Raw genomic sequence first — 288,358 nt, forward strand, 5'->3', positions numbered from 1 at the left:
ATTTTACGATCTTGCTCGGGCGAGGCTCATAAAATCCTGATCGAGGCCAACAAAGAATTCCATTCTGCAAGTCGCGCCCACCCCGATTCTGGGGCTGGCGTGGCAGTAAATGTCCGGCCATAAACTTGAAACGTTAGCTCGGTTCCCTCTCCACGGATGCTGTCAGACCTGCTGAGATGTTCCAGCATTTGCTGTTTTTGCCACAGCAGCGTGGTTAACTCTTAAATGCCCTCTGAAATGGCCTAGAAGGTCACTCAGTTCAAGGGATGAGCAATAAATGCTGACCAGCCAGTGATACCCACACAAGAAATAGTTTTTAAAAACCTATTGCATAATCTTACTGATGTTACGAAAAAGTGAAAATCCCTGCCCACAAGCTATTCATTTTGAATAACAAATGGCTGCCAAGAGAGAAGAGTTCTGCGTCTCTCGGTAGAAACAGAATGATTAATGGCTTGTGTTTTAACTTTGGGAAAGCGTGTTGTGATTTGCTCTTTAGAGTTGCCAGTTGAAAGTATGATTTCCGCATTTATCATTTTTGATGACGACCCATTGAATTTTCATCCATTGAAAAAAAACCTTTAGGGTGGCACAGGTTTAGCACTGCTGCTTCAATTCTTGCTTCGAGTCACTCTCTGTGTGGAGTTTGCACATTCTCCCCCTGTCTGCGTGGGTTTCTTCCGGGTGCTCCGGTTTCCTCCCACACTCCAAAGGTGTGCATGTTGGACTGATTGGCTATGCTAAATTGCCTCTTAGTGTCAGGGGATAAGCAGGGTAAATACATGGGCATTACGGGGATAGGGCCTGGATGGAATTTGTGTCGGTGCAGGCTCAATGGGTCAAAATGGTCTCCTCTGCATTGTAGGGATTCTATGATTTCAGAACCTCCTAAAGCAATTTACAGTCAATGAGGTACTTTGAATTGCAATCACATGTGTAAGATAGGAAATTGGACAGGTTATGTGGGGGATGTGATAATGATCAGATAATTTGTTTCAGTGATGTTGCTTGAGGGATAAGTCTTGTCCAGCGGAAAATGACACGTTTGTAGTTCTCAATTCATAAAGCTTCTCCATGCTGTGAGCTGTTTATGTGATGCTCTGTACAAGCACGTAAGTGTAGAATCCCTACATTGCAGAAGGAGGCCATTCGGCCCATTGAGTCTGCACTGACTCTCCGACATTGCATTTTACCCAGGTTTTATCCCCGTAACCCCACATATTTACCCCATTAATTCCCCTAACCTATACATCTTGGGAAAATAAGAAACATTTTAGCATGGCCAATCAACCTGATTTGCACATCTTTGGACTGCGGGAGGAAACCGGAGCACCCGGAGGAAACCCACGCAGACATGGGGAGATTGTGCAAACTCCACACAGACAGAGACCCAAGGCCGGAATCGAACCCAGGTCTCTGGTGCTGTGAGGCAGCAGTGCTAATCACTATGCCACCGTGGCGCCTCCCATACACCCATTCCTGCAATGGCAGATTCTTCCATTAAATCATTGATTTAATCTGGTAGATCTGTACTAAAAATGCAATTTGGCAAAATCATCACTGCTGTTAGTCTCATATGCAAATACTCTCAAACATAGAGTTAATAATTCATGGTGGGTGATGCATTTATTAGTTAGTAATTGAGATCAGATATCTCGTACTTTTCCACACTTCCAGCTGAAGTTGGATTTATGAAACACATCCTTGTTATAACCTTTTGCAGTATTTGATTATATATTCTAAAATACGGGAAGATAGATATCTTGTTCATACACAGGGTTTGGGCAATTACAAAGGAAAGGATACTTTATCCCACTTAATTTGTTGAAACTGCTGAGAAGTTAAATCCTATTGCCACTTTTCATTCTGATGGTGAAGAATTTACATTGGAATTGTTCCAATCATAGCAAGACAAGTGATGATTAATGAATTTAAAAAATCAAAACATTGCTCTGCATTTGCATTTGAAAACCAAAACATTTAAGCTTAAAGTCATTTGCTAGCATTGAACTTGAGTATTGCTGGAAAAAGAGACATGCTGTTGAAACTTTTCATCTTGCACTCATCAGGACAAATTCGCAAGATCAATTGTAAATGGAATAACAATTTATTCTGCATGAAAATAGAATGCTGATTGGTTGGCAAGTTGGTAGAGGCTTTGCCATGGAGAATGCACCATGGTGCATTCTGATTGGTCAAGGCGTGGTCATGGGGGATGAACCATGCAATGGCTGTCCCCCAAGCTTTTTAGTTGGGAAAGACCACAATGTGTGAACATGCTCCTTCTGTGCAAAGGACATGTGTGTTTTATGGCAACATGTCTACAAATTGGAGTCCACTTGCCAACCAATCAGCACTCTCTTATCCTGCAATATGAACTGTTGCTCCCTTTACAATTGGTGTTCTTGCAAAACTGTCCTGATGAGTGCAAGACAAAAAGCTTTGACAACATGTTTCTTTCTTCAGCAAAACATTTACAGTTAGTGTCTTGTGAGTGAAATGTTGTGTTCACAAGTGGCATGGACATCAGTGTTAGGACATTGCTGCAGTTGACATTTAGAATCGGTAGCAGCAACTCATGGGTGGGTGTAGCTGGAGCAGGTGTAGAATACTCTACATTGAGTGCTCTGTATTCCCCGCACAATGCACCTCAGAAGTCCCTATTTTACCACTTTAATATTTCTATTTCATTTTTTTTCAATTTCCCATCCTTCCAGAAGTTATCAATACCCATTCCAGTTATTGTGTGTTTGTTGTTTGAAGCAGTTCCAAATTCAGGCAAAATCTTTAATCAACAACTTACAAAACTCTTAAGCTGCAACCCAACAACTAATAAAACTAACATTGCACAATAATTCTGCCACTGTGGTGTGCGGATATAGCTGCAGGCTAACTGGATAAAAGCAAATTACTGCGGATGCTGGAATCTGAAAAAAATGCTGGAAAATCTCAGCAGGTCTGGCAGCATCTGTAAGGCGAGAAAAGAGCTGACTTTTTGAGTCCAGATGACCCTTTGTCAAAGCCCAAAAATTAAACAAATTATTTTTAACATTGCACAGAAAAGTGATAACACATGTTTGCAAAATATTGTTTGGGTCATTATGAGATTGACAGCATGTTGAACTTTAAACAAAGCCAATTCCTAAACTTGATAACTCTGCTCTTGACCTTTGGTCTGAGTACAAAGATATTTGCATATGTGGGTTGGATTTAATGCTTCAGAACCTCAAGCTAATGAGTTACTTTAGAAATGTAGTTATTGTTTTATGGGTGCCACTCTTACCTCAGTAGTAGCACTCCTGACTCTGTTAGTTGGTCAGTCAAAACCTCCCCCCTCCACAGATTAAAGCTGTGGAGTTAAATCCAGCTGACATTCCAAAACAATGTAAGAGTTTTAACAACACTAGGTTAAAGTCCAACAGGTTTATTTGGTAGCAAATGCCATTAGCTTTCGGAGCCCTGCTCCTTCGTCAGATGGAGTGGATATCCACTCCAGATATCCACTCCATCTGACGAAGGAGCAGGGCTCCGAAAGCTAATGGCATTTGCTACCAAATAAACCTGTTGGACTTTAACCTGGTGTTGTTAAAACTCTTACTGTGCTTACCCCAGTCCAATGCCGGCATCTCCACATCATTCCAAAACAATACCAAGGGAGTGTTGCTTTGTCTTTCAGATAAGAATTCAAATGAGCTTCTTCTATCATCTAAGGTGGATGTAAAGACTTCTATGTTACTATTCAAGTAAAGCTTCACCAACATGGATGGCACGGTGGTTAGCGCTGCTGCATCACAGTGTCAGGGACCCTGGTTCAGTCCCAGCTTTGGGTGACTGTGTGGAGTCTGCACGTTTTCCCCGTGTCTGCGCGGGTTTCCTACGGGTGCTCCGGTTTCCTCCACAGTCCAAAGATGTGCAGGTTAGGTGGATTGGCCATACTAAATTGCTCCTTAGTGTTGGGGAATTAACAGGGTAAATATGTGGGGTTATGGGGATAGGACGGGATTGTGGTTGATGCAGGCTCAATGGGCCGAATGGCCTCTTTCTGCACTGTAGAGATTATATGAACAGCATGAAAGCAGATTATCTAGTCAGCTGTCTCATTCCTGAATGGGATCTTTACTTCTGTTTTTTGTAAATTAGCTGCTATATTTCCCTCTATCTGAATTAAGTATAATTGGATTTCCCAGAGTTAATTATGGGAAGTTCTATGCTGCAAAAGTGTGCTCACCGGTAAGTGAGTCAGGGTGCTGAAGCTCATACTACAATCCTGCTGTTAGACAGATGGTGAAACAGAGAAAAGACGTTTTGCCACTTCAGACGGTGTTGTATTTGATCCCAGAACATTGACATGCATTATTGGGGAGAGAGCGGGTAAATGGAGTTGAAATCAACCATGATTGAATGGTGGAGTGGACTCGATGGGCCGAATGGCCTTACTTCCGCTCCTATGTCTTATGGTCTTATGGTCTTATGCAGTAAAATGCTCTATGTCCTCGAAACCTATTCACGTTTCCATTGCACATTAGACAATGTGCAAAACCTATCTCACCACTCAGTCCCCTACCCAAGACAAAACGATTTGATGATTATTTTTGATTCTGCCCACCGGAGCAAGAATTGTAGCAATAAAACAAAAGCAGAATATATGTTTTTTTATATTAACTCTGGGGGGAAAATATGGCTTGCGGCAATCCATGTGTGTAATCCAAATATGCAGACAAAGTTTCAAACTTGTTCAGACCAGCATCAGGGAACTTTACAGCAAGTCAGCACACCTGAAAGCCATTCACGTTTATAGATATCCTCTGATTTTAGCAACCTTGTTATTTAAAAGCTGTCCTGTACATATATTAGAACATAGAACATAGAACAGTACATCACAGAACAGGCCCTTCGGCCCACGATGTTGTGCCGAGCTTTATCTGAAACCAAGATCAAACTATCCCACTTCCTATCATCCTGGTGTGCTCCATGTGCCTATCCAATAACCGCTTAAATGTTCCTAAAGTGTCTGACTCTTGTGACAAATATCTGGCTCGATATAACATTTCTTTTCTATTTGTCTTGCACGAAATGGGGACTCCCACTGCATATTCTCAAAAACAGGCTTGATGTAGAATATTTGTTGGAGGTCAAGTGATGGGTGTCTGAAATTTCATATGCAAATTGAATGTATTCAAATCATTGCATTGTTGCTTTTCCCAAACATCTCAAAAAAGCCCATCTCCAAGATGTTTTTATAACAATCTCTACCACACCAACAAACCTAACTCTGCCAAGAAAATCCTCCTGTAATATAAACAAATTACTGGAATCTGAAACCCTGCTGGAAAATCTCAGCAGGTCGGGCAGCATCTGTCAGGAGAGAAAAAAAGAGCTGACGTTTGGAGTCCAGACAACCCTTTGTCAAAACTCCTGTGATTGTTGTGTGGTAAAAATGTAGTGACTTTACTTCCTACTAAAAAAAATTATTCTGATTTGCAAAGAGTTAAATCCAATCTCTGCGAGCTTCCATTTGAATGCTGTCTGAAGTGACCTATATAAATCATTCAGTAAAGACAATCACTGCAGTCCATTAGGAACTAATGTGAGATGCAGCCTGGCAGAGAGCGTCATTCTTATTCCTGAGAACAATGTAAAAAAAAAGTTATTCCTGTTTTAGGGATGAGCAATTTTCATGCGGTGCCAAAATAAAACTGAGCAATATCACTTTAATTGCTTGCACTTGTCCAGTGGTCTGAGAACACTTGAAGGTGGTGTTTTGACGTCACTAAGATAAAAAAAACAAAATACTGCGGATGCTGGAATCGGAAACACAAACAGAAAATGCTGGAAAATCTCAGCAGGTCTGACAGCATCTGTGGAGAGAGAATAGAGACAATGTTTTGAGTTTTGACCCTCCGACTCGAAACATTGGCTCTATCCGCTGTCCACAGATGCTGTCAGACCTGCTGAGATTTTCCAGCGTTTTCTGATGTGATGTCACATCAGGTTCACACAACTTACAGCTAGTACGCACTTTGTTCAGTGACTAGAGCTGTTTCACTTTATTAAAGATGTAAGTCCATGTGGCTCTTGTATCTGATGAGTTGTCAGTTTTCAAACATCTTCCGGTCCGTCCTTAAAACCAAAATATATGTCTTGAAAGTTATAAAAACCAGTTGGTCAGCTCTGTTCTGATTAAAGCTTTCAGAAACAGTGAGAGGCTGAGGCCTTTGGAGCAGCTCTGGCTCTTTGGGTAGCACTCTTACCGGTGGCACAGTGGTTAGCACTGCTGCCTCACAGCACCAGGGACCCGGGTTCGATTCCCGGCTTGGGTCACTGTCTGTGCGGAGTCTGCAAGTTCTCCCCGTGTCTGCGTGGGTTTCCTCCGGGTGCTCCATATTCTTCCCACAGTCCGAAAGATGTGCTGGTTTGGTGCATTGGCTATGCTAAGTTCTCCCTCAGTATACCCGAACAGGCGCCGGAGTGTGGCGACTAGGGGATTTTCACAGTAACTTCATTGCAGTATTAACCTAAGCCTACTTGTGACACTAATAATGAACTTAAAAAAACTTTACCTCCAAGTCACAAAGTTTTGGTTTCAAATCTCACTCCAGGACTTGAGCTCAAAAAAATCAAGGATGATGCTCCGGTACTGAGGGAATACAGCACTGTCAGAGATGCATCCTTTCAGATGAGACGTCAAACTGAGGCCTGTCTGCCTTTTCAACTGGATTTGAATATTCCACCTGGCATTACGTCAAAGGAGTTGCCCTTGGTGCCAATACCCATCCATCAATCAACATCACTTGGACAGGTTATCTGGATGATCAAATTACAGCTAGTGGGAGTTTGCTGTGTGCAAATTGGTACTATGTTTCCAACAGTGATTCCACTTCAAAAGTGCTTAATTGGTTGTAAAGCACTTTGGCACGTTGTGGGAGGCGCTACATAAATGCAAGTCTTTCTTTCCTGTTTAGTGATATCATTTAACACCAATGCAAAATGGTTTCAAGCCATGGCCATGGCTGCAAACTTCCAGAGTAAAAACAGGGAATGCTGCCAACACAGGACAGACCCCCTCCAGTATCGGGGAAACTTATACATCCAGGACATTGGTCTTTGCCCTTTACACATGCTGCCAGAATTGCTACCCTTCCAACGTTCCATCTCAGCTTTTGACCGTTTGCTGTTTTATCATTTGCTCATTTTGGAATGTCCACATATTAACTCAGAAATGGTGCGAGGTCCCCCCCTCCCTCATGCCATCTCTATTTCATTCGCCATTGGCTCTTCTGAGTTGGATGATTCCTATAAACATTGGACGGATTATTTTTTCTCTCTGACCGAAGATGAATGGGATTCCTGTCCACCGTTGTCTAATGTTAAAACGCATTGACCGGGGCAACTCCCAAACCGGACACACAGGCTCAGGGCTTCATTGTCCCCGACCCCAATATCAGTTCCAAAGGAGTGTCTAACAGCCTGTATTTCCATATGCATCCTGCACTCCCACTGCAGGCGACTAACTAACTGAAGCTGAATAGTTCAATGTGGTGTAAACTGGTACAGTACGCAAGGGGTGCTCCAAAAATTTAGCAGTGCAAAATTAGTACTTGCAGCATGAATGTTTTATTTTAAAATACATCTAGGTCTTTTGGCTAAGAGGAGCGGGGGGGGGGGGGGGGGGTGTGGAGTGCAGTACCTGCTCCTATCAGCTTGGATCCTGTAGATCGAACCCAAGACAGGAAATGGGGAGCCTGGCTTGTCAGCTTGGTTCTGGAATGTCTCTCTTGTAGGAACTTTGATTGGACCAATATGGTTTTTGATTGGATATAACTAAAAGAAAATCAAGAATGTACAAGGGTCAATTATATATCCCACCTCGAACACCGTCTACATGTTACATTCAGTAATTTCCAATGAACAGAAAACCGGCATTGCCGTTAACTTAGAGACAGTGTTTGACTGGAAAGGTGTTTGAAAAAGACTCTTAGGTGCAGAGCAAGTTAGAATAAACTGCTTCACGGCGTGTTTCCAGACTGCGCTTGCCAAAACCAGCACACTTAATAAAGATCCTAGGGCAGCAATGTGATTGTCCAATTCACACCCCAACTCTTTCTCTTCCCAGATTACCGGTCATGTCTGCATGAAAGTCGCACCGAAAGAACACGCGCAAATAAAGCAATCGCCCTTTTAAAGTCTTTCCGACCCCTGTGCAAAGACCAATGGAACCTATCCACGAAGCATGTTGCTTTAAACAGATATTCGGCTTCTAAGCACCTACCATAGCTGACAAAAGTTTTTTTGACCAGTCCGAAGTCACATTCGAGCCATCACTGATCTCAAAACATGACACAACTCTCTCTGCATCACTATCAGTCTTCCAAACAATTAATTTAAGTTTAAGTTTATCTATTACTGTCACAAGTAAGCTCACATTAACACTGCAGTAAGCTTAGTCCAATACCGAATACTCCAAAAAGGGTGGATCGGAAAGCAACACACTCCTGCTAGTGTTTGCAAAGATTTGAAAGATCCAGACTAATTTGCTAAGAAAAAAGAAACCACATCTTGCAGTTTTGTCTTCATATTGTGAGAGAGGGAGAGACAGAAAAACCGCCAAGGATGTTCCCAAGTTTATAAGTTCTGCAGGTAATACTGCACAGCAATAATGCCAATCTCAAGATTTCAGGGAAAAAAAACCTGACACAATCTGAATTTCACTGGTGATGTAATAGAAATGTGATCCCTGATCCGAGGAATCATGTGATGTGAAGAGAACGCCATGCCTACGCCTCAATTAAAACTGAAGATTGTCTGCAACATGTCAGGTGCTGCCGCTTTCACCCTGAGTCAGATAAAAGACACTAACACAAGAAAAGATCACTTTCATCTAAACCCACCTCGCCTAACTCCCTTTTATAAATTCTGCTCAGTTAAAAGATTTATAAATTTCAAGTTCAGGTAATTCAAGATGGCAAAAGAATCGGTGTAGACTCACACAAAAATAGAAATAAGAAAATGAATCTGAACACAAAATAAAGGTCTGAATATTTAGCCAAATTAGGATTTTTAAAATATTTAATAAACGCAATTGCAATGAATGATATTTTGTGTAAACTATTAATTTAAGCCGCCCTCTCTGCGGATTGATTTTGTTTTGCTCGCATACTTTCCACCCCTCACCCAGATTTTACTTTATGTTCTAATTTCAGCTTACCACAAACCACTGTCCTCAATTCCCGGAGCCAGTGTCTCCCGCACAACCAGGTAGGTAAAAATACATAAAAGAAACACCATCCACCTCTCCAAAAGAGGGCCAAACTTTTTTTTTAGCTCCGCGCTTTTGGATATAAGGCATCTAACTCTTTAATATTAAAGACCAGGCAGTGCATGCATAATCTGCAATCCACCAATCAGGCACAGCAAGTGGCAGGAAAGAATGCAGATGGATAGGTTGGGACGAATCAGACTTTAGGGTCCCTGCAACATCCTCCAGCTTCATCAGCAAGCTCTGCGGACCTAGGGGGGCGCAGGGGAGGGGGTTTGCCAAGGTTTGGTATCGAGTCGTCGCAATATTTTAAACGTCGAATTCTGCGATCATTGCATCTCTGCTGTCAGGTGCGGGATTCCTCCCATTTGCTGTTGCTAGGTGCCGAGCCCCGGCTAAACAGACTTGCCCATCTCTCTCTCTCACTATCCCTCCCTCTCGCTCTCCTCCCTTGCTCTCTCTCTCTCTGCTCTCTCCTCTCTCTATCATCAATCTCTCTCTCTTCTTTCTCTCCTCTCCTTCCCTATCTCTATCGCTTTTCTCTCCCTCTATCTCTTTCCTCTTTCTATCTCTCTTTATCTCTTTCATCTCTATCTCTCGAACCTCTATCTCTCCTCTCTCTATCTCTCCTCTCTCTATCCTCTCTGTCTATCCTCTCTATCCTCTCTTTCTATCCTCTCTCTCTATCTCTATATCTCCTCTCTCTTTCTATCTCCTCTCTATCTCTCTCCCCCTCTGTCTCTCTCCTCTCTACCCCCCTTGCTCTCTACCTCTCTCTCTTGCTCTCTATCGGTCTCCTCCATATCTCTTTCGCTCCCTCTATCTCTCTCCTCTACCCCCCTGCTCTCTCCCTCTCTCTTATCTTGCCCTCTATCGGTTTCCTCTATCTCTCTCTGTCTCTCCCGCCATCTCTCTCCCCTCTACCTCTCTCTCTCTTGCTCTCTATCGGTCGTCTCTACCTATCTCTCTCTTGAAAGACTCTGTGCTCTCAGCCCCTTTTGAGCAGCGAGTGTGTGTGTAAATTGTGAGTATGTGAGTGTGATGACACAATCCGAATAGAGTCTTCACTCACAATATTCACCCACCAGCGAATGGGTTCACCTTCAGTCTTATGGAAAAGCAAAAAATAATACAAGAATCCTCCCATTTGAAAGCAGCCAGTGTCAGGGCAGCAGCGAGGCTGGCTTTTCTGATCAATGTTAGCATGCACAGGTCTAAACTCAACGAGAAACGTTAAAGGCAAAAAGAGAGCTGTTAAGAAAGCGGCAGAATAAAGACAAATTGATCGCACCTCAATCCTTTGCATTTGTCATTTTAAGGTAGTGTAACTGAGGAAACGTCCGTGCTATCCGTTACTTTGCAGTGGGATTCAGGGATCATGTGGAACTCATCCCATATTCGCATTATCCAGGGAGAAATCCATGCGGACCCTGCCATTAAACAGTGACTGGGTACTGGGAATGATTACAGTGTGGAAGGGAAGTTCGGGGGGGGGGGGGGGGGGCTGGAAAGCACATTCACCCTCTGAGTGTCCTGTAAAATTGCAGCCCGGGTTTAACCACAACACATCTGAGGGCACTGGGTTCAACTCAAATGAATCAGATTCTGCAGGCTGCAATTGGCAGAGAAGGAAACAAATCAAGGCGGAGTGGTGTCAAAGTCCTCTGTAAGGTTATTCAGAGTTGACTGCAGTGTTGCTGCAACACAAAGTACTTGCTAAGTGCGAGATGTGGACAGTTTTAATTCAGAGAGTTGTGTTTTATACATTTCTCTCTCCCCCCTCCCCCCCCCCCCCTTTCCCCGGCCATGCTGAAAAGCAAATGAATCCAGGATTCGAGTCCCCTTGGCTGTGATGTCATCTGTACATAATGTACCTGCTGTCTCCCTAACCAGACTGCTCTGAGATTGCATTCCCCGCAAACCTCCTCTATCTCTCATCTCTATCTCTCTCCTCTCTCTCTTGCTATCTCCTCTCTCTCTCCCCCTCTGTCTCTCTACCTCCCCTCTACCTCTCTACCCACCCCCCCCCCCCTCCACCTCTCTTGCTCTCTATCGGTTTCCTCTATCTCTCTCTCTCTCCACCCCCCTGCCCCCCACCCCCGCTCTCCACCTCTCTCCTCTTTTGCTCTCTTTCGGTCTCTTCCCCCCCTCTCTCTCTTTCTTGCTCTATCGGTTTCCTCTTTCTCTCTCTCTCTACCTCTCTCCTCTCTCGCTCTCTATCGGTTCCCTCTATCTCTCTCTCTATCTTTCTCCTCTCTACCCTCCCCTCCCCCCCTCTTTACCTTTCTCCTCTCTTGCTCTCTATCGGTCTCCTCTATCTCTCTCTCTCCTCTAAAGATTCTATGCTCTCAGCCTCTTTTGGGCAGTGGGGTGTGTGTGTGTGTGATAACACAATCCGAATTGAGTGTTCACTCACAATATTCACCCAGCAGCGAATGGGTTGTCTCACTGCTCTGTCTCAGCATCAGGAGAAATGGACAGGTAGCTCTCCATTGTGTCTATAAGCCTTTCCATTTCTTGCATTTTACGAAAATCTACTTTAACTTATGGGGGAGGGAGCTTTATCAGATTGTTAACTTAAAAAGAACAATTTCATTTAATTAGCAACCCGTGAATTTTCACAGACGGGGTGAAATCCACCAGTAAGGCTTGACCGGCTATTTCATCCCCCCTCCCCTACCCCCCTCCCCAAAACTCGCATGAAAATGTGACTGAATTTTCTAAAACCTCTCCCCAGCTCCTCACAGTGTCTGTCCTCCGCCTAACGGGAGTGAAGCTGCTTTCTATGAGTGCGACCAGCTTCTGGAGAATGTTGCCTACGACCAGAATCCGATCTTCTACGAAAGCGCCGAGGTGTATGAAAGGTACCTGCCTGACCTCTTCACGGAGAACTCATTCACCTCGCACCCTCCTGCCTCGCACTGTCCCCCAGCCAGCTACCAGCCACTCAACCACTGCAATCACTCAACTATGGTAAGTTGACACATCTCAGCCTCTTTTGCCGTTTCCTAATACTGTATTGACCATCTGACAGTGTAGCCGGTGTAAGTCGCTCTCTCATAAAATCCTACAATGCAGAAGGAGGCCATTCGGCCCATCGAGTCTGCACTGACCACCATCCCACCCAGGTCCTATCCCCATAACCCATTGCATTTACCCTAGCTAGTCCCCCTGACACTAAGGGGCAATTTAGCATGGCCGATCCACCTGACCCACACATCTTTAGGCTGAGGGAGGAAACTGGAGCACCCGGAGCAACCCACGCAGACACGGGGAGAATGTGCAAACTCCACACATACAGTGACCCAAGCCAGAAATTGAACCCGGGTCCTTGGCGCTGTGAGGCAGCAATGCTAATCACTGTGCCACCGTGCCGCCTCTTTGTTGAGTTGGTCCTCTAATTTCCTTATCTAAACAAATATGCAGCAGAGAAATCTTCCTTTAGTTGCCTCAGTCCCTTCATCAATTAAGGAACTCCAGCCAACTCCATTCATATATGGCAGAGTCCTCTCAAACCTGAGATGTTAATCATATTATAGGTGTTGGTAAACTGTTGCAATGTGATCTGTTTCATTGATGACAAGAACACCTTGCTCCCCATAAGAAGACACTTGTTGAGGACATCATTGGGAATGCCATTAGGGCATCACAGGGGCACAGTGGTTAGCACTTGCTGCCAGCGCCAGGGACCGGGATCGTGTGGAGTTTGCATGTTCTCCCCGTGTGTGTGTGGGTTTCCTCCGGGTGCTCCAGTTTCCTCCCACGGTCCAAAGGTGCTAAATTGCTCCTTAGTGTCCCAAGATGTGTAAGTTAGATGGATTAGCCATGGTGAATGTGTGGGGTTACAGGACTAGGGCGGAGAGAGGGCCTGGGCAAGACATTGTGTCAGAGAGTGGTGGGCCGATTAGCCTCCACCTACACTGTAGGGAGTCTATGTGTAGGTTTATTGATTTGGCCGTGCTAAGCTGTCTCTTATTATGTCAAGATGTGCAGGTTAGATGGATTAGCCATGGTAAATGTGTGGGGCTCCAGAGATAGGATGGAGGAGAGGTGGAAAGCTCTATTGGAGATTTGGTGCACACTTGATGGGCTGGTTGGCCTTCTTCTGCACTGTCGTGACTCTATGATTCTGTGATTCTATGGATTCTATGATTCAACGAAAGAAGCAGTGTTCTGTCATCCATGTGGTAAATTGGTTGACACCAGCACTCATTCCAACATGTAACACTTTAGCTGTATTTGTGTAAATTGAAGAGCAGTAAAGCCATCCTGTTCTGAGCTTGATATGACCATCCCAAGTTAATAAAACTTCAATACTTTTATGGCAATGAAATAATGCGAACATTCATCTAAATCATACTTTGTAGACAAAGTCCGCAGGCATTGTGATGACATATAAGCTTTTCCTGAGACAGATGATTATACCTTTCCAACACAGGAACAATCAAAGTGATGCAAGTATAGACCTTTGGAAATAAATTGTTGGAAATCAGTTGTTGCATTATTTAAATAAAGTCAAAGAAGAATTTACGTTTGCAATTTTTGCATTCTCAGCTTGTCCCAAAGAATTTCCAGTCACATACTTTTGAAATGTAGACGTCACATTGTGCACAGCAAGGTCCCTGAAACAGCAGTGAGATGCATAACTAGTTACTTAATTTGGTTTTGTTGCGGAGGATGTATTTTGATCAGGATACCAGGAACTCTCTTGCTCTTTTCATTAAATAATGGCAAAGGATTGTTTACATCCACTGGGCTTTCAGTTGTTGGGAAAGATGATGCGTCAGCCAGGATTCTCTCAAAAGAATTCTAAGTTCCCAATGTGCGGGAAAATGGGAGTAAGTCCTGCCTTTTTTTTAGTGTGACTTCCAGAATGAATCTCTGACACTTTGTGCATCACAGAGTGCCCGAGTATGATTCGCTGCGGAAAGCAGGGAGTGGAACCTATTCCCGCCTGAGAGGCCAGCAGCATAGCTCTGAGTGGGCCACTGCACACGTACTGATCTGTCAGCGCTGATATTGGCATATGCGTAGAGGATCCCCCATTGCCGGCCTCCGATCGCTGGCCAGCCCCGCAACCCCCAACCGCTGGCCAGCCCTGCGAACCCCCCGTCTCTCGATCACTGGCCTCCCGGATCCCACTGGGCCAGCCCCGATGTCCGCGACCCTCACACCGGACAGTCCCAACCTCCCTCCCTCCCGATTCCGATGACCAGCTCAGGCCCTCCCAGACAGTCCAGTCCCTGCCACTGAAGTCCATTTCCACCCATCCCCACCCGGATGGCCAGCCCCCGACTGCCCTCTTCCTTCTGCCACCAATCCTCTTGCAGAGTGGCAGTGGGTCCCCCCACACCCCCACTGATCACCCACCAAGTGGCCCCTTGCTCTGCCCCTCTGGCCCCATCCCGTGGCAATGCCCAATTCCCAGTGGGCAGTACCAAAGAGCCCATTGTGTAGTGCCAAGGGATGAAGCTGGCACTGCCAGGCTGGCACTGCCAAAGGGGCAGCGCTCCCCCTTACCCCTGGAACTCTGAAGGGGGGCCTCAATGGCCACTCTTCCCCTCCAGTGGGGCTGTGCTGCCTGTTCCCCATTACTGGGGATCAGGAGTAAACCCCGCTGGAGTCAGCCATTCCTAGTGGCGTTGGCGGGGGGAAGGGGGGGAACGCTAGCGGGCCTGGAGAGTTCAGTCCCCGTCCCGCTAATGGAATGTGAATGCCGATTTCAATATTCGCCGATTTCCGGTGCAGAGCTGATGACGCTGAAAATCCTAGTGCCGGAGACGTGCGAGGACATGAGGGAAGCCCCAAAAACAGCCCCCCCCGATGCCCCCCGGCCCGCTGCCCTACTCGAGCAGTGTAGCGGGCTGGGAGAATCGCCTCCCCATCTTCAACAGTGGAATATGCCCTCAGTACTGCATTAGAATGTCAGCCTAGATTATCTGTTCAAGTCTTGGAATGGGATTTGAATCCACAATCATCTGATTCGGAGATGAGAGCACATTAAGGTTTATTTATTAGTCACAAGTAAGGTTTACATTAACACTGCAATGAAGTTACTGTGAAAATCCCCTAGTTGCCACACTCGGGCACCTGTTTGGGTACTGAGGGAGAATTTAGCATGGCCAATACACCTAACCAGCACGTCTTTCAGACTGTGGGAGGAAACAGAAGCACCCAGAGGAAACCCGACCAGAAACAGGGAGAACATGCAGACTCCGCACAGACAGTGACCCAAGCCGGGAATCGAACCCGGGTCCCTGGCGCTGTGAGGCAGCAATGCTAAATACTGTGGCACCGTGCCGTGCCACTAGAACGCCTGACATTCATTTCTTACAGCTAATTCCATTGTTTCTCCTCCAGATCTCCGGATTGCCTGCTTACTCGTCCGTGGATTTTGGCTATTCTACTCAATGTGTTCCATCAACTCCAGAAGACATCAGCCCATCTTCACACTTGGATCCTAAGTCATTTTATTCAACCCCTGAAGAGTATTTTTCTCAGCAACACTACAGTTGCACATCGGCAATCTGCTCCATCTTTTCCTACATGCCAGATAGTATAGAAATGGGCCCCGCATTTGAAAATGGTTCATTTACAATGCCCGAGTATAATGACTATTCAGCCGGAATGTTCGCAGGAGATATTTGGAGAGGAAACCTAAATGAATGTTTCGACTATTGACATGATTATCAATAATGTTATTGGGAATCCCTTGTGTTTCTTAAACAGTTCTGTAGAGGTTGGCTGAAAATAATTTTGGTTGGATTTGAACAGGAGAAGTGCGACTGGACAGCACTGTAAAACCAAATAGGAAAGATGTCCAAACCCAACAGCTTTGAAATCACTGCCATTTGAATCTTTTCCATTAATTTCCTCTATCAAATGTTCTCTTTTCCCCTGAATGTATTGACGTCTTGCTGGGACATTGTACCATGGGCGCTGGTCGTTCTCAGGTATGATGCCCAGGTAACTATTATGAGGTACACACACTTGTATTGATGGGCTGCTCTATCACAAATGCGGCATGGTAGCACAGTGGTTAGCACTGCTGCTTCACACTCCAGGCACCTGGGTTCGATTCCCGGCTTGGGTCACTGTCCGTGTGGAGTTTGCACATTCTCCCCGTGTCTGCGTGGGTTTCCCCCGGGTGCTCCGGTTTCCTCCCACAGTCTAAAGATGTGCGGGTTAGGTCGATTGGCCATGCTAAAAAATTGCCCCTTAGTGTCCTGAGATGCGTAGGTTAGAGGGATTAGCGGGTAAATATGTGGGGGTAGAGCCTGGGTGGGATTGTGGTCGGTGCAGACTCGATGGGCCCAATGGCCTCTTTCTGCACTGTAGGGTTTCTATGTATCAGATGTTAATACCCACACATCAATTTCTAGGAATAATCACTGGCACATTGTCTTGAACATCTCAGATGATTACTCCCTTCTCTAGTCCAGGAGTAATAAGGTGAAATATAACATATTTTCTACTGCCCAATTTGAAGTCAGAATAGACTTGGATGGAACTTGGGGTCTTTCTTGTCTGTAGGTCTCAGCTACATCATAGATTCATAGAATCCTACAGTGCAGAAGGAGGCCATTCGGCCCATTGAGTCTGCACCAACCACTATCCCACCCAGGCCCCTATTCCCATCACCCCACAACTTCACCTGGCTCACTAGGATCAATTTAGCATGGCAATCCACCTAACCCGCACATCTTTGGAGTGTGGGAGGAAACCGGAGCACCCGGAGGAAACCCACGCAGGCACGGGGAGAATGTGCAAACTCCACACAGACAGTGACCCAAACCGGGAATCGAACTCGGGTCCTCGGTGCTGTGTGGCGGCAGTGCTAACCACTGTGCCACCGTGCCGCCTTGGATAACCATGCTGAATTATATGGACCAGACTTATCCCCGAATAATTAGACAGACGTTCTTTAGTTAAGACCGATACATCTTTCACTGTTCTGGGCAACTGGATATCTTCACTGAACTAATGGGAGATTTTAAAATTTGTATGGGAGCATACTGTTCATGTACTAATATCTGGTAGAATTTTTCCCTTTTATAGTTGGTAATAATACAATGCACTTCCAAAACAAACATGCAACCAGTTAGCATCGATGCCAATTTCTTCCCATGCCATCCTAACAAGCAATCTGAGAATCTATCACCTACATGGTGAAAATTTAATTTTTCCATTTCTTTTCATAAGATCACATCAAAAACATCAGGAGAAACCATTTGACCCATCTTCGTTCATTCACCTAAAATAGCCTACACTTTTCTCAGTAGAGCATCCAACCATCTATTAAATGACTCCAAGGCAGCACAGTGGCACAATGGTTAGCACTGCTGCCTCACAGCCCAGGGACCCGGGTTCAATTCTGGCCTGGGATTACTGACTGTGAGGAGTTTGCACATTCTTACCATGTCTGCATGAGTTTCCTCCAGGTGCTCCGGTTTCCTCCCCCAGTCCAAAAGACATGCAAGTTAGGTTGATTGGCAATGGTAAACTGACCCTAGTGTCAGGGGGATTTGCAGGGTAAATATGTGGGTGGGATTGTGGTCGGTTCAGACCTGATGGACCGAATGGTCTCTGTCTGCACTGTAGGGATTCTATGATTTACTGTGCTCAGAAATACAATTCACTTGCTTGCTTTTTGTGTGAAGAGCTTTCTGATATCAGTCCTAAATTTGCCCTTTACAGTTTGGGCCTTTTTTTGACTGATTGTCATTATTTACTTTTGAGCAGTGTTGACTAGCCAAAGATATGATTATGGCAACGCAGTTTCAGCCACTCACACTCATTGTCATAGAGTCCACCTTTAGACACAATACAGCTAAATGCACTTGACGTATATATTATGTTAACAAACGTCTGCCATCATTCGGTGTAAAACTTTGCAGTCTTCCTCTTTCACCAAAGTTTTGAAATCTTGCATGAATTTAACAGACATAATACACTTTAACAAAATTTCCAGTTTTTTGGCCAGCACTTGTGAGTGGTACCTTGACTTCATCAGGGTTATTGCTGGGAACCTTGACCCACATGATGAGACCTGCTCTCCATCAAGAGCGTGGTTGGGTGCTACTTGCCCTTTGTCAAGATGTCTCCTGTTGGAGCTATTCATTATTGATCAGATCCACTTCCATCCGTTGGCCCAAAGTAATTATCCTGAATGATCAAGGTGAGCACTGTGACAGCTCCCCTCTCCACTCCAAAGTCTGGCCTTTCCACTCATGATACACACCACTTGAATCGATAAACCGCAACTAATAAAGTAAAGCACACAAGTTGGTTAACAAAACACTTTGCACACTCTGATCTTTTTACTATTTTACCAACAAGTACACAAAAATGTTAAAATTCACAGCTGTGGAGAGTAATACTAAAATCACATACAGATCGAGGCATGTATTATTCACCTATGAGTTACTAATCAAAATGAAATTTGCCACATGTGGGGAGTGACTAATGGATTGGATAACATTGTCTTGGATTGTTGTTCTGCATTTGATTTTTTGGTACTATCTTATATAGCTCCGTAGGGCCCCCGATCATTCTTCTCCTTTTAAGATGGGAGAGACTAACATGTTGAGTCTCTTTTCATGCACTCAGTTCCCCAATGTTCAATACCTTGACTTACTTGAGTGCACATTGACAAATTACTCCGGATGTGTGTGCCACCCAGGCACCAAACTGAATCCCAAAATTCACTTTTCTTCGGAAAGTGCGAGTATGAAGAGGAGGAGCGCACAAACCTCTGTTTGTGCTTGAATACTTAATTTGCGTTGGCGCGGGAGCAAGAGTCCAAATGCTCTGCTTCAACTAGTTCCTCTAGCAGCTATTAAAATTCCTCCTGAAAGCCTAACGTTAATTTCAATAGAAACGTCACACTTTCATGTTAGCCAAGGCTGTTGCTTTGGAGTGAATGGATTGCTTAAGTTCATAGGAGGGAAAACATGCCTAAAACTCACATTCCTGAATGTTAAGGGAAGAGCTATTATTCAAATCAGTCCTGAATGTTGGTTAATATCTTACCACATGTCAGCTCTTTTGTTTTTCTATCTGCGCGGAGAATATATTTTTCAAATTGCACGCCTGGATTGTTTGATTTTTACCTGTTTCATTTGTTGTATCGTAGTGCCACTCTGGAGTTAAGCACTTGTGTTTATGTAGAACTGGCAAACCATGAAACGATCATTTATATATTTTGAAAGTAAGCCTTTTTTTTTACAAACGAGAAAAATAAAAATAAGATTGTAATAGTGTGCTCAGATACAATGATTAATCAAGCAAACATGTTTCTATCTGCTGGATTGTCAGTCAGTCCAACTTAGACCATAAGATCATACAGCAACCTATTTTTAAAATTGATTTATTGGCTGTGGACATCACTGGCTGGGCTAGCATTTAATGGCCTAACTGCTCTCCACTTTCAGAGGACATTTGAGAGTTTCTTGTATTCATTTGTGGGACGTGGGCATTTTTGGCTGGCCAGCATTTCTTGCACATCCCTAGTTGCCCTTGTTCAGAGGCAACCACATTGCTGTGGCTCTGGAGTCACATGTAGGCCACACCAGGTAAGGACAACAGATTTCCTTCCCTAAACGACCTTAGTTAGCCAGATGGGTTTTTCTGACAATGAATCATAGAATCCCTACAGTGCAGAAGGAGGCCATTCCGCCCATTGAGTCTGCACCGACAACAATCCCACCCAGGCTCCACCCCGAAACACCATACATCTAAGCCTGCTAACCCCTTTAACATACACATCCCAGGACGCTAAGGGGCAATTTCCCATGGCCAATCGACCTAACCTGCACATCTTTGGTCTGTGGGAGGAAACCCACGCAGGCACGAGGAGAATGTGTAAACTCCACACAGATAGTGACCCAAGGCCGGGATCAAACCCGGGTCCCTGGCTCTGTGAGACAGCAGTGCTAACCACCGTACCACCCAGGGAGTGCATGGTCATCAGTAGATTCATAATTTCAGATATTTATTTTTTATTGAATTCAAATTCCACCACCTACAATGGCGGGATTCGAACCCAGATCCCCAGAACATTAGCTGAGTTCCTGGATTAATAGTCTAGTGATAATACCACAAGGCCATCACCTCCCCACATTGGGCGGCACGGTAGCACAGTGGTTAGCACTGCTGCTTCACAGCTCCAGGGACTTGGGTGCGATTCCCGGCTTGGGTCACTGTCTGTGTGGAGTTTGCACATTCTCCTCGTGTCTGCGTGGGTTTCCTCCGGGTGCTCCGGTTTCCTCCCACAGTCCAAAGATGTGCGGGTTAGGTTGATTGGCCATGCTAAAATTGCCCTTAGTGTCCTGAGATGTGTAGATTAGAGGGATTAGTGGGTAAATATGTAGGGATATGGGGGTAGGGCCTGGGTGGGATTGTGGTCGGTGCAGACTCGATGGGCCGAAGGGCCTCTTTCTGTACTGTAGGGTTTCTATGATTTCTATGATTGTCAACCACATTGCTGTGGATCCAGAGTCACATGTAGGCCAGACCAGATAAGGGTAACAGAATTCCTTCCCTAAAGGGCATTAGTGAACCAGACGGGTTTTTAATGACAATTGTTCCACCACTAGACTTCTAATTCCAGATTTTTTCTTTTATTGATTTCAAATTTCACCATCCTAGATCTCCCCTTTGGTCTCCAGATTACTAGCCATCGACAAGACCGCGACACCACTGCTCACTACTCCTGTACTGTCTATTTGAAACAGCAATCAATCAAAATCCAATCCCCAGCTCTTTCCCCAATGTCTTGTATTTTTTTCCTTTCCAAGTATATATCCAATTACCCTTTTGACACTCACTATCGAGCATGTTTCTATCATTCTTTCAGGCAATGCAATCCTGATCACAACAACTCACTATGTAATAACATTTCTCCCTATCTCACCTCTGTTTTCTCTTTGCCAATTGTCTTAAATCTACGTTCTTGTGTTACCAACCCCAGCGCCAGTAGAAACAGTTTCTCATCTTTAACTCCATCAAAACCCTTCCTAATTTACAACAACACTGCTAAATTTCTCCTCAACCTTCTTTGCTCACAGGAAAACTATCACAGTTTCTCTCCACACAATAAAGTTACTTATCCTTTGCATCATTCTGGTAAATCTCCACAAGGTGTGATCATTAACAGTTTAGAAAGGGTCTATAATATGTGGGTCACATTCCATTAGTTCCTCCAGCCTTTTCCTTTCTTCAAGCTATTGTGGAATCTTCGCTTTCTCTTTCACTCATTACCTCATCAACATGTGCACATGTTACAAAAGTTATTAACTTGCTACACGCTGAAGACCTTACAACCTGCCTCTTGACCAATCAAAAACTGGCTCAGGCCTCAACAACAGTGATGTTAAAAATTAAAGTATTTATTAGTCACAAGTAAGGCTTACATTAACACTGCAATGAAGTTACTGTGAAATTCCCCTAGTTGCAACACTCCAGTGCCTGTTCGGGTCAATACATCTAACCAGCACGTCTTTCAGAATGTGCAGGGAAACTGGAGCACCCAGAGAAAACCCACACAGACATGGGGAGAATGTGCAAACTCCACACAGACAGTGACCCAAGCCGGGAATCAAACCCAGGTTCCCGGCGCTGTGAGGCAGCAGTGCTAACCACTGTGCTAACCACTGTGCTACCTGTCACCAGTCCCTTAGCTTAGCCCCAAGTGAACAAGAAGCGGAGAGCTGGGCATTGCGAGAAGCTGGATTTAATGCCCCATATCAAGGTTGTTTCAATTCAACATTCCAGCGGAAAATCAATAAGGGCCTCAAGTGCCAGATGAGACATTCATGGTGAAATAATAAGCTTGCTCTTTCCACCAGAAAATTTTTGGTAGCACTCTTGTTTTGAGTGATCAGACCTGGGTTCAAATCCCACTCCAGGATTTGTTACCCATGGATGGAGTGTTCGTGCAACTCAAAGCAGATGATTAATCAGCCTTCACAAGCCCTTATCATATGGCTCAATGGAGAGCACTCTGGTCTCTGAATTACAAGGTTTGTGGGTTCAAGTCCCACCCCAGAGCTTGGATACCAAAAATCAAGTCTAGTGCAGCCCTGACGGAATGCTGCATTGTCAGAGGTGTCACTGGCTGGATTAGGTGGTTCAACAGAATCCCCAAAAAGTGGTTGAGGCTGGGGGTAAATTAAACATTTCAAAATGGAGTTTGATAGATTTTTGTGGGACAAGGATATGAAATGCTACAGAAGGAAAAGGTTGCAAAAGTCTGAGATTACGTACCAACCGTGGAGTTACACGAAGGGGACTGGGTGGGATTGTTGTCGGTGCAGGCTCAATGGGCCGAATGGCCTCCTTCTGCACCGACTCAAGAACAGCTTCTTCCCTGCTGCCATCAGACTTTGAATGGACTTACCTTAAATTAAGTTGATCTTTCTCTACACCCTAGCTATGACTGTAACACTACATTCTGCACCCTCTCCTTTCCTTCTCTATGTACGGTATGCTTTGCCTGGATAGTGCACAAGAAACGATACTTTTCAGTGTATTTTAATACATTTGACAATAATAAATCAAATCAAATCAAATCAAATCAAAAGGAATGAAAGCAAGCAATCTTTCTGCATTGAGAAGATATTCGATCAGAAAATAATGATGGGGCCAAACATGATGGCAAGATTACACACAGTCTGGTTCTACCTGAGGGAGAGGCCCTGGAGAATTTTGAACAGGTGGTGAGAAGTTTATCACAGACGCTGAAAGCAATGGTTTACATCCTTCTCAATGTTAAAAGTTAAAGTATTTATTAGTCACAAGTAATAAATGAGAAAATCTAGGCTCATCCAGGAAAAGAGGTGGCGGAAATAGTCTGAATGGTCCGTGTGGAGTTTGCACATTCTTCCCGTGTCTGCGTGGGTTTCCTCTGGGTGCTCCGGTTTCCTCTCGGTCTAAAGATGTGCAAGTTAGGTTGATTGGCCATGCTAAATTAACCCTAGTGTCAGGAGCACTAGCAGGGTGAATTATGTGGGGTTACGGGAATAGGGCCTGGGTGGGATTGTGGTCGGTGCAGACTCGATGGGCCGAATGGCCTCCTTCTGCACCGTAGGGATTCTATGAATAAAACAGAGACGTTGCAGGAGTGGAGAAAGGTGGTAGTGTGATGTGGACTGAAGAAACTTGCTTTGAATATTTAACAGGAAGAGCAACATAAAATTGGGATGGAATGTTACCACTGTTCATGCCGATGGGATTTTCCCATCCTGCTGCAGTGAATGGAGATTTGACTGGGCGCCAATTTCTCTGACCTTGCTGCAGCGGGAGCGTGAACAGCCAGTAAGATTGTGCCTTGAATTAATTTTTTTTGGTGAGCAGGTATGAATCTCACTTAATCAGCCATTATCATTGTTTCTCCTGTTTCTGAGTCTAACTTAATCATACACAATCCCTAGCTGAGTTGGTGTCATAGAGTCATAGGCTGGGATTCTCCCATCCCACCCGCCACTGGAATTTTAGCAGGCAGGTTGTGGAGAATGTGAAACGTCAGTGACGGTCGGGCAGATGCGATGGACCGAGTGGTCTAATTCTGCTCCTATGTCTTATGGCCTTAGTAAGGACATGATTGAGCTGTACAGAATTATGAGAGTAAGAAGTTTAACGACACCAGGTTAAAGTCCAACTGGTTTATTTGGTAGCAAATGCCACTAGCTTTCGGAGCGCTGCCCCTTCGTCAGGTGGAGCTAGTGGCATTTGCTACCAAATAAACGGTCCATCGAATCTGCTCCGTCATTCAATCATGGCTGATATTTTTCTCATCCCCATTCTCCTGCCTTTTCCCCATAACCCCTGATCCCCTTATTAATCAGGATCCTATCTATTTCTGTCTTAAAGACACTCAATGAGTGTCCGCTGCTATCTGCGGCAAAGAGTTCCACAGATTCACCACTCTCTGGCTGAAGAAATTGCTCCTCATCTCTGTTTTAAAGGAGCCTGATTTTAGCCTGAGGTTGTGCCCTCTGGTTCTAGTTTTTCCTACTAGTGGAAACATCCTCTCCACGTCCACTCTATTCAGGCCTCGCAGTATCCTGCAAGTTTCAATAAGATCCCCCCTCAGCCATCTCTGCTCTTAGCAAAACAACCCCAGCCAAACCAGCCTGTCTTCATAGCTGAGACGCTCCAGCCCAGGGAACATCCTGCTGAATCTCCTCTGCACCCTTCCAAATGAAAGGTAAAGTTGTCAATGGAGCTGTTGTTAGACCTTTGTCAATGCAGCTGGGCTGTCAGGAGAAGCGCAATAGCATTTGGCTTGAACTTCACTTTGCTTTCCCTTCTTTCACATGGTAAATCTGAGAGTACAGGTCCCCAGATCCTTAAAAGTGGCAGCAGCACAGGTGGAAAAGGTGGTGAAGAAAGCATATGGAATGCTTGCCTTCATCGGACGGGGCATCGAGTATAAAAGTTGGCAAATTATGTTACAGTTGTATAAAACGTTGGTTCGGCCACATTTGGAATACTGTGCCCAATCCTGGTCACCACACTAGCAGAAGGATGTGGAGGCTTTGGAGGGAGTACAGAAAAGGTTTACCAGGATGTTGCCTGGTATGGAGGGTATTAGCTATGAGGAGAGTTTGGAGAAACTGGGATTGTTCTTCTTGGAAAGACGGAGGCTGAAGGGCGACCTGATAGAAGTTTATAAAATTATGAGCGTTATAGCTAAGGCGAACAGTTGGAAGCTTTTCCCCAGGGCAGAAATGACAATCACAAGGGGGCACAAGTTCAAGGTAAGGGGGGGAAAGGTTCAATAGAGATGTGCGGGGCAAGTTTTTTACACAGAGAGTGGTGGGGGCCTGGAATGCACTGCCAAGTGAGGTGGTTGAAGCAGTTACGTTAGTCACATTTAAGACTTATCTGGATAGACACATGCACAGATGGGGAGTAGAGGGATACAAGCGGTCGGTCTAGGTAGGACAACGTGATCAGCCCAGGCTTGGAGGGCCGAAGGGCCTATTCCTGCGCTGTACTGTTCTTTGTTCTTTGTAAAATGTTTCACATTCCCTCCCTATTAGAAGCTCAGTGCACAAATTTACTGATTCACAATTTGAAAAGTTCAGCATCTCCAGCTCCCTGCATAGAACAGGTCACCAAAATGGAGATGGAAATGGGGATTTTGCACTTGCTTTCTAAAACTTTACACAGTTGATCACACCATCCTCCTCCCACGCCTCTCCACTGGCATCCAGCACTCCCCTGGTTCCACTCTTATCGATCTAATTGCAGGCAGAGAATTGCCATCAGTGGCTCCCCTTCTCAATCTTACACTCACAGCTGCCCCTTGTTCTGCCCAAGTAACTGAACTGTTTCTTTACACGCTGTCCCCTCAGTCCTAACATCTGAAATAATGCCACTTTCCACACATACACTCGCGACACCTAGGGCCCTTGGTGTGTTTTGTGGTGGCAGAGGTGGCCCGCCATTGGCTGGCAGTGGGATCTTGTGGCCCCGCCACTGTCAATGGGGCTTCCCGTTGTTGTGCACCCAGCGGCGAGGTGGGGGTAGTGGCTGGGGGGGAGGTCGCCAATCGTGGGACTGGAGGATCCCACCAGCAGGAATGGCTGGAAAACACTGGGTCCTCTAGTTTTACCTCACCACCATATCTCCTAAACCCTAGTCTAAATTGTCAGGTTGCTGCATCTGATATTCAATACTGGTTCAGCGTAAAGTGCCTCCAATTAAATATTTGAATTAAGTATTAGAACATAGAACATAGAAAGTCACAGCACAAACAGGCCCTTCGGCCCACAAGTTGCGCCGATCACATCCCCACCTCTAGGCCTATCTATAGCCCTCAATCCCATTAAATCCCATGTACTCATCCAGAAGTCTCTTAAAAGACCCCAACGAGTTTGCCTCCACCACCACCGACGTCAGCCGATTCCACTCACCCACCACCCTCTGAGTGAAAAACTTACCCCTGACATCCCCCCTGTACCTACCCCCCAGCACCTTAAACCTGTGTCCTCTCGTAGCAACCATTTCAGCCCTTGGAAATAGCCTCTGAGAGTCCACCCTATCCAGACCCCTCAACATCTTGTAAACCTCTATCAGGTCACCTCTCATCCTTCGTCTCTCCAGGGAGAAGAGACCAAGCTCCCTCAACCTATCCTCATAAGGCATGCCCCCCAATCCAGGCAACATCCTTGTAAATCTCCTCTGCACCCTTTCAATGGCTTCAACATCTTTCCTGTAATGAGGTGACCAGAACTGCGCGCAGTACTCCAAGTGGGGTCTAACCAGGGTCCTATAAAGCTGCAGCATTATCTCCCGACTCCTAAACTCAATCCCTCGATTAATGAAGGCTAGTACGCCATACGCCTTCTTGACCGCATCCTCCACCTGCGAGGCCGATTTAAGAGTCCTATGGACCCGGACCCCAAGGTCCTTCTGATCCTCTACACTGCTAAGAATGGTACCCTTCATTTTATACTGCTGCTCCATCCCATTGGATCTGCCAAAATGGATCACTACACACTTATCCGGGTTGAAGTCCATCTGCCACTTCTCCGCCCAGTCTTGCATTCTATCTATGTCTCGCTGCAACTTCTGACATCCCTCCAAACTATCCACAACACCACCTACCTTGGTGTCGTCAGCAAACTTACCAACCCATCCCTCCACTTCCTCATCCAGGTCATTTATGAAAATGACAAACAGCAAGGGTCCCAGAACAGATCCCTGGGGCACTCCACTGGTCACTGACCTCCATGCAGAGAAAGACCCCTCCACAGCCACTCTCTGCCTTCTGCAGGCAAGCCAGTTCTGGATCCACAAGGCAACAGCCCCTTGGATCCCATGCCCTCTCACTTTCTCAAGAAGTCTTGCATGGGGGACCTTATCGAACGCTTTGCTGAAGTCCATATAGACCACATCCACCGCTCTTCCTTCGTCAATGTGCTTGGTCACATTTTCAAAGAACTCAACCAGGCTCGTAAGGCACGACCTGCCCCTGACAAAGCCGTGCTGACTACTTTTGATCATACTAAACTTCTCTAGATGATCATAAATCCTGTCTCTCAGGATCCTCTCCATCAACTTACCAACCACTGAGGTTAGACTCACCGGTCGGTAATTTCCCGGGCTGTCCCTGTTCCCTTTCTTGAATATAGGGACCACATCCGCAATCCTCCAATCCTCCGGAACCTCTCCCGTCTCCATCGACGATGCAAAGATCATCGCCAAAGGCTCCGCAATCTCCTCCCTCGCCTCCCACAGTAACCTGGGGTACATCCCATCCGGTCCCGGCGACTTACCAACCTTGATGCCATTCAATAGTTCCAACACATCCTCTTTCTTTATGTCCACATGCTCGATCCTTTCTGTCCTCCGCAATCCAGCAGTACAACCACCCAGATCCCTTTCCACCGTGAATACCGAGGTAAAGTATTCATTAAGCACCTCCGCCATTTCTAACGGTTCCGCACAAACTTTTCCCCCTTCACCTTTTAAGGGTCCTATGCCTTCACATCTCATCCTTTTACTCTTGACATATTTGTAGAAAGCCTTGGGATTCTCCTTAATCTTACCCGCCAAGGTCTTCTCATGACCCCTTCTCGCTCTCCTAATTTCCTTCTTAAGCTCCTTCCTACATCGCGTATACTCCTCTAAATCCTTAACACCTCCTAGCTCTCTGAACCTTCTGTACGCCTCTCTTTTCTTATTTACCAGGTTCATCACAACCTTCGTGCACCACGGTTCCCGTACCCTACCAACACCCCCCTGTCTCATCGGAACGTTGTCATGCAGAGCTCCAGACAAACATTCCTTGAAAATCCTCCACTTTCCTTCGGTACTTTTCCCCAAGAATGCCTCCTTCCAATTTACCCGTCTAATTTCCTCCCTGATGACACTGTATTTCCCTTTACTCCAGAGAAACACTTTCCTAGCCTGCCTGACCCTATCTCTTTCCAATGCTATCGTGAAGGAGATAGAATTATGATCGCTATCCCCAAGATGTTCACCCACCGAGAGATCCTCCACCTGTCCAGGTTCATTAGCCAGCACCAGATCAAGAACAGCCTCTCCTCTAGTAGGCTTATCCACATACTGTGTCAGGAAACTCTCCTGGACACACCTAACAAACTCCTCTCCATCCAAACCCCTAGCCCTAGACTTAAAGAATTAAATCATTGTCTTCAGTCTCACCAATAAACTTCATACCCTCACCACCAACTCTAACCCTCCTCTTAAATTTAAAGTTTGTTTATTAGCGTCATAAGTAGGCTTACATTAACACTGCAATGAAGTTACTGTGAAACTCCCCTAGTTGCCACACTCTGGTGCCTGTTCGCGTACACTGAGGGAGAATTTAGCATGGCCAATGCACCTAACCAGCACGTCTTTTGGGCTGTGGGAGGAAACCAGAGCATCTGGAGGAAACCCACGCAGACACTGGGAGGACGTGCAGACTCTGCATAGGCAGTCACCCAAGCCAGGAATCAAACCCTGGTCCCTGGCGCTGTGAGGTAGAAGTGCTAACCACTGTGCCACCGTGCCGCCCTTGACAACTGTCTGAGGCTGAATCAGACTGTTTGTAACCTCGATGTCATATTTGACCCTGATGTGAGCTTCCAACTACAATCGCAATTTCCTCTTCTCTAACACCACCTGACACAGCCCCTGCTTCAGCTCTTCCTCTCTGAAACCTCATCCATCCAGCCTTTGTTGCCACTGGAATTTACTATTTTAATGCACTCCTGAATGCTCCCTCATTCTACATATTGCCCATGTCCAAACTCACAGCAAATTCTTTTTGCCCATCATTCCTGTCCTTGCTGTGCGACACTGGTTCCTGGCTAAGCAACATTCTGATTTTCAAATTCTCACCCCTCTTTTCATGGGTGCATTCCCCTCTCTAACTCTGTAATGCCATCCAGCCATGCAACCCTTTGAGATACCTTCACCCTTGAGGAAAAATATTTCCATGCAGAGGATGGTTGTTGGAGTCTGGAGCGATCTTCCTGAGAGGGTAGTGGAGGCAGGTTTGATCGAAGTATTCACAAGGGAATTGGATTGCTATCTGAAAAGAAAGAATGTGCAAAATTATGGGGATAAGGGAGGTGGGAGGAAATGGGTAGAATGCTCTTTCAGAGAGTCGGCACAGACTCAATGGGCCAAATGGCCTCTTTCTGCACTGTAAAGATTCTGGGATTCCACTAATCCCAGCTTCTTGAGCACCTCCAGTGTTAATCAGTCCACACTGGTGGCTATGTCTTCAAGTGTCTGGGTCGTAAGATCTCAAATTCCCTCCCGAAACCTCCCCACATGGTGTCATATTTTGTTTTCTAATGCCTCAGTAAAACCCCTTGGTCGATTTATTTTGTTAAAGATGTTAGTTAAGTGTAAGTTTCTGTTGTTGTAAGACATACGCGTGCAAAAGGGAAAAGGCTTACACTGATTGGTGATGTCGATATTATCATAATAGAATAACAGAATTGTTACAGCACATTTGGTCTATTGTGTCTGCACCAGCTCTCCAAATAAGCAGTTTGCTTTGTGCCAATCTCCCCCTTCTCTCTGTAACCCTGCACATTCTTCCTTCCCAGTTAACAGTCTAATTCCCTTCTGAATCCTTAGATTGAAACTGCCTCCACCACACTCACTGCAGTGAACTCTAAACCCGTCCCACTCGCTGCGTAAAAAGTTTTTCCTCGTGCCACCATTGCTTCTTTTGCCAAGTACAATAAATCTGTGCTCTCTCATTCACAATCCTTCCATGAATGGGAAACATTTCACCCCATCTCCTCTGACCCGTTTCCTCTGGACCTCCTTTTCTCCAAGGAAAGCAATTGGAACTTCTCCAATATATTTTCATAACTGAAGCTATGGGCGGCACGGTGACGCAGTGGTTAGCACTGCTGCCTCACAGCGCCAGGGACCCTGGGTTCAATTCTAGCCTCAGGCAACTGTTTGTGTGGAGTTTGTACGTTCTCCCTGTGTCTGCGTGGGTTTCCTCCGGATGCTCTGGTTCCTTCTCACAGTCCAAGGATGTTCAGGTTAGGTGGATTGGCCATGCTAAATTGTCCCTTAGTGTTAGGGGGAGTGGCAGGGTAAGTACGTAGGATTATGGGGATAGAGCCTGGGTGGGATTGTGTTAGATGGACCAAATGGCCTCTTTCTGCACTGTAGGGGTCCTAAGATGATTCTAAGTTTTTCATCCTTGGACCTAGTCTTATGAATCTTTCCTGCTCTCTCTCCAATATTGAAAAATTATAACCTTTGAACAAACAAACAAAGAACAATACAGCACAGGAACAGGCCCTTCGGCCCTCCAAGCCCGCGCCGCTCCCCGGTCCAGGATTGAATCCTGAATCCAGGATCCCCGCCCAATTTTCCAGCCTATCTACATACCAATATCCTATCCACCGAGCTGTCCCTCACAGCTACGATGCTTTGTTCATTACAACCTATTAACTCACCCCCACCCCCCCATTCCAGACCATGTGATCTCCAGGGAGAGGCGAAAACCCAGAGTGAAAAACCCCAGGGCCAATATGGGGAAAAAAAAAATCTGGGAAATTCCTCTCTGACCCCCTGAGGCGATCGAAACGAGTCCAGGAGATCACAATGGCCCTGATCGGAAAATGCTTCCCAACCCTAGTCATTTCCACTTCCACGAACACCATCTGAATTCCCTGCCCCCGAGACAGGTTCCCAACTATCCGCAGTCTCGCTCTGTACTGGCACCAGCAAGATGATCATAGAATGAAGCCTTGAAACGAGAAACAAGGAACAATTAGCCCGCGCCGCTCCCTGGTCCAAACTAGACCACTCTTTTGTATCCCTCCATTCCCACTCCGTTCATATAGCTGTCTAGATAAGTCTTAAACGTTCCCAGTGTGTCCGCCTCCACCACCTTGCCCGGCAACACATTCCAGGCCCCCACGACCCTCTGTGTGAAATATGTCCTTCTGATATCTGTGTTAAACCTCCCCCCCTTCACCTTGAACCTATGACCCCTCGTGAACGTCACCACCGACCCGGGGAAAAGCTTCCCACCGTTCACCCTATCTATGCCTTTCATAATTTTATACACCTCTATTAAGTCTCCCCTCATCCTCCGTCTTTCCAAGGAGAACAACCCCAGTTTCCCCTTTGCCTCCACAAGTTCCACTCGCACTTGTATCTCATTTGGTCCTGGTGCCGAATCGTGTTTAATCACTATCTCTACCTAAATCCCTCCAGTGTCCGAATTACCTCCTCTTTTACCATGGCCTGGGTAGCATTTTCTTCCTTGCTATAGGGTATTATTCGATAAAATTGCACTGTATGGTAATGTGTAAACATCTAATACATTCCTTTTATTTTGTCTGATATTTAATGATAGTTAATACCTCAATTAAAGTAGCAAAAACATTTATACAAGTTAGTTACATGCTTGATTTCTACCCTGTATTAGCAAGTTTTAATAACATAGAATCCTAGAATCCTAGAATCCCTACAGTGCAGAAGGAGGCCATTCGGCCCATCGAGTTTGCACTGACTATCCGATGGAGCATCTTACCTAGGCCCAACCCGCCGCCCTATTTAATTTGTTTTGATTTGATTTATTATTGTCACATGATTAGTATACAGTGAAAAGTATTGTTTCCTGCTATCAGACAAAGCATACTGTTCATAGAGAAGGAAAGGAGAGAGTGCAGAATGTAGTGTTACAGTCATAGCCATGGTGTAGAGAAAGGTCAACTTAATGCGAGCTGAGTTCATTCAAAAGTCTGATGGCAGCAGGGAAGAAGCTGCCTTCACCCCTAACCCCATCCATTTACCTCACTATTCCTCTAACCTACGTATCCTGGGACACTAAGTTCAATTTGGCAGGGCCAATCCAACATGAAGCAGAACACTCAACATTACAGTCATGATTTTTCTTAAGCCCTTCCAAACATTGCAACATATCGGCAGCACGCCAGATTAGTGCTGTTCCTGGAGTCAGTGCATGGTGCCCCAACGTTTGGCCAAACTGATTATCATGATGTGGTGATGCCGGCGTTGGACTGGGGTAAACACAGTAAGAAGTTTAACAACACCAGGTTAAAGTCCAACAGGTTTATTTGGTAGCAAAAGCCACACAAGTTTTCGGAGCTCAGGTGAAGAAGGGGCTTAGAGCTCCGAAAGCTTGTGTGGCTTTTGCTACCAAATAAACCTGTTGGACTTTAACCTGGTGTTGTTAAACTTCAAACTGATTATCACATGGGAAACCTTTAATCAGCTTCAGTCATGAAAATGTTAAAAGTATCAGTTACTATGCAAAATGGCTGAGGTGTCTTGGGTCATGTGAGTGCAGCTGAAATTCTGCTCAGTAAGGTTGGAGCCACACTGTGGAACTTGCTGCCAAACATTCTGGAACGTTTGTGGCCAAGCTGGCACTGCCAGACAGGCATGTCAAAGGGAAAGTTTTATTGCTGCATTCCATGGAGAATATGTATTGCAACACAATGCCACATCGGAATGTGTGGAGGATTAATACACTCTGCTTTGATGATGAGGTTAATTTTAAGATTCATTCACAGGCCGTAAGAGTTGCTGGAAAGGCCAGCTTCTATTTTCCATCCCCCTAGTTGCCTAGTTGAGAAGGTGGTGGGGAGGTAGGTGCCTTCATGAAGCACCACAATCTAGGTACACCCACAATGCTGTTAGGGATGGAGTTCCAGGATTTTGAATTGGCAACACTGAAGGAATGTGGTGTGTGGCTTGGAGGAAAATTTGCAGTTCGTGGCGTTCTGCATTCTCGCTGGCAGCGGCAGCAGGGTGTGAACAGCTGGAGAATTCCAGCCCCCAGAGATACTCACCTTCAGAAAGGAGATGTCATGTGATGGACAGAGTTGATTTGACAGACACGATTTAGATTTCTTTAAAATAGATGACATGGCAACAGTACAAACCATTTGGAAAGCCATGATGAGATAGGCACATGGAGATGAATCAGTATTGTAGCTGATAGAATCATAGAATCCCTACAGTGCAGAAGGAGACCGTTTTGCCCATTGAATCTGATGCACGGACTACAATCCCACCCAGGCTCTATTCCCGTAACCCCACATATTTACTCTGCTAAGCCCCCTGACATTAGGGTCAATTCATCATGGCCAATCCACCTAACTTGCACATCTTTGGAGTGTGGGAGGAAACCGGAGCACCCGGGGGAAATCCACGCAGACACGGGGAGAATGTACAAACTCCGCACAGACAGTGACCCAAGGCTGGAATTGAACCCGGCTCCCCCAGAGCTGTGAGGCAGCAGTGCGAAACACTGTCCCACCATGCCGCCTGGAAATGTTGTTGGTACAAAAGTTCCAGTAGATTCAGTCTAGAAGAGACCAGGTACTCAATCTGGGCAGGGCCCCTTTTCTGTGTTGCTGCTCACAGATGGTGAAATGACAGACCGAGCTTTGCAGCACGGCAAGGCAATATGACTGGTTCTACCAGCTGGAGGTTCATGTTACGTGACTACCATCTCTTCACTGTGGCTTTGACGAAGGTGCGTTCCTAAAACGGTTAAATGTTCCAATCATTAAGAGTTGAAAGAACGTTTGCAGGGCCCTTTGTCCTAGCAGATGAATAGACTCCATTTGGTTGACCTGGGTTGGGGAATGCAGATGGCCTTTGTATAGTTCTATTTGAATTTGGTCTTTGCAGCCTGTTTAGTGTCTCTTCAGAGATGATGAGGGGTGTGTTTTTTTTAAACTACCAGACAGTTCCTATTGTTGAGGGCTTAAAGACAGAGACAGCTTCAATCATTTTGAAAGGTTTTGGTCCAGTTTGCACAATTTTAGGAACAGCCATGAGGATGTCTGTATCTATTTTCTAAAAGTATACAGCGTGCGGTCATAGCCCTCTCACAACATGCTGCTCATTGCGTTGCCTGTCTTTACACTTCATCTTGTCGGAGAGTTAGAGAAATCCAGAGCTGTGGCTCTCTAATTCATCCTCTGTCCCACAAACGGATGGAACTGTAGCAATAACGACTCAGGGATTGACCCTGCCTTCTGAGCATTCCCCAGTGTTGTGGCAACAACGATGAATCATTTTAGTGGTTGCCTCAACGGTGTGTAGTGTAAGTATGGAAATTAGGTCCAAATTTACAGTCACGCGAATACACAATGCAACTAAATGTTAAACACCGCACCTATCTCACCCTACTGCGCCTGTTTATCTCCTGCATTGACTTGGAGAGGCTTTCACCACCTTGCTGTTATTATTCTCTGCATGTTTTCTGTTGCTTTCTCCCAGAACCTGACAATCTCATTGACTAGACTAACCAGAATAAAAGAGTTAAATAAATGACCCTCAAACATGAACCAATTCGCTTCTGAAATAATGATTCTGGTCAAGTCATTGAAAATCTTTACGAGAAATTCTAAATTCTGAACTGTTTGTAAAGTGAGGAAAATCCAAATTTCTCTGACTTAGGGTCAGAATTTGGAACAAAAGAAGGATAATCTTTAGGGGTTGACACAGTTCAGCAATCACATTATTGTGCTGACACCTGTTATTTAGGGTGACGCCTAAGGGTGGCATGGTGGCACAGTGGTTAGCAGTCCTGCCTCACAGCGCCAGGGATCTGGGTTCAATTCCCGGCTTGGGTCACTGTCTGTGTGGAGTTTGCACATTCTCCCCGTGTCTGCATGGGTTTCCTTTGGGTGCTCCGGTTTCCTCCCACAGTCCGAAAGATGTGCCGGTTAGGTGGATTGGCCGTGCTAAATTGCCCCTTAGTGTCAGGGGGACTCGCTAGGGTAAACACATGGGGTTACAGGGATAGGACCTGGGTTGTACTTTGGTTGGTGCAGACTCGATGGGCCGAATGGCCTCCTTGTGCACTGTGGGGGTTCTATGATTTTCTATGATGGAGATTTAAACATTCAGATAATTAAAAAATATGGAACGAAAGATAAAAAAACAACAGTCCGCAAAATTCAACTTTTGGGTGGATGGTCGTGACAGTCATCAGATGAAACAAGTGATGCTGGAGTTGGGGGTCTGGTCCTGATGACCTCTGGCACATCCCAGGCTGATCTGCACGCTCAAAAATGTGATGGTGTGAGCATTCCTTGCAGGCAGTGGAAGAGAGCAGAGTGGTAGACCGTGACATTAGTCAGCGTATATGACTGATTTGGCACCCAACATGCGAGAGGATGTGAGTACAGGCAGAGTGATGCTATACCCCAACTGCACGGGGCGTTGGTGAGGCCACACCTGGAGTACTGTGTGCAGTTTTAGTGACCTTATTTGAGGAAGGATGTCCTTGCTATAGAGGGAGTGCAGTGAAGGTTTACCAGGCTGATTCCTGGGATGGCAGGTCTATCATATGAGGATACACTAAGTCGGTTAGGGTTCTATTCATTGGAGTTTAGAAGAGTGAGAGGGGATCTCATAGAATCATAGAATGCTACAATACAGAAGGAGGCCATTCAGCCCATCAAGTCTGCACCGACTACAATCCAGTCCAGGCCCTATCCGCATAATCCCATGCCTTTACTCTAGCTAGTCCCTCTGACACTAAGGGGCAATTTAGCATGGCCAATCCACCTAACCCACAGATCTCTGGACTGTGGGAGGAAACCGGAGCACCCAGAGGAAACCTATGCAGACACGGGGAGTATGTGCAAACTCCACATAGACAGTGACCCAGGCCGGGAATCGAACCCAGGTCCCTGGCGCTGTGAGGCAGCAGTGCTAACCACTGTGCCACTGTGCCACTCTCATAGAAATTTATAACATCCTAACAGGATTGGGCAGGGTAGATTCAGAAAGAATGTTCCTGATGGTGGGAGAGTGCAGAACTTGGGGTCAGAGTTTGAGGATAAGGGGTAAACAGCAGGGTAAGGTCTTCAAGTTTTTAGGTGTCCAGATCACCAACAATCTGTCCTGGTCCCACCATGCCCGATGCTATTATTAAGAAACCAACTCCTTTACTTTCTCAGGAGACTAAGGAAACTTGGCATGTCCGCTACGACTCTCATCAACTTTTACAGATGCACCATAGAAAGCATTCTTTCTGGTTGTATCACAGCTTGGTATGGGCTCCTGCTCTGCCCAAGACTGCAAGAAACTACAAAGGGTTGTGAACGAAGCCCAGTCCATCACGCAAACCAGCCTCCCATCCATTGGCACTGTCTACACTTCCCACTGCCTCAGAAAAGCAGCCAGCATAATCAAGGACCCCACGCACCCCGGACATTCTGTCTTCCACCTTCTTCCATCTGGAAAAAGATACAAAAATCTGAGGACACGTGCCAACCGACTCAAGAATAGCTTCTTCCCTGCCGCCATCAGACTTTTGAATGGACTTACCTTATTTTAAGTTGATCTTTCTCTACACCCCAGTTATGACTGTAACACTACATTCTCCTTCTCCCCTATGTACTCTATGAATGGTATGCTTTGTATAGTGTGCAAGAAACAATACTTTTCACTGTAACCCAATACATGTGACAATAATAAATCAAATCAAAAGAAATGAAAGCAGGCAATCTTTAGGCATTAAGAAGATATTCGGTGAGAAAATAATGATGGGGCTACACATGATGACTACTTCCTAATTTGGTCCATGTAATGTCCTAACTATGTTAGGGGTTGTGAGTTTTGAACAAAAAGAAAAAGGTGTGGTTTGCACATGTTGATTCTAACTAACAACAACAAGGTTTATTGAGGAGTTGTTGCCTGGACAGAGTAGAAAATGAAACTAAACAGCTTCCTGTGAAACACCCCAATGATAGCACCATCAAGTCATGTGACCGGCTCTTAAAGCAATCAGGCAACTATTTAAATATCATAGAATCATAGAATCTCTACAGTGCAGAAGAAGGCCATCCAGCCCATTAAGTCTGCACCAACTCAGCATTTTACCCATGCCCACACAACCCCCCCCCCCCCCCCCCCAATCCCCCACCCCAGCCATCTGGCGGATCCCTGTAACCCCTAATCCACCTTACCTACACAACTTGGGACACTAAGGGTTAATTTAGCATGGCCAATCCACCTTACCTACACAACTTGGGGCACTAAGGGTTAATTTAGCACGGCCAATCCACCTAACCTGCACAACTTTGGAGTGTGGGAGGAAACTGGAGCACCCGGAGGAAACCCACGCAGTCACGGGGAGAACATGCAAACTCCCGCAGACAGTGACCCAATGCTATAATTGAACCCGGATCCCTGGCGCTGTGAGGCAGCAGTGCTAACCACTGTGCCACCGTGCCGCCCTAATATATGTAACATTCTGAAAATTCTATCAGTCTCTTCATGGATAGTGAAAAGGTCTTTGTGAGTTATGTTCCATTACTGTCTTTTACCTCTTATAATCAGCTTGAATGTAGGTGGTCTTTGTGACAGAGAGGGTCTGGGGTCAAATGCTCAGCTTGGGGTTGACTTGGATACCAAGGTTTGTAAAAAGTCTGAGACAGTGGCAGAGGATGGGAGTGGATTTGATAGGAAGGGCGCTGAGTTCATGGCGGGGGTTAAAGGTGACAGTTTCAATCTTTCAGTTTTTCCTCAATAGGTGCATTTTTGAATGCACTTTTGTTAACTTCAAGAGGCAAACCTATATTTAGACATGAAGAACATGTTACAGTTACCTTGGGTAGTGAGGAACTGGAGTCTTTTTTTGCAGAATGACAGCTCAAGTCTTTTGTACAAATGAGTTACAGTAGTAAATCATGTGAAGAAGAAAATTGTTACTGCTATATCTAGTGGGTGGTCTTGTACTGCCAGATAGATTTCTATTTATTGACCACTTTTTAAAAAAGTGTTCACTATGGGAACATTGGAGGACCTATGGTACAAACTAATTTTTACCCATTTAAAATATTTTTTAAAAGTCTGGAACAAGCTGCCAGAGGTAGTAGTAGAGGCGGGTACAATTTTGTCTTTTAAAAAGTGTTTAGACAGTTACATGGGTAAGATGGGTATCGAGGGATATGGGCCAAATGCGTGCAACTGGGACTAGCTTAGGGGTTTTAAGAAAAAAGGCGGCATGGACAAATTGGGCTGAAGGGCCTGTTTCCATGCTGTAAACCTCTATGACTCTATTGTGCCTGAGATCTCGGGTGAGCTGCAACTTTTGTATAACTCAGAGCAGTCCGCTGACATTCGGGTTCAGTGCCATGCCTTTTATTATACTGGCATTTGAATGCTCTCCTCATACCTTGGTGTGCAGGACTGGACACTGTCCTCAATCTATAATCTACCCAGACAAGGAGGAATTAGATGGTGACACATCAGAGACCACTCTCCTTAATAGTTGGCTAAGTACGGCCCATTTCCTTGGTTGCAGTTATTACATATTCTGGAAGGCAATACTTTGGGGGAAACACAATGGGTGGAATTTTCCCATCCTGTCTGCCACGGGAATCGTAGAAGGTGGGAGCGGACCATGCAAATGGGAATTCCCATTGACAGTGGCGGGACCAGAGAATCCCGCCACTAGCAAACAACACACCATCTCCCACTGACGGGAAACACGGCTGGGAGCCTGGAGAACTTTGCCACAGATGTATAATTCTGGGATCGAGTATCAGCATCCAGTGTTCCCAGGTCAGGTATAGCCAGGGTTAACGGTAGAACAAAACTCCCTTTACTCTTCAATATGCAACTCTGTACTAATTTCAGAATTGCACCCGTTACAATGTCAATGTGACACACTAGCATTGAGCTTGGAGCTTATTTCTGGCAGTATATCTAAGCTGGTTTATAATATAATTTGAACAGTAGAACAGTAGAACAGTACAGCACAGCACAGGCCCTTCGGCCCTCAATGTTGTGCCGAGCTTTGTCCGAAACCAAGATCAAGCTATCCCACTCCCTATCATTCTGGTGTGCTCCATGTGCCTATCCAATAACCGCTTGAAATTTCCCAAAGTGTCTGACTCCACTATCACAGCAGGCAGTCCATGCCACACCCCAACCACTCTCTGAGTAAAGAACCTACCTCGGACATCCCTCCTATATCTCCCACCATGAACCTTATAGTTGTGCCCCCTAGTAACAGCTACATTCACCCGAGGAAATAGTCTCTGAACGTCCACTCTATCTATCCCCCTTATCATCTTATAAACCTCTATTAAATCACCTCTGAAGTCCAGGAAAAATACAGATCAATTAAAATGCAACAGTACGAGACAGTACACATAAAACTTTTTGTATGCTCTGATTTATTATGCACTGTTATCAATATGCATACACATAGGAAAGCCAGTTAAACCAGCAAAATGTGACATTGTGCATTCACAATAAAATGACATTCTAAAACAAAGAATAATGAAATTAATTTCCCCCAAAATATTACAGCTTTTTTTTCTGATAGAAATAATCTTAACAGCAATAAATACATAAAGCATCGCAGAAAGTCAGATCAAACAGTGCCACATTCGATTGATAATATCATGTTCAACATATTCATAAAAACAAAGGTAGCAAATGTTGTTGGAGCAATCCTAGGTAAAGGACAGAGTAAAGAGACATTCGCTACTGTAAAATATCCGTAAATGGCAAAAGCTATAGGGTTTTTGGTGAATCTTCTGATCGTAAAGGCAAAGGATTGTTGTGGCTGGATAATAATCACGGCCAGAATTTTCCGGTTGTGATACACGTGGGGCGAAATTCTCCAGGCTCCCAGCCGCGGGTTTTTTGCTGGCTTGCTGTTTCATCCCACTGCCATTGACTGCAGGAAGAACTAGAGAATCCCGCCGCCAGCAAACAACCGCCACCTCCCACCAGTAAATATGCGGCTGAGAGCCTGGAGAATCTCGCCCTCACCCCATGTATAATTCTGGGATCAAGTGTCAGCATCCAGTTTTCCCAGGTCAGGTATAGCCAGAGTTAAAGGCAAGGACAAAGCTCCCTTTACTCTGTAATATGCAACTCTGTACTAAGTTCAGAGTTGCACCCGTTACCATGTCAATGTGACACACGAGCCATCCTCATTGTCTGTCTGATGAAGGTTATCAGTTTAGATGGATGGTAATATTTGTTTGTTATTTGTAGTGAAATTGTGAACATGTGCTTAATATAACAGATAGTGAATGAGTGTAGAAAAATGTGCCCCTCAGAGAGAGTTACTTAGTGCCCAATTAGACCGAGGGTGGAATTCTCCCCAAAAATTTCTAAGTCTCATAATGGCAGGAGTGGTCAGTGCCGTGCCGGTCTCTCGGGTGCCCTCCGCACCACAATCCTTCCACACACAGTCACTTTTCTGGAAGAGTTGGGAGTTTCACACCAGCACTGGGGGTAGCGGGGCTTAACCCCGCTGGTGAACCCAGATTCTGAGCACTCGGGTGCCATTTCACAAGAATGCCCCAATCTTAGATTGCACAGGGAGACCCCCTCCCATACCCCACAGATATTGGGACGCCCGCCCCTCCCCCTCGGCAGCATGTTCCCCTCACCCCCTCCCCAACATGGGTCTCTGGCATCAGTGCCCTCCCAATGAGTCCCCCGACCCGACCCCCAACTTGCGCCCCCCCCACCCCAAACAAGACCACCTTCATGATCCATCCCTGTGTGAACCCCTTCTGCTGTCAGACCACATCTCTCTCCCCACTCAGGCCCCACCCCTTCAGCACTGCTCCAGGCACAGTGGCGGTGCCCAGTTGGCACTGCCGGACACTGCTGGTGTGCCAGTTGAGCCCTGCCGGGTGGACACTGCTCAATGGGCACTGCTTGACAATGCCCCTGACCACCCGAGGGCTTCAGTGGCCTTCGAGCCCCCCCCCCACTCCCACTCCACCTCTCCCGGTGTGACTATCACACCAGGTCTCTGTACGTGGAGGTCAATAGTAATTCTCACCATTATCATGCCATGCCTAAAGGCTGAGTGAATTCCATGTACTGGGCTTTGAATGGGCTATGAATAGTTAACTGTTACATTACATACGTTAATCTGACTCATGCCCTTTCTGGGCACGATGCGGTTTGTGTCATTAGGAAGGGGTGGGAGATTTGTGAACTATTTGGCACCGTGTGCAAGACGGATTTTTAGGAGTGCATGCTATTCTCTGGTACTGGCTACTGACGGCACGGTGAGGTCGGAGAAATTATCTCAGCACAAGAGTTTATCTCACCACATTGAGGATTACAGCAACATCTTCAAGTGCCAGTCAGACAATTATTTTCGAGTAGTTATATCTTATTTCGAGCAGTTGGCCCATTTTAAAATGTCCTTTCCGCGCTCTCTCTCAAATCTATTGTCAGGGGTACTTGTGAAATAAGGGATACTCAATCCAGTTGAAATTAAACACAAGTTAATCATACATAATCCACGAAACAAGGGAGGGAGATGAAAGAAATGCTGATTGAATGTAGGGGAATGTCTTTCAACTTCTGTACAGTGTTGCATTGTTATAAATGGGGCATTCGACTGTAATCCATTTGAATAAACCAAGTGGTATCACTGCATACAATTCAAAAGGTGATGTATCATTTACCATTATGCTATTGTATCGAATAATAAAGCACACCAATTGTGGCGATGCTTGGGTAACGTAAAGCGAAATGCAGACAAGTGAAACAGCTCAGCCACACTGATACAGATTACAAAAATACAAATAGATACATTAGATTGCATGGCAATCAACTGTTCATTTCATAGAAATGATAAAGAAACATCCTACTTCTATCTTATCCACACCATCAGAAAATCACAGATTTAGATGTCGATAAGGGTTGTTCCCTCAGAGCAATGAGTTATTGCCTTAAGAGAGACAACATGGCAATATTCTAAGCTGATGATAACATAGGCTAATATATAAATAACACAAATAATGTAGACAAACTGAAAACCTGAGTATAAGTAGAAAGCTGTAAAATAATCCTTTTCTTTTTGTAGGAAGCCTGCACTTCCAATTCAAAATGTTAATCGGTAGGATAAAGTCAACTTTGCAACTTTGCGGTTTGAACTCTCCTCCCTCAGAAATGTCCTTGAAGAAAAGTCAGTCCAGCCTCTCTTAACTCTCATCAATATTGTTGTTGGGAATGTAGCTAATGGTGGCCCTACTGGCGGACAAAATTCATATGACATTTCTCTGTCAATCATTTTAACAAAGCATGGCCATTTTGACCCATTTTAAATGGACCAGTTAAAGATCACACTTTGGAATGCCATACAAAATGCATGTAATATTTGTTCATTAAAAGCACTTTATGCGCAGTAACTGCTGTACCTGTAGCAAAGTATTTAGTTGTCTGGGTAACACATTTGTACACACGGAATTCGGAACACTCTGGCCATTGATGAAGGTTCTGTAAGCTGCTGCTGCTGAACGTGTGCTGACAAGGAATTGCAACACTTTTCTTGGTGAGCCCCTACCCAAACTTAATCATTCAACAATATTAATGGAGCATTGAACGACAATTCAGCAATCAGTGAAATTCCTTAGCCACGGCGTTTTAGGATTCCTGAAACTGAATCCAGCGTAGAATGGTGAGAACATAGGAGGCCATTCTGTCCATGGCAGCTCTCAGCAAGAGGAACCTAACTATTCCCACTGCCCATTCCTTCCTGGTGGTCCTGATTTTTCTGCTTTTTGGAAGGGAAGTGGACGTGCAAATGAGAGCTAGGATTGAAACAGTGTCCTCCCTGGATAGGCAGCGCAACCCAGATTCTAACCACTTGCTGCGTTAAAAAGCTTCTCCTCATGTCGCCTTTGATTCCTTTTCCCTTCGCTCCCAACAATGGGATGAATTCTCAATGACCAACACTGACTGGGCAGGTATACACTGGGCGTTAAATGTTGCTTTTCCTTTGGACATTTGGGTAAAATTTAATAATTGAACATAATCATTCGTTGCAGTGGTTCACTGAACTCTGCTATTCCCACCCTATCAACTGAATTAGAAGTATTTCATTGGCTCCAAAGAACTTTGTGACACCCTGAGATTGTAATGGGGCTATCTAAATGCAAATTCTATCTTTCTCTGGAATTATGAGTTTCATGACATCAGGGATAAACTTGCACTTATGTTTGAGGGTAAAGTTAAATTGTTCCAGTGCTTTGTTGGATGGGACACTGATGTGTTAAAGTACATTGGTCGCTAAATCTGAGAATTTCCACATCAGTGCATGTTAAAATATTCCTAATATAAGGTACATGTTCATTCCGCAGGAGTGAGGGTGGCGGGACTGAGCCAAGTCCAGGTTGGGGCTACATCCCTAAAGTGTAGCATTTCGAAGGTTTGACCCCGAGCCAGCTCTTCCTTTCTTCAGGAGATACCGGACCTATAAGAAGATGAAGCTGTCACAAAAAGCTCAAAATCACAGATGAAATTAAACTTTACAGTGTTTTAAAAAATAACAAGCAAATCAATATTCCAGTGCACCACTGCCATCAATGTAGGGAGGATAGGGGTGCCCGGTGGCACCGTGGTTAGCACTGCTGCCTCACAGCACCAGGGGCCCGGGTTCGATTCCGGCCTTGGGTCATTGTGCAGACTCCACACAGACATTCTCCTCGTGTGTGCTTGGGTTTCCGTCGGGTGCTCTGGTTTCCTCCCACAGCCCAAGGATATGTGGGTTAGGTTGACTGGCCATGCTAAATTTCCCTTAGTGCCAGGGGGATTAACAGGGTAAATATGTGCGGTTACGGGAATAGGGCCTGGGTGGGATTGTGGTCGGTGTAGGTTTGATAGGCCAAATGGCCTCCTTGTGTACTGTAGGGATTCTATTATTCTATGATAGCAAAAGGCTGTCTAGACCAGCCGTGTGATCCTGATCTGTGCTGTCATCAAGGAGGCCAGCCAGCTCCTTGCATTTTGTAAGGTGAATTTGCCTTTATTGGTTTAATGGATGCCTGCACATAGAATCATAGAATCCTATAGTGCAGAAGGAGGCCATTTGGCCCATCAAGTCTGCACCGACCACAATCCCACCCAGGCCCTATCCCCATAACCCCATGCATTTACCCTAGCTTTTCCCCCTGACACGAAGGGATAATTTAGCATGGGCAATCCACCTAACCTGCACATCTTTGGACTGTTGGAGAAACCGGAGTGCCTGGAGGAAACCCACACAGGCACGGGGAGAATGTGCAAACTCCATGCAGACAGTGACCCAAGCCAGTAATTGAATCCAGGTCCCTGATACTGTGAGGCAGCAGTGCTAACAACTGCGCCATCGTGCTAGCCTAGTGAGCAGCAGGATGGGCTGCTGGAAGTCTAGCAAGGCCACCGTATTTAAAACGTTTGCTGGGAAATGATGATGCATTTATGGGGTGGAAGAATAATTTTGATGCTGTGCCAGAGAGTGATTGCCGTTGTTTCCAGAATCCTGGAGGTGGACCTTCAGGAAATGTGCGGCTGTGGAAATGCTGGGCAACCGCATTCACTTGCCAAGAAAGATTTGGACCTGCTATGTGAGATGGCGGGGGAGGGCAATGCCCCTCTTTTGCTGTGGAAGGCTAACCCAGCGTCAAAACAGTTGTGCAGGCTGCCAGGACAGAGGCTGCAGAGATAAGGTGAATTCAATCTTGCCCTAACTATGGAGTTGGATGGGAGGGGGGTGTGGTTGGGGGGAGATAAATGAAGACGACAGTTTCTGCTTACTGGGAGCAATGGCACTCACGTTGGAACACCTCGGGGTGAAATTCAACATCACTGGGGATGCAGAAGGTCCAACAGTAGATTAATCATTGGTTTATAGACTCTGCCTTACTTGTCCTTTCATTGAGGGCCGTCTTGGGTGCGTAACACGTGACCAGTTTGCAATTGCTGAATTCCACTCGCGGTGTAACAGCTGGGGAACAGCACGCATGGCACAAGACATCACTCCCTCCGAGAGATTGCTTGCAAAGTTAAGGGAGCAACCTTTCCAAATATGCACTCTTACATTGCCAAAGTAATTTGTGACACACACACACAAAGTGGCACGGTGTGCTGACAATACACAGATATCAGAAGCAAATTCCTCACCAAGAATCAACAAGAATGGCTGGAATTCTCCAACCTCGTCCACGATTCTCCAGTCCCGCTGCCGCGAATAGAGATTTGTCTGAGCGCCAAATTCTCTGTCCTCGCTGGCAGTTATGGCGGGGGTGTGCGAGGTTGGAGAATTTGGTTTCCTCTGGCTCTCCTGCCAAAGCTGTAGTGGAATGCGCAGCTCGGTGCCTCATTACTTGCTGCACTGGAAAGCACTCACTCAAGGATCGAAGTGTTACGGTGGCACAGTGGTTAGCACTGCTGCCTCACAACACCAGAGGACCCGATTCGATTCTGCACGTTCTCCCTGTGTCTGCGTGTCCGGGTGCTCCGGTTTCCTCCCACAGTCCAAAGATGTGCGGGTTAGGTGGATTGGCCGTGCTAAATTGTCCTTTAGTGTCCGAAAGATTAGCAGGGTAAATACGTGGCATTATGGGGATAGGGCCTGGGTGGGATTGTTGTTGGTGCAGACTTGATGGGCCGAATCACCTTCTGCACTGGGGGGGATTCCATGGAAGGCTCCCATGGTACCATTTTGAAGTGGGGGGGGGGTTACCCTGGTACGGCACGGTTGGCACAGTGGTTAGCACTGCTGCCTCACAGCGCCAGGGACTCAGGTTCGATTCCCGAATTGGGTGCCTGTGTGGAGTTTTCACGTTCTCCCTGTGTCTGTGTGGGTTTCCTCCGGTTTCCTCCCACAGTCTGAAAGACGTGCAGGTTAGGTGCATTGGCCATGCTAAATTCTCCCTCAGTGTACGTGAACAGGAGTGTGGGGACCAGGGGATTTTCACAGTAACTTGCAGTATGAATGTAAGCCTACTCGTGACTAATAAATAGACTTAACTGAACTTAGGATGTGACGTAGAACAGCAGTGATCATTGCAAGGAATGGAAGAATATTCTTTAAAAGAAACCAACAAAGAGACCAATCACACTTGAGTTCTATCTCACCCGGTCTCCTTGTTCCCCCGGTTGCACCAGATGAATGGGTTGGTCGTTTTCCAGGTTCCGAATGCTGGGGTCTGCTCCATGATATAAAAGCAGTTTAATTATTCTCTCCTGATTCCTCTCATTTTGCAGACCAGCGGCCATGTGCAAAGCTGTGTTACCGTGAGCCTGGTGGAAAGTGGGAATTAAAACATTTGTTGAGATCCCAACGTTTGCACCTCCTTCTTCCTCACCACAATTTCCCTGCCTTTTTAAGCCATTTTGCCCTTTTCTTTACAACCTCCCGGTTGAAAACGGGGCCGGCACTGGGCGGCACAGTGGTTAGCACTGCTGCCTCACAGCGCCAGGGACCCGGGTTCGATTCCGGCCTCGGGCCACTGTGCATGTGCGGAGTCTACACGTTCTCCCCGCGTCTGCGTGGGTTTCCTCTGGGTGCTCCGGTTTCCTCCCACAGTCCAAAGATGTGCGGGATAGGTGGATTGGCCGTGCTAAATTGACCCTAGTGTCAGGGGGATTAGCAGAGTGGATGTGTGGGGTTACGGGAATAGGGCCTGGGTGAGATTGTGGTTGGTACAGACTTGATGGGCCGAATGGCCTTCTTCTGTGCTGTCGGGATTCTATGAGCACTTCTATGATCACGCTCCTTCCCCTCAAACAACAGGAACCATAAAATTAAGTATGACCCCTTAAAACAAGGTGGTTGATTGTAACTTCTGGTGATGGTACAAAGGAGAGAGAGATATCAGATTCGCAGCTTATTAGTACTGATCTCTCCAAAATTCCCCCCCCCATGCTAAAGAAAACTGAAGGACGGTGATTATTGGGCAACCAATCCCATTCCATCCCTTTTTATACTAGGCGATGGCCTAGTGGTATTATCGCTAGACTATTAATCCAGAAACTCAACTAATGTTCTGGAGACCCGGGTTTGAATCCCACCACAGCAGATGGTGGAATTTGAATTCAATAATAAAAAAAATAAGTGGAATTAAGAATCTACTGATGACCATGAAACCATTGTCGGAAAAACCCATCTGGTTCACTAATGTCCTTTAGGGAAGGAAATCTGCCGTCTTACCTGGTCTGGCCTACATATGACTCTAGAGCCACAACAATGTGGTTGACTCTCAACTGTTCTCTGGAATGGCCTTGCAAGCCACTCAGTTTCAAGGGCAACTAGGGATGGGCAATAAATACTGGCCAACCAGTGACGCCCATGTCCCACAAATGATTAAAAATAATTAAAAGGTAGCCTTAACCATGAGTTGTCTCAGCTTTAACTTCCAGATATTTAAAAACAGATGCCCCGTAATTACTCTGTTCAATATCAGTATAAACATGCTTAATGCACTCACATGAAATTACTTGTCCTGGTATTTTAATTGAGGTAATAACATGTTTGCAATAAATGGCAGATAAAGTCATGTCAGATTAAACATTCATATCATTCCTCACCTGCCATATACTCCAGGCTAGAGATAGATCTACCGATAAGCATTTGTAAATCAGAATCTTTTTAAGATTAAGAAATAAATCTTGTGCAATCACGCCCAGAATCATCAATAGGAACTATCCCGTTCATCTTTCTAGGGAGGTGTAGGTCCGATTTAGTGTGAGTACAGGGATGGTGGAGCAAGGGATTCACACTTGGTTTTAATCCCAGCTATGCTACTGTAGACAATGCCAAGTAGTAGATGGTTCTTTTCCAATAAGGGCAAAGTAAAATGGAAGTTGACTCGGAGGAAGTAATCAGGTTTCATGCCAGAGAAATGCATGGAAATATGATGGAGAAGACAACAAGGTGACTTTTTGTGTGTGTGGGTTTCTTATCTGCTCCAGGATTTATGCCAGTTTATAATAACCTGTAGTGACATGTTGGTCTATCATCTTAGCCAACAATGCTCCTACAAGAAAAAAAATGACTGGAACTGGTTATCATTCTCATCTCCAATGTTGTGCGGGTGGATTGGCTATGTTAAATTGCCCTGTAGCATCCAAAGGTGTGTATGTTCGGTGGATTAGCCATGGTAAAATTGTCCATTAGTGTCCAAAGATGTGTAGGTTGGGAGGATTAGTGGGTTCAATATTCGGGGTTATGGGTGTAGGGCAGAGGTGGGCCTCGATAAAGGTGCTCTGTCGAGGAGTCGGTGTATGCTGGATGGGCTGAATGGCCTTCTTCTCCACCGTACGGATTCTATGATTACTACTGATGTAATAACTCAATTTACACTTCCAGCCAATACTTTATATCTAACTTATCATCGACCTTGAGTATCTGGAATAGAAATTTCTCAGTAGCACCTTAATTCGGAGCACAGGTAGCAACTTGAAACTGCATGTGGCTTTCGATGTTAAAGTTTCGAGCTGTCTGTAATTCACACATGATACACACATGTTGTCAAACATGCAGTCGGGAAAGCTTTGCAATTTTTGACCTGACTGATACTGATGCCATAAAAATGCATTAATGAATCAGGAGGTAAAATCCAGAGCTCAGTGAGAGTTTGTTAAACAAAAAACTCTTTTAAATGTTCAATATAAAACACTCAAAAAATGACATTGTTTCCTGTTGCTGTTATGATTCTTCATATAATTTGACACCTGCTTAAGCCAACTTGAATTCTTCCAGTACTGCTATTTAGCCTGAGTGCTTTATTAAAGTTTATTTATCAGTCACAAGTAGGGTTACATTAACACTGCAATGCAGTTACTGTGAAAATCCCCTAGTCGCCACACTCCGGCATCTGTTTGGATACACTGAGGGAGAATTTTTGCATGGCCAATGCACCTAACCAGCATGTCTATGAACTGTGGGAGGAAACCGGAGTACCCGGAGGAAACCCACGCAGACACGGAGAGAATGTGCAGACTCCACACAGAAAGTGACCCAAGCCGGGAATCGAACCTAGGTCCCTGGCGCTGTGAGGTACGTAGCTGTCATAGAATCCCTGCAACGCAGAAGGAGGCCATTTGGCCCATCCAGCAAACACTGACACCAATCCCACCCCGTAACCCCATGTATTTAACCCGCAAATCCCCCTGACACTAAGGGGCAATTTAGCATGGCCAATCAACCTAACTCGCACATCTTTGGAGTGTGGGAGGAAACCAGAGCACCCGGATGAAACCAATGCAGACACGGGGAGAATGTGCAAACTCTGCACAGACAGTGGCCCAAGGCTGGAAATGAACCCGGGTCCCTGGCGCTGTGAGACAGCAGTACTACCGTGCCACCCCAATGAGCTGAAATATATTTGGGCACAGGAATCCATGGAACAAGAAAATTTGGACGTAGCGTAATTTCTGTCTTTAGCAGAGGGTATTTGCTGAGTGCCATTACACAGCAAGTTCCAGCCCCTGTATGAACAAAATTATGAATAAGCTACCTGAGGAACTAAGGAACTGTTGACCAGTTCCTCAGACTGCGGGCATTGCCCAGACAAGAATAAATCATATGGAATTGTGTAGAGGACCTAGACCTGCCCAAAACCTGACTTTAATCCCTGCATGATTCTTTCTGTTTATTAGATCAATGCTTCTTTTAAATCTCCAAGATCATCCATTCACTGTGGAGGTTATTGAAGATTTCTGAAATTTCCTTTAATATAATCGTAAGTAACTTTGGAGCACATGCCATTAAGTTAGTCCGATGGATCACAACTGTGGCTCAGTGTGTAAAACTTGTGCTACTGGAGATGGAAGTTTGTGGATTCAAATCCAGTTTGAGAGGCTTGAACACAAAGTCTAAGCCAGCAGTGCCCAGGGAGTACTGGACTGTAAAATGTTCTGTCTTTCAAATAAGGGCACAACTCCACCTGCCCTCTTGGATGGATGCAAAAAGATTCTATGGTATTACTTAGAAGAAGAGTTGGGGAGTTCTTCTTTGTGTCTGGCCTATATGAATCCTTCAACTTTTCTTCATTCATTCATGGGATATGGCATCGTTGGCTGGCCAGTTTTATTGCCCATTCCTATTGCTCATCTAACATCATTAAAAACAGAAAATGAGTCATAGCAACATAGAAACTAGAAGCAGGAGTAGGCCATTCGGCCCTTCAAGCCTGTTCCACCATTCAGTTTGATCATAGCTAATCAAATTCAATATCCTGATCCCACCTTCACCCCACATTCCTTGATCACTTCAGCCCCAAGAGCTATATCTAATTTCTTCTTGAAATCACACATTTTGGCCTCAACTACTTTCTGTGGTCCTGAATTCCCCACATTCTCCACTCTCTGGGTGAAGAAATTTCTCCTCGCCTCAGTCCTAAAAGGTTTTTTGATTTGATTTGATTTATTATTGTCATGTATTGGTATACAGTGAAAAGTATTGTTTCTTGCGTGCTATACAGACAAAGCATACCGTTCATAGAGAAGGAAAGGAGAGAAATCTGAAACAAAAACAGAAAATGCTGGAAAAACTCAGCAGGTCTGGCAGCATCTGTGGATAGAGAAACAGAGTTAACAGGTGGGATTTTTTGGCCTCACTCTCCTGAAATCAGAAAACCCCGCCTGAGGTCAACAGACCTTTCCATGGTCTGCCCCTCGCCCGCTCCAATTCCCATGATGGGCGGGACGGTAAAATTTGCCCTAACATTTCCAATCTTCTTCTGAACTCTGTTTCTCTCTCCACAGATGCTGCCAGGCCTGCTGAGTTTTTCCAGCATTTTCTGTTTCTGCTTCAAGAACACCTCTTTGGTTATAAATTGGTTTAGGATGTCCTGAGATCATGAAAGAGACGATATCAATGCAAAATCTTTTGTTCTTCCCTCAGATAAAATAAAATGTCTTGCTGATGGAGTTCAAAAGGAAACTGACACTACTTTGATTTCAAAATGGGCATAAACAAAAAGGTTTTGCACTGAACCTGATGCCTTTATCGGGGGTGGTGGATCTTCCATGCCAGGTTTCATGGCAGCAGGTTGAAAGCCGACCCCATTGCCCCTGGAGTAAAATGAACATGGGGCAGTTTCAACTCAGTCCCTAAGTCAATGCATTGCACAAAGCAGCCCTCCACTTGGCCCAGATAAGCAGTCCCACTTATAAAAATAGCTGGGAAGCCTAGATTCAGGCAAGAGAAAATAGGAACATAGGAAGAGGAGTAGGCCATTCAACCCCTCGAGCCCACTCAATACGATCATGGCTGATCTGTGGCCTAGCTCCATGTTCCTGCCCTAAGCCCTTGGTACCCGTGCTCAATACAAATGTGTCTATCTCAGACTTTAACCTAACAATTGAACCAGCTTCCAGCATCATTTGAGGAAGAGAATTCCAAACATAACCCTATTCCCATAAATCTCCCGTTGTGCTAAATTTTGGATTAGACGGTACCCAAGGTTACACATTCACTCATTAAGATCATCATTAAATTGGCGTTAATCAGATCAGACTTGTTCCATTTTAAGGATGCATTGACGAAGAGTACCATGTAATACTGCACATTAATGTCAACAACTCAAATGTTTTGATAGTAAACTGATGCATTCCAATCCATAATGAGCCTTTCTCCACAGATCCTGTTACTGGTTTCAAGTACACTGGATTTGTTCCAGTCAATAGATAGTTCTATTTGTACAGATCTGATTACCACTCCTTTAACATTCTAGATTAGTGCCAATCTTTAATGGAACCCGTCCCCACAGGCTGATCGTACACACCCTTCATCTCTCTGTTCTTTTTCTGGGACCCCGTGTTGCTGGAGTTTCATGTTTATACTTTCTTGCATATACATGTTCCAAAAATGAACCAGTTTATCCATAATCAGCCAACACGATACACAAACACGCTTCACACTGCCCCCATTCTGTTATTGAAACAACTGTATTTCCTGTGAGAACAAGCTTTCCATGGAACCAGCAAATAGGTGGAAGAATTACTCCGATGGGTAGCTATTGCAGATATGCAGGCATGGTGGCACAGTGGTTAACACTGCTGCCTCATAGCACAAGGGACCCTTTTTTACCCAATCTCTTATGAGTGATTGGTTTTGTACAATAAATAAGTCTATGGTATCATCATTATAGCAACATGACAGAAATAAGTAATAATTTAGTATGGTGGCACAGTGGTCAGCACTGCTGCCTCACAGCGCCAGGGACCCAGGTTTGATTCCCAGCTTGAGTCACTCTCTGTGTGGAGTCTGCACGTTCTCCCCGTGTCTGCGTGGGTTTCCTCTGGGTGCTCCGGTTTCCTCCCACAGTCCAAAGACATGCTGGTTAGGTGCATTGGCCGTGCTAAATTCTCCCTCAGTGTACTCAAACAGACACCGGAGTGTGGCAACTAGGGGATTTTCACAGTAACTTCATTGCAGTGTTAATGTAAGCCTACTTGTGACTAATAAATAAATAAACTTTAAACTAAACATTTATGAAGAATTTCTATGAGCAATATCCTACACTCTAAAAGAGGTTTGCAGCTTTTACCATGTTCCTCCACTGAGTGATTAGAGCAATCATTCCCTTTTTATTCTTTACCTTATTCATATTAAAAGGAAAAGAGAGTTATAAAAATAAATACTAATCGTACTAAGGTGGAAAGTATCAGAAATTCACAGGACAGTGAGTATTTGGAACATGGAGATATGCTTTTGGATGAAGAGTAAAGAGTGACATAAATTAATAAAGCTGTTAAAAATACCATATCCCTCAGTTTTAAGGTTTATTTATAAAGTTTATTTATTAGTGTCGCAAGTGGGCTTACATTAACACTGCAATGAAGTTATGGTGAAAATCCTCTCATTGCCACACTCCGGCGCCTATTCGGGTACACTGAAGGAGAATTTAGAATGGCCAATGCACCTAACTGGCATGTCTTTCGGATTATGGGAGGAAACCGGGTTGCAATTTAATGGCTTCCAAGGACTTCAACACCCACTAAATAATGCTTCACTCCTAAAATTATGCCAGTTAATGAAAGTATTCCCGAAACAGTATAATTAAATTGAGATATTAAACCGTTTCAGCATCCAGCCCATATATTATTGTGTCAATCTGAGCACAGTATAGATTTATCTATTTCAAATAGGCATGCTTAAACAAATATCACAAACCTTCATGTTGACAAATTCAGGTGACCTGGTGCCACTCAGCTTCAGAAAGTAATCCAACAGCAAGAGGTTTCCTCCCTGAACTGTGAGGTGTGCCACTGTTTTATTGCTTTTCACGTCCTGTTTACATAAAGCAAAACAGTTAAAATATGCATTTGCATTCCAAAACTGCCAGTGAGGCCTTTACCCAAATAGGACTTGCAATGTATCAGGAGCTCAGAACTTGCATCCAGGTGTACGCTTTACCTTTCATTTGGCCACTTTTGGGCTTGGTGAGTTTGCTGGCCCTCCATTATTTGTCTCTGATGAAAGGCAGATGGCAGGCCCCATGATGGCTACCGTCTGCCTTAGCCATGCCACTGGCAGGCAGCTCCCACGCCCTGGTAATACTCTGTCCCACTGGGTGTTGAGCTTGCCTCCTGTCCAATTAGGGCATTAACATTTCAAAAATGGCACAGTTGTGGTGCAGGAAGACAACCCAGAAATTATCCAGGCATCGCTTATAAAACCCATAGAGTCTACACACAGAGACAGGTCTTTCAGTACGGTGGCAAAGTGGTTAGCACTTCTGCCTCACAGCGCCAGGATCCTGGTTCGATCCCGGCTTGGGTCACTGTCTGTGCAGAGTCTGCATGTTGTCCCCGTGTCAGTGTGGGCTTCCTCCGGGTGCTCTGGTTTCCTCCCATAGTCCAAAAGACGTGCTGGTTAGGTTCATTGGCCATGCTAAATTCTTCCTTGGTATACCCGAACAGGTGCCGGAATTTGGCAGACTTGGGGATTTTCACAGTAACTTCATTGTGGTGTTAATGTAAGCCTACTTGTGACACTAAGAATAAATAAACATTTAAGGCAGAGATAGACTTTTTTTGGTCTCTCAGCAAACCAAGGGATATGAGGAGTGCGCAGGAAAGTGGCGTTGCAGCCCAAGATCAACGATGATCGTGCTCAGTGATAGGGCAGATTCAATGGGCCTTATAGTCATCTACTCCTCCTATCTCTTGAGCTCAGGAAGAAAATTCCTTTTGCTTCTGGCATTGGTGGAAATATATAGTAATAAAAGTGTTCGGGCAAAACATTCTTATATAAATAAGTAGTAATGGAATAACGCACCCGCTTATTTGAAGGAACTGCGGAGAAAGTTAATCAAACTGTACTTTGATTCGAGAAACAAGTTACCTGGCTGGTTATTAGGGCTCCCATTTCGATTAGTAGCCTGATGCAGGACTGCAGTTGTTCAGCTTTGTACTGTAGCTCATCCTGCCTCTGTGACACCAGGATATGATCATAGTATAGTTCCCGAAAGACAGAGTTATGAGAAATGACGGCACAATGCAGAGGAGTAAGTCCTGAAACACAAGGGAAATCAAAATATCACCCGGTGGCAGACAGGCTAGCAACAAATGGTTTTTGTTCTTTGCTTCTGAATAATTATTTATTACACAACTGATTTTGTGTCGGAGAAGTACTTTTGTAGGCTTTGATTAAGGCTTCCCTCAGGTTTTCTACATAAACATTGTATCATTAATAATTAGGCAGCCAAGTTTGAAACCTTGTCGAGTCAATGTTGACCTTGGGTCATTTCAGGTAAGGACACATTCGTTCACTGATTCTTGTTATCTTATGTTTCATAGGATTGTTTGAGGGATATTCGCACGGTTATTTCGAAGTAGGACAGCTGGTTGTTTGGCTAAGACACAGACCACGATTGTTGGAGGTTGTTTATGAGAACAAGGACAGTTAGGAAAAGGGTACGTTTCTAAGGAAAGCGTGATTATTGGAACATTCTTGGATCGGAACCAGACACGCTCAAGACAAGTCCCACACACCCAAGGAACTGAAATGTGACCTTACGTGCAAAATAATCTCGGATGTAACAGGCCTCACTGGACAATGAGCCCATTTACTATCGAGACATAAACGGGAAACATTATCTTACTTTGATAGCATTGACAACGTTCCGATGAGACAGGGGGGTGTTGGTAGGGTACGGGAACCGTGGTGCACGAAGGTTGTGATGAACCTGGTGAATAAGAAAAGAGAGGCGTACAGAAGGTTCAGAGAGCTAGGAGGTGTTAAGGATTTAGAGGAGTATACGGGATGTAGGAAGGAGCTTAAGAAGGAAATTAGGAGAGCGAGAAGGGGTCATGAGAAGGCCTTGGCGGGTAAGATTAAGGAGAATCCCAAGGCTTTCTACAAATATGTCAAGAGTAAAAGGATGAGATGTGAAGGCATAGGACCCTTAAAAGGTGAAGGGGGAAAAGTTTGTGCGGAACCGTTAGAAATGGCGGAGCTGCTTAATGAATACTTTACCTCGGTATTCACGGTGGAAAGGGATCTGGGTGGTTGTACTGCTGGTTTGCGGTGGACAGAAAGGATCGAGCATGTGGACATAAAGAAAGAGGATGTGTTGGAACTATTGAATGGCATCAAGGTTGGTAAGTCGCCGGGACCGGATGGGATGTACCCCAGGTTACTGTGGGAGGCGAGGGAGGAGATTGCGGAGCCTTTGGCGATGATCTTTGCATCGTCGATGGAGACGGGAGAGGTTCCGGAGGATTGGGGGATTGCAGATGTGGTCCCTATATTCAAGAAAGGGAACAGGGACAGCCCGGGAAATTACCGACCGGTGAGTCTAACCTCAGTGGTTGGTAAGTTGATGGAGAGGATCCTGAGAGACAGGATTTATGATCATCTAGAGAAGTTTAGTATGATCAAAAGTAGTCAGCACGGCTTTGTCAAGGGCAGGTCGTGCCTTACGAGCCTGGTTGAGTTCTTTGAAAATGTGACCAAACACATTGACGAAGGAAGAGCGGTGGATGTGGTCTATATGGACTTCAGCAAGGCGTTCGATAAGGTCCCCCATGCAAGACTTCTTGAGAAAGTGAGAGGGCATGGGATCCAAGGGGCTGTTGCCTTGTGGATCCAGAACTGGCTTGCCTGCAGAAGGCAGAGAGTGGCTGTGGAGGGGTCTTTCTCTGCATGGAGGTCAGTGACCAGTGGAATGCCCCAGGGATCTGTTCTGGGACGCTTGCTGTTTGTCATTTTCATAAATGACCTGGATGAGGAAGTGGAGGGATGGGTTGGTAAGTTTGCTGACGACACCAAGGTAGGTGGTGTTGTGGATAGTTTGGAGGGATGTCAGAAGTTGCAGCGAGACATAGATAGAATGCAAGACTGGGCGGAGAAGTGGCAGATGGACTTCAACCCGGATAAGTGTGTGGTGATCCATTTTGGCAGATCCAATGGGATGAAGCAGCAGTATAATATGAAGGGTACCATTCTTAGCAGTGTAGAGGATCAGAAGGACCTTGGGGTCCGGGTCCATAGGACTCTTAAATCGGCCTCGCAGGTGGAGGATGCGGTCAAGAAGGCGTACGGCGTACTGGCCTTCATTAATCGAGGGATTGAGTTTAGGAGTCGGGAGATAATGCTGCAGCTTTATAGGACCCTGGTTAGACCCCACTTGGAGTACTGCGTGCAGTTCTGGTCACCTCATTACAGGAAAGATGTTGAAGCCATTGAAAGGGTGCAGAGGAGATTTACAAGGATGTTGCCTGGATTGGGGGGCATGCCTTATGAGGATAGGTTGAGGGAGCTTGGTCTCTTCTCCCTGGAGAGACGAAGGATGAGAGGTGACCTGATAGAGGTTTACAAGATGTTGAGAGGTCTGGATAGGGTAGACTCTCAGAGGCTATTTCCAAGGGCTGAAATGGTTGCTACGAGAGGACACAGGTTTAAGGTGCTGGGGGGTAGGTACAGAGGAGATGTCAGGGGTAAGTTTTTCACTCAGAGGGTGGTGGGTGAGTGGAATCGGCTGACGTCGGTGGTGGTGGAGGCAAACTCGTTGGGGTCTTTTAAGAGACTTCTGGATGAGTACATGGGATTTAATGGGATTGAGGGCTATAGATAGGCCTAGAGGTGGGGATGTGATCGGCGCAACTTGTGGGCCGAAGGGCCTGTTTGTGCTGTGGCTTTCTATGTTCTATGTTCTAAATGACACTCTGATAGACCAGGCTAAAAACTATAAATCAAGTTTATGAGGGAGAAGCAAGATTAACAGAAGCAAAAACAAAGGAAATAACAGATCAGCTTGTTGCACTACCTGAATTAACAATAGCCTATTTTGAAGCAATAATATTTCAATACTCTAGCACCCCTTGACACTAACCTTTTTGATTTGGACTAGGTATCTGAGAGGGAACATATGAGGTGAGATGAAGTCCTACAGAGTTCTTATTATAATCGTGATTGAGTAAAAGCCTATCATATTTCTTTAGTTGCAAACCTGTTCTGGCTCTAGAACGGTCAGTCAAAAGAGAATCTAGAGATGGTATAGAGAAGCCTCTTAAGAACAATGTTGAAACATTTACCCACATTCTGGGCAAAGCATATTTGTGAGGTCTGATAGCAGGCCCACAACCCGGCCTCAACTGACCCTGCCTCCACCGCACTCTTAGGCAGTGCATTCCCGATTCTAATCACCACTTGTTACATGAGAAGATTTTCCTCAGGGTGCCATTGCTTCTTTTGCAAGTTACCTGGTATCTGTTCCCAGCAACGGAAACAGCTTTTCCCCATCAATCCTATCCGACATCTGATGATTTTGAAAACGTCTATCAAATCTCCCCTCGACCTTTTCTTCCCCAAGAAGAACAGTCCCAACATTTCCCATCTTCCTGCGTAACTGATATTCTTCATCGCTGGAATCATTCTCGAGAATTTTTTCTGCACAGTCGCTAGTGCCTTCACGGCCTTGACCTCTCCGGAACAGCCTCTCTCTCCAGCACTGCAGTGTTTTCCTTAATCAATACTGCCATGTCTTCTCCTTTTTCTTCCTTTCCTATCTTTCCTGAACACCTTGTAGAATCCATAGAATCCCTACAGTGCAGCAGGAGGCCATTCAGCCCATCGAATTTGCACTGACCACAATCCCACCCAGGCCCTATCCCCATAACCCCACATATTTACCCCGCTAATCCCCTGACATTCGGGTCAATTTACAGTGACCAATCAATCTAACCCACACATCTTTGGACTGTGGGAGGAAACCAGAGCAGCCGGAGGAAACCCACGCAGACACGGGGAGAACGTGCAAACTCCACACAGGCAGTCACCGAGGCTGGAATTGAACCCGGGTCCCTAGCACTGTGAGGCAGCAGTGCTAACCACTGTGCCACCGCGCTGCCCTTGTATTCAGGAATATTTAACTCCAGGGATATTTAACACCCAGTCTTTCCCTTCTTTAAGTCAGGTCTCTGTTTCCATCGCAACATCATATTTCCACATGATTAGCCATGTCTGCAATGCACCAATCTCATTGGCCACACTCCATGAATTCACATACATGCACTGTAAGGTTATTTTAGACTTTATCACTATGCTCATTGACATTCAAATTGCCTCAGGACCCTACTGAGTACCTTGAATTACATGGGCTAAGTTTTTCTATTCTTTCATGAGATGTGGGCGTGGCTGGCTTGGCCAGCATTTGTTGGCCATTCCTAATTGGCCCTGAGAAGCTGGTGGTGAGCCACCATCTTGAACCATAGTTCTTGCCAGGTGTAGGCACACCCAGAATGCTGCTGGGACGGGATTTCCAGAATTTTGAGTCAGCAACAGTGAAGGAATGGTGATTATGGTTCTCAGACAGGATGGTGTGCGTCTTGGAGGCGTAATTACTGATGGTGCTCTACCTTGAAGGACAAGGGTCTACTGCCCTTGTCCGTCAAGGTGGTAGAGGTTGGAAGATGCTGGTGAAGCTCCAACAATGTGGACCCAGATGCCAGTGGGAACAACATGTTAGCGGCGCACCACTATTTTCATCTCACTATACCTACCAATCTATTGCTGTTCACATAGGTAAGGGTGGGCCGGAGGTGAATGTGAATCACCCTCTGTGAATCATGAGTATGTGTCAGAATTTCACCGCCTCGCCCACCCGAGGCTTGTAAGCTCCCGCCCGAGGCCAGTGGAGAATGATGTTCTGCGAGCTCCGCCTGCCCCAATTCTGTGGCGTGTGTGCCAATAAAATTCCAGCCACGGAGTCTGCATCTCTGTAATTGGATGAACGAACTTGCATTTATATGGCGCTCTTCATGAATTTAGGACATGCCAAGGCACAGTGAAGTGTAGTCACCGTTGAAAGGTAGGAAACACAGCAACCTATTTATGCACAGCAAGCTCCCACAAACAACTATGTCCAGATTATCTTTTCCAAGTGATATTAGTTGAGGGATAAATATTGGCCAGGACACTGGGGAGAACTCCTACTCTTATTCAAAATAGTGCTGCAGGATCTTTTACTAAGAAGGCAGCTGGGTCATATTCGGTTCATGTCGTGTCCAAAAGATGGCACCTCAGTATTGTACGGTGGAGTCAGTATAGACTTGGATGCTCAAGTCCCAGTTGTGGAATTTGATCCCAGAACCTCATGACTCACAATCGAGAGTGTTACTCTAAACCACAGCTGATCCGTGAGATAGCGTCGATTTGATGATTAGATTTAGGCACAGTGGCACGGTGGCACAGTGGTTAGCACTGCTGCCTCACAGCACCAGGGACCCGGGTTTGATTCCCGGCTTGGGTCACTGTCTGTGCGGAGTCTGCATGTTCTCCCCTTGTTTGCGTGGGTTTCCTCCGGGTGCTCCAGTTTCCTCCCACAGTCTGAAGGGTGTGCTGGTTAGCCATTGGCCATGCTAAATTCTCCCTCAGTGTACCCAAACAGGCGCCGGAGTGTGGTGACTAGGGGATTTTCACAGTAACTTCATTGCAGTGTGAATGTAAGCCTACTGTGACTGACAATAAATAAAAGAGATTGTTAGGGTTGGGAAAATAGAACTAATGTTGCATTGAATCCAGGTTCTACCTGATCTGGAGGTACTTAATGTGAATATTGTGTGCCTGAAATGGAAACTTCTCCCATTCCCAACTCTGACTACTCCTGTGCTAATAGAATCCTACAGTGCAGAAGGAGGCCGTTCGGCCCATCGAATCTGCACCGACCACAGACCCTATCCCCATAACCCCATTCATTTACCCTAGCTAGTGCTCCTAAGGGGCAATTTGGCATGGCCAGTCCACTTAACCCACACGTCTTTGGACTGGAGGAGGAAACTGGAGCACCCGCAGGAAACCCACACAGACACGGGGAGAACATGCAGACTCCACACAGACAACCACCCGAGGCCTGAATTGAACCCGGGTCCCTGGTGCTGTGAGGCAGCAGTGCTAACCACTGGGCCACCGTGCCGCCCACGCTGTACTGCCAGAGGAGAGCTTCACTTGAATGAGGAGGGTGGTTCTCCGAATCGATGGTATAGAGTTGTAGCTCCACCTTTTATCCACAGTCTCTCTGGACATGTTCCAAGTGTCTGGAGACAAGTAAAGTCAACATCTCGGAGAGCACTCCCAACCGATCTTGTCTGGCTCTCGCTCTATGATCCGATGCCAGAAATCGATTTCCATTCCACCGCACTAACGAGCGCATTATAAGATAAAAGCGAGTGAGGTGTGAAACAACTGTCCGAGTCACAGAGTGGACTTGGCAAAAATGACTGTCCCCCACATGATTTGATTTTGTTTTGTTCTCGGTAACTAATCACCAACCTGGCAGTTATCGCTGAGTACATGGAAATGCTTATCGATATCAGTAGAATGTTACAAATTGCCTTCCCGTGTAACGCACAAGTTAGTTTAATCTATTACAAAGAAACTGATAGTGGAACAGTCTACAATTTACGTACTGTTCCTTGCATAAGGAAGTTAGTTTGAAGGAGTGACCTCAAACTGAAATCCAGAATTTAAAAAAAAAACCCTCTTGTGCTTTTGTTTTGTTAAAATTGCCGATTATTTTTACTTTAGCAACATCATAGATCATAGCATAGAATCCCTACAGTGCAGAAGGAGGCCATTCAGCCCACCAAATCTGCACCGTCCACAATCCCACCCATCCCTATCCCCATAGACCCACATATTTATCCTGCTAGCCCCCTGACACTAAAGGGCAATTTACCACGGCCAATCTACCTAACCAGCACGTCTTTTGGACTTTGGAAGGAAACCGGAGCACACGGAGGAAACCCACGCAGACACGAGGAGAATGTACACAGACAGTGACCCAAGCCGGGAATCGAACCCGAGTCCTTGGCGCTGTGAGGCAGCAGTGCTAACCCACTGTGCCGTCCATGTGCTGTTTCGAATGATCAGAACTAGGTTGTACAACTTGAGGTGAGCTCTGGGTTACTTTAACTTCAACTTGTAGATTTCTATCAGCGTTACCGGCAGAGCCAGGTGTGCTTTCATGTGATTCACAAACTAACTCAGGCCGCACCTTGTCAAAGAACTCTCAGTCCCTCTTATCCAACGACCCAGGTATACTATGATAATTAGAGCAGTCTTAAAGAGGAAATTTTACTTCATAGAAACCACAATGTTGGTAGATGTGAGGTCATCCATTTTGGTAGGAATAACAGCAAGATGGACTATTATTTAAAGGGTACAAAATTTCAGCATGCTGCTGTGCAGAGGGACCTGGGTGTCTTTGTGCAAGAATCACAACGAGTTGGTTTGCAGGTGCAGCAGGTAATTAAGAAGGCAAATGGAATTTTGTCCTTCATTGCTAGAGGGATGGAGTTTATAAACAGCGAGGTTATGTTGCAGCTGTATAAGGTGCTGGTGAGGCCACACCTGAAGTACTGTGTACAGTTTTGGTCTCCTTACTTGAGAAAGGATATACTGGCACTGGAGGGGGTGCAGAGGAGATTCACTAGGTTGATTCTGAAGTTAAGAGGGTTGGCTCATGAGGAGAGACTGAGTAGACTGGGGCTATACTCATTGGAATTCAGGAGAATGAGGGGAGATCTGATAGAAACACATAAGATTATGAAAGGAATAGATAAGCAGGGAAGTTGTTTCCACTGGCGGGTGAAACAAGAACTAGGGGGCATGGCCTCGAAATAATGAGGAGCAGATTTAGGACTGAGTTGAGGATGAACTTCTTCACCCAAAGGGTTATGAATCTGTGGAATTCCCTGCCCAGTGAAGCAGTTGAGGCTACCTCATTGAATGTTTTTAAGGCAAGGATAGATACATTTTTGAACAGTAAAGGAGTAAAGGAAGTGGAGCCGAGTCTACAAAAAGATCAGCCATGATCTTATTGAATGGCGGAACAGGTTTGAGGGGCCAGATGGTCTACTCCTGCTCCCAGTTCTTATGTTTTTACAACACTTAATTTATTCGGTTGTTATTTGAAGGGCTGTTTTTCAGGTTATAAGAAGCAATTTGTAACTGACCCATTACAGAATCAGGTGGCAGGATTTTATGTTGTGCTGGGATTCCTGTCCAGCCCCCAGCCCCCACCCCAGAGCGAAAGATTCGGTGGCGAACACCTCCCCCACTTTGGCGGGTTGTCCTACAGCCCCTTTTCTAACGCTCGGCAGGACGGAGATTGGCTCAGGGCGGAATTTGTGCCCCATCTGGGGAGAAGAGCTCGCCCCTGAGGAGCGCAGGTCGGTCAAATGGCCGACAGCTCCCTGGTCCCCAGCAGTGCCACTGGGAGATGTGGCCAAAGCCGGGATTGCATCCGGTTCCTGCTGGTGGTCATTGCTGGAGCTGGATGGGTGGTGGGAGCGCGGAGGGAGGTAAACTGGCAGGGATTTCAGTGGGGGCCAGACTAAGCTGTGAGTGGGGTGGGGGTGGGGGTGGGGGTGGGGGGTAGGGGTGGGTGGGTTGTAAGAGTAGTGGGTAGGGGGCCAAGATAAACAGACGATTGTTTATCCATCACAGAAGTTAATGATAAGCTACAGAAGTAACAGTATTGAAAATGAAATGCCACTAATGTTATTTATGAAAACTCATTCAGATATCCTGTTTGCCAGGTGAATAGGAATCTTGTATTCAGAGTGTTTAAAAATTGGAGAGTTCCTCAGACATTCTGACCAGCATTCTCTTTTCCACCGACAAAGATCGATTAAGCAGTGATTCGGTTTTCTGCTGAAGCAGAACAGCGGGAAGGTCAGGAATCCAATGTTTAAAATTTCCACTCAGATAAACCTGTGATCCATGTAAAATGTGTGATTAATGAACTGCTGTTTTCATGTCCACCTTGGTGCAATGGCAACATTCTTGTGTCTCACCTCTTTGTGAGAAATCCAAGCCTCAATTCAGAGTTCCAACATATTATTTCTGACATGTCTGAGAAGAAGAGGAGGATTAAGCCAAAGCAGGGATGCTTCCTCTGACAGTTCCATAGAACCCCTACGGTGCACAGAGAGGCCATCCAGCCCATTGAGTCTGCATCGACTCTCCGAAAGAGCATTCCACCCAGGACTCTGTAACAGCTGATTGAATAGCACCACTGAGATAGGCGAAAGCCTGACAAACACCTTGTTTTACCTGAAAGGTGTCTCGCAGTGGCACTGCATGATGGGAAAAATTGCAGAATGATGAACAGCCACCATATTCTGTTTGGCCACATTTCTACAGACTCTGGCACAACTACCCACAAATGACCACAATTAACTTTCTTTTAAATTCAGGGTCCAGGTCTGCAGTGGGTCAGAGTCGGAGCTTCTAGAGCTGTGACATCTGCTACAAGAATACCAGCCATGTAGCAAGAGGCTGGCACATTCGGTGATATTAATGGTTAGCTGTGGCCTGATGCATGGCACTTGCAGGCATTGCTGTAGTGTTGAACTATGGGGCTGGTGATATGGAATGTTACACGGGGACTCAGTCCTCATGTAGTCCCATCTTCACTTTCAAAGCCATTGGACAAGGGGGTCACCTGCTTCATTCCTCTGTCATTGGCCTTTATCTATGGGTTTGATTTTCCTACAGCTCTGCTTGCATCCTCTTTATTCTCTTTTCCTTCAGCCTCAGCCAAGGATTTCATAATTTTTAATCACCCTATATTGACATTCTCCTTTAATTGGTCCCATGCCAAATACATGCATTTTTCCATCCCCACCACTAGGGGGTAGATCTTGACGCTGTACAGCTTAAAGACAGTGATGGCCACTGGAATGCAAGTCACTGAAAATAAAAACTGTGGGAGATGTAAAACTGGCTCTGATTCACAATCACCTGCGGGACACTACCACAGAAAGTCAAGATTAACCTCCTTGTTCTCCCCATCTAGTGAATCTGCACCTGATGCTACACACTTGATGAGTTAAACTTCAAAGTTTGGGTATAAAAAAGATCCACTTCTCTTTCCGTCTGCCCAAAACCTGCCCAAATCCTTTGGGTGTGAAGCTGACCTTGGGGCGTTAATGCAGAATAGCTCAGAGTGGATTGGAAGCCTATTTTAGCATCAATGGAAAAGGACATTGGGTAGGCTGCAAACTAGCTATCGCCTGGCCTGTGCTAGCACCCGAGGAGAATCTCACTCTGATTGGGTCTAGGTCACACCAATATTGGAAAATCTGGGCTAGTGAATGGAAAAGACAAACAGATTATAACAATCAGACCACCATTGCAAAGATTATGTTCAAAAGATTTGCATGCAGCCCATTGTAAAACTGGACTATTCTATTGCCTTATAGGCAGGTGACAACTCTGACCTGGTTCACGTCTCACAGATCCACAACAAAGGTCACACAAAGGTAGCTCATTCACAATTGACTACAAATTACATACCTTCAAAATCCCTGGCTTCCAAGTTCACCAAGGCCCCAGCTGCTATGACCATCTGTAAACAACAGACAAGTTTTATTGAGAATCATATTTGATACATCAAAAGACATTTCTTTGTGAATTCTATTTGACTTGACTACTCCAATGCACTCCTGGCTGCTCTCCCACATTCTACCCCCTGTAAACCTGAGGTCGTCCAAAACACTGACGTTTGTGTCTTAACTTGTCTCGTCAGGACTATATCATCCCTGTTTGCGCTAACCTACATCAGCTCCCAGTCAAACTCTATTCCAATTTTGTAATATAATGAGGTCAGGAGCTGAGTGACCCTGGCGAAACCCAAACTGGGCGTCACTGAGCAGGTTATTGCTGAGCAGGTGCTGCTTGATAGCGCTGTTGATGACCCCTTCCATCACTTTACTGATGATCGAGAGAAGAACTGATTGGGCGGTAATTGGCCGGGTTGGATTTGTCCTGCATTTTGTGTACAGGACATACCTGGGCAATTTTCCACAGTGTTGTAACTGTACTGGAAGAACTTGACTAGGGGAGCAGCAAGTTCTGGAGCACACGTCTTCAGTACTATTGCCGGAATGTTATCAGGGCCCATTGTCTTTGCAGTATCCAGTGTCTCCAACCGTTTCTTGATATTACGTGGAGTGAATCGAGTTGGCTGGAGACTGGCATCTCAGATGCTGGGGACCACTGGAGGAGGCCAAAATGGATCATCCACTCGGCACTTCTGGCTGAAGATTGTTGCGAATACTTAAGCCTTATCTTTTGCACTGATGTGCTGGGCTCCTCCATCATTGAGGATGGGGATATTTGTGAAGCCTCCTCCTCCAGTGAGTTGTTTAATTGTCCACCACCATTCACAATAGGATGTGGAAGGACTGCAGAGCTTGGATCTGATCCGTTGGTTGTGGGATCGCTTAGCTCTGTCTATCACTTGCGGTTTTTGCCGTTTGGCATGCAGGTAGTCCTGTTTGGTAGCTTCACCAGGTTGACACCACATTTTTAGGTATGCCTGGTGCTGCTCCTGGCATGCCCTCCTGCACTCTCCATTGAACCAGGGTTGATCCCCTGGTTTGATGGTAATGGTTGAGTGGGGGATTTGCCGGGCCATGAGGTTGTAGATTGTGCTGGAGTACAATTCCGCTGCTGTTGATGGCCCACAGCGCCTCATGGATGCCCAGTCTTGAGTTGCTAGATTGGTTCGAAGTCTGTCCCATTAGCAGGGTGATAGTGCCACACAGCACAACTTCAACGTGAAGGCGGGACTTTGTCTCCACAAGGACTGTGCGGTGGTCACTCTTACCGATACTGTCATGGACAGATGCATCTGCAGCCGGCAGATTGGTAAGGATGAGGTCAAGTAAGTTATTTCCTCTTGTTGGTTCCTTCACCACCTGCTGCAGACCCAGTCTAGCAGTTATCTCCTCTAGGACCCGACCAGCTCGATCAGTAGTGCTGTTGCCGAGCCACTCTTGGTGGTGAACATTGAAATCCCCCACCCAGAGTACATTTTGCGCCCTTGCCACCCTCAGTGCTTCCTCCAAGTGTTCAACATGGAGGAATACTGATTCATCAGCCGAAGGAGGACAGTACGTGGTAACCAGTAAGAAGTTCCCTTGCCCATGTTTAACCTGAAGCCATGGGACTTCATGGGGTCCGGAGTTGATGTTGAGGACCCCCAGGGCAACTCCCTCCTGACTATACACCACTGTGCTGCCACCTCTGCTGGGTCTGTCCTGCCAGTGGGACAGGACATATCCAGGGATGGTAATGGTGGTGTCTGGGGTGTTATCTGTAAGGTATGATTCCGTGAGAATGACAATGTCAGGCTGTTGCTTGACTCGTCTGTGAGACAGCTCTCCCAATTTTGGTACTGGCCCCTAGATGTTAGTGAGGAGGACTTTTCAGGGTGGACAGGGCTGTTTGTTTTATCATTGTCCTTCCCGGTGCCTTGGTCGATGCCAGGTTGTTCGTCTTCATTTGCGTCTTTCATTTCTTTGTTGAGACTTTGTGGCGATTATTACGACTGAGTGGCTTGCGAGGCCATTTCAGAGGGCAGTTGAGAGTCAACCACATTGCTGTGGCTCTGGAGTCACATATCGGCCAGACAGGTCTGGTAACACTGTGAAGGCTAAACTGCTCATACCAACAGTGAAGGTTCTTTACTTAAACTGTGAGCCATCTAGTTTTGTTCGAGGTGTTTTGTCGCTGCTGTGGCAGGTTCTGCCTCCATATTAATATTTTGTCTCTTTTGCTGAGTTGGGAGAAAAAATCTCTCAAATCCCAAAAGGCGACAGAGAAAAATAAAAAAAAGGGAGAAACTGAAGAGAGAAAGAGACCGTGAGAAGATGAGGTGACATGACTGTCTATGTAAGACAGTTTGTCTCTTTGCTCTGATCTTGGATTCATTGTCCAAGTTGGGTTCCACGAGCACTGGTCACCTCCCATTACGTAATCCAAAGGACATTAGCCCTATGGGAAACTTGGCAGTGAGTGCAGGCGCGCAAGATGTTCAAACATGGGTGGCGACACAGCTGAGTCCAACATTGCCATCAGTTAATTTCTTCCAGAGGGGTTGTCGAATTGAAAATATGCTCAGGTCGCCAGCGACCTCCTTTTCCTTAGCCAAGAATGCTGGGACTAACCCATACAAAAGTAGTACATGTAACATTTCCCTTTACTTCCTCTCGTATGACTGCCCAGGCCTCTAACATTTCTTATGTGTGATATAGCAAATTACACGCATTCCACTAATCCATCTTTACAGTTCATGGCGTGGAAGTTAGTGAGATCCCAATGTAGATCATGTTGGCCACCTCTGTCCTGTCTTCAAGCAAGATCCCAAACTCGGTAGATCTCCATTTAAACTCTTTCCATTCTGACGTCACTGTCATTGGTCACATGGTAAGAAGTCTCACAACACCAGGTTAAAGTCCAACAGGTTTATTTGGTAGCACAAGCTTTCAGAGTGCCACTCCTTCTTCAGGTGAAGAAGGGGTGGCGCTCTGAAAGCTTGTGCTACCAAATAAACCTGTTGGACTCTAACCTGGTGTTGTGAGATTTCTTACTGTGATTATCCCAGTCCAATGCCTGCATCTCCACATCATTGGTCACGTGCACAGGGGAGGCAGTGGTGCTGTCATTGGATTAGTAAATGAGAGATCCAGGTGTAGGGACACAGGTTCGAATCCCACCACGGCAGATGGTGACATTTGAATTAAAAGCCTAATGCTGACCAGGGTTGTCAGACTGTCCCAAAAACCCACACTAATGCCCTTTAGGAAAGGAAATCTGCTGTCCTTATGTGGACATGTGACTCCAGGTCTGCAACAAAGTGACACTTAAATTCCCTCTGAAATGGCCTAACAAGTTACTCAATTGTATCAAATGTCTAAAAGGATTGGCCACTCGCACCGAAAAGGCCACTGGCAAACTCAGACATCCTAACTAACAATGGGGGCCAGTGCCAAAATTGGGAGAGGTGTCCTACAGATTAGCAACAGTCTGATATGGTCATATTAATGGGAGCCATATCTTACAGATAATGTCGCAGATACCACCCTCACCATCCCACAGGCTAAGGCGGTGGCTCAATGGTGTATAGCCGGGAGGGAGCTTCAAGATCAACTCCAGGCCCCATGAAGTATCATGGTATCAGGTTGAACATGGGCACCCGCCTTCAGCTGATGAATCATTACTCATCCATTTTACAACACCATTCGGAGGAAGCGCTGAGGGTATACCCTGGGTGGGAGACTTCAATGTCCATCATCAGTAGCACCTCTACAAACTAAGCTGGGTGAGTCCTAAAGGACATAACTGCTGGACTGGGTGGTGAGGGAAAACCGTACTCACCAAGCTGCCTGCCACAGATGAAGTGGCCACCACACAGTGCTGATGGACATGAAGTCCCGTCTTCACATTGAGGATCTATTCCATCATGCTGTGTGGCACTACCACTGTGACAAGTGGAATAGATTTTGAACAGGTCTAGCAACTCAAGACTGGGCAACCATAAGGTGCTCTGGGCCATCAGTTGCAGCAGAATTGTACTCAACCACAATCTGTACCCTCAAAACCTAGAATATCCCCCACTCTAGATCTCCTGAATTTTTCAAGCAATTTTCTGTTTTTGTTTCAGATTCCAGCATCCAGTATTTTGCTCTGATCGAAGTTAGGGTCACTTGAGATACCTGGGGGACAGCTGTTACCAATGGACGGCACGGTGGCTCAGTGGTTAGCCCTGCTGCCTCACAGCGCCAGGGACCCGGGTTCAATTCCTGGCTTGGGTCACTGTCTGTGTGGAGTTTGCACGTTTTCCCCCTGTCTGCGTGGGTTTCCTCCCACAGTCCAAAGATGTGTAGGTTAGGGGGATTAGCCATGGGAAATGCACAGGGGCTACAGGGATAGGGGCGGGGAGGGGAGGTTACTGAGTAAGATGCTCTGTCAGAGAGTCGGTGTAGACTCGATGCACCAAATGGCTTCCTTCTCCATTGTAGGGATTCTATGATAATGGACCTGTGCCCCACATTGATTCTGCACTTTCAGGAAAGGAAAATGCAACTTGAACAACAAAAAGCAAATGTCACGGCAAGAACATAAATACTACCAGCATGAAAGCCCCAAACTTTTATTCTAATATTTAACTTTGGATCATGTGACAGGATGTTGCCACATCAAACACTGGTGCGAACTTGCAGATATCTCCCTAGGAATGTAATGTACAAGCCTGTACAAAACTCCACCCCTAAGACAAACATTCTGCGAGACATCCTGCCCGCCTCAAACACACGGTGCCTATTCTTACAATCCCTGCTTATTGTGAATATCAAATGTTGGTTCAGGTATGAAAATTGGGAACATGGAATTCTGCACCCGTGTTTCTAACTTCTTGCGAAAATAGCCTGGCAAGGGATCACTGGAAAGAAACATAAGAATAAAAGAAAACAGTCCCCTCTGCACCCCCCCCCCCCCCTCCACCAGCCTTGTGCCCCTGGCTCAGTTGGTAGCACCCCCATCCTCAGAATGTTGTGGGTTCAAGTCCCACTCCTGAAGCTTGACCACATGGCTGAGTGCTACACGGTCAGAGGTGCCAGTTCAGTCCCCCTACCTGCCCTCTCAGCTTTCAAAAAAGAGCAGGAGATTTACCCCTGCTGCCCCTGCTAATAGTTATCCATGGGGCGGCACAGTGGTTAGCACTGCTGCCTCACAGCGCCAGGGACCTGGGTTCGATTCCTGGCTTGGGTCACTGTCTGTGCGGAGTCTGCATGTTCTCCCCGTGTCTGCGTGGGTTTCCTCCCACAGTCAGAAAGACCTGCTGATTAGGTGGATTGGCCATGCTAAATTCTCCCTCAGTGTACCAGAGCAGGCGCCAGAGTGTGGCGACTAGGGGATTTTCACAGTAACTTCATTGCAGTGTTAATGTAAGCCTGCTTGTGATGTGAACAAATAAACTTTAAACTCAACCAATGTCACAAGAAGCAGATTGTCTGGGCATTTTCCCCATTGCTGTTTGTGGGAGCTTGCTGTGCACAAATAATCTTCTTTCCCACATCACAACAGCCATTACATTTCATTGGCTGTAAAGTGTTTTGGGATGTCCTGGGGGAGTGGGAAGTCCGATATAAAAGCAAATTTTGTTCTTGTCCCTCTCTTCTTACCTGGGAAGCCCTGAGTCAGGGTGCTCCCGGGGCACTAGCACCCACTTGGTGCTCCACCCAGTCCGGGGTCCCACCTTCTGCATCAGGCTCCAGTGCAATTTGAAAGTTAAGGTGCATGGCACCCCTGCAAGTCCTGCCCCTGCACTTATACCATGTGGCCTTTTCAGGGATTGCTGGACACCACTCCAGAAAGGCCGGAAGAGAAGTGAGTGGTGGTGATGGGGGGACAGGGGCAGGAAGGAATCTGGTGCTTGGAGTAAATTCATCCCAACATATAGGGACATTGGAATTAGGAGTGGGAGTGGGCAATTCAGTCCTTTGAGCTCCAGCATTTAACATGATCATGGCTGATCTTATCTTGGTCTCAACTCCACTTTCCTGCCTGCTCCCCATTGCCCTTGAATCCCGCTTTCCATCAGAAACATATCTATCTCTTTCTTGATTCTGTTGGTTGATTCTGCCTCCACTGCACCCTGCGGGAGTGAGTTCCACAGACTCAGAACCCTCTCAGAGAAGTAGTTTCTCCACATCTGAGTTTTGAACCTACCTCCTCTCACTATATCTATCACCACTTGTTCTATACTGTCCCACAAGGAGAGGAATATCTGTCCTCCTTATCAATCCCCTTGAGCATTTTATATACCTCGATCAGACCGCCCCTCATTCAACTCCAGTGAGTACAAGCCCAAGCTACTCCTCACACGACAGTCCTTTCATCCCTGCAATCAATCTGGTGAACTACTGGCCAGCTCCTGGACTTCCTGCGGCCCTCCTCCCAATGCCCTGACTGGCTAGTTTCTATCCCTACAACGGTCCTCTGCCAGCTTGCCCTTTTGGCAACTCTGTATTTTCTTCCCATTTTGTGCCAATTGGCAAACTTTCAACCTGGGCCCATCTTGGCAGTGGCAGCTTGCCATCTTTATTGCCTGGCAGCCTGAAAAGAAAATGGTTCTGGTTTTGGGCGTCAGGTGCATGAACACACGGCTCACTTTCCCAGCATATCCCACAGTCTATCTGCTTTAAGACCAGGCCAGGCGCTTACCTTTCTGCACTAGATGATAGGGGCGGCACGGTGGCACAGTGGTTAGCACTGCTGCCTCACAGTGCCAGAGACCTGGGTTCGATTCCCGGCTTGGGTCACTGTCTGTGCGGAGTCTGCACGTTCTTCCCCATGTCTACGTGGGTTTCCTCCCACAGTCTGAAAGATGTGCTGGTTAGGTGGATTGGACGTGCTAAGTTCTCCCTCAGTGTGCCCGAACAGGCACCGGAGTGTGGCGATTCAGGGATTTTTACAGTAACTTCAGTGCAGTGTTAATATCAGCCTACTTGTGACCCTAATAAATAAACTCTGTTCAGGACAGCTAACGATCAGAACAATGAACCACTTTGTATAAAGATTAAAAACCTTTTCCGACCTCTGAAAAGAACCCCTGTTCTTTTCATCACCGGAGTCTGATTTTTGCCCTGGAGTTTTTAAATTTCTGGCAAACGTCGAGTAAACCAATTTAAAACCAATTTCTCCTAACCATTGAAACAATGGCAGGAGGCTCCAAAACATTGTTGGAAGCAGGAGTTTAAAAAAAACTATCGTTTGGCAGCCAATTCAGGAAGATCTGTTGCAATTGCAATTCCAGGTAGCCTCAGAGTATTTACAGTACGGATCCTTTCAATCAGTCATTATGCAAATATCCTCATAATCTGAGTTCTGTGAAGAATAGATTGATTCTAATCCTTTCTGTGCCAATGTGTTAGAATATATCATTAAAATATATGGCTGAGTTAGACAGACAGAGAAGTGGGACAGACTGGGTCACCTGGTTTTGCGTTTTATTGTTTAATCCTCCTCCGACTAACTTTGCCTCCATCCAATTTTTTACTTGTTGGAACGAATCACAGAATCATAGAACCTCCACAGTCAGGAGGCCATTCAGCCCATCAAACCTACACCGACATCAATCCCATCCAGGGCCTATCTCCACAACCCCACGTATTCACCCTGCAAATTCCCCCTGACACTAAGGGGCAATTTAGCACGGCCAATCCACCTAACCGGCACATCTTTGGAGTGTGGGAGGAAACCCACGCAGACGTGGGGAGAATTTGCAAACTCCGCACAGACAGTCACCCGAGGCCAGAATCGAGCCTGTGTCCCTGGCGCTGAGGCAGCAAAGAACAAAGAACAGTACAGGCACAGCAGTGCTAACCACTATGTCACCGTGCCGCCATTGAGGAGTTTCTAGGATGCATCTAGGAAATTTACTTCAGTGAACCTTCCATTCCACCAAGTTCTGGGTTCCCTCAAGTTTCTTATGGCTTCACTGGAACTTTGAGATATTTGGATGTATTATCCATAATTCCCAAGGTTCTGATCTGGATATTCTCAGAGGGTCAGCATCACTGACATTCCTATCGACATTTTGTGTATTCTCTTTGACTGAGAGGATACGTTTTGTTAGCCAATATCGACTTAAGTGAAAACATGACATGAGAGTCAGAACCTAGAAGCCTTGCTTCAGCACTGTAGTGTCATATGTACCATCACTGTCTTTACAGAGCCCCATAAATACTCTATTGCAGTGAGGTAACACTCCATCAACAAACTGGCTCAATTCACATAAAATACACAAAAAATACAAGAGGGATAATTCTTTAATGCTCTGTGTTTTATGCAAAATAGCAAGGATACTGATAGGTTTGAGCTAATTCCTCCGTGAACTTGGTGTGATTTGGCCTGCTCCAGTACTGTCAAATACTGAGAAATGTTGGTACCCTACGTTACAAGTGGCTACAATGAGAATCATACTTTATTTGCTGTAAAGATCTTGGGAACATGTTGACACAGTGTGGGGATGGAGGGCGTGGGGATGGAGATGGAGGGGGTGGGGATGGAGATGGAGGGGGAAGGGATGGACTTGGAGGGGCTGGGGATGGAGATGGAGGGGGTGGGGATGGAGATGGAGGGGGTGGGGATGGAGATGGAGGGGGTGGGAATGGAGATGGAGGGGGTGGGGAGATGGAGGGGGTTGGGAATGGAGGGGATAGGTGACAGAGAGGGTGGGGATTGAAGGTGTTTGTGAGCGGAGGGGGGTGGGACGAAAAGGGTTTGTAACAGAGAGTTCAGACTCAAAGCCCTGGTACAGACGCGATGGACCAACTTGTCTTTTCCTGTCCATCAGTTTTGCATATTCACAAACAGAGGAGCCAGCTGATCACATTACTGTCCATACACTGACACATCTGGCATAACATCAGCCCAGATTTCACCTGGGTGTATGTTTGATCCACACTGATGTTTCTCACTGACAGGTGGGGAAAACCTGGAACACACTGACGGTTGATGTTTATACTTGCAGATGCTACAGGACCTGCCATTCAAGCCGAGGAATTTCTGTTTCTAGTTCAGATTTCCAGTGATTGCAACTTTTCTTTTTAACACTATGTGTGCCTGTGTGTGATACACTGCTGTGTACGGGAAGCAGAAACTGCATGAATACATTTGGGATGGTTTCAAGTAGACACAATTTGTGTTCCTATTTAAATACATTATTTAAGTGCAATAAATGATGAAGATATTCGAGTAACTTTCATTATGAGCATAGAAGGAGTAACAGCCTTGCTTACCTGAATGATACTCAAGTGGCCGTACGTAGCAGCCAGATGTAAAAAGGTTTGTCCTTTGTCATCAACCGCATTCAGGTCAGCACCGAACATAATCAGGTCTCGTACAATCAAAGGCTGGTTTGCGACCACAGCAACCAACAGGGGTGTCTATGAATAACATAAAAATATCATTAGCTCTGCAGCCAGTGCTGAGATTAAAGGAACAGGAGCTGGGCATTCAACGCTTTAAATGCTCCATCATTCCATTCTTTTATATTTGTCCAGGGAATGTGGGCATCGCTGGCAAAGGTCAGCATTTGTTGCCCATTGCTCATTGCCATTGAGAACTGCATGGTTTGCTCGTTCATTTCAGAAGGCAGTTAAGACTTCAGAGCCACAGCAATGTGGTTGACTCTCAACCGCCCTCTGAAATGGCCTTGCAAGCCAAGGGCGACTAGGGGTGGGCAATAAATGCTTGCCAGCCAGCGATGCTCATGTCCCATGAATGAATAAAAAAGTCAACCACATTGCTGTGGATCTGGAGGCACATGTAGGACAGACCAGGTAAGGATGGTAGATGTCCTTCCCAAAAGGACATTAGTGAGCCAGATGGGTTTTTACAACAATGGTTATACTTACACATTTAATTTCAGATTTTTATTGAATTCAAATTTCACTATCTGCTGTGGTGGGATTCGACCCTAGGCCTTGAGAGCACTACCTTAGGTCGCTGGATTATTAGTGCAGTGCCAATATCACTATGCCACTGCCTCCCAAGGTGAAGACTGTTCTATATCTTAACTCTATCCACTTTGGTCTCTTATTCGTAATACCCTTACCATAAAAAAATCTCAGTTTGAAATATTTCATTGAATCCCCTACCAAGTTATTTTTGGGGTTGGGGAGAAGAATTTCTTTCTATCTAACCTATCAAATTAATTATCTTAAACACTTCAATTAGGACACCCAATAATCTTTTATACTGAAGGGAATAGTAGCCAAGCCGAGGAATCTGCCCTCATAACTTAACCTTGTTAGCCCTGGAAACAATCTGGAGTATCTGTGCTGCATCTCCTCCAAAGTCAATATATCCATTCTAAGGTGTCCAGAACTACAAAGAACAATACAGCACAGGAACAGGCCCTTCGGCCCTCCAAGCCCACGCTGGTAGAACTGTACGCAATCCAATTCTGGACATCTTAGGGGTGTCGAACCAAAACTTTATTGTGGCATAACTTCCACCCCTTTGTATTCCATCCCACTTCAGCTAAAATTCCATTATATCATAAGAAAAAGGAGTAGGCCATTTGGGCCATCAAGCCTGTTGATGAAGTCACGACTAATCTGATTGTTGCTTTAACTCCACTTTCCTCCCAGCCCCACCATAACCCTTAACTCATTTGTTGATCAAAAATCTATCTAACCCAACCCTGAATACATTCAAAAACCCAACATTCATTGCTCTTTACAGAGGAGAATTCCAAATATCAATGGCCCGATGGGAGAAAAAATCTCCTCCTCAACTCCATCTTTGCAACATTCCTGAAATTTGGTATCACTTTAACTTGCTTAGTTAGCCATAGATAGCGCATCCTCCTCATAGAATCCTTCTTTCTCACTAGTTCCAGACCCAAATTTCTCACCCTCAAACCGAATGTGTAATTTATTAATGTTATGATCACTCTTCCATAGAACATCCTTTACTATGATGTCATGAATTGATCCTATTTCATTACACGTAGCCTGTTCTCTGGTTGATTTCAGTAAATGTTGTTTCATGAAACTGACCTTCTAAATTTTTGTTCTATTTGTTCATTTGTTGATTTCTGTACATGGAATGCAAATCTCTCCACTGTCCCTAGCTTCACTGCATTTAGAACTGACCTATCTTCCTTAGGTCCAAAGGAGATGACTTTGCACTTCCAGTCTAATATTAAACTCCACAGTTCTACAGTTTTACCCACCTACTTAACCGATTAATGATCCATTGTAGTCTTCAATTCCAATCTACTTTATTTACTGTGCCACCTAACTTGGCATTTACAGTAAAATTAGATATACACCTCTCTATTCCTTCACCAAAGTCATAGATCAATGCAGTGAAACACCGTAAATGAAGAATGAAAATTTTAAGATGAAGGCATTGCTTAACTGGGAACCAATGTAGCCTCCCACAGGCAAGATGAGGGATGGCATTTGATGAGAGTTAGGGCATCAATTTTGGACAGCCTCAACTTTACAAGGGTGGGTTGGAGGATGAGAGTCTGGCCAGGCGTGAGCTGGAGGAATTAAATCTGGAAGTAATGTAGGCTTGGATTGTGGTTTAAGAAGCAGATGAGTTGAGGCAGGCAATGTTACAGAGATGAAGAAAGGCTGTCTGAATGATGGTACAGATATGTTCCTGGCAACTCATTTTGGTGTCAAATATAACATCAACATCTTTATTGTATACCGTCTGGAAGTCTATATAAATAACTCAGGCGTTCACTTATCTACCATGTTAGGGACCTCCTCAAATAGTTCAACTAAATTATTTAGATATACTTAACCTTTACAAATCCATCCTGGCTCTCTCTGGTCAGCTCATAGTTCTTTTTTATTCATAATTTTACTTTATTCTTAAAGTTACAAAGCCAATGTTCAGAGTGGACAGGGCAAGCCCTTAATCCATCTTGTTTCTTTCTCCAAAAACCATAGAACCCTTACAGTGCAGAAGGAGGCCATTCGGCCCATCAAGCCTGCACCGACAACTTTCCCACCCAGGCCCTATCCCTGTAACCCCACATATTTACCCTGTTAATCCCCTGAAACTAAGGGTCAATTTAGCATGGCCAATCAACCTAACCCGCACATCTTTGGTTAATTCAAATTCAAATTGATTTCAATTCATGGTTCCCACAAGAGAGACGAACAAGATCCAAGCTGACGAGGCAAGACATTGCACCCCATCTTGGGCTTGAATTTTTACTCCATCCTTAAAGTTACAAAGCCAATGCTCAGAGCAGACCGGGCAAACCCAAATCCATTCTTTGCTTGCTCCAAAAACCAAATCCAAAATCCAATTCATGGGCCCTTCGAAAGAGACAAGCAAGATCCAAGCTGGCAAGATGAAACATTGCACCCCATTTTAGGCTTGATCTTAGCCAAAAGGTTGAGCTCATATTTCTTGAATTGCTCAGTCATTCTGCCCCTAAAGAAAGGTTCTATTAATTCCTTCACAACAGATGTTAGATTAATAGATCCATAATTACCTTGTTTAATTCTCCCACTCTTCCTAATTGAGTGACATTGTCAGTTTTCCAATTAAATCCTAACTGATTAAGGCCCAATAAGAACAGCTGATTTATCAAGAGTATCCAATACTGTCGTGGTGTGACCGATACTGACTGTAGCCCTCACCATCAGTGCACACACATCGGGTGGAATCTTCTCAATCCCACTGCATATCAGATTGGAGCTCCAAACTGTTCTTGCCTTCCTCCAAACTTGTTGAAGGCAGGTGAACACTGGCAGCTGTGGCTAGGCACTTAAGCTATTTAATTGCCTAATTGGGAGGAGGGAGAGTGATGAGGGGATAGGGCTTGGGTGGGATAGGGCTTGGGTAGGATGGTTGCCGGTGCAGACTCGATGGGCCGAATGGCCTCCTCCTGAACTGTAGGGATTCTATGATTCTGTGAGGATTCCACCAGGATCTGGCAGCAGAACAGACAACTTGCTGAGGGCCTGGTCTGGCAGTTCCCCAGAACCCAGGAGGAAACAAACAGTTTGAGCCGGTAGTCTTATTTCCCAGTTTTCACTGTTTTTGGTTCTGGGAAGTGCCTTCCTGGCATCGTGGGGGGGAGAGGGCAATGGGTGGTTGGGGGGGTATCTGCACCACATCTCCAAGTCTGGGCTGTGGGAGTGAAAGGCTGGACTAGCGACTGAAATGAATCCTCCAGAAGGGGGTTTCCCTTCCAATCCGATGGGCCTACTGCTTCAGGCCTTTTTGTTTTAGGAGTTATATCCAGATTTTCCCAAATCCCTCTCGTTTGAAACACCTCACTCTCGATTTTCTGCTTGATTGGTGCAGACCTCTTGTGTTGGGGCTCGTGGCTATCCCCAGCAGCAAGCCCTCTGATTGGACCTGAAACCTCAGGAGTCCCGCCCATTATATTGAATTGGACAGTAGATGTGGAGGCAGCCAATTGCAGATTACTGCAGAGGGGGCACTGCAGACCAGTGTGTGGTCAGGACCTGGAAATGATCCCAAATCTTGAAAAGAGACAATCTGAAGATTCCACCGGTAATCTCCTGGGAGAGACACTTTTCACCAACACCCCACTTGTCCACCCCAACTCCCCCCAACCCAAGCCTGAAAATTCTCTTAAAGGGAAAAAGAATTCTGGACAAATCCCCTCTGAATCCCCAACATGATCAAAATGGCTTCCAGGAGGCTACAATAGGCAGTCCTCCATGCAAAGCCCTATGCTGTTCTACCTGTCATCAGCCCTTCTCAAAGAATCCTTACAGTGCAGAAGGAGGCCATTCAGCCCACATCAACAACAATCCCACCCAGGCCCTATCCTCACAATCCCATGTATTTGCCCTGCCAATACCCCAGACAATAAGGGGCAATTTTACACTGCCAATCAATCTAATCTGCATGTCTTTGGAGTTTGGGAGGAAACCGGAAGCACCCGAAGGAAACCCACGCAGACATAGGGAGAATGTGCAAACTCTGCACAGATAATGATCCGAGGCTGGAATCGAACCGTGGGGCGGCACGGTAGCACAGTGGTTAGCACTGCTGCTTCACAGCTCCAGGGACCCGGGTTCGATTCCCGGCTCGGGTCACTGTCTGTGTGGAGTTTGCACATTCTCCCCGTGTCTGCGTGGGTTTCCTCCGGGTGCTCCAGTTTCCTCCCACAGTCCAAAGATGTGCGGGTTAGGTTGATTGGCCGTGCTAAAAATTGTCCTGAGTGTCCTGAGATGCGTTTGTTAGAGGGATTAGTGGGTAAATATGTAGGGATATGGGGGTAGGGCCTGGGTGGGATTGTGGTCGGTGCAGACTCGAAGGGCCGAATGGCCTCTTTCTGTGCTGTAGGGTTTCTATCTATGAACCTAGGTTCCCGGAGCTGTGAGGCAGCAGTGCTAACCACTGTGACAATGTGCCAGCTTTTGAACATATTGTGCCTTCCAGCAACCTGCTCCAAAGATTGATGACTCTTTGTAAAACCAAAGCTATCTTTGGTTCAACTTTTACTCAAGTCCCCGTTTTTTTTTAACCTATCTAACGTAAGTAATCAGACACTGACTAATCCTGTCATTACTTTAAAGGCTGTCTTGAAAATTTCCTTTGCTTTTCAAGAGAGCAATAAGATACAGCTCTCCAAATGTGATGGTGAATGAGCCTTAGAATCATAGAATCCCTACATGTAGAAGGAGGCCATTTGGCCCATCGAGTCTGCACTGACAACAATCCCACCTTGGCCCTATCCCCATAACCCCACATACTGCTAATCCCTTTAACCTATGCATCCCAGGGCAATTTAGCATGGCCAATGGACTTTACCTACACATCTTTGGACTGTGGGAGGAAACCGGAGCACCCGGAGGAAACCCACGCAGACACGGGGAGAATGTGCAGACTTCGCACAGACAGTGACCCAAGCCGGGAATTGAACCCAGGTCCCTGGAGCTGTGAGGCAGCAGTGCTAACCACTGTGCCACCTTTAATTAGATGCACTCTAAATATTTTCAGGACTACGTGGAGGGAAAAGAAACCAGATGCAGTATTCCATTAGAGGTCAACTGAGTTTCAATAAGGGTAATAGTGTTTTTGTTTGATATTGGATGATCCCAGTAATTCATCCAAACACTCCAGATTTGTTTCTTTTGCCATAGTCTTGCCACATTATGGACCTTTGGAGAACCAAGCCCTTCATGCGAGTAGCGAAGATATAGAGTTAGATAATCGGAAAACAATTTGTACCATCGTGCAGGTGAAATTATTTCATGAGGATGTGTCTTAAGGCTTTAGGTACCTTTCCCCTATGTTCTTTAGTATCGAGCCTTCTGAGTTCACGCATCCGTTCAGCTGCTGCGTAGGCGTGCTCCCGCATACCCTTCGCTGCGTAGATGTGAAGAATTCTGAAACCAAATAAATCAGGCAATTGCTAATTACAATTATCACATTACTCTGTTTCTTCGAAGACACTTTAGTAGTTCGGTGACCAATCTTTTGTCAAGTGGGACAGCGTCGAGTCACAGTATTAGGTGATATAAGTGTCCTTCCAAATCAGTGTTGTGAGAGGGACTGAATGAAAGATGGGTGTATCACCATGGTGAAAATGGAAAATCAGAAGGATCTTTGTTCCCGGAACTGTCTTTATGTGCCTCACCTGAAGAAGGAGTGACACTCTGCAAGCTTGTGCTACCAAATAAACCTGTTGGACTTTAACCTGGTGTTGTGAGACTTCTTACTGTGCTTATCCCAGTCCAACGCCAGCACCTCCACATCATTTCAACTTCATGGTCAGGGCTACACTTTTAATTCCAGATTTTTTTATTGAATTCAAATTTCACCATCTGCCATAGTGGGATTTGAACCTGGATCCCAAACCGTGCTCTCTCTGGATTACTAGTCCAGTGACAATACCACTGTCTCCCTTTATTTTTAAAGTGAGCCCCCTAGTTCTAGATTCCCCTATGAGATAAAACATTCTCCCAGCATCCACCCTATAGGCTTCTTATATGTTTCACTTCCCATTCTTCGAATCTCCAATGAGTATGGACCCAACCTCCTCCACCTTTCCTCATAATACAATCTAGTGAACCTTCTCTGAACTGCTTCATTGCAAGTATAGCCGCCCTTAAGTAAGGTGACCAAAAAATGCGGAAGACATTTGTTCTGGACGACAGGACAAGGGGGGGATTTGAGAAACAAGGAAATCAAGAGAGAGATTTAGTGTCACACCATTTCTAAGGCACAGCTTCAAAGAATTATGATTTTGATAGGTGACACTCCCACTTGTCAATTTCAAATATTCACTTTGCCCCCTCCTCCCCAACCTATTGTCCTGCCTCTGTCATGGTTGATCCATGCCCAGGTCTCTCAGAATTTAGCTCTGAGACTCACGTGAACAGTTAGGGAAGTCCTCCCTCTGATTTTCCCAAACCTAAAGTGTAGAATCATGTTGGTTTTTTTACTCCCTTCAACAAAAAAACAATAACTTGCACTTATTTAGCACCTGCGAGGTGATAAAACATCTCAAGGTGCTTCACAGGAGTGTTAATGTGAAACTGAGTCATCACGCAAAGAGATAGTAAGGCGAGTTGGTCAAAGAGGTAAGAAATAAGGAGCGCCTAAAAGAGAGAAGAACAAAAGAAAAATACAGATTTCAGGGAGGGAATTCCAGAGCCTAAAAGTCACAGCCGAAGGTGTGGCAGCCAATGGCGGACCAATGAAACTTACAGCATGATCACAACTGTAATCGCAAAGCATGGGGATTGTAGACACAAGGTTTGTGGCAAACTTACTTAATTCCCCTTGTGCAGTTCCACTGATTGTACAATAACATCAACTGACTTGGAAGGGTTAGTGAGCAGTCAATAAGCAAGCTCAGAGTCAACATTAACTGGAATGCAATCGTGAACTCGAGATGTGTTGGTTCACTTGCAGCAGTCTGCCACCAGTAAATTAATCATAGAATTCCTACAGTGCAGAAGGAGGCCATTCGACCCATCATGTCTACACTGACGACAATCCCACCCAGGCCCTATCCCCATAACCCCATGGATTTATCCTAGCGAGCCCCCCCTGACACTAAGGGGCAATTTAGCACAGCCAATCCACCTAACCCGGCACATCTTTGGACTGTGGGAGGAAACCGGAGCACCCAGAGGAAACCCACGCAGACACGGGGAGAATGTGCAAACTCCACACAGACAGTGACTCCAAGGTGGGAATTGAACCCGGGTCCTTGGCGCTGTGAGGCAGCAGTGCTAACCACTGTGCCACCGTGCCTCCCATTAGGTTGAACTTTTGGTAATTTTGTTGAGAGAAATGCAGACATTAAATTAAAAGTCCATGGGATAGATTTTCACTTTCAGCTCCTTAGTAATATTGGATTACCCTCCTTTTATAGAACCCATCTGTTTTCTTTTATTCCTTTGATTTGAAAATGGGATATATAATTTAAAAGTAATTCCTAATTTAGTTTGAATATTTTCCTGTTTCATTTTATTTGCTGTATTAGTAGAAATTGAGTTCACAATAGAATCATAGAAACCCTAAGTGCAGAAAGAGCCATTTGGCCCATCGAGTCTGCACCGACCACAATCCCACCCAGGCCCTACCCCCATTTCCCTACATATTTAGCCACTAATCCCTCTAACCTACGCATCTCAGGATACTAAGGGGCAATTTTAGCTTGGCCAATCAACCTAACCCGCACATCTTTGGACTGTGGGAGGAAACCAGAGCACCCAGAGGAAATTCACACAGACACGAGGAGAATGTGCAAACTCCACACAGACAGTGACCCAAGCCGGGAATCGCACCCAGGTCCCTGGAGCTGTGAAGCAGCAGCAGTGCTAACCACTGTGCTACCGTGCCGCCCCAGTGGAGGAGTGGAAACAAATTGAGGTTGTTACAAGAGCAGAAAGGATAATCAATTCCGCTTATATTGCAGTGTTAATGTAAGCCTACTTGTGACACTAACAAATAAACTTAAACATGTGTCGTAATGGTCCTCATATATATTTTAGTGTGCCTCTCCCAATTTCTTCTCTTCCCTTTTCTAACATGCGTATTAATGTAGTGCAAAGATTTTCATACAAACATAAAGTTAATTTATTTATTAGTCACAAGTAAGGCTTACATTAACACTGCAATTAAGTTACTGGTGAAATTCCCCTAGTCACCACACTATGGCAACTTTTCGGGTCAATGTCCCTAACCAGCACATCTTTCAGACTGTGGGAGGAAACCGGTGCACCCGGAGGGAACCCACACAGACACGGGGAGAACGTGCAAACTCCACATAGACAGTGACCCAAGCCGGGAATCAAACCCAGGTCCCTGGTGCTGTGAATCAGCAGTGCTAACCACTGTGCTATTGAGTCGCTTGCAATCTCGACGTTTTCAAGCAAACCATCAGCAAATCTAGCACAACTGGGTTGAGAATCTCCAAGTTTTGTACTGATAATATTTCTCAGTAGATTGCCAGACAATAATTATTCTGTACAAGCATCGCCAAAATAGAGCTCAGAGTTTGTTGACTGTTAACAGCACCTGCGCCAACAGTTGCTGCCAGCATATTAAAACTGACAAGCATCAATCAATGTCCCCTCTTCCACCACCCGCATGTTTGCAGGTAAAAGATTATCAAAATGAAGCCATGCAAGGATTGGAAACTGAGTGAAACTCTCATGCTGGTTTTAAGATGCTTGAATTTCTCTTTTACACTGAATGAGTTATCCACACCTCGTGATTACAATCGTGCTCTGGCAACGTTACTGTGCCCTTATACAATCTCCTTTTGCATCAAACCCAGGCAGCTTTAACTGTGCATCCACTGCCAAAATGTACAATTTATCCCGGGTGTCAGGTTGCCGCCTTTCTACTGGCGTGGCTCCAAGTTATGGGGCGGCACGATGGCGCAATGGTTGGCACTGCTGTCTCACAGCGCCAGGGACCCGGGTTCAACTCCACACTGTCTGTGTGGAGTTTGCACGTTTTTCCCGTGTCTGCGTGGGTTTCCTCCGGGTGCTCCGGTTTCCTCCCACACTCCCAAAGATTGGCCGTGTTAAATTGCCCCTTAGTGTCCAAAGATGTGTAGGTTAGGTGGATTGGCCATGCTAAGATGCTCTTTTGGAGAGTGTCCAAAGATGTGTAGGTTAGGTGGATTGGCCATGCTAAGATGCTCTTTTGGAGAGCCAGTGCAGACTCGAAGGCCAAATGGCCTCCTTCTGCACTGTAGGGATTCTATGATTCTATGAAGCTAGATTCTCCAAATTTAAACTTAAATGCCTCAGTGCTTAACTACGGGACTAGGTTCTAACCTAGCATCGACATTTAACACTTTCTTTCAGCGCTATGATTTGAAGTGTGATGGATATTCTCACATTGACTCACCAGGGCATATTTTCAGCTTACTGCTCGGTTGTAGAATGGGCATTGCCAATTGGCCAGCCTTTTATTGGTTTTAATTATTTTGCCAGATATAAAGACCAAGAAAGCTCAATCTCACATCAGGCACAAGTAAGTAAGCAATGATGTCAAGGGAGAGTTCCATAAATACATGAATTAAATGCTGCGAATGATAAATTTTCCTCTGCCAAGATGATCTTTTGTTTTGTTCCACTGAGCTGATGGCAGTAATTATGCAGCTATCTGTGCAGTGTTCTTTAGTGGTTTACACACTTCCAATTATAAGCATCTGGCTGCCTGTCACCCTTTGACTTTGTGCCAACAGTTTCCAAGTAAATTAGAGGTCTGTTCTTTTGCAATGCTTGAGCTGGAGTTATTTTGCTACTAGCATGAATCTGAAGCAATTTCAAGCCACCTTCACGACTGGTCTCACCATTCTCATTTGAGAATGCAATTTGCTTTCATTTGTCATCTCCATCCCTCTCTTTTATCATCATTTCTGCGTAGGAAATGTGAGTTTGTAGTTCCGTTTTATTTTATATCTGAATTCATTGGGCCGGAATCTCCGACCCAGCCGGCGGCTGGGATTCTCCGGTGACTGCAGCAGTGAATGAAGATTTGGCTGAGCGCCAAATTCCCCCTTCCTCGTGGCGGATGGGTGTGAATAGCCAGATAATTCTGGCCATCATTACTCACTGAGGCATGTAGTATAGAAATTAATTATTTACTTTATTACTAATCATAATTAATAATAAATTAATACCTTACTTAATTAATTAATAATTAATAATTTACTGGTGCAGAAGATGAAGTCGCATGGGATCAGAGGTGAGCTAACAAGGTGGATACAAAACTTGCTTGGTCAAAGAAAACAGAAGGTAGCAGTGGAAGGGTGTGTTTCTGAATGGAGGGCTGTGACAAGTGGTGTTCCTCAGGGATCAGTGCTGGGATCTTTGCTGTTTGTAATATATATAAATGATTTGGAGGACAGTGTAACTGGATTGATTAGTAAGTTTGCGGATGACACAAAGGTTGGTGGATTTGCAGATAGCAATGAGGACCATCAGAGGATACAGCAGGATATAGATCAGTTGGAGACTTGGGCAGAGAGATGGCAGATGGAGTTTAATCCAGACAAATGTGAGGTAATACATTTTGGAAGGTCTAATACAGATAGGAAATATACAGTAAATGGCAGAACCCTTAAGAGTATTGATAGGCAAAGGGATCTGGGTGTACAGGTACACAGGTCACTGAAAGTGTCAATGCAGGTGGAGAAGGTAGTCAAGAAGGCATACGGCATGCTTGCATTCATCGGCCGGGGTATTGAGTTTAAAAATTGGCAAGTTATGTTGCAGCTTTATAGAACCTTAGTTAGGCCGCACTTAGAATATAGTGTCCAATTCTGGTCACCACACTACCAGAAGGATGTGGAGGCTTTGGAGAGGGTACAGAAAAGATTTACCAGGATGTTGCCTGGTATGGAGGGCATTAGCTATGAGAGGAGGTTGGAGAAACTTTGTTTGTTCTCACTGGAGCGACGGAGGTTGAGGGGAGACCTGATAGAATTCTACAAGATTATGAGAGGCATGGACAGAGTGGATAGTCAGAAGCTTTTTTCCAGGGTGGAAGAGTCAATTACTAGGGGGCATAAGTTTAGGGTGCGAGGGGCAAGGTTTAAAAGAGATGTACGAGGCAGATTTTTTACACAGAGAGTAGTGGGTGCCTGGAACTCGTTGCCGGGGGAGGTAGTGGAAGTGGATACGATAGTGAGTTTTAAGGGGCGTCTTGACAAGTACATGAATAGGATGGGAATAGAGGGATATGGTCCCCGGAAGGGTAGGGGGTTTTAGTTAAGTTGGGCAGCATGGTCGGTGCAGGCTTGGAGGGCCGAAGGGCCTGTTCCTGTGCTGTAATTTTCTTTGTTCTTTGTTCTTTGTACTTATTTACTTCCAAGTTAGTACTAACACGACCAACATTAAAGAGTAATAAAATGATTAAATAAATTTACATGCTGTCCTCAGGACTCCTCAATTCACTTCACTGACTGTATTTAAGGTTTCAGTTTGGTCCCTGTACAAGAAGAGATCCTTCTTGAGCCATTATCATACCATATTCTTTCTCATTCATTGATCTTCATGGATTGCCAGGCAAGCCTTTGTGCTTTACAAACAACAGGGTGTTGACATGACTGACACAAACAGCAAGTTCTTATCTCAGTCAAATCATCAAGGGGAAAGGAGGCAGTTGGAAAAAGTTGCCAGCGTATCTCACTTCTTGTTTTTTTCGATATTATGAGTGGCACAGTGGTTAGCACTGCTGCCTCACAGCGCCAGGGACCTGGGTTCATATCCGGCCTTGGGTCACTGTCTGTGTGGAGTCTGCACGTTCTCCCCGTGTCTGCATGGGTTCCCTCCGGGTGCTCCGGTTTCCTCCCACAGTCCAAAGATGTGTGGGTTAGGTTGATTGGCCATGCTAAATTTCCCCTCTGCGTCAGGGGAATAGCTAGGGTAAATGCATGGGGTTATGGGGATAGAGACTGGGTGGGATTGTGGTCGGTGCAGACTCGATGGGCCGAATCATCTCCTTCTGCACTGTAGGATTCTATGAAACTGACCCTTAGTGTCAGGGTGACGGGATAGGGTGGGATAGGGCCTGGGGGAATTGTTGCTGGTGCAGGCTCGATGGGCTGAATGGCCTTCTAAACAGTAGGGATTATATGATTCTATGATTAGTTTCAGCGACATTAAGCCACGGTCATGTCAGTGTCCTGTTCATTTACAAATGAACAAAGTTTTACCCCCTTTTACGAAGATATCACTCCCATCAATTTTGTTCAAAGTTGCTTGGGAATTATGTTCTAAGGGTTGATCTGCTTTCATTTTGTTCTGAAGCACCAGTCCAATGATTGTTGCGTACTGGGAACATTCGAAGAGGAGGAGGTCATTCAGTCCCTCAAACCTGTTCCACCATTCAATTGGATCATGGCTGATCTATACCTCAATGTAAGTTATCTGTCTTTGCCATATCTCTTTGTGTGCAGTTTTGGTGTCCTTATCTGAGAAAGGATGTTCTTGCAATAGAGGGGGTGCAGCGAAGGTTTACCAGGCTGATTCCTGGGATGGCAGGTCTGTCATTGAGGATTATATTCATTGGAGTTTAGAAGAATGAGAGGGGGTCTCATCGAAACTTATAAAATTCGAACAGGGAAGATTCAGAAAGAATTTTTCCGATAGTGGGGGAGTCCAGAACTAGGGGTCATAGTTGACAATAAGGGGTAAACCTTTTAGGACTGAGGTGAGGAGAAATGTCTTCACCCAGAGGGTGGTGAATGTGTGGAATTCACCACCACAGAACGTAGTTGAGGCCAAAATGTTGTGTGATTTCAAGAAGAAATTAGATATAGCTCTTGGGGATCAGGATATTGAATTTGATGATCAGCTATGATCAAAATGAATGGTAGAGCAGATTTGAAGGGCCGTATGGCCTACTCCTGCTTCTATCTTCTATGTTTCTCTTGGTACCCTTACCGAACAATAAGCTATCAAACTTTAATTAAAATAACTTGCATAATTCTAATAATAAGCAGAAAGCAGCTGCAGCAGAAGGGTTCTGAGGATAACTGCTACAGTTCCGGTCTCCGACATTACTGATATGGAAATGGGGAGAGTTTGCACATTGGTTCATTTTAATTCCACTCTTCACTGACCCAAAAATTCATGAGACTGAAGGACGGCTGTGTGCAAACGTGTATTTATTTTGCTCTTTCTTTACATATGAAGTGAGATAACACACCACTTATTGGCTTTTACAGGTGCTCCATTAGAACAAGACTAATCTTACGTAGAGCATAAATACAACTGTAAATATCTTAATAAGAATATATTTTTGATGATCAGAATTAAAGCCATATACTCTTTGTATTAGATTATTTTACCTATTCGGGCCAAAGTAGAAAGCTTCCATTGACCACCAAAATACTTTGCGTATTTTACACAGAATATACAGAACAGAAACAGACCTTTCAGCTCAGCTAGTCTGCATTGGTGTTTATGGAGCACTCGCGCTTCCTCAGACTCCTCATCGCTAATATTCTTCAAATCCTTTCTCCTTCATGCTTTCATAGAGCTTCCCCTTACTACTTCAATTGTGGTAACACGTTCCACGTTCTTCCCATTGTTTGGGTAAATAAATCTCTTTTGAATTCCTTGTTGGATTGGACAGTCTCTATAGGGATTAACACCCTGTCACAGGGGTTTAGGCACTTGGATTTGACGCTACCTGTATATTTTAGCTTCCCATATGCTGAAGGTGGCCAGAGCACCAACTCAAAGGAGGATTGAATGTGAAGTCAATTTGAAAATGCAAGTATTGTTGGGGAATGAATCAGGCCAAACCCTATTGTTGGTTGCCCACTGAGCGGTATTTTGAACAGTGACATTGGTGGCTTTTGATGGCAGTTCAGATATATGAAAGTGAAGCTTAGGCAAGCACATAACTATTAGATTGGAATGAGTTTTACAAAGGCCAAAGAAGACAGAGTTGTCTTTCTTTGGTGGCTCTGTCTGAACATGTGCCGTTATTTTACAAACACCATTTGATTCTTTGTAAAAGCTAACTTCTCAAAGTGGGAAGTTAGGTAGTACATCAAGTTCTTCACACTACGGACAATATTTGAACAACTGTCAAAACAGAGAATATGACTTTAATCATAAACAAATAAAATGTAATCGAAAGCAAACATGTCTCCAATGCTTTGAAGTCACATGTATGGTACAGACATGAAAAAGCCAATATAGTGGATCCTTCTTAAGGTCAATAACTATTTGCTAGCAACAAGGGTTATTATTATTAAGCAGGACACCACCTAACCCACCCCTGGACTGTTTGAAATGCAATATATTTTGTCAAAAATTAAATGCGAGCGCCATTAGAACTTCATGAAGGTGAGATACAATAAAACTATAGAGAGGAACATTGCACTTTGCTTGCCTTCTTTAATCCCATCACTTCAATGAGCCAATTGAATTCAGCATTCAAAGATAAAGACAATTTAGTTCCAATTCAAAGCCAACTGTACTAATTCAAACAAAACTTGAAACATGAAAAATGCTTCACTATTTTCATCGAATTACATTGGAGACACAGAACAGGACAATTGGCCAATATCTGAATTGATACTCTAAATGGGCCTCCGCCCACCTTTCTATCTCTAACCATTTCAGTATAACCCTGTACGCCTTTCTCCCTCAATTTTTATCCAACCTCCCTTTAAATACATCAAGATAATTCTATTTTTATGGTCAGAATTGCTATTACCTGCAGAAACATCATTGATTTGTATCTCAGCTAATTTGGCTATTCAATGCACATTTTTCACATCAGAAAACGTTACATTGTATGACTACTCTCCCACATGAAAGACAACTAACAAAAGGTTGGGTTGACAGATTATTACACAAGCAGTATAATTTGGCTAATAGCAGTATAATTTGGATAAATGTGGGGTTATCCACTTTGGAAGCAAACACAGGAAGGCAGATTTCTATCTGAATGGCCATAAATCAGGATAAGGGAATGTGCAACAAGACCTGGGTGTCCTCATACATCAGTCACTGAAGGTAAGCATGCAGGTGCAGCAGGCAATAAAAAAGGCAAATAGTACGCTGGCCTTCATAGCGGGAGGATCCGAGTACAGGAACAGGAATATAAGAACATAAGAACATAAGAAATAGGAGCAGGAGTAGGCCATCTAGCCCCTCGAGCCTGCTGCACCATTCAATAAGATCATGGCTGATCTGAAGTGGATCAGTTCCACTTACCCACCTGATCCCCATAACCCCTAATTCCCTTACCGATCAGGAATCCATCTATCCGTGATTTAAACATATTCAACGAGGTAGCCTCCACCACTTCAGTGGGCAGAGAATTCCAGAGATTCACCACCCTCGGAGAGAAGAAGTTCCTCCTCAACTCTGTCCTAAACTGACCCCCCTTTATTTTGAGGCTGTGCCCTCTAGTTCTAGCTTCCTTTCTAAGTGGAAAGAATCTCTCCACCTCTACCCTATCCAGCCCCTTCATTATCTTATAGGTCTCTATAAGATCCCCCCTCAGCCTTCTAAATTCCAACGAGTACAAACCCAATCTGCTCAGTCTCTCCTCATAATCAACACCCCTCATCTCTGGTATCAGCCTGGTGAACCTTCTCTGCACTCCCTCCAAGGCCAATGTCTTGCTGCAATTATACAGGGCCTTGGTGAGGCCACAGTTGGAATATTGTGTGCAGTTTTGGTCTCCTTCTCTGAAGAAGGATGCTCTTGCTCTAGAGGGAGTACAGCAAAGGTTTACCAGACTGATTTCTGAGATGGCAGGGCTGATGTATGAGGAGAGATTGAGTCGGTTAGGATTGTGTTCATTGGAGTTCAGAAGAATGAGGGGGGGATCTCATTGAAACCTATAAAATTCTAACAAGACTAGCCAGGGTAGATGCTAGAAGGATGTTCCAATGGTTGGGGTGTCCATAACCGGGAGTCACAGTCCGAGGATACGGGGTAGACCGTTTAGGACAGAAATGAGGAGGAGTTTCTTCACCCAGAGAGTGGTAAGTCTATGGAATTTGTTACCACAGAAAGTAGTTGAGGCCAAAACATTGAATGTTTTCAACAAGCAGTTAGATGGAGCTCTTGAAGCGAAGGGGATCAAAGGATATGGGGGTTAAGGCGGGATCAAGCTTTTGAGTTGGATGATCAGCCATGATCGTAATGAATGGCAGAGCAAGCTCAAAGGACCAAATGGCCTGCTCTCCTGCTCCAATTTTCTATGTTTCTATATTTATACTGAACAATGAAATATGAATTGGATAACACTCTATCCTAGGATCAGAAATGTTATGTCATGGTAATTATTGGATATATGGTATGCTGTCCACTTAATTTTGTTCTTTTGAATATTTCCAACATGTTGCTAAAGAACACACTATTAAACTTCATGTGGAACAATACTGGAGAGGGTTTGGTGGATGCACAGTATCCATTAACTAGGAAAGAGTGGCGACTATGGGCTACAGCAGGGACTTTTACTAGAACAACAAGCTTCTCATCAATCCCACTGGGGTAACAGGGTTTCTTTTGTCTTAAACATAAAGGTGTGGGAACATTAATCGCAAATACTTAAAACATGCAATTTGTTTGCCTAAGATTTCAAAGAAAGTTCAGATTCATTTAAATATGCCTGTTCAAGGAATTGAACAAGCAAACATGATCCAATCATGGGCTAATATTTGCACAGTTTAATTTCAGCTCACTCCAAGAGGAAACAATTCTTGTGGCAGAGGTTTGATGTATTCGTCTGGAATAAGTATTTTTTTTAAAGCAAGCTGATTTGAAGAAGTTAAGTAACCTTCGTGCGATGATCTGAAAAGGGCTTCACATTAGCTCCTGCGACAGAATTCCTGAGTTAAAATACTCCCACACATGTGTTACACATACACTGTCACAACTTGATCTTTTGGCTAACATCAAGCATCAGATTAAGTCTCCCCAAGATGGGATGCAAAGCCTTATAAAGAACAATGAACAATACAGCACAGGATCGGGCCCTTTGGCCCTCCAAGCCTGCGCCGATCACATTGTCCTATCTCGACCAACCGCTTATATCCCTCTATTCCCCATTTGTTCATGTGCCTATCAAGATAAGTCTTAACTGTGGCGAACGTAACTGCCCCAACCACCTCACTTGGCTGTGCACTCCAGGCCCCCACCACCCACTGTGTGAAAAACTTCCCCCCGCACATCTCCACTATCTTGTCAGCTTGGATCGTGTGTGTCTCTCTTGTGGGGACCATGAATTGGATTCAATTTGAATTTGAACTTGGTTTTTGGAGCAAGCAAGGAGATGGATTTGGGTTTGCCCAGACCACTTCGAGCATTGGCTTTGTAACTTGAAGAATGGAGTAAATCCTTTGAAAAATGTAGCTCAGGGAGTGGTTAGTCTACTGATATAAGCAGTAGCTTGAAAAATACATCAGCCAACCAAATAAGACCGATGGAAATGTAATTGCATCGTTGGGATTTTTTAAAGTTAATTATGTTGTCTAAAGTCAAATGCAACAAATCAGAGAACACATTTCAACTCCAGTGATAGTTCACTACACCACAGAATAGAAAGCTTCCTAATTCTGTCTCTTTGCAAACCATTTCTAACAGATATATGTGCACAACATATGGGGAGTAGTTTAAATAATTACACTGTTGACAGATCAGTGTCAAGCAGTGTTATCTATCAGCTATCCTTTAAGAAATGTTGCCCACTGCCTTAACTGAGCTATATCATTGAACTAATTAGTATGTGAACAATTAGAAGATTATAACCTAGGAATGTAGGTCCTACATATTGGCAACAAACACTAAGAGCTCTCTCTGGCTAGCCCCAAATTGATTTTAACATATAACCGCAAAGAGTTTGCATGTTCTCCCCGTGTTTGTGTGGGTTTCCTCCGGGTGCTCTGGTTTCCTCCCACACTCCAAAGATGTGTGGGTTAGGTTGATTGGCCAGGCTGAATTGCCAATAAGAAGTCTCACAACACCAGGTTAAAGTCCAACAGGTTTAGTTGGTAGCACAAGCCACAAGCTTTCGGAGCGCTGCTCCTTCATCAGGTGAGTGGGAGTTCTGTTCACAAACAGGGCATATAAAGACACAAACTCAATTTACAAAATAATGGTTGGAATGCGAGTCTTTGCAGGTAATCAAGTCTTAAAGGTACAGACTTTAAGACTTGATTACCTGTAAAGACTCACATTCCAACCATTATTTTGTAAATTGAGTTTGTGTCTTTATGTGCCCTGTTTGTGAACAGAACTCCCACTCACCTGATGAAGGAGCAGCGCTCCGAAAGCTTGTGGCTTGTGCTACCAAATAAACCTATTGGACTTTAACCTGGTGTTGTGAGACTTCTTACTGTGCTTACCCCAGTCCAACGCCGGCATCTCCACATCATGAATTGCCAATGTCAAGGGGGGTGGGTTAGCAGGGAAAATATGTGGGATTATAGGGATAGTGCCTGGGTGGGATTGTTGGCAGTGCAGGCTGAATGGGCCGAATGGCCTCCTTCTGCACTGGATTCCATAAAATAATAATCTGAAAATGATAAACACTGCACTCTTGTAAACAGGCTCTGCAAACCACAAGCATCTTTCACTGGCAATGCCATGGCTCTTTCGCACACAGTCAGCTCATTCCTATTCAATCTACACCTTTTATTTCCCCAGCTCTATTGTAAAGAAACGTACGTGTCATTGTCTTCGTCTTGCTGGAGAAGTTTCTCAATGGCCATGCCGGCAATGGTTCTCCTGGCATCCTCCAGCTCCACCAGCCCAGGCTCGGGAACAGAAATGGGCAAGGGCACAAACTGAGGCGGCAGAGACTGCAGTGAGTTTGCCTGACACGGCGTCACCGGGGCCGGCAGGGTGGAAAGTGTCTGGCTCCAGGAGAAGTAACTGAGCGCCGACGGCTGCTGCTGCTCTGCAAGGTCCAGCTGTGGAAGGCCAGCGGGAGCGACAGTCCTTGACTGCGGAGAAACCAAAGCCATGTTAACAACTGGGAGTGTCTTTTTGAACTACACTTAAGGTTGCTGATTAATACAAAAGCAGAAAATGCTGGAAAAACTCAGTACTTCTGACAGTGACTGTGGAGAGAGAATAGAGCTCATTTGATTTGATTTGATTTATTATTGTCACATGTATTAGTATACAGTGAAAAGTATTTTTCTTGCACGCTATACAGACAAAGCATACCGTACATAGAGAAGGAAAGGAGAGAGTGCAGAATGTAGTGTTGCAGTCATAGCTAGGGTGTAGAGAAAGATCAACTTAATGCAAGGTAGGTCCATTCAAAAGTCTGATGGCAGCAGGGAAGAAGCTGTTCTTGAGGTTGGTACGTGACCTCAGACTTTTGTATCTTTTTTGCAAAGGAAGAAGGTGGAAGAGAGAGTGTTCGGGGTGCATGAGACCCTTAATTATGCTTTCGAGTGGCTCTATTCTGTCTCCACAGATGCTGTCAGACCTGCTGGGTTTTGCCAGCATTTTGTGTCTTTGTTTCAGATTCCAGCATCCGCAGTAATTCGCTTTTATCTTGCTGATTAATACACTGATTATCCAGTGGCACAGTGGTTAGCACAGCTGCCTCACAGTGCCAGGGACCCGGGTTCAATTCCCAGCTTGGGTCACTGTCTGTGCAGAGTTTGCACGTTCTCCCCGTGTCTGTGTGGGTTTCCTCCGGGTGCTCTGGCTTCCTCCCACAGTCTGAAGGACGTGCTGGTTAGGTGCATTGGCCATGCTAAATTCTCCCTCAGTGAACCCAAACAGGCGCTGGAGTGTGGCGACTAGGGCATTTTCACAGTAACTTCATTGCAGTGTTAATGTGACACTAATAAACTTTATTTATTTATCTACTGCAGGCTAATGGCTCTAGTTCAATGGGATCACTGTTGCCTCCTAGTCAAAGAGTGCAAGTCCTACACTAGAACCATAAGCCAGCCTGACACACCGTCCACTACTGAGGGGCTGCTTCATTAGAAGAGATTTGCTGTCAAACTGAGTCCCCCACCTGTCCTCTCAGTTAAATAGAAATGATCCCATGGCTTTACTTCAAATAAAAGATAGGATTTTCCTTGGTATTCAGGCCATTAGTCATCCTTCAACCAACAATCACCACATTTTATATCTTTACTACTGTGGGATCTTCCTGTGCACAAGTCAGCTGCCGTGTTTAACATTTAGCATTAGTGGTCAGCACTGCTGTCTCACAGCACCAGGGACCTGGGTTTGATTTCTACCTTGGTGACGGAGTTTGCACGTTCTCCCCGTGTCTGCATGGGTTCCCTCCGGGTGCTCCGGTTTCCTCCCACAGTTCAAAGATGTGTAGGTTAGATGGATTGGCCATGCTAAATTGCCCCTTAACAGTCAGGGGGACTAGCAGGGTAAATACATGAGATTATGGGGATAGGGCCTGGGTGGGATTGTTGTCAGTGCAGGCTTGATGGGCCAAATGGCCCCCTTCTGCACTGTAGAGATTCTCTGATTACAACAATAACTACCTTACAACAGATTTCATTGGGTAAAGTGCTCTGGGACATGCTGAGGCCATGAAAGGCACCATATAAATGCACTTTTTTTTTCCCAGTGGCTTAAAAAATATTATGTTGCCTACCACCGAACATTCTGAAGAATTAATTTGTTTACATTTGTAAAATGGGTGCTTTTGAAACTGGGTTTTGGGTGCAGTTTTTGAGAGAGAGAGCTGACTGGCGGTGATTTAACCAGACGGTCAGGTTGGACGAGGAGTTCTTGAGCTGGAAGAGTGCTCACGACAGAGTTGTTGGCTTGAGCCAGTGACTATGACTCAAGTCCGTGTTGAGTCACATTTTTTTGACTTGGGCATGGGGAAAAGGATGACTTTGTTACAACTCTGACTCAGCAAGAAGCTTTGAATGTGCTCGGTGCAGAGTAACAGGCAAGGAAGATAAAAAGCAAAGGGGAAAATAAAGAAGAGGGTCGAGGGAATGAAAAGAATATGTAAACAGGTATTTATCAAATGGAACAGGGGAAAGCAAGATATTCAAAGTTGCAGTAATATCTGAATGTCGAAACTACACCTCATGGATCCCATGTGATTTGAGAAGTTGCTGGGGTGTAGAGGGAGATCAGTAGAATAGTTAGCCAGAGGCGAGAAATGGTTTTATTTCTTCTAACAGTTTTTGGGTGTCACAGTCAGAGCCATCCAAAGTTAGCGATTCAAATCAAATTTTCGGATTGTTCCCAGTGCGGGCAATTGCCTAGAAGAAGACCAAACCTCCCAGGCAATTGCCATGTAATCTTTACCTGGGAACCTCTGGAGGATTCCCTAGCACATCTTTAGGGGCACGCTTCAGATTCATTGCCCCAGAGCTCAGAGTTACAGCCCATTAGGTGGACTCTTGGGTTGTTTAGCAAGAAGAGTAGAAAACAAACCTCTGGAAATTCCTTTGCCACTGTCAGTGATAGTGGAGTCAGGCACTTTAGGAACATTTAAGTCTCTCTGCAGTGAATGGAGTTTAGGCTGAGTGCTAAATTCTCCGTTCTCGCTGGCAGTAGCAGCGGGGCGGATGAGGCCGGAGAATTCCAGCCAAGCTGTTGCTGATGTTGTCACCTAAGAGTCTAGACCAATGTTCACCTAAACTCAAGCTCAATGGGTTGTTGGATAGTGAACATAGGACCCGGGTACAATCCCGGTCTTGGGTTGTTGGATAGTGAACATAGGAACATAGGAATTAGGAGCAGAAGCAGGCAAATTCAGCCCTTCAAGCCTGCTCCGCCATTCAACCAGATCATGGCTGATCTCTCCCTGGTCTCAAATCCAGCTCTTCATCTGTTCCCCATATCCCCTTATCCTTTTTTCTATTAGAAGTATATCTCTCTCCTTCTTGAAACCATTCAATGATTCAGACTCCACCGTGCTATGGGGCAGCGAGTTCCACAAATTCACCACCCTCTGCGAGAAGTAGTTCCTCCTCATCTCAGTTTTAAATCTACTGCCTCTCAGCCTATACCTGTGACCTCTTGTTCTCGATTGCCCCATAAGAGGAAACATTTGGTCTATGTTTACTTTATCAATGCCTTTTAGTATTTTATATCCCTCGATCAGATCCCCTCTCACCCTTCTAAACTCCAGCGAGTATAAGCTCAAACTATCTAAGCTCTCCCCATACATCAACGCTTTCATCCCCGGAATCAATCTGGTGAATTTCCGTCTGAACTGCCTCCAATGCCATCACATCCTTCCTCAAATAAGGAGACCAAAACTGGACAAGGCCTAGTGAGCAGGTCTCAGAACCATGAGTGATTTCTCTCCTCCCTTGTTAAGAGCATTAGGTCAGTCATTATGGTTCTACAAGCAACCTCCCAAAAAGCTCAATAAATCTATCCCCTCCTGTGGTTGCCATTATTCAGTTCAGCGCAGACTGGGGCATCAAACCCTCAACTTTGAACTTTGAGCTTTGATGAGCCCTGGAAAGTGTGTCCTGAATCAGGGCTCTTTGTGCGAGAGTATGAAGATTCTGGAAATATTTGTACCTGACAATTCACCCCGAAGTTGCTCAGCAGTGGCTGTGGAGTATAAGACATCACTGAGGGAGGTCCCATCACCGCATAGCTGGAACAGACAGGCTGCATGCACATGTCTTGCATGTATGAGGAGTTCACTGCTTCATGGGAGGTGTAATCAGGACACGGTGGCCACTGTGGGATCGGGGGCAGGGTAGCAGAAGTCGACTGGGGCAGCCATGTAGTGTGGAAAGTTCCCTCTTCTGCGTGTTGCACTGATGGTGAAGGAATATCAGCCTCGGGGAACATAGGGTGACCTAAAGACAGTGAAAAAAATAACATCAATAATTGTGATAGCGTGTTTACGTTCAGAATCTAACTGCAGTGACATTAAACACTTTCATTGCAAATGTTGTAAGAATTCACACATAGAAACATAGGAACGAGAAGCAGGAGGAGGCCATTCGGCCCTTCGAGCCTGCTCCGCCATTCATTTTGATCATGGCTGACCATCAAATTCAATATCCTGATTCCCCCTTCCCCCCCATATCCCTTGATCCCTTTAGCCCCAAGAGCGATATCTAATTTCTTCTTGAAATCAGACAATGTTTTGCCCTCAACTACATTCTGTGGTCGTGAATTCCACACATTCACCACCCTCTGGATGAAGAAATTCCTCCTCACCTCAGTTCTAAAAGGTTTACCCCTTATCCTCAAACTGTGACCCCCTTAGTTCTGAACTCCCCCCACCATCGGAACATTCTTTCTGAATCTACCCTGTCTAACCCCGTTAGAATTTTATAAGTTTTTATGAGATCCCCACTCACTCTTCTAAACTCCAATGATTACAATCCGAACCGACTTAGTCTCTCCTCATATGACAGACACACCATCCTTATTATACCAGTATTGTGGCTTCTCCAACCCTCACATGAACCAAGTTATTTATAGTGCTCAGGAATTGTGGAATTAAAATCACTTTAAATACTTAAGCCTACATTTTACTGTTTATAATCACAATGTTTCTTTCTCCTCTTTAGCTCCATTTTCAAGTTGGGCTTTGTAAAGCGGATTTCCTGCTTGTGACAGAGAATGAACAAGTGGTGAGCACTGCTGCCTCACAGCGCCAGGGACCCGGGTACAATCCCGGCCTTGGGTGACTGTCCGTGTGGAGTTTGCACATTCTCCCCATGTCTGCATGGGTTTCATCCGGGTGCTCCGGTTTCCTCCCACACTCCAACGATATGTGGGTTAGGTGGATTGACCATGCTAAATTGCCCCTTAGTGTCAGGGGGATTAGCAGGGTAAATGCATGGGTGTGAGGCCTGGGTGGGATTGTTCTTGGTGCAGATTTGATGGGCCAAATGGTCTTCTTCGGCAGTGTAGGGATTCTATGATTCTAGTCGGAGGCAAATTTACTGGATCTGCCCGCCACAGGAATTGCATCGGACGAGGGGCGGACTGTGAAAAGGTCCGTTGACCTCAGGTGGGATTTTCTGATTTCGGGGCGAAAGTGACTGGAAAATCCCGCCCCGTGATTCTAAGTGCTTTACTGAAGAGAAAGAGTTTGCACAGGGTAACTTTACACTGGCCACAAGGATGAATATTCAGGGCAGTGATAGAAAACATAGAAAATAAGAGCAGGAGGAGGCCATTCGGCCCTTTGAGCCGGTTTAATATCATGGTTTACTATACTGAGTGCAAGACATAAAGTTCTCCTCAGTGGCTGAGCCAGTGAAGGTCTACTCTGTACATTATAAAGAGCATTTATTTTCCTCATTGATTCATAACACCAACCGAGTGAAATGGTTTACCTCCCATTTTATCCAGGGGAGAATATGAACATATGAATAAGGAAGGATAGGAAAATTGCTTTCTTCTCTATCGAGCCTATTCTAGGTCATGACTTGTCACACTGCGCACACTCCCAACTACACCCAAACCACAACAAGTATTGAAAGAGGAAAAAACAAAAAGAGATAAAAATCCAGCCCAGCTTGGAGCAGAGAAATTCTGGGAAATTCACTTGCTACCCCTTCCTCAGAGATCCAATCTATTCCAGGAGATCACTCTGACCCCGATAATTCTATCATATGTCTGGATTTCAAAAGATTCAAGAACCTATCCAACTCTGTCTTAAAGACACCCAATGACCTGGCCTTCACAGCATTCTGCGGCAAAGAGTTCCACAGATTCATCACTCTCTGGCTGAAGAAATTCCTCCTCATTTCTGTTTTAAAGAATCATCCTTTTAGCCTGAGGTTGTGCCCTCTGGTTCTAGTTTTTCCTACTAGTGGAAACATCCGCTCCACGCCCACTCTATCCAGGTCTCGCAGTATCCTTAAGTTTCAATAAGATCCCCCCTCATCCTTCTAAACTCCAACGAGTACAGACCCAGAGACCTCAACTGTTCCTCATACGACAAGCTCTTCATTCCAGGGATCATTCTTGTGAACCTCCTCTGGACCTTTCCAAGGCCAGCACATCCCTCCTTAGGTGTGGGGCCCAAAACTGCTCACAATACTCCAAATGGGGTCTGACCAGAACCTTATACAGCCTCAGAAGTACATCCCTGCTCTTGTATTCTTGCACTCTCAACATGAATGCTAACGTTGCATTTGCTTTCCTAACTGCTGACTGAACCTGCACGTTAACCTTAAGAGAATCTTGAACAATGACTCCCAAGTCCGTTTGTGTTTCTGATTTCCTAAGCATTTTCCCATTTATCCCCGGAACAGGTTATTAGCCTCTGTCACCAGGGGCTTATAGCTTGAGGGGCACCACTCCACATCAGGCATGGCTGACCAGGAGTCTCTCCCACTTTTACTGCCAACCATTGGCGTGTTTGGAAGGATTTTCCAGGTTGACACTTCAACCTCTTTGACCGCGTTATGAGCACATCTTCCTTGACTATCAATCCTGGGGTGGGACTCAAACCCAGAGCTTCTGCGCCACAAGACCTCTTGAAATAAAATCATACAATGCTCAAAATTCTTAGCAGCTTATGGTAGCATCTGTGGCACAAGGCCTGTTCTTTTAACGGGAGTTATCTCCGTTTTTCTCCACTACTGGTCCTCTGCACCCATTTTTACGAGAGAGAAATGACTGGGAGTGTCTCCCTTCACCTGATACCTGCTTCACCTGGAATGCGCTGGTTCAAATGCAAGCAAAAATATTCTATTTCCTGTCTGTCATTCTGGAAAGGCAATTGATCATGAAGAACAAGTGGCGGCATTATGTGGAACTACTTGGCACTTTATATATAGACACACATTAAATAAACAGGATGGCAGCTGGCACAAGAGATTTTGGTTAGCTGATAAAAGTAATGTCAATTATAAACAGAAAATCAAGTGGACACAGTAACAATTAACAAACGAATGACTGTGCGTGAGCAATCTAACCAGTAAAAAACATTTCCACACTACTGTTCAGTCTGCAATGTGCCAGTTCCTTGTCAAGGTTATAATGTTTGTGCAAGTTATGTACAGGGTATGGTAGATCTTACCTATTTGTGAATAACATGTCATTGAAAGGTGTGGCAAAACCATCTGCTGGACATTAAAAAAAATAGTTAGAAAAATTATTACATGTATTTTTATTTGTAGCTGTAAATACAAGTTATTTAGAATTGGTGAGGGTGTTTTGTACATTTTCCACCTGCAATGCATTCAAACTAATACGTGCATAAGCTAAATAGCATAATTCAAATTATCAGTTAGTTTCATTCATCTTAATATGCTTAAATCAGGATCAGCAGTAAAAGGTTGTTCTGTGGTTCTTTTGACAGTAGCTTCTGTAGTCACGACTTCTATCGCCAGAAGAACAAAAGCAGCAAATGCAAAGGAACACAACACCCTACAAGTTCAGCTCCAAGTCACTCAAATCTTTGAAATGCATTGGCTGTTCCTTCATTGTCAGTGGGTCAAAATGCTGGAACTTCCTCCCCAGCAGCACTGTGGGTGTACCTACACCACACGGACTGCAGCGGTTCAAGAAGGCTGCTAACCACCACCTTCTCGAGGGCAATTAGGGATGGGCAATAAATGCCGGCCTCGCCAGCAATGCACAAATTTAATTTAATTTTTAATATTCTGTGTGTAAAGTTCTGTAATGTTCTGTGAAATGAGTTTTTTTAAGGGAAAATAATTATCATGACTTTTAAAAAATTCGTTCATGGGGCAAGGGTGCCGCTGGCTGGCCCGCATTTATTGCCCATCCCCAGATTGTCCTTGGAGGATGGTTGAGAGTCAGCCACATTGCTGTGGCTCTGGAGTCACTTGCAGACCAGACCAGGTAAGGATGGCAGATTTCCTTCCCTAAAGGACATTAGTGAACCAGATGGGTTTTTCCAACAATCGACAATGGTTTCATGGTCATCAGTAGATTCTTAATTCCAGATTTTTTTTTACTGAATTCAAATTCCACCATCTGCCATTGTGGGATTCGAACCCGGGTCCCCAGAACATTGGCTGAGTTACTGATATTAATAGTTTAGCACGAATACCATTAGGCCATCACCTCCTCTTGTATTTTGGGAAATGTTAAACCAAACAGTGATCTTTGAACCACAAACTGAGCTACACCTGGTGAACTTTCTTTATTGACTGTAACTAAGATTGTAGAGTTGGTACACACCAGTACTAAAGTTGGTAATTCAAAATGACACAGTGGTTAGCACTACTGCCTCACAGTGCCGGGGACCCAGGTTCGATTCCCAGCTTGGGTCACTGTGCAGAGTCTGTGTGGGTCCCCTCGGGTGCTCTGGTGTCCTCCCACAGTCTGAAAGACATGCTGGTTAGGTGCATTGGTCATGCTAAATTCCCCCTCAGTGTACTCAACAGGTGCCACAGCGTGTTGACTAGGGGATTTTCACAGTAACTTCATAGCCGTGTTAACGTAAGCCGACTTGTGACTAATAAATAAACTTTAACTTTACTATTAAAATTCACTTGGCTCCAAATAAGACATCAAGATCAGGTTCCACATGTAAACTGACGACAGACAGCTCTGCCTCACCACCATTTCTCTTGACTCCTCTACTTTGTATTGCCATGGGGAATGCGGTGAAATTTCAATTCAATTAAACAAATTGGAGGAGAAATGCAAATGCTGGTGTTGACTCGATGGGCTGAATGGCCTCCTGCTGCATTGTAGGGATTCTGTGAAATTCATTGTTTTTGATCCCCACAAACTCAGTTCCCTTGTCACTGATTCTATCGCTGACCTTGGTCATTACCTCATTGAATCATAGAACCCCTGTGATGCAGAAGGAGTAAGAAGTTTAACAACACCAGGTTAAAGTCCAACAGGTTTATTTGGTAGCAAAAGCCACACAAGCTTTCGGAGCTCTTAGCCCCTTCTTCAGGTGAGTGGAGACAATACACATCTTTTTAGCCTGTCTTGATGCTCTCTCCACTCACATTGTTTCGTTTCTTAAAGACTTGATTAGTTGTAAGTATTTGCATTCCAACCATTATTCATGTAAATTGAGTCTGTGTCTTTATAAGCTCTGTTTGTGAACAGAATTCCCACTCACCTGAAGAAGGAGCTCCGAAAGCTTGTGTGGCTTTTGCTACCAAATAAACCTGTTGGACTTTAACCTGGTGTTGTTAAACTTCTTACTGTGTTTACCCCAGTCCAACGCCGGCATCTCCACATCATACAGAAGGAGGCCATTCGTCCCATTGGGTCTGCAACGACTCTCTGAAAGATCAGCTTACCCCAGGCAAGCCATTTAAAATGCCATTGGCTCCTGTTCGGGCCACGGTGATGGTAAATGCCGAGTTGTTCAAATCCCCAAAGTGAAACTTGGAACACCTACCCTTAACTGTGCTTGCAATTTGTATAGTATGAGGAAATGTTTTGAAATCTGGAAATGATGTCCCCAACTATTTGTGATGATTTTAACAACGTAAATGCTCATTAAGAAATGGAAAGGAAAATAGAAGTACACTTAGGTAAGATAAAGGCTTTATCCAATATCACTGCTTCAAACAACTCCAAACAATCTTAACTACCCTTAGAGCTAACTCTCTCCAATCTGTTCCAAAGCACCTTATCTATTTTAAGAGCTATAAAAGGCCAATAATTTTTACCATACAGTGCCTTCACATCTGTTGGATTTGCTTCTGAAGTTAAGCTGCAGTTTGCTTTTTAAATCTGGTTTCTTTCACACACTGGATTGGCCATGCTATATTTCCCCTTAGTGTCCCAAGATGTGTAGGCTAGGTGGATTGGCCATGCTAAATTTCCTCTTAGTGTCCCAAGATGTGTAGGCTAGGTGGATTGGCCATGCTAAATTTCCTCTTAGTGTCCCAAGATGTGTAGGCTAGGTGGATTGGCCATGTTAAATTTCCCCTTAGTGTCCCAAGATGTGTAGGTTAGGTGGATTAGGCATGGTACAGTGTGCAGGGTTACAGGGACGGAGGGGAGGGTTTGGGTGGGATAGTCTTCGGTGGGACGGCCTCTTTCTGCACTGTGGAGATTCAATGGTTCTAAAACGATATGTTTTTCACACTCTGGAGCTTATTGACCTCCTTCTGAAGGGTTGCAGTGAAGCCAAGTTTACTTTGCATTCTGGCAACCAGCTTCATGGGACGTTAAGCCATTGACAAATTACTTGGCGTAATTGCCTGTTGTGGTGGTAAAACAGTGGCAACTGTACAGCAAACAAAGAGTTGGGACAAGTATACATGGGATATCGACCTGTCCCACAATTAATGTAGCACATAATAAAGCAAAATAAACAAGCAGAGTTAATTAATTTGCATTTAGGTGTTGTCGAGCGAGGATAAAAGTTTTCTGCTTTGCATTTCAGCTGGCACGCCTTGTGGCTGGATAACCTGCAATGTTACAGTTTCAAACACTCTTCTCACGCATTTGACTATATTTGAGGTACCTCGCTTTGTGTCCTGGGCATACAAACAAAGAGGAGTTGCCACATATTTGAAGCTTTAGGGGCATTGGCACCAGTGCTATAGATATGAAGAAAGTAAGCTGTCGGATTTGTTACCATGGTACATCTATTACAGAATCATAGAATCCCTACAGTGCAGAAGGAGACCATTCAGCCCATCAAGACTGCGACAAACACAATCCCACCCAGGCCCTATTCCCGTAACCCCACATATTTACCCTGCTAATCCCCCTGACACTAGGGTCAATTTAGCATGGCCAATCCACCTAACCCGCACATCTTTGGACTGTGGGAGGAAACCGGGGCACCTGAACGAAACCCATGCAGACAATGTGCCAACTCCACACGGACAATTACCTGAGGCTGGAATTGAACCCAGGTCCCTGGCGCTGTGAGGCAGCAGTGCTAACCACTGTGCTACTGTGCCACTCTCTGGAGAACAGAGTTCCAGAGACTCATGGCTCTGGAAATTTGTTGGGTGTATTCAGGAGGAATTTTTCATTCAGTATGTGGATGGCCTGACTAGAGAGAGGGCAAAACTTGACCTCCTCTTGGGAAATAAGGAAGGGCAGGTGACAGAAGTGTCAGTGAGGGATCACTCTGGGACCAGTGACCATAATTCTATTGGTTTTAAGATAGCTATGGAGAATGATAGGTCTGGCCCAAAAGTTAAAATTCTAAATTGGGGCAAGGCCAATTTTGATGGTATCAGGCAGGAACTTTCAAAAGTTAATTGGGGGAGCCTGTGGGAAGGCAAAGGGACGTCTGGTAAGTGACACGCTTTCAAAAGTGTGTTAACCAGGGTTCAGGGTAAACACATTTCTCTTAGAGTGAAGGGCAAGGCTGGCGGAAGTAGGGAACCCTGGATGACTCGGGATATTGAGGCCCTGGTCAAGAAGAAGAAAGAGGCACATGACATGCATAGGCAGCTGGGATCAAGCGAATCCCTTGAAAAGTATAGGGGGTGTAGGAGTAGAGTTAAGAGAGAAATCAGGAGGGCAAAAAGGGGACACGACATTGTTTTGGCAGATAAGGCAAAGGAGAATCCAAAGAGCTTCTACAAATACATAAAGGGCAAAAGAATAACAAGGGAGAGAGTAGGGCCTCTTAAGGATCAACAGGGTCATCGATGTGCGGATCCACAAGGGTTGGGTGAGATCCTAAATGAATATTTCTCATCAGTATTTACTGTTGAGAAAAGCATGGATGTTAGGGAACTTGGGGAAATAAATAGTGATGTCTTGAGGAGTGTACATATTACAGAGAAGGAGGTCTTAAAGCGCATCGAGGTAGATAAATCCCCGGGACCTGATAAAGTGTATCCCAGGACATTGTGGGAGGCTGGGGAGGAAATTGCGGGTCCCCTAGTCGAGATATTTGAATCATCGATAGTCACGGGTGAGGTGCCTGAAGATTGGAGAGTGGCAAATGTTGTGCCTTTGTTTAAAAACAGCTGCAGGGAAAAGCCTGGGAACTACAGGCCAGTGAGCCTCACATCTGTGGTGGGTAAATTGTTGGAAGGTATTTTGTGAGACAGGATCTACAGGCATTTAGAGATGCAAGGACTGGTTAGGGACAGTCAGCATGGCTTTGTGAGTGGAAAATCATGTCTCACAAATTTGATTGAGTTTTTTGAAGGGGTAACCAAGAAGGTAGATGAGGGCAGTGCAGTTGATGTTGTCTACATGGACTTTAGCAAGGCCTTTGACAAGGTACCGCATGGTAGGTTGTTGCATAAAGTTAAATTTCACGGGATCCAGGGTGAGGTATCTAAATGGATACAAAATTGGCTTCTTGACAAAAGCCAGAGGGTGGTTGTAGAGAGTTGTTTTTCAAACTGGAGGCCTGTGACCAGCGGTGTGCATCAGGGATCAGTGCTGGGTCCACTGTTATTTGTCATTTATATTAATGATTTGGATGAGAATATAGGAGGCATGGTTAGTAAGTTTGCAGATGACACCAAGATTGGTGGCATAGTGGACAGTGAAGAAAGTTATCTCCAATTGCAACGGGATCTTGATCAATTGGGCCAGTGGGCTGACGAATGGCAGATGGCGTTTAATTTAGACAAATGTGAGGTGATGCATTTTGGTAGATTGAACCAGGGCAGAACTTACTCAGTTAATGGTAGGGCGTTGGGGAGAGTTACAGAACAAAGTGATCTAGGGGCAGATGTTCAAAAAAGGGCAGCAAGGACAAGTTGGGCCGAAGGGCCTGTTTCCATGCTGTAAACCTCTATGACTCTATGGCTAATCTCTCCTGCAAGGGGAAAAGATCCTTTCAGCATCCACCCTGTCAAGCCCCCTCAGAATCTGGTATGTTTCAATAAGATCACCTCTCAATCTTCTAAACTTCCATTGATAAAGGCACAGCCTGTCCAACCTTTCATCATAGGATAGCTCCCCCCGCAAGATATTTTCACCCAAGATACTTGTATGATACCGGAGATGAGGGGTTTGGATTATGAGGAGAGGCTGAGGAGATTGGGTTTGTACTCGTTGGAGTTTAGAAGGATGAGGGGGGATCTTATGGAGACTTATAAGATAATGCGGGGGCTGGATAGTGTGGAGGCGGAGAGATTCTTTCCACTTAGTAAGGAAGTTAAAACTAGAGGACACAGCCTCAAAATAAAGGGGGGTCGGTTTAAGACAGAGTTGAGGAGGAACTTCTTCTCCCAGAGGGTGGTGAATCTCTGGAATTCTCTGCCCACTGAGGTGGTGGAGGCTACCTCGCTGAATATGTTTAAAGCGCGGATGGATGGATTCCTGATCGGTAAGGGAATTAAGGGTTATGGGGATCAGGCGGGTAAGTGGTACTGATCCACGTCAGATCAGCCATGATCTTATTGAATGGCGGGGCAGGCTCGAGGGGCTAGATGGCCTACTCCTGCTCCTATTTCTTATGTTCTTATGTTCTAAATTAGTGTATAGTTGAGACCTCAGCACTGATTTCTGTGGCACTCCACTCATCACATGTTGCCACCTGAAAATGGCCCATTTATGCCAACTCTCTGTGCCCTGTTAGCTAACTAATCCTTCTCTACCCACGCTATTATGTTACCCCCCCCCCCCCCCACCCCCACACCATGAGCTCTTATTTCGCGCCGAAACTTCTGATTTGACACCTTGTCAAATGCCTTCTGGAGATCTAAGTACAATATATTCACAAGTTCCCATTTATGCACATTGCTTGTTACTCGCTCAGTACGTTATAGAGTCACAGAGTCATAGAGCAATACAGCATGGAAACAGTCCCTTCGGCCCAACCGGTCCTCAAACATGGGGCAGAAATCTCCCATTTCCCGTTCCACACGCCATGGGAATCACAGTGGGCAGGGCAGGAAATTCAACGGCCCATGTAAAGGTCTGTTGACCTTGGGCAGTAATTTCCAGTCTTTGGGGGCATGCTCGGCCGGAGAATCCTGCCCACGATTTCTCTTTCACTAAACCATGTGGTCTCTGCCTGGTTGCATTGAGATGTTTGAAGTGTCCCGTTATTGTTTTTGTTTTTTTGATTTTCTTTATTAGTCACAGGTCGGCTTACATTAACACTGCAACGAAGTTACTGTGAAGATCCGCCTAGTCACCGTACCTGTTCGGGTACGCTGAGGGAGAATTTAGCACCTAACCAGCACGCCTTTCGGGCTTTGGGAAGAAACTGGAGCACCCGGAGGAAACCCACGCAGGCACGGGGAGAAGGTGCAGACTCCGCACAGAGAGTGACCCATGCCGGGAATCGAACCCGGGTCCCTGGCGCCGTGAGACTTAAACTTTGATTCACAATTATGTTCTGCAATGTTATTTGTATCACCTTTTAAGACCCCAGGATGAAATCCAAAAGGACCTGTGGACTTGTTTTTAGCTCTAATAATTTTCTCTGAACCTTTTCCCTGGTTACTGTAAAAGTTCCTTGCTCCCTTTCACCTCCTGAACATTATGTTCTGCAATGTTACTTGTATCATCTTGTGAAGACAGTTGTGTTTTTTGAATGATAGATTCGGTCAATTCCTTCTAATCCCTTTACTCATGCAGTGTATTGATGTTAATCTGCATTTCACTGAGATGCTTCATCATTGTAAAATTAAAGTTTATATTGGTTGACATGTTCACATTAAATACCTGTGTATTTAACAAACTTTAACAAAACCTATTTGAGCATCTTATACTAAGCCAGCGTGACTTCAAAGAGGGCATTGATGGACTGGCTGGATGTCTAGACAGATAGTTGTACTGGCAGTGTGGAAAATGCCTGGCATTATTGAATCATAGAATCGCTTCTCGGCCTTTTGGCTAAGATCAAGTGTAGTATCGACATGCTTTACTTGGTTGAAGTCATTAGGTTACATTTTAGCTTCATTTGAAGCAATTTTTAAAAGCAGCATCTCGGCCTTTTGGCCAGGATGCAAATGCGATCAAGTTTCGGAGGAGGTGCAATGCCTACTCCAACCAGCTTGGATCATGTACCCAAAACAGGAGGTGAGAGTCCTGTCTTGTCAGCTTGGATCGGGAATGTCTCACTTGATGAGACTCTGATTGGACTGAATTGGATATATAAACAAAAAAAAAATTGTTACTGCACAGAGGGAGGCCATCCACCCATCAGGTCTGTGCTGGCTCTCTGAGGGGGAAGGGGAAGGGGGAGGAGGAAGGAAGGGAGAGGAAGAGGGGGAGGGGAAGGGAGAGGAAGAGGGGGCGGGGAAAGGGGGAGGAGGAAGGAAGGGAGAGGAAGAGGGGGAGGGGAAGGGAGAGGAAGAGGGGGCGGGGGAGGGGGAGGGGGTGGGGGAGGGGAGGGGGTGGGGGAGGGGGAGGGGGAGGGGGCGGGGGTGGGGGAGGGGGAGGGGGGCGGGGGAGGGGAGGGGGAGGGGAGGGGGAAGGGGAGGAGGAGGGGGAGGGGGAGGGAGGGGGAAGGGGGAGGGGAAGGGGGAGGAGGGGGAGGGAGGGGGAGGAGGAGGGGGGGGGAAGGGGAGGGGGAGAGGGGGGGAGGGAGGGAAGGGAGGGGAGGGAGGGGGAGGAGGGGGAGGGGGAGGGGGAGGGGGAGGGGGAGAAGGGGAGGGGAGGGAGGAACATTACCTTTAAATTGGAACTCCCATATGCATAGGTGATGTCAAGACCACTTCCTCACACAAAGAATGGTGGAAAAGTGGAACTCCAGCTCCAAAAGAGCTACTGAGGATGTGGGCCAATTGAAAGTGTTGAAGTTGAGATCGATAGTTCCATGCCCAATAATAACCATATCTAATGACAATCTAAAATGGCTCCGTAGGGTCAAGATACAAATCAGCCATGATCTAATTGAAGGGCGGAACAGGTTTGGGGGCTGAATGGCCTACTCATGTTCCAATGTAGTTTTAAAAGCCCAGGGCATAGAAATTATATGCCTTCACATGAGCAAACCTACTGGTTTGTTCCATATGCCACACCAAAGCTATGAATACAAATCAAAACCTCAAATTGCACCTTCCAGAATGTTTCTACCTGGTCCCCTTTCCATTTTTCCTTGAAGTTTTGTTTGTATTCCTCAGGAAAATAATGATAAAAATAAAACAAGTGTAATTGGTTTGTTTGCATTTGGTAAAAAGATTAAATGTGATATTTAAGCTGATGGTAAACATTCACATTGTAACTTAGCTGAGTTTATCCTAGGGTTCAGTATTCTAGGTTACAAAATGCAAATAATCTATAAAAACAAAGCCTGGAACTGGTGCTGTATACAGGCAATGTGGTTAGGATGGCTCAGTAAATGTTAATATCTATAGATCTTCCTTATAAAAGAATTCAACCGCCATGCAAACGTGAAATTCATGTTTAAACTACAAAATGATACCTTTATCTTAATTACTGTTCAGTCTTTCACTCTAACATAAGGGTAATATTTTCCTATTTTCCGAAAGAAAAAGACACGAAAGCTGGTATAAGCATTATAGACCGAATGGCCTCCTTCTGTTCTGTATTATTTTGGTCATGGAGACATTATGGCACAGGAGGAGGCCATTTGGCCAATTGAGTCTGTGCCATCTCTGTCAAGCAATCTGGTCAGTTCATTCCCCCACTCTATTCCCTCAGTCCTGCAAACTTATTTTTCCTCCTGACATCATTCATGGTCTCTGCTTCCGCCACCCTCTAAAGTCAGAGAGGTCGGGTCACTTAACATTCACTCCGCTAAAAGGCTCTTCCTCATATTCCCCCCATCTCTTGCCCAAAATCTTCAATTTGTGACACCCAGTATTGTACCATCAGCGAATGAGAACAACTTTTCTTTGTCCACCTCCTCTAAACCGGTCATAATCTTGAACACCCCTGATAATTTCCCCCTCAATCGCCTTTGCTCTAAGGAGAATGCCAACTTCTCCGAGCTAACATTGTAGCTAAAATCCCTCAACCCTGGGCCATCCCAGAGGATCTCCACTGCAACCCTTCAAGGGCCCTCACAACCTTCCTAAAATGTTCCTAAAGAACTGGCCTAACCAAAGCTTTAAGAAGGATCACCTTAACTTGCTTACTTTTCCACTCAATGGGTGGAATTTTCCCATTCCACGAACCACAGGAATCGTAGTGGGTGAGACAAGGACCATGCAAAGGTCCTTTGACTTCAGGTGGGATTTTCTGAACTTAGAGTCAGCGTCGTCGGAAAATTCTGCCCAATATCTCTATTCGTGAAGTCTGAGATACGGCACGGTAGCACAGTGGTTAGCACTGCTGCTTCACAGCTCCAGGTTCCCGGGTTCGATTCCCGGCTCGGGTCACTGTCTGTGTGGAGTTTGCACATTCTCGTCGTGTCTGCGTGGGTTTCCTCCGGGTGCTCCGGTTTCCTCCCACAGTCCAAAGATGTGCGGGTTAGGTTGATTGGCCAGGTTAAAAATTGCCCCTTAGACTCCTGAGATGCGTAGGTTAGAGGGATTAGCGAGTAAAATATGTGGGGGTAGGGCCTGGGTGGGATTGTGGTCGGTGCAGACTCGATGGGCGAATGGCCTCCTTCTGCACTGTAGGGATTCTATGATTCTAAATGATTTGTTGATTATTCTCACAATTTGTCCTCCCACCTTCAAGGGTCTGTGCATAAAGTCCCTGTGTACACTTTCCATCTGTGTTGTTAAGTTCTTATTGCCTCTCCTTATTCCTTCTGCCAAAGCGCAAAGGTAAAGTCGCCATAGTCCCAGGTGATCATAGGCTGCTGTCCTCATTGAGGGGGAGAGCTGACTGGTGGTGATTTAACCTGATGATCACGGTGGCACAGTGGTTAGCACTGTTACCTCACAGCGCCAGGGACCCGGGTTCGATTCCCAGCTTGGGTCACTGTCTGTGCGGAGTCTGCACGTTCTCCCCGTGTCTGCGTGGGTTTCCTCCGGGTGCTCCGGTTTCCTCCCACAGTCCGAAAGACCCGCTGGTTAGGTGCATTGGCCGTGCTAAATTCTCCCTCAGTGTATCCCGAACAGGCGCCAGAGTGTGGCAATCAGGGATTTTCACAGTAACTTCATTGCAGTGTTAATGTAAGCCTACTTGCGACTAATAAATGAACTTTAAAACTTTAAACACCTCAGTTGAAAGGCAAGGTGAGAAGGCGGGGCCTTCATGAATAGCCTCAGCCGGTACGGGAATTGAACCCATGCTGTTGACATCACTTTGCATCACAAACCAGCAGTCGAGTCAACTGGGGTGCTTCCCTCGCACCGCACTGTGCTAAATTCTGTCTCCTTATCTACCCATTCTGCTAACCTTTCTTTGACTTTTTGTAGTAGACTGGTATCATCCTACTCTTCGCCACACCTACAGGTCTTCGTTGGCAAATTTGGAAACCTTGGCTGGGATTCTCTGGCTGTTCACATTGGCGAGATCGTCCAGTCCTGCTGTCGGTGCGCCTCTGCCATGGGTTTCCCAGCGGTGTGGGGGTGGGATCAATGGGAAATCCCATTGACAGCAGTGGGGCCGGAAGATCCCATCACCGGCAAGCAGCACATCACCTCCCGCTGCCGAGAAACACGCAGCGGGGAGGCAGGAGAATCCCACCCATTATTTTGTGTCAGTCTTCACAGTAGAAGACACAAGTTACTGAGTAGAAATGGAGGATAAGCCAGGGGCTAATAAGAGTGCAGTACTTCAAGTAAGAAAAGGTTTTAGAGAAATTTAAGGGACCAAAATCCGCCAAACCCCAGGACCTGATGGACTATATCCTAGAAGTCAGAAAGAGATGGTGGCAGAGCTAATGGATGCACTGGTTATAATTTTCCAAAATTCCCTAGATTGCATAGCAGTCCCAGTGGATTGGAAGTTAGCAGATGTATTCAAGAAAGGTGGGGATAGGGGTGGTGGATGATGGGAGGAGGAGAGGAAACATTAAATTGCCGGTTAGTTAACGTGACATCAGTCATCCGGAAAATGAGTGAACCCATTATTAAGGAAATTTTAGCAATGCACTGAAAAATTCACAGTATTATCAGACAAAATCAGCATGGTTTTACGAAAAGAGAAATGATGCTTGACCAATGTATTCTAGTTTTTGAGGATATAGCTAGTGGGATGGATTTAAAGTTTATTTATTAGTGTCACAAGTAGGCTTACATTAACACTGCAATGAAGTTACGTGAAAATCCCCTGTTCGTCACACTCTGGCGCCTGTTCGGGTACACTGAGGGAGAATTTAGCACGGCCAATTCACCCTAACCAGCACGTCTTTCGGACTGTGAGAGGAAACCGGAGCACCCGGAAGAAACCCACGTACCCATCATGTCTGTGCTGGCTCTTGGGGGGGGGGGGGGGGGGGGGGGGGGGAGGGGGGGAGGGGGGGGAAAGAAAGGGGGAAACACACAGACACAAATATTTTTTTAAAGGTGCAAAACCTGTGTGTGTTGATGTTGAGAGGGGTTTGGGTTCAGTCCTACGGGAAAGCCTGCAGGCAGGCACAGTCTGGAACCGGGAAGGCAAATGGCATGATGCCTAGCCACCGCGCCCCTCCCCCGCTCCTCCAACCTCCCACCATCGCGGGGGGACTCGAGGATAACAACAACAACAATGGCAAGATCGCACCTAGAACACTTGTGTACAGTCCTGGCCTCCGAGTCCAAGGGAGAACATACAATGATTGTGTGAGGGAGCTGGCCACAAACATGTGCCAAGATTGCTTATAGCTAGTGACTATGGTACACAAAAGTTCCCCTGGGCAACTCTTTCTTGCCTAATCTTGAGACTTTGCTCAGTGTAGCTCGATGTTAGAAACCTCTCTTTACCCTGCACCTTCTCGGTGGGAAGTATCTCAGGAGAGTATGAAGCTCCATCTAGTGGCCTTGCTGGGGATTATTAAATCCACCTGCAATATTCAAATAATAGGTGAGGCTGGATTTTTGGAGGAAACGAAACAGCGTTTTACCTGGACCAAGATTACCATATCTGCCTGACTTTAGTTTTCTCTGAAACCTGCGATGTCATGAACCAATGCAAGGTCTGTGAGCTTACACAGATAGAGTTAAACAGTACAAAGAAAGTGCTGGAAAATCTCAACAGGTCTGATAGTATCTGCGGAGAGAGAATGGAGCCAGCGTTTCGAGTCTGGACGACCCTTCGTCAAAGCTCTGACGAAGGGTCATCTAGACTCAAAACGTTGTCTCTATTCTCTCCCTACAGATGCTGTCAGACCTGCTGAGATTTTCCAGCATTTTCTGTCCTTGTTTCAGATTCCAGCGCCAGCAGTATTGAGTTTTTATCTGAGTTAGACGGTTCAGGTGTTACTCTGAAGACTTGAGCTCAGAATTGAGGCTGACACTCTAGCGCAGCACTGAGGGAGTGCTGCACCTTCAAAGGTGTCACCTTTCAGGTGAGAAGCTAAACTGAGGCCCCATCTATCTCCTCACGTAGATATCCAATGTCCCACAATAACGCAACAAAGAGTAGACAAGTTCTCTGCTGTGTCCCGGTCAATATTTATTCCTCAACCATTATCAATAAAACTGATTAGAATCATAGAATCCCTACGGTACAGAAAGAGGCCATTAGGCCCATCAAGCCTGCACCAGCAACAATCCCACCCAGGTCCTATCCCTGTGACCCCACATATTTACCCTGTTAATTCCCTGACACTAAGGGGCAATTTAGCACATCTTTGGAGCATAGGAGGAAAACAGAGCACCCGGAGGAAACCCACGCAGACATGGGGAGAGCGTACAAACTCCACACAGACAGTCACCCAAGGCTGGATTTGAACCCAGGTCCTTGGCGCTGTGAGGCGGCAGTGCTAACCACTGTGCCACTGAGTGGTCCCATTTCTGCTGGTGGGACATTGCTGCATGCATACTGACTTTCTAATTTCCGACAGTATAACTGACAGTTATTATGTAACAATTGGACACTAATTATATTCAGGTCATGAGTATTAATTAGGGACTCACCTGTGCCCGTATATATGAAGGACCAGTGCGCTATATGCAATGTACGGTTCTTCTGAATGTAAAATGAGCAGGATTATCTGGCCGTACCTGCCCCAAGACTGGACAGGTCAACGGACCTTTGCATATCTGTGTCCCACCTGCTACGATTCACGTGGCGGGGGAAAATTCCACCCAATGAGTCTAAGCTCCAGGACGGGATTTTCCAGCCCACCCCACTGGCAGGATCTTCCAGTCCTGTCAAAATCAACAGGCATATGAATGGATCACCGCATTCGCTGTGGGAAAACCTGCCACGGCAGGGGCGGCAAGTCTCGACGCTGGCGTTTGATCTTTCAGCACCTTGGCTATCTGAGTCCTGATGTGGAGATGCCGGCGTTGGACTGGGGTGAACACAGTAAGAAGTTTAACAACACCAGGTTAAAGTCCAACAGGTTTATTTGGTAGCAAAGGCCACACAAGCTTTCAAGCTTGTGTGACTTTTGCTACCAAATAAACCTGTTGGACTTTAACCTGGTGTTGTTAAACTTCTTACTATCTGAGTCCTAACAGTGGCTTCACCCCCAAAGAGCTTCGTTGACTGTAAAGTGCTCTGGGGATGTTATAAGATCACGACAACTATAATTGCAAGTTGTTGCTTTTTTTTTCCCTTTTAAACATAATCAGTGGGTGCTGTGAGTTGCAAAGAGAATTGAGCGCTCAGCACATAACGTTTGCATTCCCTCAGCCGCACACAGTTTAGTTCATGGTGCATGAAATGCACTGAACTGCAGAAAGAGGGAACATACACGTGGGCTAGAATAAGCTTGGCCAGACAATACTCACACTGTGTCATCTGCAGTTGCTGCAATGGAGGCAACACAATACAAATGGGGACGGGAGGTAAGAGCGAGGGAGGGAGAGACATAGTGCTTGCAATTCCTGAGAATTGACACACCCCCACTGGCACGCTGCCAGATTGATGCCAAGCTAATGGCAAGACTGATTTCAATCTGTCATCGAATCGCTAACCCACCAGCAATAAACTCTGATACTCCGGATGTCCTAATTACTGATTCTTATTATTGTTTTCTCGGGCTTGTCTATGTGCCAAGCAAGGAAAACTAAGGTTCAGAGAAAGGGAACTGAAATGTCCAGACCAAAGCGCTTGTATAAAATACCGCACGCAATCACAGAATTGTTAGGGTGCAGAAGGAGGCCACTTGGCCTATCCTGTCTGCACCGGCTCCCTGAATGGACGGCTCGCCTAATTCCGTTCTCCCGCCTTCTCCCCATAACCTTGCACATTTTTTCTAGATTGCAATGTTTAAAAATGCTGTGCATTGCACTATTTTTCATAGAATCATAGAAGCCTACAGGGCAGAAGGAGGCCATTCGGCCCATGACAACAATCCCACTCAGGCCCTATCCCCGCTTAGTTACCCTGCTAATCCCTCTAACCTATCATATTTTATAGACCTCAATGAGATCACCCCTCAGCCTTCTACACTCCAGAGAAAAAGGTCCCAGTCTATCCAGCCTCTCCTTATAACTCAAACCATCAAGTCCCTGTAGCTGAGGGTTAATTTAGCATGTTCAACCAACCCAACCAGCACATCTTTGGACCGTGGGAGGAAACTGGAGCCCTCGGAGGAAACCCATGCAGACATGGGAAGAACATGCAAACTCCACACAGACAGTGACCCAAGACGAGAATCGAACCCGGGTCCCTGGAGCTGTGAGGCAGCAGTGCTAACCACTGTGCCACCTTGCCTTCCCAAACATGGAACCTCATATATGTTTTCACACATATTGGAGTTCCCTGGTCAGATGTATTTCTGGGATTACCTCATACACATCTAGATCTTGCTGCTGTTCACATTGGCAGGATCTCGGGGTGCTGCCAACGGTGCACTGTTGTGGGTGTTTTGGCGGCGAGGACGGTGTTCAACAGGAAACCCTGTTGACAATGGCGGGACTGTAAGATCCTCCCACCAGCGGGTGGCACTGCCTCCCGCCACGGCGGAACACACCACGGCGATGGAGAAAAATCCCATCCATAATTTCTCATTTCTAGGATGCTGCCGGGACTTGATGGTTTGAGTTATAAGGAGAGGCTGGATAGACTGGGACATTTTTCTCCAGAGCGTAGGAGGCTGAGGGGTGATCTTATAGAGGTCTACAAAATAATGAGGGGCACAGATCAGCTAGATAGTCAATATATTTTCCCAAAGGTAGGGGAGTCTAAAACTAGAGGGCATAGGTTTAAGGTGAGAGGGGAGAGATACAAAAGTGTCCAGAGGGGCAATTTTTTCACACAGAGGGTGGCGAATGTCTGGGACGAGCTGCCAGAGGTAGTAGTAGAGGCGGGTACAATTTTGACTTTTAAAAAGTGTTTAGACAATTACATGGATAAGATGGGTATGGAGGGATATGGGCCAAATGCAGGCAGTTGGGACTACCTTAGGGGTTTAAAAAAAAGGGCAGCATGGACAAGTTGGGCCGAAGGGCCTGTTTCCATGCTGTAAACCTTCATGACTCTAATTGCCTGAGACTCCATGTTCTCACCATTATCTACCCAGCCTGTCCCAGCAACCTTTTCATGGCAGTTGTAAGGCAAACCGACTTCATCTGATTGGATGATTCTTAATTATTAGTCAAAAAACTTCTCTTCCACTCCCCATTATTTATATAGTTAATAAACAAATGTGTTGAAAGAAAATGAAAAAGAAAACACGCTTATTTTAAACACGTTGGGAGATATTTTCCCATCCTGTCCACCATGCGAAACACATTGGGGGGGTGCCGGGGGGGGGGGGTGGGGGGGGGGGGGGAGGTGGGTGGTGAGGTGGCAGGGGGGGGAGGTGGGTGGTGGGGTGGCGGGGGGGGGCGAGGGGGGGAGGTGGGTGGTGGGGTGGCGGGGGGGGGGGGGGGGGGAGATACCATGCAAAGGCCCATTAACTACGGGTGGGATTTTCCGGTTTGGAAGTGATATCCCGTCCATTATATATTAATCCATTTTTCCTGGGGTATGCAGGAGATTAACTGCAACCCGGGTTATATGTGGCTCCAGACCATATTCCAGTTATTGTGTTCGAATGTTGCCGTATAAGGGTAAAGTAAAGTAAAGTTTATTTGTTAGTTATAAATAGACTTACATTCACACTGCAATGAAGTTACTGTGAAAATCCCTTCGTCGTCACACTCCGGCACCTGCTCGGGTACACTGAGGGAGAATTTATCACGACCGATGCACCTAACCAGCACGTCTTTCAGACTGCGGGAGGAAACCGGAGCGCCCGGAGGAAACCCACGCAGACACGGGGAAAACGTGCAGACTCCGCGCAGACAGTGACCCAAGCCAGGAATCTAACCCAGGTCCCTGGTGCTGTGAGGCAGTAGTGCTAACCCACTGTGCTACGGTGCCGCCCAGCGGTCCGGTATGTACAGGATTAATGTTGACCGAGTACAATACCGCACATGCAGTGATGTAAGAAGGCACCTGATCCACACCTAGGGTCAGTGTGGTGTTGGCCAGAGATGTGCCTAAACCTAGAGGTGGAGCTAACTCCTTGCCTGTCCCTTTACCGTATATAGTTACAGATAGTTAATAAAGACTTGCGGTTGACACAGAGAAGGCTACAAAGACTTCTTTAACCGACAGGTTCTGTAAGCAATGCCATTCCAACAAGGTGATATTTGATCTTGATTGCATATGGAGATGGAGGTGACCCAGTTAGTTAACAGAGAAATCAAAGGGACAGAGTTCTACAAGAACAGGAATACCCGACTAAATCCATGGCTTGTTAATGCAGTGAAGGTTGTGCGTTTGAGACATAAGTCAATGATACTACAACAATCCAGTTAGGATTTCCCAAGTTGTTTTCTAGATACAAGTCACATGCAAGTCAAGTTTCTAAAAGTCAAAAGTATATGACGAAACTTTAATCTACAATGTGACCGGAACGATGGACAAAAGAAGACAGAATATGTAAAACGCCTCAGGAGAGAGTAAAACAAAGCACTCTACATCCCAAAGCTGCAGCCTAAAATGATCTTGCCAGTGGTAACAAAACATGAATTTTCACGGTGTCTTTGAACTGTGTCCGTCTCCGCAACAGTGACTCTGAAAGTTCAACTGGAGGGAGAACCTTTTCCTTCTTTAATTAAAAAGTACAGCCCATAAATACATTGTGAAGATTTTTTACGTTACGACACTGACAACAATTCTAAATTTAGACTTAATTAATTTTGCAAAGTGCTTTGGGAGGTTGCGAAAAAGGCACCACATAAATGCAAAACTTTATATTTTCTGAAATTATTGTACTGATGACCTCCGGGCAACCTTGGTAAGCAGTCAGCAATCTTTGGCAATGCTGACACGAGTTTCTGTTATTTATTAGACATGTATCACTATTTCGTCATCATCACTGGGTCAAAATCCTGGAATTCCCCGTCTAACAGCACAGCGGGAATAGTTACACAACAGGGACGGGACTGGAGAGGTTCTAGAAGGCGGCGAATCACCACCTTCTCAAAGGGCAGTTAGGGATAGGCAATAAATGGTGGCCTTTTTTATTCATTCATGGGACAACGGCATTGCTGGCTGGCCAGCATTTATCGCCCATCCCTAGTTGCCTTTCGGAAGGTGATGGTGAGTGGCTTGACCGTTTCAGAGGGGCAGTTGAGAGTCAACCACATTGCTGTGGCTCTGGAGTCACATGTAGGCCAGACCAGGTCAGGACAGCAGATTTCCTTCCTTAAAGGACGCTGGTGAACCAGATGGGGTTTTTCCGACAATCGACAATAGTTTCACGGTCATGAATAGATTCTTAGTTCCAGATATTTCTTGTTGAATTCAAATTCCACCATCTGCCGTGGCAGGATTTGAACCCGGGTCCCCCAGAACATTAGTTGGGTTTCTGGATTAATTGTCTAGCGATAATGTCACGAGGCCTTCTCAATAATACACACATCCCATGAATAAATGAATTAAAAAATTAAAACTTTTCCCTGGATTCATTACAAATTCCAAACCACTTGATACTGAGGTGACTGAGAACATCGATACTCCAATATCTACATCCACAATATTCCATACACTGGATTTCCTGATTCCATTAGTGACAATGAGATCGATATGGGAATGATGTTAGGTAGTTAACTGCAGGAAGAGGATGAAGATGGCCTCACGGTGGCACAGTGGTTAGCACTGCTGCCTCACAGCGCCAGGGACCCGGGTTCGATTCCCGACTTGGGTCACTGTCTGTGTGGAGTTTGCACATTTTCCCTGGTTCTGCGTGGGTTTCTCCGGGTGCTCCAGTTTCCTCCCACAGTCCAAAGATGTGCATGGGTAGGTTGATTGGCCATGTTAGATTGCCCCTTAGTAAGAGGGGGATTATTAGCAAGGTAAATATGTGGAGGTACAGGGATCGGGCCTGGGTGAGATGTGCTGGTTAGGTGCATTGACCATGCAAAATTTTTCCTCAGTTTTTTAAAATTTATTAGTCACAATTAATGCTTACATTAACACTGCAATGAAGTTACTGTGAAATTCTCCGAGTCGCCACACTCCGGTGCCTGTTCAGGTCAATGCACCTTAACCAGCACATCTTTCAGACAGAGGGAAGAAACCGGAGCACCCGGAGGAATCCCACGCAGACATGGGGAGAATGTGCAAACTCCGCACAGACAGTGACCCTAGCCAGGAATCGAACCCGGGTTCCTGGCACTGTGAGGCAGCGGTGCTAACCACTGCGCCACCGTACTGCTCAGTGTACCCGAACAGGTGCCGAAGTGTGGCATCTCGGGGATTTTCACAGTAACTTCATTGCAATGTTAATGTAGGCCTACTTGTGACTAAGAAATATACTTTAACTTTAAGATGTGAAGTTATCCTGGGTCATTTCCATGTACCTCCTCGTGTATAACAAGTGGCACTGACGGACCCATATGACTGAGCTACTTGGCAGCTAAGGGAATAACATATACAAAGGTGTCAACTGACAACTGCTGAATATTAAACATTAGAAACACAAACTCGGAATGCAGGTTACAGAACCAATCCAATGAATAGCAATGATACTCACTGTGCTAGCTGTGGTTGTGTTAGTGTTGTCAATGTTCTTGCGTTTCCTTTTGAGGAGTTCCTTTACAGGATCTTTCACACGGACACCTAAATAAGGTCGCTGCTGTGATTGGTCAGGGGTGGCTGGAAAAGCAGAAGAAATAAGCCTTGAGTGAAAGGGTATCAAATGTAAAATAAATAACTAAATGCATGGTATCTAATGCATTTGCAACACATTTGCATGACCAGAAATCACTGAAAGAATAAAACTTCTAGCAACTAGTGTGAAAGTTCGAACAAGATAAGCAGAAGTGTAACCAGATTGTTACCACTGAATGCCCAAGGATTATATAATCACTAATATATCTTTCCTCCTTTTCAGGCAGATTCTCAGAATTGAGGATGACTTGCTCCCACTCTGATTTTTTTGATTTGATTTATTATTGTCATGGGATGGCACGGTGGCACAGCGGTTGCCACTGCTGCCTCACAGCGCCAGTGACCCGGGTTCGATTCCTGGCTTGGGTCACTGTCTGTGTGGAGTTTGCACATTCTCCCCGTGTCTGCGTGGGTTTCCTCCGGGTGCTCCGGTTTCCTCCCACAGTCCAAAGTTGTTCGGGTTAGGTGGATTGGCCAGGCTAAATTGCCCCTTAGTGTCAGGGGGACTAGCTAGGGTAAATATGTGGGGTTATAGGGATAGGGCCTGGGTGGGATTGTGGTCGGTGCAGACTCGATGGGCCAAATGGCCTCCTTCTGCACTGTCAGATTCTATGATTGTCACATGTATTGGGATACAGTGAAAAGTATTGTTTCTTGTATACTGTACAGATAAAAAGCATATCGTACATAGGGGAGAAGGAGAGAGTGCAGAATGTAGTGCTACTGTCATAGCTAGGGTGTAGAGAAAGATCAACTTAATTAATGGTAGGTCCATTCAAAGGTCTGATGGCAATAGGGAAGAGGTTGTTCATGAGTCGATTGGTACGTGATCTCAGAGTTTTGTATCTATTTCCTGGCGGAAGAAGGTGGAAGAGAGTCCCCGGAATTTTACCGTTCCGCCCATCACAGGAATGGGAGTGGACGAGGGGCGGACAATGGGAAGGTCCGTTGACTTCGAGCAGGATTTTACGGCTTCAGGACAAACGAGGCTGTAAAGTCCCGCCCAGTATGTCCGGGGTGTGTCCTTGATAATGCTGGCTACTTTTCTGAGGCAGCGGGAAGTGTAGACGGAGTCAATGGATGGGAGGCCTGTTTGCGTGATGGACTGGGCTACGTTCACGACCCTTTGTAGTTTCTTGCGGTCCTGGTCAGAGCAGGAACCATACCAAGCTGTGATACAACCAGAAAGAATGCTTTCTATGGTGGGTCTGTAAAAATTGGTGAGCGTCATAGCGGACACGCCGAATTTCCTTAACCTCTTGAGGAAGTAGGGATGGTTGATAAGCCCAATGCATGATCTGCAGACTCTGCCACATTCCAGAGGGGTGGTGTTTGAATAGTCGGGCATTTGGAGATGTTTGGTGTTTGTCGGTGTTTGGAGATTTGTGTGCACCATCCGACACCTTGACACCTTCTATCATGCAGCATGATGCTTTATCTTCCGACCTCAATGCAGCGTTGATACATCAGCTTAATGATTAGACAAATAGCTGAAGGCTGTTTTAATGAGAAGAAAATATTCTCATTCGTACATGATTGACTTCTGGGGCTAGATTCAGGGTGAGGAAGCCGACACCAGATCACTTCTGCATCCCAATCTCGTGCCAACCCTGCATCGCTCACGTGGCGCTCTCTTTAAATTTAGACAAGCTAATTGGGTTTGAGGGCCATCAGCCACACCCAAGCACACAAGCGGACAAATGATCTGGCTCAAGGTCCCCCAGTCCTGACACATGTCACCCATATAAATAAAATCTTTAACTTCCGCCCACATTGAATCCTGCTGCTATGCCATTATGTTTGGGGCTGAAGATTGAAAACTACCCTTTTGTTCTGTCCAGCCCTCAAGGAGTTTGACAGGCTGCTAACTGGAGGTGAGTGGGCTCTCATTTCTCTCTTCTCTCCCATCTGCCCTTCACTTTGAAAATTGAGGCACATCCCAAAGGATTGAGGATCCGGAATGTCTCCCAGTACGTCCATCACGCAAACCAGCCTCCCATCCATCGATTCTGTCTACACTTCCCGCTGCCTCGGCAAAGCGGCCAGCATAATCAAGGACCCCACGCACCCCGGACATTCTCTCTTCCACCTTCTTCCGTCAGGAAAAAGATACAAAAATCTGAGGTCACGTACCAACCGACTCAAGAACAGCTTCTTCCCTGCTGCCGTCAGACTTCTGAATGGACTTACCTTGTATTAAGTTGACCTTTCTCTACACCCTAGCTATGACTGTAACACTACATTCTGCACTCTCTCGTTTCCTTCTCTATGAACAGCATGCTTTGTCTGTATCGCGTGCAAGAAACAATACTTTTCACTGTATGTTAATACATGTGACAATAATAAATCAAACCAAAAATACAACCTTCAATTCGCACCCATAAAGATTTTTCCTTACTCATTCTTGGGACATAGGCATTGCTGGTTGCAATGCATTTGTTGTCCATCCCTAGTTGCCCTTAGAAGGCAGTTGAGAGTACTGTGACTCTGGAGGAACAGTCCATAGGTCAGACCAGATAAGGATGGCAGATTTCCTTCCCCAAAGGACATGAGTGAACCAGGTGGGTTTTTCCGACAATCGACAATGATTTCATGGTCATCAGTAGATTCTTAGTTCCAGATATTTTTTATTGAATTCAAATTCCACCATCTGCCACGGTGGGATTTGAACCCGGGTCCCCAGAACATTACTAGTTTTTGGTGTAATAGCCGAGTGATAATACCACTAGGCCATCACCTACCCTGTGCTTTTCGGCCTCTGGTTTCTGCAGTGATATATTTGGACAGGTTTTGTTCACTACCAGCCTGACTTTTTGGAGTTGAAATTTTTCAGGGTACAATCTTGGTAGTCGCGGCAGGATTATGCTCTTCAGACCTTTCAGTGCTTAATACTCCAGAGTTTTTTTTGGGAGGAGGGCAGTGGATGTCCTTGCCATTAGGGATGCATCTCAAAGGAGTGTCTATCCCATGGCAGAAATTCCAGAGACCAACAAATATCCATAGAATCATAGAACCCTTACAGTGCAAAAGGAGGCCATTTGGCCCATCGAGCCTGCACCGATGACAATCCCACCCAGGCCCTATCCCTTTAATCCCACATATTTACCCTGCTAATGCCTCTGACACTAAGGGGCAATCTAGCATGGCCAATCAACCTAACCACGCACATCTTTGAATTGTGGGAGGAAATCAGAGCACCCGGAGGAAACCCACGCAGACACGGGAAGAACGTGCAGACTCCAAGCAGGCAGTGACCCGAAGCCGCAATTGAACCCGGGTCCCTGGTGCTGTGAGGCAGCAGTGCTAACCACTGTGTCACCGTGCTGTATCCATGGAGATACACAGACCAGTGCTATTGAGACTCCCTTAGACATTTTTCTAAGGTCCTTGCCTTTATCTGAACCATTCCTCTTGATTCACGCCAGAGTTACGTCCGCAGTCCGATAAAGTAAATTTAAGCAACATGCCTTGCCTTACTTTTTTGGGAATTACCAAAATCTGACGTTAACTCCTTTGTGTTAATGGCCCTTCTCTCAATTAGAACACTGAATGGTGCACCCTCCAGACCGCATCATCACTGCTGTTGCTCACTTAACCCCACCAAGGATCACAGCTGGGAATGGCAAAGAGGTTTCTGTCAAAACAACCAGAACTCGATGGGCCAGAATTTACTGACAGAACATCAGCACATAATGCTTATTCCCTCAATGACCCAGATGCAAATCCTCCAGCAATTTGTGGCAATGAATACGGCAGCCTGTGAGTTATGAATTGAGACAAAAGTGGATGATTTACAGTTAGCCATGAAACGCACAAAAACCGCTGTTCAACCTCAAACTCCTCACGTGCTCTTTGAAATTGCTGCATTCCACACCAACCGTGTTCAAGGCAGAAAGATATGACCGGTGACTAAAGGTGTAAAGGACCCTTTTACTGCCATTCTTGCAACATCACTCAACTTTCCTGGTTCAGAAAGGGAGCAACCGAGACTGCCGAGTCTCACTCCGACAGGCAGTAAATTGCTGTTCAAGATTTGTTTAAATTTTCAATTATGAATGTTGTATCTTCCCTTGTGTCTCTTTTCTCTTTTGATCCAATCTTTCTGTTCCTCTTTTTATTCCTCTATCTTTATCTCAATTCATTCAGTTTCCTTCTCCTTCATTCTTCTGTTTCGTTCTCCATTCTTAAATCTCAATGGTTAAGGAGGGAGGCTGTTTGATCGATCGCTCGGCAAGGTTCCAAATGGTCCATAGCCCTTGTGTTACCAACACACGTTTTCAACAATTTGAGCTGATTGGTGACTTTATTGGTGATTGGTGACTGATTGGGGTGGCGCGGTGGCACAGTGGTTAGCACTGCTGCCTCACAGCGCCAGGGACCCGGGTTCAATTCCCGGCTTGGGTCACTGTCTATGTGTAGTCTGCATGTTCTCCCCGTGTCTGCTTGGGCTTTTTCCAGGTGCTCTGGTTTCCTCTCATAGTCCGAAAGACTTGCTAGTTAGTTGCATTGGCCACGCTAAATTCTCCCTCAGTGTACCCGAACAGGCGCTGGAGTGTGGCAACTAGGGACCAAAGGCGGAAATGCTGGAAAATCTCAGCAGGTCAGGCAGCTTCTGTAAGGAGAGAAAAGAGCTGACGTTTGTGATGACCCCTTTGACAAAGGGTCATCTGGACTCGAAACGTCAGCTCTTTTCTCTCCTTACAGATGCTGCCAGACCTGCTGAGATTCTCCAGCATTTCCTCCTTTGGTTTCAGGTTCCAGCATCCGCAGTAATTTGCTTTGATACTTGACGATTAGGGGATTTTCACAGTACCTTCATTGCAGTATTAATGGAAGCCTACTTGTGAAATTAATAAATAAAAGTAAATGTCTAACGAATGGTGCATCTGTGCGAGACCCCACTCCCTCAGATTTTGGGCCGTTATCTGGGGGTGTGAATTCCAATCATTCCAACTGGGATCCAAACATGCATCTTTCAAGATTGGAACCCCAAGTTCTTTTGCCGTCATTGTCAGATTCGCATCATTGTGATTGAACGCAATGGGTGCAGAGTGAGCCCAAGCAGACACGGGGGGAACGTGCAGACTACACATAAACAGTGACCCAAGCCGGGAATTGAGGCAGCAGTGCTAACCAGAGTGAGTGACAGACTGCAGCAGCTAACTCAGTTAGTTCGAAAGAATGAATTGGAATATCTGGTGGTAAATGGAAGGATTTGAAAGTGACCCAATGCTTGACACCAAACAATTATCATTTCACATCTACAGACACATTAATATTAACTCTAACTGTCACCATGATTTATTTTATGGGCAGTTAATCTTTGAACAACTTCCTTTGCTGGTGGATCTTATAAAAGCCAGCAAACCAGCATCTGCACCCTTTAACACCCTACAGCTGTGTTGTGTCATTAGCTAACCTGATCAAACAGGGATAAATTTGCATTCCGAAACTATCCTGAAGCATGCCCTGAGGATGCATTGGTTATGACAGTGATTGTGAAGCAGAATGAATATGCACTCAAGTCACTTGATTTCTTATACGTTGGGATTCTTTTACAGAACATTCCCATTAACCCTGGAACAGGCATGTTTTTGTGTTTAAAGTTAATGTGCAGACGAATATGCATGTTTCCTCATTTGGTATTCCAGAACTCAATATTACTGAACAAAAAAGTCATGCAACCAGGAAAAGGGGAGACTGCCATTCCCTGTTTCGTTCCTCATGGCAATGTCTTGACCAGAGTCAACTTGCCTCGTTTTAATTTGCCCAGCCCCCCAGTCCAACGCCGGCATCTCCACATCATGGCTACCACCGACACCGCAAACCGCCGGCTCAAAGTGGAGAGGATCTCCAAGAAGATGGCGCAGCCTCACCTGATGAAGGAGCAGTGCTCCGGAAGCCCGTGATACCAAATAAACCCGTTGGACTTTAACCTGGTATTGTGAGACTTCTTACTGTGGTTTTAATTTAAACAAAGCCTGACAGTTAACTGTTTCCAAGTGCATTCTCCATTGCAACGCTTCCAACAGAATCCCCTTGCCAACCAATGAGCACTCTCTTCTCAATTATTGTTCCCTTTAGATTTGGTATTATTATGCCTCTTTCCTGATGAGTGCAAGGTGAAAAGCTTCAACTGCATGTCTCTTTTCAGCAATATGAAAGAATGCCACTGCCATTGTGGGGTTCTTCAATGATGTCAGCAATCGAAGCAGTCTGACATGAACAAATTTCAAAGTTTTTCCAAATTTGTAATAGTATATAACAGCCACTATGGAATGGACTTATTGGAATGGAATGTTTGCTGATATTGCTGTGTGGAGGGAGGGGGACTTCCATTCGAGAAGCTGGAAGTATTCATCTTTGAGTAGAGAAAGTTAAAGGGAGGTTTAATAGAGGCGTGCAAAATTTAAGAGTGGTTTTGATGGAGTAGATAATGGGAATGTTCAGTAACCAAAGGACAAAGATTTAAGATAACCGGCAAATGAGCCAGACACGAGATGAGGAGAATATTAAAGTTCATTTATTAGTGTCACAAGTAGGCTTACATCCCCCCTCATTTCGATGAGGGGGGATCTTATTGAAAGTTACAGGATACTGCGAGGCCTGGATCGAGTGGACATGGAGAGGATGTTTCCACTAGTAGCAAAAACTAGAACCAGAGGGCACAACCTCAGGCTAAAGGGACAATCCTTTAAAACTGAGATGAGGAGGAATTTCTTCAGCCAGAGAGTGGTGAACCTATGGAACTCTTTGCCACAGAAGGCTGTGGAGGCCAGGTCATTGAGTGTCTTTAAGACAGAGATAGATAGGTTCTTGCTTAATAAGGGGGTCAGGGGTTATGGGGAAAAGGCAGGAGAATGGGGATGAGAAAAAAAATCAGCCATGATTGAATGGCAGAGCAGACTCGATGGGCCGAGTGGCCTAATTCTGCTCCTGTGTCTTACAGTCTAACACTGCTATGAAGTTACTGTGAAAATCCCCTAGTTGCCACACACTGGCGCCTGTTCGGGTACACTGAGGGAGAATTTAGCATGGCCAATGCACCTAACCAACATGTCCTTCAGACTGTGGGAAGAAACCGGAGCACCCGGATGATCTGGATGAGGGTATAGTTGGGTGGATTAGCAAATTTGCTGATGACACCAAAGTCGGTGGTGTGGTAGACAGTGAGGAAGGGTGTCGTAGTTTGCAGGAAGACTTAGACAGGTTGCAAAGTTGGGCCGAGAGGTGGCGGATGGAGTTTAATGCGGAGAAGTGTGAGGTAATTCACTTTGGTAGGAATAACAGTTGTGTTGAGTATAGGGCTAACGGGAGGACTTTGAATAGTGTGGAGGAGCAGAGGGATCTAGGTGTATGTGTGCATAGATCCCTGAAAGTTGGGAATCAAGTAGATAAGGTTGTTAAGAAGGCATATGGTGTCTTGGCGTTTATTGGTAGGGGGATTGAATTTAGGAGTCGTAGCGTTATGTTGCAACTGTACACAACTCTGGTGCGGCCGCACTTGGAGTACTGTGTGCAGTTCTGGTCCCCACATTACAGGAAGGATGTGGAGGCTTTGGAGAGGGTGCAGAGGAGGTTTACCAGGATGTTGCCTGGTATGGAGGGGAGATCCTATGAGGAGAGGCTGAGGGATTTGGGATTGTTTTCGCTGGAAAGGCGGCGGCTAAGAGGGGATCTTATTGAAACATATAAGATGATTAGAGGTTTAGATAGGGTGGATAGTGATAGCCTTTTTCCTCTGATGGAGAAATCCAGCACGAGGGGGCATGGCTTTAAATTGAGGGGGGGTAGTTATAGAACCGATGTCAGGGGTAGGTTCTTTACCCAGAGGGTGGTGAGGGATTGGAATGCCCTGCCAGCATCAGTAGTAAATGCGCCTAGTTTGGGGGCGTTTAAGAGATCCGTAGATAGGTTCATGGACGAAAAGAAATTGGTTTAGGTTGGAGGGTCACAGTTTTTTTTTTTAACTGGTCGGTGCAACATCGTGGGCCGAAGGGCCTGTTCTGCGCTGTAATGTTCTATGTTCTATGTTCTATGTTCACCCGGAGGAAACCCACGCAGACACGAGAAGAATGTGCAGACTCCGTACAGACAGTCACCCAAACCAGGAATTGAACCCAGTTCCCTGGCGCTGTGAGGCAGCAGTGCTAACCACTGTGCCACCGTGCCACCCATCTTTACACATTTGGAATGAATTGGCTGGAAAGGCAACGGAAGCTGATGGGATGTTGACTTTCAAAAGGGAATTGGAAAAGGAAGGAAACACTTCAGAAGATAGTAACAGGAGGAGGCCATTCGGCCCCTCCACCTTGTTCTGCCATTCAATGAGATCACGGCTTATATGTGGTCGAGCTCCGTATACCTCCCTTTGGCCCTTATCTCTGCTTAACAAAAGTTTATCTATCTCAGATTTAAAATCAGCAACTGATCTCGCATCGACTGTCGCTTGTAGAGAGTTTGCAGGACTGGGAGCAAAGAGAACTGGAACAAATTGCATAGCCCTTTCAGGGAGCTGGAATGGACATGATGGGCCGAATGGCTGTGGTGTATGATTTGGATTCTCCCTGCAATCAGGCAGGTTTGGGCTGCATTTGCTGCAGCTGCGAAAGGTCAGATCACGGCATTATCTGTAAACATCTAGAAGGAAGTCACACCCAGTCGTGGATGGCAAGTCCTTATCAAAACATTGCGCAGCAGAGATCAAGCAAAATAGAGGAATGTTATACCGTCAGAAAGCAGTTTGAGTAAAAGGTCAGCAACTTTACAAATGATTAAAGTCCCACATGTGCAATTGCTGAGGTTGCGAGCAGATACACACTTGTGCTTCTCAAGGATGTGCTTATCAAATGTTCGCTCAGCCATCCTTCACTCTTCAAACTCAACCAACTACAATCAATCCAAATCTCAACTCATCATCTTGTTACCTCCTCAACGCCCTGGATTTCCATTATCTTGCTCCTCACCAGACTTCACGGGGCAGCATGGCGGTTAGCACTGCTGCCTCACAGTACCAGGGTCCTGGGTTCAATTCTGGCCTTGGGTCACTGTCCGTGTGGAGTTTGCATGTTCTCCCTGCGTCTGCGTGGGTTTCCTCCGGCTGCTCCGGTTTCCTCCCACAGTCCAAAGATGTGCAGGTTAGGTGAATTGACCTTGCTAAATTGCCCATTAGTATCCCAAGATGTGTAGGTTAAATGGGTTGGCCATGGTAAAATGTGCAGGATTAGAGGGGATTAGAGGGCCGAATGGCCTTTTTCTGCACTGTAGGGATTTTATGATTCATCATTTACTTATCTATTTTTATTCATTCGTTGGACATGGGCGTCACTGGCTGGCCAGCTTTTATTGCCCATCCTTAGCAGCCCTTGTTCAGAGGGCAGTTGAGAGTCAACCACATTGCTGTGGCTCTGGAGTCATATGTGGGCCAGACCAGGTAAGATTTCCTTCCCTAAAGAACATTAGTGAACCAGACGGGTTTTTCCAACAATCGGCAATGGTTTCATGGTCATCTTAACTCCAGATTTTTTTTATTGAATTCAAATTCCACCATCTGCTGTGGCGGGATTCGAACCCGGGTCCCCAGAACATTAGCTGAATTTCGGGGATTAATAGTCTAGCAATAACACCACTAGGCCATCGCTTCCCCAATATGGACCGGTGTCCATATCAAGTTCATTATGCTCTCCACTATATAATATTCTTGGGTTACGCTACTCAGTGAATCTTATGCCACTCATGGTGATTTTTGCTTCTATGCCACTGATCTATTCCTCGTTCTCCAGCCATTCTCTCCTCCATCACTGGTGTCTGTGGATTTAACAATCTTACCCCGACCCTCTGGAGCTCCCTTGACTTCACCTCCTCCTTGCCTGCTTTGAAATGCCAATTTCAACAGCGTTCATTTCAATTGCTTTTCTGTTTTTGTGACCCCATTTACCAATTCTTCACCTTCCCACTCAGTGTCCTTTTACACTCATCTGATCTTTGAGATTGCAAACGCGACGTAGAGAGCAAGGTGTTGCCCGGTGACCAATGGCTCCATAAACTGTTCTTTCAAGGTTAAAAGTGTGTAACAGAATCTAACGCTGAAGACCAAAACATGGTATTTAAATGCCCCATAACTCGTATCTTTACGTCCCCGATAACCATATTGTTATAACATTTCAAATAAATTGGCCAACATGAGTCATTCACATTCACCTCCTAGTCACCAACTTTCTAACCTTCCCTAGCTTTACATTGAGTAGAATTAGCCCACAACACAAGCATCTGACTAAGTGAGAAACCACCAAACACATCGCTTCAAATGATTCACTGCTATTGCTCACCGATATTTCACTGAGGCAATCCCTGCGAACTCGCCGATCTTTATCATGATCTCGAGATCACAAACCTTCAACATTTAAAGCAGCCACACTTCGCAGCTTCTGATTTTAATATTATAACCTCTTATTTGGAGTGTATTCAGGCAGGAGCAAGACTTTAGCAGCATCAGGAAGATCAAAATCGTTAATGGATTCCATTTGAAAGAACTTGCGAATGATTACTCTGTATGTAACCATATGTGTGAAACCAGCCTCCCATCCATTGACTCTGTCTACACTTCCCGCTGCCTTGGCAAAGCAGCCAGCATAATTAAGGACCCCTCGCACCCCAGACATTCTCTCTTCCACCTTCTTCTGTTGGGAAAAAGATACAAAAGTCTGAGGTCACGTACCAACCGACTCAAGAACAGCTTCTTCCCTGCTGCCATCAGACTTTTGAATGGACCCTACCTCGCATTCAGTTGATCTTTCGCTACACCCTAGCTATGACTGTAACACTGCATTCTGCACTCTCTCCTTTCCTTCTCCATGAACGGTATGCTTTGTCTGTATAGCGCACAGAAACAATACTCTTCACTGTATGTTAATACATGTGACAATAGTAAATCAAATCAAAAAATCAAAATATGTAACTGGAGGTAGAGAATGATCTTTTTAGAAAGTGGGCAGGTTGGTTAGAAAGCACCTGAAGCTTCATTGAAGAATTGAATGTCTGTCCAGCGGTTTATTAACCCATTGGGATGACCTGTATGAAATATTTAATGCTATCTCTGCTTAAAGTGGGGCCGCCCACACTGTGGAAATGATTGGCTAAAGCCTCGCTGTTCTACAGCGCAGCAGGAAATTCACGGCCTCATGCAACCCAATTATAAAGGTTATCGATGAAAGGCCATCTGTAGCTATAGTTAATGAAAGGTCATTGACCCCAAACATTTACTCAGGGCTGTGAAGAGAACCGCAGAAGGCTTTCCAGGCAGGGTACTGGGAGTTATAGAATCTAGAATCATAGAATCTACAGTGCAAAACATAAGAACTACTAGCAGGAGTAGGCCATCTGGCCCCTCGAGCCTGCTCCGCCATTCAATAAGATGATGGCAGATCTTTTCATGGACTCAGCTCCACTGACCTGCCCGCTCACCATAACCCTTCATTCCTTTCACTGAAGGAGGCCATTTGGCCCATCGAGTCTGCACCGACAACAATCCCACCCAGGTCCCATCCCCCATCACCCCATTTATTTATCCTCCTAATCCCCCAGACACTAAGGGGCAATTCACCATGGCCAATCCACCTAACCCACGCAGACACAGGGAGAACGTGCAAACTCAACACAGATAGTCACCCGAGGCTGGAATTGAACCAAGTCCCTGGCGCTGTGAGGCGGCAGTGCTAACCACTGTGCCACCGTGCCGCCCCTACTACCCAAGTGTCTTTGAAAATCTTGACTGTGAGTTTCCTGGCCATCAGCCAACATGGTTGACAGGCTGCTTGCCCGTTGGTTACGACAACAGCTGGGGAGGGAAGGGGATGCCAGGTACATTGGAGATTGTGGTCGTGGCTGAGTAGGAGCTTGCGGAGTTGTGGGCCACGAGTAGGAGATACTAAAGGTGAGGGGGCTCGTAGATTGGGGGTGAGTTAGAGACTGAAGAAAGTTGGAAATTGGGTAGGAGAGTAGGGAAAAAATGTTATTTAGTCACCATAATCCGGAGCCTGTTCGGGTACGCTGAGGGAGAATTTAGCATGGTCAATGCACCTAAGCAGCACGTCTCTCAGACTGTGGGAGGAAACCGGAGCACCCAGAGGAAACCCGCACAGACACAAGGAGAACGTGCAGACTCCGCACAGACAGTGACCCGAGCTGGGAATTGAACCTGGATCCCTGATGTTGCGAGGCAGCAGAGCTAACCCCTGTACCACCGTGCCGAGTTCACAGATTAGGGGTGTGGGAGTCAGAGATCAAGGAGTTGCAGATCACGGAGGTCATAAGGGATGGAGATACCCGATTTAATCCTGCTTTTATCCATAAACTATGAGTTCCCACGTCCTTCTATCTCACCAGGAAGGTATGAAAAGTGAACATCTAACAGCGGAAGATGAAAAATTGAAGCTATACTCTTATTGCTTCTTCTTGGATAATGTATGTCAACCGGTTGACTTTTTATCATTTGTTCCCAGGATGAAGGTGCAGTCAGAATAACAACATTTATTATATATCCCTACCTGTCCTTCACAGATGCTGGCGGATCATCTTGTAGAATCATAGAATCCATACTGTGCAGAAGGAGGCCATTCAGCCCATCGAGTCTGCACCGACCACAATCCCACCCAGATCCTATCCTCATAACCCCACCTATATACGCTAGCTAGTCCCCTTGACACTATGGGGCATTTTAGCATCGCCAATCAACCTAACCCACACATCTTCTTGAACTATTGAGGAGGAACTTCTTCACACAAAGGGTTGTGAATCTGTGGAATTCCCTGTCTAGTGAAGCAGTTGAGGCTACCTCACTGAATGTTTTTAAGGCAAGGATAGATAGATTTTTGAACAGTAAAGGAATTAAGGGTTATGGTGAGCGGGCGGGTAAGTGGAACTGAGTCCATGAAAAGTTCAGCCATGATCTTATTGAATGGCGGAGCAGGCTCGAGGGGCCAGATGGCCTACTCCTGCTCTTAGTTCTTATGTTCTTACAGTAATCCTTTTGATGATGGTTTCCCACATTGTCATTAGATAGAGAAAGATATCGGAGGGGAATTTTCCTGCCATTCATGCCGGTGGGGTTTTCAGGTCCCGCTGCAGTGAACAGAGATTTGGCTGGGCGCCAAATTCTTCATCCTCGCTTGTAGCAAGGACGGGGCGTGAATGGCTGGAAAACTCTCGCCATCATCGGTGAGAGGTTTTAAATAAATATAGCTACCATCAAGCCCTACTACCCTTCCGAATACCCTTCTGCTAATTTCAGTAGGCTGCAGCTTATATGTTCCACTTGCTGACGTTCAAAAAACTGAATAAAGTGGAAAAAATTGAAATTATACACTTGGGAATATGCTACTTATATTGAGTGACTTTCACTTACTTCAGTAGCAGAAAATCACTTCAGTTTACAATGGCTTTTTACTTGAACAATTCCAAGGGGCTCATGATAAAAGACTGGCTTAAATTGAGGAGGTACAGTGGCACAGTGGTTAGCACTGATGCCTCACAGCGCCCAGAGTCCCGGGTTCAATTCTGGCCTCGGGTCACTGTCTGTGTGGAGTTTGCACGTTGTCTGCGTGGGTTTCCTCCGGGTGCTCTGCTTTCCTCGCACAATCCATAGATGTGCGGGTTAGGTTGATTGGCCATGCTAAATTGCCTCTTATTGTCTGGGGATTAGCAGGGTTAATATGTGGGGATATGGCCTGTGTGGGATTGTTGTCAGTGCAGGCTCAACGGGCTGAATGGCCTCCTTCTGCACAGGAATTAGGAGCAGAAGTAGAGTCCTTTGACCCTGCTCCACCATTCAATCAGATCTGCCTGATCTCTCCTAGGTCTCAAATCCACCTCCCTACCTGCTCCCCATATCCCTTTAACCCATTTTCTTATCAGAAGTATATCTACTCTCCTTTAAACTATTTAATGATTCAGACTCCACCGTGCTATGGGGCAGCGAGTTCCACAAATTCACCACCCTCTGCGAGAAGTAGTTCCTCCTCATCTCAGTTTTAAATCGGCCGCTCTCAACCTATACCTGTGACCTCTTGTTCGAGATTGCCCCACAAGGGGAAACATTTGGTCTATGTTTACTTTATCAATCCCTTTTAGTATTTTATATACCTCGATCAGATCCCCTCTCATCCTTCCAAACTCCAGCGAGTATAAGTCCAAACAGTTCAATCTCTTCTCATACGTCAACCCTTTCATCCCCGGAATCAATCTGGTGAACCCCCTCTGAACTGCCTCCAATGCCACCGCCTCCTTCCTCAAATAAGGAGACCAGAACTGTACACAATACTCCAGATGTGGTCTCACCAACACCCTGTATGGATTCTACCATTTTATGAGGCACACGAGGAGGAACATTGACTGGTGGCAACCATGACGACTTGTTGCTGCTAATTCTCATGCGGGTTCGCCGAGCAACAATGAACCACAAAATTCAGAACAAGAATGAATTCCAACATTTTCACGGGTTTCATTTACTCTGCACTGTGAATTTATGACGTTCGCTGTGTAACATGTGAATGGAAACATTGCTATTTTCCATAACCTGCTTCCTATAAACTTATGTCAACAAAGTGAAACTAATGTTGCCTAAATTACATGATGTTCACATGATTCAACAGCCTGAGTTCTCAGTGGGTCCACTTTTACAATTCTCACTACAGCGGAACCTTGTATTTCCTTTCTCTGACAAATTTCCACATCAAGTCATAACTTTTAGGTGACTACAGTGGTCTACTGGTGAATTGTAAATGTGAAATGATACTTTCGGTCCTCTCAAACTGTTTTACATTTTTTGGGACATGGGCATCCCTAGTTGGCCAGCATTTATTGCCCATCCCTTCATAAGTTCATAAGTTCATAAGATATAGGGGCAGAATTAGGCCATTCGGCCCATCGAGTCTGCTCTGCCATTCGATCATGGCTGATATGCTCCTCATCCCCATTTTCCTGCCTTCTCCCCATAACCCTTCAACCCATTACCAATTAAAAATCTGTCTAACTCCTCCTTAAATTTACTCACTGTCCCAGCATCCACCGCACTCTGGGGTAGCGAATTCCACAGATTCACAACCCTTTGGGAGAAGTAGTTTCCCCTCAACTCTGTTTTAAATTTGCTACCCCTTATCCTAAGACGATGACCTCTCGTCCTAGAATGCCCCACAAGAGGAAGCATCCACTCCATGTCTATTTTATCCATACCTTTTATCATCTTATATACCTCAATTTGATCTCCCCTCATTCTTCCGAATTCCAGAGAGTATCAGCCTAAACTGTTCAATCTCTCTTCATACGACAAACCCCTCATCTCTGGAATCAATCTAGTGAACCTCCTCTGAACTGCCTTCAATGCCACTACATCTTTCCTCAAATACAGGGACCAAAACTGTGCACAACACTCCAGCTGCGGCCTCACCAATGCCTTGTATAGTTGCAACAATACATTTTTACCTTTATATTCTATTTCTTTAGCTATAAATGCCAACATTCCATTCGCTTTCTTTATTATCTGCTGCACCTGCATGCTAGTTTTCTGTGACTCATGAACGAGGACACCCAGATCCCTCTGCACCGGAGCACCCAGAAATCTCTCCCCATTTAGATAATAAGTTGCCTTCCCATTTTTGCGACCAAAATGTGTGACCTCACACTTATCCACGTTAAACTCCATCTGCCACATTTTGGTCCACTCTTGTTGCCCTTGTTCAGAGGGCAGTTGAGAATCAGCCACACTGTTGTGGCTCTGGAGTCACATGTCGGCCAGACCAGGTAAGGACAGCAGATTTCCTTCCCTAAAGGACATGAGTGAATCAGATGGGTTTTTCCAACAATCGACAATGGTTTCATGATCATCAGTAGATTATTAATTCCAAATTTTTTTTATTGAATTCTAAGATGTGCGGGTTAAGGTTGATTGGCCATGCTAAACTGACCCTAGTGTCAGGGGGATTGGCAGGATGGTTACGGGAATGGGGCCTGGGTGGGATTGTGTTCAGTGCAGACTCGATGGGCCGAATGGCCTCCTTCTGCACTGTAGGGATTCTATGATTCTATAATTCCACCATCTGCTGTGGCGGCATTCGAACCCCAGTCCCCAGAACATTAGCTGAGTTTCTGGATTAATAGTCGAATGATAATACCATGAGGTCATTTCCTCCCCAAATCCTGGTTTATAGGATCTCAAACACCTCAGACAAGATGGCTGTCAGATTTAATGAGATTTGCAACAAAAATGAGCTTCTCAAACCTGGAATAACTGAAGATGTGAGAACAGAAAAGAGATAAAATTTAATAATGAGTGGGAACATATTCAACCCGCAAAAATGAATAATCAGTTTGTCATCATCGCCCGACTTCATTGATACCCCAAACCCCATCCATGCATATCACAATTTTCTGTTAGATTTCCCCCCCAATACCCCTATACAATAACCCTTTATAAAATAACATTGTGAAACAATACTCTCAGCTTTTGATCTTAGCAAATCTGGTTTTAGTTCCCCAATGCATATTTGTCTACCTATGCATCTAGATATAGAGAATGTATTTTTATCTGAAAACCAAAGCTTCTAAAAGTGGTGGGCACTGTATTACATTGAAAGGAAGGCAAGGTTTCAGTGTTCAGAGGTGACAATAAAGGTCACGCTTGTGTGCAGGAGAGACATGATTTTCCCTTAGCTGTGACACACAGAATGAAAACTGCAAGATTGCTCTTATTCTGTAATTAATACACCAGAGTACTCCAGAGTATGATAATGCTTTTGGGATCTGGTCAGGAATCCCACCATGGCAGAAATTTGAATTCTGGAATTAGAAATCTAATGATGACCATAAAACTGCTGTTAATTGTCGTAAAAGCCCATCTGGTTCATTAATGTCCTTTCCGGAAGGAAATCTGCCATCCTTACCTGGCCTGGCCTACTCCAGCTGATGTGGAGATGCACATTAATTTACACATTATTTTGTAAATTCAGTTTGTGTCTTTATATGCCCTGTTTGTGAACAGAACTCCCACTCACCTGATGAAGGCGCAGCGCTCCGAAAGCTAGTGGCTTGTGCTACCAAATAAACCAGATGACTTTAACCTGGTGTTGTGAGACTTCTTACTGTGTCCACTCCAGATGTGGAGATGCCGGCGTTGGACTGGGGTGAACACAGTAACAGTTTTAACAACACCAGGTTAAAGTCCAACAGGTTTATTTGGTAGCAAATACCATTAGCTTTCGGAGCGCTGCTCCTTCATCAGATGGAGTGGAAATGTGCTCTCAAACAGGGCACAGAGACACAAAATCAAGTTACAGAATACTGATTAGAATGCGAATCCCTCCAGCCAACCAGATCTCAAAGATACAGACAATGTGGGTGGAGGGAGCATTAAGCACAGGTTAAAAAGATGTGTATTGTCTCCAGACAGGATAGCCTGCAAGTCCAGGAGGCAAGCTGTGGGGGTTACTGATAATGCACAGCAATGTTGTTGCCTCATAAGTGCCCGCTGGGCAGCACGGTGGCACAGTGATTAGCACTGCTGCCGCACAGCGCCAGGGACCAAGGTTCAATGCCAGCCTTGGGTCACTGTCTGTGTGGAGTTTGCATGTTCTTCCCGTGTCTGCTTGGGTTTCCTCTGGGTATTCCAGTTTCCTCCCACAGTCCAAAGATGTGCAGGTTAGGTTGATTGGCCATGCTAAATTTCCCCCTAGTGTCAGGGGGACTAGCCAGGTAAATGCATGGTGTTACAGGGATATGGCCTGGGTGGGATTGTTGTTGGAGGGGCTCGATGGGCCGAATGGCCTCCTTCTGCACTGCAGAAATTTGGCATGTCAGCTATGACTCTCACCAACGTTTACAGATGCACCATAGAAAACATTCTTTCTGGTTGTATCACAGCTTGGTATGGCTCCTGCTCTGCCCAAGACCACAAGAAACTACAAAAGGTCGTGAAAGTAGCCGAATCCATCACGCAAACCAGCCTCCCATCCATTGACTCTGTCTACACTTCCCGCTGCCTCGGCAAAGCAGCCAGCATAATTAAGGACCCCACGCACCCTGGACATTCTCTCTTCCACCTTCTTCCATCGGGAAAAAGATACAAAAGTCTGAGGTCACGTACCAACTGACTCAAGAACAGCTTCTTCCCTGCTGCCATCAGACTTTTGAATGGACCTACCTCGCATTAAGCTGATCTTTCTCTCCACCCTCGCTATGACTGCAACACTATATTCTGCACTCTCTCCTTTCCTTCTCTATGAATGGTATGCTTTGTCTGTATAGCGCACAAGAAACAATACTTTTCACTGTATACTAATACATGTGACAATAATAAATCAAATCAAATCAAAAGGGATTCTATGATTCTACGAAATGGCCAAACAAGCCACTCAGTTCAAGGGTCATCAGGGATGGGCTATAAATGACGGGCCAGCCAGCAACACCCACACCCCATTCCACGAATGAATTTAAAGAAGTAGGAATTGCTTCTCTAACATAATTTCCTTCCAACAAGTTCAAAATCTTAAATGTAAAAATCAAGCAGACAGCGCAGAACCAAGATACCTTTTCACACGGTCACACATCCTTAACTGAGACGGTGGTCATTGTGTGATCTGGATTTTGGATGAAGCGCATGAAGCACTTTTAACTATCAATCCTGTCTGATAAAAGTAATTATTATTCAGCGTTAGCTCGCAGTAAGTACAAATATAGTGACAAGAAAGTTCGAAGAAAGGGTACTTTGGTAAGAACTTAGAACGAGGAACAGGACTAGGATATCAAAGAACAAAGAACAAAGAACAGTACAGCACAGGAAACAGGCCCTTCGGCCCTCCAAGCCTGTGCCGCTCCTTGGTCCAACTAGACCAATCGTTTGTATCCTTCCATTCCCAGGCTGCTCATGTGACTATCCAGGTAAGTCTTAAACGGTGTCAACGTGTCTGCCTCCACCACGCTACTTGGCAGCGCATTCCAGGCCCCCACCACCCTCTGTGTAAAAAACATCCCTCTCATATCTGAGTTATACTTCGCCCCTCTCACCCTTGAGCCTGTGACCCCTCGTGATCGTCACTTCTGATCTGGGAAAAAGCTTTCCACCGTTCACCCTATCTATCCCCTTCATAATCTTGTACACTTCTATTAGATCTCCCCTCATTCTCCATCTTTCCAGGGAGAACAAGCCCAGTTTACCCAATCTCTCCTCATAGCTAAGACCCTCCATACCAGGCAACATCCTGGTAAACCTTCTCTGCACTCTCTCTAACGCCTCCACGTCCTTCTGGTAGTGCGGCGACCAGAACTGGACGCAGTACTCCAAACATGGCCTAACCAGCGTTCTATACAGCTGCATCATCAGACTCCAGCTTTTATACTCTATACCCCGTCCTATAAAGGCAAGCATACCATATGCCTTTGTCCAGTTGTCCCTCAACTTATTTGATTTAGTTTAATTTGTTTTTCATTTATTTAGAATAGAGCAGGATATTCCACCCTTCAAGGTTGATTTGCCATTCAGTATGGTTACAGTGATCCCCTCCCTCAGTTCAACCTACCCACATGATCTTTGTATCACTTAACTCCCTTAACAGCCAAGAATGTATTGATCACTATCTTAAAAATATTCAATAACTAAGAATTCACAGCTCTGTGGGGTAGAGAATTCCGAAGATCCAGAACCATTGGAGTGAAGGAATCTCATCTCACCTCTGCTCTAAATGCACTTCATATTCAAATTCCTGATTTCCCTTAAACTAGTGTTCCACAGCGCCCGGGACCCAGGTTCGACTCCGGCCTAGGGTGACAGCGGAGTTTGCACTTTTCTCCCCGTGTCTGTGTGTGTTTCCTCCGGGTGCTCCAATTTCCATCCACAGTCCAAAGATGTGCAGGTCAGGTGGATTGGCCTTGCTAAGTTGCCCTTTAGTGTCCCAAGGTGCGCAGGTTAAGTGGATTAGCCATGGTAAATGCAAACAGTTATGGGGATAAAGCCAGAGGCGATGGCCTTGGTAAGATGTTCTTTTGGAGAGTCAGTGCAGACTCTGTGGGTCGAATGGCCTCCATAGAATCCCCACAGTGCAGAAGGAGGCCATTTGGCCCATCGAGTCTGCACCGACGACAATCCCACCCTATACCCGTAACCCCACACAATAACCCTGCTAATCCCCCTGACACTAGGGTCAATTTAGCATAGCCAATCAACCGAACACACATCCTTGGAGGAAACCGGAGCACCCGGAGGAAAACCATGCAGACACGGGGAGAATGTACAAACTCCACACAGACAGTGAGCCAAGGCCGGAATTGAACCTGGGTCCCTGGGGCTGTGAGGCAGCAGTGCTAACCACTGTTCCACCATGCCACCTCCTTCTCCACTGCTGGGATTCTGTGGATTATATGGATTCTCTGAGTCTGAGGCTGTGATCCTTAGTTCTAGACTCTGTAGCCAAGAGAGACATCCTTCCAGCATCGACACTACATCAAGACCTTTAAAAATTTTACATGTTTCACTTACGTCACCGTCCATTTTTGTCCTCTTTCAGTTATCGATGCCTCATTTCTAAACTCAACAACTTGGAACTGTTGCTATTGGTACCATCATGAAATTCAAACCGCACTAAAATATCACTTCCTGTTAACAGAGGGAAGGACAATCTGCCCCAAGACTACTCTAGGACTGATGTAAAAGGAAGTATTTCATGTTGCTTCAATAGTTGGTCGTTCACAGTCTATGTTGGAACCTAACTTTCTTCAATGCTCTCATCCTTTGTTCAGTTGGAAGTTTCAAAGTGTTTCCAAATTTGTAATAGTTATTAAGTAATCAAAGACGTGCAAAGATAGCAGTTACTATCACTGGATTATAAAGTGTTAGTAATGGAAAAAATAATTACTGCTAAGACCACAGTCTCAGTAGAAGAGATCAGCTACTTAGAACCAAAATCCAATTACTGCCCATCTCTCAATCATCAGCAAATTGATGGAAGGGGTCGTCGACAGTGTCATCAAGTGGCACTTACTTAGAAACAATCAGCTATTGATGTTCAATTTGCGTTTTTCTCGGACCACTCAGCTCCTGACCTCATTATAGTTCAAACATGGACAAAAGGACTGAATTCAAGAGGAGAGGGGGAAGTCACTGTCCTTGACATCAAGACAGAATTTGACCAAACGTGTCACCAACTGGTTGGAATCATACGAAGGATATTTGGCCTGTTCGCTACGACTCTCACCAACTTTTACAGGTGCACCATAGAAAACATTCTTTCTGGTTGTATCACAGCTTGGTATGGCTCCTGCGCTGCCCAAGAGCGCAAGAAACTACAAAAGGTCTTGAACGAGCCTCCCATCTATTGACTTTGTCTACACTCCCTGCTGCCTCGGCAAAGCAGCCACCATAATCAAGGACCCCACGCACCCCAGACATACTCTCTTCCACCTTCTTCCATCGGGTAAAAGGTCTGAGGTCACGTACCAACCGACTCAAGAACAGCTTCTTCCCTTCTGCCATCAGACTTTTGAACGGACCTACTTTGCATTAAGTTGATCTTTCTCTACACCCTAGCTATGACTGTAACACTACATTCTGCACTCTCTCCTTTCCTTCTCTATGAAAGGTATGCCTTGACTGTATAGCACGCAAGAAACAATGCTTTTCACTGTATACTACTACATGTAAGAAGTTTAACAACACCAGGTTAAAGTCCAACAGGTTTATTTGGTAGCAAAAGCCACACAAGCTTTCAGAGCTCCAAGCCCCTTCTTCAGGTGAGTGGGAATTCTGTTCACAAACAGGGCATATAAAGACACAGACTCAATTTACATGAATAATGGTTGGAATGCGAATACTTACAGCTAATCAAGTCTTTAAGATACAAAGAACGTGAGTGGAGAGAGCATCAAGACAGGCTAAAAGTGGCAGTAATAAATCTAATCAGATCAAATCAACATTAAATCTGGCACAAAGGAAGATGATGTGCTGGTTGGAGATCAAACATCTCAAGTCCCAGGATATCACTTCTGAAGTTCTTCAGGCTAGTGTCCTAGGCCCAACAACCTTCAGCTGCTTTATCAGTGACCTGCTCTCCATCATAAGGTTAGAAGTGGGGATTTTCATTGATAATTGTATGATGTTCAGCACAATTTGCGACTCCTCAGATATTGAAGCATTTTGTCCAAATGCAACAAGATCTGGACAACATTCAGGATTGGACTGATAACTGGCAAGTAACATTCATGCTACACAAGTGGCAGTGGCCATCTCCAACAATAGAGAGAATTCACCATCTCCCCATGACATTCAATGGCTTTACCGTCACTGAATTCCCCACTATCAACATTATGGGGGTTACCATTGACCAGAAACTGACTAGCCAGACACTGTGGCTACGAGAGCAGGTCAGAGTCTGGGAATTATGTGGTGAGTGACTCACCACCTGACTCCCCAAAGCCAGTCCACTGTCTATAAGGCACAAGTCAGAAGTATGATTGAGTACAATTTATTTGCCTGGATGAGTGCAACTTCATCAACACGGGGCGGCACGGTAGCACAGTGGTTAGCACTGCTGCTTCACAGCTCCAGGGTCCCAGGTTCGATTCCCGGCTCGGGTCACTGTCTGTGTGGAGTTTGCACATTCTCCCCGTGTCTGCGTGGGTTTCCTCCGGGTGCTCCGGTTTCCTCCCACACTCCAAAGATGTGCGGGTTAGGTTGATTGGCCAGGTTAAAAAAAATATTGCCCCTTAGAGTCCTGAGATGCGTAGGTTAGTGTGATTAGCGGGTAGATATGTGGGGGTAGGGCCTGGGTGGGATTGTGGTCGGTGCAGACTCGATGGGCCGAATGGCCTCCTTCTGCGCTGCAGGGTTTCCATGATTTCCATGACTTAAGAAGCTTGACACTATCCAGGACAAAGTAGCCTGCTAGATTGCCAGCCCACCCCTCACCTCCAACGTCCACTCCCTCCAATTCTATTGCACAGTGGCAGCAGTGTGTATCATTTACAAGATGCACTGCAGCAACTCACCAAGGCTACTTCGACTGTACATTTCAAATCTGTGAATTCTACCACCTAACAGGACAAGGGTAACAGATACATGGAAACACCATCACTTGGAGGTTCCCCTCCAAGTAACACACCGTCTAAACTTGGAAATATATCACCGTTTCTTCACTGTCACTGGGTCAAAGTCCTGAACCTTCTTCCCCAACAGCACTGTGGGTGTACCTACACCGCAGAGACTGCAGCAGATCACCACTGCTTCCTTAAGGGCAATTAGGGATGGACAATAAAAGCGCTGGCCTATGCAGTGATGTCCCACATCCTGCAAAGTAATAAAAAATAAAGTTTTGTGTATCCTGCTGAACCATTGTGTTGTTATGCCAATAATTAGAATGGAAACCCTGTGTGTAAAAAATTGCTTGTAATGGTGTAGCAGGTTGGGGCAGCACAGTGGCGCAGTGGTTAGCTCTGCTGCCTCACAGCGCCAGGCACTGGGTTCAATTCCCGGCTTGGGTCACTGTCTGTGCAGAGTTTGCACATTCTCCCAGTGTCTGCATGGGTTTCCTCCGGGTGCTCCGGTTTCCTCCCACAGTCCAAAGATGTGCGGGTTAGGTGGATTGGCCGTGCCAAATTGCCCCTTAGTATCAGGGAGGCTAGCTAGGGTAAATGCAAGGGGTTATAGAGATAGGGCCTGGGTGGGATTACGGTCGGTGCAGACTCAATGGGCTGAATGGCCTCTTTCTGCACTGTAGGAGTCTCTGATCTATGATTAAACCAAGTTTCCAAAGTTTCTCGCTCAACTCTGTCACCATCTTTTACATGAGAAATAATTCACTAATTGAGCATGGGTAACTTATTTGTACAGTTTATAATAACTCTTCCGTTATGTGATAACAACTACTGCAGTTTTTGTACAAATCATTGATTTGGATACTGCCTACTGCATCGGGTCTTCATTGTAAAAGAACATACACAATGTCCTTCCCTCATGAATGCCTGAAGCAATGCCAGAGCCATGCTTAACATTACGACACAGTGAGGAATTCATATACTCTCAGGTCTGGCACTGTTTAATTGTCTATCTGCAGCCAGAAACATAAGGATGTTCATCATGTCCTAACCAGATGATTACTTCCAGCAACAAAGCGCTGCAATTAACAGCTTGATTTCTTAAAATATTGAAGCTATGAGACCCTACAGACGGAAGCCGTGTTATAGCCTCGGCACTGGGACAGACTCTCAGGTTGGTGAATGTGGGAGGCAGGATTAATGGAGAAAATGTTGGCCGTCTGGGAGTGTAGCCCCCTTTTGGAGCCAGCTCTCCACAGTTAAGTTGCAAGACCAGTTCTAACACAGGACAGAAGCTTTGCCAAAGGGTCATCTGGACTTGAAACATCAGCTCTTTTCTCTCCTTACAGACGCTGCCAGGCCTGCTGAGATTTTTCCAGCATTTTCTCTTTTGGTTTCAGATTCCAGCATCCGCAGTAACTTGATTTTTTATCTAACACAGGGCGCTCTTTTATTGACAGTTTAATCTCCTCTTCTTTCTTCTCCCTTTCCTGGCACTGTGGATGTACAGCTCTCCAGGTATCAGTCACTCAGAGCCTCTGCCATGTGCTCAGGTGTGGGTGGCACGGTGGCACAGTGGTCAGCACTGCTGCCTCACAGCGCCAGGGATCCGGGTTCGATTCCCAGCTTGGGTCACTGTCTGTGTGGAGTTTGCATATTCTCCCTGTGTCTGCGTGGGTTTCCTCCGGGTGCTCCGGTTTCCTCCCACAGTCCGAAAGATGAGCTGGTTAGGTGCATGGGCCGTGCTAAATTCTCCTGTTTCTACCTAGAGTAATGTTCACTAAAGCTGATGTTGAAGGTCCTAAAATATTAGTGGGAGAGTGGCACTGCCAATCACTTTCTGGACCCATGTAAATAGACGAGTACTGTTTTAATCACATTAAAGTTTTTAATTCTCCATTTCATAACATAATATTTTTGGATCTTTAACATCAGCGTTAGTGAACATTACTCTAGATAGAAACAGGAGAATTTAGCATGGCCAATGCACCTAACCAGCATGTCTTTCGGACTGTGAGAGGAAAGCGGAGCACCCGGAGGAAACCCACGCAGACACGGGGAGAACATGCAGAGTTGGGCCGAGAGGTGGCGGATGGAGTTTAATGCGGAGAAGTGTGAGGTAATTCACTTTGGTAGGAATAACAGATGTGTTGAGTATAGGGCTAACGGGAGGACTTTGAATAGTGTGGAGGAGCAGAGGGATCTAGGTGTATGTGTGCATAGATCCCTGAAAGTTGGGAATCAAGTAGATAAGGTTGTTAAGAAGGCATATGGTGTCTTGGCGTTTATTGGTAGGGGGATTGAATTTAGGAGTCGTAGCGTTATGTTGCAACTGTACACAACTCTGGTGCGGCCGCACTTGGAGTACTGTGTGCAGTTCTGGTCCCCACATTACAGGAAGGATGTGGAGGCTTTGGAGAGGGTGCAGAGGAGGTTTACCAGGATGTTGCCTGGTATGGAGGGGAGATCCTATGAGGAGAGGCTGAGGGATTTGGGATTGTTTTCGCTGGAAAGGCGGCGGCTAAGAGGGGATCTTATTGAAACATATAAGATGATTAGAGGTTTAGATAGGGTGGATAGTGATAGCCTTTTTCCTCTGATGGAGAAATCCAGCACGAGGGGGCATGGCTTTAAATTGAGGGGGGGTAGTTATAGAACCGATGTCAGGGGTAGGTTCTTTACCCAGAGGGTGGTGAGGGATTGGAATGCCCTGCCAGCATCAGTTGTAAATGCGCCTAGTTTGGGGGCGTTTAAGAGATCCGTAGATAGGTTCATGGACGAAAAGAAATTGGTTTAGGTTGGAGGGTCACAGTTTTTTTTTTTAACTGGTCGGTGCAACATCGTGGGCCGAAGGGCCTGTTCTGCGCTGTAATGTTCTATGTTCTATGTTCTATGACTCTGCACAGACCGTTCCAAACGGGTGCCAGAGTGTAGCAACTAGGGAATTTTCACAGTAACTTCATTGCAGTGTTAATGTAAGCCTACTTGTGACACTAATAAATAAACTTTAAAGTTCACCCTCGGGGAAGGGGTTTTGGGACATAATAGCTGAGCTCGATGCTCTGTTCTCCTGACATTTTGCACACACTTGATAAAATTAAACACTGAAAATCTGAAACCAAATCAGAAATGGTGGAGACATTCAACAGGTCAGGCGCAAGTCAGTTGGCGTTTTAAGAGCACAACTTTCCTCTGAGCTGAAAGGTGTTCCAGGTGAACTGCAGGAACAGAACAGAAGGGGGGAAAACGCACACAGTGATTGCAAACACATGCACAGAAAACAATCCTTGATGCGTTAAGGTGGAAAAGTGGGAAGTGATTAAATGGTGAACATTGAGAGAAATAGATGAGATATGTGAGAAGCTAGTTTAGTTTATTTATTGGTATCACAAGTAGGCTCACATTAACACTGCAATGAAGTTACTGTGAAAACTCCCTAGTCGCCACACTCTGGCGCCTGTTCAGGTACACTGAGGGAGAATTTAGCACGGCCAATGCACCCTAACCAGCACGTCTTTCGGACTGTGGGAGAAAACCGGAGCACTCGGAGGAAACCCATGCAGACATGGGGAGAACGTGCAAACACCACACAGCCAGTCACCCAAGCCGGGAATCGAACCTGGGTCCCTGGCACTGTGAGGCAGCAGTGCTAACCACCGTGCCACCGTGCCGCCCCTGAGGATTGGCAAACGATGGTGATAATTCACACCGTGGCAACAGATGTCTGAATCTTGGAACCCGGAAGTCAATGATACACTTTCAGAGAGCATCCATAAGAGGAAGTTACGAACAAGGTTAATCACAAACAGCAATAGAGGCTTGTAGAGTTTAGTTGCAGAGCCTTTAGTGTTGATGGATGCATGGATGGACAGCGAGTGACACACCTGCTCCCCTCCATTGCAAAAGGTGGAAGTTGACTGAGAATAAGGTACAGGTGCAGTGCCTCTTTGAAAAGCTTCTTTGTCTGGGCTTGTTAACTACACCTGTACGCTCCTTTATAATAGCTGGCGACAGAATTATATGGTAAATCAATTATTGCATTATAGGAATCTAATTTTTGGTATATTTTGAAAGCCCCCTTCAGTGAATGAGAATCTCTTTATATCTATTTTTCTGTGTAATGTTCACATTTCCAATTTTAACTCTTGCTCATAACAAAACCAGAAATGGGTTCTAAGAAAGATAAGTACACCCCTTCCCGTAAACCTGGCCAGTGTACCTATGACTATAACTAAATTCTTATTTTAGACTGAACAGCAACCAAAACCTGAAAAATATTAAAAATACTAACCATCAATATCTCAGTTCCCTTCAGTTGACCCCACACATCCTCTCTCTTACCAAAATAATCCCAGTACATCAGAATTTCTGCTCTGATGACGCCGGTAAATGTTCACTCTTAAATTGACGATAATTCATTCCATAACTGTGTCCATTCCAGAACATTCAGCAACAACCATCCTTGCAGAATGTAAGCAAGCAAACTCCCCATATGTGCCCAGTAGAATGAGGTCATGTCATGTTAAGGATTTTCCAAAAGTATTTCTCATCTGAATGAATTCTCAATCCTTTTTCATAGAAACACAAAAAAGGACAGCACAGAAGGAGGCCTTTCAACCCATCTATCTGTGCCAGCTCTTTCGAAGAGCGTTCCGATTAATCCAGTTGCTTCTTTTCTTTCCTCATATCCCTGCAATTATTTTCTCCTCAAGTATTTCATTCCCTTTTGAACCCCATAATTGAGTTTGTTTCCCCCATCCTATACAACCATAGAACCCCCAAGATGCAAAAAGAGGCCATTCGACCCATTCTGCACCATCTCTCTGAAACAACATCCCACACGGGCCTTCCCCCTCCACTCTACCCCATAACCCCACACAGAAATTTGAGAGAGGTATTCAAAATCACAGGGATCTGGACAGGGTGGATAGAAAGAAACTGCCTCTATCGACAGAAGGATTGAGAACCAGAAGATGCCAAATTTAATGTAAAGGACGAGATAGCCAAAGGGAACACGGCTAATCTGCCTAACCTACACATCTTTGAACACGAAGGGGCAATTTACCCTGGCCAATCCACCCAACCTGCACATCTTTGGACTATCAGGTAGTGCATTCCGCATCCTCACCATTCACTGAATCTTAGAATCATAGGATCTTAGAATGGTTTCAATATAGAAAGAGGCTATTTGGCCCATTGTGACCATGCCAGCTCTGTGCAGGAACAACTCAGCTAGTTCCGCTTGCCCACTGTTACCCTGTAACCCTGCAATTTCCTTTCTCTTCAGATAATTGTCACATTCCCTTTTAGAAAAAAAAGCAACTGAATCTGCCTCCACCAACATTTTCAGCAATGCATTCCAGATCCTAACCTCACTCTGCATGAGAAAACATTTCCTCATGTTTCCTTTGGCTATCTTGTCCTTTACATTAAATTTGGCATCTTCTGTTTTCAATCCTTCTGTCGACAGCAGCAGTTTCTTTCGATCTATCCTGTCCAGATCCCTGTGATTTTGAACACCTCTCTCAAATCTCTTCTCAACCTCCCCTTATCTAAAGAGAACAACCCCAGCGTCACGGTGGCACAGTGGTTAGCACTGCTGCCTCACAGCGCCAGAGTCCCAGGTTCAATTCTGGCCTCGGGTCACTGTCTGTGTGGAGTTTGCACATTCTCCCCATGTCTGCGTGGGTTTCCTCCCACAGTACAAAGATGTGCGGGTTAGGTTGATTGGCCATGCTAAATTGACCCTAGTGTCAGGGGATTAGCAGGGTAAATGCTTGGGTTTGCGGGAGTGGGGCCTGGGTGGGATTGTGGTCGGTCCAGACTCGATGGGCCAAATAGCCTCCTTCTGTACTGTGGGGATTCTATGATTCTCTAATCCATCCATGTGAAGGACGTCCCTCGTCTAATATGCATATTAAAAAGAGTGAGTCCCTTGCATTATTGGAACATATCCTTTCCTTTGACTGTTTCATGATTGTCAGTAACATTGGTATGGTTGATTGTAGAAGTGAGGTAGCAATTGGGAAGAGGGTGAGCTGTGGTTAACAGAGATGCATAGTTTGAATGTAGTGTGATAACTTCAGTCAGGCAAATGAGGTTGGCCTGCTAGAGTATGAACTCCCTCCTAAAAGATGTCCCCGATTGAGTCCTAATTGATGGCCCAATCAGGGAGCCTCATGTTCCATATTTAAAGCAGGTGTGTCGGTCTCTCTGTCTGCTGAAGCAGGGACCACACAGTTGTATAGTATGTCTTGTAAATAAAGGAACTTTTGGTGACTGGACCATCGCCTCTGTGGAGTTATTACAGTAGGGGTCAAGAGAAGCACTCCTGCACTTCCCTTGTCAGGGAAATAGGAATTTAGGTAGACTATATGGTCTCTCGAACCTACTGCACCATTCAATAAGAACATGCCACAGCTTGTACCTCAACTCCACTTTCATTCTTTACTTCCATAGTCTCATAATTCTCTTAATATCCAAAAATCCATCAGTCTCAGGTTTGAATGGATTTAATGAGCACTCACACCTCTCCGGGATAGAGATTTCAAAGATTCACATTCTCTGAGTGAAGAGTTTTCTTCTTTTGATTCTTTTCCTGTGGCTATAACTCCTAGTTCTAGGCTTTCCAGCCTGGGGAAACCCTAATGTCAAGCTCTCCAAGGATTCTAAATGTTTCCATGATGTCACCTCTCATTCTTCTCAACTCCAGACAGTATAGTCCTCATACAACAACCCGCTTATCCAGGAATTAATCTGGTTTTACATTCCGCTAAGTATTTAAAACATCTTTCTCTTTGATGGTAACCCAAAGCTGTCCCTTTAAGGACCATTGGATAGGTTACTTATAGACTTGACTTTCTTAAATGCAGCCTCAGCAACGTAGTTGAAGTCAGAACAATTTGATAATCATAGAAATCATAGAAAGCCTACAGTGCAGAAAGAGGCCATTCGGCCCATCGAGTCTGCACCGACCACAATCCCACCCAGGCCCTACCCCCATATCCCTACACATTTACCCGCTAATCCCTCTAACCTACGCGTCTCAGGACACTAAGGGGCAATTTTAGCATGGCCAATCAACCTAACCCGCACATCTTTGGACACATAATGGAGGCATCATGTAGACTAAGCCCCTTATTTGAAAATGCAAAGTGTTAAGACCCAGGCCAGAAAGTCCAAAATGTTTTGTGAAGTTAGCCTAGACCTTAAGTTTTACATTTGATTTTGGCATTAGGGTGAGCATAAAGTGTTTCACTCCAGGTATGATTCAAGTGACCCACTAGGGAGCTTTTATCTAACAATGTTTATCTAGAAACACAGTTAAAGTATATAACAAAAAGAATTAGCATAGCTTTTACCAATTACAAGACTCAAACATAACACCGTGTACTCCTGACACTGGCTACAGACATCACAGTGCCAACAAATTCCAGGAACTGCTGGAAACATCCTGCAGAGAAACATGATTAAAATACATTTCTTAAAGGCACAGTATCATCACAAAAGGATATAATGCCTTTTCAGGCACAGGTTCTGGACACTACTATTGATACATTGCTTGCCTTAATGCAGTCTTTGGCGTCCATCTTATGCCTGCAAAATAGGTGCAACTTCATTGAATTTCTAGATGATAACCTCTCACGTGAAAAATAATACGCAGGGGTATGTTATTCTGATTAAATGTTTGCATTCACCTCTACCGAAATACGGTTGACTCCAAAGTTCTCCTTAGTGGATGGTGCGCAAGGTAAGATTGGCAGCTAAACATGATTAGACCAATAGGTGGATGGATATGGTGCTGGAAATTAAAACGATATTATCACATGAACTCTTAATATATTCATGCCAATTTCCACTATCCACTATTTTAAGCAAAGCATTAACTAATCAGCAATAAGTAAGTTAATGCTTTGATAAAACAGGGGCAAGAGTAATGTGTTGTAAATGTATTTCCACGCAATACATTTAAGCTAACATGTAACTGTGTTAACGATAAATAGATAACCAAGTATGCGTATCATTTAATCAAGGGTTCAGAAGATTCAGAGAGATAATTACTCAGGAGTGACTGGAACTTTATATAATCTCTGCTGATGCGAAGAGATAACAACAGTTACCTGGAAACGTCTACAAGGTTGTCATCCAAAGCGTTTTGATTAAGTCAATATTCAAACAAAATTGTTACTTGCCTGTCACTTGAACCACACATACACGTCTGCCTTCATATTGGTCCCTGACATTTTGTTAGTTAATGTCAAGACTGCTTTCATTTATGTACAGGTCGAATGTCCTTTATCTGTACATCCGAAAACCAATTGCAGCTAATTTGTATGTTGAAGCATGGTAGCACAGTGGTTAGCGCTGCTGCCTCACAGCGCCAGGGACCAGGGTTTGATTCCCGGCTGGGGTCACTGTCTGTGCAGATTCTGCACATTCTCCCATGTCTGCGTGGGTTTCCTCCGAGTGCTCCGGCTTCATCCCACAGTCCGAAAGACGTGATGGTTAGGTGCATTGGCCATGCTAAATTCTCCCTCGGTTTATCTGAACAGGCGCCGGAGTGTGGGGACTAGGGGATTTTCACAGTAACCTCATTGTAGTGTTGATGTAAGCCTACTTGTGATAATAATAAATAAATTTTAAATTTTAATATTACTGGTGGCACGGTGGCACACTTGTTAGCACTGCTGCCTTACAGCACCAGGGGCCGGGGTTCGATTCCCGACTTGGGTCACTGTCTGTGCGGAGTCTGCAAGTTCTCCCTGTGTCTGCATGGGATTACTCTGGGTGCTCCGGTTTCCTTCCACATGTGCAGGTTAGGTGGATTAACCATACTAAATTGCCCCTTAGTGTTCCAAGATGTGTAGGTTAGGGGGATTAATGGGGTAAATACGTGGGGTTACGGGGATAGGGCAGGGGAGGTGTGGGCCTGGTTAAGATGCTCTGCCGGGGAGTTGGTGCACAACTGATGGGCCAAATGGCCTCCTTCTGCACTGCAGGAATTCTATGGATTCTATTCTATGGATTATATTGCTGATGTAATAAGTGTTAACAAGAGAAAGGGTGTGTGACAGTTGGCAAATGGAGAAGCAACAGGATTGGTAGTCTGTAGCTAGCCTAGGTCCTAGGCTATTGTAATGTAAGCAGGCCAGGGACACCCATATTTATGGTAGATAGGAAAATCTAAAATATCTGAACAGCAAAATGCAATCAGCCCCAAGGGTTTCAGATATTCAACCTGTCACGGGTTTAATTGGGTTTAGGTTCAATGTTGGGGCTGTCGGTAGCTGTCAGTGGAGGTGCCACCTGTGGCTGTTAAGGATTCTCATTGTGAAGAGTCAACACTTATCGAGAAACAATCTACAGCTGACTGCTGTGCCCACCATATAATATGCAAATTTAACCCGAAACATAAGCCAAAACATAGGATGGTGTCGATGCACATGGCTGGCATTGTTCACAAGCAGGGCGTGTAGTCTTGCAAAAGTGTTTTTTTTCCCCCTTAGGTAATAAAACATTCACTACATGCGCATGAGAAAAAGCTTGTTATGACGCAGCTTTGATGTGATCTGAGTTATTTATTTTTGATGCAGTTTGAGGAAAACCCAAGTTCGGCGCAAACACCTCCGAGCAGATGAACTAAGTGCTTATTCCCCAATGAGAACACAGTATCATGGCCATCAAACTGCAGCGATATCTAATGCAAATTATTCCGCAAAAGTATTTATTCTTTATCTGGTATGAAGGGAGCTTCATTTACAAGCATTTATTACAGGCATCATTTCAGTAACATCTGAAAAATGCTTGGATCCATTATTAAGCAGGTGGTCACAGCACGGTTATAAAGTCCTACGACAACCAGGCAGAGTCAGTATGGCAGGCTGTCATACTTGACAAATTTACTCGAGTTTTTTGAGACTGTAACAAAGTAGGAGAGATAAAGGGGAACCAGTAGATGTGGTAAACTTGGCTTTCCAAAAGGCATTTGCAACATCAAAGGTCACTGCTCAAGAGAAGTGATCATGGGATTGGGGGTAATGTATGAGCATGGATAGAGGGTTGGCTAATTAACAGGACCCAGGTTATATGGGTTAAATAGCTAGTTATGGGCTCTGACCTGTGGCTTTCCCACGTCCTTGCTATATAGCTGGAAATAAAACAGCTGTTTGAGAGAACTCTGTGACTTGGTCTGCTTACTTGAAGGGTAAAGTTGTGGCCGATTAAACGGTTAAACATCAAAGCCCACAGCAGAGGGACAGACTGAATTGTAGCCACATTTGCTTTAGCACCAATATGAAAAGGCTCAAGTGTATCAGACAACATGTGGTCTCTTTTCAGGGACATCCTGGTATGGATAAAACGTGGAAGAAAGGCCGGTAACCCAGCAAAGCTTCCCTAACAATGGCCTACTTCATTGGACATGTGGATGGTCAACTTTGCCAGGTCAAGGAGTAGTTCCACATGGACGTTCCTCCAATGTTGAGATTTAGAGGAGATTGAAGAGGATTTAGTTTCACCCACAAGGTGGTGGAGAACTGGAACTCACCATCTGAAAGGGTGGTAGAGGAAGAAACCCCTCATAACATTTAAGAAATACTTGAATATGGATGTGAAGTGTTGGAACCTACAAGACCACAGGCCAAGGGCTGGGGTTAGATTGAATGGCTATCTGTCAGCTGGTGTAGACCTGATGGGTTAAATGGGCTCATTCCCTGCTGGAGATTTCTATGATTCTATTTTCCTGCTCCCCTCCATACTGGATAGCCAAAGATCAGGGGTGGGATTTTCCGGCCGCGCTCGCCCCAAGACCTGAAATCCCACCCGAGGTTAACGGACCATAACATGGTCCCGTGTCCTGCCCGCTACAATTCCCGTGGTGGGCGGGATGGGAAAATCCTGCCCCAGGAGTATAGGATTGAAGAGCAGCCGGAAATAGAGGGACGGTCTCTTTCAACTAATGGGATAGGTGGCCGCAATCCCTTACGCTTTGTATAAAGCCCAGGCTCATCCAGGTCACAAAAGCTACAAGCAGTGAATCATTGGAAGAAGATATTTCGATGAGGCTTCTCCAGGCAACACTCTCCATATCAGATCCCCAATGGAACAGGGAACTCCTGCGAAGACAGCCTACCACCTGGTCCACCAGGATGACAGGCGGGAGCACTCTGGATGGGAGAGTTGAGTGTGTAACAGTTTAAACAGCAAAATCAAAGTTTAAAAACATTAATTGACGGAATGTGGGTGTCACCATCTCTGTTGCTCATCGTTAATCACCCTTGAGGAAGTCACACTCAGTGGTTTCCTTGAATCAGTGATTAACGGTTTTGTACAGCTGAGGGGCTCGCTAGGCCGTGTCAGAGGGCAGGTACGAATCAGCCACATTGTGTAGATCTGTAGTCACTTATAGCCCAGACCAGGAAAGGACGGCAGATTTCCTTCCCTAAAGAATTGGTAAACCAGCATTTTTTTCCCCTTAAATGACAATCATGGTTACCATTAACTGAAACTGTTTATTTATTAGTGTCACAAGTAGGCTCACATTAACACTGAAATGAAGTTACTGTGAAAATCCCCCAGTCGCCACACTCTGGTGCCTGTTCGGGCACACTGAGGAAGAATTTAGCACGGCCAATGTACCTAACCAGCACATCTTTCGGACTGTGGGAGGAAACCGGAGCACCCGGAGGAAACCCACGCAGACATGGGGAAAACATGCAAACTCCACACAGACAGTGACCCAAGCCGGGAATCGAAACCAGGTCCCGGCGCTGTGAGGCAGCAGTGCTAACCACTGTGCCACCGTGCAACATTGACATTTTAATCCAAGATTTATCTAATTAAATGAAGTTAGGTTGTTCCACTGCCATGGTGGGATTTGAATTCATATCTCCAGATTATTAAGATTGCTGCTCCACTAACATAACCGTTATGATACTGTGCGCCTAGTGAAATAACACAATGGGGATTCAAAAGACTCCTGTCCTTTCTCTTGCTGACTTTGTCAGTATCAGGGCATCGATGGGCTGAAGGGCCACTGTACGATTCTAAGATTCTATGAGTGACCCTTTTAAGCAAGTGAATATCAGATATTTAAAAGATCCCGCTGCTTCTGCGAGTCAGCTTCTCAGTTTTCAGTAGATTGGGATGTATCATTGTTCAGAATATATTTTTCCAATTTCACTGCAATATATCTAAATCAACCACATTTATCAGAAACAATGAGAGTCTTACCTGATTACATGAAATCAAGCAAAAGAGGGATGTTTCACTGAAGATGGAGAAGAGGCAGAGGTTCTATTTTTGTTGGCACACCTGTTTGGTGTCACAGAGTATAATTGCTCTGTTAACTACATCTCCACATCATCTCCACATCATAACTACAGCAATCTCTTTCTTGCTACAGGGCAAATCAGACCGCATAAGTGGCTCCTGGGCTTTCACCCTCCACTTTCTTTGCATTTTTGTCACACTTGATGTGAAAATTTGCCGCTGCAGAACGAGGGGAACAAGTATGAAATTAACAGCTTTCAAGCAAACCAGGGATGAGATTTGTGTTTCCCCCACAGGCCAGTGAGCTACAAGGAACTTAACAAACACAAAAGGACTGTGTACAAAGAACAAAGAACAGGCCCTTCGGCCCTCAAGCCTGCGCCAATCTGTGCTCAATTCTGGTCGCCTCACTATAGGAAGGATGTGGAAAAGATTGAAAGGGTGCAGAGGAGATTTACAAGGATGTTGCCTGGATTGAGTGGCATGCCTTATGAGGATAGGCTGAGGGAGCTCGGTCTTTTCTCCTTGGAGAGACGTAGGATGAGAGGAGACCTAATAGAGGTACATAAGATGTTGAGAGGCAGAGATCGGGTGGACTCTCAGAGGCTTTTTCCCAGGGTGGAAATGTCTGCTACGAGAGGACACAGGTTTAAGGTGCTGGGGGGTAGGTACTGGGGAGATGTTAGGGGTAAGTTTTTCACACAGAGGGTGGTGGGTGAGTGGAATCGGCTGTCGTCAGTGGTGGTGGAGATGAACTCAATAGGGTCTTTTAAGAGACTCCTGGGTGAGTACATGGAGCTTAATAGGATGGAGGGTTATAGGTAGGTCTAGAAGAGAGGGACGTGTTCGGCACAACTTGTGGGCCGAAGGGCCTGTTTGTGCTGTAGTTTTTCTAGGTTCTATGTTCTATGTTCTAATCACGTTGTCCTATCTAGGCCAACCGCCTGTATCCATCTACTCCCCATCTGTCCATGTGTCCATCCAGATAAGTCTAAAATGTCGCAAACGTGTCTGCCTCAACCCCCTCACTTGGCAGTGCATTCCAGGCCCCCACCACCCTCTGTGGAAACAACTTCCCTGAACACCTCTACTGAACCTTTCCCCCCTTATCTTGAACTTGTGCCCCCTAGTGATTATCATTTCTGTGATTTTGATTTGATTCATTATTGTCACATGTATTAACATACAGTGAAAAGTGCTGTTTCTTGCGCGCTATACAGACAAAGCATACCGTTCATAGAGAAGGAAGCAAGAGAATGCAGAATGTAGTGTTACAGTCATAGCTAGGGTGTAGAGAAAGATCAGCTTAATGCAAGGTAAGTCCATTCAAAAATCTGACAGCAACAGGGAAGAAGCTGTTCTTGAGTCGGTTGCCTTGGGAAAAAGCTTCCAACTGTTCACCCTATCTAAACCGTTCATAATTTTATAGACTTCTATCAGGTCGCCCCTCAGCCTTCATCTTTCGAGGGAGCACAATCCCAGTTTATTCAATCTCTCCTCATAGCTAATACCCTCCATGCCAGGCAACATCCTGGTTAACCTTTTCTGTACTCCCTCCAAAGCCTCCACATTGTAGATAATATTTTTTTAAAAGAATAAAACAATGTCTTGTTGGGATTGGGAAGGAAGGTTATAAAGATAACATCTAGATTGAGCAGATGGAATATAATATTGAACATAAAGCAGGGAGACAGTGTTAGGTAATTGAGGTATTCGGCAGTGCTTCTGATTTAGGTCATTTACCTTGAAAGTGAGAAAGGTATTGCAGACAATGATTCACCTAATCACTCTGTTCAGTCGACTGAGAACACAAACATACTTGCAACATACTTGTGGGCGGCACGGTAGCACAGTGGTTAGCACTACTGCTTCACAGCTCCAGGGACCTGGGTTCGATTCCCGGCTTGGGTCACTGTCTGTGTGGAATTTGCACATTCTCTTCGTGTCTGCGTGGGTTTCCTCCAGGAGCTCCGGTTTCCTCCCACAATCCAAAGATGTGCGGGTTAGGTTGATTGGCTATGCTAAAATTGCCCCTTAGTGTCCTAGGATGCATAGATTAGAGGGATTAGTGGGTAAAATATATGGGGGTAGGGCCTGGGTGGGATTGTGGTCGGTGCCGACTCGATGGGCCGAATGGCCTCTTTCTGTACTGTAGGGTTTCTATGATTTCTATGAAAGATTTTTCCTTCTATCTTGTAAGTGTTCTAACCACTGGCTAAAAGGGTCGTTGTTTAATGTGCCCATAATTTTTTACTGGCAAGGACTAAAGATAGGATTTATTTAGGAATTTTGTCTGCTTTCCTTTGGAGCTGAAGTTTGCAGTCACTAAGAGCTCAAGTTTTCTCTTTGTTTTGTGAATAAACGATTAATTTATCTGAATTGGAGACTGTCACAAACCGGTAGCTGAAGAGAAAACGACTGACCCATGATGGTGCACCTGTAACTGACATTCTCCACGCTCCCCAAGAGGTTTTAAATTACAAAGTGCAACTCCCTCATGATCATTAGCAGCGAATATAACAAAGTTGTACTTTCCCAGACTGCAATGTCCTATTCACATTGAATGGACAATAACAGACTGGGAGTTTGCAATTTTCTGATACGCATTCCAGATTCTCACCAGAAAGGAATTTATTGGAATTGCTTTTACCACTGGCTGGCCACATTCTTCTGGAAGTATTATCACATGACCGCCCCGCCTCCAAACAATCTCTTCCTCACACCTCCCCCCACCCATCTCCAATACCTTCAATAAAATAAATCAATGGAAATGAAAAGAAAATACCTTTTTAAAACATTCATAGAATTCCTACAGTGCAGAAGGAGGCCATTCAGCCCATCAAGCCTGCACGACAACAATCCCACCCAGGCCTTATCCCCGTAAGCCCACATATTTACCCTGCTAGTCCCCTGGCATGAAGGGACAATTTTAGCATGGCCAATCCACCTAACGTGTACATTGTTGGGCTGTGGGAGGAAACTGGAGCACCCGGAGGAAATCCACGCAGACATGGGGAGAATGTGCAAACTCCACACAGACAGTGACCCGAGGCCGGAATTGAACCCTGGTCACTGGACCTGTGAGGCAGCAGTGCTAACCACTGTGCCACCGTACCACCCACTATCATTCCTATGATATATTTCCTGGATTGCTTAAAGCAGCATTCTGGAAATTCACCTTGAATTCTGGAAGGCGCTTGGAAAATCCTGGAGGGTTGACATCCCTGGATTTATCCAGAGTGATTAGGTGAATCATTGTCTGCAATACCTTTCTCACTTTCAAGGTAAATGACCTAAATCAGAAGCACTGGGGAGCATGCAAAGCATTTCTGAAATAGTGGAGTGAGGATTCAGGCAAGCTGGTTCACTGGATGCAACTTTATGGATCTGACTGTCTATTTAAAAATCTTAGATCCACGCAGAGATGACACCAGTTTATGTGTGTGTAATGGGTTTTTGTCACAGTGCCTTAAAATGTCTGCTCCATGGTTCAGGTCTGGCTACCAGCTCTTTATTCAATTTGTTTACTTTTATCTGGGTCCAGGCTTAACCAATCAGGCACTGCGAACATCAATAGTAAACATAGACTCATAATCAAACACAGTACAACTGTGGTGGCGCAGTGGTTAGCACTGCTGCCTCACAGCACCAGGGACCTGGATTCAATTCCGGCCTCGGGTCACTGTCTGTGTGGAGTTTGCACATTCTCCCCGTGTCTGCGTGGGTTTCCTCCGGGTGCTCCGGTTTCTTCCCACAGTCCAAAGATCTGCGGGTTAGGTTGATTGGCCGTGCTAAGTTGACCCTAGTGTCAGGGGGATTAGCAGGGTAAATGAGGGCTGCGGGAATAGGGCCTGGGTGGGATTGTGGTTGTGTCGACTCGATAGGCCGAATGGCCTCCTTCTGTACTGTAGGAATTGTATGGAACTGAACACCATGCTGACCAATCATTTAGAAAGTTTTGATAGATTGATCATAAGCAGAATGACAAATCTTCACACCAGGAGTGTGACAACACTTCAGTGACTGGTCAATTTTGGTTTAACATTTGTGAAGATTGAGAAGAAGTCCAGAAGAGGTTTCTCAACGTATACAGGGTGAAGGCACACCAAAGGCAGGACAAATCCAACCCGGCTAATTACTGCCCCATTAGACCCTCTTGATCATGAGTAATGCGTTAGAAGGGATCATCAACAATGCTATCAAGCAGCGCTTGCTCATCAATAACCTGTTCACTGACACTCAGGCCAGAATTGTCCAACCTCGCCCGTGGCTGGGATTCACCCCACTGCTGTGAATGGAGACTTGGCTCAGTGCCAAATTCTCTGTTCTCGCTGACAGCAGTGGCGGGGTGAACAAGATCGGAGAATTCCAGCCTCAGTCTGGGTTCCCGCCAAGGTCATTCAGCTCCAGACTTCAGGTGAGATTCTCTGGCCTCCCCTGGGCATTTTCTTGGTGGTGGGAGGTGGCCATTCGCTGGTGCTGGGGTCCTCTGGTCCCTCTGCTGTCAATGGGAATTCCCCACTGAAGCCACCCCATGCTGCTGGGAAACCCGTGGCAAGGGGTGTGCCGCTGGTGAGACCAGAGAATCCCACTGACATGAACGGCCAGAGAATTCAGCCCTCATCAGAACCTCGGTTTAAACATGGAAAAAGAGTTAAATTCCAGAGAAGAACTGAGAGCAACTGCCCTTAACATCAAGGTAGCATTTGACCAAGTGGTGGCATCAAAAAGCTCTCACAAAACTGGAGTCAATGGGAATTGGGGGTAAACCGTTCTCTGGTTACTGTCATACCTGGCACAAAGGAAGGTTGTTGTGATTGTTTGAGGTCAATCATCTTAGCTCCAGAACATCACTGCAGGGGTTCCTCAGGATAGTGCCCTAGACCTAAACATCTTCAGCTGCTTCATCAATAACCTTCCTTCCATCATAAGCTCAGAAGTGGGAAGGTTCACTGATGATTGCACAATGTTCAACACCATTGGCGACTCCTCACACAATGAAACAGTCCATGTCCAAATGTAGCAAGACCTGGACAACATTATACTCCAGCTGGCAAGTGTCAAGTAACAGTTGTGCCACACAGGTGCCAGGCAATAACCATCACCCCTTGACATTCAATGGTATTACCATTGCTGGATCCCGCATTATCAGCATCCTGATGGTTACCATTGCCCAGAACTTGAACTGGATTAGCTATATTAATACTATGGAAACAAGAGCAAGTCAGAGGCTAGGAACCCTACAGTGAGTAACTCACCTCCTAACTCCCCAAAGCCTGTCCATCATCTATAAGGCACAAATTGGGAGTATGGTGGGATACTCTCCACTTTCCTGGATGAGTGCAGTTCCGACACTCAGGAAGCTAGATATCAGGGATTTATTGAAAACAGTTCTGCATCGTATTTATGGAAAGTTCCTTAGACCACAGGCACTCACGAGGAAACAGATCAATAACATTTTTCTATGGCTTATACCGCTTCCCACATTCACTCCCTCCACCACCAGCGAACAGTGGCAGCAGTAAGTACCATCTACAAGATGCACTCCTGCAACTCACCAAGCCTCCTTAGACAGCACCTTCCAAACCCACGACCACTACCATCTAGAAGGACAAGGGCGGCAGATACCTGGGAACATCACCACCTGGAGGTTCCCCTCCAAGTCACTCACCATCCTGACTTGGAAACATGATACCATTCCTTCACTGTTGCTGGGTGAAAATCCCCTAACAGCCCCAGTGATTGGAGTGGTTCAAGATGGTCGCTCACCACCATCTTTTCAAGGGCAATTAAGGGTGGCCAATAAATGCTGGTGTAGTCAATGATGCCTACATCCCATAAATGAATAAAAGAAATACAGAATGCCTTTTTGCATTGCTTCAAATACAAAAGCTGATTTGAAACATAAGGATGTACCAACAATGGTTTTCAGCAGCAATATTGTTCCATGCTCAGAGCAGTGTAAGGAATGGACTAACGTTTGTTTCTATGGCAATCTGACTGTAGGTAGCAAGCAACAGTAGAGGAAAGCTTTTAAAAGAGAGATATAGTCTTGACACTACATCAAATGGGAACTTCCAACACCGGCAACTCAATGTTATCAGGAGAACCCTGGCCAGAAGCACAGCTACCTTCAACCCGATTATGAACTCAGCAGCATCAAGAACCAAACTTGGAGAATGATGGGTACAATTCAGCTACTTGTAGCATATACTGAGTTAAAAAAAAATTATTTATTAGTGTCACAAGTAGGCTTACATTAACACTGCAATGAAGTTACTGTGAAAATCCCCTAGTCGCCACACTCCGGCGTCTGTTTGGGCACACTTGAAGGAGAATTTAGCACGGCCAATGCACCTAACCAGCACGTCTTTTGGACCGTGGGAGGAAACTGGAGCACCCGGAGGAAACCCACGCAGACACGGGGAGAACGTGCAAACGCCACACAGATATTGATCCAAGCTGGGGAATCGAACCCCGGTCCCTGGTGCTGTGAGGCAGCCGTGATAATCACTTTATCACTTGATAATCAGTTATCAAGAGAGAAGTAACAACAGGGTTCTAAAGACATTTTTGACTTCTATTCTTTTCAGGCAATCTCCAAGTAATGCAATCTATGGTATTTGTAGATATGCCTGAACTGTAGATGGTGCTATACAGGATGAATATATCTTATTTGGTTGCCTGAAGCCGATTTTGTTGTGACAAGATAGAATTAGTGAGAAGTCTATTCATCTATAGAGCTATTGTCACAGGGAGGACCAATTGTGTATCTGGGAACGTAGTACAATATAACATTTGTATTTACATATTGTTGTATTTACTCATTGACAAGACTGACAGTGCTAACCACTGTGTCACCCTGCCACCTGTGATGCCTCACAGCACCAAGGACATGGGTTCGATTCCCAGCTTGGGTCACTGCCTGTGCAGAGTCTGCATGTTCTCCCCGTGTCCGCGTGGGTTTCCTCCGGGTGCTCCGGTTTCCTCCCACAGTCCAAAGATGTGCAGGTTAGGTGGATTGGCCATGCTAAATTGCTCCTTAGTGTCAGGGGGGCTAGCAGCATAAATATGTGGGGTTAGGGGAATAGGGCCTGGGTGGGATTGTTGTCGGTGCAGACTCAAAGGGCCGAATGGCCTCCTTCTGCACTGTAGGGATTCTATGAATCTAATAAAGATCGAGATGCATGGTCTGTCAATTTTAAGATGATTCTAAGACCTGTGCATGTGCCAGGATTTTCGATGATGTTCGACTGCCTGAGGTGGATCTTGACGGTTTGGGACACGGCGTGTGCGACTGCTAAATGCTGTTTAATTCGGAAAAGTGCAGTGTTAGGCATGTGGGGAGCAGAGTGAATGCTGAACATACATTCACCCTTCAGGGAAAGTACTAAACATGGTGGAAAAAGTAAGACCTGGGTGTTCTGTGCATAGATCTCGGGCGGCACGATGGCACAGAGATTAGCACTGCTGCCTCACAGCGCCAGGGACCCGGGTTCGATTCCCGGCTTGGGTCACTGTCTGTGTGGAGTTTGCACATTCTCCCCATGTCTGTGTGGGTTTCCTCCGGGTGCTCCGGTTTCTTCCCACGCTCCAAAGATGTGTGGGTAAGGTTGATTGGTCATGCTAAATTGTCTCTTGGTGTCAGGGGGACTAGCAGGGTGAATGCGTGGGGTTACGGGGATAGGGCCTGGGTGGGATGGTTGTCGGTGCATGCTCGATGGGCCGAATGGACTTCTGCATTGTAGGGATTCTATGATTCAATGCCATAAAGTGATAGCTGGAGAGCTGGGATGTTGAGGTCCATTTATAGGAAAGTTGACAATAAGGCAACATGCACCATTTCATCCTTTTAAAAGACCTTGGTCAAGTCTCAGTTGGAATAAGGTGTCCAGTTTTGGTCTCCTCATGTGATGAGAAATACCATACCGTTTGGAAGGGTGCTGAGAAGGACCATCAGACTTATCTCCAGTTAAAAACAACTTAGCAAAATAGACTAAATGCACAGGGAATTTACACCTTAGAGAAGTGAAGACTTAAGGGTGATCTGATTGAAGTTTTTATAAGATGATGAAAAGAATAAGTTGTATCCTGGTTGACAGTTTGATCAGATTAGGGAATGGCACGGTGGCACAGTGGTTAGCACTGCTGTCTCACAGGGACCTGGGTTCAATTCCCGGCTTGGGTAACTGTCTGTATGGAGCTTGCACATTCTCCCCGTGTCTGCGTGGGTTTCCTCCGGGTGCTCCGGTTTCCTCCAGATGTGCAGGTTAGGTGGATTGGCCATGCTAAATTGACCCTTAGTGTCCCAAGGTGTGTAGTTTAGGTGGATTAGACATGTTAAATGCATAGGTTACAGGGATAGAGCAGAGGGGAAGGTCTGGATGGGGTGCTCCTTCGGAGAGTTGGTGCAGAGCTGATGGGGGCTGAATGGCCTCTTTCTGCACTGTAGGGATTCTGTTAGGAAGGACTGGAGGTCACAAGGTTAAGCTGTATAAGATCAGATCTGGGTCAGATGTCAGGAGGGGCGGATCCTTTCCAAGAGAATGGTGGTTACCTGGGAGAGGCTGCCAGTTTGTGTGGTGGAGGTCCATTGGTGGAATTCGATCAGGTGATGGCTGCATCTGCTTCTTGCTGGGGCTTCCTTCACCTCTTACTAAAAAGAACTATGTCATAGAATTATCAAGGCCAGAATGATCTGCTGACCAAACGCATTCACAATGGGAGTTGTGGCAGAGGTGGGCGGAGTCTCAGAGAGGAATTTCCCAGATTCTTTCCCTTGGTTAGTCTGGGCTTTTATCTGGTTTTGCCCAGCCTTCTCCCGGGAGATTACGTGGTCTTTGGTGGAGTGGGGAGGGGGAGAGGTGCAGAAGGACAGGTTGAGTAGAACAGAATATAATTTCCAGTTGGTCATTGTCCCTACGTTCATGGTTGTGATGGTCAGTTTGTTCATTCAAGAAACGGAAACTTCCTCCTCCACAGTCCAAAGATGTGCGGGTTGGGTGGATTGGCCATGCTAAATTGCCCCTTAGTGTCAGGGGACTAGCTATGGTGAATGCATGGTGTTAGGGAGATAGGGCCTGGGTGGGATTGTGGTCGGTGCAGGCTCGGTGGGCCGAATGGCCTCCTTCTGCACTGCAGGATTCTATGATTCTAGAAATGAAAGTAGTCTGCATCCCAGAAAAAGGGATGAGAAAAAATATTTTGTCAATATTGCTGATTCTGAAATGGAAGATACATCATGAAGACCAAGGGAAGGTGATTTCTCTCTGCAAATGGGATAGATTAGAATCATAGAATCCTACAGTGCAGAAGGAGGCCATTCGGCCCATCAAGTCTGCGCCAACAGCAATCCCACCCAGCCTCTATCCCTGTATCTCCACACATTTATCCTGCTAATCCCCCTGACACTAAGAGTCAATTTAGCATGGCCAATCCACCTGACCCACAAATCTTTGGACTGTGGGAGGAAACCGGAGCACCCGGAGGAAACCCACGCAGACACGGAGAGAATGTGCAAACTCCACACAGGCAGTCATCCAAGCCAGGAATCAAACCCAAGTCCCTGGTGCTTTGAGGCAGCAGTGCTAACCACTGTGCCACCGTGCCATCCCATGGATTCATAGATGTTTAAAGCACAGACAGAGGCCTTTCGGCCCATTGCATCCATGCTGGTCAACAAAAATCTGACTACATTAATTCCATTTTCCAGCATTTGATCCCCAGCCTTGGATGTTACCTCTTAAATGTTACGAGAGTTTCTGACAGTGCACTTCCTTTCAGCCAGTGAGTCCCAAACTCCCACCAACCTCTGAGTGAGAAGGCTGCTCCACAACTCCTTTTCTAGCCTCCTACCTCTTCCTTTAACTCTATGGGTTGTAATGACAACAGCACAGTTTGTGAATGAGCTGTGATCAGTGGCTGAAGCACGTCGACATTCTAGATTCCATTTAGGCCACACATAAAAAGCAAATTAGGTCAAGATAACTTGACAAAAAAAGAAACTGAAGCATAGCACACTCATACACACACTGATCTGGACCACATCCTTTGCCCCACCAATGGCAAGTATACCTTCAGCCGTCCATGATGTGGAGTTGCCGGCATTGGACTGGGGTGGGCACAGTAAGAAGTCTCACAACACCAGGTTAAAGTCCAACAGGTTTATTTGGAATCATGAGCTTTTGGAGCGCTGCTCCTTCATCAGCCACTCACCTGATGAAGGAGCAGCACTCCGAAAGCTCGTGATCCCAAATAAATCTGTTGGACTTTGACCTGGTGTTGTGAGACCTCTTATTTTAGGTCTTTTGTTCTGGAATTCCCTCCCCAGACCTGTCTTTCGTCTCTTAAGACACCGCTTAAAACCTCCTTTCTTACCCAAGCATTTGGAATGCTTCCTTTGGGTCAATGTAATATTTTGTTTGATTAGGTTCCTATGAAGCACTTTCGGACGTCTTAACCCACACTGAAGATGCTACATGTAGATGAAAGTTGTTGATGGTAGATGATAGATTTCTTGCGTAGGTTAGGAACAGGAAGAGAAAGGTCAGCGTTGTCACGTAGGGCATACACTATAGCTTGGTCACTTCATTAACTAATTGATGTTAAGGTCAATTATAAGGCTTTAAATGATTGGAGAGGTGAGGGACAAGGATTCAGTTCTGGATCCGATTTCAACAGGTTTAGATCAAAGAATAAAGAACAAAGAAAATTACAGCACAGGAACAGGCCCTTCAGCCCTCCAAGCCTGCACCGACCATGCTGCCCGACTGAACTAAAACCCCCTACTCTTCCGGGGACCATATCCCTCTATCCCCATCTTATTCATGTATTAGTCAAGACACCCCTTAAAACTCACTATCGTATCTGCTTCCACTACCTCCTCCGGCAGCGAGTTCCAGGCACCCACCACACTGTGTAAAAAACTTGCCTCTCGCATCTTAAACCTATGCTCCCTAGTAATTCATTCTTCCACCCTAGGAAAAAGCTTCTATCGACTCTGTCCATGCCCCTCATAATCTTGTAGACTTCTATCAGGTCACCCCTCAACCTCCGTCGTTCTAGTGAGAACAAACCAAGTTTCTCCAACCTCGCCTCATAGCTAAATTTAAGTTAAATGCAAATAAGATTACTTAAATCATTCACTCTGGACAAAATGGGGCTCAAGAATGTTAACGTGATTTTATATTTATAATCCAGTTTCTGACAGTTGTGATTGCAACTATATCATAACTGACAAATGCATGGAAGTTTATCCATTGTAGCCCAAGTTTGAAATATAATGAACAAAGTTTAAATAGTAAAACATTTGCTTCTTAAAACTTTCTTCTATAAAGAGAGGACTACCTAACCTTTTATGACCCCAGTATGGTTTCCTGGCTCAAAGTGATTAAGGTTGCTATCAGATTTGTATACAATGTGGTCTACAGTTGGTGAAAAGCATCAAGAATTTACTAAGTTACGAGTATTACTTTCCCTCATAAATTGCATTGTGTAATCACTTTTATTTTTGGTTCTATGATACTCTTTTCTTGTTTTTTTTTGTTTATTATCTAACTCTGGTGAATTTCACTGTGTACAATTTTTTGGTCTCCTTACTTGAGAAAGGATTTACTGGCACTGGAGAGAGTGCAGAGGAGATTCACTAGGTTGATTCCGGAGTTGAGAGGGTTGGCTTATTGGGAGAGACTGAGTAGACTGGGACTTTATTCACTGGAATTTGGAAGAATGCGGGGAGATCTTATCAAAAAATATAAGATTATGAAGGGAATAGATAAGATAGAAGCAGAGAGGCTGTTTCCACTGGCAGGTGAAACTAGAACTAGGGGGCATGGCCTCAAAATAAGGGGCAGCAGATTTAGGACTGAGTTGAGGAGGAACTTCTTCACCCAAAGGGTTGTGAATCTGTGGAATTCCCTGAACAGTGAAACAGTTGAGGCTATCTCATTGAATGTTTTTAATGCAAGGATAGCTACATTTTTGAACAGTAAAGGAATTAAGGGTTATGGTGAGTGGGTGGGTAAGTGGAGCTGAGTCCACGGAAAGATCAGCCATGATTTTATTGAATGGCAGAGCAGGCTCGAGGGGCCGGATGGCCTACTCCTGCTCCTAGTTCTTATGTTCTTATAATCTATCTGAGATAAGGTAAGCCATTCTTGTTAGGCCCTGTTGCAAATTCTGCTTCATGGCCCCATTTCCAAATCCCTATGTTGGCCATTCGCTTGGATTGAATGACTGAAAGATTGAAATCTGATGCGGAACTAAATCTCTGTCCCTCGCACTCCAGTCATTTAAAGCCTTTAACATCAACCAGTTATTGAAGTGACCAAGCCATATCGTAGGCCTTACGCGACAACACTGACCTTTCTTTTCCTGCTTGTAACCTATGCAGGGAACCTATCACCTAACAACACCAATATGCACCCACATAGGGGGCGGCACGATGGAACAGTGGTGAGCACTGCTGCCTCACAGCACCAGGGACCCGGGTTCAATTCCAGCCTTGGGTCACTGCCTGCGTGGAGTTTGCACATTCTCCCTGTGTCTGTGTGGGTTTCCTCCGGGTGCTGCTGTTTCCTCCCACAGTCCAATGATGTGCGGGTTAGGTTGACTGGCCATGATAAATTAATCCTAGTGTTAGGGGTACTAGCAAGGTAAATATGTGGGGTTACGGGAATATGGCCTGGATGGGATTGTTGTCGGTGCAGACTCAATGGGCTGAATGGCCTCCTTCTGCACTGTAGGGATTCTATGATAGCTTTGGGAACCTTGACATTCTATTCGACCCTGGTTTGTGTTTCCAATTTCATATCCACTCAATTATCAAAATTGACGACTTCCACTTTCATAATATTGCCCATCTCTGTTGAATCACACCTCATCTGTTACTCAAACTCTTATCCATTCCTTCTCTTATTCAGCAGAACCAACTATTCTAATGCTCTCCTGGCCTCCCGTCTTCCACTCGTATGATACCCCAGTTGGTAAAACTCATCCGAAACTCTGCTGCCTGTATTCTAACTTGTGCCAAGGTCCATTCGCCAATCATTCCTTTGCTTCCTGATGTACATTGGTGCCTCGGTCATTCAACCCTCAAATTGAGAACTTCCAGTCCTGACTCTCTCATTTATACCTGTGTAATCTTATCCAGCTCTTACGATGGCACAGTGGTTAGCACTGCTGCCTCACAGCGCCAGGGACCCAGGTTCAATTCCGGCCTTGGATCACTGCCTGTGTGGAGTTTACATGTTCTCCTGTGTCTGCATTGGTTTCCTCCAGGTGCTCTGGTTTCCTCCCACACTCCAAAGATGCACAGGGTAGGTGGATTGGCCATGCTAAATTGCCCCTTAGTGTCCCAAGATGTGTGGGTTAGGGGGATTGGCTATGCTAAATTGCCCATTAGTGTCCCAGGATGTGTCGGTTAGGGGGATTATCGGGGTAAATATGTGGGTTAACAGGGAAAGGGCCTGCACGGGATGCTCTGTTGGAGACTCGATGGGCCGAATAGCCTCCTCCTGCACTGTAGGGATGCTATGATTCAAAGGTCCATGCTATAGTGGCTGTTCATACAGTTCCACTTCTTTCAAGACACCATTGGTGTCTGTGGCTTCACTAATCTCTGGAGTTTCCTCTCAAAACTTTGTCCGCTCCTTTTAACACATTTAAAACCGACTTATTTGATTAAGCTTTTGATCAATCGTCCTGATATAGCTGTCTTCAAATTTGGTGCTAGATTTTGTTTGATTGAACACACGGAAATTTTTACTTATCTAAAGGGCTGTGTGAGTGCAAATTCCTATCGGTGTAATACACCCATCACACACTCTGATGACACAATGAATGGTCACAACTGATGCTTACCATATCGAACCCATTTTCAAGCCAGTTAATCTGTAAAAATTAAGTGTTGACTGAGCACATTCACTGTTTACTTTACACCAGGCTAGCAACAGCACTTTGCTAGCAAAGTTTATAGGAAATGAGTGCAGAAGATTCGGAGAAACATTGAAACCACCAACCAAATATGGTACAGGATCCCCTTGTCAAGTAGGAAATGGGAGGAGTCAATACTTGAAGCAGCGTTGTGGTGCACCCTGAGATCACTATCAAAGGTGCCGACTCACGGAAGAAAAGGTGTGTGCACAATTTAGCAGTCGGAATGATCCATTCCACCACCCTCAAGTCACGGTCGGAATTATCCACTTTTACGAAGCAATCAATACTCATGTGATTCATGGGGCTCAATGGAAAATAATGGTCAGTCACCTCCACTGGCAAGTGCCACATTATCGACTAAAGGACAAGCAGGTAGCAAAAGTGATGAAAGTAACTGTTTCCAACCTCAACTGATATTACTGTGTGTGTGTGTATGCTTTTTTTTTGTGAGTCATTTGCTCTGATCACGTTTGCTCTTTCTAGGTGCTTTGTGCTTTTGTGTGTAGGCACGAATCAGTGACAGTGAGCATTCCAATACATTCAGTTATACCAAATGATATTCGAACCTCTTTCTAATGCTCTTGGCCCATCGAGTGGCATTTCTGTATCTCACAGTGGTTAACATATGGGTAAAAGTAGTGGTATGTCGCTCTCTGAACTGTACCTTGGGCGAGAGTTTTATTTTCCCCTGACTGCACTGAGCAAGTGCAAAAAGAAAGACAGGCTCTTTTTGTTGTCTCTACTCATTTTTAGGGCATTGCTGGCAAGGTCAGCTTTTACGGCCTATCCCTAATTTACTGGGGAAGGCGGCGGTGATCTGGCTTCTCGGATCACTGCGCTGCAGCCTACCAACTGAATAGCTTGCCAGATCACTTCCAGAGGGGAAAGGCAAAATATTGCAGATGCTGGAATTCGAAACAAAAACAGAAAATGCTGGAGAAACTCAGCAGGTCTGACAGCATCTGTGGAGAGAGAATAGTCATGATGTGGAGGTGCCAGCGTCGGACTGGGGTAAACACAGTAAGAAGTCTAACAGCACCAGGTTAAAGTCCAACAGGTTTATCTGGTAGCAAAAGCCACTAGCTTTCGGAACAGGCTGTCCCTTCGTCAGGTGGGTCTGACGAAGGGACTGCCTGTTCCGAAAGCTTGTGTGGCCTTTGCTACCAAACAAACCTGTTGGACTTTAACCTGGTGTTGTTAGACTTCTTACTGAGAGAGAATAGAGCCAAGGTTTTGAGTCATAGAATCCCTACAATGCAGAAGGAGGCCATTTGGCCCATCGGGTCTGCACCGACAACAAACCCACCTATGCCTTATCCCTTATATATTTACCCCGCTAATCCCTCTAACCTACACATCCTGGGTCACTAAGGGGCTATTTAGCATGGCCATTGCACCTAACCCGCACACCTTTGGACTGTGGGAGGAAACCGGAGCACCCGAAGGAAACCCACACAGACACAGGGAGAACGTGCAAACTCCACACAGGCAGTGACCCAAGCTGGGAATCGAACCTGGAGCTGTGAGGCAGCAGCACTAACCACCGTGCCACCCTCTGTCTGACAAAGGATCATCCAGACTCAAAACCTTGGCTCTATTCTCTCTCCACAGATGCTGTCAGACCTGCTGAGTTTCTCCTGCATTTTCTGTTTTTGTTTCAGATTCCAGCATCTGCAGTATTTTGCCTTTATCTTAGATGAAATGAATCATTTTATTTTATACTCATAGCATTTTGGAAATTGCAATGGTGAGGGGTATAGCTCTGTAAGCTTACAAATGTCCTTTCACTTCCAGGGAGTCAATTTGCTGGAGTTTGCAGCACAGAGCTGGTCATGTAGGGACACAGTGGTTGTTCCACCTGAGGTTAATAAGAACATAAGAACTAGGAGCAGGAGTAGACCATCCGGCCCCTCGAGCCTGCTCTGCCATTCAATAAGATCATGGCTGATCTTTTCATGGACTCAGCTCCACTTACCCGCCCGCTCACCATAACCCTTAATTCCTTTACTGTTCAAAAATGTAGCTATCCTTGCCTTAAAAACATTCAATGAGGTAGCCTCAACTGCTTCACTGGGCAGGGAATTCCACAGATTCACAACTCTTTGTGTGAAGAAGTTCCTCCTCAACTCAGTCCTAAATCTGCTCCCCCTTATTTTGAGGCCGTGCTCCCTGGTTCTAGTCTCACCTACCAGTGGAAACAACTTTCCTGCTTCCATCTTATCAATTCCCTTCATGATCTTGTGGGTTTCTATAAGATCTCCCCTTATTCTTCTGAATTCCAATGAGTATAGCCCCAGTCTACTCAGTCTCTCCTCATAAGCCAACCCTCTCAACTCTAGAATCAGCCTAGTGAATCTCCTCTTCAACTACAATGAGTTTCTGTTGAAGAGCTTGCCATCAACAATATCATCATTGTCACCTTTACCAACATGCTGAAGGTTCCCCTCAAAGTTGCCTCTCCCCTGGTAGCACGCAATCACACGGCACACAACAAACTACAGTGCCACTCATTGTGGGGTGTGTTTCAGGGTGTTACCAGTCCTGTTCAGGAGAGAAGAACCTCTGCTCAAGGAGTCTAATAGTTCTAAGAATTGAGCAATGGTTGCAGTGTAGTTTGTTCAGTGCGTGTGGAGCCCTGAGGACAGTCATAAGTAAAGTGTGCAGGCACTAACTAGCCCTTGCTCCCAAGCAAGACAGATTCTTCCTTGCTACTCAGGGCGAAAGAATGGGAGTTTGGACTTTGCTCCGGTTTCCTCCCACGCTCCAAAGATGTGCGTGTTAGGTGGATTGGCCATGCTAAATTGTCCCTTAGTGTCAGGGGGATTAGCAGGGTAAATACTTGTGGTTACGGAAATAGGGCCTGGGTGGGGATTGTTGTTGGTGCAGGTTCAATGGGCTGTAGGGATTCTATGATTACAGCAGAAAACATATGATTCATAAAAGGCAATGGTGTTTGTGAGAAGGAGTTGATGTAGTGACATGAATTCAGTCAATGAAGCTTTAATTGGATTCGGGGGAGATGACAGACTTGCAGTCTTGTGGCCCCCACAATCTTGTCTGATTTCAAGAAGAAATTAGACATAGCTCTTGGGGCTAAAGGGATCAAGGGATATGGGGGAAGGAGGGGGATCAGGATATTGAATTTAATGATCAGCCATGATCATAATGGATGGCAGTGGAGCAGGCTCAAAGGGCTGAATGGCCTACTCCAGCTTCTAGTTTCCATGTTTTTTACCCTATTCTGTCCATAAGAATAAATGCAACAAAATTGCTTTTGATCACATAGCATCAGTTACCTGTTTACTACAAGCAGTAAATGCTGATGTTTCCTGTGACAGCCTGGAAGGAACCAAAGGCAAGAAAAAGCCAGCAACTTTCATTGTCAGGGGGAAATGCTATGGTAGCTTTAGGATGCAGGTTTAGCTGGAGAAGATGACATGACATTGTAATAACTCCTCCAGAGAATGAAAGCCTTGTTACGCACCACTTCTCTGAGAAATGCGGATATATTGCGTGGGTCTATGAACTCTGGGAGGGTAAAGGATCCGATAAGATCTATACTCTGCTGCTCTCCCTGCAGCTGCAGGTTTCCTCCTTCCTTCTGATCCTCCTCCTCTTCCTCCTCCTCCTCTTCCTCCTCCACCACCACTTATATTTCCTCTCACCAAAGTTTAATTTCCATAAAGGAAGCTGGTGATGAGAAATGTGCATTGCCAATCAGTAATTGAGAATGCAAGGGTAAGTGTAAGTTACTGATACTTGGGGGGGGGGGGGGGGGCGATACAATGTCTTCAGTAAGGTGCTGTCTGGGGTTTAAACAATGTTAAAGGTGGTGCACTTCTAACTTTTGCCCATGGTTTGTGCAGGTTGTCAATAACAACACAGACGGCAATCAAAATGCTCTCCTGCCGGCATTCCACTTTCTGAACTATGAGCCCATCCAAAACTCTGCTGCCTGTATCTTGGGTGAGATTCTCCAGCCTCTCAGCCGCGTGTTTCCTGCTGGCGGGAGGTGGCGTGTTGTTTGCTAGTGGCAGGATTCTCTGGTCCTCCCGCTGTCAATGGGAATTCCCATTGACATCACCCCACGCCCGCGAGCCCTTAACTCACACCAAGGTCCATTAACTCTGCCCTTACTGATTGGTTCCCAGGCTGGCAACATCTCAATTTTTAAAATTCACATCCTTTCTTTTCAAATGCTTTTGTGGCCTCATTTCTCCCTCTCTCCATGGCCTCCTCCAGCCCTACAATCCTCCGGGATCTCTGCGCTCCATCAATTCTGGCCTCCCGTGCACCCACGATTTCTAATCACTCCCACATTGGCAGCCGTGCCTTCAGTGCCTTGGTTCAAGAACAGGATTTGCCTCCCTAAGCGTCTCAGCCTCTGAATCTCAAAGACGCTTCTTAAAACCTACATCTTTCCCAGGCTTTGAGTCACTTTTCCCCCTACGTGGTTCAGTGTCAATTATTATTTGATAATTCTTCTGTGAAGCATCCTGGGGTGTGTTATGATGAAGATGTTGTATAAATGCAAGTTATTGTAGTTGACTGAATCCTAAAACCGGGATAGAGGAATCCCAAGCATGTGCAGAGGTTGCTCGTTGCTGGGAAGAATGCAGCAAATAGTTGAACTGGGTAGCACCCGTTTGGCACAGTGGCACAGTGGTTAGCAGCGTTGCTGCACAGCGCCAGGGTCCCGGGTTCGATTCCCGGCTTGGGTGACTATCTGTGTGGAATTTGTACGTTCTTCCCGTGTCTGCTTGGGTTTCCTCCCACAGTCCAAAGGTGTGTGGGTTAGGTAGATTGGCCATGCTAAATTGTTCCTTAATGTCCCAAGATACATAGGTTAAATAGATTAGTCATGGTTACGGGGATCGGGCAGAGGGGAGGGCCTGAGTGGGATGGTCTTTTGGAGAGTGGGTACAGGCTCGATGGGCCAGTTGGCCTCTTTCAGCAGTGTAGGGATTCTATGGTTCTATGGGTAATTCATGTTTGTTGCCTCTCAATATAATGTATAACATGGTGGCATATTGGTTAACACTGCTACCTCACAGCACCAGGGACCCGGGTTCGATTCCTGGCTTCGGTCACTATCTGTGTGGAGTTTGTACGTTCTCCTTGTGTCTGCGTGGGTTTCCTCCCACAGTCCAAAAGACGTGCTGGTTAGGTGCATTGGCCATGCTAAATTGTCCTTCAGTGTACCCGAACAGGCGCCGGAGTGTGGCGACTAGGGGATTTTTACAGTAACTTCATTGCAGCGTTAATGTAAGTCCACTCATAACAATAATAAATTAACTTAAACTTAACAAAGTCCTCAGGCGGACTTACATTCTATCAGATTTAATTCTGCTATAAAGTCTAAGGATAGAGTTCTCCAAGCTTGCCTGAGCTAGGATTCTCCAGTCCCGCTGCAGTGAGTGGGGATTTGGCTGAGTGCCAAATTCTCCGTTCTTGTTAGCAGTGGTGGCGGGGTGCACGAGACTGGTGAAACCCAACCGAAATCTCTAAATCTGCAGTGCAAATCAGATCCCAAGTTCAGAACTACTTCCCAAGTTTAGCAGAGTGTGTCTGCCTGCTCCCTAGGGTCCCATTCAGTTGTGTTCATAAGTTCATAAGATATAGGAGCAGAATTAGGCCATTTGGTCCATCGAGTCCACTCCACCATTCGATTATGGCTGATACGCTCCTCATCCCAATCTTTCTGCCTTCTCCCCATAACCTTTCAACCCATTACCAATTAAAAATCTGTCTAACTCCTCCTCAAATTTACTCACTCTCTCCCAGCATCCATCGCACTTTGGGGTAGCGAATTCCACAGATTCACAACCCTTTGGGAGAAGTAGTTTCTCCTCAACTTTGTTTTAAATTTGCTGCCCCTTATCCTAAGACTATGACCTCTCGTCCTAGAATGCCCCACAAGAGGAAGCATCCGCTCCACATCTACTTTCTCCATACCTTTTATCATTTTGTATACCTCAATTTGATCTCCACTCATTCTTCCAAATTCCAGAGAGTATAGGCCTAAACTGTTCAATCTCTCCTCATACGACAAACCCCATATCTCTGGAATCAGTCGCCATACTCCTGCGCCTGTTTGCATACATAGAAATCATAGAAACCCTACAGTGCAGAAGGAGGCCATTTGGCCCATCGAGTCTGCACCGACCACAATCCCACCCAGGCCCTACCCCCACATATTTACCCGCTAATCCCTCTAACCTACGCATCCCAGGATTCTAAGGGGCAATTTTTAACCTGGCCAATCAACCTAACCCGCACATCTTTGGACTGTGGGAGGAAACCGGAGCACCCGGAGGAAACCCACGCAGACACGAGGAGAATGTGCAAACTCCACACAGACAGTGACCCGAGCCGGGAATCGAACCTGGGACCCTGGAGCTGTGAAGCAGCAATGCTAACCACTGTGCTACCGTGCCGCCCATACACTGAAGTACAATTTACCATGGCCATTGCATCTAACCAGCATGTCTTTTGGACTGAGGGCCGGCATGGTAGCACAGTCGTTAGCACTGCTGCTTCACAGCGCCAGGCACCCGGGTTCGATTCTTGGCTTGGGTCACTGTGTGGAGTTTGCACGTTCTCCCCGTGTCTGCGTGGGCTTCTCCGGGTGCTCTGGTTTCCTCCCACAGTCTGAAAGACGTGCTGGTTAGGTGTATTGACCCGAACAGGCGCCGGACTGTGGCGACTGGGGGAATTCCACAGTAACTTCATTGCAGTGTTAATGTAAGCCTTACTTGTGACTAATAAATAAGCTTTAAACAATCTAGTGAACCGCTTCTGAACTGCCTCCAATGCCACAACATCTTTCCTCAAATAAGGGGACCAAAACTGTGCACAATACTCCAGCTGCGGCCTCACCGATGCCTTGTATAGTTGCAACAATACTTCCTCACCTACATATTCTGTTCCTTTAGCTAGTGTCATGTGCAACACTGATATGAGATTCAAGCTCATTTGCATCGTAGCTCAATGCAATAGTTAAACTGTGGTGCACCCTGAGAGACTGCATTACACTGCGCTGTTGCAATGGGGGCGGCACGGTAGCACAGTGGTTAGCGCTGCCGCTTCACAGCTCTCGGGGCCTGGGTTCGATTCCCGGCTTGGGTCACTGTCTGTGTGGAGTTTGCACATTCTCCTCGTGTCTGCGTGGGTTTCCTCCGGGTGCTCCGGTTTCCTCCCACAGTCCAAAGATGTGCGGGTTAGGTTGATTGGCCAGGTTAAAAATTGCCCCTTAGAGTCCTGGGATGCGTAGGTTAGAGGGATTAGCGGGTAAATATGTGGGGGTAGGGCCTGGGTGGGATTGTGGTCGGTGCAAACTCAATGGGCCGAATAGCCTCTTTCTGCACTGTAGGGTTTCTATGATTCTATGATTTCTATGATTCTATGATCTTGAACAAGTCAACCCTCCTGTTTCCCAATCAAACAATCGTACACTGTGACTTGCTATTTTGTTAAGGGGCCCCAGAACATGTGGAAAAGCACAAGAGTGTGCAGAACTATTTTGAAAATAAATCAGCGATGCGTCTTGCAACAGGGGGAGGACGCTAATGCACGGTAGCACAGTGGTTAGCAGTGCTGCTTCACAGCGCCAGGGATCCGGGTTCGATTCCCGGCTTGGGTCATCACTGTCTGTGTGGAGTCTGCACGTTCTCCCTGTGCCTGCGCGGGTTTCCTCCGGGTGCTCCGGTTTCCTCTCACACTCTGAAAGATGTGCTGGTTTGGGTGCATTGACTCAAAGAGGCGCCGGAGTGTGGCGACTGGGGGAATTTCACAGTCGCTTCATTGCATTGTAAGCCTTACTTGTGACTAATAAATTAGCTTCAACTTAACTTTAAATGCCAGATTCAAAAGGTGAATACAAGTGAACTTCTAAATCTGCAGGTGACACCTTCTTCCAAACAGACACAGAACAGCAATTTCTTTGTTGAGTTTGTCAGAAAATGAAACCCAGAATTCAGAAATACTGGCAGATATGAAACCTCATTGTTTTCATCAGTGTATTGAGTTTTTAAAGCCACTTCCCTCAAAAGTACCCCGCCCCCACTCCAATATATTAGAATGAGCGCTTTATTTGGACGAAAAGAGGAAGGGCAGAGAGATGAGTAAACAGAATGTAGCGTCAGAAATGCAGGTGTCTAAGCTGATCTCCCAGGGGTGAAGGTTATGTTCAGTATCAGGCATGTTTAACCGTAATCTTGACCACTGGAATGTGCAAAGAAACCCCAGACTCAAATTGCATACTTTTACATTTTAGCAGTTTCGCAAGTCAGAGTTCTATATCTGGCCAAAATGATTTAAACAACATCACAGGGCTGTTCTAAATAATATGCACATATTTCTTGCTGCAATATAACACGAATTATAGAATCCTACGGTGCAGAAGGAGGCCATTCGGCCCATCGAGTCTGCACTGACCACAGTCCACACGGGTGGCATAGTGGTTAGCACTGATGCCTCACAGCGCCAGGGGCCCGGGTTTGATTCCCACCTTGGGTCACTGTCGGTGTGGAATTTGCACATTCTACCAGTGTCTGTGTGGGTTCCCTCCGGGTGCTCCGGTTTCCTCCCACAGTCCAAAGATGTGCGGGTTAGGTGGATTGGCCAGGCTAAATTGCCCCTTCGTGTCAGGGAGGACCAGCTAGGAGAAGTGCATGGGGTTATGGGGATAGGGCCTGAGTGGGATTGTGGTCGGTGCAGACTCGATGGGCCAAATGGCCTCCTTCTGAACTGTGGGATTCTATGATTCTATCCCACCCTGGCCCTATCCCCATAACCCCACACATTTGCCCTACTTAGTCCCCCTGACACTAAGGGGCAATTTAGCATGGCCAAACCACCTAACCCGCACATCTTTGGACTGTGGGAGGAAGCCGGAGCACCCGGAGGAAACCCACGCTGACACGAGGAGAATTCAAACTCTGCCCAGATAGTGACCCAAGCCGGGAATCGAACCCAAGTCCCTGGTGCTATGAGGCAGCAGTGCTAACCACTGTGCCATCGTGCCTCTCCCATACTCTCCATTGATTTTGTTTTCCACATGGAGTTTTCTCTGTTTTTAAGACGTATAGGGTGGAATTTCCCTGTCCCACTCACCATGGGAATCGTAGCGGGTGGGACACGGACCGTTGACCCTGGACGGGAATTTCCGGAATTGGGGCGAGGGCGGCCGGAAAATCCCACCCATAGTGTTTTTCTTGGAGAAGGCAAGGTTGAGATGAGACTTGACAGATGTATTCAAGATCATGAGGGACATGAACAGGCTGAATAGCGCTAAGCTGTTCCATCTCAAGAGGACATCAGGAACTAGAGGGCACATATTCAAAATAATGGGTGAAAGATGCGCTGAAATTTTTTTTCACCCAGAGGGCAGTTGGAATCTGGTCGGAACTTCCTGAGAGGGTGATGCGCTATCAATAAGGCGAAAGACTACCGATATGCCAATATAAGTGTAGGCTTTTATTCACAACAGAATCAGGAGCAGATCCCAACATATAACCAACCTGGACTGAACAAGGGGGAGGAGACAGCCACCTTTATACTAGGTGCCGAAGGGAGGAACCAAACTGGAAGGGGATATGTCCAGGTATGACAAGCACACACAACGGTGGTCCATATAGGACAAAGGCACAACTGAGGTCCACCACAGAGGGTGATGGAGGCAAACTTGATCGAGGCATTCAAAAGGGAATTGGATGTCAATCTGAAAATAAATGATGTGCAATGTAACGGGGAGAGGGCAGGGGAATGGGATTAGATAGAAGGCTCTTTCAGAGAGCCAGTGCACAATTGATGGGCTGAATGGCTTCCTTCTGCACTGTAAAGTTTCTGTGATGGATGGATGGATAATGAAAGATACTTTTTGAATGTACATTAAATTAAAACCTGGGAGTCCAAAAAACATTTATTTCTTGTTTTCAGTTTTCGATGTGAAAGCAGAATCTCTTTAAAAAAAAAACCCTGGCCCCTGAATTACTAATCTCAGTGCACTGCGATTCCCATAAACCCATTTTCCATTTGTGACTACGAGTCCCTCATGGCTTTGCGTCTCTCTGTCACCTCAGATATGCTTCTCTGTAATTTTTTGGTTTCGACCACTGGTCATTGTTACTGACTTTGAGGTTTCAATGCCAGTTCGATACGGACTCCATTCTCTCTCCCCCTGAGTGGAAACCTAGCTGATAAAAATCCTCCTGTGCAGTGCCAAGCAAATGTCAAAGCGAACTGGATACGTAGCTGTAAAGGCAAGTGTTGTAGGGCTGTAGGGGAAAGAACAGTCTTGTAAAACTAGAAAAGTAGCGCTTTCTGTGAGCCAGCACAAGTACGATGGGTCGCTTGGCCGTCTTCTGTTTTGTATCAGCCTATGATTCAATCTGATATCGCATAATGAGCCAATATCAAAGCATAAGCAAAACTTTTTTCCCCAGCTATTCCCGGAGCATTCAGTGTGTGTGAAGAAATACAATGTCATTTCTAGGTCGTATACCACCCTGTAAACACTGCCATAATTGCACAGGAGAAAGGTTGTGGAGTGAAATAATCCAGGTTGATTAAGATGTCCTGGTGCACTGAAAATAACAGTAAGAAGTCTCACAACACCAGGTTAAAGTCCAACAAGTTTATTTGGTAGCATGAGCTTTCGGAGGAGCGGCACTCTGAAAGCTTGTGCTACCAAATAAACCTGTTGGACTTTAACCTGGTGTTGTGAGACTTCTTACTGTGCTTACTCCAGTCCAACGCAGGCATCTCCACATCAGCACTGTAAATAACCCAGACTTCAAATTTACAACAACGACGAACTGATCAGAATGGAGCCCTGATTTTTTTTGATGAAGTATTTTTGGCAGCGTTATTCTCTTAGGTAGGGTTGGAAGGTTAAATATTAAAGTTTATTTATTTATTCGTCACAAGTAAGGCTTACATTAATGCTGCAATGAAGTTACTGTGAAATTCCCCTAGTCGCCACACTCCGGGGCCTGCTCGGGTCAATGCAACTAACCAGACTGTGGGGGGAAACCGGAGCACCCGGAGGAAATCCACGCAGACACGGGGAGAACGTGCAAACTCCGCACAGACAGTGACCCAATGCCAGGAATCGAACCCAGGTCCCTGGCACTGTGAAGCAGCTGTGCTAACCACTGTGCCACCGGTGATCTTCTACATTAGCCGTTTCTGAAATATAGCTAACAGATGTACCAACCTTTACAAACTGCCATAAAACACCTTTCTTAAATTCCAACAACAGTTCAGAGCCAGGTAGATGGTGGAGCTGCAGATTTGCTGAGGGTTGTAGGTGAGGGGGAGAAGGACCACAAATGATCTCTAGTTGGTATTATGCTGTGGACTCAGAACTGATGAAGTATAAAAGTCCATTGTACTTCCCTGAATGTTGTAGCACCATAACCTTCCAAAGGAAGGATCAAAATCTCCACTCAAAATCATTTAGAGATATTTGCATCTCCCTATTATTCACACATTAATTGCATTCAAGAAGTTAGTACTAAGATAAAAGCAAAATGCTGGAATCTGAAACAAAAACAGGAAATGCTGGAAAATCCCAGCAGGTCTGACAGCATCTGTGGAAACTTGAAACATTGGTTCTATTCTCTCCCCACAGATGCTGTCAGACCTGCTGGGATTTTCCAGCATTTCCTGTTTCTGTTGCAAAAAGTTAGTATATTTTATCCATTTTTTTAATATATGGATTATTTCTTTGATTTTTCACAGGATAGAAAAGAGAATTTATCTCACCATCACATGACCAGTTCAATAAAAGAATACAGCAATGGATTTTCACTCTCCCATTAAACTTACTTGAGAAAGGATATACTGGCACTGGAGGGGGGACAGAGGAGATCCACTAGGTTGATTCCGGAGTTGAGAGGGTTGGCTTATGAGGAGAGACTGAGTAGACTGGGGCTATACTAATTCGGAAGCATGAGGGGAGGTCTTATAGAAACATATAAGATTATGAAGGGAATAGATAAGATAGAAGCAGGGAAGTTGTTTCCACTGGCAGGTGAGACGAGAACTAGGGGGCATGGCCTCAAAATAAGGGGTAGCACATTTAGGACTGAGTTGAAGAGGAACTTCTTCACACAAAGGGTTGTGAATCTGTGGAATTCCCTGCCCAGTGAAGCAATTGAGGCTACCTCATTGAATGTTTTTAAGGCAAGGATTTTTGAACAGTAAAGGAATGAAGGGTTATGGTGAGTGGGCGTGTAAGTGGAACTGAGTCCACGAAAAGATCAGCCATGATCTGATTGAATGGCGGAGCAGGCTCGAGGGGCCAGATGGCCTACTCCTGCTCCTAGTTCTTATGTTCTAAATGTCAATATAAATTCAAGTACCAAAAGAGCTTAGTCGTTAATCAGAGATATACATTGGAGTTTGGCAGCGTTACATATGGAGTTTGCACATTCTCCTCGTGTCTGCGTGGGTTTCCTCCGGGTGCTCCGGTTTCCTCCCACAGTCCAAAGATGTGCGAGTTAGGTTGATTGGCCATGCTAAAAGTTGCCCTTAGTGTCCTGAGATGCGTAGGTTAGAGGGATTAGCTGGTAAATATGTAGGGATATGGTGGTAGGGCCTGGGTGGATTGTGGTCGGTGCAGACTCGTTGGGCCGAATGGCCTCTTTCTGTACTGTAGGGTTTCTATTCTATGATAGAACATGGAGACTTTACTCCTAGTAATTAACTAGAAATGATTGAAGTCATAGAATCCTACAGTGCAGAAGGAGGCTATTCAGCCCATCGATTCTGCACTGACTCTTTGACAAAGCATCTTACCTAGGCCCTATCCACATAACCCCATGTATTTACCCTAATAATGCCCCCTAACTTACACATCTTGGAACACTAAGGGACAATTTAGAATGGCCAATCCATCTAACCTGCACATCTTTTGACAGTAGGTGGAAACCGGAGCACCTGGTGGAAACCCACGCAGACAAAGAGAGAAAACCCCACACAGACACTCACCCAAGGTTGGAATTGAAGCCGGTTCCCTGCTGCGAGGTAGCAGTGCTAACCACTGTGCCACCGCGCCTCCATGCCGCCCTTCAATTTCTCACACATGAATTTTTCTATGAGTGTCGTGTTTATATCAGATCTGTTTGAACGATGAGGCCATTGAGTTGTAACATCGCAGAAATGAATGACTGAAGAAGCCACAAAAAATAATCCAATCACCTTAACTATCACGAAAAGAGCGACATGGAAATGATTTCAGTTTAGCTACCTGGTCTTGAGCAGCTAATGGTTATAAGTAAATTATGTATGCAGTGCTTTCATGGTTTATAATGTCACCTGAACTTTATGGATGATATTGGAATAGTGTAGATGAGATGGGCTTTAGATTGGTTTCACTGGTCGGCGCAACATCGAGGGCCGAAGGGCCTGTACTGCGCTGTAATGTTCTATGTTCTATGAACTAAGATCACCTGAACTGCCTTTGTGATCACTCTACTCTGTCCTTTTGTTCTTAGAATAAAGTTTCGTGCTCAAATTTTCAGTATTTGCTATATAGAAGTTCTTTTGGGACTGGCCCTTCCTGTCATGAGGCAAAGCTGGGATGATCTTCCCCGACTCCACTGCTTTCGCTGTGGTCCGATCACTGTTCATGAAATGTCAATGTAAACATTCACCAAACTTCCAACAAAGCTATGTCAGCAGAGCCCAAAGGAAATCCTTGGCAATGGACTCACTGTTCTTGTTGTACATGTTCTACATACTATCATACATGATAACAAGTGCGTCCTTCAGTGAACTCCTGTGCTGAACATTCATGGGCAGTTTTGGGCTCTTAAAAGATGCATTTTCTTTCAGGTATGAATTAGTTTCTTTGATTTCTCACAGGACAGAAGTGACTATGAGAACTTATCACCACTCTTACAATCGCTTGACCAGATCCATGAAGAGTACAGTAATGGATTTTCTCTTTCACACTAAGTGCCAATAAAAATTCAACTAACTTGGTCCTCGCTATCTTCCCTCACAAAAAAAAACTATATATTTTGAGAAGGAGGGAGAGAGCGACAATCTTTGATTCAAATTTTGGACTAAAATTTTCAAATTTATTAGTCGAAAATGAGCACTGAGATTTTCTAATCATACTTGTCGGCCCATTACCAATGAAAGGCATTGCCAAGAGTGGAACTACTCATTGCCATTACATGACATTGTCGAGGTAAAATGATTAAGACCCAATGGATTGGAATTGGCAAACTTTTGAAATATCCTGAGTATATAAGAACAGGCCTATGTTGATATTGGTTCTACTATAGACACAGCAACCGGAATTCTCTGGCCGTTCATGCCGGCAGGATTCTCTGGTCCTGCTAGCGTCCCAGTCCCGCCTGCTGGTTTCCTGCCAGTGTGGGGTGGCGTCAATGGGAATTCCCATTGACGGTGGCAGGACCAGCCATGAGCAAACAACGCGCCACCCCCTGCCGGCAGATTCACGTCATGTCATACGGTGAAGTATGCAGTGGACTCGAACCCACAGCTTCTCAAAGAAAGCTGGTCTTGGCTAAAGCATCTGGAGGATTTGAGATACTTTTCCAGCAAGAGGAAAAGGAAGTTGAAGAGAGAATCAACTTGTCTCCCTTTGGAGCTCTGAGGAACAAATTCAAGAAATGGGGAAGGGATAACTAAAGAAACATGGGAAGGAATTAATTCAAGACCGAGTGGGATAGGTTTTTGATTGATAAGGGTGTCAAAAGGTAAAGGGACAGGAATGTGGAATTAAAGGTCATGATCATATCAACCATGAAGTTATTGAATAGCGGAGCAGGCTCAAGTGGTCCTGACCTATTCTTGCTCCTATTATCTTCTTAATTGGAATGGGCATGTTCTTTCATATACAACTAGTTTTGCCATTGGTAAGAATCAAATGAGCACATTTGAAAAAAAATAGTATTGTGGCTTTATCAAATTTGAAAAATATAATGAAAGCTAGGCTTGTTCCTTTGAATTCGAACAAGAGGAATATTTTAGCTGTAGATAGGAGCAGCTTCTGAACTTTAAACTTCATATCGTGAACCTCCCATTCAGCACCACAGAAATCAAATGGAATGGACTTGGAAAGGAATGTGCCCAATGTCACCCAGTGAAAACCTGTCTCAATTGATGCCTGTTTTGCTATCTGAATCTTTTTTCCAATGCGCCCATTCTGTCTTTGGAAAATGACTTTAAGGCAGATTGGAAATAGAGAAGAATGGAAAGCCACAGCACAAAAAGTGCTAATGTCATTTGATCACCAGGTTCAAGACTGGAGCCGACATTAATCAGACCTCGGTAACCAAGAGGAAAGAAATAATATTAACACCACACAGTGGAACCCTATTAACTAGTAAATATACACCTTGTTCACTCAACGAATATCACTTTATTAAAAAGTGGTAGATCTTCCACTAGTCAATCTATGTATAAACTGATATTTCCATTTCCTTAATACTGCATCTTTCAGTCTCTATGGTTTTTGGTTACCTGTAGAAATCAGTTGAAGATATGCATCTTCTCAAGGTGGCAAATTCTTTGCTTATTTGACCTGTCAGCTCTTGAATGTACAAGCCAATTTGGTTTAATATAGGGCAATTCATTTACATTAAGGAAGTTATTCAACAATTTCAGTTTATTTTAGATGGTGCGTGGAATAAAGTGGTGGAAACGTTTAGAACTTCTTAATCAGTAGATTCAAACTTCAGTTGAAGAAATGTGACAATGGGACAGATTCCTTCTTTCACCAATTTCTGCTTGAAGTGAAAATGGATCTACCAGGGAGAGCCATAGAATCCCGACCGTGCAGACGGAGGCCATTCGGCCCATCGAGTCTGCACCGACCACAATCCCACCCAGGCCCTATTCCTGCAACCCCACATATTTACCCTGCTAATCCCCCTGACAGTAAGGGACAATTTAACATGGCCAATCAACCTAACCCGCACATCTTTGGAGTGTGGGAGGAAACCGGAGCACCCGGAGGAAACCCACGCAGACACGGGGAGAATGTGCAAACGCTACACGGACAGTGATCCAAGGCTGGAATTGAACCCGGCTCCCTGGCGCTGTGAGGCAGCAGTGCTAACCCACTGTGCCACTGTGCCGCCTCAGTGAACACCGGTTACTTTTGCACACACATTGGAAATCGTTGAGAGACTCAGCGAACGCCCTCTCAAAATAAGACACCCACTCAGAAAGTAAAGGTTTCCTCAAATTCAAACCCACTTTTTCTTGATACTTTTAACTAAGAATATCATTTTCTGCTGCTGAATAATCAATCCTGAATTCGACAATTACATTCCTCACTCTCGTTTTGCCGACCTTTTCCACAGCTAACTCCCAGCTTAGCAGAAATTCAAATCTTGCTCGAGCCTTAATAAACTGATGTATGAAGTAGTAACTAAAATTCTGCTTCTGTTAAGCGTGAACCTTAAAGGATGGGCATTTGTGACAGATATTTTTCCTGATAATGAATTGTCTCCCTACCTGTGGTACGCCTTTTTATACACGGTATGTAACAATAAAGTATTTGCAATGTCAAGAAAGATAAACATAAGGGCATGGAAGTAATATTCCGCCACTCAAAGCAATTGACTATTGAAACCTGGAAAATAATACTGTGCGATGTTAATCGGTAGAAATTTACCACACCCATATAAAATTGCTTTGTCTGTTATTTTAACAGAGCTATTAACTATTATTTTAACAGAGCTATTAACCCTGTTAAAATAGAGAGATTAATGACTTTGCTATCCCACGCAAATGCAATGAGTGTCCATAAACTAATATTGCACAATATCATTTCCAGCGTTACTAGTGAGGTGGCACGGTGGCACAATGGTTTAGCACAGCTGCCTCAAAGCTCCAGGGACCTGGATTCGATTCCCAGCTTGGGTCACTATCTGTGTGGAGTTTGCACATTCTCCCTGTGTCTGCGTGGGTTTCCTCCGGGTGCTCCGTTTCCTCCCACAATCTGAAAGATGTGCTGGTTAGGTTGATTGGCCATGTTAAATTGCCCCTTAGTGTCCCGGGAAGTCTTGGTTAGAGGGATTAGTGGGGCAAATGTGTGGGGTTGTGAGGATAGGGCCTGGGGTGGGATTGTTGTCAGTGCAGATTTGATGGGCCGTACGGCCTCCTCCTGCACTGCAGGGTCTCTATGATTGACTTCATTGGCTGCTGTGCCTGGTGAGTTTTTAAACTGTTAGAACAGGCGCATAAACAATATTTATCGATAATAAAAATCACAAATAATGGAAGTGCACTAGAAGGTCTTCCAGAATCTGGATGAAAGGAAGTTATTGTTTTGTGTGGAAATCCACATCGCAATTGGAGTCCTATGAAGGAGTATTCCTTCCTGACCTTTCCAGATTGATCCCATCCAGAACTTAAGCTGCTCAATAACTCACTCGGTAGTTCTAGATTTGGCAAATGTTTCTTCTAATCTCACTAATTTCTAATAGACATTCATCTGTCTTCTACAGGTATGTTGCAGGCGGGCTAATCCTGTTGGATCGCACTCATATTAAAGGGAACCTTAAATAATTTTCACCAAGTACTCCAGTAAAGAGTTGTCACCTATTCTGTAGAATTCTTTAAACCTCAATTTGTACCATTAGACCGCTGTCTTAAAGAGTGTGCTTAATTCTATTTTGGGAGGTAATTTTATAAAGCTTTTAACATTAGGTTCCAGTTTGAAAAGGCTATTGTTCCAGCGACTGATGAAATTTAAATAAAAAGAAACAGCATTATAAAGTGCTTGTATAAACAAATGTAAGTAATTATTTAACATATATAGACAAACATTGAGACACAAATGTCAATTAGATACTTATTTCCTTATTCTAGTTGGTATATGTCTTATTTCCAGCTCTTAAGAAGTGGACCTGTTATAAAATATTAATGTACGAAATATTCATATGAATAAAGTTCGATTAATAAATTGTCCTACGTTTCGAAGGAAGTGAAACTGTACTTACATTTTTGCCAGTGCATTTTCTGTGACATATTGTAATCTCTCTCGCGTCTCTCTGATGCAGACATAATTGACATCGCTAGGTTCTTACAAAGTGCTTCAGTGGAACATGTGTACAAGCTGGCGAAATGCAACATTGCAGAGAATTAAGACTTAAAGTCCCGCTCTGCAGCTGATGTCATCATGTTATGTCCAATCTCTCCTCTTGTGGCTGCGTTTTTTTTAAATTTTCCTCAGCGCGGCGCAACCACAGAAAGAAGCCGCTGATTCGCACTTGTCATTCGCAGTGGGCTCTGGAAGATATTATGCAGAGAGATGAACGTTTAGCCGATGGGTTTAATGACTACCCCATGCTTTAGGCAAAAAGGCAGTGTTTCAAAAGTCTTTTATTTTCACAAATTCAGCAGGCGAACGTAGGCCTACTCGCGTGCGTTGAGTACGTACTAAAAGGAAACACCTGTGAAGTCTTTTTGAATTAGTACATCCTGTTCTTAAGACATTTTCCTGCCCTTGACTTGGAATAAAAGGGACGCCATACATTGCAATATAATGGATCTCATCCTCGATTCCGATGCACTGTCACAGTTTGTCGACCAACAGATATCGCAAACGTGGGGCTGAAAGATCTTTTAGCCTGCCCTGTCTTTAAAAAATGTTGACTGATCTAGTTTAACTGTTCAGTTTGAATGTCATCAAATAAACTTATTCTCATCAGGAACGAGACTTGGGTTGTGCTGAAGGCTGGCACGTTTCATATTACGCACATATAAACCACCTCTCACTCAAGCTTTGTAAATGGCTCACTTTCAAATCTGATATTATAAAATTATCGATATATTTTCCTCTGCTCGCTCCTTTTAATGAACCTGTGCCCCCTTGTAATTGGCACTTCCACCCTGGGAAAAAGCCTCTGACTATCCATCCTGTCTGTGCCTCTCATAGACCTCTATCGGGTCTCCCCTCAGCCTCCGTCTTTCTGTGAAAACAATCCTAGCTTATTCAACCTCTCATAGTCAACACCCTCGAGACCAGGCAACATCCTGGTGAACCTCCCTTGCACTCTCTCCAAAACTTCCAGGTAAATAAATGGCATCCTCTCGCTTTACACCCTTGCATTTAAAATTAATAAATGGAGGAAAATATAACTCAATGATTCCTATTACAGTCATTGCTTTATTATATCCCATTCAACAGCACCTTAAGTGATATTTTATATCAAGTGGTACAAAATAAGTTGATTTTTTAGCAATCATTTATCAGAATTTTAAAATACAACTTCCAACCCTGGTGTTTAATTGGAACATCCTCATTGGAATTTCCTTGTGGATTCTCCTGACTGGCTTGTCAGAAATTCTGTTCACCCGTGTGTCCAGAATTCTGCTCAATATTAATGGCTGCTGACTGTAACAATGCCCAAGGAAATTTCTGGCGTCTGACTTTAAGCGTTGCTGGGAAAACAGCAACTGCATATAGTTCCCCAGGTCATAAATATCCACTGATATGTCTGTGATGGGCATCGATTGCGTACAGTTCTGGTCACCACATTACCAGAAGGACGTGGAAGCTTTGGAGAGAGTGCAAAGAAGGTTCACCGAGATGTTGCCTGGTCTCGAGGGTGTTGGCTATGGGGAGAAGTTGAATAAACTAGGATTGTTTTCACTGGAAAGACAGAGGCTGAGGGGAGACCTGATAGAGGGCTACAAAGTGATGAGAGGCACAGACAGGGTGGATAGTCAGAGGCTTTTTCCCAGGGTGAAAGTGTGAATTCTTAGGAATGAGTTAACAGACCTTCCAATTAAGTCTTAATTTGATCTCAATTATTCAATAGAAGTCACTGATATATAAAGGGGCAACAGGTGGCACTGGGTGTTGGTGGAGAATTGTGTGTGGAGTTGGATCAAAGAAATAAAGGTAGTTAATGAAAAAACAGAACTTGTGTCTCCTTTATTCTCCAGCAACTGAGAGGCTCAAACATCAATTACAAGGTTCAAGGCGAGAGGGGGAAAGTTTAAGGGAAATGTGCGGAGGAGGTTTTCATGCAGAGAGTGGTGGGTGCCTGGAATGTGCTGTCAGAGGAGGTGGTGGAAGCAGGTGCTTTTGAAAGATTGAAGAGGCATCTGGATGGGTACATGAAGAGGGAGGGAATGGAGGGATACAGACTGAGTAAGAGCAGAAGGTTCTTTTTTATCTTAGTGAGGGTGTCATGATCGGCACAGGCTTGGAGTGCTGAAGGGCCTGTTCCTGTGCTGGACTTTTCTTTGTTCTTTATTGAATCCAAAGGCCATTTTTTCACCATACTGAGGGTAATTTTGAGTTTCAGCTAGAGTGTAAACCACCTGTTAACTTATTCTCATTTAGGTTTCTGAGGTTCATGGAAATAAATATCAGGAGAGTTGATAAAGCCAATATCATGCATTGTATACTATCTCCCAATGTTACTTGGGGTTGTGAGGTGCGCTTTGCATCTAATGTGAAAACTGGCTAAATATCTGCTTGGGAATGGGCATAAATATCACTAGACTAAGAGTGCCTGAGGAAATCTCATATCCCAAAGGTCATGTTGTTGAAACCAGGGGACCAAGAACCTATCAGAGATGGAACAGCAGAAATGTAATAGTTTCAAATTCTGGTTGGTTATTGTGGGGGATCAAGGAGTTAAAATCATAGAATCCCTACAGTGCAGAAGAGGCCATTTGGTCCATTGAATCTGCACTGACTCTCTAAGTAACTTATCCAAGTCTTTCTGCTTCCCCCCCATCCCACCTCACCATCCCCCTCACCCCCCTCCCCCCCCCACCCCCTCATCCCCCCCCCCACCCCCTCATCCCCCCCCCACCCCATCATCCCCCCCCCACCCCCTCATCCCCCCCCACCCCCTCATCCCCCCCCCACCCCCTCATCCCCCCCCCCACCCCCTCATCCCCCCCCACCCCCTCATCCCCCCCCCACCCCCTCATCCCCCCCCCACCCCCTCATCCCCCCCCCACCCCCTCATCCCCCCCCCACCCCCTCATCCCCCCCCCCACCCCCTCATCCCCCCCCCACCCTCTCATCCCCCCCCCACCCTCTCATCCCCCCCCCACCCCCTCATCCCCCCCCCACCCCCTCATCCCCCCCCAACCCCTCATCCCCCCCCACCCCCTCATCCCCCCCCCCACCCCCTCATCCCCCCCACCCCCTCATCCCCCCCCACCCCCTCATCCCCCCCCCACCCCCTCATCCCCCCCACCCCCTCATCCCCCCCCACCCCCTCATCCCCCCCCACCCCCTCATCCCCCCCCCACCCCCTCATCCCCCCCCCACCCCCTCATCCCCCCCCCCACCCCCTCATCCCCCCCCCACCCCCTCATCCCCCCCCCACCCCCTCATCCCCCCCCCCACCCCCTCATCCCCCCCCACCCCCTCATCCCCCCCACCCCCTCATCCCCCCCCCACCCCCTCATCCCCCCCCCCACCCCCTCATCCCCCCCCCACCCCCTCATCCCCCCCCCACCCCTCATCCCCCCCCCACCCCCTCATCCCCCCCCCACCCCCTCATCCCCCCTCCCCACCCCCTCATCCCCCCCCGCCACCCCCTCATCCCCCGCCCACCCCCTCATCCCCCCCCCACCCCCTCATCCCCCCCCACCCCCTCATCCCCCCCCCCCACCCCCTCATCCCCCCCCACCCCCTCATCCCCCCCCACCCCCTCCCACCCCCTCATCCCCCCCCCACCCCCTCCCACCCCCTCATCACCCCCCCCAAACACCTGATGATGAAGACCCCCCCAACCCCTCATCTCCCCCCCACCCCCTCATCTCCCCCCCCCCACCCCCTCATCTCCCCCCCCCACCCCCTCATCTCCCCCCCCACCCCCTCATCTCCCCCACCCACCCCCTATCTCCCCCCCCACCCCCTCATCTCCCCCCCCACCCCCTCATCTCCCCCCCCACCCCCTCATCTCCCCCCCACCCCCTCATCTCCCCCCCACCCCCTCATCTCCCCCCCACCCCCTCATCTCCCCCCCACCCCCTCATCTCCCCCCCACCCCCTCATCTCCCCCCACCCCTCATCTCCCCCCCACCCCCTCATCTCCCCCCACCCCCTCATCTCCGCCCCCACCCCCTCATCTCCCCCCCACCCCCTCATCTCCCCCCCCCACCCCTTCATCTCCCCCCCCACCCCTTCATCTCCCCCCCCACCCCCTCATCTCCCCCCCCCACCCCCTCATCTCCCCCCCCACCCCCTCAGATCCCCAACCCACCCCTCATCTCCCCCCCCACCCCCTCATCTCCCCCCCCACCCCCTCATCTCCCCCCCCACCCCCTCATCTCCCCCCCCACCCCCTCATCTCCCCCCCCACCCCCTCATCTCCCCCCCCCCACCCCCTCATCTCCCCCCCCCACCCCCTCACCTCCCCCCCCACCCCCTCACCTCCCCCCCCCACCCCCTCATCTCCCCCCCCCACCCCCTCATCTCCCCCCCCCACCCCCTCATCTCCCCCCCCCCACCCCCTCATCTCCCCCCCCACCCCCTCATCTCTCCCCCCCACCCACCCCCTCATCTCCCCCCCCACCCCCTCAGCTCCCCCCCCCCCCACCCCCTCATCTCCCCCCCCACCCCCTCATCTCCCCACCCCCTCATCTCCCCCCCACCCCCTCATCTCCCCACCCCCTCATCTCCCCCCCCCACCCCCTCATCTCCCCCCCCCACCCCCTCATCTCCCCCCCCCCCACCCCCTCATCTCCCCCCCCACCCCCTCATCTCCACCCCCACCCCTTCATCTCCCCCCCCACCCCCTCATCTCACCCCCCACCCCCTCATCTCCCCCCCCACCCCCTCATCTCCCCCCCCACACCCTCATCTCCCCCCCCACCCCCTCATCTCCCCCCCCACCCCCTCATCTCCCCCCCCACCCCCTCATCTCCCCCCCCACCCCCTCATCTCCCCCCCACCCCCTCATCTCCCCCCCCCACCCCCTCATCTCCCCCCCCCACCCCCTCATCTCCCCCCCCACCCCCTCATCTCCCCCCCCACCCCCTCATCTCCCCCCCCACCCCCTCATCTCCCCTCCCACCCCCTCATCTCCCCCCACCCCCTCTTCTCCCCCCCCCCACCCCCTCATCTCCCCCCCCACCCCCTCATCTCCCCCCCCACACCCTCATCTCCCCCCCCACACCCTCATCTCCCCCCCACCCCCTCATCTCCCCCCGCCCACCCCCTCATCTCCCCCCCCCACCCCCTCATCTCCACCCCCACCCCCTCATCTCCCCCCCCACCCCCTCATCTCCCCCCCCACCCCCTCATCTCCCCCCCACCCCCTCAGCTCCCCCCCCACCCCCTCATCTCCCCCCCCACCCCCTCATCTCCCCCCCCACCCCCTCATCTCCCCCCCCACCCCCTCATCTCCCCCCCCACCCCCTCATCTCCCCCCCCACCCCCTCATCTCCCCCCACCCCCTCATCTCCCCCCACCCCCTCATCTCCCCCCCACCCCCTCATCTCCCCCCCACCCCTCATCTCCCCCCCACCCCCTCATCTCCCCCCCACCCACTCATCTCCCCCCACCCCCTCATCACCCCCCCAGCCCCTCATCTCCCCCCCCCAGCCCCTCATCTCCCCCCCACCCCCTCATCTCCCCCCCCACCCCCTCATCTCCCCCCCCACCCCCTCATCTCCCCCCCCACCCCCTCATCTCCCCCCCCACCCCCTCATCTCCCCCCACCCCCTCATCTCCCCCCCCCACCCCCTCATCTCCCCCCTCCACCCCCTCATCTCCCCCCCCCACCCCCTCATCTCCCTCCCCCACCCCCTCATCTCCCCCCCCACCCCCTCATCTCCCCCCCCACCCCCTCATCTCCCCCCCCCCACCCCCTCATCTCCCCCCCACCCCCTCATCTCCCCCCCCCCCACCCCCTCATCTCCCCCCCCACCCCCTCATCTCCCCCCCCCACCCCCTCAACTCCCCCCCCACCCCCTCAACTCCCCCCCCACACCCTCAACTCCCCCCCCATCCCCTCAACTCTCCCCCACCCCCTCAACTCCCCCCCCACCCCCTCAACTCCCCCCCACCCCCTCAACTCCCCCCCCACCCCCTCATCTCCCCCCCACCCCCTCATCCCTCCCCCCACCCCCTCATCCCTCCCCCCACCCCCCATCCCTCCCCCCACCCCCTCATCCCTCCCCCCACCCCCTCATCCCCCCCCACCCTCTCATCTCCCCCCCCACCCCCTCATCTCCCCCCCACCCCCTCATCTCCCCCCCCACCCCCTCATCTCCCCCCCCACCCCCTCATCTCCCCCCTCACCCCCTCATCTCCCCCCCCACCCCCTCATCTCCCCCCCCACCCCCTCATCTCCCCCCCCACCCCCTCATCTCCCCCCCCACCCCCTCATCTCCCCCCCACCCCCTCATCTCCCCCCACCCCCTCATCTCCCCCCCACCCCCTCATCTCCCCCCCCACCCCCTCATCTCCCCCTCATCTCCCCCCCCACCCCCTCATCTCCCCCCCACCCCCTCATCTCCCCCCCACCCCCTCATCTCCCCTCCACCCCCTCATCTCCCCCCCCACCCCCTCATCTCCCCCCCCACCCCCTCATCTCCCCCCCACCCCCTCATCTCCCCCCCCACCCCCTCATCTCCCCCCCACCCCCTCATCTCCCCCCCACCCCCTCATCTCCCCCCCCCACCCCCTCATCTCCCCCCCACCCCCTCATCTCCCCCCCCATCCCCCCCATCCCCCCCCCACATCCCCCTCCCACCCCCCCCCACATCGCCCTCCCACCCCCCCCCACATCGCCCTCCCACCCCCCCCACATCCCCCTCCCACCCCCCCCCCCACATCCCCCTCCCACCCCCCCCCACATCCCCCTCCCATCCCCCCCCCCCCACATCCCCCCCCCCCACCCCCAAGGTGAGGTGCCAGGCACCTCTGGGACTCGGCAAAAATCCACAGGGTCGTTGGCCAGCTGGGCGGAACTCGGGGTGACGATCCAGCAGCGTGGGAAAGTGGGGCATCTCGATCCCCAAGGCTGAGGACAAAAGCCTGATTTTTCTGAAAATTCATCAGAATCAAAGTCAGTTTAGATGAAGCGACATTACCAATCTGCTGATTGGTGGTTTGTGGGCAACCTTTCCAAATTTGGAAACCATTCTAAAGATATTTTTAACAATACCTGTCACAGATGCTTCCAGTAAACGTTCTTTTTCTGCACTTGAAGAGTTAAAAGTTATTTGTGAAGTATGATGAGTCAGGAACACTTGACAAGTTCAGCAACATTGACAACCGAAAGTGCATCTACAAGATTTTACCTACGATCTGTAATTGATGATTTTGTGGAGAAAATGTGCAGAAATAAAGCTGTTTAAATCGCCGTGCCAACAAGGAAGGAAGCAAGAAAATGTTAAAAATCTGCCTCTCTTCCATATTCTCTTGTTTAAATTTTGTTTTTCAATGTAGACCATTGCTGGTCGGATATAATGGCTGTAGCTGGTCACATGTTGGTCGTTCTAACTCCCATCGCACTCAAGACCGGCCTTCAGGAAGTCTCTTCAGGACAAAGAACAGAATCCTGATGGACAAAGCTACTGATGTTGGACTTGGACTCACTGGGCAGTCCACTCACGTGAATTTACAGCAATAAGTGCTTTGATTGTGTGAGGGGAAGTTAACTTTGAAGCTGAATTAAGCTCTGAAATATACTGAATGGCAGCATGTACATCTTGTTGATTGGACTACTTGCTCCTGCACTGGATTGACTCATTCTGTCCTGCACTGGGCTGGGCTGCTGATTTTTCCAACTCGTTGCTCAGTAAATTCAAGACTCACATCGCAATAATGACCATCTTTACTGTCATTCTCAGAACAGCTAGGCTTGGATTTCATAGAATCCCCACAGTGCAGAAGGAGGCCATTCAGCCCATCGAGTCTGCACCAACAACAATCCCACCAAGGCCCTATCCCCGTAACCCCACATATTTTTCCCCATTAATCCCCCTGACACTAAGGGGCAATTTAGCATGGCCAATCAACCTAAGCAGCACATCTTTGGACTGTGGGAGGAAACCGGAGCACCCGGAGGAAACATACGCAGACACGGGGGGAATGGGCAAACTCCATACAGGCAGTGACCTAAGTCGGGAATTGAACCCGGGTCCCTGGCGTTGTGAGGCAGCAGTGCTAACCACTGTGCCACCATGCCACCCATTTCAATTCAGCAATTATATAGGCATGTTTTTACAAGTTATAAAGCAGTTAAGCAGTGGTCAGTTTGTGTATTTCGTGACTTGTGCCTTTGCATTCTGTGGGCGAGGTCGGGGTGTGTGATGTCACTGGAGGGGCAGGCATGACGTTATGGGAGGGGGGCACCCAGAAATGAAGGTAAGTGCAGAACCCCATAAAGTGTAAATCCACCTCTGTTCCCCGCCTGAGATTGGTTAACTCAGCACAGTCCAAAGGTTGGAGCAGGAACCTTGCTGATGCGCATGGTCTAGCTTGGGGGGGAAGCAGAGAGAAATGTTTATTGCAGTACTTTTCCCTCAAGCAAGTCAATTATTTTGAGAGTTTACCAAAAGAGAAAATGCTGGAAAATCTCAGCAGGTCTGGCAGCATCTGTCAGGAGAGAAAAGAGCTGACGTTTCGAGTCCGGATGACCCTTGTGAAAGCTTTGTCAAGCTTTGAGAGTTTAGCTCAGTTGGTTGGACGACACGCCAGTGAGTCTAAATGCCAAGGGTTCAAGTCCTACTCTGGAACTTAAACACAGGGAGTGCTGCTTTGACTGGAGGTACCATCAAACTGAAATCTTGTCTGCTTATGGAGGTGGATGAAAGTGGTTCCACCGGCGAATTTATCCCCCGGTGAACACCAGCAAACCACATTGCTGTGTGAAAATAAATTGCTGCATTCGACAGTGAACATTAGCAATGAAATACCTTGGGACATTTTAGGAAGTGAAAGGCAATATATCAATGCAGGCTAGTGGTGGCAAAGAGGTCAGCACTTCTGCTTCACAGTGCTTGAGATCCAAGTTCGGTTTTGCCCTTGGTGTGGAGTTTGCAACTCCCACCTCTCGGCGATGGCCTCGTGGTATTATTGCTAGACTATTAATCCAGAAACTCAGCTAATGTTCTGGGGACCCGGGTTCGAATCCCACCATGGCAGCTGGTGGAATTTGAATTGAATTTTAAAAAATCTGGAATTAAGAATCTACTGATGACCATGAAACCATTGTCGGGAAAACCCATCTGGCTCAGTAATGTCCCATTGCTTTATCTATATTGACTGCTCTTAGTTTCTCGTATTTGTTTTGAGTGCTCGAGGATCTGGCTGTTTGTGTCCTGGTTTTCACTCAACCAGCTTGATGGAACAGTGAAGTGTTCCATCACTATGGAGGATTTAATATTGTCATCTTAAATTTTGACTGGGATATCCAGAAATCTCTGCAACGTAAGCTCTGGGCAAAGGTTTGATTTTTAAAATGAAAGTCAGTTTTTATAGTTCATAGAATCCTTACAGTGCAGAAGGAGGCCATTTGGCCCATCGAGACTCTCCGACAAAGCATCTTACCCAGTTCTTTTATTAATGTCCAGAAAGCACTCATTTATGAAGATTATGAACATTTCAAATGGGGTTTCTTAAGCAGAGCAATTGCGGGCGGCACGGTGGCACAATGGTTAGCACTGCTGCCTCACAGTGCCAGGGACCCGGGTTCAATTCCCGGCTTGGGTTACTGTCCGTGCAGACTCTGTACCTTTTCCCCGTGTCTGCGTGGGTTTCCTTTGGGTGCTCCGGTTTCCTTCTATAGCCCGAAAGATGTGCTGGTTAGGTGCATTGGCCATGCAAAATTCCCCCTCAGTGTACCCGAACAGGCGCCGGAGTGTGGCAACTAGGGGGATTTTCACAGTAACTTCATTGCAGTGTTAATGTAAGTCTACTTGTGACACTTTAAAAAAATCTAAGGACTCAACGAATAATTCCGTGCTCTGCTCTTTATCTGGGTTGGTCCGATTTTAAGACTTGGTTGGAGGTGGCTGCCTTACCCACAGCGCTCGCTATGTGTTACGCTGATGCTCCTGTGGCATAAAGGAATGGTTTGCACCATGGTTGTCAACTCACCTGATGTGGCTCAGGGGCCCAACCCTGTAATTTTAGTGCAGCAGAAGGCAGTGGGCTGAGAAGATGTACGGGTCCTGCTCTCGACCAGTTGTGCTTTTCATAGAATCATAGAATCCCTACAGTGCAGAAGAAGGCCATTCAGCCCATCGAGCCTGCACTGACAACAATCCCACCCAGGCCCTATCCCCATGACCCCACATATTTACCCTGCTATTCCACCTGACACTAAGGAGCAATTTAGCACGGCCAATCCACCTAATCTGCTCATCTTTGGACTGTGGGAGGAAACTGGAGCACCTGGAGGAAACCTACCCAGACACGGGGAGAACGTGCAAACTCCACACAGACAGTGAGTTGATTTTTAAAATGGAAGTCAGCTTTTATAGTTCGTAGAATCCCGGCAATGCAGAAGGAGGCCATTTGGCCCATCGAGACTCTTCGACAGAACACTTTATTCAGTTATTTTATTTATGTCCAGAAAACATTCATTTATGAAAGTTAAGAACATTTCAAATGGGGTTGCTTAAGCAATTGTGGGTAGCATGGTGGCACAGTGGTTAGCACTGCTGCCTCACAGCGCCAGGGACCCGGGCTCGAGAGAACATGCAAACTCCACACAGACAGTGACCCAAGGCCGGAATTGAACCCGGGTCCCTGGCGCTGTGAGGCAGTAGTGCTAACCACTGTGCCACCGTGCCGCCCATTTCTACTCGCCTCTTTCGATACCCTTTCAAACAGTCAGCCTCCAGATGTCACGGCTGTCCGTGACTGTCGCTCAGTTGTCAGAGTTAATATCCCCCATCTTCTTATCTTGCCTGTCGTGTTCTTACAGCAGAGATATGGACACCCGGAAAATCATGGCCAATTCACTGTATGGGAGGGGTCTTTGAGTATACAGCCCTGTACCAGTGTGGCTGAATCAGAACACACTATTGGCTTATATTGATGAGGGACCTAAAAATAGAACTGTGTATGTTTGTGTTATAAGATACTGTGAAAAGGTCATGATATACCTGCTGGGAGAAAGCTGTGTACATGGAACTTTCTACAGATATACCCCAGTTTGTTGAATACTCCACTAAGGGTTATGATTTGAATGCACAACACTTTTTAACATGCTACCTTTTGGAAGCAGCGTGTGTGTTCGCCTCTGGCTCCTAATTTCCAGGCCAGAACTTCTCCCCAGTCTCTGCTGTTGATTCCTGTGTGTTTAGGCCTCCATTGGTGGCCCTATCTCCAGCTGCCTATAGGCCCCAACATTTGGAAACCCATACCCGAACCTTTCCCCCTCCACCTCTCCTGCTTCAAGGTCCTTAAAATCGCTGAATGAAAATTGCCTGATGGCCTAGTGGTGTTATCGCTAGACTATCAATCCAGAAGCTCAGCTAATGTTCTGGGACTGGGTTCAAATCCCGCCACAACAGATGGTGGAATTTGAATTCAATAAAAATATCTGGAATTAAGGATCTACTGTTGGCCATAAAACCATTGTCGATTGTCGGAAAAACCCATTTGGTTCACTAATGTCCTTTAGGAAAAGAAATCTGCCATCCTTACCTGGCCTGGCCTACATGTGACTCCAGAGCCACAGCAACGTGGTTGACTCTCAACTGCCCTCGGGCAACTAGGGATGGGCAATAAATGCTGGCCAGCCAATGATGCCTTTGTCCCATTAATGACTAAAAAAAAGATTGCTTTGGAACTTTTTATTACATTATCTTTTAGCGGATACTGGGGCGGCACGGTGGCACAACCCCACATTCCCGCCTACCCCCAATAACCCCTTGTTAATCAAGAATCTATCTAGCTCTTCTTCCACTGCCTTTTGAGGAAGAGAGTTCCAGAGACTCACCACCCTCTGTGAGAAAAAATTCTTCTAATTTCTGTCTTGAATGACATACCCCTTATATTATGAAAAGTGACCCCTAGTTCTAGATATTCTGACAAGAGGAAACATCCTCTCCACATCCATCCTGTCAATAACCGTCAAGATCCTAAAGGTTTCAAGCGGTATGCTGGTACAATGGTTAGCACTGCTGCCGCACAGCACCAGAGACCTGGGTTTGATTCCCAGCTTGGGTGACTGTCTGTGCGGGGCCTGCACGTTCTCCCCATGTCTGCGTGGGTTTCCTCTGGTTGCTCCGCTTTCCTCCCACAATCCAAATATGTGCAGGTTAGGTTGATTGGCCATGCTAAATTGCCCCTTTGTGCCCCGGGATGCGTAGGTTAGAGGGATTAGCGGGGTAAATATGTGGGGTTACGGGGATGGGGCCTGGGTGGAATTGTTGTCGGTGCAGTCTCGATGGGCTGAATGGCCCCCTTCTGCACTGTAGGGATTCTATGATCAAGTCGCCTCTTACTCTTCCAACTCCAGTGGATACAAACCTAACCTCGCCAACCTTTCCTCATAGGACAGCACACCCATTCCTCATATTAGTCGAGTAAACCTTCCCTGAACTGTTCCCAATACATTAACATCTTTCCTTAAATAAGGAGACCGATACTCCAGATGTGGTCTCACCAATGCCCTGTACAACTGAATCATAAGCTCCCTCCTTTGTAATCAGTTGCCCTCACAATAACTGATGACATTCTTAGCTTTCCTAATTACTTGCTTTCCTTGAGTGAAGATAAGAAGTAGCACTGGGTACGAGACAAGGGCAATCTCTTTTGCTCCTTGATTCCAACTCGTTTGCTGATGGAGCATGCATGGACGTTTGAAGTGATTTGTAGGGTTCTACAAGGTCTCGGGGAATTTTTATTATTCACAGGATATGGAAGAAAAAAGAAGAAAAACTTTTTTATCTGAGATACTTTCAGCGATAGGGCGGCACAGTGGTCAGCACTGCTGCCTCACAGCGCCAGTGACTCGGGTTCAATTCCTGGCTTGGGTCACTGTCTGTGCGGAGTTTGCACATTCTCCCCGTGTCTGCATGGGTTTCCTCCGGGTGCTCCGGTTTCCTCCCACAGTCCAAAGACATGCTGGTTGGGTGCATTGGCCGTGCTAAATTCTCCCTCGGTGTACCCGAACAGGCGCTGGAGTGTGGCGACTAGGGGATATTCACAGTAACTTCATTGCAGTGTTAATGTAAGCCTACTTGTGACTAATAAATAAACTTTGAACAATATGCCTTTCAGCAATATCTCAGAGTACCTTGAAGACAAAAACATACTTGAAAGCTAGACAAACAATCTTGAGCAGAACAAGGTCGGACAAACAAAAATGAGACGTGTGGGCAGTTAACCAAGGCCAACCAAAGCAGGTTGAGGGAAGAATGTTGGTCAAGACAAAAGAGAACACCCTCCTCTTCTTCGGATAGCTCTCTACATTGGCAGCGCGGTGGCACAGTGATTAGCACTGCTGCCTCACAGCACCAGGGATCTGAGTTCGATTCCTGGCTTGGGTCACTGTCTGTGCAGTGTCTGCATATTCTCCCCGTGTCTGCGTGGGTTTCCTCCGGGTGCTCCGGTTTCCTCCCACAGTCCGAACGACGTGCTGGTTAGGGTGCATTGGCCGTGCTAAATTCTCCCTCAGTGTCCCTGAACAGGCGCCGGAGTGTGACGACCAGGGGATTTTCACAGTAACTTCATTGCAGTGTTAATGTAAGCCTACTTGTGACACTAATAAATAAACTTTAAACTTTCTTTAACATATAGTTTACTCCAGCAGTTTGGGGATTAGTTTAATGTATTCTTTGAAGAATGTGTTGATTGAATGCTGCCCGCCCCCTCAAAACTGCTTTCGAGTGTCAGCCTTTATTATCATAGAATACCTACAGTGCAGAAGGAGACCATTCAGCCCATCAAGTTTGTACCGACCACAGTCCCACCCAGGCCCTATCCCCATAACTCCATGCGTTTACCTTAGCTAATCCCCCTGATACTAAGGGGCAATTTAGCATGGCCAATCCACCTAATCTGCACATCTTTGGACTGTGGGAGAAAACTGGAGCACTCGGATGAAACCCACGCAGAAAGTGACCCGAGTCGGGATTCGAACCCGGGTCCCTGACACTGTGAGGCAGCAATGCTAACCATTGTGCCACCATGCCGCCCTGCTCAAAGTCATGCAGTGATGCTAAAAACTAGATGGCACAAATAAATGTTTTTTATCTCATCGCCTAATGTAGTAATTTGGCTCCACCAGTTATTAATGAATGAACAGCATTTATTAACAGTAACAACGACACACAGACCAATGAGGATTCAATGCTTACAGTCATGCCTCCAGGATCTAACTGCTGGGAGAAGCCCAGGCAAGTTGGAGTGAAGCCCCAACACAGTTCCTGGTTCGCCATCCCGGGTCATGTGACCCTTCCAGGAGATTGCCCTTTAAGGGGACCAGGCACCACAGAATTGTTAGCTAACTTAAAGCCCATGGGATTAAAGGTCCAGTGGCAGTGGTTTTTAAAAAAAAATTATTTATTGGTGTCACAAGTGGAATTGCATTAACACTGCAATGAAGTTACTGTGAAAATTCTCTCCGGTGCCTGTTAGGGTACACTGAGGGAGAATTTAGCATAGCCAAAGCACCTAACCAGCACGTCTTTCGGACTGAGAGAGGAAACTGGAGCACCCGGAGGAAACCCACGCAGACATGGGGAGAACGTGCAGACTCCGCACAGACAGTGACTCAAGCCGGGAATCGAACCCAGATCCCTGCCGCTGTGAGACAGCAGAGCTAACCATTGTGCCACCGTGCTGTCAATACATAATTAGTTCAGGGAAAGAAAGCAGGCAGTAGTGAATAATGTTTGTTCTTCAGACTGGAAGGAAGTATACAATGGTTGCCCAAGGGTTAGTGTTGGGACCACTGCTGTTTTGCTTTATATTAGTGACCTAAACTTGGAAATACATGAGATAAGTTGTCCTTGAGAGGGTGGTGGTGAGCTGCCTTCTTGAACTGCTGCAGTCCATGTCAGGTAGGTACAGCCACAGTGCTGTTAGGGAGCATGTTCCAGGATTTTGACCCAGCGACAGTGAAGGAACGGCTGATATATTTCCAAGTCAAGATGGTAAGTGACTTAGAGGGGAATCTCCAGCTGCTGGTGTTCCCAGGTATCTGCTGCCCTTGTCCTTCCAGATGGGGCGGTTGCAGGGTTTGGAAAGTGCTGCTGAAGGAGCCGTGATGAGTTGCTGCAGTGTCTTGTAGATGGTGCTCACGGCTCCACGATCACAAGAGGAATGGAGAAATGAACAAAATCAAGAACGTTAAACCTTTATAAAACACTGGTTAGGCCTCAGCTGGGAGATATGTTCAACTCTGCACCACATTTTTACAATTTAGCAGGAAATTCTAGGCATTAGGGAGGGTGTAGAAGAGATTTACTAGAATGGTGAGGGAGTTTAGTTGCGTGAAGTGATGGGAGAAGCCAGGACTGTTCTCCTTAGAGCAGAGAATGTGAGTGACAGATTTGATAGAGGTACTCAGAGTCATAAACAGTTTTAATGGAGTAAGTAATGTGACATTGTTTCCACAGGCAGAACGGTTGGTAACTAGAGGTCACGTACTTCAGGTAATTGGAAAAAAAATAGAGACGTCTTGAAGAAGCATTTTTCTTTTGAAAACTGAGTTTTTGTCATTTGAATGTGCTGCCTGAAAGGGTGGAGGAATTGGGTTCAATCGTAACTTTCAAAAGGGAATTAGATAGACACTTGTAGTTTCTTGCAGTCTTGGGCAGAGCAGGAGCCATACCAACTGTGATATAACCAGAAAGCATGTTTTCTATCTGTAAATGTTGGTGAGAGTCATAGCGGATATACCAAATTTCCTTAGTCTCCTGAAAAAGTAGAGGTGTTGGTGGTCTTTCTTAACTAGTGTTGGCATGGGGGTCCAGGTCAGGTTGTTGATAATTTGGACACCTAAAACCTTGAAGCTCTCGACCATTTCTACTTCGTCCCCACTGTTGTAGACAGGGGCATGTTCTCCAATACGCTTCCTGAAGTCGATGACTATCTCCTTCATTTTGTTGACGTTGAAGTGGTATAATGTACAAGGGAGTGGCAATAGTCGGACAGCTCTGCCAAAGAGCTGGCAGAAGCATGATAGGCCGAATGGCCTTTCTTTGTGTTATTCATTCCGCAGTGAGAATGTAAAAAAAAGATCCTGATTAGAATGGGCGGGATTTTCCAGCCACGCTTGCCCAAAACCGGAAAATCGCAGCAGAGGTCAACGGATCTTTGCATGGTCCACCCCCCACCCCGCCCCCCCCCCACACCCCCCCCACCCCCCCACCCCCCGCCCGCTACGATTCCCGTGGCAGTCAGGATGGGAAAGTCCCCCCAGCAAGTCTATTAAGAGGCAATCAGTAAGGATAGGCAACAACTCCTCCTCCATGATGATCCTTAACAACTTTGCCCCACAAGACTGTGTCCTTAGCCCCCTACTATACTCCTTATACACCTATGACTGTGGGCAAATTCCCCTCCAATTCAATTTTCATGTTTGCTGATGACACCACAGCAGTGGGTCAGATCTCAAACAATGATGAGACAGAGTACAGGAATGAGATAGACAATCTGGTGAACTGGTGCATCAACAATAATCTCTCCCTCAATATCAGCAAAATGAAGGAGATAGTCACTGACTTCAGGAAGTGGAGTGGAGAACATGCCCCTGTCGACATCAATGGGGACGAAGTAGAAATGGTCGAGAGCTTCAAGTTTTTAGGTGTCCTGATTACCAACAACCTGTCCAGGGCCCCCCATGCCAATCCTAGTTAAGAAAGACCACCAACACCTCTACTTTCTCAGAAGACGAAGGAAATTTGGCATGTCAGCTATGACTCTCACCAATGTTTACAGATGCACCATAGAAAGTATTCTTTCTGGTTGTATCACAGCTTGGTATGGCTCCTGCTCTGCCCAAGACTGCAAGAAACTACAAAGGGTCGTGAATGAAGCCCAGTCCATCACGCAACCAACTTCCCATCCATTGACTCTGTCTACACTTCCTGCTGCCTTGAAAAAGCAGCCAGCATTATCAAGGACCCCACACACAACGGACATTCTCTCTTCCACCTTCTTCCATCGGGAAAAGAAACAAAAGTCTGAGGTCACGTATCAACCGACTCAAGAACAGCTTCTTCCCTGCTGCCGTCAGACTTTTGAATGGACCTACCTCGCATTAAGTTGATCTTTCTCTACACCCTAGCTATGACTGTAACACTACATTCTGCACTCTCTTGTTTCCTTCTCTATGAACGGAATGCTTTGTCTGTATAGTGAGCAGGAAACAATACGTTTCACTGCATATTAATACATGCGATAATAATAAATCAAATCATTGAGTTTTAAAACTAAATGCAACAGTGATTCAGGCAGCAAGTTGTGGGGCTGGGACCAAAGAAACTGTTAACAGTTAACTGTAAGTTATCAGTGCATAAAGATTACCAGCAGGACCTGACAGGTCTCTAAGGGCACTTACTGTTCGTGGGTTTTGAGTTCCTTCACTTTTCAAACTGAAGAGTTCCTTTTTTGGCATTAAACAGAGCGGTCTATATTATGTACTTTTTCATATTTCACATCAAGGCTGGAACATCAAATCATATCAGGTGCCAGGTGTAACAAGGATCCGCTTGACATTTTCTAGCATCCAGTCACCTTACACAGACCCCAGGAAAAAGGGACAAATTAAAGTAAAGTTTATTTATTAGTCACAAGTAGGCTTACATTAACACTGCAACAAAGTTATTGTGAAAATCCCCCAGTCGCCACACTCTGGCGCCTGTTCGGGTACACTGAGGGAGAATTTAGCATGGCCAATGCGCCTAACCAGCACGCCTTTCGTACTGTGGGTGGAAACCGGAGCCCCCAGAGGAAAGCCACGCAGGCACGGGGAGAACGTGCAGACTCCGCACAGACTGTGACACAAGCCGGGAATTGAACCCAGGTCCCTGGCGCTGTGAGGCAGCAGTGTCAGCCACTGTGCCGGCGTGCCAATCGAACACCGTGACAAAGAACTCGGTCCGTTCAACTTCAGCGACCCAATGGATACTTCAGTGCAGTACTGGGGAATTGCTGCACTGTCAGAGGTGCCGTCTTTCAGAAGAAAGCTTCGGCTGACCTTAGATTTTTTTAGAAATTCATTCATGGGACATGGGTGTCACTGGCTGGCCAACATTTATTGCCCATCCCTAGTTGCCCTTGGAGGGCAGTTGAGAGTCAACCACATTGGCTCTGGAGTCACATGTAGACCAGACGAGGTAAGCACGGCAGATTTCCTTCCCCAAAGGACATTAGTGAACCAGATGAGTTTTCTGACAATCAACAATGGTTTCATGGTCATCAGTAGATTCTTAATACCAGATATTTTTTAATCAAATTCAAATTCCACCATCTGCCGTGGCGGGATTCGAACCCGGGTCCCCAGAACATTAGTTGAGTTTCTGGATTAATAATCTAGCGATAATACCACTAGGCCACCGCCTTCCCTAATTAATAGGTTAATAGATTCGTAGATGTTTACAGCACAGAATGAGGCCATTCGGCCCATCATGTCCACATTGATCAACAAAGATCTGACTACACAAATCCCATTTTCCAGCGCTTGGCCCATAGTTCTGGAGGTTTTGGCAGCCTTTTAGTTGGTCAGTGAAGATTCTATTTGAAGAAGAGCAGGAAAGTTCATTCAAGTATCCAAGACAATAATTATCCTTCAACAAACATCACTAAAGCAGAATGTCCAGTTATTATCAAATTGCTGCTTGTGGGAGCTTGCTGTGCGAAAAATGGCTAACACATTTCCCACATTGTAACAGTGAATACACGTGAAAAGAGCTTTATTGATCATAAAGTGTTTTTCAGGATGTCCTGAAGTCATGAAAGGTGTTCTAAAATAGAAGTCTTTTTCTTCCAGGGAAACTTATGGTATTTGTGGATCTTTATTGTAAAGTCTGATTTGGACAAGGGCAGATTTCACCCATTATTCACTAAATCAATTATTAATTAACGTTGTATCGCAGTGTTCAAGTGAATATCTGATTAACTCCTTATGTTATCTAGTGATGAGCTCAGTCTTCAACTGACTGATAAAAGAGTATTTGAGGATCAGGATCTCAAACCTGAAACTAAGGTCATGGTTTACTGGGCAGCAGTGAACGCTGTGCTTCTTTGTGCTTCGGGAACTTGGGTGACCTATGGCAGCCACCTCAAAGCACTGGAGAAGTACCACCAGCAGTGTCTTTGCAAGATCCTTCAAATCTAATGGCAAGAAAGGTTGTGCAATATAGCCGTGTCCTCTCCAAAATCAACTTGCCCAACATTGAGCACTGATCACTGAAAACCAGTTCCACTGGATGGAACATGTTACTCATTCGTCTGACACCAGACTCCTGATGCAACTGCTCTATGGGGGAACACGGTTGCAGCAGGAGGCTCACAGGAGGACAGTGGAAACACTTTAGAGATCACAGAATCAGAAGCACAGATCACAGAATTACAGAATACTACAGTGCAGAAGAGGCACTTAGGCCCATCGAGTCTGAACCGATGCATGAAATGCCCTGACTTGCCCACCTAATCCCACTTGCCAACACTTGGCCCATAATCTTGAATGCCATGATGTGCCAAGTACTCATCCAGGTACTTTTTAAAGGATGTGAAGCATCCCGCCTCCACCACGGCAGCGCATTCCAGACCGTCACCACCCTCTGAGTAAAAAGGTTTTTCCTCAAATCGCCCCTAAACCTTTCACCCCTCACTTTTAACTTGTGTCCCCTTGTAACTGACCCTTCAACTAAGGGGAACAGCTGCTCCCTATCCACCCTGTCCACCCTCAGAACACCCATGTAGGGATCACCTCCCACCCATTGACTCTGCCTACACTTCCCGCTGCCTCAGAAAAGTAGTCAGTGTAATCAAGCACCCCACACACCCCGGGCATTCTCTCTTCCATCATCTTCCGTCGGGAAAAAGATACACAAGTCTGAGGTCACGCACCGACCGACTCAAGAACAGATTCTTCCCTGCTGCCATCAGACTTTTGAATGGACCTACCTCGCATTAAGTTGATCTTTTTCTACACCCTAGCTATGACTGTAACACTACATTTTGCACTCTCTCCTTTCCTTCTCTATGAACGGTATGCATTGTCTGTATAGCACGCAAGAAACAATATTTTTCACTGTATGATAATACATGTGACAATAATAAATCAAATCAAAAAACACTGGGAAATCTCGGCAGGTCTGACAGCATCTGTGGGGAGAGAATAGAGTTCAACATTTTGAGTCTAGATGATCTTTCATCAGAGCCAAAGTGTCCTCTGATGAAGGGTCAGCTAGACTTGAAACGTTAGCTCTATTCTCTCTCCACAGATGCTGTCAGACCTGCTGAGATTTGCCAGCGTTTTCTGTTTTTGTTTCAGATTTCAGCATCCGCAGTATTTTGCTTTTGTCAATACCAACTGACTCATGGGAGACTCTAGCTTGTGACAAAGCCAAATGAAGAAGGTTCATCCAGGAATGCACCAAACCCACAGAGAGACTTCTTCGGGAAATGTGCAGAGGCCAAGTCGTAGTATTGGAGGGAGTGCACAAATCTCCAAACAATCCACCCATCAAAGACCGCCTACCCTGCCCGTGGCAGGGTCTGCAGACCTCACATTGGACCTATCAGCTTCATTAGAACCCATCGAACTGGAGTTGAAGCAAGTCATCCTTGACCATGAAGGACTGCCTAAGAAGGACTGCCTGAGCCACATGCCTTTCCCATCCACTTTATCAAAGTAACAGTAATATTCAGGTGACCAATCACACAAGCAATTGAATCGGACTTTGTCCAGGTTCATACAAAGATCACAAATGGTAAAGATCACCTTTATCAGGGTCCAGCAGGAAGATCGTTGGGGCAGAAGGTATTTGGACCTTGTTTTTGGGCAGGAGAATTGGACTTCCAAACCTGTGACCTCGGCCCCCTAGAAGGACAAGGGAAGTGGGAACATCACCACTTGCAAGTTCCCCTCCGAGCCACTCACCATCCTGACTTGGAACTATATTGCCGTTCATTTGCTGTCACTGGGTTAGAATTCTCTCCCTAACAGCAGTGCAGGTGTACCTACACGACAGGGATGGCAGCGGTTCAAGAACGCAGCTCACCACCGCCTCCTCAAGGGCAATTGGGGATGGGTAATTCAAATGTTGGCCTGGTCAGCAACACGCATGTGCCATGAAATAATTTTTTAAAATGGCAACGACCATTACTACTGTCGTACTTCTTGCCTGTAACCCTGTTAGTTCCTCATCCGTACGTACTTGCCCAACTTTCCATTGAAATTATTCATGGTTTCAACCTCTGCCACCCTCTCACCCTCTAGAATATTCCATATCTCGACAAAGGTCTGTGTGAAAAATATTCTCATTGTCTCTCTGCTAGATGGTTTGATCAGATGACAGCAGGAAATTCTAGCCTGTGTGAACAAGCTCCTCCTGCGCCTCAGTTGTTGCTACTCTCAGGATTCAGCTATTGAGAGAGTTCGGAGAAACTGCCATTTGTAGCTCCAGATTTTCCCTTTGGAACAAAGAGAACCTTAATGTATATTTCCTGATTGGCAGTAGAAATGTACAAATGCTTTTTATTGCAATCCATCCCTCTGCATGTTATTTTAGACAAGTGCTAAGCCAGTCAGACCCTCCCTCTTGGCACCTCTCCGTAACTTTGTGCTGTTTATCGACAGCTGAACTTCTGGGAAACTTGCAACCTATGTTGTACCACCCCATGCTGGCATTTTATTTTCTTTCATCCTGTTAAACAAAGAATCATAGAATCCCTACGGTATAGAAGGAGGCCATTCGGCCCATCGAGCCTGCACCAACCATAATCCCACTCCGGCTCTATCCACGTAACCCCTCATATTTACCCTGCTAATCCCCTGACACTAGGATCAATTTAGCATGGCCAATCAACCTAACCCAGACATCTTTGGACTGTGGGAGGAAACCGGAGCACCTGGAAGAAACCCACGCAGACAAGGTAGAGAATGGGCAAACTCCACACAGACAGTGACCCGAGGCTGGAATTGAACCCGGGTTCCTGGCGCTGTGAGGCATTAGTGCTAACCACTGTGCTACCGTGAAATAAAGATTGTTTAGAGTTATTGAATTTAAACTTTAAAAATACCTGGTTACAATGTCTTGCCATTGGGGCGGGACGATGGCACAGTGGTTTGCACTGCTGCCTCACAGTGCCAGGGACCTGGGTTCGATTCCCGGCTTGGGCACTGTCTGTGGAGTTTGCACGTTCTCCCTGTGTCTGCGTGGGTTTCCTCCGGCTGCTCCGGTTTCCTCCCACAGTCCAACGATGTGCGGGTTAGGTGGACTGACCATGCTAAATTGTCCCTTATTTCCCAAGATGTGTAGGTTAGGGGAATTAGTGGGGTTATGGGGATAGGGCCTGAGTAGGATGCTCTGTTGGAGAGTCGGTGCAGACTTGAAAGGCCGAATAGCTTCCTTCTGCACAATAGGGATTCTATGATTCTATGTTTGTACAGATATTTAGGAGTTCCAGGGCAGTTGTTACATAGGCAAGTGTCCCTGCTCCAGTAATGACTCAAGAACAGCTTCTTCCCTGCTGCCATCAGACTTTTGAATGGCCTTATCACATATTATGCTGATCTACCTCTTCACCCTATCGGTAACTGTCACACCATATTCTGCATCCTCACCTTTCCTTCCGCCCTGTGCGCTCTATGAACGGTATGTTTTGAATGTATAGCACGCAAGAAACAATACTGAATCCCAATACATATCCCAATAATAATAAATCAATCAATCAATCAATGAATTAGTCTGTATTTTTTTTGATAATGCTGGTGGATAAAGGAATCTTTACCAAGATACCGGGAAAATCACTTGTTGGTTGAATAATGTTATACTATCCTTAACATTCACTTGAACAGGCGGACAAGACAAGAAAATGCTATTTGGACAATCAAGCCCATTCTTTCGAAAGGAAGGGACAAAAATTAAGATATACTGACAGACCAACACAGTGGTACAATGGAAGCTCCAATGTATTGGTCTGTGTGGTAAATGATCTCAATCCAATGGTACAGTTCTTCATGTGTTAAATTCTCAATTTCAGCTATTCCACATTGTAAAGGTGCAGAATTTAAACCATGCAAACGGAGAGGAAAGTTTAAACTCGGGGTCATGCCAAATTTTTATTTTGATTTGTACATGGGTGTGGGGTCACTGGCTGGGCCAGCATTTATTGCCCATCCCTTCAACTGACTGTTCCGCTCGGCCATTTCAGAGGGTACTTAAGACTCAATCACATTGCTGTGGCTCTGGAGACTCATGTAGACCAGACCAGGTAAGGACGGCAGACTTCCTCCCCGAAAGGGCATTAGTGAAGCAGATGAGGTTTTTTGACAATGAGTTCATGGTCACCTTTTTAATTCCAGATTTTTATTGAATTCAAATTTCACCATCTGCCATGGTGGGATTTGAACCTGAGTCCACAGAGCATTACCTTGGGCCTCTGGATTACCAGTCCAGTGACAACACCACCGAGCCACTGCTTCCCCTTGTACAATGGTGGGGACCTTAAAACAGACATTCTGCCATTTCCTTGCCCTGGTTTTTTTGCATGCTGTGAGAAGACTTGAGAAACTTAAAGGGTGGCTGGAAGAAGGAGAGAGATAGTGACAGTGATTATGGTAATAAGTAGGCATATATAATGGTGTGAAACTTGCAATGGGCAGGTGAGGCTTGCAATCCAAGTTGACTTAGATGCAGTTGAGACTAAACCTGGAGGGTCAAAGGCAAGAATGTTAGATTTCAAAATAATTTTGCTAAGTTCTTCCCTTTCGTTCATACCTTAATTAACAAATTAAAAGAAGATCCATCCTAATCTAAAGACAAAATATGGTGGATGTTGGAATCTGAAACAAAAACAGAAAATGCTGGAAAATCTCAGCAGGTCTGACAGCATCCTCGGAGAGAGAATTTGGAGAGAGCCAGCGTTTTGAGTTTGGATGACCTTCGGAAACATTGGCTCTATTCTCTCTCCACATATGCTGTCAGACCTGCTGAGATTTTCCAGCATTTTCTGTTTTTGATCCATCCTAATCGTTGTCTAAATGGAATCAAACCCATTTTAAAATAAAACTTTAAAATAAAATCAGATGGGTGTCGCTCTTTTGGGTCAATTTTGAAGTCATTCATGTCGAGAATTGCGTGGTGATTGATAGTGAGTGTCCTGTAATACTGGCGATCATCCAGCGTAGCATTAATGCTGCAGTCATAACCATTTCAGCCCTTTAACTATGAAGGGTCACAAACCTCCTTGTCACCCATGACATTTTGTACACCGCAATGTGGGAGTGGGAACAATGTACTCATATCAACCACAGTGTTTATGAACAGCACGTATCTAATAAACAAAAGAAAAAGATTCTGGTTAAAAACCTTCTGTGCTTACAGCATAAATATCTCTCACTTTCTACGCCTTTTAGCTTTGACAAAGGGTCATCTGGACTCGAAACGTCAGCTCTTTTCTCTCCTTACTGATGCTGCCAGACCTGCTGAGATTTTGCAGCATTTTCTCTTTTGGTAATAGATTCTGGTGCCTGTTCTGTTATTACAACATCAACGTTTGACTGTAGGACTGGATTATGTCAGGCGTAGGCACATCAACTTGACCCGCATTGCGTGTCTGCGGTGCTATACAAGCCTGAGACAACTTTATTTCTGCTAAGTTTTTAATCTGGGTCAATGGATAGGTTCCTGAGTTTCTGTAGACAGAGGCCATTTTTTTTTGCAAGTGTCAATTTTTTTCTTGTTATTGTCAGAAGTCTAGAAAAGGTTGTGAATGTAGCCCAATCCAAAACGCAAACCAACCTCCAATCCATTGACTCTGTCTACACTTCCCGCTGCCTCAGCGGGAAGGTAGCACAGTGATTAGCACTGCTGCTTCACAGCTCCAGGGACCTGGGTTCGATTCCCGGCTTGGGTCACTGTCTGTGTGGAGTTTACACATTCTCTTCGTGTCTGCGTGGGTTTCCTCCGGGTGCTCCGGTTTCCCCCCACAGTCCAAAGATGTGCGGGTTAGGTTGATTGGCCATGCTAAAATTGCCCTTAGTGTCCTGGGATGCGTAGGTTAGAGGGATTAGTGGGTAAATATGTAGGGATATGGGGGTAGGGTCTGGGTGGGATTGTGGTCGGTGCAGACTCGATGGGCCGAAAGGCCTTTCTTTGTGCTGTAGGGTTTCTAAGATTCTAAGATTCTAAGCAAAGCAGCCAGCATAATTAAGGACCCCACTCATCCCAGACATTCTCTCTTCCACCTTTTTCCGTCGGAAAAAAGATACAAAAGTCTGAGGTCACGTACCAACCGACACAAGAACAGCTTCTTCCCTGCTGCTGTCAGGCTTTTGAATGGACTTACCTTGCATTAAGTTGATTTTTACACCCTAGCTATGACTGTGACACTACATTCTGCACTCTCTCATTTCCTTCTCTAAGAATGGTATGCTTTGTCTGTATAGCGTGCAAGAAACATTACTTTTCACTGTATACTAATACATGTGACAATAATAAATCAAATCAAAAGTATTTAAATTTAAACCTGGGTTTCTCAGGTCAAAACCACAATCGCTACGTTTAACAGCTGAAGAGCATTTTCTCATAAGGTCTGGTTAAGAGGTACAGCGTGCAAGTTTGGACATCAATCATGGATTGAGTCCATATTTTGAGTGAAAACAAACTGAATGTGAGTTTTGAATGAGCATAAAAAAACAACAAAAGGTTGCCTCCTTTATTTCTTCTCCAATGTTCTCCCTTTGCCTGAAGGTGATGATTCATCGTGGGATTTAGCTTCAATAGGTGGCAACCTACCTAAATCGGTGTAAGTACACCATTCAATCCTGTCCTCACCCAGAGTCCTGAGTGAGTATTTCCAGTCAAAGTCACTAGTCCGCCCCTCACCCTGTACGATTCCCGTGTTGGGCAGAACGGGAAAATTCGTCCGTAGATATTGACTAGGGATAGCAGAGAGTGTGGGTGCGATGAGTGGTGTGGTTGTGAGGATTTAAGGACAGTCACAGGTTGCATGGTCGGTTGGATGAATGGTTGTCACTTCCTGCGGTAGTGAGTTCCATATTCTCACCAATCCTGGGTAAAGAAGGTTTTTCGGAATTCCCTGCTGGATTTCTCAGTGACTATCTTTTAATAATGGCCTCTCGTTTTGCTCTTACTTACAAGAGGAAAAAAACGTCACTGAATCACAGAATTATTACGGAGCAGAAGGAGGCCATTTGGCCCATCGTGTTTGCACCAGCTTTTGGAATGAGCAACTCACCGAATGCCATTCCACCTCCCCCCCGCCCACCGCCGCCCCCCCCCCCCCACCCCTCCGCCGCCCCACCCTCTCCGTGTAACCCTGCCTATTCTTCCTTTTCAGGTGACAGTCTAAAGGAGATACGTACCACGAAGTATCCATTGGAAAATATAGGCCTGTAAAAACTCAGCTGGTCATCTTGCTAACTACAAAACTAATATCTTTCTCAGTCACTCAAGCTCCGAGATAACTACTAAATTCTCCTTCAATTGGTTTCTGCTTCCTTGGGAAGTCAAGTTCCCATGCTCAACCTCATTTGATTCAAGTAGTTAAATCTGTCATGTGGAGAGACAAGCAAAGCTGGGATTGTTCTCTTTTGAACACAAAAGATTCAGGGGAGGTTTAATAGAGGAGCTTAAAAGCACCTAGCGTTTTGATAGAGTAAAGAGGGAAAAATGATTCTTTACCTGTAGAAGTGTCAGCAACTAGCCAACACAAATTTAACGTCACTGGCAAAAGGGGTGAGATGAAGAGAATTTTTTTAAAAAGCAGTGAGTTAGCAAGATCTGTACTGCACTTCCTCACAGCGCCAGGGACCTGGGTTCGATTCCGCCCTCGGGTCACTGTCTGTGTGGAGTTTGCACATTCTCCCCATGTCTACGTGGGTTTCCTCCGAGTGCTCTGGTTTCCTCCCACACTCCAAAGATGTGCAGGTTAGGTGGATTAGCCCTGGTAAATGTGCGGGGTTGCAAGGAAAGACTCATAGAACATAGAACATAGAACAGTACAGCACAGAACAGGCCCTTCGGCCCACGATGTTGTGCCGAGCTTTATCTGAAACCAAGATCAAGCTATCCCACTCCCTATCATCCTGGTGTGCTCCATGTGCCTATCCAATAACCGCTTAAATGTTTCTAAAGTGTCTGACTCCACTATCACTGCAGGCAGTCCATTCCACACCCCAACCACTCTCTGCGTAAAGAACCTACCTCTGATATCCGTCCTGTATCTCCCACCACGAATCCTATAGTTATGCCCCCTTGTAATAGCTCCATCCACCCGAGGAAATAGTCTTTGAACGTTCACTCTATCTATCCCCTTCATCATTTTATACACCTCTATTAAGTCTCCCCTCAGCCTCCTCCGCTCCAGAGAGAACAGCCCTAGCTCCCTCAACCTTTCCTCATATGACCTACCCTCCAAACCAGGCAGCATCCTGGTAAATCTCCTCTGCACTCCTTCCAGCGCTTCCACATCCTTCCTATAGTGAGGTGACCAGAACTGCACACAATATTCCAAATGTGGTCTCACCAAGGTCCTGTACAGTTGCAGCATAACCCCACGGCTCTTAAACTCCAACCCCCTGTTAATAAAAGCTAACACACTATAGGCCTTCTTCACAGCTCTATCCACTTGACTGGCAACCTTTAGAGATCTGTGGATATGGACCCCAAGATCTCTCTGTTCCTCCACAGTCTTCAGAACCCTACCTTTGACCCTGTAATCCACATTTAAATTTGTCCTACCAAAATGAATCACCTCACATTTATCAGGGTTAAACTCCATTTGCCATTTTTCAGCCCAGCTTTGCATCCTATCTATGTCTCTTTGCAGCCTACAACAGCCCTCCACCTCATCCACTACTCCACCAATCTTGGTGTCATCAGCAAATTTACTGATCCACCCTTCAGCCCCCTCCTCTAAGTCATTAATAAAAATCACAAAGAGCAGAGGACCAAGCACTGAACCCTGCGGCACACCGCTAGCAACCTGCCTCCAATCCGAAAATTTTCCATCGACCACCACCCTCTGTCTTCGGTCAGACAGCCAGTTACCTATCCAATCGGCCAACTTTCCCTCTATCCCACACCTCCTCACTTTCATCATAAGCCGACCATGGGGGACCTTATCAAACGCCTTACTAAAATCCATGTATATGACATCAACTGCCCTACCTTCATCAACACACTTAGTTACCTCCTCAAAAAATTCTATCAAATTTGTGAGGCACGACTTGCCCTTCACGAATCCGTGCTGACTATCTCGGATTAATCCGCATCTTTCTAAATGGTCGTAAATCCCATCCCTAAGGACCCTTTCCATCAATTTACCAACCACCGAAGTAAGACTAACCGGTCTATAATTACCAGGGTCATTTCTATTCCCTTTCTTAAACAGAGGAACAACATTCGCCATTCTTCAGTCCTCTGGCACCATCCCCGTGGACAGCGAGGACCCAAAGATCAACGCCAAAGGCTCTGCAATCTCATCCCTTGCCTCCCAAAGAATCCTAGGATACATTTCATCAGGCCCAGGGGACTTATCGACCTTCAGTTTATTCAAAACTGCCAAGACATCCTCCCTCCGAACATCTATTTCCTCCAGCCTATTAGCCTGTAACACCTTCTCTTCCTCAAAAACATGGCCCCTCTCCTTGGTGAACACTGAAGAAAAGTATTCATTCATCACCTCGCCTATCTCTACTGACTCCATACACAAGTTCCCACTACTGTCCTTGACCGGCCCTAACCTCACCCTGGTCATTCTTTTATTCCTCATATAAGAGTAAAAAGCCTTGGGGTTTTCCTTGATCCGACCCGCCAAGGACTTCTCATGTCCCCTCCTAGCTCTCCTAAGCCCCTTTTTCAGCTCATTCCTTGCTAACTTGTAACCCTCAATCGAGCCATCTGAACCTTGTTTCCTCATCCCTACATAAGCTTCCCTCTTCCTTTTCACAAGACATTCCACCTCTTTTGTGAACCATGGTTCCCTCACTCGGCCATTTCCTCCCTGCCTGACAGGAACATACCTATCAAGGACATCCAGTATTTGTTCCTTGAAAAAATTCCACTTTTCATTAGTTCCTTTCTCTGACAGTTTCTGTTCCCAACTTATGCCCCCTAATTCTTGCCTAATCGCATCATAATTACCCCTCCCCCAATGGTAAACCTTGCCCTGCCGTACGGCCCTATCCCTCTCCATTGCAATCACAAAAGACACCGAATTGTGGTCACTATCTCCAAATTGCTCTCCCACAACCAAATCTAACACTTGGCCCGGTTCATTTCCCAGTACCAAATCCAATGTGGCCTCACCTCTAGTCGGCCCATCCACATATTGTGTCAGGAAACCCTCCCGCACACACTGCACAAAAACTGCCCCATCCAAACTATTTGACCTACAAAGGTTCCAATCAATATTTGGAAAGTTAAAGTCCCCCATGACAACTACCCTGTGACCCCCACACATATCCATAATCTGCTTAGCAATTTCTTCCTCCACATCTCTATTACTATTTGGGGGCCCTATAGTAAACTCGATGGGCCAAATGACCTCTTTCCGCACCGTAGGGATTCTATGGGTCTATGGCGGTGGAGATCAATTATCACTTTTAGAAGGGAAATTGATAAATAATTGAAGGGGAGAAAATTACAACACAATAGGGAAGGGGTAGAGGAGTGGAACTTGCCGAAAAGTTATTTCAAAGGACCAGCACAGGTACAATGAACCAAATGGCCTCCGTCTCTGCTGCTAGATTCTAGAATTCCGGTTTATACAATCTGTAACTTCCCTCCCCTTAGCTGGCCTTTCAACTATAGGCAAAGTCAGTCTTGACGTTCTGCCAGTAACAAGCATCCACCATTTTGCAAGTACAAATGTTTTTCACTTTGATGCCAGCTCGTGGCAACGAAGGTCGATTGCGACCGGTGGGGGTGGAATCTTTTCTACCTAGCAACAGCATCGAGGAGAGTAAGCTTTTCATCCCTGTCCCCCCCCCCCCCCCCAGTGGAAGGCAAGTGGCCTGAGGAAAGAGCTAATATACTTTTCTCGCCACATTTTAGTGAACAATAAAGAAATGTACAAAAGAAAACGAGACACTGACACAATTTTGAAAAAAAAACATCAAAGTTACACATTTCAATCCACTGTGGTCTACCACTTCTGCTACGCATCACTAAATTCAAAAAAATAAGCACTTTTTTAAGCTACTTTCGTGATAATATCAGAACAGATGGGTTCTATGCATTTATTTGTGTATTTCCACATTTTAAGAAATAATGGTGAAAAATAAGTGGTTGTGTGTTGCTGCTCTGCGGGTGGCAGGGGAAAGAGCGATCATCTGTCATCACCCGCGGCAACGAGAGATCTTTTCTTTTCATGTGAAAATAGCACACGGCTCCTTTGTAGCACAAACACCGGTTGTCAAGGAGTACAGTTTATTTGGGTGCAATGAGGGGCAGAGTCAAGTGATGACTCAGAGGGTTTAACAGATTCGAAACCAGAGCAAGCACAATTTCAACGCTGCAGTGTGAGGTGTCTCTAACTGTTATGAAACACAAATGCATTCCCCCACCTTGCTGGAACGGATGTATCTGTGCCCACTTTGTGACCTCTGCTCAGGAACTCCCACCTCTTCCTCACTGAAACTCGCTGCCTGAAAGGGCGGCACCACAGTGGGTGAGCACTGCCGCCTCACGGCGCCCAGGGACCCTGGGTTCAAATTCTGGCCTCGGGTCACTGTCTGCGTGGAGTTTGCACGTTCTCCCCGCGTCTGCGTGGGTTTTCCTCCGGGTGCTCCGGTTTCCTTCCACAGTCCAAAGATGTGTGGGGTAGGTTGATTGGCCATGCTAAATTCACCCTAGAGTCAGGGGATTGACAGGGTAAATATGTAGGGTTACAGGAATAGGGCCTGTGGTCGGTGCAGACTCGATGGGCCGAATGGCCTCCTTCTGCACTGTAGGGATTCTATGATTCCATGGAAAGGGTGGTAGAGGCGGGAACCCTCACAATATTTAAGATGCATTTAGATCAGCATTTGAAACACCGTGTTGTGCAAGACTGCGGACCAATCATAGAATCTACAGAGCAGAAGGGAGGCCATTTGGCCGATCAAGCATGCACTGACAACAATCCTGTCCAAGTCCTATCCCCCTAACCCCATATATTATAACCCGCCTAATCCACCTGACACGAAGGGGCAACTTAGCATAGCCGATCAACCTAACTCGCACATCTTGAAGGGGCGGTTGTGAGGGGACACAAGTTAAAAGTGAGGGGGATTTGAGGAAAACCCTTTTTACCCAGAGGGTGGTGACGGTCTGGAATGTGCTGCCTTGGGAGGGTAGTGGAGGCGGGATGCCTCACATCCTTTAAAACGTACCTGGGTGAGTACTTGGCACGCCATAACATTCAAGGCGATGGGCCATGTGCTGGAAAGTGGGATTAGGTGGGCAGGTCAGGGCATTTCATGCGTCAGTGCAGACTCGATGGGCTGAAGGGCCTCTTCTGCACTGTAGTATTCTGTGATTCTGTGATCTTTGGAGTGTGGGAGGAAACCGGAGCACCCGGAGGAAGCCCACGTGAGAATGTGCAGACTCTATGCAGTCACCCGAGGCCAGAATTGAACCCGGGTCCCTGGCGCTGTGAGGCAGCACCGCTAGCCACTGTGCTCCCCGCGCTCGCCCAAGACTAGAAAATTCTGTTCGAGGTCAACGGACCTTCTCATTGTCCATGTCCCGCATGCCACAATTCCCGGGGCGGGCAGGATGGAAAAATACTGCCCCAAGTGCTGAAAATGGGATTAGAAAAGATAGGTGCTTGATGGCCAGTACAGGCAGGATGGGCCAAAGGGCCTCTTTCTATGCTGAAATCTTCCTTCCTCGTTCGCGGCTGGGATTTTTCCAGTGCAGATTTACATCTCTGTTCCCGCCTGTAAAATGGGTTGTAAAAGAGAACAATGGAACCTGTGATTTCTACCCATTTCTCACTCCCAATGCACCTTCAGTTGCCAGAATGAGATGCGAGCGTCAGTATGATACTTAGTTGTGCATCAAGTGGTTACAGGTGCACACTGTGTTTTGGTCAGTTTGTCATAGAGTCACAAGGCAGTCTCATCACAGGGGGGCCCGTCGCGAGCGAGAACGGGCAAATTTGGCATTCCAACCAAAACTCCAATCGCTTACAGCGGCATCGGAGAACCCCAGCCATGAACGAAGACGGAGGATTTCAGCTTATAGCACCGAAAGAGGCCCTTCAGCCTATCTTGCCTGTACTGGCTATCGAGCACCTATCCATTCTAATCCCAGTTTCCAGCACTTGGTCCATAGCCTTGTACGCTATAGTGTTTCAAGAGCTCATCTAAATGTTTCTTAAATCAGGGTGGCACCACAGTGATTAGCACTGCTGCCTCACAGCGCCAGGGACCTGGGTTCAATTCCGGCCTCGGGTCACTGTCTGTGTGGAGTTTGCACATTCTCCCCGTGTCTGCGTGGGTTCCTTCCAGGTTCTCCGGCTTCATCCCACAGTCCAAAGATGTGCGGGTTAGGTTGATTGGCCATGCTGAATTAACCCTTGGTGTCAGGGGGATTAGCAGGGTAAATGAGGGTTACGGCAATAGGGTCTGGGTGGGATTGCTGTTGGTGCAGACTCGATGGGCCGAATGGCCTCCTTCTGCACTGTAGGGATTCTATGAAATATTGTGAGAATTCCCACCTCTACCATCCTTTCAGGCAGCGATTTCCAGATTCCCACCACCCTCTGGGTGAGAAAGCTTTTCCCTGGGCATCTCATAAAATTCTAACAGGATTAGTCAGGGTAGATTCAGAAAGAAAGTTCCCATTGGTGGGGGGAGTCCAGAACTAGGGGGTCATAGTTAGAGGATGAGGAGGTAAACCTTTTAGGACTGAGGTGAGGAGAAATTTCTTCACCCAGAGGATGGTGAATGTGTGGAATTCACTACCACAGAATGTAGCTGAGGCAAAAACGTTGTCTGATTTTAAGAAGAAACTAATATAGCTTTTGGGCCTCAAGGGACCAAGGGGAAAAGGGGGGAGGGGGGGGGAGGTGGGATCAGGATATTGAATTTGATGGTCAGTCGTGATCAAAATGAATGGCCAAGCAGGCTTGATGGGCCGAATGGCCTATTCCTGCTTCTTGTTTCTATGTTTCTCAACTTCCCTCTAAATCCCCAGCCCCTTACCTAAAATCTATATCTAGCATTTTCTCCCTGCAAATTGGCCAAATGTGATTGCCCGGTGATTATTTTACAGCTATTTAAGCAGAACTCCACTTTTCAAATGCAATATTTTACACTGCCTTCTTTCAAACTTCCGAGGAAATTTTAGGGAATCAGTGGGATCAGGAGCAATGCTCATTTCACATCCCGCCCAATGCTACTCTCCATTGAAGTCCCTGTGCAATGATATTGAGCAGAGTGTGAAAAGCAGCATTCTACCTGATCTCCTATAGATCCAAGGCATGGAGGGAAGGTCAGGCTTAGTCTGTTTGCTATAGCGTTGATTACATTGTCGGTGAACATGTTTTCTCGAGCCACTTTAGCATGATTCAGTTTTGGAGACTCCATGGCTGGAATTTTACCGTCCCGCCCACCACGGGAATTGGAGTGGGCGAGGACCGGGCAATGGGAAGGTCCGTTGATCTCGGGCGGGATTTTACAGTTTCGGGATGAGCGAGGCCATAAAATCCTTCCCCATATATCCGTTTTTGGAAATCATTCCTTAATTATTCTTCTTAGACAAAGGAGGAAGAGAACTTTGGACACAGCTTGGGCTAACTTGGCATGACATTCTGAACTTCACACATATAAGGCCATAAGATATAGGAGCAGAAGTTTGCCATTTGGCCCCACGTCTGTTCCCACATTCAATGAGATCATGACTGATCTGATGTGATAATCCTCAACTCCACTTTCCCACCTTATCCCCATAACCCTCGATTCCCTTACTGATTAAAAATCTGTCTATCCGATCCTTGAATGTACCTAATGAGCCAACCTCTACAGTCCTCTGTGGTGAAGGATTCCACAGATTCACTCCCCTCTGAGAAAATAAATTCCTCCTCACCATTGTTTAACTTCCAACCAATCCATTTCGGTACAATTACATTACTGACATGTATCTGACAAAATGGAAAATGGCCCAGGATTGTTGGGTGCCAAGGTGGGACCGGCAATACCTTTTTGGTGCCACAGGTTCCATGTTGGCTCCAAAATGGCATCCGAGACATATGCGCACACTCCTGGATTCCAGTGTGAGTCATGTCAGACACCATATTGATACGGGCTTGCCAGAACAAAGCACAGTAAACAGATTAAGATGCCAATCAGCAGGTAGTGCTGTTTTGACTCACCACAACTATTTTGGAGCTCATTGCTTTAGATACCACTCTCTTTTAACTTTGCGTACCTGGGTTCCACCATGCTCCTTGACATTACACACAGGCTTTCTTTGTACAACTGCCCATTGCACCAAACATTTCAATGTGCACACGCATCAGCCAGCCTCTGAAACCTGCCCCTGTGAAGGGTTTATTCTGCAGCACAACGCATGTGTGACCTGATCCGTGCTACGTGAAGGCTTTGGCTCACCAGGGATAATGTGAAGACTTGTGGCACGTGCTTTACTTGGACTGGAAAGATCAGGAGGGGAAAGCATTCTCATGATGAAATATGTTTGAGATTACTTCTTCAGCTGACCCCACAATGCAGATTTGTTTATCATTGAATCCCTACAGTACAGAAGGAGGCCATTAGGCCCATTGAGTCTATAACAACCACAAACCCACCCAGGCCCTATTCTCATAACCCCACGCATTTACCCTGCTAACCCCTCTGACCCTAAGGGTCAATTTAGCAATGTCGAAGTCGATAGGTTGGAAATCGGTTTCCTCCGGGTGCTCCAGTTTCCTCCCACAAGACGTGCTGGTTAGGGTGCATTGACCCGAATAGGCACCGGACTGTGGCGACTAGGGGAATTTCACAGTAACTTCATTGCAGTGTTAATGTAAGCCTTACTTGTGACTAATAAATAAACTTGAACTTTAACTTTTCATTAATGAAGAGAAATTTATTTTCTCAGAAGGTAGTGAATCTGTGGTATTCTTTACCGCACAGGGCTGTAGAGGCTGGGTCATTAAGTATGTTCAAGGCTGTGTGTAATCTCTCACTCCTGTTATTTATTGTTTCTGCAGTTGTTTGAGTATCTTGAGAGTTGTCATCTTGAGGTCTCAGCTGTTGGTTCAAATCTACCTTGGAGAGCTGTGGAACTGGATTTGATAAATCTTGTGGGCACCAGATAATGACCATGAAGACTATCAGATTGTCATAGCAACCAAACCAGCTCATCCAAGATGTTCAGAGAGCAAAACCTGTAGTGATCTCAATGAGGCCCATGAGATTAGCCTCTTGGAGTATGAGATCCCTGATTGAGGCAATGATTGCCTGCCCGATCAGGTAGTCTCACCTGTATATATTGAGGAGTGTCAGGTCTACTGGCACTCTGGATTTGACTGTGTACCTGAAGCACTCTTAGGGGTGGAGATAAGTCCGGGGAATTTAGTGAAGGGACACCGGCCTCTGAGGAGTTATTTCAAAACCCACTGTTCTTCTTCAATCCGGTCTACCTACTCGGGACTCCACTTCCAGACTTCCTTCAGGATGGGCAGTAAACACTCTGCCCATATCATCCACATCTTTTGAAGAAAAGAAACTGACTTTAGAAGAAGTTGCCAAGAACAGCAATAAGGATGTCCTCTTGCCAAAGGAAAGGGAATGTTTCCTGGAGCATAATGAACTGTGGACAGGTGTACGAGTACTAAAAGACCGATGGGTGGGAAAGAACTGTATGTACCTTTTATAATTAATAATTTGGAGTGAAATAATATTGTCATTTTCTCTGACTTGGCACTCCTGAGAACATTAGAACTTAAAAATTAAAAGTCAGGGTAGGTCAGATGGCTTCTCGAGACTGTTCGACTATTCAGTAAACTAATCTATCTCAACTCCATTTTTCAACCTTATCCCCATACGATGAGTTCTTCAAGCTTCTCCTGGCACTGTGCTGCCACACCTAGCGCCTGACACTGTGCACCACATCCTGCTGAAGGCCTATCTGATGGTCACCACCAGGAAGGATGGCCTCTCTCCATAGCTGTGCACTTCCGGCAGGAAATAAATCCTCAATGTGAAACGTGGTTTCCCACTGTCAGACACGTTATCCTGGTGCCCCCAACCCCCACAGCAACAATGCTCTGTGTAACTGATGCAGAGTGCAATCTTTGCCCCCAGGTAGCCCAGTAGGCAGAGAGCTGATGCATATAAAAGAGAAGGCTGAAAAATTCAACGCTTCAACACCCATATTGTCAGTGCTCTGGCTACCATTCAAAATGATGCCAGCACTAAGCATGTACGCCTTTGGTGTGGGCAACGCCAGACTTCATTTTATATTTGTCAATAGTGGAAGTTCAAAGATGTGCAGGCTAAGTAGACTATGCTAAATTACCCCTCAGAGTCTCATGATGTGTAGGTGAGGTGGACAAGTCATTGTAAATGTGTGGGGTTGCAGGGACAGTGCGGGAGTGTGGGCCTGGGTAAGTTACTCTGTCAGAGAGCTAGTGCAGATTCGATGGGCTAAATAGCCTCTTCTGCACTGTAGGGATTCTATGATAGTTCATAGAATCATAGAAACCCTACAGTGCAGAAGGAGGCCATTCGGCCCATCGAGTCTGCACCGACCACAATCCCACCCAGGCCCTACCCCCATATCCTTACATATTTACCCTCTAATCCCTCTAACCTACACATCTCAGGACACTAAGGGGCAATTCTAGCATGGCCAATCAACCTAACCCGCACATCTTTGGACTGTGGGAGGAAACCGGAGCACCCGGAGGAAACCCACGCAGACACGAGGAGAATGTGCAAACTCCACACAGACAGTGACCCAAGCCGGGAATCGAACACAGGTCCCTGGAGCTGTGAAGCAGCAGTACTAACCACTGTGCTACCATGCCGCTAATCCCCCTTCAGATAGTTAAGATCAGTTTTGCACACTGACTAATGTCAAAATCTCCCTGCTCTGTATTTGTGACAGCTGCGAGCATGGAATCGATCACGGAATCATAGAATCTCGACAGTGCAGAAGGAGGCCATTCAGCCCAATGGGTCTGCACTGACCTGAATCTCACCCAGCCCCTATCTCCGTAGCCCCACACATTTACCCTGCTAGTTCCCCTGACACTAAGTGGCAATTTAGCATGGCCAAGCATGGCCAAGCAATCTAACCCGCACATCTTTGGTGTGTGGAAGGAAACCAGAGCACCCGGAGGAAACCCATGCAGACATGGGGAGAATGTGCAAACTCCACACAGACAGTCACCCAAGCCGGGAAACAAACCCGGGTCCCTGGTGCTGTGAGGGAGCAGTGCTAACCACTGTGCTACCGTGCCGCCCTTGCTGTAACAGGGTCACTTCAACCCCAGTGCTCCAGCTAACACCCTCTGCTTACGGCTGAGTGTGGCCAGGATTCTCCAGTCTCGCCGGGGCCAGTGAGGATGGAGAACATAGCGCTCAGCCAAATCTCCGTTCACAGGAGTGGGACTGGACAATCCCAGCTTGCGGGCGAGGTCAGAGAGTCAGGAAGCGTGGGGTCTTTGAAAAGGATCATCAGGTTAGTTGCTGAGTGATTTCTAATTTCTGCCACTGAGTTAGTAGAAGTATTGGGTGGTTTGTACTGTCACTTAAAACTGCAAAATCCAAAGGGAGTAGTATGTTACGTGCTGAGGACCTTGGTTCTCATTTCAACGTTGCTTGGTGCTGTAAATTCCATTCTTCTTGCCCTGAGAAGGAGGATGGGAAGAAGGGCTCTTGGCAGCAGCCACTCAGGGTCTTCAGGGAGCAACTCTCCTATCTCAACCTCAGTGAAGAACGATGCGTTGGTCGCCTGCGCTTCACTAAGGAGGTGCTCATTGGGCGGCACGGTGGCACAGTGGTTAGCACTGCTGCCTCACAGCGCCAGGGACCCGGTTCAATTCCGGCCTTGGGTGACTATCTGTGTGGAGTTTACACGTTCTCTCCGTGCTTGCGTGGCTTTCCTCCGGGTGCTCCGGTTTCCTCCCACAGTCCAAAGAGATGTGCAGGTTAGGTGGATTGTCCATGCTAAATTGCCCCTTAGTGTCAGGGGGATTAGCAGGGTAAACACGTGGGGCTACGGGGACAGGGCCTGGGTGGGACTGTTGTCATTGCAGGATCGATGGGCCAAATGGCCTCTTTCTGCGCTGTGGGGATTCTATGATTCTATTCTATGATTCTATGATTGTGTAAACAATGTAGGCATTTACTTAAACCATGCACACAATAACAGATCTACATGAATAGAAAGCTTGAAGACATCGGCAGCAGAGTTGTGTGTGTGTCCGACTCAAAAGCAAAAATAAAACTGAGACTGGGTTACATGACACAGTTCCCTTCTAGTGATGGCTTGCTACTATCCCATAAAGGCATATCATTGGCACCCACCCTTCCATTTTAAATATAACTTCCTTCTTCCGAATGTGATAATATGTGTATATTTTCTATATTTCTGATTTTACGCATGTAATCTGTGTAGGTTAGGATAAAGCTGTGCCTGTATGAATCCACTTTTAATCAAAGGAGATAAAAGCATTTTTATTACTTTATATTCTTATTATGTACTTTAAATTTCTTCCATTGTTTCATTTGCCCATTTCTAAATCTCACTTTCCACACCTCCCCACCCCCCTCCCCATCCACCTCACTAGGGCTATCTGGCACATTCCTCAGGTTATCCTTCGACACTCTGTACCTTTGTTCTGCTATTTACACATTCCAATCTCTTAATGGATGCTATTAACACCATTCCCAGCCTTTACAACGGGCGGCACGGTAGCACAGTGGTTAGCACTGCTGCTTCACAGCTCCAGGGACCTGGGTTCAATTCCCAGCTTGGGTCACTGTCTGTGTGGAGTTTGCACATTCTACTTGTGTCTGCGTGGGTTTCCTCTGGGTGCTCCGGTTTCCTCCCACAGTCCAAAGATGTGCGGGTTAGGTTGATTGGCCATGCTAAAATTGCCCCTTAGTGTCCTGAGATGCGTGGATTAGTGGGTAAAATATGTAGGGATATGGGGGTAGGGCCTGGGTGGGATTGTGGTTGGTGCAGACTCGATGGGCCAAATGGCCTCTTTCTGCACTGTAGGGTTTCTATGATTACAACCACATTCCTTTTGTCCATGACATCTTGGTCAATTATAGAGCCTCCCCACCTCACCCTTACAGTATAAATCTTGTCCTATTTTCTTTGTCTTTAGCTCTGACGAACAGTCATCCAGACTCAAAGCTTTGGCTCTATTCTCTCTCCACAGATGCTGTCAGACCCGCTGAGATTTTCCACCATTTTCTGTTTCAGTCAAAGGGAAGTTGCTGGAGTCAGATTATCTGTGGAACCTGAGGCACGAAAGACTTAAAAGTGTCATCATTTTGCATTTTATGATGAAGCCTTCTGGTGTGTTAACACACAAGTAAACCGAGTAGATCATAAATTTGCATTTGGGGATAAGTGTTGAATTTATGTGTAGCTGTTACATTTCAAAGGAGTTTCAAAGGTGAAAAATGAAATTTGCATTTTACAGGAGATTTGTGGGTAAACAAGCAGCAAGTGTTTTAAAATTTTTATTGACCTGAGCCAGAGGTAAAATAGGAACACAAAAGTTATAAATATTTGGGAACCTAAGTTTCCAAAGTGGATATTTGAAATGAATGGAGAGCGAAGGTGAAAGGCATGAAGAGGGTATTTATGGCAAAGGGTTTTCGTTATCGTGATTTACTATGGGACGGGCATTCCACTGAAAGCCAGCCAGCCAACCACGGAAAGTCTTCTGGAGTGTGCTGTCTTTTAATTGAAGCAAATACACTCAGCTTTTGGCCAGGAGAGCATTTGTCCTGAAAGATAATGTGCGTTGAATCTCCCTTTGGAAAAACCACATCAGTCTGGATTGGTTCTGAGACGTCACGCATTGTACTTCAGTTTAAAGAGAAAACGATTTCTCGTTTTGGGCAAGATTTCCTGGATTTTGAGGCTAAAGAATCTATAAGGGCAGTTGCCAAAAGGATACAGTAAGTAGCCTCACAACACCAGGTTGAAGTCCAACAGGTTTATTTGGTAGCACGAGCTTTCGGAGCGTCGCTCTTTCATCAGATGACTCACTTGATGAAGGGGCAGCGCTCCGAAAGCCCGTGCTACCAAATAAGCCTGTTGGACTTTAACCTGGTGTTGTGAGACTACTTACTCTGCCTACCCCAGTCCAATGCTGACAACTCCACATCATGGCCTAAAAGATAGTTTTATTGTTTACCTTTGGTAAAGCATTTTGGGAGGTATTTCGTGGGACCATTTCCTAACTGTGTATCTTTTATCTTGTGTGTTTAAGTTTTATCTTTTCTTTTAATAGAGAATGTTCCTCCATCTGCCTGCACCTAGACTTCCAGGCCCGCCAAAGAAACCTGGATCGCAGGAATGCCCTGTGGTGCCATAGTCACTCTTCCTGCTCATCAGACCCTCTTCCCTAACCATCCACTGCAGTCGGAGTGCATCACACTTTTCAGAGGATGGGTTTAGGTTGCGCTAGCCTTGTACCAACATGAACTCCTTGCTGAGGCATGCGGCCACTCAGCAGAGTATTTAGCACCAGCGTGCATCATTTAAGTTAGCAGGTAGTGTATAGTTTGTGTGCTGAGAATGTTGGAAGGACTGAGTGCGGGATAATCCCGCCTTGTGATCCCTGCCTGTTTTCGGGGGGCTCGCGAATTTTGCCATCGTACAACCGGGCACGGCCGAAATCTTCCGCGCTCGTTTGTGGCTGGGATTTTCCGGTGTCACTGAAATTGAATCAAGTTTTTGATGGAAAGCAAAATACTCTGTTCTCACTCGCAACGGATCCCGCCACGGATGAGGCCGGAGAATCTCGTCCATTGTGATTTCATCACTGTTCGTGCTGGGTGCTTGTTGCCTGGCGATGGGTTTCAAGCGCCAATTCCTTTCACCCACAGTGTGGTAGGGATCTGGAATTCATTGCCTGAAAGGACAGTAAAGGCCAGGAACCCTCACAACATTTAAAAATGTATTTGGATCATGGACTTGAAGTGCTGTAAATGACAAGACTATAGACCAAAAGCACAACAATGGTGTTAGTCTGTTGGCTAGTGCAAACATGATGGGAGGAATGGCCTTCTCCCATCCTGTAAAATTCTACCATTAATCCATTGAATTTCTATAGTGCAGAAGGAGGCCATTCAGCCCATCGAGTCTGCACCGACTCTCCAAATGAGCATCTTTACCCAGGCCCAGTCCCCCGCCCTATCCCCATAACCCCGTGCACTTACCATGGCCAATCCACCTAACCTACACATCTTTAGACTGTTGGAGGAAACCGGAGCAGCCAGAGGAAACCCACGCAGACACGGGGAGAATGTGCAAACTCTACACAGACAGTCATCCAATGCCAGAATTGAATCTGGGTCCCTGGTGCTGTGAGGCAGCAGTGCCAACCACAGTGCCACCATGCCGCCTTATAGGATAACAGAGCTGAAAATCAGCCCCATTGAGTGCAGGAATTTGATCCATTATACTTGCTTCCTGGTGTCCAGCGTCTACTTCCCTGGACAGGAATCAGCAAGGAAGAACGAGAGGCCAAAGGTAAGAAAATCATTATGGATTGGCTTTAATTGAGCTTTTCTCTGAGTGTCACGGTGGCGCAATGGTTAGCACTGCTGCCTCACAGCGCCAGAGACCCGTGTTCAGTTCCCGGCTTGGGTCACTGTCTATATGAAGTTTGCACATTCTCCCTGTGTCTGCGTGGGTTTCCTCCGGGTGCTCCGGTTCCCTCCCACAGTCCAAAAGATATGCTGGTTGGGTGGATTGGCCATGCTAAATTGCCCCTTGGTGTCAGGGGGGACTAGCTAGGGTAAATGCATGGGGTTATGGGGATTGGGCCTGGGTGAGATTGTGGTTGGTGCAAACTCGATGGGCCAAATGGCCTCCTTCTGCACTATAGGGTTCAATGAATTTTCAGATCAATAAAAGAGATGCAACGTATAACTTTTGCTGAAGGAACAAGTGGTTTTAAACGCACAAATTTAAAAAAATTCAGAAAATATTTCATCAAGGCACAAATGGGCAGGAGTTTCCAGTGGGCATGCATTAGAGGCGGCAGTGCCCAGCAAGGTAGTCAGAGACTCCGCCACATCTAGTTTCCAGCATCACCGATGAAACACCAATTTGAACCCTGCCCACACTGTGGAGTGGTTGATCTCATTTTGGTGCAATCTTAAGGTTAGCGCCACAGCTGAGGCAGCCTGTCCTGTGGTTGCAAGTCTCCGTTTGATGATCTAATCATGTCAAAGGTTGACCTAGTCGCATCTGAGTTTTATGCCACACTTAGTTTGGACACCCTTATTGACTACAACTGCCTGAATGTCCCAAAACTGACTGTGGGGGACCAGCAAACAAAAGAAAATCAGGCAAATATTTCAGAAACCAACACGTAATTACAGCGGATTCTGGAAATATTTCAAACACGTGTCTTATGAAAATAAAGAGAACATTTAAGAGTTTTTGGAAAATAAGTTTAAAAAATAGATAAAAGCAAAGTTTGATACTGTGAGCAGAAGGGCTGTTTATAATATTTTACTACCACTGAGAACTGTCTTTTTAAAATTTTCCTTTATTGGCTTAACCTTAGCACGTCTTAGTGAAGTAATTTTAGTGGTTAGCACAGCCGCCTCATAGCTCCAGGGACCCGGGTTCAATTCCGGCCTCGGGTGACTGTTTGGAGTTTGCACATTAGGCCATAAGACATAGGAGCAGAATTAGGCCATTTGGCCCATCGAATCTGCTCCGCCATTCAATCATGGCTGATATGATTCTCATCCCCATTCTCCTGCCTTCTCCCTGTAACCCTCGATTCCCTTATTGATCAAGAACCTATCTATCTCTGTCTTAAAGACACTCAATGACCTGGCCTCCACAGCCTTCTGCGGCAATGAGTTCAAACAGATTTACCACCCTCTGGCTGAAGAAGTTCCTCCTCATCTGAGTTTTAAAGGAGCGTCCCTTCACTCTGAGGTTGTGCCCTTGAGTTCTCGTCTCTCTTATGAGTGGAAACATCCTCTCCATGTCTACTCTATCTCGGCCTCTCAGTATTCTGTAAGTTTCAATTAGATCCCCCCTCATTCTTCTGAACTCCATCGAGTATAGACCCAGACTTCTCAACCACTCCTCATATGACAAGCCCTTCATTCCTGGGATCATTCTCCCCGTGTCTGCATGGGTTTCCTCCGGGTGCTCCGGTTTCCTCCCATAGTCCAAAGATGTGCGGGTTAGGTGGATTGGCCGTGCTAAATTGCCCCTTAGTGTCAGGAGAACTATTCTGAAGGCTCTCCTGGTTCAGTTACCTGGTAAAGTTAACACTTCCTCTTCCTGTGAGTATGTGGGACATATTCGACACCAGAAGCCCTTTATAAATACAAGTTATTGTTGTTCCAGCATCATTAAGAGTGGAGAGGCAGGGTGTTTCAGAGATGAGTTTTGAGCTGGTATGTAAGTGGGATGAGATTTAGGACTTGTGTCTGGAGTTTCTGTTGGGGGTCACCATGTTGTAAAGAGGGCATTGGGGCACAGGAGAAGGTACAGAGGAGATTTACAGGGATGACACCAGAAATGTATGGATATTTCGATCAGGAAAGGCTTGATGGGCGAAATCTCTTCTCTTTCCAAAAAAGAAGGCCGAGGGGTGACCTGATAAGAGCTTCCAAAAATTATGAAAGGTTTTGATAGGGTTGATACAGATAAAACATTCTCTTGTGAGAACTATAAATGTCATGAGAAATCCAATAGGGAATTCGGAAGAAACGTCACCCAAAGTGGCACAGTGGTTAGCACTGCTGCCTCACAGCGCCAGGGGCCCAGGTTCAATTCCCGGCTTGGGTCACTGTCTGTGTGGAGTTTGCACATTCTCCCCGTGTCTGCGTGGGTTTCCTTTGGGTGCTCCAGTTTCCTCCCAGGTGGATTGGCCGTACTAAATTGCCCCTTAGTGTCAGACGGACTAGGTAAGGTAAATGCATGGGGTTATGGGGATAGGGGATTGTGGTCAGTGCAGACTCGATGGTCCAAATGGCCTCCTTCTGCACTATAGAGATTCTATGATTCTAAAGATTAATGGGGAGACGATGGCCTAGTGGTATTATCGCTAGGTTATTAATCCAGAAACTCAGTTAATGTTCTGGGGACCCAGGTTCGAATCCTGCCACGGCAGATGGTGGAATTTGAATTCAATAAAAGATATCTGGAATTAAGAATCTACTGATGACCATGAAACCGTTGCTGATTGTTGGAAAAACCCATCTGGTTCACTGATATCCTTTAGGGAAGGAAATCTGCTGTCCTTACCTGGTCTGGCCTACATGTGACTCCAGAGCCACAGCAATGTAGCTGACTCTCAACTGCCATTTGAAACGGCAAGCAAGCCACTCCTTTTCAAGGGCAACTAGGGATGGGTAATAAATGCTAGCCAGCCAGCGACACCCATGTCCCACGAATGAATGAAAACAAAAAGTGGGTGAGATGCGGAACCTGCTACCTCAGGGTGGTTGAAGCATACAGATGCAATAAGGGGAAATTAAACAACCAGATGAGAGATAGGGCAATAAATGTTTATGATGGTAGATTTAGGTGGGAAAAGATGGGAGGAGGTTTGAATGGCATATAAACAACAGCATAGATTGGTCGGGCCGAATGGCCTTCGTATGTGTTATCTTTCTTATGTAATCACTGCGATGATACTTGAAGTGCGTTGAACAGAATTACAGAAGGTGCTTGGATGCAGTTAATACAGCTGATGGTGCACCAGTCTTTTTGACTGTAGGGACTTGCTACAGCTACAGTTTTTTGGCCAGTGTTTGATTCCTGCTCTATTTTTGATTGTGGGGTAGTCCCTTCAACAGAAAGGAAGTATTTTTTTGTAATAAAAGCAAAAAATGCTGGAAACACTCCGCAGCTTATCTGTGGGGAGAGGAACAGCGTCAACAGTTTAGGTCAATGACTTTATGTTCTGACTTAGTGCCTACCTGCTTGAGTCTAGTCACAGTAGATAAAGAGTTGCCCATAAATTCCACGTCCCACTCTGTAACAACAATGACTTGTATATAGCACACAGTAGAATGCTTCAAAGGAACATAATCAAACAAAATTTGACACCATAATGGGACATTAAGAAAGATAAGCAAAAACTGGATCAAAGAGTAGGTTTTAAGGAGCATGCGACAGGAGGAAAGTTGGCTAGAGAGGTGGAAAAGTTTGGTTGTGAAGTTTTATGCAACTTAAAAAGTTATAAGTAAGTTGAGTGTACTTTAGACCGGTTGTATCACAGTTTGGTATGGCTCCTGCTCTGCCCAAGACCGCAAGAAACTACAAAAGGTTGTGCATGTAGCCGAATCCATCTCGCAAACCAGCCTCCCATCCATTGACTCCCTCTACACATCCCACTGCCTCGGAAAAGCAGCCAACATAATTAAGGACCCTACGGACCCCAGACATACTCTCTTCCATCTTCTTCCGTCAGGAAAAAAATACAAAAATCTGAGATCACGTACCAACCGACTCAACTGGATGGGATTGTGGCCAATACAGACTCGATGGGCTGAATGGTCTCCTTCTGTACTGTAGGGATCCTATGCAAAAGATACAAAATTCTGAGATCATGTACCAATTGACTCGAGAATGGCTTTTTCCCTGCTGTCATCAGACTTTTGAATGGACCTACCTCACACTAAGTTGATCTTTCTCGACACCCTAGCTATGACTGTAACACTACATTCTGCACTCTCCCGTTTCCTTCTCTATGAACGGTATGCTTTGTCTGTATAGCGCGTAAGAAACAATATTTCTCACTGTATACTAATACACGTGACAATAATAAATCAAATCAAATCTAAAATGGCTTAGTCTGATTGGTGGCGATCCTGACTTGTTTGTCATATACAACATTAACTTTCTACAAACTGGATTGATGGGAAGAAGGCATCTACAAAATGCATTCACACATATTGCTGAGAAAGTAGTTTGGTCTTCACAACTTAAATACACCAAAAATGTTCTATTTTAGCTCTATGGTTAAGCAATGCTCCAGAGGGATTGTATCTGCTTTATAGTTAATTCTCTAAACCAATTCTCTGGAGTACTATTCTAAAAAGAAAAGTTAACACAGAATTGGAGCAAAGAACATTCATAATCTAGGAGAAAAGGATGAAGTTTAGGGTTTTTCATTAGTGTCACAAGTAGACTTACATTCACACTGCAATAAAGATACGGTGAAGATTCCCCTAGTTGCCACACTCTGGCGCCTGTTCAGGTACACTGAGGGAAAATTTAACATGGCCAGTACACCCAACCAGCATGTTGGTGAGGGTCATATCTTTCTATTCAATCAAAGTCTAAGTTTCTTTACCACCAGTTACATGGCTCATTTAGCCTTGGGCAGCACACCTAAAGAATGATATATTGGTGCTGGAAGGCGGGGGGGGGGGGTCAAAGATTACCTTGAATGACACAGGGCTTAAAGGGCTAAGCTATGAGGATGGGTTGAAGAAGCTTTGCCTTGATTGCCTTAAGTTTAGACAGTTGAGGGGAGAATATATATGCAGGTACAGCAAATAATTAGAAAAGTTTACAAAATATTGCTTATTGCAAGGGGAATTATGCTTCAGTTATACAGGGTATCAGTGAGACCACATATGGAGTGCTGTGTACAATATTGGTCTCCTTATTTGAGGAAGAATGTAAGTACATTGGAAGCAGCTCAGAGAAGGTGTACTGGATTAATACCTGGAAAGGGTGAGTTGTCTTATGAAGAAAGGTTGGGCAGACTAGGCTTGTATCCGTTGGAAGAGTAAGAGGTGACTTGATTGAAACATATCCTGGGGGTTCTTGACAGGTTGGAAGTGGAAAGGATGTTTCCTCTTGTCAGAGAATCTAGAACTAGGGGGTCACCATTTAGGGTGGCACGGTGGCACAGCTACCGGGACTTGGTGGATTGAGTTATAAGGAGAGGCTGGATAGACTGGGACTTTTTTCTCTGGAGCGTAGGAGACTGAGGAGTGATCTTATAGAGGTCTTTAAAATAATGAGGGGCATAGATCAGCTAGAGAGTCAATATCTTTTCCCAAAGGTAGGGGACTCTAAAACTAGAGGGCAAAGGTTTAAGGTGAGAGGGGAGAGATACAAAAGTGTCCAGAGGGGCAATTTTTTCACACAGAGGGTAGTGAGCATCTGGAACAAACTACCAGAGGTAGTAGTAGAGGTGGATACAATTTTGTCTTTTTAAAAGCATTTAGATAGTTACATGGGTACGATGGGCATAGAGGGATATGGGCCAAATGTGGGCAATTGGGATTAGCTTAGTGGTTTTAAAAAAAAATGGCGGCATGGACAAATTGGGCCGAAGGGCCTGTTTCTATGCTATAAACCTCTATGACTATATGAGTTGTTAGCACTGCTGCCTCACAGCGCCAGGGAGCCGGGTTCGATTCCCAGCTTGGGTCACTGTCTGTGTGGAGTCTGCACATTCTCCCCGTGTCTGCGTGGGTTTCCTTTGGCTTCCTCCCACAAATTTAAAAGACGTGTTGGTTAGGTACATTGACCACGCTAAATTCCCCCTCAGTCTACCCAAACAGGCGCCGGAGTGTGGCGACTAGGGGATTTTCACAGTGACTTCATTGCAGTGTGAATGTAAGCCTACTTGTGACACTAATAAATAAACTTTAGACATTTAAGAATAAGAGTAGCCCATTTAAGACAGAGATGGGAAGAATTTTTTTCTCTCCAAGGATTGTGAGTCTTTGGAATTCTCTTCCTTAAAAGGGGGTGGAAGAGGTTTCTCAGAATATTTTCATGGCCAAGCTCGATAGATTCTTGATAAGCAAGGGGGTGAAAGGTCATTGCGAGTAGGCAGGAATGTGGGGTTACAGTTACAATCAGATCAACCATGGTCTTACTGAATGGTGGAGCAGGTTCGAGGGGCTGAGTGGCCTTCTCCCGCTTTTAATTCATATGCAACTAATTAAAGTTTTTAAAATGATAAAAGGATTTGTTAATCTTTATACAATCAAATTATTTCCTGGCAGGGAATCCAGAACAAGAGAGCATAATATTAAAATTAGAGTGGGTCTATTTAGGGATAAAATCAGCAAGCAGTTATTACGAAAGGGCTGGATTTTACATTTATCGGTGGGCCGGGTGAGGCAGATCAGAAATGGACTAGTCTGCTCACTTGTTCGTCCAATCAGTCATTGGGTGGCCAATTAGTGGTCATTTGGTGGGGAAGAATGAGGGGAGATCAAATTGAGGTATATAAGATGATAAAAGGTATGGATAAAGTAGACGTGGAGCGGATGCTTCCTCTTGTGGGGCATTCTAGGACGAGAGGTCATAGTCTTAGGATAAGGGGCAGCAAATTTAAAACAGAATTGAGGAGAAACTACTTCTCCCAAAGGGTCGTGAATCTGTGGAATTCGCTCCCCCAAAGTGCGGTGGATGCTGGGGACAGTGAATAAATTTAAGGAGGAGTTAGACAGATTTTAATTGGTAATGTGTTGAAGGGTTATGGGGAGAAGACAGGAAAATGGGGGTGAGGAGCATATCAGCCATGATCGAATGGCGGAGCGGACTCGATGGGCCGAATGGCCTAATTCTGCTCCTCTATCTTATGAACTTATGAATTTAGGAATAAATTAGTGGTGCAAAGGGTGGTGGTGGTAGGGAATGGATTGGCAGGGGTAGGTGGGTGCTCTGTGCCCAATTGGGGCTGTAGATTGGGAAGTCATGAGGCAGAGGGGTGATGCCATTAATAGCAAGCCAGTCACAGATTTGATTTGATTTGATTTATTATTGTCACATGTTTTGAGATATCGTGAAAAGTATTGTTTCTTGCGTGCTATACAAAGCATACCACTCATAAAGAAGGAAAGGAGAGGGTGCAGAATGTAGTGTTGCAGTCATGGCTAGGGTGTAGAGAAAGGTCAACTTAATATGAGGTAGGTCCATTCAAAAGCCTGATGGCAGCAGGGAAGAAGCCATTCTTGAGTCAATTGGTACATGATCTCAGAATTTTGTATCCTTTGCACAGGATCCCTACAGTACAGAAGGAGACCATTCAGCCCATCGACTCTGTATTAGCCACAATCCCATCCAGACCCTATCCCCATAACCCCACACATTTATCCTGCTAATGCCCCAGACACTAGGGTCAAGTTAGCATGGCCAATCAACCTAACCTGCACACCTTTGGACTGTGGGAGGAAACCGGAGCACCCAGAGGAAACTCACGCAGACACGGGGAGAATGTGCAAACTCCACACAGAAAGTGACCCAAGGCCAGAATAGAACCTGCGTCCCAGGCGCTATGAGGCAGCAGTGCTAACCACTGTGCCACCGTGCCGCCCTCTCCCCATTCTCTCTTCCTGACGGAAGAAGGTGGAAGAGTGTCTGGGGTGCGCGGGGTCCTTGATTATGCTGGCTGCTTTTCCGAGGCAGTGGGAAGTGTAGACAGAGTCAATGGATGGGAGGCTGGCTTACATGATGGACTGGGCTTCTTTCACGACCCTTCGCAGTTTGTGATTTATGATCATAAATTCCATCCCTCAGGGGTGAGTAGAAATCTGGATCTCACTCCCCAAAAGGCTATGAATGCAGAGTACAGTGAAATTTCAAAACTATGGTCAGTAGGTTATATTTGGGGATGGATATGGAGCACAGGGTGCCAAATGCAGTTAATGCACAAATGGACTATGAAAGGGGGTAGAATAATCTGCTCCTGTTCCAGATGTTCATAATTTTTAATTGCATACAGTAAAGTTGCAGATATTAATCTATAATTTTTTTCATTTCTTGCATATTTCAATTCAATGGTGTTGGACTGTGGCGACTCGGGGAATTTCACAGTAACTTCATTGCAGTGTTAATGTAAGCCTTACTTGTGACTAATGAATAAATTTTGCTTTACTTTCAGTGTTGAATCCATTGCTGGGGAGAAACAGAAAGTAATAATACACCAATTCTGTTGTGATGACGTAATCTGTGTGAAGTAATAATTTTTTCAATCGAATGACTGGTTTTGACTCACCATGGGAAAGTACTCCAGAGATGTCTGCTATTAATCTTCCCCATACAGATAGTGGGCAGATCACTCAACAAGGTATCGTGCTGTTGTACAAAATGATGGAGCCATTTTGTAGAAAGGCCCCGTGTGTTTTGGTGAACCTTCTGTTTCCCAGACATTGGCAACTGAACTGGCATCATAGAGCTCATCATCTACAGGTCATGGGCACAAACAGATGCCAGTTTTGCCTGCGTTAATACTACCCATTGTAGCCATTAGTAATACTACTCATTCTACCATGGTAGCACAGTGGTTAGCACTACTGCCTCACAGCGCCCGGTACCCGGGTTCGATTCCTGGCTTGGGTCACTGTATGTGTGGAGTTTGCACATTCTCCCCATGTCTGCGTGGGTTTCCTCCAGGTGCTCCGGTTTCCTCTCACAGTCTGAAAGACATGCTGGTTCGGCGCTAAATTCTCCCTCAGTGTGCCTGAACAGACACCGGAAAGCGGCGACTAGGGGATTTTCACAGTAACTTAATTGCAGTGTTAATGTAAGCTGACTTGTGACTAATAAATAAACTTCATTTTGGTGACCAAATTCCTGATTGAATTTAAAAGAGCAAAAATTCTATAACAGAGCAACAATCGGAAGGTGAAAATTACCCCTAACATCTCTCAAGAGAAGGGGAGGGAAGAGAATGGGACAGATGGTGGGGGGAGCCGGCGGGGCGGGCGGAGGGGGGCGGGGGGGGCGGATTAGTGGAAAAAAACACAGGCAAGGAAGTGAAAAGGATAATGACTGACTAAAATTTACTTCGAACAAGTCCACCCCATACCTTCTGCTGGATGAGTGAGCCGTACTGGTCGGTCAGGCTACGTTGCTCAACCAATCGATATAGAAGCCAGAACCAAAACTGAAAATGATGGAAAATCTCAGCAGGTCCGACAGCATCTGTGGAGAGAGAGAATAGAGCTTCAAGTTTCAAGTCTTTGCGTCAGAGATAAAGACAAAGAAAATAGGATGAGATTTAAGGGTGTGGGATTGTGTAATTCACCAAGATTCATCGAGAAACAGTCAAAGGGAATGTAAATGGTGGTTATAAAGGCTGAGAATGGTGCTAATAGCATCCATTAAGAGATTGGAATGTGTAATTGGCAGAGATCTCTTAATGGACACGATTAGAACCATTCTCAGTCTTTATAACCACCATTTACATTCCCTTTGTCCATTTGTCATGATATCTCGGCCAATTAAACAACTCCCTCCACGTTTACAGTATAAATCTCGTCCTTTTTTTTTGGCTTTAGCTCTGATAAATGGTCATCCAGACTCGAAACGTTGGCTCTATTCTCTCTCCACAGAGGCTGTCAGACCTGCTGAGATTTTGAGGCATTTCCTGTTTTTGTTTCAGGTTCCACCATCCGCAGCATTTTGCTTTTATGATATAGGAGCCAGTTTGCTTAACCTGGATTGTTGATAGATTTTCTTACATCAATCTATCGCAGCAGATTTCTAACATGTTTATTTTAGACTTGTTGGTGCTTACGAGGTTCAGAAGAGGAATTGACCTATCTGATAAAGATGTGGCACTAAAATATAGGCTGCGTGTAGTAAAAATATTTTTTGACCAGTTTACGGACATATTTCTAATGAGGAATTCCAGAGGGCATTTGATGATTACTTGAATCGAAACAATGTGCGGGGGCACGAGGAGGAGGCAGGGGAATGGCGCTAAGTCAGGTTGCTCGTTTGGAGTGCTGGTGTAGACATGATGGGCCAAATGGCCTCCTTCTGTGATGCGCTATTCAGACACGAGGCTTGAAGCTCAGTAAATGAAAGGCTTTTATTTACTGTTAACGAAGCTACCAGAACTTATATACACTATCCCAGACTGAAAGGGTCCCGGCCAGAGCAGGGACTCTTATACCTCTCCCAGGAGGCGGAGCCCGACTGGGATGTGCCACAACACTACAGTACAAAGGTGTAACAACCCCACCCTAACCCCAACAGCAACAATAGCACAACCCAACAGTAACATATGTACATCCTTGTAGTACTGGCCAGCCCCAGGCTCAGCACTATCCAGTGGGAACCAACGATGGTTCACCACATTCTGCGCCATTACTGTGATTCTGTGGCTGAAATTAGTCACATGGGTCCTCAGTTTAGTACAGTTAGACGGCTGGAATGAAAGAGAGCCACTTTGAGCATGGAACATTATGAAGAACATACAGATGAAGCCAGAGTATTAAAATTGCAAAGAACTTGCTGCCGAAGTCATTTGATGCTCGCCTTTCTCTTACTTCTTACTTAAAGCTCCAGGCTCTTCAGTTGCTTTATTTTTCCTCCCACTAATGCATTGTGCTCTCCTTCCATTATTCCCCAATCATACTGCGCAAAACACTCTCCTACCATTTCCTTTCTAATTGCACTGTGCCAAAGTACCCAGAAAAACAAAATTCATCATCATACAACCACCATTGACCTATAGTGTACAAATTAAAAACTTTGACTCCAGGTACACGCACACACATACACGTACACACATACACACTCACTCAGATATGCACACACACACGTGCACACACAGATGCACATACACAAACATACACATGTGCACATGTGCATACACATACTCACACATATGTACACGCATGCACACAAATATATGTGCACACATACGTGCATGCATACACACACATACTCAGACATACATACATGCATGTACGCACACACATTCAGACATGCACACACACGTGCACACACAGATGCACATACACAAACACACATGCACATACGCACACACATACTCACACATATGTGCACGCATGCACACACGCGTACGTGCACACACATGTACACACATGTGCATGCATGCACACACACACTCAGGCATACACACGTACATGTACGCACACACGCTCAGAGTCACTTCTCAAGCAGCTACAGTGAAACCAGCCTGAGCTCTGCAAGTCTAAAGCCTGGCTGTGCCTACATGTATCCAGCCTCCACCACGCCTGCTCCAACCAGATAGACAAGGTATTTGAGAGATAACTGAAAGAACTGATGCAGGAGCTGATTATACTAAGTTAAACTTTGCATTTTCCACTGGTTCTTTTGGTTTCCTTTCACTAAGGCGGGGTAGATTTGAGTAACATTGCCGGCAATTTACAAATTCTTTATGGGCGACTACTGTCATTTGACAAAAGCGTCACTTCCTTTCTGTTACTGTTGAAATATTTCAAAGAAAGCATGTAAGTAAACACACATGTGGGATTTCCAACCAATATTTATTTCTTAAACGCAAATTACGGCAGGTGCTGGAATCTGAAACAAAAACAGAAAATCTCAGCAGTTCTGACAGCATCTTTGGGGCAAGAACAGAACAAATGTTTTGAGTCTGGATGACCCTTCATAGATCAAAGATCATAGAATCCCTAAAGTACAGAAAAGAGGCCATTCGGCCCATCGCGTCTGCACTGACTCTCTGAAAGAGCATCTCACCCAGGCCCTATCCCTGTAACACCACATATTTACTCCACTAATCCCGCTAACCTACACACTTTTGGATACGAAGAAACAATTTAGCACAGCCACCTAACCTGCACCTCTTTGGACTGTGGTAGGAAACCAGAGCACCTGGAAGAAACTCACGCAGACACAAAGGAGAATGTACAAACTGCACGCAGGCAATCGTCCACGGCAGGAATTGAACCCAGCTCCCTCAGGCTGTGAGACAGCAGTGCTAACCACTACGCCACCATGCCACCTCTTCGTCAGAGCTTACTTCACTTTTATTTTTGGATTATCAAATAACTTTCAACTTCCCATTCCGGCAGCTCCTTGATTTAATCCAAAGGCTGAGAATCCCAGCTACAGTCGAGACCACCAGTTAGTGTTTTCCACAGGAAAAACTCATGCAAATGTGCAATTCGATTCTGAAAACTGTACATTTCTAGATTCTCTGAGCACTAAAATTAGACTTTATTATGTTTCTGTTGAACTCATTTTTAAAAATTCATTTGTGGGACATGGGTGTCACTGGCTGGCCAGCATTTATTGCCCATCGCTAGTTGCCTGAGAGGCAGTTGAGAGTCAACCACATTGTTGTGGCTCTGGAGTCACATGTAGGCCAGACCAGGTAAAGACGGCAGATTTCCTTCCCTGAAGGACATTAGTGAACCAGATGGGTTTTTCCGACAATCGACAATGGTTTCATGGTCGTCAGTAGATTCTCAATTCCAGATATTTTTTATTGAATTCAAATTCCACATCTGCCGTGGTGGGATTCGAACTCAGATCCTCAGAGCATTAGTTGATTTTCTGAATGAATAGTATAGCGATAATACCACTATGCCATCGCCTTCCCTATTTTAATATTCATGACATGATGTTCAATACATATGATATTAAATAAATCAACTCATCAGCTGATTCCGGGGATGGTGAGACTGATGTATGAGGAGAGATTGACAAGGTTTGGATTGTTTTCACTGGAATTCAGGCGAATGAGGGGGGATCTCATAGAGACTTATAAAATTCTAACAGGACTAGACAGGGTAGATGCAGGGAGGATGTTCCCGATGGTGGGGGAGTCCAGAACCAGGGGCCACTGTCTGAGGATTCAGGGTAGATCATTTAGGACGGAGGCGAGGAGACATTTCTTCACCCAAAGAGTGATGAGCCTGTGGAATTCATTACCACAGGAAGTAGTTGATGCCAAAACATTGAATGTATCCAAGAGATATAGCACTTAGGGCGAATGGGATCAAAGGTTATGGGGAGAAAGCTGGATTAGGCTATTGAGTTGGATGCCAGCCGTGATGGTGATGAATGGCGGAGCAGGCTCGAAGGGCCGAATGGCCTCCTCCTGCTCCTATCTTCTTATGTCTCTATCAGTGTGGAGAAGCTGGTCATTTATTTGTGAAAACGTATTGCTCATTTAAAGCGGCGAATGAACAGAAATACTGTGGTCACCTAAAGCACTGACCTCTGCACCCAACCTTTCTCCCACTCAGTCACCTTTCAAAGCTGGTTTATTTGCGAAGTTTACCTTTTCTGCCGCACTGAGTCATTATGAATCATGTCTGTTTACAGGTCTCTGCAACGGCGCCTACACACTGAGGGGAAAAAACGTGATGGTCTGACATAAGATTCACACTGAAGCTTTCAGAGGGATCCCCCCACTTGGCCGTGCACCATTTTATTTTGTTACAGATGACTTTGAAAATAGATTTGTTCACAGCTCAGTAACAGTGCAGCAGGGTACTTCCCTGTGGTGTCTACACTGTCCTCCGTGGCTTGTAACCGTCTAAACTGCAACTGAAATTACCCAAAATGCACTTCCAGCAACAGTCAACTTACATCATTCAACTTGATAAGGGACTGTCACACATTTAGAAGCCACTGTGGAATTTAAGCCAGAATTATTTGTTTATATTGCAGTGTGGCAGGAATGTGAAAACTGCCATGTCTTGAATTAAAGGCAGTCATGATGTGGAGATGCCGGCGTTGGACTGGGGTAAACACAGTAAGAAGGTTAACCACACCAGGTTAAAGTCCAACAGGTTTATTTGGTAGCAAATGCCACTAGCTTTCGGAGCGCTGCTCCTTCGTCAGATGGAGTGGAAATCTGCTCTCAAACAGGGCACAGCCTCTGTGTCTCTGTGCCCTGTTTGAGAGCAGATTTCCACTCCATCTGGCGAAGGAGCAGCGCTCCGAAAGCTAGTGGTGTTTGCTACCAAATAAACCTGTTGGACTTTAACCTGGTGTTGTTAAAACTCTTATTGAATTAAAGGGACATTTTTCTAGTTTGTTTACAAACAATGCAATGTGGTCCAGCACCTTTGAGTAGTCACTATGCTGTTTGCATGTGGAATGAGAACACAAGAAGTAGAAGCAAGAGTAGGGCACCAGGCCCTTCAAGCCTGCCCCGCCATTCAATACCATTCAGGAATGAGATAGAGAATTTGGTGAACTGGTGCGATGACAATTATCCCTCCCTCAATGTCAACAAAATGAAGGACATCGTCATCGACTTCAGGAAGCGTAGTGGAGAACATGCCCCTGTCTACATCAATGGGGACAAATAGAAATATCCGAGAGCTTCAAGTTTTTTAGGTGTCCAGATCAGCAAAAACCTGTGCTCACCAACAACCGCTCCTGGTCCCCCCCATGCCAACACTATAGTTAAGAAAGCCCACCAATGCCTCTACTTTCTCAGAAGATTAAGGAAACTTGGCATGTCAGCTACGGCTCTCATCAACTTTTACAGATGCACCATAGAAAGCATTCTTTCTGGTTGTATCACAGCTTGGTATGGCTCCTGCTCTGCCCAAGACTGCAAGAAACTACAAAAGGTCGTGAATGTAGCCCAATCCATCTCGCAAACCAGCCTCCCATCCATCGACTCCGTCTACACTTCCCGTTGCCTCGGCAAAGCAGCCAACATAATTACGGACTCCACGCACCCCAGACACACATTCCACCTTCTTCCAACGGAAAAAAGATACAAAAGTCTGAGGTCATGTACCAGCTGACTCAAGAACAGCTTCTTCCCTACTGCTGTCAGACTTTTGAATGGACCTACCTTGCATTAAGTTGATCTTTCTCTACACCCTAGCTATGACTGTAACACTACATTCTGCACTCTCTCCTTTCCTTCTGTATGAACGGTATGCTCTGTCTGTATAGCGCGCAAGAAGCAAAACTTTTCACTGTATACTAATACATGTGACAATAATGACTCAAATCAAATCAGTAATGATCATGGCTGATCTATGTCGGCCTTAACTCCGTTTCTATGCCATTCCCCCATAGCCTCGATCTATCAAATATTTATCCACCTCCTCTTTAAATACTTCTAATGACCCAGCCTCCACCACCCTTTGGGGCAGAGAATTCCAGAGATTCACCAAGAAGAAATTTCTACGCACCTCAGTTTTCAATGACTGCATTCCAGGATTTAGATCCTTCAGGCGAGATAGAGAGGGTGACAAAAGAGATGGGGGTGTTGCTTTATTGATTAGGGAGAATGTCACAGCTATAAAGAGGGAGGACACCTTGGTGGGATCATGCAGTGAGGCCATATGGGTAGAACTCAGGAACAGGAGCGGTGCAGTCACACTGTTGGGGTTGGACTACAGACCTCCCAAACAGCCAGCGTGAAATGGAGGAACTGATATGTCAGCAGATTATGGGAAGATGTGAAAACAACACGGTTGTTGTGATGGGCGATTTTAACTTCCCCAAAATAGACTGAGATTCCTTTAGTGCCAGGGGCTTGGACGGGGCAGAGTTTGTTCAGTGTGTCCAAGACTGCTTCTTGAGGCAATATGTAGACAGTCCAACTCGGGGAGGGGCTATCTATTTTGTCCTATCTTGAAGGTGCTGAAGATATAGCTCCGCGATGTCACCATCCTCCTCCATAAGCTTAGCGGACCTGTTTCCATTGCGATCACTGCCCAGTTTTGGTAAGTACAATGGAGCAATGGTGCAACAGTGAGACCCCCTCCCCCGCCCCACCCACCGAGTTATCATGGTCCTTGCATGTAAGCATCTCCAACCAGCTGAACAGCAACCTGACTAAGACTTTAGTGAGACAAATTAAGCCAGTTAGTAAGTATTAAGTTGATTTATTTTACAACTGGAAATTGAACATGCAACATAGCAGTTGTAATCAATTTCATCTTACATTAACTCATTTCAGATACCGCCCGCCATAAAGAAAATAATAAAATATGCCAATTTGTTTTAATTAGTGGATTAAATCAGACTTCCCTTTAATTAATCTTATCCCTGACTCACGCCCAGGATTGCGATAGGAATGGGTAGCCTTCATTTTAAGATAGACTGGATGAGATCTCATCCGCTACTCTCAACCAGCTTTATCAATTGGTCTCGCAAATGACTTTTTATTCTTTTGTGAAGCCCCAGTTGACAGCAGGTTTGTCAGTTCGATTCATGGCTTCTTCTTTGTCCAGTGGCTAACTGATAGGGTGGCCAATTCAACCAGACGTCAGCCATGCCCAGCTGTGAGCTCATTGACACGAGCTTCAGATTTGACATTGCAATCCTTCACAAGTGAATGTTTACTGGCACGGTTTGAATGTGTGAATGAAAAGGAAGAATGTGCAGAGTTATGGGCAGAAGGTGGGGGAATGGTATCAAGTAAATTGCTCATTTGGAGAGCTGGCACAGATGTAATGGGCCGAATGGCCTCCTTCTGCACTGAAACAATTCCTTGGCTACCCAGTTGCCCCAATCAATTGCTGTCAGATTAGCTGGATGTGCCTTTTAATGTACTCGTCCTCTCCACATATCAAGTCTGTCCCTTCTCTTCAAGGTGGGGGAATCGTTGAAAATCCGGAACCCAAACCAACATGATGGGCAGAATGGCCTATTTTTGTGCTACAGCAGTTAAGGGCAACATGGTGGCACAGTGGCTTGTGCGACTGCCTCACAGCACCAGAGATCCAGGTTCAATTCCGGCCTCAGGTCACTGTTTGTGCAGAGTCTGCACGTTCTCCCCTTGTCTGCGTGGGTTTCCTCCGGGTGCTCCGGTTTCCTCCGACATGCCAAAGATGTGCGGGTTAGGTTGATTGGCCGTGCTAAAATTGCCCCCTAGTGTCAGGGGGATTAGTGGGGTAAATACATGAGGTTATGGGGACAGGGCCTGGGTGGGATTGTTATCGGTGCAGGCTCGATGGGCCGAATGGCCTCGTTCTGCACTGTATGGATTCTATGGACAGGTCTGCGATTCTGTGACATCGGAAATGCATTGCAGCATCCTGAAAAACAGGGAATTTTGTGGATGGCGAATGAGGATCGGCCACAAGTGGCAAGAAGATAAAATGATTGAAAATGTAATTCTTCTAGTCACAATCAGTGGTGAGGAGATGCTTGACAGCAATGGGGGGGGGGGGGGGGGGGTGGGGGGGGGGGTAGGGGGGGGGGTGGGGGGGGGGGGTGGGGGGGGGGGGTGGGGGGGGGGGTGGGGGGGGGGTAGGGGGGGGTGGGGGGGGGGGTGGGGGGGGGTGTGGGGGGGGTGGGGGGGGTGGGGGGGGTGGGGGGGGGGGTGGGGGGGTGGGGTGGTGGGGGGGTGGGGTGGGGGGGGGGTGCAACCAGATAACACTCATTCCAAAAACAGTTCTGTGCCATCCACGGCAATAGGTTGCATTTATATAGTGCCATCAGTGTGGCAGGAATATCTAATACATTTATACAGGAGTGTTGGCAGAGGCAATTACACAGAACCATGTCACATATCAGTGACCAAAAGCTTGGTCAAAGAGGTAGATTTTAAGGAGAGAGAGCGTGTTATAGAGCAGCGAAAAGGTTTATGGAGGGAATGTGAAAGCACAGCCATTGATAGTGGAGAGATGGAAATCAGGGATGCACAACTTTTACAGTTTATTTTATTTATTAGTGTCACAAGTGGGCTTACATTAACACTGCAATGAAGTTACTGTGAAAATCCCCTAGTTGCCACACTCTGGCGTCTGTTCAGGGACACTGAGGGAGAATTTAGCATGGCCAATGCTCCTAACCAGCACGTGTTTCGGACTGTGGGAGGAAACCGGAGCACCCGGAGGAAACCCACGCGGACACGGGGAGAACGTGCAGACTCCGCACAGACAGTGACCCAAACCGGGAATCGAACCCGGGTCCCTGGCACTGTGAGGCAGCTATGCTGTGCTGCCATACCAATTATCCAACAGGAACCGGGATCTGAAATAAATTCACCTACTGTGCTTGCAGCAACTCAGTTAGCCGGAGATAATGGTTTTCTTGTACGCCTTTCTTACGGGCGGCACGGTAGCACAGTGCTTAGCACTGCTGCTTCACAGCTCCAGGGACCTGGGTTCGATTCCCGGCTTGGGTCTCTGTCTGTGTGGAGTTTGCACATTCGCCTCGTGTCTGCGTGGGTTTCCTCCGGGTGCTCCGGTTTCCTCCCACAGTCCAAAGATGTGCGGGTTAGGTTGATTGGCCATGCTAAAATTGCCCCTTAGTGTCCTGAGATGCGTAGGTTAGAGGGATTAGTGGGTAGATATGTAGGGATATGGGGGTAGGGCCTGGGTGGGATTGTGGTTGGTGCAGACTCGATGGACCAAATGGCCTCTTTCTGCACTGTAGGGATTCTATGATTCTTGCTCACTGGTGTGCCATATTCCATTGCTCTTCCCTCATATCACACAGAGGGCAAAACTGATTAGACATGTACCCCAGGGGGACTGAAAACTTCAAATTAATTAATGTTAATGCCTCTTATATTTTGCCATCCTTTTAGTCTGCATTAAAGAGAGCCAGTTGTTTAAAAAAACAATGTGGCTAATTTCTGTGATGTCCCCTGTGAGTGCTTGCCAAGGTCTCTGAGGCCTCATAAACTTTAAGGCCGTTTTTTTGCCAGTTGGTTGACAGTCCCAGCAGATTTTAATTGCCAGGTGCTCCATCTAATTCGAAGCCTTGTCGATGAGCTGGATACTCGAGCGCTAATTATCTGATATCTTCAAATAACTGTCTCTGCTTCCAACAGCTGAGACTGAATTAGTATTTGCTGTGAGCCTTGTGCCTCTTAATGAATTGGATGATTTGATTTGATTTATTATTGTCACATGTATTGGTATGCAGTGAAAAGTATTGTTTCTTGCGTGATATGCAGACAAAGCATACCGTACATAGAGTACATAGGGGAGAAGGAAAGGAGAGAGTGCAGAATGTAGTGTTACAGGCATAGCTAGTGTGTAGAGAAAAATCAACTTAATACAAAGTGGGTCCATTCAAAAGTCTGATGGCAGCAGGGAAAAAACTGTTCTTGAGTCGGTTGGTACGTGATCTGACTTTTTCTCTATGGAAAAAGGTGGAAGAGAGTGTGTCCAGGGTGCATGGGGTCCTTGATTATGCTGGCTGCTTTTCCGAGGCAGCAGGAAGTGTAGACAGAGTCGATGGATGGGAGGCTGGTTTGCGTGATGGACTGGGGTACGTTCATGACCCTTTTCTGGTTTCTTGCAGTCTTGGTCGGGGCAGGAGCCATGCCAAGCTGTGATACACCCAGAAAGGATGCTTTCTATTGTGCATCTGTAAAAATTGATGAGAGTCATAGCAGACATGCCAAATTTCCTTAACCTTCTGAGAAAGCAGAGTTATTTGTGGGCTTTCTTAACTATAGCATTGGCATGGAACAACCAGGTTGTTGGTGGTCTGGACACCTAGAAACTTGAAGCTCTTGACTATTTCCACTTCATACCTGTTGATGTAGACATGGGCATGTCCTCCACGATGCTACCTGAAGTCGATGACTATCTCCTCCATTTAACTGACATTGAGGGAGAGATTATTGTTGCCGCACCATTTCACCAGATTCTCTATCTCTTTCCTGTACTCCGTCTCATCATTGTTTAAGATCCGGCCCACTACGGTAGTGTCATCAGCAAACTTGAAAATGGACTCTGAACATAGACAAGGAAAACCATTGCTGTGCTTAATAGTTGGGATGATGCTGCTCTTTGATAGCACCTCCCAAACCCATGACCACTACCATATAGGAGGACAAGGGCAGCAGATGCAGGGGAACAACCTGGAAGTTCCCCTCCGAACTACACACCATCCTGATTTTGGAAATATATTGCCATTCCTTCACTGTCATTGGGTCACTGTCGTTGGGTCAAAATCCTGGAACAAAGAACAAAGAACAAAGAACAATACAGCACAGGAACAGGCCCTTCGGCCCTCCAAGCCCGCGCCGCTCCCCGGTCCAGGATTGAATCCTGAATCCAGGATCCCCGCCCAATTTTCCAGCCTATCTACATCCTAATATCCTATCCACCGAGCTGTCCCTCACAGCTACGATGCTTTGTTCATAACAACCTATTAACTCCCCCCCACCCCCCCATTCCAGACCATGTGATCTCCAGGGAGAGGCGAAAACCCAGAGTGAAAACCCCAGGGCCAATATGGGGAAAAAAAATCTGGGAAATTCCTCTCCGACCCCCTGAGGCGATCGAAACGAGTCCAGGAGATCACAATGGCCCTGATCGGAAAATGCTTCCCAACCCTATTCATTTCCACTTCTGCTTTACGAACACCATCTGAATTCCCTGCCCCCGAGACAGGTTCCCAACTATCCGCAGTCTCGCTCTGTACTGGCACCAGCAAGATGATCATAGAATGAAGCCTTGAAACGAGAAACAAAGAACAATTAGCCCGCGCCGCTCCCTGGTCCAAACTAGACCACTCTTTTGTATCCCTCCATTCCCACTCCGTTCATATAGCTGTCTAGATAAGTCTTAAACGTTCCCAGTGTGTCCGCCTCCACCACCTTGCCCGGCAACACATTCCAGGTCCCCACGACCCTCTGTGTAAAATATGTCCTTCTGATATCTGTGTTAAACCTCCCCCCCTTCACCTTGAACCTATGACCCCTCGTGAACGTCACCACCGACCCGGGGAAAAGCTTCCCACCGTTCACCCTATCTATGCCTTTCATAATTTTATACACCTCTATTAAGTCTCCCCTCATCCTCCGTCTTTCCAAGGAGAACAACCCCAGTTTCCCCAATCTCTCCTCATAACCAAGCCCCTCCATACCAGGCAACATCCTGGTAAACCTCCTCTGTACTCTCTCCAAAGCCTCCACGTCCTTCTGGTAGTGTGGCGACCAGAACTGGGCGCAGTATTCCAAATGCGGCCGAACCAACGTTCTATACATCTGCAACATCAGACCCCAACTTTTATACTCCCAAACAGTACTGTGAGTGTACTTTTAAAAATGTATTCATGGGATGCGCATCGCTGGCTGGGCCAGCATTTAACACCATCTCTAAATGCCTCTGAACTGAATGGCTCACTTGGCCGTTTCAGAGGGCAGTTAAGAGTCAACCATATTGATGCGGATCTGGAATTACATCTCGGTCTGACCAAGTAAGGATGGCAGATTCGACAATGGTTTAATGGTCATCATTAAATTCTTAATTCCAGATTTTTATTGAATTCAATTTCATAGTGGGATTTCAACCTTCATCCCTGGATCAATACCTGGGGTCTCTAGATTACTAGACTTCAATTCCTGGAGTATAAAATTTGGCAAATTATGTTACAGTTATATAAAACATTGGTGAGGCCGCATTTGGAATACTGTGTCCAATTCTGGTCACCACACTACCAGGAGGATGTGAAGGCTTTGGAGGGAGTACAGAAAAGGTTTACCAGGATGTTGCCTGGTATGGAGGGTATTAGCTATGAGGAGAGATTGAATAAACTGGGATTGTTCTCCCTGGAAAAATGGAGGCTGAGGGGCGACCTGATAGAAGTTTATAAAATTATGAGGGGCATAGATAGGGTGAACAGTTGGAAGCTTTTTCCCAGGGCAGGAATGACAATTACAAGGGGGCACAAGTTCAAGGTAAGGGGGGAAAGGTTCAGTAGAGATGTGCGGGGGAAGGTTTTTTACACAGAGGGTGGTGGGTGCCTGGAATGCACTGCCAAGCTAGGTGGTTGAGGCAGATACGTTAGCGACATTTAAGATTTATCTGGATAGACACATGAACAGTCGGGGAGTAGAGGGGTACAGGCGGTTGGTCTAGATAGGACAACGTGATCGGCGCAGGCTTGGTGGGCCGAAGGGGCTGTTCCTGTGCTGTACTGTTATTTGTTCTTTGGATACTCTTGAGAGTTGACAACCCGACAAAATTACCAAATACCCAGGAATTATGAAGAAGAAACACTTAGATTGATGTAGGCCAGAACCTAATGCTGCTCTGGGGGGCGTGCATCCGACATGGAAGTGAACAAGTGTCTGGCGGGTGTCCTGACATCATCGCGCGCTTGCGCAATATTTCGGTGGCTGGCCCCATGCAGGAGTCGGAAGAACACCCATCGACAAATAACTAGGCAATTTAACCCATTAGGGGGACAACTGAACACAATTTTACGTGGCCTGTCTGCTTTAACGGGGATTGGCGGGTGGTCAGACGGCCTTTACGTTTTAACTCCAAGTTCGATTCAGGGAGGGATGAAATGTCTGGGCTGACTTAAGTTCATAAGATATAGGAGCAGAATTAGGCCATTCGGCCCATCGAGTCTGCTCCGCCACTCAATCATGGCTGATATGCTCCTCATCTCCATTCTCCTGGCTTCTCCCCATAACCCTTCAACCCATTACCAATTAAAAATCTGTCTGACACAAAGCAGAAAAGATTGATGTTTGTGTTTGAATGTGCTGCTGACACACCTTTTGCATAGTTTTTCCATCGCAGTTTACTGTTTACAATTTTGGAGTTCCCTGAGACAACTCCACAGCAGCTCTGTCCCTGAGGAGGCACATTAGAAACTCCAGTCCGCACCCTCCCTTTTCTCAGTGCCCACTCCCCTGGAGCACTGCAGAACCAATCCCATTCTGGCTGCTAATTCATATTAAGTGTGAAGTTTATTTATTAGTGTCACAAGTAAGGCTTACATTAACACTGCAATAGAGTTACTGTGAAAATCCCTTCGTCGCCATACTCCGGCGCCTGTTCGGGTACACTGAGGGATAATTTAGCATGTCCAATGCACCTTACCAGCACGTCTTTCGGACTGTGGGAGGAAACCGGAGCACCCGGAGGAAACCCATGCAGACACGGGGAGAACGTGCAGATTCCGCACAGACAATGACCCAAGCCGGGAATCGAACCGTGGCGCCAGCGCTGTGAGGCAACAATGCTAACCACTGTGCCATCGTGCCACCCTGTGTGGAATCATATTCCGAGGCCTACCCTGTTTGAAGCGTGTATTGCACCCACTTCTTGGGCTGCCAAGTGAGCGTGCCCAATGGATGAAAAGTTCAGGCCCCAGTGTTTCACACTTCTTCGAATTGTCCTCAAATGCTTAACGGGCAATTTATTATTTTTGAAGTTCAGTCGCTCTCAATATGAAGACAAACGAAATAGTCTCTTTGCAATCAACAATGTAGCCAAATATCAAATTAAGTCTGCTGTTGCTGAGAGAGGAATACTATAAGAGACTGTTGTCCACCGCCTTGTGGAATGTACCTTTGCAAAGAAGGTTCTAGAGAGAGAGGTGAAGTGGTTTTTGTTGAGGTTCATTCCAAGCAGCTCTGTGACGCTGTGCTCTATGGGCTGTTCCCAGAGACACACTCCAAGATAAACATCAGATGTTGCTGGAGGATCATCAACTCAGTGAAAGATACTCTTTGGCCCGTCCAAAACTTAGAGTCATAGAGTCACAGAGGTTTACAAGCATGGAAACAGGCCCTTCGGCCCAACTTGTCCATGCCGCCCTTTTTTTTTAAACCCCTAAGCTAATCCCAATTGCCCGCATTTGGCCCATATCCCTCTATACCCATCGTACCCATGTAACTGTCTAAATGCTTTTTAAAAGACAAAATTGTACCCGCCTCGACTACTACCTCTGGCAGCTTGTTCCAGACACTCACCACCATCTGTGTGAAACAATTGCCCCTGTGGACACTTTTGTATCTCTCCCCTTGTTGGTCTTCCAATGCAAGGAATTGTCCCCGACCAAGTGTTGCAGACTGGCACATTCCAAAGCCCAGGATTACATACTGAGGGACACACTAAAGCTTGGGGCAACTACTGCAGTGGCGCAATGGGGAAGGTCGCTGTCTGAGACTTTTCAACCACAGTGAACTGAGGGGAGCAGAGCCTCCTTGGGTCGAATGACTCACTGAAAGCATTCATTACTGAGGCGCCTCGGAACGCAACTTGTTCTATGTGGACAACCTTCAAAATAACTTTGCAACATTTGTAAGACCATTGGAAAATGTCTGAAACATTTCCTTTCCTGTGTTTACTGTTCAGTTAGGAAGGCAAATTCAATGTTCTAGAGGGTTAGAATACAAGAGCAGGGATGTACTGCTGAGGCTGTGTAAGGCTCTGGTCAGAGCTCGTTTGGAGTATTGTGAGCAGTTTTGGGCCCCATACCTAAGGAAGGATGTGCTGGGCCTTGGAGGGGGTCCAGAGGAGGTTCACAAGAATGATCCCAGGAATGAAGGGTTTGTCATATGAGGAGCGGTTGAGGAGTCCGGGCCTCTCCTCAATGGTGTTTAGAAGGATGAGGGGAGGATCTGATTGAAACTTACAGAATACTGAGAGGCCTAGATAGAGTGGACGTGGAGAGGATGTTTCCACTAGTGGGAGAGACTAGAACTTGAGGGTACAACATCAGATTGAAGGAACATTCCTTTAAATCTGAGATGAGGAGGGATTTATTCAGCCAGAGGGTGGTGAATCTGTGTAACTCATTGCCACAGAGGGCTGTGGAGGCCAGGTCATTGAGTGTCTTTAAGACAGAGATAGATAGGTTCTTATTCAATAAGGGGATCAAAGGTTACGGGGAGAAGATGGAGATGAGAATCACATCAGCCATGATTGAATGGCGGAGCAGACTCGATGGGCCGAACGGCCTAATTCTGCTCCTATATCTTATGGTCTTATGGAAGCATCTCAGAATGTTACTTGATTTTTGTGTGATGGCCATTTTGGAATGGTTGTAATATTCTCTCAGATATTCTATGAATAAAGTATATTTTTGGAAAAAAAAATTGTTAGGACAGCAGGAGTAATTGCTGTCCTTCTTTCAGTTAGTGCAAAAAATCTTTATAATCCAGACAGAGCCCCGGTTTCATCTGAATGGAACATCCGCTGAGTGCCGTGCTGCAGTATCGAGCCTCAATTCAATTCTCAAGTCTATCGCTGCTCTCGAACCAGTGTGCTTTTGACTAAGGGCCAAGAACATGACCAACTATGGAAACTAATACTTCAATTTTTGTGATTCATATTCTGATTGATATCAGGAGAATATCACAAACTGTTATGCACACCAAACCATCTCTGATGATAAATATAAATGTGTTGGTATCAGCCACACCCTGCTTCTAGTTAAAGACTCACAATCTGTAGTTACCATCACTTACATGACTTTCCGGTCAGTTCACTGCCCTGGACTTGTCAGACATTTCCCCCCAAGCATTAATTGAAGGGGTTTTTCTCAATTGCAATTTCTCTTTCAGCCTGGCTATCTACATGAGCCACGATACCACTAGCCTGTCGTTTCATCAGATACTCCAACGCAATGAGAACAAAATTCAATATTTGCATAATAGCAGTAATTAAGGGATACCTTTTTTTGGAGCTCGCACGAAGATAGGTCACCAAGGAGGTCAGTATAAAGAGCTGATGGTTGCAATATAAGTTGCCTTTTGAACTACAATCGAAAAAGGATGCATTTAAAAATCAAGGCATCTTAGAAACATAGAAACATAGAAAAACTACAGCACAAACAGGCCCTTCGGTCCCACAAGCTGTGCTGAACATATCCCTACCTTCTCGGCCTACCTATAACCCTCCATCCTATTAAGTCCCATGTACTCATCCAGGAGTCTCTTAAAAGTCCCTATTGAGTTTGCCTCCACCACCACTGACGACAGCCGATTCCACTCGCCCACCACCCTCTGTGTGAAAAACTTCCCCCTAACATTTCCCCTGTACCTACCCCCCAGCACCTTAAACCTGTGTCCTCTCGTAGCAGCCATTTCCACCATGGGAAAAAGCCTCTGAGAGTCCACCCGATCTATGCCTCTCAACATCTTATAAACCTCAACCCATTACATGTTGTTTTAGGGAGTGCTGATTTTGAAAGGCACCTGGGGGTCCTTGTTTAGGACTCACAGAAAGCTAACGTGCAGACACAGAAGGCAATTAGGAAGGCAATTGTGAGTTGGCCTTTATTGCAAGATGATTTGAGTATTGGAGTAAAAGGTGCCTGGCTGCAATTGTATCGTCTTGGTGAGGCCACTCCTGGAGTGTTGTGTACAGTTTTGATCCCTTTACCTTTAAGGAACGATAAACTTACCAGAGAGGGAGTTCAACGAAGGTTGACTAGACTGATCCCAAGGATTGTGGGATTGTCCTATGAGCAGAGATTGAGGAGACTGGGCCTGTATTCTTCAGAGATAAAAAAGATTGAGAGGTAATTTCAGTGAAAGATGTAAAGGGCGGAATTCTCCGGCCATTCATGCTGGCGGGATTTTCTGGTCCCGCTGCAGTGAACGGAGATTTGGCTGAGCGCCAAATTCCCCGCCCTCGCTGGCAGTGGCAGCGGGGTGTTACTGGCTCGTGAAATCGCGCCCAAAGTGTTTAAAGGTCTCGACAGGGGGAGATGCAGTAAGAATGTTTCTGCTGGTTGGTGGGAAGAGATGGGTGGTGGGGAGCGAGGGAGAGGTGGATCGACAACCAGTGAATACAGTTCCAGAAAAACGGGTAGGCCATTTAGGACTGAGGTGAGGAAGGAAATATTTTTCACTGAAAGGATGGTGAATCTGGAATTCTTTACCCCAGGGGGCCTCTAAGGCCAAAATCTTCTGTCCCCCTTAGTGGTTGGGTGGCTGAAAGTGAATGGAGTTTTGGCTGGAATGCCAAATTTTCCGTCCTCGACTGCAATCGGTCCCACCGCAGGTGAGACTGGAGAATACCACCCATTATGTTTAAGACAGGGATCGAAGTTATAAGTATGTCTGATGCACATGCTGAGTTTATTTCCTATGAGAAGACTGGGAATGGTAAGTGCCAAGGCTGTTATTACACCATGACTAATTCATGTGACTTATTCTGTCCTCCAGGTTTGCCACACCAGAATTCAACCCATTCCCTGATTCCTTTCACCAATGGGAAGATCCAACCCCATGAATGTGAGAAAAGGGAGCCCATTGCTGGAACAATGAAAAGGGAGAAAGAAAATAAACACGTTTGGCAGGGAGATGGGAGAGAGGGGGGGCGGCGGGGATTTATTTTCTGCAATTGTGAACATTGGGTGCCAAGCTGACGGAAGACTTTGACTAATATTCAGACTCTGCTGCCTTGTCTAGACAGCCAGGCTGTTCCCTGGACAGTAAGTAGCCTCACAACACCAGATTAAAGTCCAATAGGTTTATTTGGTAGCACAAGCTTTCGGAGTGTCGCTCCTTCTTCAGGTGACTCGCCTGAAGAAGGAGTGACACTCCGAAAACTTGTGCTACCAAATAAACCTGTTGGACTTTAACCTGGTGTTGTGAGTCTTCTTACTGTGCTTACCCCAGTCCAACTTCGACATCTCCACATCGTCCCTGGACATGGTCAGACTCTTCAATTCTTTGTTTGGTTTGCCATCTGAATAATCCTTTCATAAAGCAGACAGAAATGACTTTTACTGCGGATGCTGGAATCTGAAACAAAAACAGAAAAATGTTGGAAAATCTCAGCAGGTCTGACAGCATCTGTGGGGAGAGAATAGAACCAACGTTTCGAGTCTGGATGACCCTTCGTCAGACAAAAGGTCATCTAGACTCAAAGCTTTGGCTCTATTCTCTCCGTAAGAAGTCTCACAACATCAGGTTAAAGTCCAACAGGTGTATTTGGTAGCACAAGCCACTAGCTTTCGGAGCGCTGCTCCTTCATCAGGTAAGTGGGAGTTCTGTTCACTAAAAGGGCACATAAAGACACAAACTCAATTTACAAAATAATGGTTGGAATGCGAGTCTTTACAGGTAATCAAGCCTTAAAGGTACAGACAACGTGAGTGGAGAGAGGGTTAAGCACAGGTTAAAGAAATGTTAAATGTTAAAGGATGTCCCAAGGCATGGTACATTTGGGGAGAACATGCAGACGCTATGACAACGGATGAATGAACACCGTTCGACAATCGCCAGGCAAGAGTGTTCTCTTCCTGTTGGGGGACACTTCAGCGGTCACGGGCATTCGGCCTCTGATCTTCGGGTAAGTGTTCTCCAAGGCAGCCTTCACGACACACGACAACGCAGAATCGCTGAGCAGAAACTGATAGCCAAGTTCCGCACACATGAGGACGGCCTCAACCGGGATCTTGGGTTCATGTCACACTATCTCTAGCCCCCACGATTTGCCTGGGCTTGCAAAATCTCACTAACTGTCCTGGCTGGAGACAATACACATCTCTTTAACCTGTGCTTAATCCTCTCTCCACTCACATTGTCTGTACCTTTAAGACTTGATTACCTGTAAAGACTCGCATTCCAACCATTATTCTGTAAATTGAGTTTGTGTCTTTATATGCCCTGTTTGTGAACAGAACTCCCACTCACCTGATGAAGGAGCAGCACTCCAAAAGCTAATGGCTTGTGCTACCAACTAAACCTGTTGGACTTTAACCTGGTATTTTGAGACTTCTTACTGTGTTTACCCCAGTCCAACGCCGGCATCTCCACATCTATTCTCTCCCCACAAATGCTGTCAGGCCTGCTGAGATTTCCCAGCATTTTTCTGTTTTTGTTGTGTAAAATTGACTTTTGTTCCGGTAGCATAAATAGTGTAGCAGATATTGATTTGAACATGGTGATATGGTATCAATAAATGAAAACAATAGTCAATTTTATGTGAAATATGCCCTGAGCCAGATCAGAATGCCCTCCGATGGATACATTCTTTTATTCAATCATGGGACATGGGCGTCGCTGGTTGGCCAACATTTATTGCCCAAGCCTACATACTGTAAAGTCTCCCTGAGACTTACATTTATATAGCACCTTGACTATTACTACTACTACTGCTATCCCAAAGCTCTTTTTTCAGCCAAGTTGCTTTGACGTCGAGTCACTGTTGTAAAGTAGGAAATGTAGCAGTTAATTTGCACATTGCGAGCTCCCGCAGCCAGTGATGTGATAGTTACCAGATAATCTGCTTTTGTTTTTAGTATGGTTGATTGAGGGATAACTGTTTCCCAGGGCACTGGAGATAACTTCCTGGCACTTCTTCAAATCTTCCACATTCACCTGAGAGGGAAGACGCTGCCTCAGTTTAACACCACATCCGAAAGACAGATTTATGACTTAGCACCACTTCTATATCTCACACATTGTGTTCTAAGAACATGAGAACATAAGAAATAGGAGCAGGAGTAGGCCATCTAGCCCCTCGAGCCTGCCCCGCCATTCAATAAGGTCATGGCTGATCTGATAGTAGTTTAGTTCCACTTACCTGCACGCTCTCCAGAACCCTTAATTCCCTTATTGATCAGAAATCTATCTATCTGTGTGTCAGCTCACCCACCTTGCTTCATGATGAATGTCAATAAGTGATGGGACCCATGGGGTTGATATATAATGGATAGATGTATAATTGGGTAGATGTATAATGGATAAATGTATAATGGGGTAGATGCATAAAGGGTAGATGTATAACGGGGTAGATATATAATGGGGTAGATGTATGATGGATAGATAGATAATGGATAAATTTTAGAATGGATAGATGTATAATGGGATAGATGTACAATGGATAAATGTTTAATGGGTAAATGCATAATGGGAGAGATGTATAATGGGGTGGATGTATAATGGGGTCAATGTATAATGGATAGATGTATAATGGATAAATTTAGAATGGATAGATATATAATGGATAAATATATAATGGGCTAGTTGCATAATGGGGTAGATGTATAATGAGGTAGATGCATAATGGGGTAGATGCATAATGGGGTAGATGCATAATGGGGTAGATGCATAATGGGGTAGATGCATAATGGGGTAGATGCATAATGGGGTAGATGCATAATGGGGTAGGTGTATAATGGATAGGTGTATAATGGATAAATTTAGAATGGATAGAGATATAATGGATAAATATATAATGGGGTAGATGCATAATGGGGTAGATGTTTAATGGGGTAGGTGTATAATGGATAGGTGTATAATGGATAAATTTAGAATGGATAGATATATAATGAATAGATGTATAATGGGGTAGATGTACAATGGATAAATGAAAAATGGATAGATGTATAATTGGTAGATGCATAGTTGAATTTTGTTTAGTGTAAAGGAGGGGATGTGTAGATGGTTGGTGCTGAATGTGGGAGCAGGAAGGAGGAATTGATTTGTGCTGTTTTCCCATGCAAATTACCACTGCAGCATAAAGGGTTAACAAATGGGAAATATTAATGTATGACGTAGATGATGATGTATCACTAGTCAGTCATGTGTTAGACTCTAGGAGCCAGGTGCCTAATCTGTAACCTGGTCAAATGCAGTCATAATAAGTATGTGTTAAACATGAACCAGAATCTACAGTCAGTGTAAGAACCGAACCTCATGTCCAGAATCCAAAACAGAGGAACTCAAACTCTGAACATCCAACAGCTGAACCGTTGAGTTGTTAAATCACCTGGGTAGCAATGTTTGCAGCTGAGCTGGTATTTCATCTTCATATGAAAATAAGAAATAAATAATAAATAAATAAATAAAAAATCATCCTCTTCCTCCTAATCTTCAATGTTCTCTTCATCTGAAAATAAGTGATGAGCCACTTTGCCCACATCCACCTGCATGCAAAGTACTGCACTGAAAGTGCTGCAATCTTCACGTTACTCCATTACTGGCTGATGAAACAAAATGGACACCTTTCCTTGTTTTAGTTATTCTTTTAAACTTAAAAAGTTTGGGGGTCATTTAAAGGTCTGTTGCCTGTACCCTATCTCGCGAGTCCCAACCAATCCACCGTCTCTCTGCTGGCTGACTCACATTGATTGCCAGTCCAGTAAAACCTCCATTGTAACATTCTACTCCCTGTTTTCAAATCCCTCCATGGCCTCACTGCTCCCTACCTCGATAGCCTTCTCCAGCCTGAGAACTCTGCACTCCTCCAATTCTGGCAACTTATGATTGTTGATCTTGTAGCACTCCATCATTTTGTATGATAAGATTGCTGCTAATGAATTCCTTGGGATGTTATTACCATATTAAAGGTGCGATGTAGCTGCAAGTTCCATTGTCTATGTCTAATGTACAGAAGTACATAGAGCAGGTGACAGATAATTGTTTGTCAAGACTGGGATTTAACTTCCCCATGGTAAAAATGACATAGAATTTACCTCAGGTTTTCATGACAATCAATGATAGTTTCATGGTCGCCGTTCCTGAGATGAGCTTTATAATCCCAGATTTATTAATTGGATTTAAATTCCACCAGCTGCCGTGCTGGGATTTGAATCCGTGTCTCCAGAGCTCGTCTCCCCCAAACACCTGGAATGTTGGACTGCTGCAGAATAAAAGCATCATGGCAGCTCCTAACGAGTCTGGTGCGAACGTGCATGAACCTCTTATTGAAGATCAGTTGCACATTGGTGGAATAATATCCCCTGTGGTTGATGAAAGAAGGTCTTTGTTGCTGTGGTGGTGCTATGTGTGTACAGCCAATCGTACCCAGGAGCTTTGGGGAGGCTGGCAGAGAGGTGATTGGGATTGCTCACTCATTCTGAACATTTTCTTCACAGGAGAAGTCTACAGACCCTGGGAAAACAATTCACCTATTGCCTGCCTTAGGCTTAGACTGAAACTACAAGACTTGCAGTTATACACCACCTTTAATGCAGCAAAGCATCTCGTGGGATTTCACAGGAACATCATCAAACAAAGGGACCTGGGTTGAATTCCAGCCTTGGGCAATTGTGTGGAGTTTGCATATTCTCCCCGTGTCTGCGTGGGTTTCCTCCGGGTGCTCCGGTTTTCTTCCATAGTCCAAAAAAGCTCAAGTTAGGTCGATTGCCCTTTAGTGTAGGGGATTAGCGGGATAAATACATGAGGTAACAGGGATGGGGCCTGGGTAAAATGAGTCAGTGCAGACTTGATGTGCTGAATGGCTTCCTTTTGCGCTGTAGGATTCTATGACTCTGCGCAGGATTTTACGATCTCGCTCAGGCGACGCTCGTAAAATCCCGCCCGAGGCCAATGGAGAATCCTGCTCGCCTGTCCCGGAATCGGGGTGGGTGAGGTGGTAAAATTCCAGCCTCTGACTCAAAATGGCAGTGTGTATAAAATGTACAATATGCCAGAATTAGAGGAGTGCAGATATCTCAGAGGCTTGTGGGGTTGGAGGGGATTACGGAGACAGGGTCGGAGTGAGGCCACGGAGGAATTTGAAAACGAGGATGAGAGTTTTAAAATTAAGGTGTTGCTATGGCAGCAGCCAGTGCAGAGGGATGATGGGCGAGTGCGACAGGGTATGAGTTAGGATATGAGCAGCGGGAGTTTTGGATTATCAGAAGTTGATGGAGATTTTCAAGTTTGAAAGGATAGCCATAACAAGGAATGGCCTCTCTTGGGGCTCATCAACAAGCGATGAAGTCGAGCGAAGATTGTAAACTTTAGTACAGCTCACAAGCCAGCCACCAGGCCAAGAGTGAACCAAAGCTCTTGATTAGTCACCTCTGATTTCCACTCTGAAGTGTGAGGGAAAATATTACCTGCCAATGCAGCACTACAGAGTAGAATGGAACATGTTCTCACTTCCAATCAGTCACAGCAGTCAACACGTTTGACGGGACATATCCAATTTACTCACTAAAGAACCAGATCTTCTACTTAGAGAATGTTAGAATCATAGAATCCTACAGTGCAGAAGGAGGCCATTCAGCCCACCCAGTCTGTACCGACCACAATCCCACCCAGGCCCTATCCCCATAACCCCATGCATTTACCCTAGCTAGCCCCCCTGACATTAAAGGGCAATTTAGCATGGCCAATTTGATTTGAATTGGAGATTTTCATAGAATAGAATCCCGATAGTGCAGAAGGACTATTCGGCCCATTGATCCTGCACCAACTCTCTGACAGAGTATTTTATTCAGGGCTTCCCCCCTGCCCTAGCCCCACAACCCCACACATTTAGCATGGCTAATACATCTCACCTACACATCTTGGGATACTAAGGAGCAATTTAGCATGGCCAATTTACCTAACCTGCACATCTTTGGAGTGTGGGAGGAAACCAGAGCACCCGGAGGAAACCCATGCAGACACGGGGAGAACATGCAAACTCCACACAGACAGTGACCCGAGGTCGGATTTGAACCCGGGTCCCTGACGCTGTGAGGCAGCAGTGCTAACCACTGTGCCACCGGGGCTGCAGTTATGTTCTGCACTTAAAATACAGTCGGAATGACATGCTGTTTATTGATTTCTGGGTACTGTTGTTCATGTTGATCTGTGGGATTTAGCCTGAGTCACTCAGGTCTCTATAGTGACTGAGGAAATGTGTAACAGAAGGAGGCCATTTGGCCCATCAAATCCATGCTGATTCTTGAGCAATCCAGGTAGTCTTGCCTCCCTGCTTGATCCCCCTAGCCCTGCAGATCTATTTCCAAGTTCCCATCCAATTTCCATTTGAAATCATTGGCCAGAGTTTGTTTGTATCAATGCTCACTTCACCATCTTTGTAAGAGAATACTTTTCACCTCAGCTTTGCTTCATTTAGAGCTTTTTATAATTTATTCATGGGACATGGGCGTCGCTGACTGGCCAGTATTTATTGCCCATCCCTAGTTGAGAGTCAAACTCATTGCTGTGGCTCTGGAGTCACATGTAGGCCAGACCAGGTAAGGGCAGCAGATTTTCTCCCCTGAAGGACATTAGTAAACTAGATGAGTTTTTCCGACAATTGACAATGGTTTTCATGGTCATCAGTAGATTCTTAATTCCAGATTTTTTTTATTGAATTCAAATTCCACCATCTGCCATGGAGGGATTCGAACCCAGGTCCCCAGAACATTAGCTGAGTTTCTGGATTAGTAGTCTAGTGATAATACCACTCGGCCATCGCCTCCCACTGATCCTTCATGTCGTGAGGGTGAGATGGTAATAGCAGCAACAGCCTTTTTCCACAATCATTGTCTTGGTTGCTCCAACATTGAGTAATTAAAACAAGACTCAGTGTGATGCTCCACCTGGTGGCTTGGTTCAGAACATAAGGTGGAGATGCCGGCGTTGGACTGGGGTAAATACAGTAAGAGTTTTAACAACACCAGGTTAAAGTCCAACAGGTTTATTTGGTAGCAAATGCCATTAGCTTTCGGAGCGCTGCTCCTTCGTCAGATGGAGTGGATATCTGCTCTCAAACAGGGCACAGAGACACAAAATCAAGTTACAGAATACTGATTAGAATGCGAATCTCTACAGCCAACCAGGTCTTAAAGATACAGACAATGTGAGTGGAGGGAGCAAGACCTTTGATCCGAACCTTCAGAGCACCCTCCGTGCTCTCATCCCACGTACTCCCCGCATTGGAGATCTCTATAAGCCTCCCGAAGATACACAAGGCAAACACACCCGGCCGTCCCATCGTATCGGACAATGGGACCCTGTGCGAGAACCTCTCCGACTACGTCGAGGGCATCCTGAAATCCATTGTACAAAGCTTTTGTCGCGACACTACGGACTTCCTACAGAAACTCAACACACATGGAGCAGTTGAACCAGGAGCACTCCTCGTCACAATGGATGTCTCGGCACTCTACACCAGCATCCCCCATGACGATGGCATTGCTGCAACGGCCTCAGTACTCAACGCTGACAACTGCCAGTTTCCAGATGCAATTTTACAACTCATCCGCTTCATCCTGGACCACAATGTCTTCACCTTCAACAACCAGTTCTTCATCCAGACACACGGAACAGCCATGGGGACAAAATTCGCACCTCAATATGCCAACATCTTCATGCACAGGTTCGAACAAGACTTCTTCACCGTACAGGACCTTCAACCGATGCTATACACTACATACATCGATGACATTTTCTTCCTTTGGAGTCATGGTGAACAATCACTGAAACAACTATATGATGACATCAACAAGTTCCATCCCATCATCAGACTCACCATGGACTACTCTCCGGAATCGGTTGCATTCTTGGACACACGCATCTCCATTAAGGATGGTCACCTCAGCACCTCACTGTACCGCAAGCCCACGGATAACCTCACGATGCTCCACTTCTCCAGCTTCCATCCTAAACATGTTAAAGAAGCCATCCCCTACGGACAAGCCCTCCGTATACACAGGATCTGCTTGGATGAGGAGGATCGCAACAGACACCTCCAGACGCTGAAAGATGCCCTCATAAGAACAGGATATGGCGCTCGACTCATCGATCGACAGTTCCGACGCGCCACAACGAAAAACCGCGCCGACTTCCTCAGAAGACAAACACGGGACACGGTGAACAGAGTACCCTTCGTCATCCAGTGCTTACCCGGAGCGGAGAAGCTATGGCATCTCCTCCGGAGCCTTCAACATGTCATTGATGAAGACGAACATCTCGCCAAGGCCATCCCCACACCCCCAATTCTTGCCTTCAAACAACCGCACAACCTCAAACAGACCATTGTCCGCAGCAAACTACCCAGCCTTCAGGAGAACAGTGACCACGACACCACACAACCCTACCACAGCAACCTCTGCAAGACATGCCGGATCATCGACATGGATGCCATCACCTCACGTGAGAACACCATCCACCAGGTACACGGTACCTACTCTTGCAACTCGGCCAATGTTGTCTACCTGATATGCTGCAGGAAAGGATGTCCCGAGGCATGGTACATTGGGGAAACCATGCAGACGCTATGACAACGGATGAATGAACACCGCTTGACAATCACCAGGCAAGACTGTTCTCTTCCTGTGGGGGAGCACTTCAGCAGTCACGGGCATTCAGCCTCTGATCTTCAGGTAAGCGTTCTCCAAGGCGGCCTTCACGACACACGACAGTGCAGAGTCACTGAGCAGAAACTGATAGCCAAGTTCCGCACACATGAGGACGGCCTAAACCGGGATCTTGGGTTTATGTCACACTATCAGTAACCCCCACAGCTTGCCTCCTGGACTTGCAGAATCTCACTGGCTGACCTGTCTGGAGACAATACACATCTCTTTAACCTGCGCTTAATGCTCCCTCCACTCACATTGTCTGTATCTTTAAGACCTGGTTGGCTGTAGAGATTCGCATTCTAATCAGTATTCTGTAACTTGATTTTGTGTCTCTGTATGCCCTGTTTGAGAGCAGATATCCACTCCATCTGACGAAGGAGCAGCGCTCCGAAAGCTAATGGCATTTGCTACCAAATAAACCTGTTGGACTTTAACCTGGTGTTGTTAAAACTCTTACTGTCAGAACATAAGAGCAGAAGTCTGGGTATTCCGCAGACTTGTATTTAACCCCATCCCTCTGTATAAGTTAAAGTTCAGCTTCTTGGTTTCCCCAGTTATTTATACTTGGAACACTAGCAAGGAGGTTTCCTATCCTTGTTTCGTGTGCCTTGTTCAAGATTTCATGTCTTGGGACTTGAGATAACAGGCATTAGAAAAACTTGTGATCTATTCTCTCTTTCAACTTGTCCATTCCACAGAGATGTACCTGGAGTGAAACTTCAAAATGACTTGTTTACCTCAGCCCTTGGATTAGGCGCCTAAGATACCAAAGCCAAAATAGGGAGGAAGGTGTTCTTGAGAAAGCATATCAAGATTGGTGATATGGGAGAAAGTGAAGGTAAAAATATCATAGAATCCCTACAGTGCAGAAAGAGGCCATTCAGCCCATCAAGCCTGCACCGACAACAATCCCACCCCGGCCCTATCTTTGTAATCCCATGTATTTACCCTCCTAATCTCCCTGACACTAAGGGACGATTTACCATGGCACGGTGGCACAGTAGTTAGCATTACTGCCTCACAGCATCAGGGACCTGGGTTCAATTCCGGCCTCAGGTGACTGAGTGGAGTTTGCACATTTTCCCCGTATCTGCGTGGGTTTCCTCCAGGTGCTCCGGTTTCCTCCACAGTCCAAAGATGGAGGTTTACAGCACGGAAACAGGCTTCTTAAAAGAGAGAATTGTACCCGTCTCTACTACTACCTCTGGCAGCTTGTTCCAGACACTCACCACCCTCTGTGTGAAAAGATTTCCCCTATGGACCCTTTTGTATCTCTCCCCTCTTAACTTAAACTAATGCCCTTTAGTTTTAGACTCCCCTACCTTTGGGAAAAGATGTTGACAATCTAATTTATCTATGCCCCTCATTATTTTATAGACCTCTATAAGATCACCCCTAAGTCTCCTCCAGGGAAAGACGTCTCAGTCTATTCAGCCTCTCCTTATAATTCAAACCATCAAGTCCCGGTAGCATCTTAGTAACTCGTTTCTGCACTCTTTCCATTCCCAATTCCTGTATTCAATGTTCTGACCAATGAAACCAAGTATGCTGAATGCCTTCTTCACCACTCTGTCCACCTGTGACTCCACTTTCAAGGAGCTATGAACCTGTACCCCTAGGTCTCTTTGTTCTATAACTCACCCCAATCCCCTACCATTAACTGAGTAAGTCCTGCCCTGGTTCAATCTGCCAAAATGCATCAGCTCGCATTTGTCTAAATTAAACTCCATCTGCCATTCATCAGTCCACTGGCCCAATTGGTCAAGATCTCTTTGCAATCCTTCTTCACTGTCCACTATGCCACCAATCTTGATGTCATCTGCAAACTTACTAACCATGCCTCCTAAATTCTCATCCAAATCATATGATGTGTGAGCTAGGTTGATTGGCTAAATTGTCCCTTAGTGTCAGTGAGACTAGGAGGGTAAATGCTTGAGGTTATGGGATTAGGGCCTGGGTGAGATAGATGTCGGTGCAGGCTCGATGGGCCAAATGGCCACCTTCTGGACTGTAGAGATTCTATGATTCTATGAACCAACCTAACCCACACATCTTTGGAGTGTGGGAGGAAACCGGAGCACCCGGAGGAAACCCACGCAGACACGGGGAGAATGTGCAAACACCATACAGTCACCCAGCTACCTGTTGCTACCTATCAACTATTTGTTAAAATTATTAAAAGGATGCCTTTTTATAATGTATTAACTTGTTCCCTATTCTTTTATTCCCCAGCAAAAGGTACTAAAATCAAAGGTTTTGCTTCAAAATGTTCAGTAAGTTGGATCTCCTTGGAATTTTTTATGGTGAATGAGAGGATATTCTGATTTAAAACATGGGTCTGTTTAGGTGGCAACCTATCGGGGAATGTTTTGGTTAGTTATTTGATTGCTTGGTGAATTAATCATGATACTTCAATGTGGCAATTAGAAATGGAAATAGAGTAGTCCGGAAGTTATACTGAGCATCTTTGCAATGCATCAAGTTTGTCCTCTTACTATTTTAACAGAGCTGCTAATTAATTAAAGACAAATAATTTACTTTAAACAGGAGTTAGACACATTTGATAAGAATGGATCAAGCATTTCCACATTAATTTTGCTCACTGCAATCTCCAGTATATTGAGGTGAGGTGGGAGTGACTGCCCTTGATATCAAGGCAGCATTTAACCGAGTGTGGCATCAAGGAGCCCGAGCAAAACTGGAGTCAATGGGAATCAGGGGAAAAACTCTCCGTTGGTTGGAGTCATACTTGGCACAAAGGAAGATGGTTGTAATTGTTGGCGGTCAATCATCTCAGCCCCAGGACATTAGTGCAGGAGTTCCTCAGGGTAGTGTCTTCGGCCCAGCCATCTTCAGCTGCTTCATCAATGACCATCCTTCCATCATAAGGTCACAATTAGGGATGTTCATTGATGATTGCACAGTGTTTAGCATCCTTCACAACTCGTTAGATACTGAAGCAATCCATGACCCAATACAACAGGATCTGGGTACAATCCAAGCTTGGGCTGACAGATGGCAAGAAACATTCACCACACAAGTGCCAGCAAAAGACCATCTCCAAAAGGAGAGAATCTAATCATCAATCCTTGGCATTTAAGGGCATTACCACTGCTTAATCCCCCACTATCAACATCATGGAGGGTCACCATTGACCAGAAACTTAACTGGACTCGCCGTATAAATGCCATGGCTACAATAGCAGGTCAGATGCTAGGAATCCTGAGGCAATTAACTCACCTCCTGACTCCCCAAAGCCTGTCTGCAATTCGGAGAGTGATGGAATATCTCCCAATTGCCTGGATGAGTGCAGCTCCAACAACATTCAAGTTCAATATCATCCAGAAAAAAGCAGACCGCTTGATTGGCTCCCGATCTCATAGAGTCATAGTGTCATAGAGGTTTACAGCATGGAAACAGGCCCTTCGGCCCAACTTGTCCATGCCGCCCTTTTTTATTTTAAACCCTTAAGCTAATCCCAATTACCTGCATTTGGCCTATATCCCTCTATACCCATCGTATCCATGTAACTGTCTAAATGCTTTTTAAAAGACAAAATTGTACCTGCCTCTACTACTGCCTCTGGCAGCTTGTTCCAGACACTCACCACCTTCTGTGTGAAACAATTGCCCCTCTGGACACTTTTGTATCTCCCCCCTCTCACCTTAAACCGATGTCCTCTAGTTTTAGACTCCCCTACCTTTGGGAAAAGATATTGACTATCTAACTGATTTGTGCCCCTCATTATTTTATAGACCTCTATAAAATCGCCCCTCAGACTTCAACGCTCCAGAGAAAAAAGTCCCAGTCTATCCAGCCTCTCTTTATAACTCAAACCATCAAGTCCGGGTAGCATCCTAGTAAATCTTTTCTGCACTCTTTCTAGTTTAATAATATCCTTTCTATAATAGGGTGACCAGAACCGCACACAGTATTCCAAATGTGGCCTTAACAATGTCTTGTACAACTTCAACAAGACGTCTCAACTCCTGTATTCAATGTTCTGACCGATGAAACCAAGCATGCTGAATGCCCTCTTCACCACTCTGTCCGCCTGTGACTCCACTTTCAAGGAGCTATGAACATGTACCCCCAGATCTTTGTTCTGTAACTCTCCCCAATGCCGTACCGTTAACTGAGTAAGTCCTGCCCTGGTTCAATCTACCAAAATGCATCATCTCGCATTTATCTAAATTAAACTCCATCTGCCATTCACAGCCCACTGGCCCAATTGATCAAGATCTACAAGCATTCACTCCTTCCACCACTGATACACAATGACAGCAGTGTGTAGCATTTACAAGATATACTGCAGGAACTCACAAAGACTCCTTATACAGGACCTTGCAAATCTATGACCACTATCTTCTAGAAGGACAAGAACAGAGGATAAATGGGAACACCGTCACCTGGAAGTTCCCCTCCAAACTACTCATCATCCTGACTTGGAAATTTATCACCACATCTTCACTTTCACTGGGCCAAGATCCTAGAAGTCCTTCTGTAACAGAACTGTGGGTGTAACTACACCACATGGATTGCAGCAGTTCAAGAAGGCAGCTCACTACCACCTTCTCAAGGGCAATTAGAGATGAACAAAAAATGCTGGCCTAAGCAACAATGTCCACATCCCGATGAATGAATAAAATGGAAGACATAGGAACATAGGAGCTGGAATAGGCCATTTGGCCCATTGAGCCGGCTCTGCCATTTAATTAGATCATGAATTCAGCTATGTCAATAACACTTCCTTGTGCTCTCGCCATATCCCTTGGTGTCACTAGTATCTAGAAATATATCCAATTCTATCTTTAATATGCTTAATGATTCAGCTTCTACAATGATCTGCGGTAGAGAATTCCAAAGATTCACCACCCTCTGAATGAAGAAATTCTTCCTTATCTCAGTCCTAGATACCTTGCTCCCTATTTCGAGACTGTGCCCCGTGGTTCTTGACCCAGCAGCCCGAGGAAACATCCTGGGGGTGAGATTCTTTGGCCCCTCGGTATTTTCCTTGGCAGCAGGATGTGGTGCGATGTTGGCTGGTGGTGGGATCTTCCTGTCCCGCCGCTGTCAATGGGAATTCCCACTGAAGCCACCCCACGCTGTTGGGAAATCTACGGCAGGAGGTGCATTGCCGGTGGGACCAGAGAATTCCAGTGAACAGCCAAAGAATTCCGGCTCCTATCTACATCGACCCTGGAAGAAATATTGTGAATTTCCTGAAACACTTCATGAATGTTGCAGTACTTCTCTGTATTGGCTGATAATGATGATTGCTATTTATGGTGACATTATCTGAATTATCTCCAGTTAACACAGATTTCAGGTTCTCATTGTCAAGAGTGATGTCCATCAGGAATGTTTTCCCACACACAGTACATTGGATACCAAATTAACCCAAGTGTTGGCCTTGCCTTGATTTCCTTTGGCATCTCTTTCCCGCAGCTACCTGACCATAATCTGCTCCATGCTTGGCCGTGGATCATCTTTTGCCATTTCTCCCGGTCACAACAACATCAAGTGAAGTGCTACATTTCTCTAGCTCAGTTTTCAGGCAATATTTTAATCTTTCAAACACCACAACGAGAATAAGTACAGCATGTGCCAGACACCAGGTCCACAATTTCCACCTGCCTGCTATTTTCTGACCATTAATTAATAATCTGGGCAGGAAGTACAAATGTTCCCTGTATGCATATTGAATGGGGTGGCACAGTGGTTAGCACTGCAGCCTCACAGCGCCAGGCACCCGGGTTCAATTCCAGCCTTGGGTGATTGTGGGGAGTTTGCACGTTCTCCCCGTGTCTGCGTGGGTTTCCTCCAGGTGCTCCGGTTTCCTCCCACAGTCTGAATGAGGTGCTGGTTAGGGTGCATTGGCCGTGCTGAATTCTCCCTCAGTGTACCCGAACAGGCGCCGGAGTGTGGTGACTCGGGGATTTTAACAGTAACTTCATTGCAGTGTTAATGTAAGCCTACTTGTGACACGAAGCAATAAATTAAACCAAACTAGTTTAATGTGTTTCCTCCCACACTCCAAAGATGTGCAGGTCAGGTGGATTGGCCCCGCTAAATTGCCCCCTTAGTGTCCAAAGATGTGCAGGTTAGAGGGATTAGTGGGGTAAATGCATGGGGTTATGGGAATAGGGCAGGGGGTGAACTTGGGTTGGATGCTCCTTCGGAGGGGCGGTGCAGACTCAATGTGACCTCCTTCTGCACCGTAGGGATTCTATGTACACCGGCAGGACTCAGGTGGAAAACCCAGCGAAGGACTTTTCTCATTCACATTTCCAGTATAGAAATGGGCAATTTAGTCCATCTGGTCTATACCAGTGTTTACGGAGCACATGATCCTCATCCCACCCTTTTTCATCTAACCCCATCTACCCCATCTTTCCCCTCTTGTGTATTTATCCCGTGCTCCCTTCAATGCTATCCACCTGAACTAGAATCATAGAATCATAGAATCTCTACAGTCCAGAAGGAGGCCATTCGGCCCATCAAGTCTGCACTGACTACAATCCCACCCAGGCCCTATCCCCATAACCCCATGCATTTACCCTAGCTCGTCCCCCTAACACTAAGGGGCAATTTAGCATGGCCAATCCACCTAACCAGCACATCTTTGGACTGTGGGAGGGAACTGGAGCACCCGGAGGATACTCATGCAGACACGGGGAGAATGTACAAACCCCACACAGACAGTGACCCAAGCTGGGAATCGAACCTAGGTCCCTGGCGCTGTGGGGCAGCAATGCTAACCACTGTGCCACCATACCACGCCCAACTGCTCCCTATGGTTGTGAGGACCACATTCTACCCACGCTCTACACGTGCTTCTCCTGAAATCCCGATTGGATTTATTAGTAGCTATCTTATATTCATGGCCCCTTGGTTCTGGTCTCACCGACAGGTGGAAACATCTTCTCAACTTATAACCAATCAAGCTCTAAAGTCTGAAGGGCCTCTATCAGGGGGTCTCCCTTCAGCCTTCTCTCTTCCAGGGTAAAGAGATCCCCCTCCTCAATTTTTCCCGATATGTCTTGGCATCATGATAAATATCTTTGGCATCATCCTTCATGAATCAATATCCTTTCTATAATATGGAGACAGAACTATTCACACTACTCCGAGTATGGTGCAACCTCCAATTTAATAAAATCAACAATAACTTGCATTGTGAATATTTAGCTTCTGGTCGACACGATCATGCCCTACACATCTTTGTTGCAACTCCCACCAATCACATCAGCAACATGGATGAAACACTCATGAATTTCGATATGCCCAACAGTCAAGCTGTAGAGCCAAAAGGTTCACAGGGGCGGCACGGTGGCACAGTGGTTAGCATTGCTGCCTCTCAGCGCAAGGGACTGGGTTCTATTCCGGCCTCGGGTGACTGTCTGTGTGGAGTTTGCACATTCTCCCCGTGTCTGCGTGAGTTTCCTCCGGGTGCTCCGGTTTCCTCCCACACTCCAAAGATGTATGGATTAGGTTGATTGGCCAGGCTAAATTGACCCTTAGTGTTAGTAGCAGGGTAAATACGTGTGGTTACGGGGATAGGATTGTGGTCAGTGCAGGCTCGATGGGCCGGATGGCCTCCTTCTGCACTGAAGGGATTCTATGGTTTTTAAAAACAGTTGTTGTGCCAGCGACAGGAAATGGGAAATCAACATTCACGCTGGTACCTCAGCCTGTGCGACCGACAGAACAAAGTTAAAGCTTATGGTAATTTTCAAACAATAAAACCATGCCAGGAATCAAGTCTGCTGCAGGAGTTTTCTGCATGTCAGAACAACAGTAGGATGGATGAGGATGAAGTGAAGATGTCATTGAGTCATAGTCCATCGAGTTTTACAGCACAGAAAGAGGACCTTTGGCCCATCGAGTCTGCACCGGCCATCCAGCACCTATCAATTCTAAGCCTATTTTCCAGCACTTGGTCTGTAGCCTTGTATGTTTTTTATTAATTCATGGGACATGTGTGTCGCTGGCTGGCCAGCATTTATTGCCCATCCCTAGTTGCTCTTCAGAAGGTGGTGGTGAGCTGCTTTCTTGAATCGCTGCAGTCCACATGCTGTGGGTTGACCCACAATGCCGTTAGGGAGGGAATTCCAGGATTTTGACCCAGCGACTGCGAAGGAATGGCAATATATTTCCAAGTCAAGATGGTGCGTGGCTTGGAGAGGAACTTGCAGATGGTAGTGTTCCCATTTATCTGCTGCCCTTGTCCTTCTAGATGGAAGTGGTCATGGGTTTAGAAGGTGCTGTCTAAGGATCTTTGGTGAATTGTAGATAGTACACACTGCTGCTACTGAGCATCGGTGGTGGAGGGAGTGCATGTTTGTAGATGTGGTGCTAATCAAGCGGGCTGCTTTGTCCTGGATGGTGTCAAGCTTCTTGAGTGTTGTTGGAGCTGCACCCATCCAGGCAAGTGGGGAGTATTCCATCACACTCCTGACTTGTGCCTTGTGTGAGGTGGATAGGCTTTGGGGAGTCAGGAGGTGAGTTACTCGCCTTGTTTCTGTCTTGCTCTTGCAGCCACTGTGTTTATGTGGTGAGTCCAGTTGAGTTTCCGATCAAGGGTAACCCCAAGGATGTTGACAGTGGGGGATTCAATGCTGTAGCATTTCAAGTGCTCATCTAAATACTTCTTAAATGTTGTGAGGGTTTCCATCTCTACCACCCTCTCAGACAGTGAGTTCCAGATTCCCACCACCCTCTGGGTGAACAAGATTTTCCTCAAATGCCCTCTAAATCTCCTGCTCCATGCCGTAAATCTATGACCCCTAGTTATTGAACCCGCTACTAAGGGGAAAAGCTTCTTCCTATCCACCCTATCCATGTTCCCCATAATCCTCAATAGTCCCCCATCAGTCTTTTCTGCTGTGAGGAAGACAACCCCAGCCGATCCAACTTGCTTCATCGCTAAAACCACTCCATCCCAGGCAACATCCTGGTGAATCCCAGCTGCACCCTCTCTGGCACAATCACATCCTTCCTATGATGTGGCAACCAGAACTGTTGTGGATCAATAATGTGTGGAATAGGCACTCATGTAGCCCATGTGGGCAGCACGGTGGCACAGTGGTTAGCACTGCTGCCTCACAGTGCCAGGGACTTGGGTTCGATTCCCAGCTTGGGTCACTGTCTGCGTGGAGTCTGCACGTTCTCCCCGTGTCTGCATGGGTCTCGTCCCGGTGCTCCAGTTTCCTCCCACAGTCTGAAAGACGTGCTGGTTAGGGTGCATTGGCCATGTAAAATTTTCCCTCAGCGTACCCGAACAAGCGCTGGAGTGTGGCGACTAGGGGATTTTCACAGTAACTTCATTGCAGTGTTAGTGTAAGCCTACTTGTGACGAATAAATAAACTTTAAAACTTTACACTTTTATATGAAGAATGCAGCTTATTAGTGTGTGACATGTTTAGATCCCATTATAACCAATGAAATTTCGAGATTCCTGTGAAGAAATAATACCCACATTGCAGTTATACCAGGGGAGCTTTAGTCAACTTTGGAAGTTTGCCTTGACTGGCCATTCAAGGATCATACTTGCTCCAAATGGAATAGATGGGTGGTTGACGGAAAATAAAACCTTCTAAAGTGGGGGGATATGCACGGCCCCGCCAGATGTTTGGTGAGGTTTCATTATGAAATTGTGAGATGCACAAACTGTCATCAGATTATTTCAAAAAAAGTGGAGAGATTATTCTGATTCAAAGTCCGATGCGCGCAGAGTGACTCAGGGGGAATTTTCTTTTTCATTCCATCGTGGGACATGGGCATCACTGTCTGGCCAGCATTTATTGCCCACCCCTAATGCCCTTGTTCAGAGGGCAGTTGAGAGTCAACAACATTGCTGTGGCTCTGGAGTCACATGTAAGCCAGACCAGGTAAGGACAGCAGATTTCCTCCCCTGAAGGACATTACGTTTCAGGAGATGGCACGGTGGCACAGTGGTTAGCACTGCTACCTCACAGCGCCAGGGACCTGGGTTCGATTCCCGGCTTGGGTCACTGTCTGTGGCTCTGGAGTCACATGTAGGCCAGGTCGGGTAAGGACGGCAGATTTCCTTCCCTAAAGGACATTAGTGAACCAGGTGGGTTTTTCCAACAGGGTGGAAGAGTCAATTACGAGGGGCTAAGGTGTGAGGAGCAAGGTTTAAAGGAGATGTACGAGGCATGTTTTTTACACAGGGAGGTGGGTGCCTGGAACTAGTGGAAGCAGATACGATAGTGACTTTTAAGGGACGCCTTGACAAATGCATAAATAGGATGGGAATGGAGAGATTCGCTCCCTGGAAAGATAGTGGGCAGCATGGTGGGTGCAGGCTTGGAGAGTCAAAGGGCCTGTTCCTGTGCTGTAATTTTCTTTGTTCTCTGTAATCAACAATGGTTTCATGGTCATCGGTAGATTCTTAATTCCAGATATTTTTATTGAATTCAAATTTCACCATCTGCTGTGGTGGGATTTGATCTCAGGTCCCACTGAACATTAGCTGAGTTTCTGGATTAATAGTCTAGCGATAATACCACTAGGCCGTTGCCTCCTCCATTCGATCAACTCTTTGTTTCAGATGCTGAAGAATATGAGTTTGTCAATGTTTAAACCTTTGTGATTGTTGATCTATTGTAGAATTATTTCACCAGATGAACTGTTGTGCACTGGGTGGAATTTTATCGTTTTTGACAATGTGTTAACTGGGGAGCGGGAAGCGTGGAGTGCAGCCCGCAGGCTGCACTGTCAGTTTTTCCTGCCAGATCTTTTGACGCATTGTCAAAACAAATCCTGCAGGCAGGTCCCATGACGGTGCGCATGCTTCTGGGTGAGTCAATCCCAGTAAGAAGTTTAACAACACCAGGTTAAAGTCCAACAGGTTTACTTGGTAGCAAAAGCCACACAAGCTTTCGGAGCTCTAAGCCCCTTCTTCAGGTGAGTGGGAATCCAACCAACACATTTAGTTCCTGGCAGATCGAGGGAGCCCATTCTGAAAAAAGAAAAGTATCCTACCCCCCACCACCGCCCCATGGACATGGGAACCACCCCCACACCCTACAGAAACAAGAACCTCCCCACCCAACCCAACCCCCCCCCCCCCCCCCCCCCAAACACCCCGCCACCCCCCGCCTCCCCCAACCCCTGTGATGGACACGGGACCCAACCCAAGGGAACTCCTCCCCAATGAGAAGTTCCTTCTGGCAGTGCCCCCTAGTAAGTAGAGCCCCCGGGGGAGAGGGACATGGGACATATCCGGGCAGTGCCCAGATAATGCCCTCCCCCCGCAGTGAGCACTGCAAGAGAACACTGTCAGCGTGCACTGCCCGGGCAAGACTATCTCCACCCTGGGGCTATGTTTACCGATGTGTCCCCGGCGAGTTCTCTTCGCCAGTTCACTGTTTGTAAAAAACTGTCGGTGATATCACAGCACCAGGGGAAGGGGAATTTCAGACATAGGGGGCATGATTATTTAGAAATGTATTTAAATGGGATTCCTGTCATTGCATGGCAGGGACCCCGTTATGTCATTAGCGTGGAGGCAGGGACAATCAAGGGGGGGGTAATCCAATCATTGTAAAATATGTTTTGGAGCTTCCCCATGATTCTCCCCCCCCCACCCCCCCCCCCCCCCACTGCTGCTATTCCCACCTGCTGAAAATGGGGGCAGAGAATCCCCCCCATTGATTCAGTCTGAACTACCTGTATCATGTTTCAGGGGTGTCACGGTGGCGCAGTGGGTTAGCACTGCTGCCTCACAGCGCCAGGAACCCAGGTTCGATTCCAGGCTCGGGTCACTATCTGTGTGGAGTTTGCACGTTCTCCCCATGTCTGCGTGGGTTTCCTCCGGGTGCCCTGGTTTCCTCCCACCGTCTAAAAGACGTGCCGGTGAGGTGGATTGGCCATGCTTAAATTCTTCCTCAGTGTACCCGAAGAGGCGCCGGAGTGTGGCGACTGGGGGATTTTCACAGTAACTTCATTGCAGTGTTAATGTAAGCCTACTTCTGACTAATAAATAAACTTTTTAAATGTTTCTCTTCACATTTCAAGATGGCAATAACTTACACCAACACTGGCAGCTCACGTTTAACACTTGGTGTATAAACCGACACCTGTTTCCAGAAAGACTTCTTCAAGCTTCAAAGGTCTGTGTATCAGGTGTGATCTACTGTACAGTCACACCAAATCTGTCAAAGCTTCACTTTTTAGTTCCCAATGTTTTCCAATGAACTACGCGTGCAGCCCAGAATCTGTCAGCTTCCATAGAACATTTAACCAATACTTACCCCTCTCTATGATCCTGCCCTGAGGTAAATTATTATTACTGTTTTTATGAGAAGGATTTAATTGAGGTGTCATTATTTCCTTTCGTTGGGAAGCCTGTTTGACAGGGCTTGTGGTGTGCAGTTCCAACTCACAAAACAATTGTGTAATTGTTTAAATTTACCTACCCCTTTCAGAATTTTAACAATCTGGATGATGTTTGATTCCCACAAGCATAACTTGTGCCATATTTTAGAATTCTGAGTCCTTTGATAATCCAAGCCGCCAACCTTTTTCGCTAATGTCTTTTAGGGAAGGAAATCTGCTGTCCTTATCTGACCTGGCCTACATGTGACTCTGGATCCACAGCAATGTGATAGCCTCTTAAATGCCCTGTGAAATGGCCTATCAAGCCACTCAGTTCAAGGGTAATTAGGGGCAGGCAATAAATGCTGGGTCCAGCCAGTGACGCCCAGATCACATGAATGAAAGTAAAACTCTCTGATGCGCTATCAATTAGGCAAAACACTACTTGTGTGCCAATACAACTGTAGGCTTTTATTCATTACAGAACCAGGAGCACATCCCAACAGATAACCGACCCGAACTGAACAAGGGGGAGGAAACAGCCACCTTTATACTAGGTGACAAGGGAAGGAGCCGGCAGGGGATGTGTCCAGGCAGGACAAAGGCACAACTGAAGTCCACCACACTCTCCTTTAGTACAACTCCTCCAGCAGACCCCAGGGCAAAACATCCTCTTGAAGGCAGAGGGGGTAAAATTGGTCTATGACAGTGACACAAAATAGACTCATAGAGAATCAGCAGCCAATTTTTCACCGTAAACAATCTGAAGAAGGCATATGGTATGTGTGGTGAACCATTGTTGGTTACCACCAGGAGTGCTGAGCCATGGTTTGGCCAGCACTATGAGTCTGTAGATATTTTACTGTTGGGGTTAGGGTTGGGCTGTTCTACCTGTTAATATAGTCCTATGGTACACTCCAGTTGGCTCCGCCTTCCGGGAGAGGTATAAAGGTCACTGCTCTGCCTGGTGACCCTTTAGTCTGGGATTGTACATTGTATATAGTAGCTCCGTTATTGTTGGCAATAAAAGCCTTTATTTCCCGGGTACATCCAGCCTCCTGTGTGATTTATCGCGCATCAATATGCTTACCTTTATAGGATGGGGTATAGAGTATAAAAGCTGGAGTCTGATGATGCAGCTGTATAGAACGCTGGTTAGGCCACATTTGGAGTACTGCGTCCAGTTCTGGTCGCCGCACTACCAGAAGGACGTGGAGGCGTTAGAGAGAGTGCAGAGAAGGTTTACCAGAATGCTGCCTGGTATGGAGGGTCTTAGCTCTGAGGAGAGATTAGGTAAACTGGGGTTGTTCTCCCTGGAAAGACGGAGAATGAGGGGAGATCTAATAGAGGTGTACAAGATTATGAAGGGGATAGATAGGGTGAACGGTGGGAAGCTTTTTCCCAGATCAGAAGTGACGTTCATGAGGGGTCATGGGCTCAAGGTGAGAGGGGCGAAGTATAACTCAGATATTAGAGGGATGTTTTTTACACAGAGGGTGGTGGGGGCCTGGAATGCGCTGCCAAGTAGGGTGGTGGAGGCAGGCACGCTGACATCGTTTAAGACTTACCTGGATAGTCACATGAGCAGCCTGGGAATGGAGGGATACAAATGATTGGTCTAGTTGGACCAAGGAGCGGCACAGGCTTGGAGGGCCGAATGGCCTGTTTCCTGTGCTGTACTGTTCTTTGTTCTTTGTTCTTTCCACTGAAGCTCACGGACAGATAGTTCATACTTTTCTTGGAGATTCAATTCTTAATCTCACTGGTCATAGAATCCCGACAGTCTAGAAGGAGGCCATTCGGCCCATCGAGTCTGCACCAACCACAATCCCACCCAGGCCTATTCCCATAACCCCTCATATTTACCCTGCTAATCCCCCAACACTCGGGTCAATTTAGCACGGTCAATCAATCAACCTAACCTGCACATCTTTGTACTGTGGGAGGAAGCCGGAGCATCCGGAGGAAACCCATGCAGACACGGGGAGAATGTGCAAGCTCCACACAGACAGTGGCCTGAGGTGGGCATTGAACCCGGGTCCCTGGCGCTGTGAGGCAGCAGTGCTAACCACTGTGCCGCCGTGCCACCCGAATTGTTTTACTTGATTTGAATTTAATAGGCCTGGAACTTCCAATCTCGAGATGGTCCTTCCTGGAGGTATCCTTCTTAAGATGCATATGGAGGAAACCTCGGACGTCCTGTCTGCACAGGAGTTGCCCGGGAAGCATTTTGAATTCTGATTCCCTTGTGTCCGGAACCCTCCAGAAGTCTCCAACTCTGAATGAGAGTCAAAGACTTTGGGCAGAATTTTACCTGCACGTAACCAAGGCCAATGGAGAATGCCGTTCTCCAAGCCTCACCCGCCCCCAGAATCGGGGCAGGCGTGCCAGTAAAATTCTGGCCTTTGGATAGTTCTGACTTACCTGGCTAGTTATCCAGGGAAAGGACTATAACTTTTTCTCACCCCTGACTATTTCCCTTTCCAACCCGTGACTACCTCTATCCCCCCAGACTCAACAGCCGCCCCCAACCCAACTACCACGTTAACTACCCTCTCTCTGCCTACCCCCAAACCTGACTATTCTTTGACCAATTGGCACCCCTTCGAATCCACCGACTCAAAGTACCCCTTCAGCCACCTGCCATCCTACCTCCTCGTTCTCTTAAAGCTGCCACCCTACCTCCTCATCCACATTGCACCGCAAGAAACTACAAAGGGTTGTGAATGTAGACCAGTCCATCATACAAACCAGCCTCCCACCCATTGACTCCATCTACACTTCCCGCTGCCTCGAGGAAGCATTGAACCTGCACTGACAACAATCCTACCCAGACCCTAATCCCGGAACCCCATGTATTTACACTGTCAATCCCCCTGACACTAAGGGTCAATTTAGCATGGCCAATCCAACCTAACCTGCATATCTTTGGAGTGTGGGAGGAAACTGCAGCCCAAACGCAGACACGGGGAAAATGTGCAAACTCCACACAGACAGTGACCCGAGGCCAGAATTGAACCCGGGTCCCTGGCGCTGTGAGACAGCAGTGCTAACTACAGTGCAACTGTGCCACCCCTTTTTCCCCATTGTTCTGGACACTCCAACACCAGTGGAAATAGTTTATCTCTATCTACCCCTTCACCTCACACCATCCTAAACACCCCAATTAGGTCCTGCCTTAATCTTTGAAACTCAAGAGAATACAAACTTAGTGGGTGTCACCTACCCTCGAGATTTAAGCGTTTTGTCCTTTTGGTCCAGATGGCATTCTCAGTTTATCCTCGGCTCAGTTCTTATCCAAAGGAAACACATGAAACCCATTTAATACCATCTTTGGGGAAACATGTTTTTTTTTAATACTTCTGAGTGAAGTAACTCCCCCGAGGCCAATGCTCCTTCACCAGATTCCCTTTATTTACAAACTCAATTCCACTCCTAAGAGTACTTAGAGTGCACTTAGGAGTGCAAAGTCAGAATCCAGAGTGTCAGTAGTCCTGACACTCCTCAATACATATACAGGTGAGACTCCCTGATTAGGCAGTGAATCATTACCTCAGTCAGGGAACTCTTTTCTTGTTGAACCAAATAAATGAAATCAAACTAACTGAGGGACAACTCAAAAAGGGCAGCTCCCTAAAAGGAGGGGAACTGCCTGAAACAAAAGACAAAGCGGAAAGGAAACTTAAAACATCAAATTAAAATGTGATTAAAGGGGTCAATAATAAACCCCAGTTCCTGCGGTGCCCAGCGGGCGCGGAAGGCATCAACAGTGCCCTCGGACACGGCATGCTCCCTCTCCAGGGACACCTGGCTGTGAATATAACTGCGACAGAGGGGCAGACAGTCAGGTTGGACGACCCCCTCGATCGCCCGCTGCCTGGACCTGTAGATGGCATGCCTTGCCAGGCCCAGGAGCAGGTTCACGAGGGAGGTCCTCCTTCTTCCTCAACCCCCCCCCCTCCTCCACACCGGGTGCCCGTAGATCAGGAGCGCGAAACTGAAGTGCAAATAAAACTTCAAAAAAAGGTTTTTGAGAAAACTGAAAAGGTTGTGCAGCCTTTTACATGAAACATAGACATGCTCCACGGACTCAACAAGGTTTGCCTCAATCACTCTGAGAGACCAACCTCATGAGGTCATTACACCGAGCATAAAAGCAGACCAGTTCTGTCAAAAAACTCCATTCCTCATTCCTGTTCAGTTATTCTCTACAACGAGAACTTCACTTGAGGCTTAGAATCAATCTGTCAACTTCTGTTGAATATTTGATGAATATTTACCTTTCTTTGCCATAATCTTGCTCTCAGACATATAATTATCTCATATTTTAAAGGGTTCAAAGCATATTAACTGCTTAGGTTGGGATATCTGTTTCACATACCTTGAGGTCTGGTATTTTGCATTTACTACCCACAAAACAAATTGTGTAGTTCTCTTAATTTATCTGTTCCTTTCATCACTTGAAAGATTTGGATTATATTGTGTCCTCATCTTTTATTCCCCTTCAATTAAAACAAGTTTAGCCTTCACTTTTGGAACTTTAAGGCCTTGAATAAGCCAAGCATTTCTCCTCTATTACAATGTCTCCACAACAACCTCCAGGGCACACTGTTCACTGGGAGGTAGACGAGATGAAATTGGCCCCATGACAGGGACACAAAACAGATTTATAGGCCTCAAATTTTTCACCCGTTGAGCGCGCATCTTTTGGCGATCCCTAAAGTGGGCTCTGGACCATGGTTTGTGACAGGGAAACGGAATGAATTGGCAGCCAGTTTTTCAAACTGTCATCTTTCCACAGACGTTAACACAGGGATAATTCAAACTCTTTTTGGAAACATAAGGACATAAGAACTAGGAGCAGGAGTAGGCCATCTGGCCCCTCGAGCCTGCCCCGCCATTCAATAAGATCATGGCTGATCTTTTTGTGGACTCTGCTCCACTTACCCACCTGCTTACCATAATCCTTATTTCCTTTATTGTTCAAAAATTTATCTATCCTTGCCTTTAAATGCATTCAATGAGGTAGCCTCAACTGCTTCACTGGGCAGGGAATTCCACAGATTCACCACCCTGTGTGAAGAAGTTCCTTCTCAACTCAGTCCTAAATCTGCTCCCCCTTATTTTGAGGCCATGCCCCCTAGTTCTAGTTTCACCCACCAGTGGAAACAACTTCCCTGCTTCTATCTTATCTATTACCTTCATAATCTTATATGTTTCCATAAGATCCCCCCTCATTCTTCAAATTTCCAATCAGTATAGTCCCAGTCTACTCAGTCTCTCTTCACAAGCCAACCCTCTCAACTCTGGAATCAACCTAGTGAATCTCCTCTGCACCCCCTCCAGTGCCAGTACATCCTTTCTCAAGTAAGGACACCAAAACTGTACCTCAAATTTCAAATACATCAAAAGTAAGACAACAGATGCAAGCATAGAATCGTAGAATCCTACAATGCAGAAGGAAGCCATTCAGCCCATCGTGTCTGCACCGACCACAATCCCACTCAGGCTGTATCCCCATAACCCCATGTATTTACCCCAGCTAGTCCCCCTGACACGAAGGGGCAATTTAGCATGGCCAATCCACCTAACCTGCATATCTTTGGACTGTGGGAGGAAATCGGAGCACCCGGAGGGAACCCATGCAGACACGGGGAGAATGTGCAAACTCCACACAGACAGTGACCCAAGCCGGGAATCGAACCTGGGTCCCTGATGCTGTGCGACAGCAGTGCTAACCCACTGTGCCACCGTGCCACCCCCATGCATTTAATTCTCAAACATGGTACAGCAGTTATCTAAATTCAATCGAACGAGACAAACATTCCTGTCAAAACCTATTGCTTATTGGAGTTTGAAGCAATCCTTTATGTCCTGTGTCCATGACACTGTCCCATTCCAGCGGGTGCTTTAAACCATTGCTATGACTTACTTCCGGGGCATGGTAAAATATCTCGGAGGTTATACATCCGGTTTTGCTCTAAGATTAAAGCAAATTATTGCAGAAGAGTCATCCAGACTCGAAACGTTGGCTCCATTCTCTCTCCTCAGATGCTGTCAGACTTGCTGAGATTTTCCAGCATCTTCTGTTTTTGCACCCCATTTTGCTCAGTAGGGGTATCAAGAAACACGGAGCTAAGTCGGTAAACGGAACCGATGGGCAGGTCACCAATGATCTAGCTGAATGGTGGACCAGGCTTGGGGGGTGCTGAATGGTCTAGTCAGGTTCCTGTAACATCTAGTGCTGCATATTCAAGTGAGCGTGATCGGAATTCTGTTGTACTGCACAAAGGAAAACGGAAATTGCAAGTCACCGGAGGATTATTTCAATGCATAAGAATGAGAGATGATATAAAACACTTATTGAAAATTGTCTATTTATTCATCACTCACATACAGCCATGTGTTGCTTGAAGGGGCCCTCACTATCTACTCCTCTGTGTACAAAACAGATAGTATATTGAGCATAAGTTCATATCATTTGTATCCAGTGCTGCAATTTCTTTCTAATCAAACCACTCCTATAGTTGATAAAATCTCATTATCTTGCTGCAATCCTCATAGAGACCAATAACTTTTAGAAGAGAGATTAGATTTCCCAGTAAGCCAGTAACACAAGATTTTACGTTTTGAGTCTTTTACTGTAACAAACAAATTAAAGCCCACATCAATCAAATATTACTTAGCAAGCAAACGGTTCACTAAACTACAACTAAGATATTCCCCCTCCTAGATTGACCGAAAACCCCATGCCGTGCCTACACATGATGTGGAGATGCCGGCGTTGGACTGGGGTGGGCACAGTAAGAAGTCTCACAACACCAGGTTGAAGTCCAACAGATTTATTTGGTCGCACAAGCTTTCGGAGCGCTGCCCCTTCATCAGGTGAGTGAAGAGTTGGGTTCACAAAACAGGAGACATATAGACATAGACTCAATTTATAAGATAATGGTTGGAATGCGCATCTTTTTAACAGATAATCAGGTCTTTACAGGTACAGACAATGCAAGTGGAGAGAGGGTGAAGCATAGGTTAAAGGGGTGTAAATTGTCTCAAGCCAAGGCAGTTAGTGAGATTTTGCAAGCCCTGGCATGTCATGGGGGTTACAGATAGTGTGACATGAACCCAAGATCCCGGTTGAGGCCGGGATGACACATGACACCATTATCTCTAGAGCATTATACTCATTACAAGATTCGGTCCAAATTTATTCCCAGCTTCCAAAAGGCTCTCTTAACTCTGTTCTGCAGAGTCACAATGTCCAGTTCTTGCCAAAAGTCATTTTCCTCAATTTTTTGAGAACCCCCAAACTGACATCAAGCAGCGAGGCCCACTCTGGTGACTCACTCTCCCAGCCGCGCCTGACTGAATCTGTGCAGCTCCCGTCTCCTTGGCCAGGGAATGAGCGCCCACCATCATCCTGCCTGGAGCCTAACAGAGAACAGCCTTTTCCGCTGCCGTTCACAGCACCTGCTGTTTTGCTGACTTTTTCTTTCTCTGCCTGACCATTGACTCTGAAATCAGTAATTCTGAGAGTCAGTAAGACCAGCCACTACAAGGCCAGCTGCTCCTGTCTGGGTGCGAAAGCTGGTACTTGACTTTAACTGGGACTTGCCAAATCCCCATGGAAGCCAGGTCACATCAGCTTATTGTGGGGCAACTGGGAGGAGGTCACATGCTCGGCTTTGTTGCTCCATTTTATCTTGAATTAAAGAGACATTTGCCACGATGAAAGAGAAAAAAATCAGGGAATTATAAATGGAAACATTGGACTTTAAAAAGACCTGAATGTTATATTTTAAAAAGGACACAAGTGCCACATATAGCTGAGAATCTACAGTCAGCTTGACAGGACTGGCTGCAGGGGGATTCTCGAAGGGACAATGGAAATCCTTCCTGTATTTCCAGGCCAAATACTTATGAAAGCACTCAAAGACTGTTTGCCATCTCCGTTAAGAGACAAGTGACATAGTGGACAGGGGCTTCTGTCCCCCCGCACCCCCCCCCCCACCCCCCCACCCCCCACCCCGGCAGTCTGCCTTCTGGGGGTGTGGATAGCCAACCATTGGCCCCCAGCAGAATCCTCTTGTCCCGGTGGTGTCTTTGCTGTTTTGTATGGCTCACCCATCCTGTTGCTGCGAAACCCACCGTGGGGGCCGCCTTCAGTGGGACTGGAAGATTGCGCTGGCAGGAAGGGCAGGAAAATCCCACCCAATGGCTGTCTCATCTAAAAGATGTGGAGATGCCGGTGTTGGACTGGGGTGGGCACAGGAAGAAGTCTCACAACACCAGGTTAAAGTCCAACAGGTTTATTTGGTAATCACGAGCTTTCAGAGCGCTGCTCCTTCATCAGGTGACTCACCTGAGGAAGGAGCAGCGTTCCAAAAGCTCGTGACTCCAAATAAACCCGTTGGACTTTAACTTGGTGTGGTGAGACTACTTACTGTGCTCATCTCAAAGACCACGGGTGTAATTGCCAAGGCCGATGAGTGCATTCCAGTTTCCTCTTGAAATATACAAAGAAGGGGGTTGCAGGCGAACTAATACCTGTCTGTCTGCCGATGTCTGTCAATGTGTATGTGTGTGTGTGTGTGTGTGTGTTTGTGTGCGTGTATGTGTGTGTGTGCACATGTGTGTGTGCATGTGCATGTGTACGTGTGTATGTATGTGCACGTGTGTGTGAGCACGTGTGTGTGTTTTATTTTATTCATTCGTGGGACATGGGTGTCGCTGGCTGGCCAGCATTTATTGCCCGTCCCTAGTTGCCCTTGAGAAGGTGGTGATGAGCCGCCTTCTTGAATCGCTGCAGTCCACGTGCAGTGGGTTGACCCACAATGCCGTTGGGGAGGGAATTCCAGGATTTTGACCCAGCGACTGAGAAGGAACGGCGATATATTTCCAAGGTAAGAGGTCTCACAACACCAGGTTAAAGCCCAACAGGTTTATTTGGTAGCAAATTTGCTACCAAATAAACCTGTTGGACTTTAACCTGGTGTTGTGAGACTTCTTACCGTGTTCACCCCAGTCCAACACCGGCATCTCCACATCATATATTTCCAAGTCAGGATGGTGAGTGGCTTGGAGGGGAACTAGCAAGTGGTAGTGTTCCCATTTATCTGCTGCCCTTGTCCTTCTAGCTGGAAGTGGTCATGGGTTTGGAAGATGCTGTCTAAGGATCTTTGGTGAATTTCTGCAGTGCATCTTGTGGGTAGTACACACTGCTGCTACTGAGCATCGGTGGTGGAGGGAGTGCATGTTTGTAGATGTGGTGCCAATCAAGCGGGATGCTTTGTCCTGGATGGTGTCAAGCTTCTTGAGTGTTGTTGGAGCTGCACCCATCCAGGCAAATGGGGAATATTCCGTCACACTCCTGACTTGTGCCTTGTAGATAGTGGATAGGCTTTGGGGAGTCAGGAGGTGAGTTACTTGCCACAGTATTCCTAGCCTCTGACCTGCTCTTGTAGTCACTGTGTTTATGTGGTGAGTCCAGTTGAGTTTCAGGTCAATGGTAACCCCAGGGATGTTGACAGTGGAGGATTCAGTGATGGTAACACCATTGAATGTTAAGGGGCGGTTGTTAGAGTGTCTCTTATTGGTGATGGTCATTGCCTGGCATTTGTGTGGTGCGAATGTTATTTGCCACTTGTCAGCCCAAGCCTGGATATTGTCCAGATCTTGTTGCTTTTGAACATGGACTGCTTCAGTATCTGAGGAGTTGCGAATAGTGCACATTGTGCAATCATCGGCGAACATCCCCACTTCTAACCTTATGATGGAGGGAAAGTCATTGATGAAGCAGCTGAAGATTGTTGGGTCTAGGACACTATCCTGAGGGACTCCTGCAGAGATGTCCTGGAGCTGAGATGACTGACCCTCCACAACCACAACCATCTTCCTCTGTACCAGGTATGACTCCAATCAGTGGAGCGTTTGCCCCCTGATACCGATTGATTCCAATTTCGCTAGGGCTCCTTGATGCCACACTTGGTCGAATGCGGCCTTGATATGTGCGTGTGTGTGCGTGTGTGTGTGCGTGTGTGTGTGTGTGTATGTGTGTGTGTGTGTGTGTACATGTGTGTGTGTGTGTGTGTGTATGTGTGCATGTG

At 46.0% G+C, this 288,358-nt stretch overlaps 2 protein-coding genes and 1 non-coding gene across 3 annotated transcripts; 2 read left to right on the top strand and 1 right to left on the bottom strand.

Moving 5' to 3' along the window:
* The first annotated feature begins 11,574 nt into the window (after nt 1-11,574).
* On the top strand, nt 11,575-16,305 carry LOC144479909 (uncharacterized). The gene is made up of 3 exons (XM_078198953.1): nt 11,575-11,737; nt 11,994-12,229; nt 15,617-16,305. Exons 1-3 carry the CDS (start codon nt 11,599-11,601, stop codon nt 15,935-15,937), a joined length of 696 nt encoding a protein of 231 aa, XP_078055079.1. The 5' UTR covers nt 11,575-11,598; the 3' UTR covers nt 15,938-16,305.
* Nucleotides 16,306-43,370: 27,065 nt separating this feature from the next.
* nfkbid (nuclear factor of kappa light polypeptide gene enhancer in B-cells inhibitor, delta) lies at nt 43,371-202,453 on the bottom strand. The gene is made up of 14 exons (XM_078199151.1): nt 202,373-202,453; nt 194,971-195,095; nt 188,068-188,183; nt 120,663-120,784; nt 100,812-100,854; nt 97,334-97,620; nt 93,515-93,792; nt 80,119-80,224; nt 74,117-74,263; nt 64,824-64,875; nt 54,363-54,532; nt 53,190-53,306; nt 46,145-46,309; nt 43,371-43,499 (listed from the first exon to the last, which is right to left on the bottom strand). The coding sequence occupies exons 1-14, from the start codon at nt 202,451-202,453 to the stop codon at nt 43,434-43,436; spliced, it is 1,875 nt and encodes a 624-aa protein (XP_078055277.1). The 3' UTR covers nt 43,371-43,433.
* LOC144480071 (U2 spliceosomal RNA) lies at nt 108,492-108,681 on the top strand. The gene has a single exon (XR_013495610.1). It is a non-coding gene; the product is annotated as a U2 spliceosomal RNA (small nuclear RNA).
* Nucleotides 202,454-288,358: the final 85,905 nt, after the last annotated feature.

This window comes from Mustelus asterias, chromosome 27 (genome assembly GCF_964213995.1).
Source record: "Mustelus asterias chromosome 27, sMusAst1.hap1.1, whole genome shotgun sequence".
Taxonomy (NCBI): domain Eukaryota; kingdom Metazoa; phylum Chordata; class Chondrichthyes; order Carcharhiniformes; family Triakidae; genus Mustelus; species Mustelus asterias.

Coding starts and splice junctions, on each gene's coding strand:
- LOC144479909 (XM_078198953.1), top strand. CDS start 11,599: ATGCTCTCAGCCTCTTTTGGGCAGTGGGGTGTGTGTGTGTGTGATAAC. Junction 11,738..11,993: donor GCATCAGGAGAAATGGACAG/GTAGCTCTCCAT, acceptor ACCTCTCCCCAG/CTCCTCACAGTGTCTGTCCT. Junction 12,230..15,616: donor ACTGCAATCACTCAACTATG/GTAAGTTGACAC, acceptor TTTCTCCTCCAG/ATCTCCGGATTGCCTGCTTA.
- nfkbid (XM_078199151.1), bottom strand. CDS start 202,453: ATGGCGAACCAGGAACTGTGTTGGGGCTTCACTCCAACTTGCCTGGGC. Junction 74,264..80,118: donor CTAAAGAACATAGGGGAAAG/GTACCTAAAGCC, acceptor TGTTATTCATAG/ACACCCCTGTTGGTTGCTGT. Junction 46,310..53,189: donor CTGAATTTGTCAACATGAAG/GTTTGTGATATT, acceptor ACTTTCCACCAG/GCTCACGGTAACACAGCTTT.